This window comes from Pristiophorus japonicus, chromosome 13 (genome assembly GCF_044704955.1).
Source record: "Pristiophorus japonicus isolate sPriJap1 chromosome 13, sPriJap1.hap1, whole genome shotgun sequence".
NCBI classification, from domain to species: domain Eukaryota; kingdom Metazoa; phylum Chordata; class Chondrichthyes; family Pristiophoridae; genus Pristiophorus; species Pristiophorus japonicus.
The window spans coordinates 178,205,466-178,493,823 of NC_091989.1; the positions used below are offsets into that span (position 1 = coordinate 178,205,466).

The 288,358-nt window shown below is 46.1% G+C and overlaps 1 protein-coding gene across 1 annotated transcript; it reads right to left on the reverse strand.

Annotated features, from left to right (window-relative positions):
* Positions 1-12,100: 12,100 nt before the first annotated feature.
* LOC139278984 (uncharacterized) lies at positions 12,101-224,426 on the reverse strand. Its single transcript, XM_070898285.1, has 5 exons — positions 223,655-224,426; positions 151,948-152,124; positions 89,344-89,571; positions 26,227-26,440; positions 12,101-12,602 (listed from the first exon to the last, which is right to left on the reverse strand). The coding sequence occupies exons 1-5, from the start codon at positions 224,087-224,089 to the stop codon at positions 12,424-12,426; spliced, it is 1,233 nt and encodes a 410-aa protein (XP_070754386.1). The 5' UTR covers positions 224,090-224,426; the 3' UTR covers positions 12,101-12,423.
* Between the last annotated feature and the right edge of the window lie 63,932 nt (positions 224,427-288,358).

Here is a 288,358-nt window from a genome sequence, read left to right on the forward strand (position 1 = left end):
TTTGCCGCACGCTCTTTCCGCTGTCTGCGCTTGTTTTCTGCACGCTCTCGGCAATGAGACTCGAGCTACTCAGCGCCCTCCCGGATACTCTTCCTCCACTTAGGGCAATCTTTGGCCAGGGACTCCCAGGTGTCGGTGGGGATGTTGCACTTTATCAAGGCAGCTTTGAGGGTGTCCTTGAAATGTTTCTTCTGCCCACCTGGGGCATTGTGCGTGTGTCTGTGCCATTGTGCATGTATATGCCTCTGTATATTATGCATATGTCAGTGCATATATGCATCTGTTTATTCACTTTTTTAATCTGTATATCTCCTTGGAACAGAGAAGGCTAAAAGGAGATTTAATAGAGGAGTTTAAAAGCATGAAGGATTTAGATAGAGAAAATAGAGATTTTGTTTCCAATGGCTGAAGGGTTGATAATGAGAGGGCACAGATTTAAGGTGATTGGTCAAAGGACCAGAGGCAACATGAGGGAAAAAAATTACACAACAAGTGGTTAGGATTTGGAATACACTGGCTGATAGGGTGATGGATACAGATTCAATAGAAGCCTTTAAAAGGGAATTGGATAAATAGTTGAACAAATTGACAAGGTCGCACACAAGAGATTGGTGTGCAAAATTAAAGCGCATGGTATTAGGGGTGATGTACTGACATGGATAGAGAACTGGTTGGCAGACAGGAAGCAGAGAGTCGGGATAAACGGGTCCTTTTCAGAATGGCAGGTAGTGACTAGTGGAGTGCCGCAGGGCTCAGTGCCGGGACCCCAGCTATTTACAATATACATCAATGATTTAGATGAAGGAATTGAGTGCAATATCTCCAAGTTTGCAGATGACACTAAGCTGGGTGGCGGTGTGAGCTGTGAGGAGGACGCTAAGAGGCTGCAGGGTGACTTGGACAGGTTGGATGAGTGGGCAAATGCATGGCAGATGCAGTATAATGTGGATAAATGTAAAGTTATCCACTTCGGGGGCAAAAACACGAAAACAAAATATTATCTGAATGGCGGCAGATTAGGCGAAGGGGAGGTGCAACGAGACCTGGGTGTCATGGTTCATCAGTCATTGAAAGTTGGCATGCAGGTACAGTAGGCGGTGAAGAAGGCAAATGGTATGCTGGCCTTCATAGCTAGGGGATTTGAGTATAGGAGCAGGGAGGTCTTACTGCAGTTGTACAGGGCCTTGGTGAGGCCTCACCTGGAATATTGTGTTCAGTTTTGGTCTTCTAATCTGAGGGAGGACGTTCTTGTTATTGAGGGAGTACAGCGAAGGTTCACTAGACTGATTCCCGGGATGGCTGGACTGACATATGAGGAGAGACTGGATCGACTGGGCCTTTATTCACTGGAGTTTAGAAGGGTGAGAGGGGATCTCATAGAAACATATAAAATTCTGACAGGACTGGACAGATTAGATGCAGGAAGAATGTTCCCGATGTTAGGGAAGTCCAGAACCAGGGGACACAGTCTAAGGATAAGGGGTAAGCCATTTAGTACTGAGATGAGGAAAAACTTTTTCATTCAGAGAGTTGTTAACCTGTGGAATTCCCTACCGCAGAGAGTTGTTGATGCCAGTTCATTGGATATATTCAAGAGGGAGTTAGATATGACCCTTACGGCTAAAGGGATCAAGGGGTATGGAGAGAAAGGAGGAAAAGGGTACTGAGATGAATGATCAGCCATGATCTTATTGAATGGTGGTGCAGGCTCAAAGGGCTGAATGGCCTGCTCCTGCACCTATTATCTATGTTTCTATGTTTCTGTGATATGGGGAAAGATCGGGGGAGTGGAACTAACTAGATTGCTCTTCGAAAGAGCCGGCGCAGACTCGATGGGCCGAATGGCCTCCTTCTGCGCTTTACTATTCTATGATCCTGGTTAAGCAACTCCTCGATTTAAAATTTCTTATCCTTGTTTTCAAATCCCTCCATGGCTTCGCCCTTCCCTATCTTTGTAATCTCCTCTAGCCCCGACATATCTGTACTCCTCTAATTCTGCCCTCTTTAGCCTCCCTGATTATAATCACTCAACCATTGGTGGCCGTGCCTTCTGTTACCAAGACCCTAAAAGCTCTGGAACTCCCTGGCTAAACCTCTCTGCCTCGCTATCTCTCTTCCCTCCTTTAAGGCACTCATTAAAACCTACCTCTTTGAACAAGCTTTTGGTCACCTGCCCTAATTTCTCCTCATGTGGCTCAGTGTCAAATTATTCCATCTTATAATACTCCTGTGAAGCACCTTGGGACATTTTGCTACGTTAAAGTGCGATATAAATACAAGTTGTTGCTGATTCTGTGAATTAGTGAAGTGCTACTGTGGACCCAAGTGGATTCCATGTGAATTACACATCTGATGTAACTTACTCCTCTTAACTTCATCACCAACCAATTACTGAGAAGTTTGGGGAAATGTTACATTGCCATTGTTATATTCATTTTGACGTAATTCCTGGACCATCAATCCCCACATCATTTCCTGAGGCAGACAAGTCATTTTCTGCCAGGTTCCTCTAAGTGTTGTTCTGTAACTGCACAGAGGAAAACAAGAGAACCACAGGTTTAGTCGCATACCCGACCTCTATCCCTCAGGAAGTGGCTTGAGCAGGTAACCCCACTGAGATCAGAAACTTGTTCCAGCCAAAGTTCTAAAAGGAACTGTGCATCCCTCAAGGGACCATGTTCTGACACCACCATTGTATTCCAAGCACACACTCTCTCATAATTTAAATTAGTTCTCTATTAAAGTATAGGGAATTTTTAAGATACAATTCTTCCCCATGTATTCCAGGATCAGCTTTGTAAAGTCTCCATTTTACAGGAGATCCTCCATTCAGCGCGATGCCTATCCACAAGTTATCTCCAAGCTCAAAGGGAGATAATGACAGCCATTGGTTTTGGTAAATGCAAGGTATCGATTGCCTTAAAATTCAGCACCAAGTAATTCTGCGGTGGCAAATTGACAAAAGATGCAGGTCAGTAGGAAGAATTGCTGCCTGTGATTGCTGAAACACTGGGTAATTTTATAATCCCATGTGATAACAATGGATTTTGACTTATTCAGTTACCATAAATCAGTGGGCCTAACTATAAAAACTTTTATTTTCAATGAGTTCCTGGGATGTGGGCGTCGCTGGCAAGGCCAGCATTTATTGTCCATCCCTAATTGCCCCTTGAGAAGATGGTGGTGAGCCGCCTTCTTGAACTGCTGCAGTCCGTGTGGTGAAAGTGCTCCTGTTAAGGAGGGAGTGCCAGGATTTTGACCCAGCGAAGATGAAGGAACGGTGTTATATTTCCAAGTCAGGCTGGGGGGGAAACTTGAAGATGATGGTGTTCCCATTAGCCTGCTGCCCTTGTCCTTCTGGATGGTAAAGGGGTGGCTTTGGGACATGCTGCCAAAGAAAAACGAAGGAATTACAGAATGTGACTCCCGTATACTAAACATGGAATTTGACTTATTCAGTTGCTGTGAATCAGAGGTCCCGAGTACAACTGGTCAGGATTAGGAATACACCTCTCGCCCAACGCCAGTCTCACCTCTACTAAAACACTTCCCACTCTGACTTGTGGACTGTAGCCCTAAATGCCGATGCAATATGGGCGACAAGGCTGGACACCATGGCCTCAATTTTGCCCAACCCCTTTCCGACTGTGCACGCTGGAAAAAAGTCGCCCCATCCTGGCCACTCTTCCAAGACCCCGGAGTCCCAGAGTGGTGTGCATTGTGAAGTCGTGGGGGGGGCGGAGCAACAGGCCAACGCAGAAAGCACTGCTGGTAGCGGCGAGCATGCTCCTCACCCTCCCAGAGTGTCCTGGGGGCTGTGAGCAGGACCTGATGCTCGCAGCCAGCCCCTATTCCCGGCTGAAGGGACACCCGATCTCGCCGCACCCTATCCCTGGCCGACTGGCCTCCCGCACCAGCTGGCCCGCTGAGTTCCCGGGCCGAGGTAGGACTTCAGTTTTACTTTTCATTTATTGATGGTTGTGCTTGAGAGTTTTGATTTGGGGCTGGGGGTGGAGGGGGGGGGGGGGGAAAGAGGGAGGAGGAGAGTTTTGGGAGGGGGTGGGGTGGGGGGAGAAAGAATGCTTTGATTTGGGGTGTGGGGGAGGAAACGTAAAAAAAATTGATTCTGGCATAAAGGTAGGACTTCTATTTTTATGTGTTATTGATTGATTGCTTATTACTTTTTGGGCTTTGTTTAGTGCTTTGTAAGTCTTGGTGCTTCAAATGTACTAACCTGCGTCGATTTCTTAACTGCCCGCAGGGTTTTTCAGAGCTGGCCACAGACGCTGACCTAAGTCAACTTGGAGTAATTTTTTGCTGGTCAAAGTGGCATAAATGGCCAAAACTGACATAAGTGTCTGGGAACGTCCCTTTTGAAAAAAAACGGAACTAAAAAAAAAAATCTTACCTAACTGACTTACTCTGGAGCAAATTTTTTGGGGAAAATGGCATTTTTTTTTTAACCTAGCCAGGAAAAACAACTTACTCCAAAAAAATTGATGCAAGGCATGGCCAAAATTGGGCTCCAAATCCCTGTCCCTAAATTCAACACCAAGCTTATGATTTTATTAAGAGAATCTTGAGGGAGAGTGGAGATGGCCTGACCAACGCAAGGACACCATGTTGTCAAAATAGGATTTGAATTAATCAGCACAGATTCTTGCAATAAAAAGATCATTTAATATTTACTGCTGTGACATCACCAATAGTAGATCTTCATTTGGTTTTATTTCTGACTCTTTTGACCTTCCACCATTTGACATCTTGTCCTTGACTCTATCTGCATCCACATTCCCTCAGCTCATCGAACTCTCATTCACTAAAATAAACATTTGTCATTCTCAAAAAGATCACATGAAAAGTGTAATGTTTACAACAATAGAATCTAGTTTATTTAGTGGGATGCTTTTGGCTAAACAACTTTGCTTAGATAAGAAAATATCAGACCATTATATCCCATAGTTCCTGAATGATACTCTACATTTGCAGCTGAACTTTGTTGATCACTTTACCCTGATGTATTTCAATGGCTCTTTTCTGTTGACTTATGTCAAGCCTATGGTCCTCTATTCACCACAATACTCGGGGTGGATAATGCGAATGAAATGGCAAATTACCGCCAGTACAGATGGGGCGAGGAAGAGAGAGAAATTGGGCTCTTTTGATTGCATAAATGAACAGGGGTGTTGGGGGTGGCAGAGAGGCAAGTGAGAGTTGGGAGTGGGGTAGAAGGCGGGCAGTGTCATTAGCGCGTCGTGCTGACGTGTAGCAATGTCCCTCCCTTCACTTAAAGGGGAGGAATGCTGCCAGGTCTCCTTGGCACTCACTCAGCCACCAGGGAGAGCTTTGGCTGGGCCAGCGGCCCTGCACCCAAGAGGCGTGCTGGGCTGCCTGTTGGTGGCACGGCCGAATCAGCGGCCGCCATTGTCGGGCCAACTGCAGACTCGACCGACAAATAAAACTATATGGTGGCCGCCGCAGTGCACCCTCCCCTTTAAGGGCGTATGCGCTGTCCAGCCACTGACAGCTACCCACCGTGTGAAACTGTCGGAGGCATCGAGCGGTGGTAGCTGCATTCCCGCAGGGCGGTAAAGGGGTCGGTGCCGGTCAGTAAGGGGTCGGCGCGTGGCCGACAATGGGTCAGAGCGCCGGGCGGGGCGGAAACATGGGGCACAGTGAAAATCTGTTGTCGCTGCCCCCAGCTTGGGGGCAATTCTGGATCGGCCGCACTCTCCAATTTCCCCCGGTCAGAAAGGCCTTCCCGTCCTATTACCACCTCTTAGAGGCTGTAACAGGCCTTAAAAAAGGGGGCAATTCCGGCCCCTCATTGTCGCCCATCTGAGTCGATCACCCTAGACTGGCCTCCTTTATTGTTCCCTCAAGTTCAATGGGTGCAGACTCGTGAGTATCAGTCGCACAACTGGTTTCGCTAACCCATCGCCAGATCAGACGTGTCAAACGCGATCGGGTCTTGCTCTCCTCTGCCAAAACATCCACTATTCCAAGATCATCCTGGAAAGCAAAGATAATCCAGAATTCTTTTCTCCCACTATCAATCATTTCCTCACGCCCTTCTCCCCTGCCCCCTCCACCCTAACATCAATCAAGTATGAGATCATCATAGAAACATAGAAAGTTACAGCGCAGAAGGAGGCCATTATGGCCCATCGAGTCTGCGCCGGCCGACAAAGAGCCGCATGGCTTTCGGTCAACAGCCCTAAAGGTTACTTAAAAACCTATGAACAATGACGGAAAGGCAAAGAGCACCCAAACCCAACCAGTCTGCCTCACACAACTGCGACACCCCTTATACTGAAAATATCTACACTCCACCCCAACTGGAGCCATGTGATCTCCTGGAAGAGGCAAAAACCAAATAAAAACCCAGACCAATTTAGGGAGAAAAAAAATCTGGGAAAATTCCTCTCCGACCCATCCAGGCGATCGAAACTAGTCCAGGAGATCATCCTGGCTGTATTAAACATAGAAAATAGATGTAGGAGTAGGCCATTCGGCCCTTCGAGCCTGCACCGCCATTCAATGAGTTCATGGCTGAACATGCAACTTCAGTACCCCATTCCTGCTTTCTTGCCATACCCCCGATCTCCCTAGTAGTAAGGACTACATCTAACTCCTTTTTTAATATATTCAGTGAATTGGCATCAACAACTTTCTGTGGTAGAGAATTCCATAGGTTCACCACTCTCTGGGTGAAGAAGTTGCCCCTCACTTCAGTCCTACATGGCTTACAACTTATCCTTAGACTGTGACCCCTGGTTCTGGACTTCCCCAACATTGGGAACATTCTTCCTGAATCTAACTTTTCTAAACCCGTTAGAATTTTAAACGTTTCTATGAGAACCCTTCTCATTCTTCTGTACTCCAGTGAATACTAGCCCAGTTGATCCAGTCTCTCTTGATATGTCAGTCCCACCATCCTGGGAATCAGTCTGGTGAACCTTCACTGCACTCCCTCAATAGCAAGAATGTCCTTCCTCAAGTTAGGAGACCAAAACTGTACACAATACTCCAGGTGTGGCCTCACCAAGGCCCTGTACAACTGTAGCAACACCTCCCTGCCCCTGTACTCAAATCCCCTCACTATGAAGGCCACATGCCATTTGCTTTCTTAACCACCTGCTGTACCTGCATGCCAACCTTCAATGACTGATATACCATGACACCCAGGTCTCTTTGCACCTCCCCTTTTCCTAATCTGTCACCATTCAGATAATAGTCTGTGTTTTTACCACCAAAGTGGATAACCTCACATTTATCCACATTATACTTCATCTGCCATGCATTTGCCCACTCACCTAACCTATCCAAGTCACTCTGCAGCCTCATAGCATCCTCCTCGCAGCTCACACTGCCACCCAACTTAGTGTCATCTGCAAATTTGGAAATACTACATTTAATCCCCTCGTCTAAATCATTAATGTACAATGTAAACAGCTGGGGCCCCAGCACAGAACCTTGCGGTACCGCACTAGTCACTGCCTGCCATTCTGAAAAGTACCCAATTACTCCTACTCTTTGCTTCCTGTCTGCCAACCAGTTCTCAATCCACATCAGCACACTACCCCCAATCCCATGTGCTTTAACTTTGCACATTAATCTCTTGTGTGGGACCCTGTCTAAAGCCTTCTGAAAGTCCAAATACACCACATCAACTGGTTCTCCCTTGTCCACTCTACTGGGAGCATCCTCAAAAAATTCCAGAAGATTTTTCAAGCATGATTTCCCTTTCACAAATCCATGCTGACTTGGACTTATCATGTCACCTCTTTCCAAATGCGCTGCTATGACATCCTTAATAATTGATTCCATCATTTTACCCACTACCGATGTCAGGCTGACCGGTCTATAATTCCCTGTTTTCTCTCTCCCTCCTTTTTTAAAAAGTGGGGTTACATTGGCTAACCTCCACTCCATAGGAACTGATCCAGAGTCTATGGAGTGTTGGAAAATGACTGTCAATGCATGCGCTATTTCCAAGGCCACCTCAAGTACTCTGGGATGCAGTCCATCAAGCCCTGGGGATTTATCGGCCTTCAATCCCATCAATTTCCCCAACACAATTTCCCGACTAAATAAGGATTTCCCTCAGTTCCTCCTTCTTACTCGACCCTCTGACCCCTTTTATATCCGGAAGGTTGCTTGTGTCCTTAGTGAATACCGAACCAAAGTACTCGTTCAATTGGTCTGCCATTTCTTTGTTCCCCATTATGACTTCCCCTGATTCTGACTGCAGGGGACCTATGTTTGTCTTTACTAACCTTTTTCTCTTTACATAGCTATAGAAGCTTTTGCAGTCCGCCTTAATGTTCCCTGCAAGCTTCCTCTCGTACTCTATTTTTCCTGCCCTAATCAAATCCTTTGTCCTCCTCTGCTGAGTTCTAAATTTCTCCCAGTCCCCGGGTTCGCTGCTATTTCTGGCCAATTTGTATGCCACTTCCTTGGCTTTAATACTATCCCTGATTTCCCTAGATAGCCACAGTTGAGCCACCTTCCCTTTTTTATTTTTACGCCAGACAGGAATGTACAATTGTTGTAAATCATCCATGCGGTCTCTAAATGTCTGCCATTGCCCATCCACTGTCAATCCCTTAAGTATCATTCGCCAATCTATCCTAGCCAATTCACGCCTCATACCTACAAAGTTACCCTTCTTTAAGTTCTGGACCATGGTCTCTGAATTAACTGTTTCATTCTCCATCCTAATGTCGAATTCCACCATATTATGGTCACTCTTCCCCAAGGGGCCTCGCACAACGAGATTGCTAATTAATCCCCTCTCATTACACAGCACCCAGTCGAAGATGGCCTCCTCCCTAGTTGATTCCTCGACATATTGGTATCGAAAACCATCCTTTATGCACTCCAGGAAATCCTCCTCCACCGTATTGCTTCCAGTTTGGTTAGCCCAATCTATATGCATATTAAAGTCACCCATGATAACTGCTGCACCTTTATTGCATGCACCCCTAATTTCCTGTTTAATGGCCTCCCCAACATCACTACTATGGTTTGGAGGTCTGTACACAACTCCCACTAACGTGTTTTGCCCTTTGGTGTTCTGCAGCTCTACCCATATAGATTCCACATCATCCAAGCTAATGTCCTTCCTAACTATTGCATTAATCTCCTCTTTAACCAGCAATGCTACCCCACCTCCTTTTCCTTTTATTCTATCCTTCCTGAATGTTGAATACCCTTGGATGTTGAGTTCCCAGCCCTGATCATCCTGGAGCCATGTCTCTGTAATCCCAATCACATCATATCTGTTAACTATTTGCACAGTTAATTCATCCACCTTATTACGGATACTCCTTGCATTAAGACACAAAGCCTTCAGGCTTGTTTTTTTAACACCCTTTGTCCTTTTAGAATTATGATGTAGTGTGGCCCTTTTTGTTTCTTGCCTTTGTTTACTCAGCCTTCCACTATTGCTTTTTACCTTTCTACCATCTGTTTCTGACTCCATATTACTTCGCCCTGTCTCGCTGCATAGGTTCCCATCCCCCTGCCATATTAGTTTAAACACTCTCGAACTGCATTAGCAAATGTTACCCCCAGGACATCAGTTCCAGTCCTGCCCAAGTGCAGACCGTCCCTTTTGTATAGGTCCCACTTCCCCCAGAACTGGTTCCAATGTCCCAGGAATTTGAATCCCTCCCTCTTGCACCACTGCTCAAGCCACATATTTATTCTAACTATCCTGCTCCCTCTACTCTGATTAGCACATGGCACTGGTAGCAATCCAGAAATTACTACCTTTGAGGTCCTACTTTTTAATTTAACTCCTAGCTTCCTAAATTCAGCTTGTAGGACCTCTTCCCGCTTCTTACTTATATCGTTGGTACCTACATGTACCACGACGACTGGCTGTTCACCCTCCCTCTCCAGAATGCTCTGCAGCCGCTCCGAGACATCCTTGACCCTTGCACCAGGGAGGCAACATATCATCCTGGAGTCTTGGTTGCGGCCGCAGAAACTCCTATCTATTCCCCTTACAATAGAGTCCCCTATCACTATAGCTCTCCCACTCTTTTTCCCGCCTATCTATTCCCTGCAATACTTACCATTATATCTGCGCCGTCCAGCAAAAGTTCATCTAGTCTAATCCCAATTATCAGCTCTAGGGCCGCAACCCTGCAGGCCACGGCACTTCAAAGGGCCATCTAACCATCTCTTAAAAGTGGTGAGGGTTTCTGCATCCACCACTCTCTTCCAGGCAGCGAGTACCAGATCTCCACAATTCTCTGCGTAAAGAAGCCCCCCCTCAAATCCCCTCTAAACCTTCCACCAATCACCTTAAGACTATGCCTCTTCATAATAGACCCCTCCACCAATGGCAATAGACCGTTACCATCCACTATATCCAGGCCCCTCAAGATATCATGGAAGCATAGCGCTGAGGATCCCGCCCCGCTGACCAACGAACTGCTCTTCCTACTCCCCATGCTTGATGGCATTGACCAAAGCAATCGCCTTCGGCCTTCACCACAAACTGCATACCCTCGACATCAATCCCCTTCCCCTCCACAGCCATGGTCTCGGGCTGAACCAGACAGTTTGCAATCTTTGCATCCTATCTGACCTGTAGTTTTAAAAAATAATTCATTCTTCGGATGCGGGCGTCGCTGGCAAGACCGGCATTTATTGCCCATCCCCAATTGTGCGAGGTGGTGGTGATGAACCAACTTCTTAAACGGCTGCAGTCCGTGTGGTGAAGGTACTCCCACAGGGAGGTCCAGGATTTTGAACGATGAAGGGTTAGGGTTAGGGTTGGTGATACATATCCAAGTTGAGAGGTATGTGACTTAAAGGGGAACCCATATCTTCTCATCACAAAGACTGCCTACATCCATCTCCATAGCATCATCTGCCTCAGCCCATCTCCTGTTGTAACCCTCATCCATGTCTTTGTTTGCTCCAGGCTCAACTGTTCTGATGCTCTCCTGGCCGGCCTCCAATCTTCTACCCTCTGCAAACTTCAGCTCATCCAAAACTCAGCTGCCAGTATCTATTCCATCACCCCTATTCTCACTGACCTATTTTTAAATCCTAAATTGTCATCCTTGTGTTTAATCCCTTTATGGTCTTGCCCGCCCCATCACTAACCTCCTCCAGCCATCCAGCCCCCAAGGGAACTTTCCATCCTTCCAATTCTAACTTTTTGTGCCTCTTCCTCTCCGTTTTCCCCACTATTTGCAGCAGTGACTTCAGCTGCCTAGGCTCCATCTTCTGGAATTCCCTCCTTAAACCTTCCGCCTCTCCGTTTCCAAGTACCGGCTCATCCACCAGTGTTTTGGTCACCCCTCGCAATACCTCCTTTGGCTGGGCTGCTCATTAGTCATTACACCTCTATGAAATGTCTCGAGACATTTTATCTACATTAAAAGGCGCTATTATACAGCATCTGTATAATAGAAAAATCTCATGCAATCGCCCGTGAGAAATCTCCTTATTCAAGTACATATCATCAGAGGCAGTCCTTCGGAATCGAGGAAGATTTGTTTCCACTCGAAAAATGAGTCCTTAGCTGGCTGAACAGTCCAATACGAGAGCCGCAGTCCCCTTCACAGGTGGGACAGATAGTCGTTGTGCGAAAGGGTGGGTGGGACTGATGTACCGCACAATCTTTCTGCTGCCTGCGCTTGGCGATGAGACTTGAGGAGACTCAATTCATAGGGACCCTCGTGAATACCACCCAGAATCACAAACGAATGTACCCTAATACACAACTAAAGCCTGTAGACTCCATGTTCCTGAAAACACCATAACCTGATACTTACTTCTCAATCCCAAGTCTGATAAATACATCAAAACTCTTCAACCATGAGACTCCAGGAAGTAGAATCTCTTAGATTTACCACAGCAATCCACATCTGGGAATACTCAAGTTCCTGTGACCTAAATCCCTTATGAAGAGTCCACAGGATTAATAAATAGTGGTGTGTAGATTTTTAGAATAAGTGTTTGCGACTGCTACTGCATTGTTGACGACTTAGCTACTTCATGAACATCGTATAGGTCACGATTCAGAGATTCTCAAATAGAGGGTTTTTTAATTAACTAAGCATTGGGGAACTGATCCCTGTGTCTAGAGTTTTTTTTTATTAGCAAGTGAAATTATAATGTAAACTATGAGGCATACTCAAAGAACCAGTCATTTTCTTCACGTTGTGCTCTTTAACCAAGATGGAGCCTTTGAATTTCAATGTACCAATAAGTTTGAAGAGCTCTACCCACTTCACTGTGACCACCTCCATCGACAGAGCGAATAACCTCGACCAACAGTCACTCATGACCCAACATGGCGCCGAGCTCAAAGGATTCTTGCTCGCTTCTCATTCTTGATCCATCCATGCAGGTCAGATCTCTCTACACCTCAGAGACATTTCACTCCCTGCAGTCTCATTGGAACATGGTCACAGTCAAGCCATTCAGGCGGAAGTCCTCCGCAAGCTGCTTTGCGTGCCGGATTTTCTGAGAGAGTGCCTCGAAAACGTCGTTTTGGTCAACTGCCGTCGCCATTTTGTAAATAAATTCCTCCAAGGACTCCAGGCCTTTCAGCCCAAAGTTAACTCCACAGCCTGCAAACAAACAGAAGAATACATGAAGTGCCCACGTCAAACAAGAGGGAAGGGAAAGCAGTTAACAAAGAGGTGCATGCAGCGCACGGCAAGATCCACAAATACAAAAACCAGTTCAGCAAGATGTGCAGATCAAACCTTTACTTTAAATCAAGATTTTATTCATGGAATTCTACACAATTAATATAGCACCTTCACATCCTCACGAAGGTCCAATGCACTTTGCAGCCAATAATTGCTTTCCAAGTGGTAGTCAATGTAGGTAAAGGCAGCAGATAATTTGTGCACAGCAAGGTCCCACAAACAGCAATGAGGTAAATGACCAGACAATCTGTTTTAGTGTTAGAGAGGATGCAGAAAAGATTTACTGGAATGGTACCAAGAATAAAGGGATAAAGTTATGTGGAGAGACTGGAGAATCTGGGGTTGTTCTCCTTAAAGTAGTGAGGGTTAAGAGGAGGTTTGATGGAGGTGTTTAAAATCATTGATGGTTTGGATAGAACAACAAACTGTGTCCAGTGGCAGAAGGGTCAGTAAACAGAGGACATAGATTTAAGGTGATTGGCGACATGAGGAAATATATATATATATATATTTTTTAAACTGAACAGTTGGTGATCTGGAATGCACTGCCTGAATTGGTGGTGGAAGCTAGAAGGGAAAAAAATTACAGGGTTGTGGGGAAAGAGCTGGTCATTATCATATTGCTGTTTGTGGGAGTGCGCGCACATGTGAGCGTGTGTGGGAGCGTGTGCGTACGTGACTCCAGACCCACATCAATGTGGTTGACTCTTAACTGCCTCATCAGGACAACTACAGATGGCCAAAGTGCACAGGCAATTAATTTTTTTTTAACGTTTAAGAATAAAAACAAAATACTGGGAATGTTGGAAATCTCAGGTCAGGCAGCAGTAGCATCCATTTGTCATTTAATCTCTCCGATCACAGATCTTCCCTTTTGTTCTTTCCTCCCTTCCCCCGGTTCTGCACTTGTTTAAAACCTGTTATGTCATGTTTGTAACCTTCACATAACTGTAACCTTTATGTAACAACACTGTACACTGTATATACCTGAGTAATGCACACCTTGACCACAGGGGGTGAACTTGTGGGAGACACTCCTCACCTGGTCATCCAGGTGTATAAAGGGAGGTCCCACGCAGGGTTAGCACTTCTTGGTCCTGGGAATAAAGGTTCAGGTCACGTAGTGACCTTGTCTGCAGTACATGCCTCGTGTGATTCTGTAGTAAGGTGCAAGGACACTACATGTTACACGTGGGAAAATGTGAGGTTATCCACTTTGGCAGAAATAATAGCAAAACAATTTTTAATTTAAATGGAGAAAAATTGCAAAGTGCTGCAGTACAGAGGGACCTCCTGGGGGTCCTTGTGCATGAAACACAAAAGGTTAATATGCAGGTACAGCAAGTAATGAGGAAGACAAATGGAATGTTGTCCTTTATTGCAAGGGGGATAGAGTATAAAAGCAGAGAAGTCCTGCTACAACTGTACAGGGTATTGGTGAGGCCACACCTAGAGTACTGCATACATTTTCGGTTTCCATATTTAAGGAAAGATATACTTGCATTGGAGGCTGTTCAGAGAAGGTTCACTCGGTTGATTCCGGAGATGACTTACGAGATAGGTTGAGCCTATACACTTGGGAGTTCAGAAGAATCTTATTGAAATTATAAGATAATGAGGGGCTCGACAAGGTGGGATGCAGAGAGGATATTTCCACTCATAGAGGAAACTAAAACTAAGGGACATAATCTTTGAATAAGCAGCCACCCACTTAAAACTGAGATAAGGAGGAATTTCTTCTGAGGGTTGTAAATCTGTGGAATTCTCTGCCCCAGAGAGCTGTGGAGGCTGGGTCATTGACTATAATTAAGGCGGAGATAGATAGATTTTTGAGCGATAAGGGAGTAAAGGGTTATGGAGAGCGGGCAGGGAAGTGGAGCTGAGTCCATGATCAGATCAGCCATTTGGAAAGCAGTGACAGGATCAGTCCAAGTCAGCATGGATTTATGAAAGGGAAATCATGCTTGACAAATCTTTTGAGGATGTAACTAGCAGAGTGGACAAGGGAGAACCAGTGGATGTGGTGTATTTGGACTTTCAAAAGGCTTTTGACAAGGTTCCACACAAGGGATTAGTGTGCAAAATTAAAGCACATGGTATTGGGGGTAATGTATTGACGTGGATAGAGAACTGGTTGGCATTCAGGAAGCAGAGAGTCGGGATAAATGAGTCCTTTTCAGAATGGCAGGCAGTGACTAGTGGAGTGCCGCAGGGCTCAGTGCTGGAACCCCAGCTATTTACAATATACATCAATGATTTAGATGAAGAAATTGAGTGTAATATCTCCAAGTTTGCAGATGACATTAAGCTGGGTGGCAGTGTGAGCTGTGAGGAGGATGCTAAGAGGCTGCAGGGTGACTTGGACAGGTTAGGTGAGTGGGCAAATGCATGGCAGATGCAGTATAATGTGGATAAATGTGAGGTTATTCACTTTGGTGGCAAAAATACAAAGGCAGAATATTATCTGAATGGTGACAGATTCGGAAAAGGGGATGTGCAACGAGACCTGGGTGTCATGGTACATCAGTCATTGAAGGTAGGCATGCAGGTACAGCAGGCAGTGAAGGCGGCAAATGGCATGTTGCCTTCATAGCTAGGGGATTTGAATATAGGAGCAAGGAGGTCTTACTGCAGCTGTACAGGGCCTTGGTGAGGCCTCACCTAGAATAGTGTTCAGTTTTGGTCTCCTAATCTGAGGAAGGACGTTCTTGCTATTGAGGGACTGCAGCGAAGATTCACCAGACTGATTCCCGGGATGGCAGGACTGACATATGAGGAGAGACTGGATCGACTGGGCCTGTATTCACTGGAGTTTAGAATAATGAGAGGGGATCTTATAGAAACATATAAAATTCGGATGGGACTGGACAGGTTAGATGCAGGAAGAATGTTCCTGATGTTGGGGGGGGTCCTGAACCAGGGGTCACAGTCTAAGGATAAGGGGCAAGCCATTTAGGACTGAGATGAGGAGAAACATCTTCACTCAGAGAGTTGTTAACCTGTGGAATTCCCTACCGCAGAGTGTTGTTGATGCCAGTTCGTTAGATATATTCAAGAGGGTGTTGGATATGGCCTTTACATCTAAAGGGATCAAAAGGTATGGAGAGAAAGTAGGAAAGGGGTACTGAGGTTGAATGATCAGCCATGATCTTATTGAATGGTGGTGCAGGCTCGAAGGGCCGAATGGCCTACTCCTGCACCCATTTTCTATGTTTCTATGATCTTATTGAATGGCAGAGCAGGCTCAAGGGGCCAGTGTTGTTCTTATGTTCTTATGTCTAACTTTTTCTAGTCCTGACAAAAGGTCACCAACCTGAATCATTGACTCTGTTTCTCTCCCCACAGATGCTGCCAGACCCTGTTGAGTATTTCCAACATTTACAAGCTTTTAAGAATAGCCAAGATAGATGGCTCATAGGAAAAGAGTAGCCAAGGGATATGGAAACAGGGCAGGCACATGGGATTACAACTACTGCTCATCTCAACACCAACACAGAGTGCTTGGGTTGTTTCTGTTGTAATTTATATCTAACTCTATGTTTTACCGTCGCGATTCTATTTGTTCCACTCCAGGGACTTGAGCACAAAATCCAGCCTAATACTCCAGTGCAGGACTGAGGGAGTGCTGCACTGTCGGAGGTGCCGACTTTCAGATGAAACGTTAAACCAAGGCCCCGCTGCTCTCTCAGGTGGAGGTAAAAGATTCCATGACACTATTTCGAAGAGCAGGGGAGTTATCCCCGGTGTCCTGTAGCCACTATTTATCCCTCCACCAACATCACTAAAAAACAGATTATCGGGTCATTATCACATTGCTGTTTGGGGAGCTTGCTGTGCACAAATTGGCTGCTGCGTTTCCCATAATACAACAGTGACTACACTTCAAAAAGTACTTAGTTGGCTGTAAAGCACTCTGGGACATCCTGAGGTCATAAAAGGCGCTATAGAAATGCAAGTTTTTCTTTCATGCTCTGTGTGTATAGAAACATAGAAACATAGAAAATAGGTGCAGGAGTAGGCCATTCGGCCCTTCTAGCCTGCACCGCCATTCAATGAGTTCATGGCTGAACTGCCAATCTTCGGAATGAGCCTACCACCTTTGCTTAATTTTGTCTCATACTCTATGTTCTTCCCACAGCTCTGTGGAAACCTAATATGTGGGTTTTGACAGTTGCTTAAAATGAGATTAGATAGATACATGCTGTTGCCCCAATTGAAATGATATTTGACAGGACCAAACCAACGGAGAAGCAAAAAGGTGGCAAAGTTGCAAGTGCGTGGATATAAATTAAAATTAGCAGGACTCCACTTTTACTGGTCAGTTGAGACAGGTTTTAAAAATCCCTCCTTTTCTATCCAGGCTACTTGCAGAGAGCCAACCCTTCCTGTGATATTCGAGCAATTGCACCGAATGTGCTCCACAACAACATGGATGCTGCAATCACGGTACCAAAGGAGCAATAATTCCGTGCTACATCCCAAACTCCAATAGAAACTAGTTATGTATTAATGCTGGGGGGTCACCAGACACCAGAGGGCGGCGCGGTCGGAGGTCATCGGGCTGTATGCATGTGGCGTGTGTGCTTGGTGCCCTGTATATAAGCTGGGTGTCTTTGTCAAGCTGGCACTCTTCGGCTGGAATAAAGATGCACCTGAGTGAGCTTACAGTAAGTAACCAGACTCTTGAGTCATTACAAAACTGAAAATCCAGCGCAGTAGGAAGCCATTGGTCTCAGCTCATCGGTGCTGGTTGCTCAGAGAATCATAGAAGTTTACAGCACAGAAGGTAGCCATTCAGTCCATCGAGTTTGTGCCGGCCAAAAAAGAGCTTTTCAGCTCTTGGTCCATTGCCTTGTAGGTTACGGCACTTTTTAAATGCGATGAGGGTTTCTGCCTCTACCACCCTTTCAGGCAGTGAGTTCCGGACCCCCACCACCCTCTGGGTGAAAAAAGTTCTCCTCAACTCTCCTCTAATCCTCCACCAATTACTTTAAATCTACGCCCCCTGGTTATTGACTCATCTGCTAAGGGAAATAGGTCCGACCTATCCACTCTATCTAGAGCCCTTCATAATTTTATTCACCTCAATTAGGTCTCCCCTCAGCCTCCTCTGCTCCAAAGAATAAAAAAAGAAATAAGCTAACTACAGTGGAGCTGCTTTCTATATTTTCAATTCCCTAGTTTCCTCCCTTTACCCTTTAATATTTTATCTTCTTCAAAAGATATTACCTAATTCCATCTTAAATGCTCTCTTGTTTCAGTAGTCGCATGGGTAATCTATTTCATGTCGCCATAACTTTTTGCATGAATTTCTTTTCTAACCTCAATGGTTAACCCTGGAATGGTTAACACATTGGTCTCACATTCACATTTCTGTACGGGATTAAAACAGGGCTAACAGTACTCGCCTCACAAGAGTTAGCCCAGGTTGCTTTGAGCCTCAAGGCCAGAGGATGTGGTCTGTCTGGTTTATGGAGCTTGATTCCTGGCTGGCCCCCCACATTCTACCCTCTGTAAAATTGAGGTATTTCAAAACTCTACTGCCCGTGTCCTAACTCACACCAAGTCCCATTCACCCATCTGTGCTGGCTGACTTACCTTGGCTCCCGGTTAAGCAACCCCTTGATTTTAAAGTTCTCATCCTCGTTTTCAAATCCTTCCATGGCCTCACCCCTCCCCATCTCTGTAATCTGCTCCAGTCCCACAACGCTCCGAGATATCTCCGCTCCTCTAATTCTGGCCTTTTGAGCATCCCTGATTTTAATCGTTCCCCCATTGGTGGCCGTGCCTTCTGCTGCCTAGGCTCCAAGCTCTGGAATTCCCTCCCTAAACATCTTCACCTTTCCTCTTTTGAGTCACTCCTTAAAACCTACCTCTTTGACCAGGTTTTTGGCGATTTGCTCTAATATCTCCTTATGTAGCTCGGTGTCAAATTTTGTTTGGTAACACTCCTGTGAAGCTCCTTGGGACATTTTACTACATTAAAGGTGCTATATAAATGCAAGCTGTTGTTGTTGCTTACATCAACGATGGAGTGGGTTGGTTTAGATGAATTTTCCTTGCAATATCTGCCCATCTGCTTCTGTATGCCCCCTTTAACTTACCCAAGCACAGTACCCCGAGGGCTTGGTTGGTAATTTCACCAACCAGGTACATGACTCCTCTCCACAGGTCAGGAAGATTCCAAGCCCAACCTCTGTTCTATGCTGATCTCAATGAGAACAGTATGACTGTTACAATTAGTATCGGTGCCCCCGAGTCAGGGAAGAGGAGAGGCTAAATAAGCAGGATTCCCAATCCTGATTGCAATTAAGAGATCCTTGTCCAAAATTAGAAATGATTAGCTGTCATGGTAAACAGCTCAACAGCATCATCATCTTTCTAGCCTTAAGTAAAAAGAATTAATAAGAAAAAGAAGCCAATGCCTGCAAAACTAAAATGTAATATCCTGTCACTATAAAAGTTCTGGATGAATTATTACAATTAAAGATTGGGGCGACCATAAATCATTTCTTCAGGCAGCAGTTTATCTAAAAGTCTAATAAGTTTAGAGCCAACCATCCATGGTAATCGTGTAAAAGACCGTTCAAGGGAGACAAATGTCGAATGATTGATCCTTGTAAAAAGTGGTTCTGAAGCTACCATTGAAAAATATTGATCTGACATGCAACATCTTACACAAGACATGACTGCTGTGTAGCAACAAGCCCAGGTTATTTTAAAAACACAAATGACAAGGAGGTTGGTGTCTTTCACTTCTGTGTCATACAGCCAGTTACGGAGTTGCTGTAATTGAGAGATGCTAACAAGCCTCGGGGGAAGATTCACTGAGCACCGTTTCCTGTGAAATGTTGCATGCATTTTTGAGAACACCTCGCTGATGTTGGTTAGATCATCACTAACATGCAGCAAACAGAGGAAATCTCCCCATGCTAACATGTGCGGGAAGAGGCTAATCAATCAACTAATTGAGTTGCGATGATTCGGAATGCTCCACCTGAAAGAGTGGGGGAAAACCGATTCATTAATAACTTTCAAAAGGGAAGTGGATAAATACTCGAGAAAGAAATTGCAGGGCTAAGGGGAGAAGAGTGGGGGAGCGGGATTAATTGGATAGCTCTTTCAAAGAGCCAACACAGGCACGATAAGCTGAATGATCTTGCTCTGTGCTGTATTGCTCTGTGCTGTATCATTCTATGAAGTCTTATTAAACATGGGCCCTTAAATTGGGCAACTTACTGTCATCTGTTAGCGCTGGAATTCTGGTGAAAAATGGCAGCCGCCACTCTAACGCCATTCTCTTGCGGCTGCCATTTTATTGATGGCTTTAGCACTGCCAATAACAGCGCTGGCCCTGGAGATGCAAATGGGGAGAGAGAGTGACGTCATTCGGTGTGCAATGTCGACTTAATGTCACACTCTACGAACTTTAACCTTAGTGCTGGGTTCTGAGCTCGCTCTGAAAAGCAAACATGCCGCAGACTGACCGATGCTGTCAGCATTTCTTAAAGGGACACACAATTCTTTCTGGTAAGTTTGCTTTTAAGTTTTTGGACTGGATTTTTTTGATTTTATTGAAGTGTTCAGGGAGTGCGGCTGAACGCTTGAAAGGCCTCAGATGGTAAAGAAAGGCTTTGGAGAAGACAGAAAATGCTGAAAATACTCATCTGGCAGTACCCTAGGAGAGAGAAACAGAGATCAGGTCTCAGGTTGAGATGCTGCCTGACCTGCTCAGTATTTCCAGCATTTTATGTTTTTATGTTTCAGATTTACAGCATCCGCTTGCAGAGGGAAGAGGAAGATACAGAAGAGGAAGGTGCAGAAGAGGAAGGTGCAGAAGAGGAGGAAGCAATCCAGACAGCCACTTTCTGGCCGGAATATCTGGGATGGAATCATCCACTGCAGTACCAATGACCACAATCCCAATTCCCCTTCTAACATTTGTCCCACACCTTACCTTCCCTCTGTTACTGACCATCACAGCGTCCTTTTGGCCACAATGCTGAAATAAAAGTCACTATAAAGCAACTTTCCCATCGAACATTATACATCTATTGATCCAACATGACATCAAGGAATCAGGTCATCAATCACCCTTATGCTTTCCCTTAGTGACTGTCTCATGTGTGCCTTTGCCTATTCTACTGATGACATGCAGTGCTATCCCTGTGGCTGCAGCATGGCTGGTGGAAGGCTGCTGACTTTCAGCGGGGGACACTGCAAATGGCCTTGCTGGTCGACCTTGAGGAGCTGGTGACTGGAAGTGTGAGATTGAGTGATGGTGTTTCTTCATCACTCTCCTCTCCCTCTTCTTGGTCAACCACTGGCTGAGCAGGCTGCATTTCTTGGTGTGTGAAATGAGGAAAGCACAAGGTTGGCGTTGTGGTGAGGGGAGGGCGGGAAAGCAGGAAAGCATGTGAGGAGGATACCATATGAGCACACCAGCATCTTGTATTCTTTCAGCCCTGCTGCTAGCCAAGGGTTCAGCTATGCCCCTGCCAAGAATGGCCAGCTGTGTCTCCTCCAAGTGGGTGAGGTGAAGCTAGGAATGGGAGGTGTGCCTCATGTTTGGTATAGATTATTCGATGAGTGTGTTGGGGGGGGGGGCGGTGAGGGGTGGAGGTTGGCGGTGAGGGGGTCATGCATTGAGATGTGTGAGAGGCTAGTGGTGCAGTTGGTAGGAGACGGCTTTTCAAGATGCATTCACTGACCTTAAGATGTAATTGGCATCATGAAGATATGGTTCCAGCGTGACCAAGGCTGGGAACTCAACATTTAGAAGGACAGACAGAAAGGAAAAGGAGGTGGGGTGGCGTTGCTGGTTAAAGAGGAAATTAATGCAATAATAAGGAAGGACATTAGCTTGGATGCTGTGGAATCTGTATGGGTGGTGCTACGGAATACCAAAGGGCAGAAAATGCTTGTGGGAGTTGTGTACAGACCACTAAACAGTAGTAAACAGATGGTGACAGCATCAAACAAGAAAATAGGGATGCGTGCAATAAAGGTACAGCAGTTATCATGGGTGACTTTAATCTATATATAGATTGGGCTAACCAAACTGGTAGCAATGCGGTGGAGGAGGATTTCCTGGAGTGTATTCGGGATGGTTTTCTCGCCCAATATGTCAAGGAACCAACTAGAGGGCTGGCCATCCTAGACTGGGTGATGTGTAATGAGAAAAAACTAATTAACAATCTTGTTGTGTGACGCCTCTTGGGGAAGAGTGACCATAATATGGTAGAATTCTTTATTAAGATGGAGAGTGACACAGTTAATTCAGAGACTAGGGTCCTGAACTCGGGGAAAGGTAACTTCGATGGTATGAGACGTGAATTGGCTAGAATCGACTGGCGAGTGATACTTAAAGGGTTGACGGTGGATTGGCAATGGCAAACATTTAAAGATCACATGGATCAACTTCCACAATTGTACATCACTGTCTGGAGTAAAAATAAAACGGGGAAGGTGGCTCAACCGTGGCTAACAAGGGAAATTAAGGATAGTGTTAAATCCAAGTATGAGGCATATAAATTGGCTAGAAAAAGCAGCAAACCTGAGGACTGGGAGAATTTTGTAATACAGCAGAGGAGGACAAAGGGTTCAATTAGAAGGGGAAAAATAGAGTGTGAGAGGAAGCTTGCTGGGAACATTAAAAAAAATGACTGCAAAAGCTTCGATAGATATGTGAAGAGAAAAAGATTAGTGAAAACAAACGTAGATCCCTTGCAGTCAGATTCAGGTGAATTTATAATGAGGAACAAAGAAATGACGGACCAGTTGAACAAATACTTTGGTTCTGTCTTCACAAAGAAAGACACAAATAACCTTCCGGAAATACTAGGGGACCGAGGGTCTAGTGAGAAGGAGGAACTGAAGGATATCCTTATAAAGCGGGAAATTGTGTTCGGGAAATTGGTGGGATTGAAGGCCGATAAATCCCCGGGGCCTGATAGTCTGCATCCCAGAGTACTTAAGGAAGTGGCCCTAGAAATAGTGGATGCATTGGTGATCATTTTCCAACAGTCTATCAACTCTGGATCATTTCCTATGGACTGGAGGGTAGCTAATGTAACACCACTTTTTAAAAAAGGAGGGAGAGAGAAAACAGGTAATTATAGACCGGTTGGCCTGACATCAATAGTGGAAAAATGTTGGAATCAATTATTAAAGATGTAATAGCAGCGCATTTGGAAAGCAGTGACAGGATCGGTCCAAGTCAGCATGGATTTATGAAAGGGAAATCATGCTTGACAAATCTTCTGGAATTTTTTGAGAATGTAACTAGTAGAGTGGACAAGGGAGAACCAGTGGATGTGATGTATTTGGACTTTCCAAAGGCTTTTGACAAGGTCCCACACAAGAGATTGGTGTGCAAAATGAAAGCATATGGTATTAGGGGTAATGTACTGACGTGGATAGAGAACTGGTTGGCAGACAACAAGCAGAGAGTCGGGATAAACGGATCCTTTTCAGAATGGCAGGCAGTGACAAGTGGAGTACCTCAGGGCTCAGTGCTGGGACCCCCGCTCTTTACAATATACTCAATGATTTAGATGAAGGAATTGAGTGTAATATCTCTCCAAGTTTGCAGATGACACGAAACTGGGTGGTGGTGTGAGCTGTGAGGAGGATGCTAAAAGACTGCAGGGTGATTGGACAGGTTAGGTGAGTGGGCAAATGCGTGGCAGATGCAGTATAATGTGGATAAATGTGAGGTTATCCACTTTGGTGGCAAAAACACAAAGGCAGAATATTATCTGAATGGCAGCAGATTAGGAAAGGGGGGAGGTGCAACGAGACCTGGGTGTCCTGGTTCATCAGTCATTAAAAGTTGGCATGCAGGTACAGCAGGTGGTGAAGAAGGCAAATGGTATGTTGGCCTTCATAGCTCGGGGATTTGATTATGGGAGCAGAGAGATCTTACTGCAGTTGTACAGAGCCTTGGTGAGGCCTCACCTAGAATATTGTGTTCAGTTTTTGTCTCCTAATCTGAGGAAGGACATACTTGCTATTGAGGGAATGCAGCGAAGGTTCACCAGACTGACACATGAGGAGACTGGATCGACTGGGCCTGTATTCACTGGAGTTTAGAAGAATGAGAGGGGATCTCATAGAAACATATAAAATTCTGACGGGACTGGAAAGGTTAGATGCGGGAAGAATGTTCCCGATGTTGGGGAAGTCCAGAACTAAGGGACACAGTCTAAGGATAAGGGGTAAGCCATTTAGGACTGAGATGAGGAGAAACTTCTTCACTCAGAGAGTTGTTAACCTGTGGAATTCCCTACCGCAGAGAGTTGTTGATGCCAGTTCATTGGATATATTCAAGAGGGAGTTAGATATGGCCCTTATGGCTAAGGGGATCAAGGGGTATGGAGAGAAAGGAGGAAAGGGGTACTGAGGGAATGATCAGCCATGATCTTATTGAATGGTGGTGCAGGCTCAAAGGGCATACTCCTGTACCTATTTTCTATGTTTCTATGAACACTGGTCTGAGGCCATGAAGCTTCTTTGGGCACAGGAGCCAGGTCGTGGGGGCGAAACTGCTGGCAGTGACGGCCTCAGTGATCTGGTCCCACATTGTTCTTTCTAGAGGACCCTTTGGTCCCTGTGGGTAGAGGACCTCTCATGCACAAAGTTGGAGTGCTGTGTGCGACACCCTGAATGCCCATTCCCTGGTATGCCATTTGTGTTCATATTTTAGCATTTTTTTCCCTGTTAGGTGCGGAAGACAATTCAGCTTCAAGAGCTGAAGACTTCCATTTGGGAATTCTTTTTAATGTTTTTTTTTTGCAAATAGTACTGTAGTGCAGTTGTAAAGGCTAAAAACTGTCTAGTTTTACATGATATTTATTTTTTCATTTCAGAAGGCAGTTTCCCTTTAAGGGGCCAACACTGCTTTCTGAAGTGACAGCCTGGCTTTTAGAGAAGGCGATTCTTGCTGCCATGATGCAATGACCTCCCATCAGGACAAACGCCACTAAAACGGTATCGCAAGGTAAGTTTAGCGCTGGGCTAAGTTAATTAGCCACCAGTACCAATTTACCAGGCCTGTCAACGCCACCATTTTCGCTGGCCGTCAACACCAGCAGGTTTTAACTGATATCGAATTTCTAGGCCATGGTTCTTTGAAAATGTGAAGTCTCTGCCAATAAAATCAAAATGTAATATTCCGTTACTATGAAACGCCACTAATAATTACTGAAATTACTGGGTTGGGGAGAGCACCAATTATTTCCTCCTATTGCAACAGTTTAACTGAAAGTCTAATAATTTGAGTCAATCATCGATTGAACTCCCTACCCACCTTCATTATTTCTATAGTGTTCACATTTGGAAAACATGTCATTCTTCTGCACAACGCGCAAAATAGAAGCTTCACTCAACAGGATCCAGACCCATAACTTGCAGCGCATTAGATTTTTATTTTAAATGACCATCTTCGTGCACTGTTCATAATGATCTCGGTATCTCTAATGCATCTTCCCTCGCCAAGGGGCTGACTCGAGCTCAGTGTCTGATATTTAGCAGGAGGCAGGGCGGAAGGAGATCTGAACAGGAAACCTGGAAGTATTGGTTTCCCAGATGTCCTGCTAACAGTATGTTAGATCTTTTCACCAGGCTTCCCACCCGACAGCCAGCCTAATTGACCAGCGTCAGACAAGAAAGCCTGCAGCACAAGGCCGCAACCAGGGAGCAGAGAGGGAGGGAGAGATTGTGGGGTGGAGGAGAGAGAGTTGGAAATCATGTGGGTGGGAGGTTTGCGCAATTGCGGGCAGGAAAGAAGGTAAGCTTGTAGGGCCGGGGTAAGCAGTCCTGCCCCCCCTGGCCCACAGGTAGTGCCATTAATGCACTTACCTGATGGATATGGCCCTCCACGTCTCCTTTTACCTGCTGGGTTTCCGAAGGCATGGGAAATGGCTGAATTGGGTAAAAACTAAAAAGCCTATTACAATAGAGGCACAGCCTCCTTGAACCGATTTTACTGACTGATCTGCCTCCTGAGAGCGGATTGGTCGGCTCCAACTCCGATCAGCCTTAAAACCCGGAAGTGAGCGGGTCGGCGACGGGTTGGAGATTTGACATCTCATCCGAACCAAACCCACCCATTCTCAAGGGTTAAAACCCCCTCCTCACCCAGTGAGTCAGGCACTGGCAATGTTCCTGTACCTGACCCAAGGTAGGGTCTTTTTTCCACGTCTGGTCCTAGGATGGTGCAGGTCAGCAGGCCATGTGATTGTTTGGAGCAGGAGCAGTGCAGCCAAGCCCAATCCTGCCTTCAAGCACCATCCACATTTTCCAGACGGACAGGCTCACTGGACTAGCAAGATGGGGAAATGGGTTTAATCAGGCAGAGTCTGAGCCAATGAAAAAAGTCTACCCACGTCTGCTGAGGTCCATTAACTCAGCGGAGACTCAGGAATATCCCCGGGATATCTGACTGTGTATTGACCAACAGAACCACTGGGAAGCCATACAAACACTTTTATAAAATGGATTTCCCCTTCATTGTACAGTTATTTCTTCATCTCTTTACCTGTGTCAAAGTTTAAGACTCTAGCTGCTTCGCCCTCTATGGTGACCACAACATTATCTCCTTCGATGTAGGCCGCCGTGACCCGCCTGTGTGACAGCATGATCTCAAATAGTCTTCGGCTGCACTGCAGGAGGTGGATTGTCAAGTCATTCACTCTGGGTTCTATATCTGTTTTGTACGCATTGAAAGATTGATGAAATATATTCTTCATTATCTGCAAGGAAGGAAGAGAGCATTTTGTTTGTGAGATTTATCTCTCAGTCGAACCAATGGATCCACAGGTGATAGCGTCAGCCTGTATCAGGGGCTTACAGGAAAATCCCGACAAAATTATTTCCACCGTTTTAGCTGTCCGCAGGGGTGGTTCCCACAATATGGCTCAAGGTCCACTTCCAGGCCAACTCTTCCACCCGCGGCTCTTGTGAATCTCTACTTGGCTCTGGGATATCACCAGTGTCAACGATTTAGTGATTGACTTGCCATTTTAATTCCCTGTTCCACTCCCACTCTGATCTCTGTGCTCGGCCTCCTGTTCAACGGAAGCTCGAGGAACAGCACCTCATCTTTTGATGAGGCTCTTTACAATTTTCCGAACTCAACATTGAGTTGAACAATTACAGATCATAACCACTGCTCCCATATTTTCGGACAGCATTGGTTGTAATGATTCTGCTTTTGGCATTTTCAACTCCTCAAGACCCATCTTTTGTTTCTCTACTTGTCCCATTACTGCTCCTTTTGTCTTGCACCAGCATCCACTATGTCACTGAGTCTCTCCTGCCTTCCACCCCATCACAGACCTTTCCTTCTGTTCTTGTTTCTTCTTCCCCCCCGCCTTTCCCTGCCTCTGGTCAACACGTCGCAACCTCCCTGAGAATCGAGCACCTTTAAATGTAGTAAAACATCCCAAAATGTTTCACAGCAGCATTAGATTCATAGAATCATAGAATGGTTACAGCACAGAAGGCGGCTATTCGACCCATCGAGCCCATGCTGGCTCTCAGCTAGTCCCACTCCCCAGCTAGTCCCACTCCCCTGCCCTTTCCCGTAGTCCTACAATTCTTTTTCTCTCAGATATTTATCCAACTCCCTTTTGAAAGATAAAATTGAGTCTGCCTCCACCACTCTTTCAGGCAGGGCATTCCAGATCCTAACCACGCTGCGTAAAAAAGTTTTCCTCATGTCACCTCTGGTTATTCTGCCAATCACCTTAAATCTGTGTCCTCTGGTTTTCGAGTCCTCTGCCAATGGGAACAGTTTCTCTCTATCTACTCTGTCCAGACCCCTCATAATTTTGAGCACCTCAATCAAATCTCCTCACTCGCCTCTGCTCGAAGGAGAACAACCCCAGCTTCTCCAGTCTATCCCCGTAACTGAAGTCCCTCATCCCTGGAATCATTCTCGTAAATCTTTGCTGCACCTTCTCTAAGGCCTTCACATCCTTTCTAAAGCATGCTGCCCAGAATTGGACACAAGACTCCAGTTGGGGCTGAACCAGTGTTTTATACAGGTTCATCATAATTTCTACACTTTTGCACTCTATATCTCTATTCATGAAGCCCAGCATCTCCCGCAAGCCATTTTAACTACTTTCTCAACCTGCCCTGCTACCTTCAACAACTTGTGCACACATATCCCCAAACAAAATCTGACACTGTGCCACACAAGGAAAAATTAGGGCCGATAGGGTCAAATAGGTATAGAAGTAGCCTTTAAGGAACATCGTGAGAGGAAAGAGAGGTAGAGAGGCGAAGAAGTTTAGGGAGGAAATTCCAGAGCTTAGGGCCCAAGGAGCTGAAGGCACGGCAGTAATGATGGAATGATGAAAATCAGAGATGCTCAAGAGGTCAGAATTAGAGGAGCACAGATATCTCGGGGGGGGGGGGGGGGGGGGAGTTGTGGGGCTGGAGGAGATTAGAGATAGGGAGGGGCAAGGCCATGGAGGGATTTGAAAACAAGGATGGGAATTTTGAAATCGAGACGTTGCTTAACCGGGAACCAATGTAGGGTCAGCGAGCGCAGGGGTGATGGGTGAGTGCGACTTGGTGCGAGTTAGGACACAGGCAGCCTTGTTTTGGATGACGTCAAGTTTACCACAAATATGAATGGAAATACCACCAAAAAACACAAACACTTAAAATAAGTTTTAAAAAAACATTGTTTATTTAAAATTAAGCAAAATGGAATTGAATAATTTAAAACAAATTTAATTTTGAAAAATACATTTACATATTTTAAAGGGTCTAAAAATCTTAGCTTATTTAACAGGATTTTAAACGTTTAAATTATTGGGGGCGGGGGGGGGGGGGGGGGAAGAAAAAAGTATTTTTCTATCCTTTAAAGTCTTACGCTGATGAAAGCAAATAGCTCAACTCTACGCCCGCGGAGGCCCTTTACTTCCAGATGCGTACGGTCTGTCAAGAGGATTCGCATGCCTAAACCCAGAATGTGCGGGGCCCCTATGGGTGCATGTGCAGCTTGTAGAGGTTGAAAATTCAGGGCCTTTATGTTCCCTGGCATTAGCATTAGTATTCTGAGCTCCATTACCAAAGCAGACATTACAACCACTCAATGTGCCACTTAGCTGGCAGTGATGACATCATGCTATCAGCAGATTGACATTTCCATGAATGAAAACCCTTTGGTGTGAAGACAACAGCAGACTATAATTACAGGGCTAACATTCCCATTAAACAGAGTCTAGGAGTGACATCTGGCCCACCTTCTGCTGCTTCTCTGTAAATGTCTGACATTGTACTGAAAACTAGGGATGTGCAGGTGGATACATACGATCTGCAGTTTCAGATTTTTTTTAAATTGTTCCAGGGTATAATATATTTGCTTCATGGATTCTTTGCTTAAGAATTCATAGGAACACATTGCTAATAAAATAAATAGTTTTTAATAGCAAAGGTTTATCACACTGCACATTACCAGTTCATCCACCAAGCTCACAACCATTTGCCTCAGCATGGATCCCTGAACCCAACTGGCTGGGGTTTTATTGAGTCTTGTGAACATCATGACTGGCTAAGCTACTCCCAGCTCAACAGCTCTATAAACCTGTGAGCATACTCACAGGTGAATATATTACACTGGGATGTGGGAATCGCTGGCAAGGCCAGCATTTATTACCCATCCCCAATTGTCAGAGAAGGTGGTAGTGAGCCACCATCCTGAACCGCTACAGTCCGTGTGGTGAAGGTACTCCCATAGTGCTGTTGGGAGGGAATTCCAGGATTTTGATCCAGTGAAGAAGAAACAGCAATATTTTTCCAGGTCAGGATGGTGTGTGACTTGGAGGGGAACTTGCAGGTGATGGTGTCCCCATGCACCAGCTGCTCTTTTCCTTCTAGGTGGTAGACTTCGTGGGTTTGGGGAGGTGCTGCAGTGCATCTTGTAGATGGTACACACTGCAGCCACGGTGCGCCGGTGATGGAGGGAGTGAATGTTTAAGGTGGTGGATGGGGTGCCAATCAAATGGGCTGCAATGTCCTGGATGATGTCGAGCTTCGAGTATTGTTGGAGCTGCACTCATCCAGGCAAGTGCAGAGTATTCCATCACACTCCTGACTTGTGCCTTGTAGATGGTGGAAAGGCTTTGGGGAGTTAGGAGGAGAGACCCTCACTGCAGAATACCCAGCCTCTGACCTGCTCTTGTTGTTACAGTATGTGTGTGGCTGATCTAGTTAAGATTCTGGTCAATGGTGACCCCCCGCGATGGGGTTTCGGCGATGATAATGCCATTGAATGTCAACCGGTGGTGGATAGATGCTCACTTGTTGGAGATGATCATTTCCTGGCACTTGTGTGGTGCAAATGTTATTTGCCATTTATCAGCCCAAGCCTGGATGTCATCCTATAGCATTGCTGCAAATGTGGCAGAGTGGCAAAGTAGTCAGTATTTTGTGGATTCCTTCCTGACGCATACTGGTGAGAGGAAACTAAATGATGGAATACTCTCCACTTGCCTGGATGAGTGCAGCTCCAATAACACAAGAAGCTCAACACCATCCAGGACAATGCTGCCCATTTGATCTACACCCCATCCACCACCTTAAACATTCACTCCCTCTACCAACGGCACTCCATGACAGCAGTGTGTACCATCTATAAGATGTACTGCAACAACTTGCCTTTATATAGTGCCTTTCATGACCTCCGGATGCCCCAAAATTAAATACTTTTTTGAGGTGTAGTCACTGTTGTAATGTGGGTAACGCAGGCAGCCAATTTGCACACAGCAAGCTCCCACAAACAGCAATGAGATAATGGGCAGATTATCTGTAATGACAGAATAAACTAACCAAGTGATGTTGGTTGAGAGCGTCATGGGATCTTTTACCTACACACGAGTGGGAAGATGGGGCCTCGGTTTAATGTCTCATCTGAAAGACGGTTAAAATTAAATGCTGTAACGTGAACTATTGCTCAGGAACAATTAAGTGAAAGTTGCCCAGGTTTGAAGCTGTAATTGGGAGATTTCACTTGTTACAAATATTCAAAACAGGTCGATAAATTTTGGGGAATTAAGTGATATGGGGATAGCGAGGGAAGATGGACTTGAGGTGGAAGATCAGCCATGAACTTATTGAATGGCGGAGCAGGGCCAAATGGCCGACTCCTGCTCTGATTTCTTATGTTACACTATCAGGATCTTTCGACAAGGAAAGACTACAGACACATTTTACAATAATGACCATTTCAGCTACATCTTTGAAAAGGTAAATGACCTTTACCCTTCAACAAAAAAAAATCCTAGTTTTTTAAAAAAAATGCTGTATTCATTTATGGCATCCTCTCAGAGCTGAATGGGTGGGTTGGACAATGCACTCACTACCCACTGTAGTATTGACCTATACTACAGATAGGAAGGGCCCATGACAAGTCCCTGGGCTGCACTGAGTTAGCAGATCTCAGCCAGGATGGCAGAGGGGTTGCTCCAACTCGGCACAGCACCCCTGGCACAGAAACAGGGGTGGGGGCAAAGAAAATAAATTCAGTCGGGGTTGCTGGAAGGTTGCTGCATCGTCGGTAGCAGGTCGGCTATCCCCAGCTATGGTGCCTACTTGGCAATTGCCAATATCATAGAATCTTACAGCACAGGAGGCCATTTGACCCGTCGTGCCTGTGCTGGCTCTTTGAAAAGAACGATCGTGCTGAATCTCAGCCACAGTTCTTTGCCCGCAACCCTGTAAGTTTCTCAATCCTCAAGCACCTGTACAAATCCTTTTTAAAAGTATCAATGGAATCAGTTTCCATCACCCTTTTCAGGCAGAGGGTTCCAGATCCCGACAACTCCGAGTGAAAAATGTTCCCACATCTCCCCTCGAGACCTTTTATTTTAAATCGATGATCTCTGGTTATTGACCCACTCTCCAGCGGGAACAGTTTTTCCTCTCTCTGCTCTATCAAAACCTCTCATCATCTTGAAAACCTCTATTAGCTCACCTCTTACCCATTTCTGTTCCAAGGAGAACAGTCCTAACTTTTCCAACCACTCCTCATAACTGAATTGCCTCATCCCTGGCAACATCCTGGTAAACCTCCTCTGCACCCTCTCCAAGGCCTTTGCATCTTTCCTGATGTGCAGTGCCCAGAATAGTCCACAATGTTCCAGCTGAGGGCGAACCAGTGATTAATAACGTTCTAGCACGATCTCTATGCTTTAATATTCTATGACCCTATTTATAAACCCAAGTAATCCATATGATTTTTGAACCACTTGCCCGGTCACCCTTTAAGGATTTGTGTATATGAACACCAAGGTCTCTTTGCTCATCTGCACTTGTCAAAATCATGTCATTATGTAGCCTCACATCTTAGGAATAGCTCATCGGGTGGGGTAGCTATTTCAAAGAAGAGCAGGGGCGTTCTCCTCGGTGTCCTGGCCAATATTTATCCCTCAATCAACATCACTAAAACAGGTTATCTGGTCATTATCACATTGCTGTTTGTGGGGGAGCTTGCTGTGTGCAAATTGGCTGCCACGTTTCCTACATTACAACAGTGACTACACTCCAAAAGTACTTCATTGGCTGTGAAGCGCTTTGGAACATTGAGGTTTTGAAAGACACTAAATAAATGGAAGTCTCTTTTTTAAAAATTGACGTTTTTGTTTTAATTCATTCATGGGATGTGGCCGTCGTTGGCAAGGCCAGCATTTATTGTCCATCCCTAATTGCCCTCGAGAAGGTGGTGGTGAGCTGCCTTCTTGAGCACAACTGAGTGGCTTGCTGGATTATTTCAGAGGGCAGTTAAGAGTCAACCACATTGATGTAGGTCTGGAGTCACATATAAGCCAGTCCGGGTAAGGACAGCAGATTTTCTTCCCTGAAGGATATTAGTAAACCAGAAGTGTTTTTATGACAATCCGGTAGTGTCATGGTCATCATTACTAATACTAGCTTTTTATTCCAGATTTATTTAATTTAATTCAAATTTCCCAGCTGCCGTGGTGGGATTTGAACTCACGTCTCCGGATCACGAGTCCAGGCCGCTGGATTACTCGTTCAGTAAGGATTGATGAATTAAACTTGTTATATTGGGGTTCTTTGTAATCCAGGATCAGATGACAATGTTGATCTTCTACCTGTATAATAGTTGCAACAACCGAAATCTGGAGTTCTAAAAAACGGAATTGTCCAAAAACCAGACATTGTGCAGATTGCAAGAACCTGGAAATATTTCCCCCAAATCAGACTTTTAAAAACGGTGCATACCTTTTTCCAAACATGGATCCAAAAAAATATGCAGCATGGCACGGCCTGGCCTCGAGGTTTCCAGATTGTCTCCGAAATACGGAAATATCCGAAAATCAGCTCAAGCGTTTCCGGATTCGGGACGCCTGATTTTCTTCTCCGAAATCCAGAAAAACCCGAAAACCGGAATAGCCTCAGTCCCGAGGTTTCCGGTCTTGGGACATTATATCTGTATACAGCTGTTCATCCATTAGGCTCCGCTTTTAGCTGGAGCAGGCTGCCGTAAACCAATTATTAAATTGATACGCTGTCGAGAATGTCTCTACCTATTCAAATCGACACCAAAGCAAGGAACATCTGTAATTGCGGTTACTGTACAATTCCATCGAGCCCTCGGGGCTCAATATCCAGCGTGAGTCACCGCTGGCAGCAGAGGAAAGCAAAGAAAATTGAAAAGCAAATAAGTAGCTTGTTTTTTTTCCCCCCCCAACAATAGCGCAACAGAGAATCAGCTGCGTCGTCCTCGCGATGCTATTTCAGTCACTTTGAGTGCACTTATTATCAAACAAGGAAGGATACACAAACAGAGGTCACTGCTATGCAGAGCCGCCGTCACTAACAATTGCTTGAACAAACGGAAGAAGGAAAGTCATTGCCAGTTTGCTGCGACTGAACATGACATCTCACAATCCTTGTAAATTAATCGATTTGAAGGTCGATGTGGAAGATGTACATCTATTTTTATATACTGGAGATAGATAAACTTGACACCACATTCCATTAGATGGTGCAGATGCTACAGCATCGAATTTTATGTCAGGTTAGCTGCCTAGGCCCCAAACTCTGGAACTCCCTCCCTAAACCTCTCCGCCTCTCTCCCTCCTTTAAGACGCTCCTTAAAACCTACGTTTTTGACCAAGCTTTTGGTCACCGATCCCAATATCTCCTTCCGTGGCACAGTGTTTAACTTTGTCTGATTACGCTCCTGCGAAGCGCCTTAGGACGATTTACTATGTTAAAGGCGCTATATAAATACAAGTTGTTAGTGTGTGTTGATTGGGTTTAGCTGTAATGCCTATTGTCATTTGGGGGAGGGGGAGTGGATTGAATTGCTGCCATCTGGTGAAAGGCAGGCAGACAAGAGCGTTAAAATCAAATGGCTCTTTTTGCCATGATACCATATCCCACGTCGATCCTAACCCCGGGTGGCTGAGATGATCACCCGAGTCAGGTGGACACCTCATTATGCTAATCGGGGTCCTAGGCTCAGATATGACTCCCAGGCAATTTCAATGACCTGCTGGCCCAGAGTGTCCCCAGCGGAGGCCCGAGAAGATTAAGTATTAAACTTTGCTATGTGGAGCCAGGAGCAGCAGGAACACTCTCCCTGGGTCCTACAAGGAAAACATGGACCTCGGCTGGCCTGAGCTTCCCTCCAACCCCTCTCCTCCCACAAAACCTGACCTCACCCTCCTGCCCCCTGATGAGCAGTCTCTGTGTAACCACATCTGGCCAGTATATTGCTCAGAGACTAGAGAGACACTCCAGAGGCTTGAGCGCATAAATCTAGGCTGACACGCCAGTGCAGTGCTGAGGGAGTGCTGCACTGTCGGCGGTGCCATCTTTTGGATGAGATTTTATACAGAGGCCCCTCTTAAGTGGACGTAAAAAATGCCATGGCACTATTTTGAAGAGCAGCAGGGGAGTTTTCCCTGATGTCCTGGACAATATTTATCCCTCAATCAACATCACTAAAAAACAGATTAACTGTTCATTATCACATGGCTGTTTGTGGGAGCTTGCTGTGTGCACATTGGCTGCAGCGTTTCCCACATTACAACAGTGACTACACTTTACAACCAATGAAGTACTTTGGAACGTCCAGTGGTTATGAAAGGCGCCGTTTAATGCAGGTCTTTCTTTCTTTGTATTTTGAGCATTTTCTACCCTCGCTTTAATACCTCAGTCTAGAATCCGTTCTTCACAAGTGAGTCAAACAATGAAGTAAGGATTTTAACTCCAGGGCTGACAGCTTGGCTAGAGTCAACAGCTTTTATAAATACATTGTTCCAGTCAACAATCCTCCCTTGCCAAAAACAGATCAACTGGTGATTCATCCCATTTGTTGCTTGTATGGACCTTGCTGTGTGCAAATTGACTTGCCACATTTAGTTAGAAAGCAACAGCGACTATACTTCTCAAAGTAATTCATTGGATAGGATGTGCTTTAGGACATCTTGATGATACGATAAGATACTGTATAAATAAAAGTTCTTACTTTCTTAAATATTCACGGTGGTGAAGGATACAATTACCAGTTAAAAACAAGCGAGGAGAAATATCAGGCCAATCCTTTTCACCCAAATACTAAAGGATTTGTGCAACACGATCCCCGAGATGATCACCAAAGCAGACAGTATGAATGGGTTAAAGGGACAAATGCCACGTTCTGATCTAACTCAGGAGATTGGCAAGTGCACTAAAGCTGGGAGGTGAGAGATTCATCCCAGGGGACAGTCTCACACGTGCTTAGTTTGCGCAGTATAACTCCAGTCCTAGAAGCGAAGGTGTAGCATCCTCACCTCTGAGTCAGAAGATTATGGGTTCAAGTCCCACTCCAGAGACTTGAGCACAAATTTTAGGCTGACACTCAGTATCGTTTGCTGTGCGCAAATTGACTGCCGCATTTCCAACATTACAACAGTGACTACACTTCAAAAAATATTTCATTGGCTGTACAGCGCTTTGGCACATCTGGTGGTCATGAAAGGCGCTATTTAAATGCAAGTCTGTCTTTCTTTCTAGTGCGATGTGGATAGGTAGAATTAATCTACCAAATGGGGTAAGAAACCTCACGACCTTAAACATAAAGCTGACCAATCTCTGTCTCCCAATATAAACGCAGCTGAGGATAAATTAAGAGAAAAAGAAGAAAATATCCTTGAGATTTAACACTGCTCTTTTTTTATTTCAACTGAGTGTTGGTAGAATATTCCTATCAGAACAGCTAAACATAAACCAAGTGTATTTTCTGACATGTTTTATGGAGCCCAGCACCTTGCCAGTTCCCTCATAAACCTAAAATAAATTATGCTTACGTTACCCGCAGATCAGAACAGCTCATTGTTGTGCTATGAGCCATTTAAAATGTAAAATTCATTTCGTTTATTCTGCCACCATTGAGGTCCAACAGTAACCAGCACTGTACACACTCTTCTTTCACATGGAGAACAGTGGATTAAAAATAGAAACATAGAAAATAGATGCAGGAGTAGGCCATTCGGCCCTTCGAGCCTGCACCACCATTCAATAAGATCATGGCTGATCATTCACCTCAGTACCCCTTTCCTGCTTTCTCTCCTTACCCCTTGATCCCTTTAGCCGTAAGGGCCATCTCCTGCATCGAACCTGTCCAATCCCATCAGAATTTTATATGTTTCCATGAGATCCGCTCTCATCCTTCTAAACTCGAGTGAATGCAGGCCCAGTCGATCCAGTCTCTCTTCATAGGTCAGTGCAGCCATCCCAGGAATCAACCTGGTGAACCTATTTGAAAATTATTTTGTTCTCATTTCTTTGGGATCAATGATGCACCTGTATTTTACAAGTAGCACCGTCGGGGGAATCATTTCAGAATAATGGGTCGCCCATTTAAAATGCAAATAAGGAGGAATTTCTTCTCTCAGAGGGTCGTGAATTTTTGGAATTCTCTTCCCCGGAGAGATGTAGAGGCTGGGTCATTGAATGTATTTAAGGTGGAGATACAGATTTTTGAGCGATAAGGGAGTCAAGGATTATGGGGAGCGTACAGGGAGGTGGAGTTGAGGCCAGGATCAGATTAGCCATGATATTGAATGGCGGAGCAGGCTCGAGGGGTCAAATGGCCTACTCCTTGTGGTCTCACTAAGGGCCTTGGTGAGACCACACCTTGAGTATTGTGTGCAGTTCTGGTCTCCTAATCTGAGGAAGGACATTCTTGCTATTGAGGAAGTGCAGCGAAGGTTCACCAGACTGATTCCCGGGATGGCAGTACTGACATTTGAAGAAAGACTGGATCGACTAGGCTTATATTCACTGGAATTTAGAAGAATGAGAGGGGATCTCATAGAAATATATAAAATTCTGACAGGATTGGACAGGTTAGATGCAGGAAGAATGCTCCCAATGTTGGGGAAGTCCAGAACCAGGGGTCACAGTCTCAGGATAAGAGGTAAGCCATTTCAGACCAAGCTGAGGAGAAACTTCTTCACTCAGAGAATTGATTGCTATGGGGTAAATTCCCCTGCACCCCACCTTAGCCTGTATCAGGAGCACTGGTCATCAGGTTGCACATTCCCAGCCCAGTGATTGTGTTTCTGTTAATGGATGGAAACCTGTGGGCTGGCAGTGCTCAAATGTTGTACTTCGGTCTCCACCATGAACTCCGTTCCCTAGCCACGGTCCTGAGGCTTAACCAGACTGTTCGCAACTTTGCCGTCCGATTTGACCCCGAGCTGAGCTTCCAGCCCCCATATCCTCGCCATCACAAACACTGCCTACTTCTATCTCTGTACCACCACCCGACTCCACCCCCGCCTCAGCTCATCATCTGCTGAAACCCTCAACCGTGCTTTTCTTATCTCCAGACTCGACTCTTCCAATCCTCTGCTGGCTGGCCTCCCATCTTCCACCCTCCAGAAACTTGAGTTCTACCAAAATTCTGCTGTCTGTATATTAACTCGCACCAAGTCCCGTTCACCCGTCACATTGGCTCCCGGTCTGGCAACTCAATTAAAAAATTCTCATCCTCATTCTCAAATCCCTCCGAGGGCTCGCCCCCTCCTGATCTCTAAACTCCTCCAACCCTACAACACCCCAAAATCTCTCTGAACTCTTCCAATTCTGACCTCTTGCACATTCCTGATTTTCCTCATGCCAGCCGTTGCATTCAGCGCCTGGGCCCCAAGCTCTGAAATCCCCTCCCTACACCTCACCGCCTCCATTTCTCACTCCTCTTTTAAAGCCCATCTCTTTGACCAAGCTTTTGGTCACCTGTCCTAAAATCGCATGCGGCTCAGTGGCAAATCTTGCTCGATAACACTCGTGAAACACCTTGGGACATTTCACTACGTTAAAGGCTCTCTATAAATGCAAGTTGGTATTGATTGTGTTCACAGCAGTTGTCCAGGAGCAACTCAATGGATTATCCTCGCGTGTTAATAAATTTGGAAACAGAGCAGGAGAATTTATTTTGATTGCAATTCCTACCCATTGTACCCAGTACACATTGAACCAACAATTCCTTTAAATGCTCCAACATTTACCCTGGCTGAATAAGGCCACTTAAAAAATCAATTACCAGATTAACATTTGCAAACATGAAAAATAAAGTCAGTAATCAAATTCTTAAAAATAAACTGTAAAGATGAATTATTTTGTAAAATGAAGGTATAAATTATAAATACACTTCTCACGGGTGAAGCTTTTATTTTTTCATTTATGAAAGGCGCTTTATTTTGCATTAAACTAATTTTCCAAATCAGATATAGTCGTCACTGTGCCACAGAATCAGGTGACAGGTGAGCGAGCACAGGACTGGGCCTCAAAGGCAGCAGATCCTTAGCAGCAACTGAACTTTCACCTTGAACCGTGACTCAGTGGGTAACACTCCCTCCTGCCTCTGGGTCAGAAGGTTGTGGGTTCAAGTCCCGCTCCAGAGACTTGAGCAGTGAAATCCAGGCCGAGACTCCCAATGCAGTACTGAGGGAGTGCTGTGCTGTTGGAGGTGCCGTCTTTCAGATGAGACGGTAAACCGAGGCCCCGTCTGCTCTCTCGTGTGGCACTATTTCGTAGAAAGGCAGGGGGGTTATCCTCCGTGCCCCTCAATCAACATCGAAAAAAGACAGAGGGCCCCGTCTGCTCTCTCAGGTGGACATAAAAGATCCCATGGTACTATTTCGAAGTGGAGCAGAGGTTATCCCCCATGTCCTGGCCAATATTTATCCCTCAAATCAGCATAACAGATTATCTGGTCATTATCACGTTGCTGTTTATGGGATCTTGCTGTGCACAAATACCTACCACATTTCCTATGTTACAACAGTGACTACACTCCAAAAGTACTTAATTGGCAGTAAAGTGCTTTGGGACGTCCTGAGGTTGTGAATGGCGTTATACAAATGCAAGTCTTTCTTCTTTTTCCCGCCCAATAGCAGCACAACCTGACCCCAGCCCACTTTGCAGGGTCAGGACATTTACACATGTTGGTTGGCTGGCTCCCAAACTATTTATAGTGCAACGGAGGAGTTTAATGGGGGGAAGGTAGCAGCAGCTGGGATGTGTCTTTATATGATAACCCTGTTAGATAAGTGAAGCTAGATAAACACACGAGGGAGAAAGGAATAGAAGGATATGCTGATCGGGTGGGAGGACACTTGTGTGCAGCTTAAACACCGGCATAGACCTGTTGTGAGCCGAACGGTCTGTTTCTGTGCTGTAAATTCTATGTAACTGTTTGTGCACCACTTGCCAAAATAAGTAGCTTGTCATCCTTTACAGAAATAGTCTGGATTCCGCTCTGCATTTTCGAGATAATCATCTCCAGTGCAAATGTTTATGGAATTTTTGGACCCTAGTTTTAGAACTTCACAATCGGTGAGCCATCAAACGTTGCAGGGACCAGCAGCAGGGGAAAAGGACTTAGCTGAGAGATACTTAAAATTCATTCAGTCAACCTCAAAAATTAATGATCTTATGCAACGGAGAAGAACTTCTAATCTCAGCTATGGCTTCAGGCTGGTGTTTTCTCCATCACCGGTGCTTTTGTCCCATCGACACGCCATTTAGATTTTTCTAAAAGCAACTCGCTTCCAGACGTAGATCGACTGGGAACTGGGTCAAGATGCCCCAAACTCAGATGAGCAATTGGAGAATGTTTTCAGCCCCATCTTTTGTCTGATTTCAAACAAACACAGGTCTTAGTTCATACTTCAGGAAACAGGGGCATTTTTCAATTTGTTTTAATGCTCCTTAAAGTGGTGCTGTCACAGATTGGATGTTAAGGATCATTTTGAGTTGTAGTGGACACTGCCATGGATGGTGTCAGCTGTGGCTCAGTGGGTAGCACATTTGTCTGAGTCAAAAGGTTGTGGGTTCAAGTCCCATCCCAAGAACTTGAGCACGTCACTCAAGTGCAGTGCTGAAGGAGTGCTGCACTGTTGGAGGCGCCGTCTTTCCGATGAGACGTTAAACCGAGGGCCCGTCTGCTCTCAGGTGAACGTAAAAGATTCCATGGTACTATTTCGAAGTAGAACAGGGGAGTTATCCCCGGTGTCCTCACCAATATTTATCCCTCAAATCAACATAACAATAACAGATATCTGGTCATTATCACATTGCTGTTTGTGGGAGCTTGCTGTGCGCAAGTTGGCTGCTGCGTTTCCCACATTACAACAGAACAGTGACTATACTCCAAAAGTACTTAATTGACTCTAAAGCGCTTTGAGTCATCCAATGGTCGTGAAAGGCGCTATATAAATGCAAGTCTTTCTTTTTAACCGTTCCGACTGAAACTGCTTAGTCTTCAATGTGTTACGTCCGTTGTTCTAAGTGGAGGGTTTTAATGAAAGCCCATTTGGTAACATTGATTATGTATTGGGCAATCACAACCCGGTTCCTTGTGAACATCAGCCCTCTGCACAAAGTTGACTTCAACCACAAACAAGGGCAGCTGGTGCGAGGACTGGTCACATGTCACTGTGGAGCAGCACTGGTGTTATCGGAGCTAAAATGGAACAAAGAACTCCAACATTCGGTTATGAGGCTCACACATAATTGAGGGCGGATTATGTTACACGCCATTCTGAATCATTCGATTGATGACATCAAACCACTTTGCTGGGTTTTTAAGCAAGGCGCTCACACTGAACTAGCCTAGTCTGATCTCAGCCACATGTCCAGCCACGGGGCTGTAAGAGAGGTGGATCTTGGCTTTGCGAGACACTATAAAATGGATGACAGTGAGCTGGAAGCCCACTCGGAAATAAAAATCAGGAGGGATAATAAAAACAGTTTCATACAATCGCCGCGATCCACCCCAGAGGGTGGGGCACCTCTGCCGGGAATCATTCCCAGTTCGAGATCCTGGGGCAGCTGCCTGAGTGAGAGCCAGTGAGCTGCCCGACTCATTTATCTTACACCGGGAAAATGTTGGTTGGAATTAATGGGCATGGCAGTGCGCTGAATGTACCTGCGTAGGCCCCAGTACAATATCTGCCCCAGGGTTGCCTCCACCGAGCTCAGAACACTGGGTCTAATAGGTGGGCCCCTATGTACAGTGTTCCTGTTGTGGAAAAATGGCAAGAAACACAATTAATATTTGCCACGTGCCTGCCAATATATAGGCCTGCACATTCCCCCCAACAACAGACCAGCCAGCAGAAAGCAACTGGAGTCGGGATTGCAATGGAGCTGGGTCCCTCAGTTGCTTTCCGCCCCCAAAAAGTTCAACGGAGGGGTAACGGCCAGTATATTTACCATCTCATTAGCTAGTGCAACAGTACCCTTCTTTTATTAATGACCTATTGATAAATCAAGGTACATACTTAAGAATATTTTTAAAGAAAAAAAAAAACTTGCATTTATACAATGTGTTTCCTGACCTCAGGACATCCCAAAGTGTTTTACAGCTACTTGTGAAGTGTGGTCACCAACGTAGCAAATGCAGCAACCAATTTACACACAGCAAGCTCCCACAAACAATAATGTGATAAATGACACGATAATCTGATTTAAAAAATGTATTATTATTTTTTTTTTTTAAAGTGATGTTGATTAAGGAATAAATATTGTCCAGGACACCAGGGATAGCTCCCCTGTTCTTCTTTGGAATAGTGCCATGGGATCTTTTTACATCCACCTGAGGGGGCAGATGGGGCCTCGGTTTAACGTCTCATCCGAAAGGGAAACCATGGATTTGTTTACTTCTGAGGGGGCAAAGACTCCAATCTTGGATCTCCGTGTTTTGCAGAAGGGAACAGATGAGGGAAACGGAAAGTCACCTCCCTCAGTACTGCACTGCAGTGTCAGCCTAGATTTTTATGCTCAATTCTCTGGAGTGGGACTTGAAGTCTAACCTTCTGACTCAGAGTCATGAGTGCTACTAACTGAGCCAAGGTATTTTAGAATACCAAACTGAACTGGTGTTTGTCCAGACTGAGAATTTGGTTTTGGCTTTGCACGTTTCAAGTAAAATATTCGATCTGAAGTTTTGTTTCCTATGAAGAGCCTGAAAGTAAACCTGGAAGAGCAATTGAATTTTTAAACTGGGCATTTGATTTTAAAATGCTATTTGTGCTTTACTGTAATTATCCAATATATTTGCTGGTGTAAATTATTTAATTAGAAATAAATTGGATTAGTTCCGTTAGCCTGTAGAAAGCTGGGTTTATACTATTATAACAAAAACAACTCATTTAAATAATGCCTTTAACATAGTAAAATGTCCCAAGGCACTTCACAGGAATATTATGAGACTAAAAATTTGACACCGTGCCACATAGGGAGAAATTAGCGCAGGTGACAAAAAGCTGGGTCAAAGAGGTAGGTTTTAAGGAGCGTCTTGAAGGAGGAAAGAGAGATAGAGAGGCAGAGAGTTCCAGAGCTTAGGGCCTAGGCAACAGAAGGCACAGCCACCAATGGTGGAGCGATTTGTAATCAGGGATGCTCAAGAGGGCAAAATTAGAGGAGTGCAGAAATCAAGGGTTTGTGTGGTTGGAGGAGATTACAGAGATGGGGAGGGGGCGAGGCCATGGAGGAATTTGAAAACAAGAATAAGAATTTTGAAATCGAGGTGTTGCTTAACTTGGAGCCAATGTAGGTCAGTGAGCACAGGGTTGATGGGTGAGCGGGACTTGGTGCGAGTTAGGATACGGGCAGCCGAGTTTTGGATCACCTCTAGATTATCCCCAGTAATCTTGTCTTGGCAATGCTCCTGTGAAGCACCTGGGATGTTTTACTATGTTGTAGTAGTTGGGTTAGCATGCAATATTTTGTACTTCGACAAACTGAAAATTGAAGCAGGAATCAGACAACAAAATTCCGATAAATAGTTACTACAATCAGAGTTTATTATTAAACTTATGTTAGTTCTACAAGGGGAATAAAAAACGCTGAAAAAACATCAATTTCAGATCATCCGGGATGAGGTGTTCCTACAGAAACTTTCACCAAGTTGTTCCTGAGTGAGAAAATGTTAAAAAAAGCCCCAACAATTAGAAGCATCTGTACAAGGAGGGGACCTGGTCAAACCTGTACTGATCAGTTATTCATGTCCATGCATCCCCCTGCAACTCATCACTGCTACATGATGACTAAACGAACCTCATCAATGAGAGCTTGCAATAAAAATGTGAACACACATCAATCATTTTTAGTGCCTCTCCTCAATGAGCAGAACATTAACCCGAGCTGCCTCACATGGCAGGCAACATGCACTTTTGTCCTGGCACCGGCCCGACTGAAAAATAACCCAAGACTCAACGAGCCTCATTAACAAAAGCAGAGTTTTGCCACTGTGCAGCGAAAAATGGGTTCCAGCAGCAGTTATCACCATTACTTAGTCATTTTTCTTTTAATGTAAATAGAGTCTTGTTATTTGATTCATTGAAGAAGCACTGCCTTCACTAAAATATATCTGGCAAATTTTTGCAGTGGTCATTTTAGTGAGTACCCCGGTGGATGATGTATTCCAATGTGATTTATGTTAATCGCTCTGAGCGAAAGGAAGGATTTGCCACTTTCTTTTCCCCATTGAGACAGTGTCCCTTTAATATCATCATATAAGGTTAGAAACCAACAGACATGTCCACTCTCCCAGATCAATAAGAAATAGACATAAACTTGATCTTCGATTCATAAAAGACTTGCATTTATATAGTCCCTTTCATGACCTCAGGATGTCCCAAAGTGCTCCACATCCAATGATGTACTTTTAAAGTGAAGTCACGGTTGTAACGTAGCAAATGCGGCAGCAAATTTGCGCACAGCAAGCTCCCACAAACAGCAATTGAAATAATGACAAGATAATCTGTGCATCCAGTTAAACTAAGCGATTTGGTAATGTTGGTTGAGAGATAAATATTGGCCAAGAACACTGGGGTGGACTGTCCTGTTCTTCGAAAATAGTGCCACGGGATCTTCTACATCCATCTGAGAAGGCAGACGGGACCTTGGTTTAACATCTCATCAGAAAGATAAAACATAGATTTGTTTTCTACTGAGGGGGCCCAAGACTTCAGTCTTGGATCTCCAGTGATTTGCAGAGGGCAGAGACGAGGGGAGGCGTATTGAAATGCAAAGATGTCATCGAGTCAATTCTTCACCCACGTCCCTTCCCCCATTTTACATTTTCACCATTGGACTCAATTTTGCCCAAGCCCGTTTTCTGATGGATTGCCAGAGTTACGTCCGTTTTTCTAGGCCAGAAATGCGCCAGAAATAATTTGCCAAAGTTTCCCAGATCTATATTTCAAATTTGGCACCACACCACGTGTCCAGTCACCTCGGAGGGTGGAGCCTGCTGCCTGCGCTGAAAAACGATGCCACACCTTCTGCACATGCGTGGAAAAGAACGATGTTTCTGACGTCGTTGCAGTGGATGCGCATGCGCAGTACAACTCGGAGTTGGCAATCGGCCATTTTTAAAGAGTCAGTTGTGTGCGTGAGAAGAGTGCTGTGTGAGAGCATTGGAAAAAAATCAGAGCAGCAATACAAGATGCAATGCAGTGCAAGGACCAAGAATTTCTCACAGGATGAAGTGGAGGCACTAGTTACTGTGATTGAGAACAGATGGCACGAGCTGGACACCAGCAGAGGTCACAAAACTTCCACCCAAAGAAATGAAGAAACGCTGGAACCAAGTTGCAGAAGATTACTGTGCAATGGTGACCACCACGAGATCTGGAGACCAGTGTATAAAGAAGTGGCAGGACCTTGGTGAAGTAGTTAGTGTAAGTAATATTTTCATTTATTCACTGGAATTACAATTGTAAATGTGACCAGCTGTATGTCCCACTCAGAGAAAGACACCCTCTCTAAAAAGTTATGTTTTCATCTTTGCAGAGGAAGGTGGCTTATAATAAAAAGGGAAAGAACTCGAACAGGAGGAGGTCTAGCAGCCCACCGACACCCTTGGAAGACAGGGTTGCTGCTTTGATGGGTCCTGCCTGGAGAAAAGCAATCACCACTGCACAAGCTGGGCCCACACTCTAGGGAGAGGGCAAGTCCTGTAAATTCCACAGTCTGGCTTTGCTAAATGTGAAGTACGACACAGGCTAGCTATGTTTTGGTTCCTGCGGAAGTCTCCGTCAGCTATGCTTTGGTTGATGCAATGTGCCATCATTCATCGTGGTCCTTCAAATCAGCCAGCTGCCTGGCCTGCACTGTGTGTGCCTACTCGTGCCACCCACCCTGGCCCCTCTTCTGCTGCTAACCATTTGTCTGTGTTCGGTTTATATTTTGCAGAACATGAGGCTGACCCTGATGATGCAGAAGAAAATTCAGACAACGACCAGCCTGAACAGGATAACATCTTCGAATTCAACCCACCAGACCAAGAACATGGGGGAGGGGGAAATGGAGCTGGATGAAGCTCCCACTGTTGTACTGACTCTGGAGGAGGTGCCGTCCATTGCGGTGACAGCCCCTTCCGTGACTCGTGGTTTGAGTGCTGGTGGGACATTCCATGGTTCCCAAATGTCTGAGGCTGCGGGTCCCAGTGGTGGGGTGCAGCGAGGCACACCCAGGGCCCCACCTTCCGAGGTTGGCAAAACATTATAAAAACCGGCGCAGACATGAAGTTAAAAAAAAAAATGGCCTCGAAAAATCGTGACTCAATCAGTTACGCCAGCGCAGATCGCAGGGGGAAACTTTGAAAAAAAATAAATACACAAAAAAAAACGGCGGGCGCCAAAAATACGGCGCAAATGACCTGGGAAAATGGAGCCCTATAACTCACCCGAATACACCCGATGAAATATTAAGATAAGTTAGCGCAGGAATTTCATACTAATTCCAGCCTCGTACAAACTGCTTGCTTGGAACTCATAGACCTGCAGCTTGGCACGGTCACCCTGACTAGGTCAATGTTTGTTTTTTTGCACAAAAAAAGGAGATGTCAGTCTTAAGAGTGATACAGCACAGAAGCAGGCCATTCGGCCCATCATGCCAATGCCGCAAACAGATGAGTAAACGCACTGGCAACAATCCTCCCTCCCCACCCCCCCACCCCACAAGCAAACATGTCTTCGGTGGCTTTGTGTAGGTTGTCGGTGTTTACTTAGGTAAAATAATTAGTCAGTCTGCGGATCATACAATCTCTTGTGCAGCAACACAGCCAGTTCAAGTTTAAGTGAACTGCCTGAATGAAGCAGCCCAGATTGTAACATCCTATTTGGATTAGAAAGCGAATGTTTAGAGAGCCAAGGAAAAAAAAAAAATCTGACATTTGAGATTTAACTGCATTCTATTTTGGCGCTCCCTTTTAAATGATCAAATATTGGCACGGAGAAAGAGTTTCACAGCAAACACATTTCACAGTCATTGAGCTTCACCATAAAAGGGTTCCTCACATTACAGTGATGCAACCAAAGCAAGTTACAGCGGTTGCTTAAAAAGTTTGAATCCCATGACTTAAATGGGTCTGAAAATAATGGCTGCCAGAATGATCAAATAGTGGAATCTTACACCAGCAACGTCAAAACACTTGGGCAACTTAGCACTCCTCCGCACTCACCATGGGATTGTGTTTTTTTTTTTAAATGGGGTTGTAATGGAATATCACACATGGACTAAACACTTAAGCCACTAATTCAAAACCAATCTCAATCTGCAAAAATCCTACAAAACCCCTGGGAGGACAGATGCACCAACGTTAGCGTCCTCAACCAGGCCAACATCCCCAGCATTGAAGCACTGACCACACTCGATCAGCTCCGCTGAGCAGGCCACATTCTTCACATGCCCGACACGAGACTCCCAAAGCAAGCACGCTCTACTCGGAACTCCTTCACGGCAAATGAGCCAAAGATGGGCAGAGGAGACGTTTCAAGGATGCCATCAAAGCCTCTCTAATGAAGTGCAACATCCCCACCGACACCTGGGAGTCCCTGGCCAAAGACCGCCCTAAGTGGAGGAAGAGCATCCAGGATGGTGCTGAGCACCTCCAGTCTTGTCACCGAGAGCATGCAGAAACCAAGCACAGGCAGCAGAAGGAGCGTGCGGCAAACCAGACTCCCCACCCACCCTTTCCTTCAACGACTGTCTGAACCACCTGTGACAGAGACTGTAATTTCCGTATCGGACTGTTCAGTCACCTAAGAATTCATTTTAAGAGTGGAAGCAAGTCTGCCTCGATTCCGAGGGACTGCCTATGATGATGACAACAGAATAGGCAAGATGGGTATTTTCCACAATTTTCCTCGGGCCGGCGGGTGGGTGGGGTGGGGGTAACATTAGACACACTTCTTTAAATCTAATACAACAACAACTTGCATTTATATAGTGCCTTTAACGCGGTAAAATGTCCCAAGGCGCATCACAAGAGTGCGAGAAGACAAAAAATTTTACACCAAACCACACAAGAAATTAGGGCAGGTGACCAACAACTTGGCCAAAGGTAGGTTTTAAGGCGCGTCTTGAAGGAGGAAAGAGAGATAGAGAGGCAGAGAGGTTTAAGGAGGATGTTCCAGAGCTTAGGGCCTAGGCAGCTGTAGACACGCCCACTGATGGTTGAGCGATTATACACAAGAGTTAAAGGGACACTCAACAGTTTGAACATTGTGAAATAATAACTGGTCACCATCTGTCTCTAGCTATTTTCTGGGGTTCAGTGGACCTCGTGTCCTCTACAATCCAGAGTTTGCTCTTGTTCTTTCACAGAAACTATAGCACGATCCGGGGATCATAGCAGAGAGGCCCAACTCCATACAGTAACTATGTACCACCATGTGTATTGCCCTTTTTGTATGCATGGTAGAGTGGATAAACATTTACTGAATTGGCAACATGTATTTATATAGCACCTTTAACGTAGTGAAATGTCCCAAGATGCTTCACAGGAGTATTATGAGATTTTAAAAATTGACACCGAGCCACATAAGGAGAAATTAGGGCAGGTGAACAAAAGTTTGGTCAAAGAGGTAGGTTTTAAAGTGGAGGGCAGAGAAACCTAAGGCAAAAAACAAAAAGGGCCACTGTACAGCAAAATTCTAAAGGGTCAAAGTGTAATAAAAAGGCAAGCCTGAAAGCTTGGTGCCTCAATGCGAGGAGTATTCGGAACCCAGGAGAGGGCTCTGAGCTAGTTAGAGTGGATGAGAGCTCAGATGAACAGGACCCCAGGAAAGAATGCAAAAGGCAGGAGGTAACAGAGCAGAGTAGCACTGGGGTAAGTGTAAACCACAAGGAGATAGGAAGGGACAATATGTATTAATATAAAGGGGTTGCAGGAGGGGTCAAAACTAAAAATCGTGGTTTAAAAACTAGTATTAAAACACTCTACCTGAACGCACACAGCATTCGAAATAAAGTAAATGAGTTGATGGCACAAATCATTACAAATGGGCATGATTTGGTGGCCATTACAGAAACGTGGTTGCAGGGTGGCCAAGACTGGGAATTAAACATACAGAGGTATCTGACGATTCGGAAAGATAGACAAGAAGGGAAAGGAGGTGGGGTAGCTCTGTTAATAAAGGATGATATCAGGGCAGTTGTGAGAGACGATATTGGCTATTAATGAACAAAATGTTGAATCATTGTGGGTGGAGATTAGAGATAGTAAGGGGAAAAAGTCACTGGTGGGCCCCCAAATAATAATTTCACAGTGGGACGGGCAATAATCAAGGGAATAATGGCGGCATGTGAAAAAGGAACGACAGTAATCTTGGGGGATTTTAACCGACATATCGATTGGTCAAATCAAATCGCACGGGGTAGCCTTGAGGAGGAATTCATAGAATGCATACGGGATTGTTTCTTAGAACAGTATGTTAGAGAACCTACAAGGGAGCAAGCTATCTTAGATCTGGTCCTGTGTAATGAGTCAGGAATAATAAACGATCTCCTAGTAAAAGATCCTCTCGGAATGAGTGATCACAGTATGGTTGAATTTGTAATAAAGATTGAGGGTGAGGAAGTAGTGTCTCAAACGAGCGTACTATGCTTAAACAAAGGGGACTACAGTGGGATGAGGGCAGAGTTGGCTCAAGTAGACTGGAAACACAGACTAAACGGTGGCACAATTGAGGAACAGTGGAGGACTTTTAAGGAGCTCTTTCATAGTGCTCAACAAAAATATATTCCAGTGAAAAAGAAGGGCGGTAAGAGAAGGAATAACCAGCCGTGGATAACCAAGGAAATAAAGGAGAGTATCAATTAAAAACCAATGCGTATAACGTGGCCAAGGTTAGTGGGAAAATAGAAGATTGGGAACATTTTAAACGACAGCAAAGAATGATTAAGAAAGCGATAAAGAAAGGAAAGATAGATTATGAAAATAAAATTGCGCAAAACATAAAAACAGATAGTAAAAGCTTTTACCGATATATAAAATGGAAGAGAGTGACTAAAGTAAATGTTGGTCCCTTAGAAGATGAGAAGGGGGATTTAATAATGGGAAATGTGGAAATGGCTGAGACTTTAAACAATTATTTTGCTTCGGTCTTCACAGTGGAAGACACAAAAACCATGTCAAAAATTGCTGGTCACGGGAATGTGGGAAGGGAGGACCTTGAGACAATCACTATTACTAGGGGGGTAGTGCTGGACAGGCTAATGGGACTCAAGGTAGACAAGTCCCCTGGTCCTAATGAAATGCATCCCAGGGTATTAAAAGAGATGGCGGAAGTTATAGCAGATGCATTTGTTATAATCTACCAAAATTCTCTGGACTCTGGGGAGGTACCAGCAGATTGGAAAGCAGATAACGTAATGCCTCTGTTTAAAAAAGGGGGCAGACAAAAGGCAGGTAACTATAGGCCGGTTAGTTTAACATCTGTAGTGGGGAAAATGCTTGAAACTATCATTAAGGAAGAAATAGCGGGACATCTAGATAGGAATAGTGCAATCAAGCAGACGCAACATGGATTCATGAAGGGGAAATCATGTTTAACTAATTTACTGGAATTCTTTGAGGATATAACGAGCATGGTGGATAGTTGTGTACTGATGGATGTGGTGTATTTAGATTTCCAAAAGGCATTCGATAAGGTGCCACACAAAAGGTTACTGCAGAAGATAAAGGTACGTGGAGTCAGAGGAAATGTATTAGCATGGATCGAGAATTGGCTGGCTAACAGAAAGCAGAGAGTTGGGATAAGTGGGTCCTTTTCAGGTTGGAAATCGGTGGTTAGTGGTGTGCCACAGGGATCGATGCTGGGACCACAACTGTTTACAATATACATAGATGATCTGGAAGAGGGGACGGAGTGTAGTGTAACAAAATTTGCAGATGACGCAAACATTAGTGGGAAAGCGGGTTGTGTAGAGGACACAGAGAGGCTGCAAAGAGATTTAGATAGGTTAAGCGAATGGGCTAAGGTTTGGCAGATGGAATACAATGTCAGAAAATGTGAGGTCATCCACCTTGGGGAAAAAAAAACAGTAAAAGGGAATATTATTTGAATGGGGAGAAATTACAACATGCTGCGGTGCAGAGAGACCTGGGGGTCCTTGTGCATGAATCCCAAAAAGTTAGTTTGCAGGTGCAGCAGGTAATCAGGAAGGCGAATGGAATGTTGGCCTTCATTGCGAGAGGGATGGAGTACAAAAGCAGGGAGGTCCTGTGGCAACTGTACAGGGTATTGGTGAGGCCGTACCTGGAGTACTGCGTGCAGTTTTGGTCACCTTACTTAAGGAAGGATATACTAGCTTTGGAGGGGGTACAGAGACGATTCCGGAGATGAGGGGGTTACCTTATGATGATAGATTGAATAGACTGGGTCTTTACTCACTGAAGTTCAGAAGGATGAGGGGTGATCTTATTGAAACATTTAAAATAATGAAAGGGATAGACAAGATAGAGGCAGAGAGGTTGTTTCCACTGGTCGGGGAGACTAGAACTAGGGGGCACAGCCTCAAAATACGGGGGAGCCAATTTAAAACAGAGTTGAGAAGGAATTTCTTCTCCCAGACGGTTGTGAATCTGTGGAATTCTCTGCCCAAGCAAGCAGTTGAGGCTAGCTTATTGAATGTATTTAAGTAACAGATAGATAGATTTTTAACCAATAAGGGAATTAAGGGTTATGGAGAGCGGGCAGGTAAGTGGAGCCGAGTCCACGGCCAGATCAACCATGATCTTGTTGAATGGCGGAGCAGGCTCGAGAGGCTAGGTGGCCTACTCCTGTTCCTTGTTCTTATGTTCTTATGTTCTTAATGGAGCCTCAAACAAGACAGAATTTGCTAATCAGGCTAGCATGGAACTTAAAAAAAAACCTGAATTAAAAACCAGTTATTTTTAAGTTTTTACGCGAGAACTGCTTATAACAATCTTTTGAGATGATGTCTCTACCCACCAAGCTCTCAACGGTAAGGGTATCCAGCAAATCAAAGGCCTGCCCTCCATTGATATTGTTCAAATAGCTGTTAAGCATAGTCACTGATAACAGATTGGATGTCTTTTTAATGTGTGACTGGAGTTTTTGGCAGTCCTGCCTGGCTGGTTGCATAGAATGATACCTTAAGCAACGAGATGTCCAGTGGTACAATGAGAAGTCTCTGCCAATAGCCCAAGAGGTTCGGGATTGCAGATCAATCTCCCTCCCTTCTTCCCCCTTGGGATGATTAGCCAATTAACCCCTGCAGAACTTCACAGTGCAACCCAATATGGGTATATACTTGGAGCAGGAGTGGGCCATTCAGCCCTCGAGCCTGTCCCGCCATTCAGGGAGATCATGGCTGATCCGTATCTTCACTCCATCACCTGCTTTGGCTCCATATCCTTTTATACTCTTGTCTCGAAAAAAATCTATTGATCTCAGATTTAAAATCAATTGAGCTAGCATGAAGAAGTGTTTCCTAACTTTTCTCCTGAATGGACTGGCTTAAATTTTACAGTTGTGTCCCCTTGTCCGAGACACTTGCACTAGTAGAAAAAGTTTGTCTCCGTCTACCCTACCAATTCCTTTCAAAATCCTAAAAATCTCAAATCAAATCACCCCTTAACTTTTATATTCCAGGGAATACAAGCCTATTTTATGTAATCTCTCCTCATAATCTAACCCTTGGAGCCCTGGAAATATTCTGGTGATTCTGCATTGCGCTCCTTCTAATGCCAATATATCTTTTCTAAGGTGCGGTGCTCTGAACTGTAGACAGGACTCCAGATGTAGTCTAACCAGGGCTTTGTAACAAAACTTCCTTCTTTTATATTCTAGCCCTCTAGTTATAAAGGCTAACATTCGATTAGCCTTTTTGAATATTTTTTTTTCCTGGCTACTAGTGATCTGTGTACATGGACCCCTAAATCTCTCTAGACTCCCACTGTTCCTACCTCTCACCATTTAAATAATACTCTGATTATTACCTGGGACAACAATCTGTTTGGAGCCAATGTAAGCTCGAGGAACAACACCATCTTTTGTTTGGCATTTTACAGCCTTCTAGACTTAACAATAGAGTTCAACAATTTCAAACCATAACCACGGTCTCTATTTTTTTCTCTTTCCCAGGGCAACTGTTGATGATTCTGCCATCTCCATTTACACCCTATCTAGACTCATCTTTTGTTTCTTAACTTGTCCCATTACCATCTCATTTTGCCTTGCACCATCATCCCTTTAGTCTCTTAATCTCTTCTGCCTTCAACCCTATGAGAGACCTTCCCTTTTGTTCTTTTCTTTCCTCCGCTCCCCCTTTTCCCTGCCCCTACATTTGCTTAAAAACCCATTACATCTCAAACTTTTTCCAGTTCTGACGAAGGGTCATCGACCTGAAACGTTAACTCTGTTTCTCGCTCCACAGATGCTGCCCGACCTGTTGAGCATTTCCAGCATTTTATGTTTTTATTTCAGGTTCCAGCATCCGCAATGTTATATATATAAACCCTGTATATACCCTGTACAGTCATCAGAGGGCTCATCCCCTGGAGTCCCAAGGGATCCCACAATCCCTTGGGAGCACCTGTACTTAAGGAGGCCTCACAGGCTGAAGAGGCACTCTGGAGACCTGCAATAAAAGACTAAGGTCACACTTTACTTTGAGCTCACAGTATCTGATCAGACTCTTTATTCATACACTACACGCAATATTTTGCTTTTGTAGTCTGTTTGGCACCGATGGCTTCTGTTGAGGAAATGCTTTGCGTGCCCTTGGAAATTAATCACATGTATGGTGATGGCAGCAACATTAAAATAGAAGTTGAAAATTTAACACACAAAAATAGTTTCCCACACCACCATAGATGCATAAAGAAATTGTAGGCATTTAATGAAGTCCCTCAACTGAAACCAATAAGAAAATAAAATCGAAAAAACATTAAATTAGCAATTCTTCAGTTCACTTTATTTTTATGCAAGCTACCAGGTGTATTACTGGGCAATAGTTGCAATCAGAGGAGGAGCTTGTGCAGAATTGGGCTCTGAATGCAAGACAGAGCTGCCACATTGAAATTAGAACACAAGAACAGAACAATTAGGAGCAGGAGCATACCATTCGGCCCCTCAAGCCTGCTCCGCCATTCAATATCATCCCAGCAGACCGGGGCCATTAAAGGGAGCGGTGTGTGGTGGCCCGGCCCAGAAATTGGCACAGGTCCCGGCCTGCAAGACCATCAGCAGGCCGGGGCCATTAGAGGGAGCTGCGTGCTGCGGCATGCCACTGCAGGGAGCAGCACATGCTGCTGCAGGAGGGCGACGGCGGACTGAAGTGCGGGCAGGCACAGCAGGGGTGGCAAGGTCGGGGCGAAGGTCGCGGCAAGAGTTCGTAGAGGGATGTGATGGGGGCCCAGGAGAGGCGAGAGTTTGGGGCCCAGAAGAGGCGCGAGCCCAGGGGCAGCACGATGCGTGTTCGCGCGCTAGGTCCGTGCAGCAGACCTAGGTCTCCAGTCACCTTGGTTAATCCTTGGCATTGGACCAAGACCTAGCTCTGCCAAGCACGTGTGGTGGCTGGTGTGCAACGGCCACCACACATTTATAAAAATCCATGCAGGCATCTTCCACCCTTCAAGATGTAGTTCAGGATCTGGAATATTAGGTCCTTCATTGAAACACCTGTGAACTCATCCCCTTTCGGCGTGGAAGCAAGTCATCCTCATTTCGAGGGACTGCCTCTGATGATGGGCTGATCTTCGACCTCAACTTGAAATTGAAAGATTTGGTGAGAAAAAGGTCATAAGAGCGCCGTCTTCATTAAATAGTTTAAGATCAGCATTTCTATTATTGTAGTAAAACTTTTATACAATGCGTGTTTGCAAACAACATTAATTCACAAATAATGCAACTTTAGGTGAAACAGTCAAGAAAATGGTCTACATCATTTCTATTTCTTCTTCCTCTGCCAATGATTAGTCAAACATTTCTTCACATTTAAACATGGGGTCCCTGTCTGTTGTGTATGCAATAACTCAAAGACTGAATACCGTAAACTCCGAACAGGTACAAACCTGGCTCTACTTTATTAGGGCCCGAAGTGCTCACATTGCAAGATGGCTGGCCTTTTATACCTGGGCCACATACACGTGCGCACAGCCCAATGACCTCCGACAGTGGCGCCACCCGGTGGCTAGTATACCCAAGCATACATACATGACAATGCGCTACAATGCTTATTTGTTTTCCATTTGAAAAGATCAACTAACCATAGCTCAGTGGGTAGCACCCTCATCTTTGAGTCAGAAAGTTGTGGGTTTGAGTACCACTCCAGGAACTTGAACTCAAAAATCTAGGCTGACACTCCAGTGCAGCGCACAGCATCCCCCGCAAGTTATCAAGATCCAAGGCGCGGCCCTGGCCAACGTGGACCATTTCCCATACCTCGGGAGCCTCTCATCAACAAGAGCAGACATTGATGATGAGATTCAACACCGCCTCCAGTGCGCTAGTGCAGCTTTCGGCCAACTGAGGTAATGAGTATTTGAAGACCAGGCCCTCAAATCCACCACCAAGCTCATGGTCTACAGGGCTATAGTAATACCCGCCATCCTGTTTGGCTCAAAGACATGGACCATGTACAGCAGACACCTCAAGTCGCTGGAGAAATACCATCAACAATGTCTCCACAAGATCCTACAAATCCCCTGGGAGGACAGACGCACCAACGTGAGCATCCTCGACTAGGCCAACATCCCCAGCATTGAATCACTGACCACACTTGATCAGCTCCGCTGGGCAGGCCACATCTTTCATATGCCAGACACGAGGCTCCCAAAGCAAGCACTCTATTCAGAACTCCTTCATGGCAAGCGATCCAAAGGTGGGCAGAGGAAACATTACAAGGACACCCTCAAAGCCACCCTGATAAAGTGTAACATCCCCACCAACACCTGGGAGTCCCTGGCCAAAGATCACCCTAAGTGGAAGAAGTGCATTCGGGAGGGCGCTGAGCACCTCGAGTCTCACCTCCGAGAGCATGCAGAAATCAAGCGCAGGCAGCGGAAAGAGCATGCGACAAACCCGTCCTACCCACCCCTTCCCTCGTAGTTCTCGTATTGGACTGTTCAGCCACCTAAAGACTAATTTTTAAAGAGTGGAAGCAAGTCTTCCTCGATTCCGAGGGACTGCCTATGATGATGATGAAGATAGTGCAGCACTCACCGTCGGAGGTGCCGTCTTTTGGATGAGACATAAAACCGATGTCCCGTCTGCTCTCTCAGTTAAATGTGAAGGATTCCATGACACTATTTTGAAGAAGATCAGGGGAGTTATCCTTGGTGTCCTGGCCAATAGTTATCACTCACTCAACACACAAACAGATTATCTGGTCATCACCACATTGCTGTTTGTGGGAGCTTGCGGTGCGCAAATTGGCTGCCGCGTTTCCTGCATTACAACAGTGACTACACTTCAAAAGTACTTCATTGGCTGTAAAGCGGGAGGGAACCTTTGGCTCAGGTGATCTAACCCCACTCCAGACAATCCTGGCGAGTGGAGTCGGAGCTCCAGCTTTGAATTCTGGGTTGACTTCCAGCAGGATACTCGCGTCCGGTGGGCGTGGGGGCCCATAAAACCATCCCGCCATATCGGACTGACTACCCAATCGGCTGGTATCACGATGGTTATGGCCATGGAAGGAGCGTTAACACAGCCAATCAGAATGTAAATCAGCCTGTGAATCCTTCCCCTGCTTCACACTATTCCTCAAAGGGAACAGCAAGACATCAGGCAGCAGCTTGGTAAAGCCCTTTGAGACGTCCGGTGGTCATGAAAGGCGCTATATGAATGCACGTCTTTCTTTCAATATGATGTATTGCAGAGCAACTGCTACAAGGACTCCCGCACCTGCAATTATACAGCATATATCAACAGCCACGTCAAGGCAGTATTGAGGGAGAGGCGCTAAATATTAAAAGTTGAACATTTTTCAACTTTTAACAATTTGGGGGTTTGTTCTCCAGGAAGGAAGTGAAGTGCTTGATTTAGCACCGGAGGCAGCAGGCTGGGCGGTAGGTGTGCGGCACTGCCACGTTGGAAGGTTCCTTCTGTTATGTCTATAATGTACCTATGAATGACTCCACGAGACAATGTGTTGTACTGAAACTGTAGTGACCTTGGTCCTTTATTCGTAACTCCAGAGTGAGGCACAAGCATGGTGAGCAGCCTTTTATACTGGGCCCTGTACACCTGTGCAGGTGAACCTCAGGTCTCCCACCGCAGTGCCCTCTGGTGGACAGCCTCTGCCACAAGGGCAGGAAACCCCGGTCTCCACCAGTTGCACTCTCTAGTGGTGCCAGCATAGTATATATGCAGTGTAAACCTTATTGACAGTACATCAGTATAATGTCTGTAAGCTTGTAATGTTTGAGCTCCACACTATGGATGTGGACATATTGTGTACTGCAAGTGCAGGGTTAATAATTAACAGAACCAGGCAGATTTCTGGAGGCTTCCGAGAGAGCTGCCTGCCATGTTAGAAGCTGTGTGCGCGGTGCTCTGTGAATATATCACATTTGGCGATTGAGATGGGATTTTTCGGATGATTTAAAGCTTAAATTTTGTTAGTGAAGGATTCAGCCAGCCAACAGAGAGACTTTGGAAGTTTGGAAAAAAGCTACAAAATCAGAAGTAAAATACAGCACACGGTGTGAACAGCTAGAGATTAAAATGGCAGGTGTAATTGGACATTTTGGGGAATATAGACACGACCGGGAATGTTTTAAAGCATATGTGGATCGGCTAGAAATGTATTTCATTGCAAATAACAATCGAAGTTCCAGACAATGCAGTCCAGAACTGGGCTGTGTTGGAACGTAAGAGAGCGATCTTCTTATCGGAGGCAGGTCCGGCATTATATGAAACCATTGTAAATTTGCTTGTGCCAAACGAGCCAAAGGACACAACGCTTAAAGAGATTTTAATGAAGCTGGAGCAGCACTATAACCCCAAACCATTAGAAATTGCTGAAAGCTATCATTTCGGGATTCAGAATCAAAAGACTGATGGAATTATCAGTGATTACATCGTTGCATTAAAAAAGCTATCGATGCACTGTAATTTTGGAAACTTTCAAAACCGAGCATTACGGGATATAAAAGGGGTCAGAGGGTCTAGTAAGGAAGAGGAACTGAGGGAAATCTTTATTAGTCGGGAAATTGTGTTGGGGAAATTGATGGGATTGAAGGCAGATAAATCCCCAGGGCCTGATGGCCTGCATCCTAGAGTACTTAAGGAGGTGGCCTTGGAAATAGCGGATGCATTGACAGTCATTTTCCAACATTCCATTGACTCTGGATCAGTTCCTATGGAGTGGAGGGTAGCCAATGTAACCCCACTTTTTAAAAAAGGAGGGAGAGAGAAAACAGGGAATTATAGACCGGTCAGCCTGACCTCAGTAGTGGGTAAAATGATGGAATCAATTATTAAGGATGTCATAGCAGTGCATCTGGAAAATGGTGACATGATAGGTCCAAGTCAGCATGGATTTGTGAAAGGGAAATCATGCTTGACAAATCTTCTGGAATTTTTTGAGGATGTTTCCAGTAAAGTGGACAAAGGAGAACCAGTTGATGTGGTATATTTGGACTTTCAGAAGGCTTTCGACAAGGTCCCACACAAGAGATTAATGTGCAAAGTTAAAGCACATGGGATTGGGGGTAGTGTGCTGACGTGGATTGAGAACTGGTTGTCAGACAGGAAGCAAAGAGTAGGAGTAAACGGGTACTTTTCAGAATGGCAGGCAGTGACTAGTGGAGTGCCGCAAGGTTCTGTGCTGGGGCCCCAGCTGTTTACATTGTACATTAATGATTTAGACGAGGGGATTAAATGCAGTATCTCCAAATTTGCGGATGATACTAAGTTGGGTGGCAGTGTGAGCTGCGAGGAGGATGCTATTAGGCTGCAGAGTGACTTGGATAGGTTAGGTGAGTGGGCAAATGCATGGCAGATGAAGTATAATGTGGATAAATGTGAGGTTATCCACTTTGGTGGTAAAAACAGAGAGACAGACTATTATCTGAATGGTGACAGATTAGGAAAAGGGAAGGTGCAACGAGACCTGGGTGTCATGGTACATCAGTCATTGAAGGTTGGCATGCAGGTACAGCAGGCGGTTAAGAAAGCAAATGGCATGTTGGCCTTCATAGCGAGGGGATTTGAATACAGGGGCAGGGAGGTGTTGCTACAGTTGTACAGGGCCTTGGTGAGGCCACACCTGGAGTATTGTGTACAGTTTTGGTCTCCTAACTTGAGGAAGGACATTCTTGCTATTGAGGGAGTGCAGCGAAGGTTCACCAGACTGATTCCCGGGATGGCGGGACTGACCTATCAAGAAAGATTGGATCAATTGGGCTTGTATTCACTGGAGTTCAGAAGAATGAGAGGGGACCTCATAGAAACGTTTAAAATTCTGACGGGTTTAGACAGGTTAGATGCAGAAAGAATGTTCCCAATGTTGGGGAAGTCCATAACCAGGGGTCACAGTCTGAGGATAAGGGGTAAGCCATTTAGGACCGAGATGAGGAGAAACTTCTTCACCCAGAGAGTGGTGAACCTGTGGAATTCTCTACCACAGAAAGTAGTTGAGGCCAATTCACTAAATATATTCAAAAGGGAGTTAGATGAAGTCCTTACTACTCGGGGGATCAAGGGTTATGGCGAGAAAGCAGGAAGGGGGTACTGAAGTTTCATGTTCAGCCATGAACTCATTGAATGGCGGTGCAGGCTAGAAGGGCTGAATGGCCTGCTCCTGCACCTATTTTCTATGTTTCTATGTTTCTATGTTTGTGGGGTGAAAAATGATGCGATCAGAAGAAAGTTATTGACGACGGATGACTTGACTTTTGAGATTGCTTGTCAGACAGCGAGGTCGATGGGCATGGCCGAACAATATTCCCGAGAATTAAATAATAATTACGGTTGTCAGTCAACCGAGGTAAATCACCTGCAGGTTCAAAGTAAAAGACGGTGGGGGCCGAAAGTCTCAGAAACTGGAAATTCGAACAGAGCATCGAAGTCGTGCTATTGGTGCCTGGGACAACACATTGCTCAAAGTTGTCCATACGTGAAGGCAGAGTGTTTCTTCTGCAGAAAGACTGGGCATCTTGCGAAGGCATGCCGACTGAAGGGTAAACCAGCTTTTAAAGCTATGAGTCCAGCGTTCAAAGCTATGAGTAGAAATCCCAAGAGACTACATAGCATGGAAGAACAACAACAGGATGAAAAGATGTTAGAGTTACACGTCATCAGGAGCACGAGGTTAATGGACATGATTCGGAAAGCATCAAAATCCACATAAATGTTGCGGGATTCAAGATAACAATGGAAATTGACACGGGTGCATCCGTGAGTGTAGTACCGGAGTCACTGTACCTCGACAAATTGTGTGAGTTCCAACTGGAGAAATCCAAGATAGAGCTGCGAGGCTACTCGGGAGAGAAAATTCCTGTGGTAGGTCGTATCACCGTACCGGTGAAATATAAAGATCAATTTCAGAACTTGCCTCCAATAGTAGTGAAGGGAGACAAGTCTGCCTTACTAGGAAGAAATTGGTTGAGCTCACTGAAGCTGGATTGGAGTAAGATTTTCTGTATGGAAGCGAGATTTTCATCAACGGCTGAGGTTATCAAGAAGTATCCCAAGGTGTTCTGTGAAATGGGCAGTCTGATCCAAGTCTTCAAGGCGAGTGTCAGGATACAGAAGGACGCTAGATCGGTTTACTACAAGCCATGTTCCGTACCATATGCACTCAAGGAGAAAGTTGAGCAAGAACTCAAAAGACAAAAGACTAGAGACTGAGAACATTATTTGTAAGATAGATCGATGTATTTGGGCTACACCCATTGTTGTTGTACCTAAGTCCGATGGTAAGGTAAGATTGTGTGGTGATTATAAAGTAACCGTAAACCAGGTTCTAGAGGGTAATGTCCCCAATACATTGCCGAATATAGAAGATTTGTTCACAACACTGACAGGTGGTCAAATCTTCTCAAAACTGGATCTTACGAATGCTTACTTACAGCTTGAACTAGATGAGGAGTCCAAGTCATGTTTGACTATAAATACTCATCTAGGCCTATGTCAATTTAATAGGCTACCATTTGGAGTGTCTTCCGCCCCTGCCATATTCCAAGGGGTGATGAACCAGATTTTGCAAGGTATTGAAGGGGTAGTATGTTATTTGGATGACATACTAATTTCAGCACCAAATAGGCAAATTCATAACATTTTGAATGAAGTCCTCAAATGGCTAGGGAAGCATAGAATAAGAGTGTCTGCTCGTAAGTGTGAGTTATTTAAAAGCTCAGTGGAGTACTTAGGGTACAGAATAGACAAAGATGGTTTACATCCAACCATGGAAAAATTGGATGCAATTAGAAATGCACCCACTCCCAGGATTGTCACTGAACTTCCTTCATTCTTGGGTCTTTTGAACTATTATCGGAAGTTCCTACCAAATTTGGCTACAGTATTACATCCACTGAATGAACTTTTGAAAAACAGGTCCATTGGAAGTTGTCAAAAGAATGCGACACAGCATTCAAGGAATGTAAAAGCAAATTGGTAGAGAGCACCATGTTAGTTCACTATGACATAACTAAGGAGATTAAGCTTGCATGTGATGCCTCTCCATATGGAGTTGGGGCAGTAATCTCTCATGTATTAAGTAGTGGGGAGGAGAGACCAATTGCTTTTGCTTCACGCACTCTCAGTGCCAGTGAGTGTAATTATGCACAAATTGAAAGGGAAGCTTTGGCATTAATTTTTGGGGTCAAGAAGTTTCACAAATACTTGTATGATCGTAAGTTTACCATTGTTACGGACCATAAGCCCCGAACAGCAATCCTCCATCCAAAGTCCCCAGTTCCAACATTAGCTGCAGCCCGAATGCAGAGATGGGCTTTGATTTTGTCAGCATATACATATGATATTGAATACAGACGATCAGCTGATCACTGTCTAGATTGCCTTCCCCATCACAAGTTACACCCGATAGGGAAGAAGTGTTTTATTTTTGATACATTGATGAACTGCCAGTCACAGCTGAAGAGATTGGTAGAGCAACCAAATGTGACCCAGTGATGTCAAAGGTGTATGAGTATATTGCAAATGGATGGCCAAACAGATAAAGATACACATCCATTCTTCATTCGTAGGAATGAATTATCAGTCGATAAAGATTGCATCATGTGAGGTGCAAGAGTGGTTATACCAAATAAATTCAGGTCTAAATTATTAGGAGGCCTCCATGACTAGCACCTGGGAATGTGCTTGACCAAGAGTTTTGCATGCAGTTATTTATGGTGGGCAGGTCTTGATAAAGATATAGAGTACATCGTGAATCAGTTTACGACATGTCAATCAGTAAGCAAGCAACCACCACCAGTACAATTACAGCCATGGAAATGGCCTCCCAGGGTGTGGCAAAGGCTACATATTGATTTTGCTGAGTTAGAAGGACAACAATTGTTCATTGTGATTGATAGCTATTCGAAGTGGGTTGAGGTGGTCCCAATGTGGAAAATAACAACAAGTAAAACATTGGACATTTTACGAAAATTATTTTCTTCATTTGGCCTCCCTGAAGAAATTGTTTTGGATAATGGAACACAATTTTGTTCAGAAGAATTTGTACAATTCACGAGCAAAAATGGTGTGAAACATACCAAGGTTCCACCATACCATCCTGCTTCGAATGGTGCAGCAGAGCGCACTGTACAAATTGTAAAACGTGCCCTCATAAAACAAATGTTAAGATCCAAATCCAAAGAAACGACAGTTGTCATTGGATCACAAATTAGCTAATTTTTTGATTACATATCAAAATACTCCTCATACAACTACTAATAGAACACCAGCAGAGTTGTTTCTCAAACAACAGCCACAAACCAGATTCTCGTTGTTAAAGCCAAATTTAACACAGTCTGTAGAAGAGACACAATTAAGACAGAAAGAGAAAGGTGATCAGGCAAGTGTTTCCCATTGCAGAGCCTGCAGTGATGGCCTTTCCCTTTAAAGGAGGGAAGGTGTTATATATGCAGACTATAGATATACTCTCTGTGTAGTCACTGTATAGTTGCATAAGATGGAGACATGTTAGCTCATTGTGATATATTCACAGAGCACCGCACACACAGCTTCTAACATGGCAGGCAGCTCTCTCGGAGGTAGAGTAAAAGAGAAGTGTGAAATTAAACCAGAAGGTGAGAGTGAAGAACCAACACCATAAATGGTTAAAATGGTTACCAGGAAGAGTAGTGAAGATATGTGGTCCTCGCACATATTTGGTAAAGATGTTTGATAATGGACAAGTTAGGTTTGTTCATATTGGTCATATTTTACCTACAGTTGAAGGTGGGAATGATTCAATTTTTTCTGACTCATCAGATAGTTCTGATACACCAGTAGCAAATCCTAAATCCAATGTACTGGAAACAAATCCAGGAGAGAATCTGAATGAAAGTCTGAGTCCGAGTCAGGAAAACAAAGAGCCTGAAGTTAGAGTGAGTTCAAATGAAAATCAAGGAAATTCTGTGGAGGAAAACATTCCTCAGGATGAGCCTCGAATGAGTTTAGATTCGACACCATGTTTGGAAGGTTCTGTTCGAGAGCGATGGTATCCGCTTCGAAACAGAAAACAAGTGGTAAAGTTACATTTGTAAATATGGAAAAAAATAAGTTTATATCCTGTGTTATGTATAAACATGAAAGTTATGTATGATGTTTGTTATAATAACTTCTTCATTGAGGAGGAAGAAGTGTAATGTCTGTAAGCTTGTAATGTTTGTAGCTCCACACTGTGGATGTGGACGTATTGTGCATTGCAAGTGCAGGGTTAATAATGAACAGAACCAGGCAGATTTCCGGAGGCTTCCAAGAGAGCTGCCTGCCATGTTGGAAGCTGTGTGTGCTTGTGCTCTGTGAATATATCACAATGAGCTAACATGTCTCCATCTTATGCAACTATACAGTGACTACACAGAGAGTATATCTATAGTCTGCATATATAACACCTTCCCTCCCTTAAAGGGAAAGGCCACCATTGCAGGCTCTGCATTGGCAAACACTTGCCTGATCCCCGATGGCAGCCGCGATCCGGCCCGATCAGCCCAATGCACTGCAGCAGATTGCTGGGCTGATTGATCGGGAGTGAAGATAAAAAGGGAAAAAAAAGCAAGAGCAACCTCGATCAACTCACTTTTGAGCATTGAAGAGTCGGGCCTCCAGATCAATGCCTCCTGCAGCTGCCGCTGTTTTCGCCCGGTGACGCTGCAGGGGGCAGAACCAAAGTTCGGTTCTGGGTCACTACCAGGGTAATACACACGGCGATGACATCACTATCTCCAGGCGAAGGAGAACGGGGCGCAATGTCGCACCACCGCCGCAAACCTCCCACCAAATTTACCGAGAGTTGATCTCCTCGCCACATCTGGTCAGTAAGTACTCAGCGCCCCGCTATCGCATTCTTTCTCCACTCCCCCGGAGACGATAACACGCGGCGCTAAGGAGGCCAATGTCCAGGCCAAAAGCCACCACATTACCTTTCAGCTGTGACACAATCCTTTATATTTAATGGACATCGATTGTAGACCTGCAGTGGAGCACGTCCACTGGCCTGTTGCTTTTAAAATTTAACATTTCACTCACGCATCAAGACCTGCTACCTGCTGTAGCATGTTGCCATGGCGAAGGGTGAATCATTTATCGGTCTCGCCTCTGCCACATATTGATGCTCAACCAGCCAAGACTCTCTCGTCTGGAGTTAGGGTTGAAGTCACTACTGTGTCAATTTTATAACTTGCAAAACAGGTAGTAAATATTCTTTTACAATGTGATGCCAGCGAAAAGCATTCCATCACCTAGAGGGACGAGGGCAGCGGACGCATGGTAACACCATCACCTCCAAGTCTTCTTCCAGGTCACACACCATCCCGACTTGGTCATATATCGGCTGTTCCTTCATCATCGCAGGGTCAAAACCTAACAGCATGGTTAGCAGGTCACTGCTGGTCAGATATCTTTTAGCACAGTCATTCTAGCTGAAGTGGCATATGGTGCTACATGGGACCAACTCCCTGTATCCAACCAACATCGTCCTAAAACGTCTCCTGCATGTGGAGAAAATGTGGTGTATTTTTGGAGAGTTAATTCCTTCATTACCTTGCTTGGCTCTCAAGTTGATTTTCTAACCACAATAAAATGCTGGCAAACTATGGGCTCAATTTTTCTCAGTGATTTGCGCCGTATTTTTGGAGGCGGCCACTTTTTTTGGCCTAATTTAAAAAAAAAAACACAGTTTCCCCAATCAATTTGCACCAGCGTAACTCAGTTAGTTACAATTTTTTTTAGGTTAGTTTTTTTTCAGCCAAACGGGGGCGTAACCTGCCACCCATGGCCAATTCTGGCCATTTAGGCAAGCTTGGCCAGCTGAGAGTTACTCTAGTTCTGCTTAGGCCAGCGTGTGTGGCCTCTGTAGAAAAACCTTCTGGAGAGTTAAAGAAATTGGTGCAGGTAAGTGCAGCTGATGCCCGGATGAGAGACAGAGAGACAGAGACAGAGCCCGGGGGACCGATTTGGGCAGTGGACCAGAGGACCGATTCAGGTGGCGGACCGGAGCCGCAAGCCCTTCGGATGGGGGCATTGGAGGCAAGTTGATTCAATATATTTCAATGTGTTTTTAAATTGATGCAATGTGTTTTAATGTGTTGCGAGCTGCCTGTATGTTTCACTTTGCAGACTCAGCTTGCACCGTGTCCCTGGCTACCATGGCAGCCCGATCTTTTTGGCGCAGATCAAGGCTCCACCCCCAAAACTAAAGGACAGGTTAGACCGCGTCAAAATGAAGAAATCCAATGGGGAAACTTAGAACTTTTTTTTTGCGTACTTGGGCCCAAAAGAAATAGGCGTAGCTCTTCATATACGCCAAAAAAAAGCTTTGGGGAAAATTGCGCCCCATACGAGTACATATGTACACATATACACATAAAATTATGTGAGCAGTAAGTCAGAGCAAAGTCAGAGGAGGTGAGCAATGGCTCAGTTGAACATGTAGGTTTTTCAAGAAGCTTTTGAGGATGGGGATGGAAGTGGCAAGGAAGGAGAGCTTGGGAGTAGAGGGATAGGAACACAGCAGGTCAGAGTTATTGGAGTAAATGGTGCATACTGGACTGCATAACTGGAGAGGATTGGGAAGGTAGGTGGAGCTTGGCTGTGAAGGGATTTGTAAACAAATGAAGGCTTTTGATTGCAGTGTACTTGCTTCATGGGTTCTTTGCTTAAGAATTCACAGCTACACATTTTTTGCAAAGATCTAATTGGTTTATTAGTTTATCAAAATGAACATTACCAGTTTCAGTTCATCCACCAGGTTTACAACTGCATACCTCATCGTGGAGAACCGGAACTCAAATTAACTGGGGTTTTATTGAGTCTTGTGAACATCAAGTGACTGACTAAGCCACTCACAATGCAACAGCTTTACAACTATTTTGGTAGAATGTAAAATCAAGTGCCCCCTTTTGGCAAGAACACCAGAACCCACAAATTAATAAAACTTTAACGGAAACTTTAAATGGTCAAATTAAAATTTGGTTACCGGGGTGATGATGCACTCCAGCACCCACCGGAAGGCCGCGAGCGTACCGGTGGACACCGCGTGCTCCATCTCCAGGGACATCCTGTCGCGAACGTAACCGCGGAAGAGAGGCAGGCAAGCAGTCAGGCTGAACAGCTTCCTCGACTGCCTGCTGCCTGGACTGGCTAATGGCCACCTTGGCCATACTCAGGAACAGTCCGACGAGGAGGCCTTCCGACCTGCCCGCTCCCCTCCGCACCGGGTGCCCAAAGATCAGGAGTGTGGGACTGAAGTGCAGCCAAAAATCGAGCAGCAGCTCCTTCAAATAATGGGAGAGGGACTGCAACCTCACACATTTAATATAAACATGGAACACGGACTCTTCCGGACCGCAGAGGTAGCAGGCGCCTGTGAGGCAACAGCTGTACAAACCTGTGAGCATACTCACAGGTGTGTACATTGCAGTGATGAAGGCAACCTTTCAATAAATGACAAAATGGCGATTGAGACCAGTTGGATCAAGGGTTTTTCACCATGAACACAGCACCAAATAAAAGGATCCGAGGCTACTCTGAGCTGTTAAACTTTGAGATGAAACGTGTTTTGGCAAAGGTGAATTGGTAGCCAGTGAGCTAGTGATTAGAGTTGGATCTGAAAGTAAACTTGCGCAAAACATAAAAACAGATCGTAAAAGCTTTTACCGATATATAAAACGGAAAAGAGTGACTAAAGTAAATGTTGGACCCTTAGACGATGAGAAGGGGGATTTAATAATGGGAAACGTGGAAATGGCTGAGACATTAAACAATTATTTTGCTTCGGTCTTCACAGTGGAAGACACAAAAACCATGCCAAAAATTGCTGGTCACGGGAATGTGGGAAGGGAAGACCTGGAGACAATCACTATCACTAGGGAGGGTAGTGCTGGACAGGCTAAATGGGACTCAAGGTAGACAAGTCCCCTGGTCCTGATGAAATGCATCCTAGGGTATTAAAAGAGATGGCGGAAGTTATAGCAGATGCATTCATTATAATCTACCAAAATTCTCTGGACTCTGGGGAGGTACCAGCGGATTGGAAAGCAGCTAATGTAACGCCTCTGTTTAAAAAAGGGGGCAGACAAAAAGCAGGTAACTATAGGCCGGTTAGTTTAACATCTATAGTGGGGAAAATGCTTGAAGCTATCATTAAGGAAGAAATAGCGGGACATCTAGATAGGAATAGTGCAATCAAGCAGACGCAACATGGATTCATGAAAGGGAAATCATGTTTAACTAATTTACTGGAATTCTTTGAGGATATAACGAGCATGGTGGATAGAGGTGTATCGATGGATGTGGTGTATTTAGATTTCCAAAAGGCATTCGATAAGGTGCCACACAAAAGGTTACTGCAGAAGATAAAGGTACGCGGAGTCAAAGGAAATGTATTAGCATGGATAGAGAATTGGCTGTCTAACAGAAAGCAGAGAGTCGGGATAAATGGGTCCTTTTTGGGTTGGAAATCGGTGGTTAGTGGTTTGCCACAGGGATCGGTGCTGGGACCACAACTGTTTACAATATACATAGATGACCTGGAAGAGGGGACAGAGTGTAGTGTAACTAAATTTGCAGATGACACAAAGATTAGTGGGAAAGCGGGTTGCGTAGAGGACACAGAGAGGCTGCAAAGAGATTTAGATAGGTTAAGCGAATGGGCTAAGGTTTGGCAGATGGAATACAATGTCAGAAAATGTGAGGTCATCCACCTTGGAAAAAAAAAAAACAGTAAAAGGGAATATTATTTGAATGGGGAGAAATTACAACATGCTGCAGTGGAGAGGGACCTGGAGGTTTTTGTGCATGAATTCCAAAAAGTTAGTTTGCAGGTGCAGCAGGTAATCAGGAAGGCGAATGGAATGTTGGCCTTCATTGCGAGAGAGATGGAGTACAAAAGTAGGGAGGTCCTGCTGCAACTGTATAGGGTATTGGTGAGGCCACACCTGGAGTACTGCGTGCAGTTTTGGTCACCTCACTTAAGGAATGATATACTAGCTTTGGAGGGGGTACAGAGACGATTCACTAGGCTGATTCCGGAGATGAGGAGGTTACCTTATGATGATAGATTGAGTAGACTGGGTCTTTACTCGTTGGAGTTCAGAAGGATGAGAGGTGATCTTATTGAAACATTTAAAATAATGAAAGGGATAGACAAGATAGAGGCAGAGAGGTTGTTTCCACTGGTCGGGGAGACTAGAACTAGGGGGCACAGCCTCAAAATACGGGGGAGCCAATTTAAAACCGAGTTGAGAAGGAATTTCTTCTCCCAGAGGGTTGTGAATCTGTGGAATTCTCTGCCCAAGGAAGCAGTTGAGGCTAGCTCATTGAATATATTCAAATCACAGATAGATAGATTTTTAACCAATAAGGGAATTAAGGGTTATGGGGAGCGGGCGGGTAAGTGGAGCTGAGTCCACAGTCAGATCAGTTATGATCTTGTTGAATGGCGGAGCAGGCTCGAGGGGCTAGATGGCCTACTCCTGTTCCTAATTGTTATGTTCTTATGTTCTTATACATACACAACAGTAACCAAGTTCACAAAGTTCCCCTGACTATCTGACGGAAGTGTGAGTAGAGTGAGGGACCCTCAGCATTGGTTCAGACTGGGATAAGGCTGGGAACATTTACTAGGTTGTAAGACTTGAAAGATTGAACAGGCTGGGGCTTCTTTCCCTAGAAAAAGAGAAGGTTGAGGGGTGACTATCGAAGTCTTTAAAATTATGAAGGGGTTCAACAGGGTAGATGCAGAGAAGATGTTTCCACTAGTGGGGGAATCCAAAACTAGGAGCCATAAATATAAAAAATAGATAGTCACTAAGAATTTTTTGAAGATGTAACTAGTAGAGTGGACAAGGGAGAACCAGTGGATCTGGTGTATTTGGACTTTCAAGGGGCTTTTGGCAGGGTCCCACGCGGGAGATTGGTGTGCAGGGTCGGGGCACATGGTGTGCTGACATGGATGGGGGGCTGGCTGACTGACAGGAAGCGGAGAGTCGGGATGGGCGGGTCCTTTTTGGAGAGGCGGGCAGTGGCTGATGGGGTGCCGCGGGGCTCGGTGCTGGGACCCCAGCTGTTTGCAATGTATATTGGTGATTTGGATGATGGAGTTGGGTGTAATGTCTCCGGGTTTGCAGGTGGCGGTAGGCTGGGTGGCGGTGTGGGCTGTGGGGGGGACGCTGGGAGGCTGCGGGGTGACTTGGACGGGTTTGGCGGGTGGGCAGGTGCATGGCAGACGCAGTGTGGTGTGGATGGGTGTGGGGTTGTCCACTTTGGGGGCAAAGGTACGAGGGCGGAGTGTTGTCTGGGTGGCGGCAGGTTGGGGGGGGGGCGCGGCGGGACCTGGGTGTCATGGTTCATCGGTCCTTGGGGGTTGGCATGCGGGTGCAGCGGGCGGTGAAGAGGGCGGGTGGTATGTTGGCCTTCGTGGCGGGGTGTAGGAGCGGAGAGGTCTTGCTGCAGTTGTGCGGGGCCTTGGTGGGGCCCCATCTGGAGTGTTATGTTCGGTTTTGGTCTCCTGATCTGGGGAGGGACGTTCTTGCTGTTGGGGGGGGGGGGTGCAGCGGGGGTTCACCGGACTGATTCCGGGGATGGCTGGACTGGCGTGTGGGGATAGACTGGATCGACTGGGCCTTTATGCACTGGAGTTTGGAGGGATGAGAGGGCATCTCATAGAGACATGTGGGATTCTGGCGGGACTGGACGGGTTGGGTGCGGGAGGGGTGTTCCCGATGTTGGGGAGGTCCGGAGCCGGGGGGCACGGTCTTGGGACGGGGGGGCGGGCTATTTGGGACTGGGATGGGGAGAAACTTCTTCTCTCGGGGAGTTGTTAACCTGTGGAATTCCCTGCCGCAGAGAGTTGTTGATGCCAGTTCATTGGATATATCCAAGAGGGAGTTAGATATGGCCCTTACGGCTAAAGGGATCAAGGGGTATGGAGAGAAAGCAGGAAAGAGGTACTGAGGGAATGATCAGCCATGATCATATCGAAGGGCCGAATGGCCTACTCCTGCACCTATTTTCTATGTTTCTATGTTTCTATAAATCCAATAAGCAACTCAGGAGAAACTTCTTTGCCCATTGAGTGGTAAAAATGTGGAATTCGCTACCACAAGGAGTTGTTGAGGTGAATAGCGTAGATGTATTTAAGGGGAAGCTGGATCAACACACAAGGGTGAAAGGAAGAGAGGGACATGCTGATGTGGTGAGTTGAACAGGAGTGGGAGGAGGCTCTTGTGGAGCATAAACACCGGTGTAGACCTATTGGGGAAAATGGCCTGTTTCTGTGCTGCACATTCTATGTAATATCAAACATATTGATAAGATTGTTTTAATAGTTTTGCAAGTAATCGATATATTTGCTTTAATTCATAAAAGGAAAGACGATTAATATCAATATTGTGCATTAAACACAGTTTTCTAATGAACTACCCACTCTTACACCGCACCCCCCCCCCTGCTAATACTGCTCTCCGTTAGTGACAACAAAAACTTGTATTTATATAGCGTCTTTAATGTAGTAAAATGTCCCAAGGCGTTTCACAGCAGTATTATAAGACAAAATAAAATTGACATCGAGCCACACAGAAAAAAATGACAGATGACCAAAAGCTTGGTCAAAGAGATAGGTTTTAAGGAGCATCTTAAAGGAGGAAAGAGAGGTAGAGAGGTTTATGGAGGGAGTTCTAGAGCTTGGGGCCTAGGCAATTGAAGGCACGGCCACCGATGGTCGAGTGATTATAATCAGGGATGCTCAAGAGGGCAGAATTAGAGGAGCGCAGATATCTCAGGGAGGGTTGTGAGGCTGAAGGAGATTTCAGAGATAGGAAGGGGCGAGGTTATGGAGGGATTTGTAAATAAGGATGATAATTTTGAAATTGGGGTGTTGCTTAACCAAGAGCCAGTGAGTCAGCGAGCACAGGAGTGATGGGTGAGTGGGACTTGGTGCGAGTTGGGACATGGGCTGCCGAGTTTTGGATGACCTTAAGTTTACGGAGGGTAGAATGTGGGAGGCCAGCCAGGGGTGCGTTGGAATAGTCAAGTCTAGAGGTAACAAAGGCATGGATGAGGGTTTCACCAGCAGATGAGCTGAGGCAGGGGCAGAGATGGGCGATGTTATGGAGGTGGAAATAGGCGGCTTTAGTAATGCTGTGGAAGACTTGATAATTAATTGCCCCTTCCTTCACATAGGACTTGGTGTGTTAGGAGTAGTATGCTGTGCCACCTCCATGCCACTCATTCCTCCCTTTCAATTTGCCCACCCATGTCTCACAGGTTCCAATAAGGTTTCCCTTATTACTACATTTACTAGAGAGCAGCGTAGATTTAAAGGTGATCCGATAGAGGCATATAAAATAATTACAAGGGCTGAAAGCGTACCCATGTCATAGATTATTCCAGTTTAACAGGTTGGGGAGGACCAGGGGACAGAAGTCTAAACTATGCAAGAGCAGAAATAGACTGGATGTTAGGCGATTCTTCTTTGACCAGAATATATTGGAATTATCTGGAATACATTGGCAACTGGTGCGATGGGTGCGGACTCTCTCCATGTCTTCAAGAGGGAGCTCAGCCAGAGATCGCTTCATATAGAAGGCAAGTGTCTGTATAGAGCTCTCCTGCCCACCTTACACCCGCTGTAAACTTGAGCTCATCCAAAAACTCTATGCCTCTCCCTCCCTCTCTCTTCAAGACATTTTAAACCTAACTCTTTGACCAAGCTTGTGGTCACCTGGCCTAATTATCTCATGATGTGGCTCGGTGTCAATTTTTGTTTGATAACACAGTTGTATCATCACAGGCAGTCCCTCGAAATCGAAGAAGACTTGCTTCCACTTCAAAAGTGAGTTCTCAGGTAACTGTACAGTCCAATACGGGAATTACAATCTCTGTCACAGGTGGGACAGACAATGGTTGAAGGAAAGGGTGGGTGGGACTGGTTTGCTGCACGCTCTTTCCGCTGCCTGCGCTTGGTTTCTGCATGCTCTCGGTGATGAGACTCGAGGAGCTCAGCGCCCTCCCAGATGCACTTTCTCCACTTAGGGCGGTCTTTGGCCAGGGACTCCCAGGTGTCGGTGATGATATTGCACTTTATCGAGGAGGCTTTGAGGGTGTCCCTGAAACGCTTCCTCTGCCCACCTGGGGCTCGCTTGCCATGTAGGAATTCCGAGTAGAGCACTTGCTTTGGGAGTCTTGTGTCAGGCGTGCGAACAATGTGGCCTGCCCAGCAGAGCTGGTCGCGCGTGGTCAGTGCTTCGATACTGAGGATGTTGGCCTGGTTGAGAACACTGACGTTGGTGCGTCTGTCCTCCCAGGGGATTTGCAGGATCTTGATTGGTGGTATTTCTCCAGCGATTTGAGGCGTTTGCTGTATTTGGTCCATGTCTGAGCCATACAGGAGGGCGGGTATCACTACAGCCCTGTAGACCATTACCTTGGTGTCAGATTGGAGGCCCTGATCTTCAAACAATCTCTTCCTCAGGCGACTGAAGGCTGCGCTAGAGTACTGGAGGCGGTGTTGGACCTCGTCATCGATGTCTGTCCTTGTTGATAATAGGCTCCCGAGGTATGGAATGTGGTCCACGGCTATAAAGTTCCTGGTGACCTTTTACCACCTTAAAGGCGCTATATAAATGCAAGTCATTGTTGTTGATTACTCCGAGAAGGTTACTTCATGATTCCCCCACCCACCCGCCTTATATCAGGATGTCTCATTCTCCGTATTGTCGCTAAACCCTCATTTGGTCACCAGAACAGGATGACAATCACCAGCAGGCAGCCAGCTTTGTTCAGACATTTATGGGAAACAATGTACAAGATTGAACACTAGATCCAAAATCGCTTCAAGGGACAGACAAACGGGTGAAAAGATGATGGAGCAGAGAATGGAATGTCTGGCACTGACTGTGTTGATGTGGATTGGGCTCCAGTTCAGTGTGTAATCTGCCTGAGGCCTATTGTGCATCAACGTGACCAGCCGCCACTGCTGGAGTTTAGAGTCCATGAACAAACTTCATGAGCCAAAACCTCATTAGGAGCCCAGAATTAATTCAAACGAGGATGAGGCCCCATGATCAGTGGGGAAAGTCTGAGCAGAGCTCAAATCACTCAACAACTCTGCAACAAACAGGGCCTGCAATGAAGGTCCACAAAAATAGTGATGATTTTCCCTTTCCTCCAAACAGGACCAACCAGATTATCTTCATTTTAATCCTCGGGCTTTAAAAGGCTGATTGGGCCCAGGCACTGGCCACCTCCTCCCCGTCTCACACAAACAGGGCCTTTCACGATATAGGTACCATCAGCTCGGACAAGAAATTCTCTCCCCGACTTCTGCAGGCTGCCAGCTCGGTCATATCTGCTGACCTCCTGCTGTACAGCAGGAGCGGTGAGGTCGGGGCGAAGGAGCAGCGAGAGATTGTAGAGGAATATGATTGGGGCCCAGGAGAGGCGCGAGTTCGGGGCCCAGGAGAGGCGAGGGCCCAGAGTCAGCACGGGCAAGCCCACACGGCACTGTGCGCACGCACTAGGTTTCGTGCAGCAGAGCTGGTCTCCAGTCGGCTTGGTTACCCTTGCCACTGGACCAAGACCTGGCTCTGTCAAGCCCGTGTGGTGGCTGGTGTGCAACGGCCACCACACATTAAAAAAAAAATCCACGCGCAGGCATCTTCCACCCTTCAGGATTTAGTTCGGTACCTGGAATTTTAGGTCCTTCATTGAAACACCTGTGAACTTTTTGACGTGGAAGCAAGTCATCCTCGACTCGAGGGACTGCCTATGATGATGAGCTGCCCTCAGGTCAGTTAGGCCCAGGCACAACTTGGGCCTCACAATCCACAAACCTGGCAGTGCTGTACTGGAACTGCATTACTACCACTTTATTGGTTTCTGTCCACTGCCATTAGCAAGGGTACGGGAGCACAGTGGTTACGTTACTGGACCAGTAATCCAGAGGCCTGGGCTAATGGTCCAGAGACATGAGTTAATATCACACCACAGCAAGCTGGGGAATTTAAATTCAATTAATTAAATAAATCTGCAATAATAAATGCTAGTGTCAGTAATGACACCACCGGATTCTCGTAAAAAAACATTTGGTTCACTAATGTCCTTTAGGGACGAAATCTGCCGTCCTTACCCGGTCTGGCCTCTATACATGACTCCAGACACACAGCAAGGTGGTTGACTCTTAACGGCCCCGTGAAATGGCCCAGCAAGCCACTCAGTTGTATAAGGCGGCTCACCACCACCTTCGAGGGCAATTAGGGATGGTCAATAAATGCAGGCGACACCCACATTGCACGAATGAATTTATAAAAAGAAAAACATGGAGCTCACAGCTCACATAGACACACTGTGGACTGTTTGTTTGGTTTGAGCACGGTGGTTATTAGCCATTCGCATCACTATTCCATTGCCCTATTCAGGCCCGCACTCCTGCACCGAGGGAATTCAGCTCATGGTTCGAAGAGCATCAATCACAAGGGCACATGAACAAGAAAACCTGGAATAAAGCCAATGCTGGGGCCACAATACATGCCTTTACAAAATCAAGGCCGGCAGCTAATTTGTTGCACAAGAGTTGGGCATACTTCAGGCGCCAAAAGGACTACATTATAAAGCCTTAAATACCTCTCAACGGGAGACTCTCGGGCGATCAGGTCTTTGGAACAATCGATCAACTGTAAAGGTGATCCACTTCTGCAACAGGCAAGCTGTTCCACATTCGCCGAGATATTGGCCAATTTATTGACGGCTGTAATCTTTGCAAGCTAGATCACTTCCCGCAGATTGATCACTTAGTGGCAACTGAATACATACTGGTTTATAACTTTTACATTAATAAACTCGTACTGAGTATGCTGCAAGAATAATCCCTTGATGTCATCAATACTTCACATGAGCCACAAATTTGTCAAATTGGATGGACGGAGATAAGCTGCACTTATACTTTTTTGCACTTCAGCGAGTAAAATGAAAAGATAAACAACCAGTGTTTAATCAACTGATTATGCATTAGCGTCACGTTAGTTTAACAGTGCGAGATGAAATTAAAATTCATCAGTAGTGGCTCAGTACACGTATCCCGAGTCAGAAAGTTGTTGATTCAAGTCCCTCTCTAGGGACTTGAGCACATAAATCCAGGTCGACACTCCCAGTGCAGTGCTGAGGAAGTGCTGCACTGTCAGAGGTGCCGTCTTTCAAATGAGACGTTGAACTGAGGCTCCGACTGCTCTCTCAGGTGGGCGTAAAAGATTCCATGGCACTATTTCGAAGAAGAGCAGGGGATTTATCACCAGTGTCCTGGCCAATATTTATCTCTCAATCAAGATAACAAAAACAGATTTTTTTTTTATTCGTTGCAGCGATGTGGGCATCGCTGGCAAGGCCAGCATTTATTGTCCATCCCTAATTGCCTTGAGAAGGTGGTGGTGAGCCGCCGCCTTGAACCGCTGCAGTCCGTGTGGTGAAGGTGCTTCCACAGTGGTGTTAGGGAGGGAGTTCCAAGATGGTCATGATCACATTGCTGTTTGTGGGAGCTTGCTGTGCACAAACTGGCTGCCGCGTTTCCCACATTACAACAGTGACTACACTCCAAAAATGCTTCATTGGCTGTAAAGTGCTTTGAGACATCCGGTGGTCGCGAAAGGCGCTATAGAAATGCAAGTCTTTCTTTCTTTCGGAAGGCCAACAGCTGCCAAGGTACAGCTGTGATATTTATTGATCTGCACGCAGATATCGTGCTAACTCCACTCAGTCACTTGCTACTCGCCCTCCTGCCTGCAAGAGCTGAACACGATCCCAAGCACATCAAAGCTGAGACAAGTGTGTCACAACATGGAACGCAGCACCGTTTCTGGGGCATGAGTTGCGGCAGAGAGATTTCCTTCATGGGGAAAGAGGACCAAGCAAAGAATATATTGAGGACATTCACATCGCCACGACAACTGTCGCCCCTCGTGTAAAGCCGGCTGGAGCATTTTAGAAGCGAGCGAGAACAAAGGCCAAGACAGGGAGTGCCCAACGGGGCATGATCAAAAAAAAAAGACTTTAAAAGTGGTTTTAATGGGTGGAGAGAAGGGGCAAGGTGAACCAGGGTTGAGAGAGTTGCAAGAATACAAGTAGCAGCAGCCAACAATGGTGGAGTGGAGAGAGTGAGATGTGTGCCATCAGATCATCAGAAATAGGAGCAGTAGGCCATTCGGCCCCTCGAGCCTGCTCTGCCATTCAATAAGATTATGGCCGATCTGATCTTGGCCTCAACTCCACTTCCCCACCCGCTCCCCATAATCCTTAACGCTCAAAAATCTGCCTATCCCCACCTTAAATATATTCAATGACCTCACCTCTGGGGTAGAGAATTCCAAAGATTTACGACTTTATGAGAGAAGAAGTAAAGGAGTGGAAAGTGTGAGGTGTGAGCCATCATCCAGGGTCAGGGAGCGGAGGCTGGGGCAGATTCTGAAGGGATTTGAAGACAAGGACCTTTGAACTTGATGCACTGGGCAGTATGAAGTTGGCAAAAGCAAGGGTGATGGTTATCCAAGAGGATGTGAAGTTCTTGATTAACTGGAGTTGATACAAGCTAATGGAGAGAACATTAGAGAAACCAATCACGCATGTGATACAAACGTTAGACCTTTGGTCATGGAGCTGGAATAGTGAATGTTCTGGTAGGCAATGTCATGGAGCAAGAATAATAGCTGTTCTCACCACTAACTACTTAGGAGGACAGTAGCACAGTGGTTATGTTACTGGACTAGTAATCCAGAGGCCTGGACTAATGATCCAGAGATGTGAGTTCAAATCCCACCACAACAACTGGGAAACTTAAATTCAGATAATTAAATAAATCTGGATAAAAAGCTAGTGTCACTTGTGGAATGACCAGAGTCCTTAAGCTGCTGTCCTCACTTCGTCTGGTCGAAATGTGACTCCACACCCACAGCAATGCGGTTGACTTTTGATTTTAATTGCTCTGAAATGTCCAAGCAAGCCACTCAGTTGTACTAGGAGACAGTGGGTCTAGTGAGAAGGAGGAACTGAAGGATATCCTTATTAGGCAGGAAATTGATGGGATTGAAGACCGATAAATCCCCGGGGCCTGATCGTCTGCATCCCAGAATACTTAAGGAAGTGGCCCTGGAAATGGTGGATGCATTGGTGATCATTTTCCAACAGTCTATCGACTCTGGATCAGTTCCTATGGACTGGAGGGTAGCTAATGTAACACCACTTTTTAAAAAAAAAAAGAGGGAGAGAGAAAATGGGCAATTATAAACCGGTTAGCTTGACATCAGTATTGGGGATAATGTTGGAATCAATCATTAAAGATGAAATAGCAGCGCATTTGGAAAGCTGTGACAGGATCGGTCCAAGTCAACATGGATTTATGAAAGGGAAATCATGTTTGACAAATCTTCTGGAATTTTTTGAGGATGTAACTAGCAGAGTGGACAAGGAAGAACCAGTGGATGTGGTGTATTTGGACTTTCAAAAGGCTTTTGACAAGGTCCCGCACAAGAGATTGGTGTTCAAAATCAAAGCGCATGGTATTGGGGGTAATGTACTGACGTGGATAGAGAACTGGTTGGCAGACAGGAAGCAGAGAATAAACAGGTCCTTTTCAGAATGGCAGACAGTGACTAGTGGAGTGCCGCAGGGCTCAGTGCTGGGACCCCAGCTCTTTACAATATACATTAATGATTTAGATGAAGGAATTGAGTGTAATATCTCCAAGTTTGCAGATGACACTAAACTGAATGGTGGTGTGAGCTGTGAGGAGGACGCTAAGAGGCTGCAGGGTGACTTGGACAGGTTAGATGAGTGGGCAAATGCATGGCAGATGCAGCATAATGTGGATAAATGTGAGGTTATCCATTTTGGGGGCAAAAACACGAAGGCAGATTATCTGAATTATCTGAATGGCGGCAGATTAGGAAAAGGGGAGGTGCAACGAGACCTGGGTGTCATGGTTCATCAGTCATTGAAAGTTGGCATGCAGGTACAGCAGGCGGTGAAGGCGGCAAATGGTATGTTGGCCTTCATAGCTGGGGATTTGAATATAGGAGCAAGGAGGTCTTACTGCAGTGGTACAGGGCCTTAGTGAGGCCTCACCTGGAATATCGTTTTCAGTTTTGGTCTCCTAATCTGAGGAAGGACGTTCTTGCTATTGAGGGAGTGCAGCGAAGGTTCACCAGACTGATTCCAGGGATGGCTGGACTGTCATATGAGGAGAGACTGGATCAACTGGGCCTTTATTCACTGGAGTTTAGAAGGATGAGAGGGGATCTCATAGAAACGTATAAGATGTGGGAAGAATGTTCCCGATGTTGGGGAAGTCCAGAACCAGGGGACATAGTCTTAGGATAAGAGTTAGGCCATTTAGGACTGAGATGAGGAGAAACTTCTTCACTCAGAGAGTTGTTAACCTGTGGAATTCCCTGCCGCAGAGAGTTGTTGATGCCAGTTCATTGGATATATTCAAGAGGCAGTTAGATATGGCCCTTATGGCTAAGGGGATCAAGGGGTATGGAGAGAAAACAGGAAAGGGGTACTGAGGGAATGATCAGCCATGATCTTATTGAATGGCGGTGCAGGCTCGAAGGGCCAAATGCCCTACACTCCTGCACCTATTTTCTATGTTTCTATGTACTAAACTGCTACGACACATCACACTGACGGCAGCGGTTAAAAAAGTAGCTCACCATCACCACCTCAAGGGCAATTAAGGATGGACAATAAATAACCAGACCTTGGGCTCAGTTACTAACTTTACTTTCCCAACTTAATACCTTTACCAGTGTCACCTCCGACTGATTGGATTTACAGGTCAGGGAACCGTCAGGCCATCACCACTCCTGCTTCCTGGGGAGCTATCGGGAGGCCTGTAAAAGCAGCTCGGGTGGAAACTCTTCTGCCGATTCCTCTTGCTGCAACATGCAGGCGACTGGTCTCTTCAGTCGCACCTTGCCAAGACTGGGAACTCAGTGCAGGCAACTGCATCGGCACCTTGCCGCTGCGTCACACGCCACGGTGCTCTGTCAATCCACTGCGACATCACTGACCCAATTTTGACATTTTAGAACATCTCGAAAAGCGAATCACTTTGCTCATCACAGCAAGGAATGTCATTATTGGTGAAATGATAACACTCTGGTTGTGCAGCAGATATCGCATGCACTTTACAATCGTGAGTGTTTGGGCTCCACCCCTATGGCTGTTCTTTGATTGCGGACAATCGCAGGCATAATCTCACGTTGTGAATCTGTGGAAATCTCCACCCCAGAGGGCTGTGGATACTCAGCCATTGAGTAAATTCAAGACTGAGATCGATCGATCTTTGTACACAAGGGGAATCAATGGATACGGGGATAGGGCGGGAAAGTGGAGTTGAGGTCGAAGATCAGCTATGATCTTATTGAATGGTGGAGCAGGCTCGAGGAGCCAAATGGTCCATTCGGTCAGGGCTAGGAGCGGCACCACGCACCGGCAGGGAAGAGGGGGAGGGGGGGGGGGGAGGAGGAGGCCTTTCGGCCCAGGCTAGGAGCGGCACCATAGAAACATAGAAAATAGGTGCAGGAGTAGGCCATTCGGCCCTTCTAGCCTGCACCGCCATTCAATGAGTTCATGGCTGAACATTCAACTTCAGTACCCCATTCCTGCTTTCTCGCCATACCCCTTGATCCTCCTAGTAGTAAGGACCTCATCTAACTCCTTTTTGAATATATTTAGTGAATTGGCCTCAACAACTTTCTGTGGTAGAGAATTCCACAGGTTCACCACTCTCTGGGTGAAGAAGTTCCTCCGCATCTCGGTCCTAAATGGCTTACCCCTTATCCTTAGACTGTGACCTCTGGTTCTGGACTTCCCCAACATTGGGAACATTCTTCCTGCATCTAACCTGTCTAACCCCGTCAGAATTTTAAATGTTTCTATGAGGTCCCCTCTCATTCTTCTGAACTCCAGTGAATACAAGCCCAGTTGATCCAGTCTTTCTTGATAGGTCAGTCCCGCCATCCCGGGAATCAGTCTGGTGAACCTTCGCTGCACTCCCTCAATAGCAAGAATGTCCTTCCTCAGGTTAGGAGACCAAAACTGTACACAATACTCCAGGTGTGGCCTCACCAATGCCCTGTACAACTGTAGCAACACCTCCCTGCCCCTGTACTCAAATCCCCTTGCTATGAAGGCCAACATGCCATTTGCTTTCTTAACCGCCTGCTGCACCTGCATGCCAACCTTCAATGACTGATGTACCATGACACCCAGGTCTCTTTGCTCCTCCCCTTTTCCTAATCTGTCACCATTCAGATAATAGTCTGTCTCTCTGTTTTTACCACCAAAGTGGATAACCTCACATTTATCCACATTATACTTCATCTGCCATGCATTTGCCCACTCACCTAACCTATCCAAGTCGCTCTGCAGCCTCACAGCATCCTCCTCGCAGCTCACACTGCCACCCAACTTAGTGTCATCCGCAAATTTGGAGATACTACATTTAATCCCCTCATCTAAATCATTAATGTACAGTGTAAACAGCTGGGGCCCCAGCACAGAACCTTGCGGTACCCCACTAGTCACTGCCTGCCATTCTGAAAAGTACCCATTTACTCCTACTCTTTGCTTCCTGTCTGACAGCCAGTTCTCAATCCATGTCAGTACACTACCCCCAATCCCATGTGCTCTAACTTTGCACATCAATCTCTTGTGTGGGACCTTGTCGAACGCCTTCTGAAAGTCCAAATATACCACATCAACTGGTTCTCCCTTATCCACTCTACTGGAAACATCCTCAAAAAATTCCAGAAGATTTGTCAAGCATGATTTCCCTTTCACAAATCCATGCTGACTTGGACCTATCATGTCACCTCTTTCCAAATGCACCGGCAGGGAAGAGGGGGAGGGGGGGGGGGTAGGAGGAGGCCTTTCGGCCCAAGCTAGGAGCGGCACCACGCACCGGCAGAGGTGGGTGGGGCGGAGGGGGGCTTTTCCAATTCCGTTTACAGGATAGACTTTTGGCACAAAGACTAATATTTTCACGTTGGTAAGCTGCTACCTTAAATAGCTGCAACGTGCAAGGTGTTTGTGCAGGTTGTGAGCTGGTCAGAATGTGTTGTATGTTTCACTTTCCAGCCTCTGCCTGCAGTATGTCCCTCGTTACCCTGGCAACCCAATCTTTTTGCCGCAGATCTTAGCCTGCACCCACAGAGCTTAAGGACAATGTGTGCCGGGTAACAGTCACAAGTTAAAAAGGGGAAATTTTAACTTTTTTTTGGTGTAGTTGGGCCAAAAGGCAAGCGTAACTCTTCAAATATGCCAAAAAACGGCATTGGGGAAAATTGTGCCTACCATCTCAGAATATGGGGTCGCCCATTTAAAATGGAAATGAGGAGGAATTTCTTCTCTCAGAGGGTCGTGAGTCTTTGGAATTCTCTTCCCCAGAGAGCTGTGGAGGCTGGGTCATTGAATATAGTTAAGGTGGAGATAGACGGATTTGAGAGATAAGGGAGTCAAGAGTTATGGGGAAAGAGCAGGAAAGTGGCGTTGAGGTCAAGATCAGATCAGCCATGATCTTATTGAATGTTGGAGCAGGCTCGAGGGGCCAAATGGCCTACTTCTGCTTCTTATGTTCTTATGTATGTTATGTCAACATTGGGGCAGGCTAGGGAAGGGTATCCAGGCTAACATGACCCCTTAATTATTGTAGAAATGAAAATTTGACAAAATAGTTTGAAGTTTAGCGATAACAGGTCATTTAAAAAAAAACATCTCAACATAAAGTACGGCGAGCTTCGCCTGACTGATCTATCCACTGATGTCAATGTGCTGATCTGGTGAATGATTTTTTATCTGCAGCCCTAATCTTTCTCATAAAAATCACACCATTCTGAGGTAACTGCTTCAATCTTCACATTCAAGGGAACACAAAAGTCCTTGGATAACAGAACAAAGTACAGCTTCTCGGAATCAAATGACCGGGTAGACAATGGTGTGTAATGAATAGACCCACAATGCCATAACTGTCTCCAGATTGATAAATGCTCAAGGGCAGAAGCACAGAAGAGCAGAAACTAGCGAAAAGGCAACCATTTAACTGTTAAGTAGGGAAGAACTCCACAAGACTGAGTACTGAGAGTTAAAACTGACGTGACCTTAGTCTCTTTAATGCAACTCCAGAGTGCCTCGGCAGCATGGCAGACAACCTTTTATACTCCCTTGCACGTGGTGTGCAGGTGACCCTTGGGCCTCCAACAGTTGCGCCCTCTGGTGGCGAGTCTTACACAGTTACAATGTTTACAGACATAACATTAACCACTGTGTGGCTTGTGCCCTACACCCAGGTCGAGGGCGCAATGATTTTCAGTCAGCAAAGAATTGCACACAAGACAAAGCAGTCGGCAGTTTATGAACAGATTGAGGCTTGTTGCTGCCTCTGTTTTCACCCCAGAGGGGCGGCAGTGAGCTCTTCCGGGCGGGCAGCCAGCTTCCAGCGCCCCGCCGAGGTTTTCGGGGGCCGGTTTTGGCAGGGCGCAGAGCATTACTGCCCGGAAGGGGCGAGCCAGTGTGCAACGCCCGCTGGTTGCGAACCGGCTTGACTTTTGGCTCCAATCCGCTCCATAGAGCGCACTGCTGGGACCGCCTTTGAAAGCGGGCGGTCCGAGCTGTAGCGGCTGCAGTGAGGTAAGTAATGCCCACCTCAGGCAAGTGTTACTTTTGTTGTTTTTGCGATTTACATTGTGGCGGCGCGAGTTATTTATTGAGAACGTTTTTGGTGTTTTTTTTTTTAGGTTTTTCTTTTTCTCCCCGGGCCCCTCTTAGGGCACCCTGAGGCCGGCTCTTCAGCTGGAGATTTTCACATGCTCGGCCAGCCTTGTGCCCTACGAGAGGTGTACAATGTCTCCCTTACCGTTCCGCCCCACACTCAGGGCCCAGCTGCCCAATTTTGCTGACTGAGGCACAAACTGTTCCCGGGTGCTATCAGGACTGCCCTGCCACCATTACCACCCCGAAATGAGCAAAGCCGAAAATCCAGCCCAAACAACCTTACTCAAGCTTTTCCCCCTCCATTTGCAAGTGTCAGACGGAACAGCCAGCAGTCGTCCCGGTGAGGGCGATTTAGGTGGGATTGCGGAGGAGAATCCTGCCCATCGATCCTTTCTTGGGTACGAACAAACCTGCAGTGTATTTCCAACATTTTCTGTGTTTATTTCAGAACCTCGAAGTTGCCAAATATTCCTTTGAACACGACTGAAGATTAGTCTAATGGACATGGTGCACTATGTTTTTATCCTCTCACTGCCTAGTCAAGTCTCCAGATCTCACTTGCCCGAATACCTTCTGCAATCGAATGTGCAAAGTTAAGTACCAAACAGAGAAGCTGTAACACTACTTGCCTTCCAAGTGTTAAAATATAGTTTAAATATTCATTCAAAAAGCCATTACAAAGAGGCTCACTCAAAATCACTTTACCAGCTAGAGCACATTGAAGGTCGGCAAAGATTTTTCTATGATTCGAGCAGTAGCACTCAGTCAATAATTTAGATCACCAACGAGGAGGAATTTAGACATGGTTACCATTCTCGAGCATCTTTCTTTCTACATGCTGAGTGAGCATTCTCATCTAACTTCCTCAGTTATATCTATCTGTACAGAATCATGTAATGATTCAGCATAGAAGGAGGCTATTTGGCCCATCGTACATGTGCTGGCTTTTTGAAAGCTATCCAACTAGTTCCACTCCTTTGCCCTTTCCCCAGCTTGCATCTCAGGTGGATCTCAGATCACATGCTCCAACTCAACTCCCGCAACTGCAGTCAAACCTTCGAGTTGTTTGGCTCCATATCTGCCTTATTCCAGTTGCCGGTCCTGATCTTCACGTTCAAATCTATCCAAAAGCTGGACCCCTTCCTACCTTCACGATCTCATCCCCGTGCTCAACCTCTGACTGCTCCACATTGCACCATCAGTGGCTATCCCTCCAGCAGCTGTGCCTCAAACACCAGGACTCCCGTCCGGATTCAACACCTCTGCCTTGTCACCTCCCTTCACTCTTTGTCAGCGTCAGCCATGGCTCAGTGGACAGCACTCTTGCCTCAGAGTCAGAAGGTTTTGGGTTCAAGTCCCACTCCAGAGACCTGAGTGCATAAATCTCGGCTGACACTCCCGCTGAGGGAGTGCTGCACTGTGGGAGGTGCCGTCGTTTCGGATCAGACGTCAAACCAAGGCCCCACCTGCTCTCTCAGGTGGACGTAAAATATCCTATGGCATTATTTCGAAGAAGAACAGCGGAGTTATCCCCAGTGTCCTGGCCAAAGTGGAGGGCAGAGAAACCCAAGGCAAAAAACAAAAAGGGCCACCGTACAGCAAAATTCTAAAAGGGTCAAAGTGTAATAAAAAGGCAAGCCTGAAAGCTCGGTGCCTCAACGCGAGGAGTATTCGGAACCCAGGAGAGGGCTCTGAGCTAGTTAGAGTGGGTGAGAGCTCAGATGAACAGGACCCCAAGAAAGAATGCAAAAGGCAGGAGGAAACAGAGCAGAGTAGCACTGGGGTAAGTGTAAACCACAAGGTGATAGGAAGGGCCAATATGTATGAATATAAAGGGGCTGCAGGAGGGGTCAAAACTAAAAATCATGGTTTAAAAACTCATATTAAAACACTCTACCTAAACGCAGCATTCGAAATGAAGTAAATGAGTTGATGGCACAAATGGGTATGATTTGGTGGCCATTACAGAAATGTGGTTGCAGGGTGGCCAAGACTGGGAATTAAACATACAGGGGTATCTGACAATTCGTAAAGATAGACAATAAGGGAAAGGAGGTGGCATAGCTCTGTTAATAAAGGATGATATCAGGGCAGTTGTGAGAGACGAGATTGGCTCTAATGAACAAAATGTTGAATCATTGTGGGTGGAGATTTGGGATAGTAAGGGGACAAAGTCACTGGTGGGCGTAGTTTATAGGCCCCCAAATAATAACTTCATGGTGGGGCGGACAATAATCAAGGGAATAATGGAGGCATGTGAAAAAGGAATGGCAGTAATCATGGGGGATTTTAACCTACATATCGATTGGTCAAATCAAATCGCACGGGGTAGCCTTGAGGAGGAATTCATAGAATGCATCCGGGATTGTTTCTTAGACCAGTATGTTACAGAACCTACAAGGGAGCAAGCTATCTTCGATCTGGTCCTGTGTAATGAGACAGGAATAATAAACAATCTCCTCGTAAAAGATCCTCTCGGAATGAGTGATCACAGTATGGTTGAATTTGTAATACAGATTGAGGGTGAGGAAGTAGTGTCTCAAACGAGCGTACTATGCTGAAATAAAGGGGACTACAGTGGGATGAGGGCAAAGTTGGCTAAAGTAGACTGGAAACACAGACTAAATGGTGGCACAACTGAGGAACAGTGGAGGACTTTTAAGGAGCTCTTTCATAGTGCTCAACAAAAATATATTCCAGTGAAAAAGGGCGGTAAGAGAAGGGATAACCAGCCATGGATAACCAAGGAAATAAAGGAGAGTATCAAATTAAAAACCAATGCGTATAAGGTGGCCAAGGTTAGTGGAAAACTAGAAGAATGGGAAAGTTTTAAACGACAGCATAAAATGACTAAGAAAGCAATAAAGGAAGGAAAGATAGATTACGAAAGTAAACTTGCGCAAAACATAAAAACAGATAGTAAAAGCTTTTACTGATATATAAAACGGAAAAGAGTGACTAAAGTAAATATTGGTCCCTTAGAAGATGAGAAGGGGGATTTAATAATGGGAAATGTGGAAATGGCTGAGACCTTAAACAATTATTTTGCTTCGGTCTTCACAGTGGAAGACACAAAAACCATGCCAAAAATTGCTGGTCACGGGAATATGGGATGGGAGGACCTTGAGATAATCACTATCACTAGGCGGGTAGTGCTGGTCAGGCTAATGGGACTGAAGGTAAACAAGTCCCCTGGTCCTGATGAAATGCATCCCAGAGTATTAAAAGAGATGGCGGAAGTTATAGCAGATGCATTCGTTATAATCTACCAAAATTCTCTGGACTCTGGGGAGGTACCATCAGATTGGAAAGCAGATAATGTAACGCCTCTGTTTAAAAAAGGGGGCAGACAAAAGGCAGGTAACTATAGGCCGGTTAGTCTAACATCTGTAGTGGGGAAAATGCTTAAAGCTATCATTAAGGAAGAAATAGCGGGACATCTAGATAGGAATAGTGCAATCAAGCAGACGCAACATGGATTCATGAAGGGGAAATCATGTTTAACTAATTTACTGGAATTCTTTGAGGATATAACGAGCATGGTGGGTAGAGGTGTACCGATGGATGTGGTGTATTTAGATTTCTAAAAGGCATTCGATAAGGTGCCACACAAAAGGTTACTGCAGAAGATAAAGGTACGCGGAGTCAGAGGAAATGTATTAGCATGGATAGAGAATTAGCTGGCTAACAGAAAGCAGAGAGTCGGGATAAATGGGTCCTTTTCAGGTTGGAAATCGGTGGTTAGTGGTGTGCCACAGGGATCGGTGCTGGGACCACAACTGTTTACAATATACATAGATGACCTGGAAGAGGGGACAGAGTGTAGTGTAACAAAATTTACAGATGACACAAAGATTAGTGGGAAAGCGGGTTGTGTAGAGGACACAGAGAGGCTGCAAAGAGATTTAGATAGGTTAAGCGAATGGGCAGATGGAATACAATGTCGGAAAATGTGAGGTCATCCATCTTGGAAAAAAAACCCAGTAAAATGGAATATTATTTGAATGGGGAGAAATTACAACATGCTGCGGTGCAGAGGGACCTGGGGGTCCTTGTGCATGAATCCCAAAAGGTTAGTTTGCAGGTGCAACAGGTAATCAGGAAGGCGAATGGAATGTTGGCCTTCATTGCGAGAGGGATGGAGTACAAAAGCAGGGAGTTCCTGCTGCAACTGTACAGGATATTGGTGAGGCCGCACCTGGAGTACTGCGTGCAGTTTTGGTCACCTCACTTAAGGAATGATATACTAGCTTTGGAGGGGGTACAGAGACGATTCACTAGGCTGATTCCGGAGATGAGGGGGTTACCTTATGATGATAGATTGAGTAGACTGGGTCTTTACTCGTTGGAGTTCAGAAGGATGAGGGGTGATCTTATAGAATCATTTAAAATAATGAAAGGGATAGACAAGATAGAGGCAGAGAGGTTGTTTCCACTGGTCGGGGAGACTAGAACTAGGGGGCACAGCCTCAAAATACGGGGGAGCCAATTTAAAACCGAGTTGAGAAGGAATTTCTTCTTCAAGAGGGTTGTGAATCTGTGGAATTCTCTGCCCAAGGAAGCAGTTGAGGCTAGCTCATTGAATGTATTCAAATCACAGATCGATAGATTTTTAACCAATAAGGGAATTAAGGGTTCTGGGGAGCGGGCGGGTAAGTGGAGCTGAGTCCACGGCCAGATCAGCCATGATCTTGTTGAATGGCGGAGCAGGCTCGAGGGGCTAGATGGCCTACTCCTGTTCCTAATTCTTATGTTCTTCTGTTCAATATTTATCCTTCAATCAACATCACTAAAAACATTATCTGGCAACAGTCACTACACTTCACAAGTACACTGTAAAGTGCTTTGAGATGTCTGGTGATCGTGAAAGACACTATTTAAAATATATCAATCAAGGGCAGCCAGCACAAATTTGTTAAAGGCAAGTGACGGTTGACCAATTGAATAAGTTTTTTGAAGAAGTGACCAATTGGATGTTAAAAAAAGGATGCTGTCGAATTAGTGTATATGGACTTTTCAGAGGCATCTCGAGACTTTTTTTCGAAATATTCTGGTGTATTGTATTACATCTGCTGCTGAAACCCTTATCGATGTGTTTCTTACCTCTAGATTTGTCTATTCCAATGCTCTCCTGGCTGACCTCCCATCTTCTACCCTACATAAACTTGTGCTCATCCAAGACTCCGTTACCTGTATCATAACTCGCTCCAAATCTCATTGGCCCATCACCCCTGTGCTTGCTGACCTACATTGTCTCACGGTCCGACAATGCCTTATATTTAAAACCTTAACCTCGTTTTCAAATCCCTCCATGGCCGTGTCTCTTTCCATCTCTGTAACCTCCTCCAGCCCTACAACACCCCAAGAACTCTGCGCTCCTCTAATTCTGGCCTCTTGTGCATCCCTGATTTTAACCGCTCCACCGTTGGTGGCCGCGCTTTCAGCTGTCTGGACCCTAAACTCTGGAATTCCCTCCCTAAATGTCTCCGCCTCTCCCCTCCTTTAAGATGCTCCTTAAAACCTACCTCTTTGACCAAGCTTTTGGTCACCTAACCCAATATCTCCTGGCTTGGTGTCAAAAATGCTTTCATTGCAATTGTTCTTGGTAAACACCTTAGGACCTTTTGCCACTTTAAAGGCTCTATATAAAAGCAAGCTGTTTTATTACAGGAAATGTAGCAGTATGCATAGAACATTGGTGGACAGATAGAAAAAAATGTTGGGTTTAAAAAAATGATTATTGGTCAGATTGGAGAACGGTTGGAAATAATGTAGCTCAGGGGTCAGTGCAATGTCCACCTTTGTTCTCAGTACTCACAGCTGATTCGGAGTTGGGCATAGGACATGCAATCTGAAAATTTGCTGATGACACAAAAATAGGGGATTGAGGAGGACTGAAGGACTTCAGAATGACACAGACAGAGTAGCAGAATGAGCAAACGAGAAGCCGTGTAAGATTTTGGCCAAGTTTAAAAAGTAGTTTACATAAGAACATAAGAAATAGGAGCAGGAGTAAGCCATTTGGCCCCTCGAGCCTGCTCCACTATTCAACAGGATCATGGCTGATCTGATCTTGGCCTCAACTCCACTTCCCTGCCCACTCCCCATAACCGACGACTCCACTATAGTTCCAAAATCTGTCTATCTCCACCTTAAATATATTCAATGGCCCAGCCTCAATGCTCTCTGAGGCACAGAATTCCACAGATTCATGATCCTCAGAAGAAATTCCTCCTCATCTCGGTTTTAAATGGGTGACCCATTATTCTGAAACTATGCCCCCTAGTTCTAGATTCCCCCACGAGAGGAAACATCCTCTCTGCATCTACCCCCCCTCAGAATGCATGTTTCAATAAGATCACCTTTCATTCTTCTAAACTCCAATGAGTTTAGGCCCAACTTGACGTTCCACTTACCGATGAGTTGGGCGTGTGACGGAGGAACTTGACCACCTTGGAGTCGGACACTGGGCAAGCGAGAGCCATGTAACGGTTGCGGAATGTGCCGTAAATCTTCAGGTGGGAGCCTGGCTTCAAAGCCGAGGGCTGCAAACTGTGCACCTCCTTGGTGGCGGACGCGAACTCCATCCCGTAGGCGGACAGGTCAAAGTACAAACTGTGCGCACGGATCTCCGGAGTGGGAACCTGCACGATATTGGAAAGAAACAAAAAAAAAAAGCGTTAAACTGCGATTAACCCATTGTGGTTGCTTGTGGCATTTTGGTACCACGATGATATTCCATAAAAAAACATAAGAAATAGGAGCAGGAGTTGGCCATAGGGCCCTCGAGCCTGCTCCGCCATTCAATAAGATCATGGCTGATTTGATTTTGGCCTCAACTCCACTTCCCTGTCTGCTCCCCATTACCCTAGACTCCCTTTTTGTTCCAAAATCTGTCTATCTCCACCTTAAATATATTCAATGACCCAGCCTCTTCAAAAGGATAAAGATGCAAATAGACTGCCTGCAACTTTCGCCAATTGTACTCAACAACGTTCTGCACTACTGACTTCTGCACAATTAATAAATCAATTTCTCATCATGTTTATGTGCCAGATTTAAGAGCCTGTATAAAGCCTGCTGTAGTACGACAACATGAGCTCTAATGGAAGATGTATTTCATTTGAAACAATTGGACTCTTTCAGAACTGCTTAAACAATAGATGGGAGAAACATCGATTGGATCGATGACTGTTGGAGGATTGAGTGGTGCAAGGTTAGTAACAGCTCTGCTTGATCCTTGGCAGAAGGAGGCAGGGGCAGGAACTTGGGGGTCGAAATTCCGTTTCTACCGCCGGCGGGAGGCGGCTAACGGGCGGCAAAGGCCTACCTTCGACGGTAAGCGACGTCCACGCCCGCGCAGAAATTCAATCCTTTGGCAGGGGCACCAAGAGCTAATGCTGCGGCAGCTAACGCCACCCGCGTGGTGACGTCATCCCGCGTGCAACATCTCCTTGGCGCCTCTGTCGCGATATTTAGTTTGAACGTCGGCCTTCCCGGCAGGCGTTCTTGCAGCCTGGGAAAAGTGGTGAGTAAACAGTGGAACTCGGGCGGAATCGCCCAGAGAGCAAGGCAAGTTTTTTCTTTATTTAATGTCTTCATTTTTTCATTCGTTGTAACAGTGGGGAAGTTTGTCCACGGGGTCGGAGAAGTTTGAGGTTTTTTTTCTTTCTTCCCGTTTTTCACCCAGCATGGCGGCAGCCTCCCGATGCCAAATTCAGTCGGCCTCCTGAGCTCCCGCCCGAGGAGGAGTGTGCAACGCCACTTTTAGCGCTGCTCTCTCATCTTTGGGTGTATAAACGGAATTTGGCAGTTGGAGCCGACACCTAACGCCCGGCGGTAAAATCAGCACTCAGGCGGTGATACCGCCTCAAAAACGGCAGGAACGAATTTCGACCCAAGTGTCCTTAAAAGTAGTTGACCAACAGGTGGTATGGAAGGGAAAGCCGTGACAGAATAATCATACGCACACTCTGATGGATCAAATGGCCTTTTCTTCCTCGGCTTTTTCTCATTATTGAATCCAAATGTGAACAGTCCTAGCTTGAGCTCAGGGAAATCTTTGAGAAGGATTTGTTAACACGTAACACCTTCAATATTCTAATCTCCATGTGTAAACCAAGACTGGAATGGGTCAGTGAGCTGTAAGAGGGCAGGAAGGTGGCACCACAGCCAAGTTCAACTCACCATGGTGTCAGCCTTGGGTTTATCTTTAGGTGGGTCAGGAGGAGCGGGAGCGTTCCTGATGTCAGCCTTGACTCAGTAGGTAACACTCTCGCATCAGAGTCAGAAGGTCGTGGGGTCAGCTCCCACTCCAGAGACTTGAGCACATAATTTAGGCTGACACTCGCAGTGTAGTGCTGATGAAACGCCTCCAACCACGGTCAGAGGTGCCGTCTTTTGGATGAGATGTTAAACTGAGGCCCCGTTTTCCCTCTCAGGTGGACGTAAAAGATCCTATAGCAATATTTCAAAGAACAAGGGAGTTCTCTCTGGTGTCCTAGCCAACTTTTATCCCGAGACCCAGAATCACAAAAAAAAATTATACTGGTCATTATCTCATTATGTGAGACCTTGCTGTGCACAAATTGGCTGCCACGTTTCAGACATTACAACAGTGACTATACTTCAAAAATGCTTTGGGACATCCTGAGGTTGTCAAAGATGCTATATGAATGCAAGTCTTTTTTTCATTAACATTTGCACACGAGGCGGGGGTGGGGGGGTTGGGGTTGGGGGGGGGGGGGGGGGGAGGCGGTGTGGAACTGGATAGCAACCAGGATCAGGAATCAGAAACCAATTTGTGGTTTCACTGAAGTCAATGGCAAGATCCTCATCAACAGCAGTCCACTTAGCATTGACTGGGGATTGCAGTGGATCAGTCATGATCTCATTGAATGGCAGAACAGGCTCAAGGGGCTGAATGGCCTCCTCCTGTTCCGATGATCAGTAAAACTAAGTTCCACATTTAAATGTCTGAGTCATCGAATGAGTTTGTAAAGAGTTTTGTATTGAAATAGCTCAGCCCAATGATGAACTATCACCCGAGAGGATATTTCTTTATTCAAATATGATCAAAGTTTGCAAGCAAATTTGTTTTGATTACAAAATTGTTTCAGAATAAGAAGGTTCTGAAAGATAACCTCTTTTCAATAAAATAACGAGATCAGGAGTAGGCCACTCAGTCAATTCAATTCGATCATGGCTGGTCTGCACCTCAACTCCATTTACCTATCTTTGGTCCTTAGCTCTTGATACCCTGCAGATTACTGCCATGTGTGTGAAAATAGCTTGCAGATTTCACTCCTGAATGGCCTAGCCCTTATTTTATCACATAGAAATACATAAGAACATAAGAATTAGGAACAGGAGTAGGCCATCTAGCCCCTCGAGCCTGCTTCGCCATTCAACAAGATCATGGCTGATCTGGCCGTGGACTCAGCTCCACTTACCCGCCCGCTCCCCGTAACCCTTAATTCCCTTATTGGTTAAAAATCTATCTATCTGTGACTTGAATACATTCAATGAGCTAGCCTCAACTGCTTCCTTGCGCAGAGAATTCCACAGATTTACAACCCTCTGGGAGAAGAAATTCCTTCTCAACTCAGTTTTAAATTGGCTCCCCCGTATTTTGAGGCTCTGCCCCCTAGTTCTAGTCTCCCCGACCAGTGGAAACAACCTCTCTGCCTCTATCTTGTCTATCCCTTTCATTATTTTAAATGATTCTATAAGATCACCCCTCATCCTTCTGAACTCCAACGAGTAAAGACCCAGTCTACTCAATCTATCATCATAAGGTAACCCCCTCATCTCCGGAATCAGCCTAGTGAATCGTCTCTGTACCCCCTCCAAAGCTAGTATACCCTTCCTTAAGTAAGGTGACCAAAACTGCATGCGGTACTCCAGGTGCGGCCTCACCAATACCCTGTACAGTTGCAGCAGGACCTCCCTGCTTTTGTACTCCATCCCGCTCCCAAATGAAGGCCAACATTCCATTCGCCTTCCTGATTACCTGCTGCACCTGCAAACTAACCTTTTGGGATTCATGCACAAGGAGGGTCCTCCCACTATTCATCGGGGACTTGGCCTGGAGGGTGGTGCACGGAGCAGTGCCGTGCAATAAATTTTTAAGCCGGTTCACGGACTCCCAGGCCGCCTGCAATTTCTGCGGTCTGGAGGAGTCCGTGTTCCATGTTTTTATTGAGTGCACAAGGTTGCAGCCCCTGTTCCATTATTTTAAGGGGCTGCTCCTGAAATTCTGGCTGCACTTCAGTCCCACTCTCCTGATCTTTGGGCACCCTGTGCGGAGGGGAGCAGGTAGGTCCGAGGGCCTCCTCGTAGGACTGCTCCTGGGCACGGCCAAGGGTGCCATCAGCCGGTCCAGGCAGCGGGCGGTCGAGGGGGTCGTTCAACCTGACTGCCTGCCTCTCTTCCGCTCTTACATCCGGTCCAGGGTGGCCTTGGAGATGGAGCACGCGGTGTCCACCGGTACGCTCGCGGCCTTCCGCGAGAGGTGGGCACCGGAGGGACTGGAGTGCATCATCACGCCCGGCAACCAAATTTTAATTTGATTTTACGTTTTAAAGTTTAATTTGTTTTAATTGCCGGTGCTTTTAATGTCCCCCTTCCCTTTTATAGGGGGCACTGGGGAAAATTGTGATTTTAGTGCCCAAAAAAAAAAAAAAAAAAAATAGAAAAACACCAAAAAAAACAAAAAAAAGGGGGGGGGGGAAAAAAAAAAAAAAAAAGGCCTTGTAAATGTCTGGAGTGTCACCCAGGTCGGGTGGCACCGTTTAATGTTTTATGTTTTTACAGGTGAACTCCAAAAGAGTTTCATGCACAAGGACCCCCAGGTCCCTCTGCACCGCAGCATGTTGTAATTTCTCCCCATTCAAATAATATTCCCTTTTACTGTTTTTTTTCCCAAGGATACATCGGATATACAGCACAGAAACAGGCCATTCGGCTCAACCAGTCCATTTCGGCGTTTATGCTCCACTCCAGCCTCCTCCTATCCTTCCTCATCTAACTATCAACATAACCCTCTATTCTCTTCTCATTCTGGAGAATACCATCCACAAGATGCACTGCAGCAACTCGCCAAGGCTTCTTCGGCAGCACCTCCCAAACCCGCGACCTCTACCATCTTGAAGGACAAGGGCAGCAGGCGCATGGGAACACCATCACCCCCACATTCCCCTCCAGGTCACGCACCATCCTGACTTGGAAATATATCACTGTTAATTCATCGTTGCTGGGTCAAAACCCTGGAACGGCCTCCCTAACACCACATGGACTGCAGCGGCTCACCACCACCTTCTCAAGGGTAACTTGGGATGGACAATAAATGCTGGCCTTGCCAGTGACGCCCACATGCCGGAATAAAAAAAGAATGTTGTAAACTGAATTGGAACACTGCTACCAGGAGTTACATTTTATTTTTCTCTCTTGCCTTAATCAGATTTTCATTTACAAGCCTGTTGCAATTTATGTAACAGATACATGAATTGTCCTGAATCTATTTAAAAAGGCAAATGGGATAATAATTGCAGAAATAGTTATGAAAAAATTATCTTTTATATTGAAGTTGAATATATTCTAGAAACATAACGAGCAAGAAAATTGACTTCCTTGAGTAAATTACTCCTGATCAAATGAATTCACATAATATGCACAAATTTTGAAGTCTGTACCATTAAATTATTGATCTCTTAAACTGCTTGGCAAGATATGAATAACTGCCTCTCCTAACCAAATTGTCATTACTTCCCTATAAACTGGTTGGAATGCTCGCTCAATCTGAAACTGGCTTGAAATCAAATGCTGTTAATGCATCGTGTTCGTCCAATGTTTATTGCAGGGCTCTCAAGGCTGACAGTCGGCTTCAGTTATTTTCTTCTTTCTTCCTCAACTCACGAATGGACATGGTGGTCCAGCCAGGAGAACTAGGGGGCAGACTTCAAGGCTACCAGTGACCATCCAAGGTTAGGGTACGGTAGCACAGTGATTATGTTACTAGACTAGTAACACAGAGGCCTGGGCTAATGATCCAGAGATGCAAGTTCGAATCCCACCACAGCAGCTGAGGAACTCAATAACTAAATAAATCTGGACTAAAAAGCTACCAGTAATGGTGATCATGAAACTACCGGATTGTCGTTAAAAACCCATCTGGTTTCACTAATGTATTTTAGGGAAGGAAATCTGCTGTCCTTACCCGGTCTGGCCTATATGTGACTCCAGACCCACAGCAATGTGGTTGACTCTTAACTGCCCTCCAGAAAGCCACTCTCATTGTATTCAAGGCAGCAGCTCACCACCGCTGTCTCAAGGGCAATTAAGGATGGGCAATAAATGCCGGCCTTGCCAGCGACGCCCACATCCCGCGAATGAATAAATATAAAGTCAGCCAGCAGGAGGCGCAGTTCCAGCAACTTGAGTTGGGTGTCCGATTGGAATGTCTGGCCATGCTACATAGAAATATACAAACATAGAAAATAGGTGCAGGCGTAATCCATCCGGCTCTTCGAGCCTGCACCACCATTCAATAAGATCATGGCTGATCATTCCCTCAGTACCCCTTTCCTGCTTTCTCTTCATATCCCTTTAGCCACAAGGGCCATATCTAACTCCCTCTTGAATATATCCAATGAACTGGCATCAACAACTCTCTGCGGCAGGGAATTCCACAGGTTAACAACTCTGAGTGAAGAAGTTTCTCCTCATCTCGGTCCTAAATGGCCTGCCCTTAATCTTAAGACTGTGTCCCCCTGGTTCTGGACTTCCCAAACTTCGGAAACATTCTTCCCGCATCTAACCTGTCCAGTCCAGTCAGAATCTTATACGTTTCTATGAGATCCCCTTTAATCCTTCTAAACTCCAATGTATAAAGGCCCAGTTGATCCAATCTCTCCTCATATATCAGTCCAGCCATCCCTGGAATCAGTCTGGTGAACCTTCGCTGTACTCCCTCAATAGCAAGAACGTCCTTCCTCAGCTTAGGAGACCAAAACTGAACATAATATTCCAGGTGGGGCCTCACCAAGGCCCTGTACAATTGCAGTAAGACCTCCCTGCTCCTATATTCAAATCCCCAAGCTATGAAGGCTAAAGAACAGATTTATGAGGCAGGCAGGCATGGTGTTAATTTGTGCAGATTTCTAATCAGGGAAACATTCTACATATTGTGTCACAAAGCAGCCCACTTAGAAGCCTCGGATACCATGTCGACCTAAAGTGATCCGTCATCGTTCCAAGAAGGACAAGGTCTTATCTGCAGTTGACTTCTTGTGTAAATATTATGTTGCATTTAGACCTGTGCAGTGTTCCAGAAGTATGATCTGCTACGAGCTCTATTTATAGAACAGAAACAAGAAATAATGTTGCTCCTGATGAGCACTATCTTGTTTGGCACATATGGACAAATGAGCTGCCAAGGTCATCATTGCACTGACTGGGATCTAGCAGATGTACAGAGAATCAAGCAGTGCAGTGTGGAGAAAAGACACATAATGATGGAAAACAGCATCAAATGAGGGAAGAAAGATGGGGAGAGAGAGCTTGAGTGCACACAATGGGAATGAGACAGAGTTGGGAAATTGTCCAATTAAGAAAAGATGGAGATTTTAAGAAGCACATTTTTTTTTGCAGGATTTTGCACTTATTTCTGGGATGTAAGGAGGTCATTTAAACCCAGATGAGAGCAAAATTGGCAAGCTTCAAATGTGATCAGAGATTAGGAGAATTCTTTTGCCCAGACTGTAGATTAATGGAATAAACTTGCAAATAAAGTAAACGCTATGTTAAAAAGGTACCAGGATAAATTTTTCGTTCTGCAAAAGGATTAAGGTTATAGAAGTAACTGTAAACGTTTCCAGCACAGAAAGGCATTTCGGCCCATTGTGACCGTGCCAGATCTGTGATAGAGCAATACAAAACGAAGACCACTTTCCTGCACTCGTCTTCTGCTTCAAATATTTCTACACATATACATGGTCAAAAATACACCTGGAGCAGCAAGGTCAGAAACAAGACGTGGGTGAGCGGATGATCATCTGTCAGCTTTAAACAGTGCAGACTGTAACGTTAGGTAGGCAACCTGATTTTGGGGGTAGCTTTGGGGTCAAAGGTAAACAAGTCTCCCAAGTTTTGAGGTGGGTATACAATAGGTTTGCCAACATTACCTGTTCAGCTTTGGGGCTGAGCTTCAAATTCAGCTTGGACCGATGTGATGGAGGTCTCCGAACCTATTTCCCTCTTTGCTACAGCTAGGGCAAGCCCAGTACTCCAGCACAGTCAAGAGATCAAGGATTCGGAGATACAAACGCAAGGGTGGCCCGATACATTGCCAGTGGGAGACCAGTCAGAGCAAGAAATCCAAAGGGGGGCCCCACAGCAAACTGAAGAGGCAATCGTAATGGGTAATTTGATTTTCTTGTCCTACCTCTCTGCTTTGGAGACATATTGCAGCTGCTCAGAGGGCTGTAGTAATACCCACCCTCCTGCATGGCTCAGAGACATGGACCATGTACAGCAGACACCTCAAGTCACTGGAGAAATACCACCAACGATGTCTCCGCAAGATCCTACAAATCCCCTGGGAGAACAGACGCACCAACATTTGTGTCCTCGACCAGGCCAACATCCCCAGCGTTGAAGCACTGACCACACTCAGCTCCGCTGGGCAGGCCACATTCATGCCAGATACGAGACTCCCAAAGCAAGTGCTCTACTCGGAACTCCTTCACGGCAAACGAGCCAAAGGTGGGCAGAGGAAACGTTACAAGATCACCCTCAAAGCTCTACCAAAGGCTCAGTTGCAGGTCTCCCGGGTCGACAGCTACACTCCTGTTCCCACGCCCAACTCCCAATGCGATGCCTCGCAAATGGCCCAGGACAGGAAATTGGGGCAATTTGTACTCTTCACAGGTGCAACGCAAAAGATGTTGCGCCTATCTGGCACCAAGCAGGGCAGCGATTGGGCAGAGAGAGAATTGTCCTCGCCTCCCTTTGCTGACCCTGACTCCTCCGTCAAATGAGTTCAGTTCTAAGCGAACATTGGTTCGGGCACAAAATTGGTAACTTCACAAGATGTGATAGGGAGATGGATATATGTCATATGTTGCATGGTATGCGGTTGTGATGTTGCGGCCATTGTTGGAGCAAAGCAGAAGCAGCCTTACTCCGAGCAGACTGAAGATCAAACCTTGGGAGCCTCTGAACCTGTGCCTCCCAGATACTCAACGCTTTAACCAGGCTAACCATGAGGACAACGGAGTGACCTTCAACACCGTATCCTAAAAAACTCCTGGACCCTATTGAGGGGATGGAAGTGTGGCAGGGCGGGCCACATTGGCCAGCTAGCGATGCCACCCCAAATCTCAGCGATGGGATCATTTAAGCAATCAGGGCAGACACCATATACCCTCTCTTATGTAAACCGCTGGACAGGCAAAAGTCGCAACAGTACTCTGCACAACTAAAGGGGGCGCCAGAGGATGAATCTAGGTGGAAAAGGAGCAAGGAAAAACAGCAAATATTGGCACCAACAGGAAGGCCATTAGACCAATGGCACCTTGTCCTTCGGAGTTTGATTAGCTCTCACTGCTTGGGTGTTCCGCTGGCTCTCAGCAGGCACATGTTTTGCTGGGCCCCCATGGCGCACCATTCATAAGAACCTAAGAATTAGGAGCAGGAGTAGGCCATACGGCCCCACGAGCCTGACCCGACATTCAATGAGATCGTGGCTGATCATCAACCTCAACTCCACTTTCCTGCCCGATCTCCATATCCCTTGATTCCTGTAGAGCCTAAATATGTATCGATCTCTGCCTTGAATATACTCAGAGCATGCACAGCCCTCTGGGGCAGAGAATTCTAAAGATTCACAACCCTTGAAGGAATTCCTCCTCATCTCGGTCTTAAATAGCCGACCCCTTATCCAGAGATTGTGCCCCCGAGTTCTAGACACTCCTGCCAGGGGAAACAACCTCTCAGCATCTACCCTGTTAATCCCCGCTCAGAATCTTGTATGTTTCAATGAGATCACCTCTCATTCTTCTAAACTCCAGAGAGTATAGCCCATTCTGCACAATCTCTCATCATAAGATAGCACTCTCATCCCAGGAATCAATCAAATGAGCCTCCGTTGTACCACCTCCAAGGCATTCCTGGGATACACCCCCCGCAAGATTGGCCCTAGATGCAATGTGGGCAGTCCACCAACCATCTCGCTCTCCACTTCCTTCCCCTCCTCACCCGATCATGCTCTCTCCTCCCATCTCTCCCAATTTAGTGCAGATGATGTGTGAAGCAGGATCCCAGGACATCCAGATTCTGACCTAAATTATGCCCACTCCTCCAGGATCGTACCGCATTCAGACCCCCACCTCCTCATCTCATCTCCCACTTCCCATGCCCCATGTGGAATTTTTAGCCTAGTTTCTCATCGACTCCTGAAAACTCAAAAAACCTGTAATATAGCTAGAGGCAGTTTCTTTTGTTTTTTTTTTTTTTTAGTGTGCACTCCCTTAACTTTCTCCCACAAGGCAAAACTATCAGGGGGCAGAACTGAGAGATTATATTCTCAAAACTGAGAGCCACTTGGTAACATTTATAAAAGTAGCAGTTATTTAGATTTTTATTATTTAAAAAAGTATTCGATGATCAAGAGGCATTATTTTCATATCTACATTCACACACACACACACACACACACAAAGTTACAAGATTGTGGATGGTCAACACGACTACATTTAGGTTGTCCAGTCTAGCAATTATCCGGGCCAATATTCCTCCCTCAACCAATTTAGTAGAATGGGTCTATACTCTCCAGTTCAGAAGAATGAAAGGTGATCTAATTGAAACATAAGATTTTGAGGGGGATTGGCAGGGTAGCTTCTGGGAGGTTCTTTCCCCTGGCTGGAGAGTCGAGAATTAGGGGGGGCACACTCTCAGGATTAAGGGGCGGTCACTTGGGACTGGGATGAGGAGAAATTTCTTCACTCAAAGGGTTGTAAATCTTGGAATTCTCCGCCCCATGGATGCTCCGTCATTGAGTATGTTCAAAGCTGAGATAGATAGATTTTTGGACTCTAAGGGGAATCCAATAGATTATGGGGATTGGGTGGGAAAATGGCATTGTGGTCGAAGATCAGCCATGATCTTATTGAATGGCAGACCAGGTTCAAGGGGCGGTACGTCCTATTTATGCTCCTAGTTCTTAAGTTTATTATGTTACATGCTTTCCAATGCTGACTGACCTCCTGGGTGCCGACAGCAATTTTAGTTTTACTTTCATTCCATTTTTGTGTTTGAATAAGAGAGCAGAAGGGTGACTCACTCCCACATCTATGCCCAGTGACGGGGACAAGCCATCTGCTTTGCAACTACGTTAACCAATGACACAATTGATGACCCTGCTGCGAGAGGCTTTTTCCTTACAACCCTGCTGTGGGAGCTTCCCACCTGGGTAAAATTCAATCGTCCGAGAATCCCCGGAGCCGAAACACCGGTGTTGGACTCCACATGTAGCAGGAAATTCCTTGGAAAATCCTGGGCGCTTGGCCCGCCATTTCTATTTCCGGGTGGAAAATCATTGGTAATGGGGGGGGCCACAAGTTTTCGATGAGCCACTCACCGTATCGGAAACCGGTGCGGGAACTCTTAATGTTCTGGCTCCTATATTTCAAACACTAGTCCAGCGCTTGATCTTTTTTGCAATGTATTTGCTTCAGGGGTTCTCTGCTTAAGAATTCATAGCAACACATCACTATTAAGAACTAGTTGATTTATTAGCAAAAGGTTCAACAATTACACTGCACATTACCAGTTCACCCACCAGGCTCACAACCTTTGATTCTTGAATTATCGGGGAGTCAAGGGTTATGCCTCATCATGGATCCCCCAACCCAACTGGCTGGGGTTTTATTGAGTCTCATGAACATCACGTGATTGGCTAAGCCACTCTCAACTCAACAGCTCTACAACTATTTTGTTGTAAACTAATAATCAAGTGCCCCTGATTAAAGGTGTGGGGGGCACACTCCAAGTGCCCCCTTGTTTTTTTTTTTTTTTTGAGGGCACAAAAATACAAATTATACAAGTGTCCCTTGGCTAAAAAGGGGGGGGGGGGCACTAAAACCAAAAAATAGACAAATTAAACTTTAAACATTAAGGATCAAATTAAATTTAGGTTGCTGGAAGTGATGATGCACTCCAGTCCCTCCGGCGCCCACTTCGCGCGGAAGGCCGCGAGCGTACTGGTGGACACCATGTGCTCCATCTCCAGGGACACCCTGGCTCGGATATAACCGCGGAAGAGAGGCAGACAGTCAGGCTGAATGACCCCCTCGACCGCCCGCTGCCTGGACTGGCTGATGGCCCCCTTGGCCATGCCCAGGAGCAGTCCTACGAGGAGGCCCTCGGACCTACCTGCTCCCCTCCGCACAGGGTGCCCAAAGATCAGGAGTGTGAGACTGAAGTGCAACCAGAATTTGAGGAGCAGCCCCTTCAAATATTGGAAGAGGGTCTGCAACCTCGCACATTCAACATATACGTGGAACACGGACTCCTCTAGACTGCAGAAATTAGAGGCGGCCTGGGGACCGACTTAAACATTTATTGCACGGGACTGCTTCGCGCAACACCCTCCAGGCCAAGTCCCCAATAAATAGGGGTAGGACTCCCACGTAGAGAGCATTCCATTGGGGACCCCCGCCTCTACTGGATGGAGATGGTGCGCCATGGCGTGTCCGGACGGCAGATGAGGATGGCAACGTGGAGAATATGCAAGAGCTGCCTGCCAACAGTTCTACAAATCTGTGAGCATACTTACAGGTGCTTACATTACACTAATCAATCCGGCTATGCAAGGTTAAGAAAGGTGTGGACGTAATAATAAATTCAGATTGCCTCAATCCATGCCTCCTCCTATGTTCATAACTTGTAATGAGTAGCGATGAAGTAGCACAGTTGGTGACTGCTTTCTCTTTGTTTGCAATTCTTTGCTGACTGAAACTCATTGTGCCCTCTACCTTAGTGGAGGAGTATAAAAGGAGTTGGCTTATAAGGAAAGGTTGAGCAGGTTGGACCTGTACTCATTGGAGTTTAGAAGACTAAAGGTGATATTAAAACATAAGGTTCTGAGAGGGCTCGACAGGGTAGATGCAGAGAGGATGCTTCCCCTTGTGGGGGAATCTAGAACTAGGGGACACAGTTTCAGATTTAGGGGTCACTCATTTAAAAGATGGAGGAATTTCTTCTCTGAGGGTCGTGAATCTTTGGAATGCTCTACCCGAGAGAGCTGTGGAGGCCGAGTCATTGAATCAATTCAAGGCTGAGATAGACAGATTCTTAAACTATAGAGGCGGCAAGAGTTATGGGGAACAGGCAGAAAAGTGGAATTGAGGCCAAGATCAGATCTTATTGAATGGCAGAGCAGGCTCGAGGGGCAGTATGGCCTACTTCTGCTCCTTTCTCTTATGTTCTTATGACAAACCCATTCATGCAGTGTTTAAGTGGTTATCTTTTTGCTAGTTTCAGCTGGTCTGCGCTTCTTTGCCCTTGAGCATTTATCAATCGGGAGAGAGCTAGGGTGTTGTGGGTGAGGGTCTATTCATTACGCACCATTGTTATGTTCTTGTGTAATATCAAAACAATATTCAGCTCACTGTTGATCATGGGGCAACATGGCTGCTGTATGTGTCTTCATAACAAGTCACTGCACTTCAACATAGTGCAGTTGGTGCACACTTGCCACCGGGTCAGAAGGTTGTGGGTTGAAGGCCCTTTTCCAGAATTCAGCACACATTCTGTGGACACTTCACTGCAGTACTGAGGGAGTGCTGTTGTTAGAGGTTCAGTTCGTTCAGTCCGTAAGTGTGACCCTGTCACTTAAATTCTCCACTCCCACTCTGATCTCTCTCTCCTTAGCCTCTTACACTGTTCCAACGAAGCTCAACACAAGCTCGAGGAACAGCACCTCTTTTGTTTAGGCACTTTGCAGCCTTCTGGACTCGACATAGAGTTCAACAATTTCAGACTGTAATCCCAGCCCTTTTTTTTGTTTATTATATTATTTTTTTTCCTCTTTCCCATGGCAAATGATTGCCATCTCCATTTACACCCTATCTAGACTCATCTTTTTTGTTTCTTAACTTGTCCCATTACCATCTTCTTTTGCCTTGCACCATCATCCCTTTTGTCTCTTAATCTCTCTTGCCTTCCACCCGATCACAGATCTCCCCCTTTGTTCTTTCCTCCCTTACCCTACACTTGCTTTAAAATCCGTTACACCTCAAACTTTTTCCAGTTCTGACAAAGGTTCATCGACCAGAAACTTAACTCGGTTTCTCCCTCCACAGATGCTGCCTGACCCGCTGAGTATTTCCAGTATTTTCAGTTTTTTATTTTTGTTGTCAGAGGTGACTGCTTTTGGAAGAAGTGGACAGGCTTTCCCCGCCCCCCCCCCCACTGAGAATTCTCCTGACATCCTGGCCAACAATCACCTCTCAACCAAAAATAGATTCATTGGTCATTTATCTCATTGCTGTCTGGGAGACCTTGCTGTGTGCAATTAGGTTGTCTTATTACATGCCATCATTACACTTCAGAAGTAATTCTCTAGCCCAGGGACACTGAAGTAATTCATTGGCTTTGAAGCACTTTAGGATATTCTGAGAACATTTTTAAAAAGTGCTATATAAATGCAAGTTCTTTTGATCTTATTGTACGCAAAGCATGTTCCGGAGACATCATAAAGCACTATAATTGGAGGTCCCCCCTTTTATTGCTTTATGGTTATTGGTATGTCTATAATGTACTTATGAATGATTCCATGAGGCAATGTGTTGTACTCAAACTGTAGTGACCTTGGTCCTTTATTCCAAACTCCAGAGTGCTATACCAGCATGATATGCAGCCTTTTATATAGGGCCCTGCCACCCAGGGCAGGAAACCTCGGTCTCCACCAGTTGCGCCCTCTAGTGGTGCCAGCATGCATATACAAAGTGTAAACTTTATTGATAGTACAACTCTCGATTATCGGGGTCGCTCGAGGATTGAGCTATTCCGGGTAAATGATAATTCCGTTAGGTGAGTTTTAATGAATAAATACATTCCGCTACAAACAGTAACAAAAGATGGACATTACCAGCATATATGTACAGGTTCTGTGCCTGGAAACCGGCGCTGGCACTGCCCCCGTTCTCAACATTAGCGGCGGCCGTTAGAGATTGCAGCTGCAGCAGCGTGCATATACACACATGCAAAACAAGGGCAGAGGAGAGTGATTTTTATGGTGAGAGAGGGTGAGAGAGAGAGAGAGAGAGAGAGAGAGAGAGAGAGAGAGAGAGAGAGAGAGAGAGAGAGAGAGAGAGAGAGAAGAGAGAGAGAAAGAGAGAGAGAAAGAGAGAGAGAGAGAGAGAGAGAGAGAGTGCGAGAGAATGTGCGAGTGCGAGAGAGAGCAAGAGAATGAGCGAGTGCGAGCGAGAGAGAGCGCGAGAGAGAGCGAGAAAGTGTGAGCAAATGCGCGAGCGCGAGAGAATGAACAAGCACGAGAGAATGTGCGAGGGAGAGCGCGAGCAAATACAAATGAGCAGTGTTTAGGTGGTGATTTTTCCAAATTTGGAGCTGTCTTTTCACTTGTTAGCAACAGAATTTTAAGTCCCGTTACAATGGTTTCCCATTGGATCCATGTACAGATAATCAAGTTGCCTGTACATCAGGAAAACAAATCTCCATCTTATGCAATCGCACAGTGACTACACAGAGTACATTCATTGACTCAAAACTGTTGTATATGCAGACTATGGGATCTCTTACTTCGTCCGCCCTCTGACTGAAAAAAATGTTACAGCTCATTTTTAACTATAATTCATTTCAAATACTCGTTCCTCACCAGCAAAGACAGAAAATGCAGAGAGGCCGTTGGACTTATGAAAGAATGAGGAGAAATTAAAATTTTCAGATAGAGCCCATCATCAGAAACAAACTGTGTGAAAGGAACTGAACTATCGACCGATATACAATCACTGCCCTGGGCATTCTTACAAAGTTAAAATCTGAACTGCTAACCTAATTTGTTCCCTGCAGATGCCTGATGTGTACTCTCATCATTTGGGTTTTTCACATTTCCTCCATAGCTTGAATTAATTTTGTTTCTGTGGGTTGTTTTTTTCAGCATTGCCTGATCCTCCACACCCCCATCCCATAAGAGGGGCTAAAAGGGTTAAATTAGGAGGGCGGATTGCATAGACTAGGTTTGTATTCCCTTTGAGTATAGAAGATTAAGGGGTGATCTAATTGAGGTGTTTAAGATGATTAAAGAAGTTGATAGGGTCGAGAGAGAGAGAGAGAGAGAGAGAGAGAGAGAGAGAGAGAGAGAAACTATTTTGTCTGGTGGAGGAGCCCAGAACAAGAGGGCATAACCTTAAAATTACAGCTAGCCTTTCAGGAGTGATGTCAGGAAGCACTTCTTCATACAAAGGGTAGAGCAAAAGATGAGGGGATTAAATGTAGTATCTCCAAATTTGCGGATGACACTAAGTTGGGTGGCAGTGTGAGCTGCGAGGAGGATGCTGTGAGGCTGCAGAGCGACTTGGATAGGTTAGGTGAGTGGGCAAATGCATGGCAGATGAAGTATAATGTGGATAAATGTGAGGTTATCCACTTTGGTGGTAAAAACAGAGAGACAGACTATTATCTGAATGGTGACAGATTAGGAAAAGGGGAGGTGCAAAGAGACCTGGGTGTCATGGTACATCAGTCATTGAAGGTTGGCATGCAGGTGCAGCAGGCGGTTAAGAAAGCAAATGGCATGTTGGCCTTCATAGCAAGGGGATTTGAGTACAAGGGCAGGGAGGTGTTGCTACAGTTGTACAGGGCATTGGTGAGGCCACACCTGGAGTATTGTGTACAGTTTTGGTCTCCTAACCTGAGGAAGGACATTCTTGCTATTGAGGGAGTGCAGCGAAGGTTCACCAGACTGATTCCCGGGATGGCGGGACTGACCTATCAAGAAAGACTGGATCAACTGGGCTTGTATTCACTGGAGTTCAGAAGAATGAGAGGGGACCTCATAGAAACATATAAAATTCTGACGGGGTTAGACAGGTTAGATGCAGGAAGAATGTTCCCAATGTTGGGGAAGTCCAGAACCAGGGGTCACAGTCTAATGATAAGGGGTAAGCCATTTAGGACCGAGATGCGGAGGAACTTCTTCACCCAGAGAGTGGTGAACCTGTGGAATTCTCTACCACAGAAAGTTGTTGAGGCCAATTCACTAAATATATTCAAAAAGGAGTTAGATGAGGTCCTTACTGCTAGGGGGATGGCGAGAAAGCAGGAATGGGGTACTGAAGTTGAATGTTCAGCCATGAACTCATTGAATGGCGGTGCAGGCTAGAAGGGCCGAATGGCCTACTCCTGCACCTATTTTCTATGTTTTCTATGTTTCTATGAAATTCTCTTCCCCAGTCTCGACAGCTTTTTGGGGGGGTCAATTGAAAATTTCAAAACTGAGCGATAGATTTTTGTTAGGCAAGGGTTTTGAGGAATATGGAACAAAGACGGGTACATGGATTGAAGATATAGATCAGTCCAGTCATCATAGGCAGTCCCTCGGAATCGAGGAAGACTTGCTTCCACTCCTGAAGTGAGTTCTTTGGTGGCTGAACAGTCCAATACGGGAGCCACAGACTTTGAGGGATAGTCTTTGAGTGAAGGGGTGGGTGGGACTGGTTTGTTGCACGCTCCTTCCGTTGTCTGCGCTTGGTTTCTGCATGCTCTCGGCATTGAGACTCGAGGTGCTCAGCACCCTCTCCCCTCTCGGATGCACTTCCTCCACTTAGGACGGTCTTGGGCCAGGGACTCCCAGGTGTCAGTGGGGATGTCGCACTTTATCATCAGAGAGGCTTTGAGGGTGTCCTTATAGCATTTCCGCTGCCCACCTTTGGTTCGTTTGCCATGAAGGAACTGAGTAGAGGACTTGCTTTGGGAGTCTCATGTCTGGCATGCGGACTATGTGGTCTGCCCAGCGGAGCTGATCAAGTGTGGTCAGTGATGGGGATGTTAGCCTGAATGAGGATGCTGATGCGCCTAGCCTCCCAGGGGATTTGTAGGATCTTGCGGAAACATCATTGGTGATATTTCTCCAGCAACTTGAGGTCTACTGTACATGGTCCAAGTCTCTGAGCCATACAGGAGGGCAGGTATTACTACAGCCCTGTAGACCATGAGCTTGGTGGCAGTTTTGAGGACCTGGTCTTCAAACACTTTTCCTCAGGCGGCCGAAGGTTGCACTGGCGCACTGGAGGCGGTGTTGGATCTAGTTGTCGATGCCTGCTCTTGTTGATAGGAGGCTCCCGAGAAATGGGAAGTGGTCCACGGTGTCCAGGGCCGCGCTGTGGATCTTGATGACTGGAGCGCAGTGCTGTGCGGTGAGGACAGGTTGGTGGAGGACCATTGTCTTACGGATGTTTAGCGTAAGGCCCATGCTTTCGTACACCTCAGTAAATACGCCGACTATGTCCTAGAGTGCAGCCTGCATGTGTGCAGACGCAGGCGTCGTCCGCGTACTGTAGCTCAACGGCAGAGGGTGGGTCTTGGATCTGGCCTGGAGACGGTGCAGGTTGAACAGGTTCCCACTGGTTCTGTAGTGTATTTCCACTCCAGCGGGGAGCTTGTTGACTGTGAGGTGGAGCAAGGCTGAGGTCCAACAAAAAGCCCGGGACCTAAAGAACAGGTGGTGGATGGAGAAAGCACAGGAGATACAGCAGCTGGCCGACAGCCATGATGTGCGAGGATTGTTCATCGCAGTCAAGGTCACCTACGGGCCAAACACCCAAGGCCCCACCCCACTGCTGGCCAAGAATGGAGAAACACTCATCAAGGACACCAAGGCAGTCAGGGACCGCTGGAAGAAGCACTTTAAAGATCTCAAATCGAGACTCTGCCTTTAACTCGCGTGTTCGCGACTCCATCCCACAGTATGCTACCCGCCACCACCTCCGTGAGACCCCAACACTGCACGAGGTAGAAAAAGCCATAAGACAGCTTAAAAACAACAAGGCTATGGGTGTGGACGGAATCCCTGTTGAGGCGGAGAGGCACTACTGGCGCGAATACATGACCTCATCTCTCTCATCTGGAGGGAGGAGAGCATGCCGGGGGATCTCAGAGATGCAGTGATCGTGACCATCTTTAAAAAAGGGGACAAGTCCGACTGCGGCAACGACAGACGAATCTCCCTGCTATCAGCCACTGCGAAAGTCGTCGCTAGAGTCCTCCTCAACCGTCTTCTTCCCGTGGCCGAGGAGCTCCTCCCGGGGTCACAGTGCGGATTTCGTCCCCTATGGGGCACAACGGACATGATTTTTGAAGCGCGACAGCTACAGGAAAAATTCAGGGAACAGTGCCAACCCTTATACATGGCCTTCTTCGACCTTACAAAGGCCTTTGACACCGCGAGGGTCTATGGAGCGTCTTCCCCCGTTTTGAATGCCCCCAAAAGTTCGTCACCATCCTCCACCTGCTCCACGACGACATGCAGGCCGTGATCCTTACCAACAGATCCATCACAGACCCAATCCACATCCGGACTGGGGTCAAACAGGGCTGCGTCATCGCCCCAACCCTCTTCTCTCAATCTTTCTCAGATCAGCCATGATCTAATTGAACAGCGGAACTATTTTACACAACCATCTGGAAAGGGGGTCGAATTTGTTGACAACAAATATCTTATTACAAATCCCCCAAAAAACAAAAAAAGTATTTTGGACATTAAACATAGAAACAAGGGGCCCAAGTTTCGAGCCGCGCCTAGAACGGCGCTGTCCCGACCTGGACGCCCGTTTTTCGCGCCACAAAGTGCACCTAAAAAAAACCTCCGTATTCTCCAGCTCCCTGCAGGTCCTCTGGCCCTCGGCGCAGCGCAGCAGGAGCTGTAGGGGGCGGAGCCAGGTCCCTGTGCCAAAAACAGTGCCGGGACCTCTGCACATGCGTGCTACAGTGGGCACGCAAGTGCAGTAGTTCCAGGCGCCCGAAACTGGGTGGGAGGGGCCCGAAGCACACAGCCCCTAGCCCTGGCCGAATGGCCTCACTGGGGCTGCGTGAATAAGGCTCCTCCCACAGCCAGCTCCTGCTTCCTCCCGACCCGACTCGACTCCCGCTTTCGGACCGGACCCGACACCCGCTCCCCGCCCCTGGACTGGACCAGACACCCGCTCCCCCCCCGCCCCCGCACTGGATCCGACCTGACCTCCCTCTCCCTCCCTCCCTCCTCCCGACCTCCTTCCCACCACCCCCCCCGACCCTACACCACCTACCTGTAAATCTGGTGCTGGGGACGGGCCCTGCCCGAAGTCACGGGCCCGGCCCGTTCAGCCTCCCTCCCCCTTCTCCTTCCCCCCCACCCCACCCCCCACCAATCTCCTTCCCCCCCCAATCTCCTTCCCCCACCCCACCCCCCCCCAATCTCCTTCCCCCACCCCACCCCCCCCCAATCTCCTTCCCCCAACCCAACCCCCCCCCATCTCCTTCCCCCCCACCTCCCCCCAATCTCCTTCCCTCCCACCCCACCACCCCCAATCTCCTTCCCTCCCACCCCACCACCCCCAATCTCCTTCCCTCCCACCCCACCACCCCCAATCTCCTTCCCCCCCACCCCACCACCCCCAATCTCCTTCCCCCCCAAATCTGCTTTCTCCCCTCGTCCCTCCCCCTTCGCCCCCCCCCCAGTCCCCCCCCCCCAGTCCCCCCCATCCCTCCCCGCCCCCCACTCCCCATTCCCCCGTCCCTCCCCCTCCCTCGCTGTCAGAAACACAGGCACTGACAGACAGAAAGATAGAGACACTGACAGACACACAGAGGGGGGCATCCCAGCACGCTGTTGGAGGGCTCCCGGTGCTGCAGTCAGTAAATAGAAAACGTTTTATTTATTGATTTTTTGAGAAAAAAAATTATTTCTTATTAATTTTTTTGGATTGATTTATTGGTTGATTTATTGATGTATTTATCATTTATTATTGATGATGGCTCTTTATTTGTAAAACTGAAGTGTTTAATGTTTGTAAACTTCCCTTTAAACACCATCCCCCCACCATTCCCTACGCCTGATTTGTAACCTATGCCTGATTTTCTAAAGTGTAGACAAGGTTTTTTCGAGCGTACAAAAATCTTCACTTACTCCATTCTAAGTTAGTTTGGAGTAAGTTTTCACTCACGAAACTTTGAAATCAGGCGTAAGTGGCCGGACACGCCCCCTTTTGAAAAAGAAATTCTGTTCCAAAGTGAAACTGTTCTAACTGACTCGAACTGGAGCAAACTAAATGACGAGAATTCCGATTTCTAAGATACTCCGATCTACACCAGTTACTCCTAAAAATCAGGAGCAAATCATGTGGAAACTTGGGGCCATAGAAACATAGAAAATAGGTGCAGGATTAGGCCATTCGGCCCTTCTAGCCTGCACCACCATTCAATGAGTTCATTGCTGAACATGCAACTTCAGTAACCCCTTCCTGCTTTCTCGCCATACCCCTTGATCCCCCGAGCAGTAAGGACTTCATCTAACTCCCTCTTGAATATATTTAGTGAATTGGCCTCAACAACTTTCTGTGGTAGAGAATTCCACAGGTTCACCACTCTCTGGGTGAAGAAGTTTCTCCTCATCTTGGTCCTAAATGGCTTAGCCCTTATCCTTAGACGGTGACCCCTGGTTCTGGACATCCCCAACATTTGGAACATTCTTCCTGCATCTAACCTGTCTAAACCCGTCAGAATTTTAAACGTTTCTATGAGGTCCCCTCTCATTCTTCTGAACTCCAGTGAATACAAGCCCAGTTGATCCAATCTTTCTTGATAGGTCAGTCCCACCATCCCGGGAATCAGTCTGGTGAACCTTCGCTGCACTCCCTCAATAGCAAGAATGTCCTTCCTCAAGTTAGGAGACCAAAACTGTACACAATACTCTAGGTGTGGCCTCACCAAGGCCCTGTACAACTGTAGCAACACCTCGCTGCCCCTGTACTCAAATTATCTCGCTATGAAGGCCAACATGCCATTTGCTTTCTTAACCGCCTGCTGTACCTGCGTGCCAACCTTCAATGACTGATGTACCATGACACCCAGGTCTCATTGCACCTCCCCTTTTCCTAATCTGTCACCATTCAGATAATAGTACACCTGTTTTTACCACCAAAGTGGATAACCTCACATTTATCCACATTATACTTCATCTGCCATGCATTTGCCCACTCACCTAACCTATCCAAGTCACTCTGCAGCCTCATAGCATCCTCCTCGCAGCTCACACTGCCACCCAACTTAGTGTCATCCGCAAATTTGGAGATACGACATTTAATCCCCTCGTCTAAATCATTAATGTACAGTGTAAACAGCTGGGGCCCCACTTGCGGTACCCCACTAGTCACTGCCTGCCATTCTGAAAAGTCCCCATTTACTCCTACTCTTTGCTTCCTGTCTGACAACCAGTTCTCAATCCATGTCAGCACACTACTCCCAATCCCATGTGCTTTAACTTTGCACATTAATCTCTTGTGTGGGACCTTGTCGAAAGCCTTCTGAAAGTCCAAATATATCACATCAACTGGTTTTCCCTTGTCCATTCTACTGGAAACATCCTCAAAAAATTCCAGAAGATTTGTCAAGCATGATTTTCCTTTCACAAATCCATGCTGACTTGAACCTATTCATGTCACCTCTTTCCAAATGCGCTGCTATGACATCCTTAATAATTGATTACATCATTTTACCCACTACTGATGTCAGGCTGACCGGTCTATAATTCCCCGTTTTCTCTCTCCCTCCTTTTTTAAAAAGTGGGGTTACATTGGCTACCCTCCACTCGATAGGAACTGATCAAGTCAATGGAATGTTGGAAAATGACTGTCAATGCATCTGCTATTTCCAAGGCCACCTCCTTAAGTACTCTGGGATGCAGTCCATCAGGCCCTGGGGATTTATCGGCCTTCAATCCCATCAATTTCCCCAACACAATTTCCCGACTAATAAAGATTTCCCTCAGTTCCTCCTCCTTACTAGACCCTCTGACCCCTTTTATATTCGGAAGGTTGTTTGTGTCCTCCTTTGTGAATACCGAACCAAAGTACTTGTTCAATTGGTCTGCCATTTCTTTGTTCCCCGTTATGACTTCCCCTGATTCTGACTGCAGGGGACCTACGATTGTCTTTACTAACCTTTTTCTCTTCACATATCTATCGAAACTTTTGCAATCCGCCTTAATGTTCTCTGCAAGCTTCTTCTCGTACTCCATTTTCCCTGCCCTAATCAAACCCTTTGTCCTCCTCTGCTGAGTTCTAAATTTCTCCCAGTCCCCGGGTTCGCTGCTATTTCTGGCCAAATTGTATGCCACTTCCTTGGCTTTAATACTATCCCTGATTTGCCTTGATAGCCACGGTTGAGCCACCTTCCCTTTTTTATTTTTACGCCAGACAGGAATGTACAATTGTTGTAGTTCATCCATGCGGTCTCTAAATGTCTGCCATTGCCCATCCACAGTCAACCCCTTAAGTATCATTAGCCAATCTATCTTAGCCAATTCATGCCTCATACCTTCAAAGTTACCCTTCTTTAAGTTCTTGACCATGGTCTCTGAATTAACTGTTTCATTCTCCATCCTAATGCAGAATTCCACCATATTATGGTCCTCGCTAATTAATCCTCTCTCATTACACAACACCCAGTCTAAGATGGCCTCCCCCCTAGTTGGTTCCTCGACATATTGGTCTAGAAAAACATCCCTTATGCACGCTAGGAAATCCTCCTCCACCGTATTGCTTCCAGTTTGGCTAGCCCAATCTATGTGCATATTAAAGTCACCCATTATAACTGCTGCACCTTTATTGCATGCACCCCTAATTTCCTGTTTGATGCCCTCCCCAACATCACTACTACTGTTTGGAACTCTGTACACAACTCCCACTAATGTTTTTTGCCCTTTGGTGTTCTGCAGCTCTACCCATATAGATTCCACATCATCCAAGCTAATGTCTTTCCTAACTATTGCATTAATCTCCTCTTTAACCAGCAATGCTACCCCACCTCCTTTTCCTTTTATTCTATCCTTCCTGAATGTTGAATACCCCTGGACGTTGAGTTCCCAGCCCTGATCATCCTGGAGCCACGTCTCTGTAATCCCAATCACATCATATTTGTTAACATCTATTTGCACAGTTAATTCATCCACCTTATTACGGATACTCCTTGCATTAAGACACAAAGCCTTCAGGCTTGTTTTTTTAATACCCTTTGTCCTTTTAGAATTTTGCTGTACAGTGGCCCTTTTTGTTCTTTTTCTTGGGTTTCTCTGCCCCCCACTTTTCCTCATCTCCTTTCTGTCTTTTGCTTTTGTCTCCTTTTTGTTTCCCTCTGTCTCCCTGCATTGGTTCCCATCCCCTGCATTGGTTAAAGGAATCAAGGATGTGGAGGTCAGGCAGGAAAGTGGAGTTGAAGTCGAAGATCAGCCATGATCTTATTGAATGGCGGAGCAGGCTTGAGGGGACCTATGGCCTACTCCTGCATCTATTTATGCTCTTAACAGTCTTGAGGGGCAGAAAGCCCCACTACGGTTTCTGTGATCCCAAAAACCCTTGGTTTGAATCAAGAGATACTGTGTGGAATACAATCTTCTGTCTGTACAAACACACATACAGGTCAAATGTGCCTCATTATTTTGCCAGCACAGCTAGTGGTTTATGAACCCTCTCTTTCTTCAACCATTGCCAGCGTGACTTTTGGCTGCTAATCTACCCTCGTCTCTCTGTTCCTCCTGATAATTAAAGCTCTTTTCTCCAGCCTGCGCACAATACTTGTCATTTCTTTCGCATTCACCGTGTACCAATTTGTGTTACCCCGCTTTCGCAGAATGAATGGATTGGTCACGCGGCTCACAGTAAGTCAGCTAAAACAAGCCTTCGCTAAACCAGATAGCGCCATTCTTCCCCGCAGTCAAAAGCTGAGTTAATGAATGCAAATCAGATGTTCAAGGTCGATTGCAGTCAGTTTGCTTTGGTTCGTGATCTTTTTCTGGAGTTCATCCAAAACTCAGCTGCCTGTGTCCTAACTCATACCAAGTCCTGCTCACCCATCACCCCTGTGCTCGCTGACCGACATTACCTCCCGGTTAAGTAACGTTTCGATATCAAAATTCTCATCCTTGTTTACAAATCCCTCCATGTCCTCGCTCCTCCCTATCTCTAACCTGTTTGAGCCACACCTCACCCACCCCCCCCTGCCCAGAGATGCCCGCGCTCCTCTAATTCTGTCATCTTGAGCATCCCTGATTATAATCGCTCAACCATTGGTGGACGTGCCTTTAGCTGCATGGGCCCCAGCAATGGAACTCCCTCCTGAAACCTCTCTGCGTCCTTCAAGACACTCCTTGAAACCTACCTTTTTGACCAAGCTTTTGGTTATCAGCCATAATTTCTTATCTGGCTCGGTGTCAAATTATTTGTGTGTTTTATAACACTGCTGTGAAATGCCTTGGGACGTTATACTACTTTTAAGGTGCTATATAAATACAAGTTGTCATTATTGTTAACTAGTTGGATAGACGGTAAGAAATATCCCAGCCAAATAATTTACATGCTTAATTTTTTTTTTCATGCTTTTCTGCCTTTCTTCATCATAGTAAACAAGTTAAAGAGGTAAAGATCAGAGGTGCGCTTTGATGTCAGTCTCCCTCTGACATTAACCAGATTTCTGCTGCGCTTTCATGTCATATCTTGGGACAGCATCGGTTGGGTCAAGTGTTAACTCTCTCAATGTTTGTAGCTTGCACAAGTTGCAATTTTCCTCAGGTGGTCATTTTTAATCATAAAATATATTCATCACAACTTCCCCAAATGAGGTACATTTTCAGCGTCTGTGCTGGTGAAGAGGTCATGCTGCCGCACAGCAGGAGTCAAAGGGAAATAAGTGGCCTATAAATTAGGCTGTGCGGCTCGCATTCTTCGGGTGCTGACAGGCCTACTCCACCCCCAACAGGGCGGACAGGAAGCGCGGGCACATTTCCGACCGGAAGAACACCGCTCACCATATTGGAAAAGGACCCAAAGATTTTTTTTAAAAGCGCCATCCAGTTCCCACACCTGGAGCAGGCGTTAAGCCCGTTGCTTATGCTAATGGACCCGACACCTGCTTGAGGCCCCACTGCCCCTTGCTGCAAGATTGCTTTTTCCTGAGGCTCCGGTTACACTCGGAAAACTAGACCTATTGACCACTGCTACCAAGCTATGTTTTAAAAAAAATACTTACTTAAATGTGGACCTTGCTGCCACGTTTCCTATATTACAACAGTTCAAAAGAACTTCATTGGCTGTGTTATGTTCAGAATAACTCCGCAAGACTGTATACTGTAAGCTCAAACTATTGTGACCTTGGTCTCTTTAATGTAACTCCAGAGTGAGGAGGCATGGTGGACTGCCTTTTATACCTGCTTGCCTGGGGTGCACCCCCTGGTGGCAAGTCTTACACACTAGTAAAGTTTACATACATAACAGGCTGTACAGCATTTTTGGACGGCCTGATATCATGAAAGATGCTATACGAATGCAGGCTCCTTTTTTCTGTCTTTAAACCCCTCTGTCTCTCCCATACCTCCTTTAAGGCCCTCCCTTAAAACCCACCTTTGACCAAGCGTTTGGTCACTCAATACCTCGTCCTCATCATTTTTTTCTGATTACAAATCTGTGAAGCGCCTTTAGATGTTTTCGAAGATAAATGTGCTGCATAAATGCAAGTTGTTGTTGTTGTTGTTGAGTAAATCCCACCTTCGGAAGTTGTGGAATTGAATTCAATAAATTAGTCAGTCAACTGTTACCACGAAAATAAAAGCCTCAGGTGGTGCACTGATGCCCTTCAAGAAGTGAACCTGCCTCTATACCTGCTCTGGCCTCCATGCGACTTCTGCCCCACACTGTATGGTTGCCTCAATAGACAATGGGGGGAAATTGCAGTTGGAGGCTTCTGGCGGGCAAACACCTCCGACCCAAAATTTTGTTTTAACGAAAATACCTGGTGGTCCCGGAGGTCCTTAGGATTGCACTCAGACCTAGTTTCACAGTCCAGCAGAAGGGAACATGTCTTCCAGGAACGTATGCATATCCTGGGATCATGTGGGCCTGGACCACCAATCACAGTGTAGTATTCACATTCATAGTAACGGGAGCTGCGAGCTCTCATTACAATCAATGGGAATACCCCTAAAATTAAATAAAATATAAACAAATTTTAAACACTAAAAAAAATTGCATTAAATGTTTGAAAATGTTTTTTTTTTTAAATTAAAAAATGTTTTAAGTGTATTAAAAATAAACTTACCTTCATACGGGGTTTTTAATATAAAAATTAGTAACATAAAATTTTTTCTATGTTTTAAGACTCTTATTGGCTGGTAAAAGTAGGCTATATGTCCGCTTTTACCAGGCGTTAAGAGTTCGAAGAACATTCGCTGGTCAAGAGTTGAGCAAATAGCCCAAATCTCCGCCCGCGAATGTCCTTCTACTGCGGAAGAAATTTTGACCAATCGCAAAAGCTGGTTCTCAGCGCATGGAGAACCGGCCTTTGCGAGACCTCTTCAGGTGCGTGAGCACATCGTACACACCCGGAGAGGCCGCAGTTTTCGGGCCAATAAAAAGTGCCTGGCTAGCATTGACCACCTTTCAAGAACTATTATTTCTTTTAAAGTTTCTCCCTCAGAACCTACTGCATCAGCGTGACATTTTTCCATTTCTCACCCGCCATCCTGTTGCCTTTGAAGGGGATTGTTAATGGAGTGACAAATCCAAGGCAGTTTTATGATGTAGACCCACATTGGAACTGCATGGATACCGTCCAAACACCTAATTTCACACAGGACGCTCACAGCAGGTGACGAGAGGAGACTTTCAATCTGGATTTGAACCCAAGTCTTTGAGTTGAAAGGCCTTTTCATGTAAAAATGCAGAACAATTGTACGTCATCAATCACAAGTTTTTCCACAGCTCTTCTAAACCCCCCGCAATGCTGAGTTCTCAAACTCTGAAGAGGAGATTGGGAGCCTGGATTAAAAAGCTGAAGGATGAGTCATGCCAGGTTTGTACTGGTGCACCTCACTCATGATTAGTGTCTTTAGAAATAAAAAAATCTCGCATTTATATAGCGCCTTTCATGACCACCGAACATCTCAAAGCGCTTTACAGCCAATGCAGTACTTTTGGAGTATAGCCACTGTTGTAATGTGGGAAACACGGCAGCCAATTTGCGCACAGCAAGCTCCCACAAACACCACTGTGATAATGACCAGATCATCTGTTTTAATGATGTTGATTTTGGGATAAATGTTGGCCAAGGACACCGGGGACAACTCCCCTGCTCTTCTTCAAAATAGTGCCACGGGATCTTTGAGGGGGCAGACGGAGCCTCAGTTTAACGTCTCATCCGAAAGACAGCACCTCCGATAGTGCAGCGCTCCTTCAGATTTGTGCACTCAAGTCTTTGGAGTGGGGACTTGAACCCACAACCTTCTGACTCAGGCGAGAGTGCTACCCACTGAGCCTGGGTGTTTAGCGCTGAAGACCAGAAAATAATTGAGAGAGATTGTGTCTGCCCCTCCAAAAGAGAGTCAGGGTATGCAACAGATCTAAAAAAAAAACTTTATAAAACAGATGGGTGGCTCCTGCAATACATTGCAGTTTAATTGTCCGTGTGTGTGTGTGTGTGTGTGTGTGTGTGTGTGGGGGGGGGGGGGGTTAATTCCTGAAACAGCTAGGAAATATGACTCAATATACCCAGCTGGTTAATATCCTCATGCTGTCTTTGATCTTTCAGCAGCAGGACATCTGCGGTGGAAGATTAAGGGATCTGCGATCTATGTTGTTGGAAGTGTTAGAACAGGCCGTACACACTAAAAACAGACTAACAGGTTCCCTTCAGTCCGTCCCGAGAATGTCATGAATTGAGAATAGTTAAGTTGTTCTATCCTGCTTATAACATCTAGTGGTAAGTGTGTCATGGGACTGAGTACAAGAGCGTGCTTTGGAAGCTCTAGAGGATACCAAGTACACGAGGTATTTAGGTTAGAACTGCTTGACCCTTTCGGTGGAGCACAATGTTACAGTTTTGGCAAAGGAGCAAGTGGCCTCAAACTCTTAAGCTCGGATCTTGGTCATTTTTCCTTTTGCACGCTCTACAAAGAAAGCAGCACGACAGTTTCTTCGTCCAACTTTTCTCCCTTGCTCTTCCAAAGGCAACGACTCTTGGAGATTCCCCAAGGCATTACCATCAACAACTCATTTCTATAGTGCCTTCAATGTAGTAAAATGGCCCAAGGTGCTTCACGGGAGTGTTAATAGATAAAAATATTGACACCGAGCCAAATAAGTTGATGTTAGGACAGGTGACCAAAAGTTTTGTCAAAGGGATCGGTGATTTAAAAATATGAGACACACACGGCGAGGTTTAGAAATGGAATTCAAGATCTTGGGGCCTCAGCAGCTGAAGGCACAGCTGCCAATGGTGGAATGATTAAAATCAGGGGATGCTCAAGAGGCCAGAATTACAGGAGCGTAGAGATCTTGGAGAATTAGAGGGCTGGAGGAGGAGAGAGAGATAGGGAGCAGTGAGGCCTTGGAGGGATTTGAAAATCAAGATGATAATTAAAAAAAAAAGGCCTTATCGGACAGGGAGTCAATATAGACCAGCGAGTGCAAGGGTGATGGGAGAGTCCAGTAAATGGCTCAAATATCTTTTCATGTACAGGCAACTCTTGATTATCCGGGTAAACAATTTTGCTGCTAGGACGAGTGCACGTCTCGGAGCTGAAATTTGACAGTGATAGCACGAACTAAGTCTTCGTGGTTGGTTCTATCATAGCGTGAATGTAATAAAATACGTGACAGTGGATTCACCTGCTTCAATTTGTGCACTTGTTAGTTGAAGTGATGGAGATTTTCACATGTGTGACAGTTATTTAATGCCTGTGTCAGTTGCGAAGAGAGAAAGGAGTGCACGTCTGAGTCAATGTGTGAGAGATTGACACGAGGTGATCGCGATATTCACGAGTGCGACAGTTTTTAAAAACGCCGTTACAGCGAGTTCTCCGTTGATTATCTGTACACGGATAATCGAGAGCGGCAAACGATTTGTTCTCCATTTCCCAGTCAGATACAATGTTCAGGAGTAGGAACCCTAGTTGAATTTTCCCACCCCTCCCTGTCCCAAGATGGCAACACCAACAGCAAGTATTGCACCCACTCACAAGCTGCCCCAATTGAATTCAGTGCGCTCCACACAGGCCAGGGATCGAACCTTGCCTGCCTAACTCAGCCCTGCACCACACAAGAGCAGCCAATCTTCCGCATTGCCGTTTGCCCCAATGTTACGCTGCAGAATTAGGAGTTTCATCCGCTGATCCGTGCCAGCATTGACCATGCTGTAAATCGCAGGGTCAGGTGACCTGCATACTCACTGGCATTGGCCGGCTACAATGCGTGTAACCCAGTATACTGTACTGGCAAGGAGGCAGCTGGGCTGAAAACGTAAAATGTATCCTCTCCAAAAGAAGAGAGTCTAGAAGGATTGTAGTTTTCAATAGCAAGCTGGGCGAAGCAGGTAAGTCATAAACTTTGTGCAAGGCTAGAGTTGACCATCAGGAAGCTGCAGAAAGGATGTTTCCACTCATGGGGGAAACTAGAACTAGGGGGCATAGTTTCAGAATAAGCGTCCGCCCAGTTAGAACTGAGTTGGAGGAAGAATTTCTTCTCAGAGGGTCGTAAATCTGTGGAATTCTCTGTCCCAGAGAGCTGTGGAGGCTGGGTCATTGAATATTTTTAAGATGGATACGCAGATTTTTGAGCGATAAGGGAATAAAGGGTTATAGAGAGTGGACAGGTAAGTGGAGCAGAGTCCATGATCAGATCAGCCATGATCTTATTAAATGACGGAGCAAGCTCAAGGGGTCAAATGGCCTACTCCTGCTCCTATTTCTCATGTTCTTATGACTTAAGACAGACTGGAGAGACTTAGGAGCCGAAATTTAGTAGCGCGAGAAAGCTGGCGCACCTATGATTTTTTAATATCCTTACCGCAGGGATCCATGATGCAGTTGGATGATTGATTTTCAGGACTTTCAAAGTCCCAATGGAGATGGGACATAGACAGGAAGGCAGGCTGAGGGGCTGAATTTGGGTCGGGACCGGGACTCAACAGGGGAGTAGTGGTGACGTCACAGCGCCCGAGAGTCACCACGCTCTCTCCCCTCCATTAAAGGGGAGAGAATGTCAGTTTTCATCTTCGATCACTGGGCCACCAGGGAGGGTTTCGGCCGGGCCAGTAGCTTGGCTGCACCAGTGGGCATTATCTTGCCGGCCGATCGGGAAGTCGGCCGGCAAAAATTACTACATGGCGGCCTTGTCGGTGGGCCTTGCCCTTGAAGGGCCGCCGCGCTGCACTCACTGGGGATAAGGTGCACCGACCTGAAAGCTGTCGGGGGCACCGCGCGGTGGGAGATCGATTTTACGACCTAAATTTCGGTCGGTGGATTTTACAGGTGAGGGAGAGCGGCGGTGTGCATTCTGATGGTGCACTTGCAGCAGTCATCAGCATCAGGCGGTATCGGGTTCAGGTCAAAAATTCCCTGGCCTGAATTTGGGTCGGGGCGGCCAGTTCAACACAAAGCAGTGGCCACGGATTCCGACGCATGGCCATCGCAAACGGACAGTAACGGGTCTTTCTGAAAGCCTGAATTTCAGCCCCTTGGGCTTTTCATCCTGGAAAAGCAGAGTTGGTCAAAAGATGTATGTTTTAAAGGGGGGAGGGAGGGGGCAGGATCTTAAAAGGAGAGGAGAGAGAGGTGAAGAGAGAGAGGGGTTTAGGGAAAGAATTCCAGAGCTTGTGGCCTAAAATGGCTGAAGCCACAGCCGCCAATGTTGTAGAGAAAGAGGTGGAATATGCACAGGAATCTAGAGTTGGATGAATGCAGAGTTCGAGTGTTGTAAGGCTTTAGGAGGTTATTGAGTTGGGGAGGGGCGAGGCCATGGAGGGATTCGAGTATGAGGATGAGATGTTGGTGGCCCAGGAGTGAATGTAGGTCAGCGAACACCAGGGTTGTAATGTCTTTAATCCTCGTATGACACCATGCAGTCTAGTAGTGTACTTGAGCTGTTGTGACCTTAGTCCCAAGTATTGCAACTCCAGAGTGAGGCACAAGCATGGTGGGCAGCCTTTTACACTGAGCCTTGCACACATTATGCAGGTGACCCTCAGATCTCCCACTGCAGTGCCCTCTGGTGGCACACCTTATGTGACTATACAGTTAGTATACATGGTCTACATACATGACAAGGGTGATGGGTGAGCAGTCATGATGCGAGTTAGAATACGGGCAGCAGAGATTTGGATGAGCTCAAGTTTATGGGAGGGTGGAAGGTGGGAGGCCAGCCGGGAGAACATTGGAACAGTCGAGTTGGAAGGTAACAAAAGCATGGATGGAAGATCTCAGCAGCACAAGGACGGAGGCACGGGTAATGATATTGCTGAGGAGGAGCATACAAGAGGAGAACTAGGAGGGGGTCCTTTCCTGAGGGAATGGTGTGCAGGGCAAAAGAGAAACATAGAAAAACATAGAAAATAGGTGCAGGAGTAGGCCATTCGGCCCTTCTAGCCTGCACCACCATTCAATGAGTTCATGGCTGAACATTCAACTTCAGTATCCCATTCCTGCTATAGAAACATAGAAAATAGGTGCAGGAGTAGTGAAGCTAGAGAGAGATTTTCTGGTTATGACTGGACAGGTAAAAGTAGAAGCAGGCGAGAGCAAGTCCCAGTCAGCTGGAGAATAGAGGTGAGGCATTGGAGGAGGATGGTGTGGTTAACCGTGTCAAAGGCTGCAGAGAAGTCAAGGAGGTTGAGGAGGACTAGTGCACCATGTCACAGTCACCGAGGACATCATATGTGACTCTGATTAGGGTCGTTTTTGCAGCGGGGCAGACACCTGTAAAAATTGCTCGTGAGTATGTCATTGCTCTACGAAGCTCATTTTAAGCAGCAAACATCAAATAAAGCACTTCCGTCAGTATCTTTTATTTCATTCTAATCACCTATGGCGCACTGGGGAATCAAGTCATGGTTTTTTTTAGCCAATGCTGTGCTGAAAATGGCACACAAAAATCGGGGCCTCCTCCCCCTCTAGCAAAAAAAGTTATTGGATTGTGTGTCAAATCAAAAAAGTTTCCAACATGCAGAAAATGATCTTGCCTCATTGATCCATACCCAGAATATTAAATAATTCACAAGTGCGAAATCCTGCAGTACTATAAAAACCTCCCGACACTGCCTCTTTGTTCTCCATGCTGCTCTCCTGAAATACCGCAGTAATGATCCACCCTTCACAAGGAAGCGATTTGGTTGAAAATTGCCATCGATGCTTAAAATGGAAATTAACAAATGCTAATGAGGAGACGCAAGGGGTCACTTTGATTGCTAAAATTAGGATGGAGTTTACACCTTTAATTAAACGTTTGGCTCCTGGGTTCCTCGGCTACCGCTGCTCCAGTTCTACACACTTTGGAAGTTCACAGTGGCAGCAACTGGCATGAATAGACAGGCAATAACTTACTCTTAATTGGATCGTGGGAGCTAAACTTTTTGCTTTTTACCTCCGTCCCGTCAGGGGGCTGTGAAGCAGGAGCGTCCTATAAAACATCCAACAGCAATCTCCACAGATTTCAATTAAACGCGGCTGGTCAGGCTACGTGACTGCAGGAGAATTAATTAAAAAAGGAGACAGCCAGCAAAAAAAAAAGTAAAGACAGAAAGAACTTGTGCTGATTCAGCGTCTTTCACAACCGCAGGACGTCCCAAAATGCTTTACAACCAATTAAATACTTTTTCTTCTTTTGAAGTGTAGCCACTGTCGTAACTCCCCTGCTCCTCTCTGAAAATGCTGTGGGTTCTTTTAGGTACACCCGAAAGACAGCACCTCAGTGCTGAACTCCCTCAGTATATTACATGCTGTGGAGGCGTTTGCAAGGAACGAGGAAGCAGCCTGGAGCACCCCGAATAAGATTTGTAAAAGGTTAGAAGGCACCTAGTGAAAGAGAGTTGCACTGAAATCATTCCTTAATTTAACATAGGCTTAATTAAATGCACAGTGGTTCAGAGTCAGATTCAACTCGAGCATGAAGAGAATGGAAGGCATTAAAAGAGTCAGCGTTCTGCGCCGAAAACTGTGCCGGGATGTCTGCACATGCGCAGCGGAGTCCGCTGGCGATGTCCACGCATGCGCAGTAGCTCTTCACCACCCCCCCCCCCCCCCAGCCTCTCGGTTTGCTTGCCGGAGCCGCTCTGTGGGTCCCGGTGCCGGCCAGATGAACTCGCTCCCGCGCCTAGCCCAGGCCAAGTGGCCTCCCGGTGCGATTTCCAAGTGATCGATCCAAGAGAATTGCTAGAAATCATCGGCAGGCAGGAGCACTATCAATTCTCCTGCCCGCCGGCCCCTAGCCCTGGCCGAGTGGCCTCCCGCACCGGCCAGCCCACTGCCTTCCCGGGCTGTGTTTGACGATGAAGGTCGGACTTACTTCAGTGTTTTATTTCTTTTTGAATGTATTCCTTTTTGTTTGCAAAGTTTGGTGGTTTAGGTGCAGGCAGGTCCTCTCTACTTCCCGTCCCTATCCCAGGCTGAATGGCCTCAGATGTACCTACCTGCGCCGATTTCTTTAACTCTCGGCAAGGGTTTCCTGAAATGGCCACATACGCTGGCCTAAGTAGAATTGGAGTAACTATTTAGCTGCCTAAATGGGCAGAACTGGCGTAGGTGGCTGGTAACGACCGCTTGAGAAAAAAAAAATCATAACTCGGTTACCCTGGTGCAAATTGATTGGGGAAAATGGGAATTTAAGTTACACCAGGAAAACCAAGTTACTCCCAAAAAAAAAGAGCAACTCCTGGCCAAAATTGAGCCCATAATCCCCCAGAGACTTCTGTACTCCGCAGAGTCTGGCCTCTCGTGCATCCCCGATTTTAAATCGCTCCACCATTGGTGGCCGTGCCTCCAGCTACCTAAGCCCCAAGCTCTGGAATTCCCTTCCAAAAAATATAACCTTGTGTGGCTTAGTGTCTAACTTTGTTTGATAACACTCCTGCGAAGTGCCTTGGGACATTTTACTATGTTAAAGGTGCTATATAAATACAAGTTGTTGTTGTAGTTTTAGGAGGTCTAAATTGAGATGTTGCTTATCAGATTCAAATCGTTTTCATGGTCACCACCCCCTTGTAGATGATGAATGGAAGACCTACAAATGGCTCCATTATAAAAGGACGGGTGTCCATTTTGCCTAAATATTTTTCCACATAATGGGTGCAGAGTGCAGGAAGACACAATAGTAACACTATACTCACTGTCTTTCACGTGAATGAATTTTTTTTTTTTAAATGCCCCAAGGCGCTTTATAGGTGAAGCGCTGGACAGGAAGTAAGAGAGACACTGGGGGAAGTGACTTGAGGATGCAGTCAGAGATGGTGGTTGAAGATGGAGAGCGGTAACAAGCCAATGAATGAGTAACTGAGTACAGGGGGTTATAAATGTAAACTTGTATTTACTCTGTACAGCCACCAGAGGGTTCATCCCCTGGAGTCCCAAGGGATCCTATAATCCCTTAGGATCACAGATATTTAAGAAGGCCTCACAGGTTAGAGAGGCACTCTGGAGACCTGCAATAAAAGACCAAGGTCACACTTTACTTTGAGCTCTCGGTGTTCAGCCTGACTCTTTCGCCATATATAACAAGGGGTGTGGTGGATTAAAGGTCTGGCACTGATGGTGGAGCTTCGGGCGAGGTTTAGTGGCTCAGCGTTGTTTGCTGCAATGAAGGGCTGGAGTAGATTACAGAGGTAGACCGCTTGATCAACATTATTTAATCTTAAACGGCATTAAAATAACTGACTTGAAAATCTAGGCTACAATGTACCATTGTGATGTCGAAGTGTCTGGTACAGCGAGTCGCACATGACCAGTGTACACGGTGCACCCATCTAGTCTGGCGAAACAAACTCAACCTGGAAGTGGGCCAAGGAATAATGAAACCATGTGGTCAGATGATAGATTGGTTTTTGCATGTGCTACCAGGGCGTAGGTACGAATTACCTCCGTTTCATTATTTAGATCTTTGAAATCAGCTCCTTGACCAAATTTTGGATTTTGACAATTGAATTGGTCAGAGAGAGAATCCGAGGTAAAGTTTGCCACTTTTGCACTTCTAGTGCGGAGCTTCACATGAACGGAACAGAAATCAGGAATTTGGGGGGGGGGGGGGGGCGGTCTGGTCTGTGAGCCCAATTTGCTGTCCATGCAATTTTCCGTCCATAAAAGAAATGCGCTCTCAGACCTCAAACCTAGCGCAACTGGATATACATGACTCACTCAATTGGTACTGTCAATCTGACCCTTAATTCCCATTGTAGGGGTGTAGATGAGAGATAGGGAGGGGTGAGGCCATGCAGGGATTTGAAAACAAGACTGAGAATTTAAAAAAAAAACGAGACATTGCTTAACCAGGAGACAATGTAGGTCAGCGAGCACATTACTAATTTTCTGCTTTATGAAGCAATGCCATGGCTCAGTGACTAGCCCTCTAGCCTCTCAGTCAGCAGGCTGCAGGTTCAACTCAAGACTGGTGCACAAAATCTAGGTTGACACTCAGTGCAGTACTGAGGGAGTGCAGCACTGTCCAAGGCACCACCTGCCCCCTCAGGTGGATGGAAAGGATCGCACGGCTCTATTCAAAGAAGAGCAGGGGAATTCGCTGCAGTGTCCTAGCCAATATTTATCCCTCAATCATGCCCATTTACCACTTTTCCCATCCAAGATGCCTCTGAAAAATGGATTCAGTAGTCTACAGCCAGCCAAAAGCATTGTCCTTGATTTTATTGGGGAAAAAAAAACTAGTGCGAGACCGACACACGCCGTTATTAATGCACCAGTCAGCAAGTTGTGGCGAGGAAGCCATATCTCGAGAATTGTGAATCTCCACAAGTTGCCGGCCAATTTGTACCTCTCCACCATTAAGCTTAGTGAACACAGCATGCCCTCAACCTCTGAGTTTCTTGAAGTTGCTGCATTTGCACATTAATTGTCCATTAAACTCGCCACAGAAAGTCGTCTAGTAATTAACAGCGCAAGTACTCTTAACAACATGATAATTGTCAATGGCTGCCAATCTACCTCTCCTGCCCGGAAAATAAACGGGTAGTGAATTGTTGCCAAATTGTTTTTCTTACTTTTCCATTCTGTCTCTCTTTATCCAACCTTTCTTTCCCTCTCTATTTCTCTTTCTGTACCTGATTTGACATTGAATTCGTCCACTAGAAGTCACCCTCCTCCTCCGTCCTTCCGCTGTTAATTTCTCAATCCTTTAATCCCGAAGTTGGAGATGGACTGTTAGTCCCTTCCTTCACCAAGGTCCCAGATGTCTTGTTGCCCTCACGCCGTTATCCGCTCACACTTCCAGCAACCTTGTGAGTCAACCCCTTAAGTATCATTCACCAATCTATCCTAGCCAATTCACGCCTCATACCTTCAAAGTTACCCTTCTTTAAGTTCTGGACCATGGTCTCTGAATTAACTGTTTCATTCTCCATCCTAATGCAGAATTCCACCATATTATGGTCACTCTTCCCCAAGGGGCTTCGCACAATGAGATTGCTAATTAATCCTCCCTCATTACACAACACCCAGTCTAAGATGGCCTCCCCCCTAGTTGGTTCCTCAACATATTGGTCTAGAAAACCATCCCTTATGCACTCCAGGAAATCCTCCTCCACCGTATTGCTTCCAGTTTGGCTAGCCCAATCTATGTGCATATTAAAGTCACCCATTATAACTGCTGCACCTTTATTGCATGCATCCCTAATTTCCTGTTTGATACCCTCCCCAACATCACTACTACTGTTTGGAGGTCTGTGCACAACTCCCACTAACGTTTTTTGCCCTTTGGTGTTCTGCAGCTCTACCCATATAGATTCCACATCATTCAAGCTAATGTCTTTCCTAACTATTGCATTAATCTCCTCTTTAACCAGCAATGCTACCCCACCACCTTTTCCTTTTATTCTATCCTTCCTGAATGTTGAATACCCCTGGATGTTGAGTTCCCAGCCCTGATCATCCTGGAGCCACGTCTCTGTTATCCCAATCACATCATATTTGTTAACATCTATTTGCACAGTTAATTCATCCACCTTATTGCGGATACTCGTCGCATTAAGACACAAAGCCTTCAGGCTTGTTTTTTTAACACCCTTTGTCCTTTTAGAATTTTGCTGTACAGTGGCCCTTTTTGTTCTTTGCCTTGGGTTTCTCTGCCCTCCACTTTTCCTCATCTCCTTTCTGTCTTTTGCTTTTGCCTCCTTTTTGTTTCCCTCTGTCTCCCTGCATTGGTTCCCATCCCTCTGCCATATTAGTTTAACTCCTCCCCAACAGCACGAGCAAACACTCCCCCTCGGACATTGGTTCCAGTGTTGCCCAGGTGCAGACCGTCCAGTTTGTACTGATGCCACCTCCCCCAGAACCGGTTCCAATGCCCCAGGAATTTGAATCCCTCCCTGCTGCACCACTGCTCAAGCCACATATTCATCTGCGCTATCCTGCGATTCCTACTCTGACTAGCGCATGGCACTGGTAGCAATCCCGAGACTACTACTTTTGAGGTCCTACTTTTTAAATTTAGCTCCTAGCTCCTTAAATTCATTTTGTAGGACCTCATCCCTTTTTTTTTTACCTATGTCGTTGGTACCAATGTGCACCACGACAACTGGCTGTTACATAGAAACATAGAAACATAGAAAATAGGTGCAGGAGTAGGCCATTCGGCCCTCCTAGCCTGCACCGCCATTCAATGAGTTCATGAGTTCAACTTCAGTACCCCATTCCTGCTTTCTCGCCATACCCCTTGATCCCCCTAGTAGTAAGGACCTCATCTAACTCCTTTTTGAATATATTTAGTGAATTGGCCTCAACAACTTTCTGTGGTAGAGAATTCCACAGGTTCACCACTCTCTGGGTGAAGAAGTTCCTCCGCATCTCGGTCCTAAATGGCTTACCCCTTATCCTTAGACTGTGACCTCTGGTTCTGGACTTCCCCAACATTGGGAACATTCTTCCTGCATCTAACCTGTCTAACCCCGTCAGAATTTTAAATGTTTCTATGAGGTCCCCTCTCATTCTTCTGAACTCCAGTGAATACAAGCCCAGTTGATCCAGTCTTTCTTGATAGGTCAGTCCCGCCATCCCGGGAATCAGTCTGGTGAACCTTCGCTGCACTCCCTCAATAGCAAGAATGTCCTTCCTCAGGTTAGGAGACCAAAACTGTACACAATACTCCAGGTGTGGCCTCACCAATGCCCTGTACAACTGTAGCAACACCTCCCTGCCCCTGTACTCAAATCCCCTTGCTATGAAGGCCAACATGCCATTTGCTTTCTTAACCGCCTGCTGCACCTGCATGCCAACCTTCAATGACTGATGTACCATGACACCCAGGTCTCTTTGCACCTCCCCTTTTCCTAATCTGTCACCATTCAGATAATAGTCTGTCTCTCTGTTTTTACCACCAAAGTGGATAACCTCACATTTATCCACATTATACTTCATCTGCCATGCATTTGCCCACTCACCTAACCTATCCAAGTCGCTCTGCAGCCTCACAGCATCCTCCTCGCAGCTCACACTGCCACCCAACTTAGTGTCATCCGCAAATTTGGAGATACTACATTTAATCCCCTCATCTAAATCATTAATGTACAGTGTAAACAGCTGGGGCCCCAGCACAGAATCTTGCGGTACCCCACTAGTCACTGCCTGCCATTCTGAAAAGTACCCATTTACTCCTACTCTTTGCTTCCTGTCTGACAACCAGTTCTCAATCCATGTCAGTACACTACCCCCAATCCCATGTGCTCTAACTTTGCACATCAATCTCTTGTGTGGGACCTTGTCGAACGCCTTCTGAAAGTCCAAATATACCACATCAACTGGTTCTCCCTTATCCACTCTACTGGAAACATCCTCAAAAAATTCCAGAAGATTTGTCAAGCATGATTTCCCTTTCACAAATCCATGCTGACTTGGACCCATCATGTCACCTCTTTCCAAATGCACTGCTGCGACATCCTTAATAATTGATTCCATCATTTTACCCACTACCGATGTCAGGCTGACCGGTCTATAATTCCGTTTTCTCTCTCCCTCCTTTTTTAGGATGTCCTGCACCCACTCCGAGACATCCTTGACCCTTGCACCAGGGAGGCAACATACCATCCTGGAGTCTTGGTTGCGGCTGCAGAAACGCCTATCTATTCCCCTCACCATTGAATCCCCTATCACTATCGCTCTCCCACTCTTTTTCCTGCCCTCCTGTGCAACAGAGCCAGCCACGGTGCCATGAACTTGGCTGCTGCTGCCCTCCCCTGATGAGTCATCCCCCCCAACAGTACTCAAAGCGGTGTATCTGTTTTGCAGGGGGATGACCACAGGGGACCCCTGCACTACCTTCCTTGCACTGCTCTTCCTGCTGGTCTTCCATTCCCTAGCTGGCTGTGGACCCTTCTCCTGCGGTAAGACCAACTCGGTACACGTGCTACTCACGTCATTCTCAGCATCGTGGATGTTCCAGAGTGAATCCACCCTCAGCTCCAATTCCGCAACGCGGACCGTGAGGGACACCGGAAGTGTCCCCGAGTTCCCACATGGTACAGGAGGAGCATAACACCCGACCGAGCTCTCCTGCCATGACTTAACCCTTAGATACACTTAAATTGGCAACAACAATGTTAAAAGTTACTGACTAATATAAAAAAGAAAGAAAAACTACTCACCAATCACCAGCCAATCACTTACCCCTAGGCTGTGACGTCACCTTTCCGCTTCTTTCTACTTCTTTTTTGCCTTCTTCCTGTAGCTGCACAAGTCACGCCTTTTATAGAAACATAGAAAATAGGTGCAGGAGCAGGCCATTCAGCCCCTCTAGCCTGCACCGCCATTCAATGAGTTCATGGCTGAACATGAAACTTCAGTACCCGCTTCCTGCTTTCTCGCCATAACCCTTGATCCCCCGAGTAGTAAGGACTTCATCTAACTCCCTTTTGAATATATTTAGTGAATTGGCCTCAACTACTTTCTGTGGTAGAGAATTCCACAGGTTCACCACTCTCTGGGTGAAGAAGTTTCTCCTCATCTCGGTCCTAAATGGCTTACCCCTTATCCTCAGACTGTGACCCCTGGTTCTGGACTTCCCCAACATTGGGAACATTCTTTCTGCATCTAACCTGTCTAAACCCGTCAGAATAGGCCTCTGCTGATCCCCGGACTCACGTCTCAGCGACCATGAACTCCCGCTGCCTCTCGCGGCCTTTTATAGGCCTCCGCTGATCCCCGGACTCGCGCCTCAGCGACCACGAACTCCCGCTGCCTCTCGCAGCCTTTTATAGGCCTCTGCTGATCCCCGGACTCACGCCTCAGCGACCACGAACTCCCGCTGCCTCTCGCGGCCTTTTAAAGGCCTCTGCTGATCTCCAGACTCACGTCTCAGCGACCACGAACTCCCGCTGCCTCTCGTGGCCTTTTATAGGCCTCCGCTGATCCCCGGACTCACGCCTCAGCGACCACGAACTCCCGCTGCCTCTCGCAACCTTTTATAGGCCTCCGCTGATCCCCGGACTCACGCCTCAGCGACCACGAACTCCCGCTGCCTCTCGCAGCCTTTTATAGGCCTCCGCTGATCCCCGGACTCACGCCTCAGCGACCACGAACTCCCGCTGCCTCTCGCAGCCTTTTATATGCCTCCGCTGATCCCCGGACTCACGCCTCAGCGACCACGAACTCCCGCTGCCTCTCGCGGCCTTTTATAGGCCTCTGCTGATCCCCGGACTCACGCCCCACTCCCAGCAAATTCAGAGCCTATAAAAGACTTGGATTTACATCATGTATTATTATAAGGGATTGGTGGAAAAATCCTAAACAAACATGTGTTTGCTTTGATAAACATAAACCACAAACAAACAACCCCTTGGATATAATTATTTATGTAATTCCTCAAAAATTCCAACAAAATCATTATAGCTTACGCTATTTTTATACAATAAAATGTAATCACTCACAATTTTCCACTGGATTACAAGTGAGCTGGGTTAATAAAAATCATGTCCCAGCACAAGTAACTGCCTTATGGAGCCAACATAGTGCGAGGAGTGGCATGTTGTTAGAACGGACCTGTGCAATAACTAATCAAAAGGAACCAAAGCTATTTACAGGGAAAATGGTCAGCAAACCCCACCAAGTATTTTGAAGCCCACCCCAAGGCTGGTCTCAGCAATCTCGCCTCCAAGTCAGAAGATCATGGGATCAAGCCTCACTCCAGGTCATGAGCACAGTCTAGGCTGACACTTCACTGCAGTACTGAGGGAGTGCTGCACTGTCGGAGGTGCCATCTTTCGGATGAGATTTTAAACCAAGGTCCCATCTGGCTTCTCAGATGGATGTAGAAGAGGCAATGACACAATTGGAAAAGCCAGAGAGTTTTCTCCAGTGTTTGGGTCAATATTTATTCCTCAACCATCACCACCAGAACAGATTATCTGGTCATTGCTGTTTGTGGAGCCTTGTTGCATTTCCCTGCATTACAACAGTGACTACAATACTCAAAAGTTGGCTGTAAAGCACTTTGGGATATCCCAAGGTCATGAAAATCTCTATATAAATGCAAGTTTGTTCTTTATCTCAACTCAGGCATGAGACACAATAAGCCTCTTGGGGAGAATGTGTTTCAGGGACCGAATGGTTATCTAGTCCATACATCCATGTGGACCGGCCCATGCTGCCCCTGGGCCTTCGCCTCTCCTGGGCCTCGATCACAACGCTTCTGGGCCCCGATCTCTCATCGCTCTTCCGCCCTGATCAAAAATGGAGCAGTCAGTGACTGACAGACAGGCAGACAAGACAGACAGACAATTAGTCTCCTCGTATCTTGGAGACAAATACTATACTGGTTATCTAGTTCAGGAAACTGGCACTGTGCCATCACCAGAATGCCAATTTCCTGAACTAGATAAACGGGCAGAAAAAAACGTGGCACAAAATGTTGGTATTGCCATCTGACTAGCTTCCACTCTCCTGCCAGCAATCACAGAGGTTGTGTTAGCATTTGCTTGGACCAATAATTCCTACTCCATTGCATGTTCAATTGAACTGAAGAGAAAGCCAAGAAAATGTACTTGTGAAAACACAGAAAGGCATCAATACATTACACTGGCATACACCTCGAGCATTTGCACATGGATGAAAAGCCTGGGAACATTTAAGTACTTTTAGTCAAGTTTGATACAACTGGAGTTAAAAAAAAACTCCTCAGTTCATTCCGACAAAATGCTGTGAGGGGGAGGGTAGAAGGGAATGTTTTTCATGATTCAGGAGATAAGACTAGCTCTCATAAGTGAGGAGCACTGCATTAATGAAACTGGAATGAATTATACCATCTAAAAATGGCCATCACCAAACCCTCTTACAGATCACAGCGTAGATTCTGCTGGGGCCCTAGAAGACTTTATTATAATAGGTCGTTTACAAAATAGGAGTTGGTTATGATGAGGTGCGTATATCAGCTGTAGATGGCCAGTATTAATGTGGTTACCTTATTTGTTCATTAACTTTCTTTTCAGCTGTGTATCAGTGGGTAGCACACTCGCCACTGTGTCAGAAGGTTGTGGGTTCAAGTCCCACTCCAGGAAATTGAGCACAAACCTAGGCTGACATTCCAGTGCAGTGCTGAGGGAGTGCTGCATTGTCGAGGGTGCCGTCTTTCAGATGAGACATTAAACCGAGGCCCCGTCTGCTCTCAGGTGGATGTAAATGATCCCACGGCATTATTTTGAAGAGCCGGGGAGATATCCCCGGTGTCCTGGCAAATATTTATCAACGTAACAAAACAGATTATCTGGTTGTTACCACATTGCTGTTTGTGGGAGCTTGCTGTGCACAAATTAGCTGCTGCATTTCCAACATTACAACAGTGACTACACTTCAAGTTATTAATTGGCTGTAAAGTGCTTCGAGATGTCCAGTGGTCATGAAAGGTGCTATATAAATGCAAATCTTTTTCTACAATGAGTACCACCATTAAGTGATCCTCTGGCGAGAGAATAGATTAAGGTGACATGGTCAGACTCAGAAAAGGGAACCAGTTTGTTGGGTCAAATGGACTTTGTTTCTATTTTCTTCAGGACGAGTATGGTCAAAATGGCGGCCAGCCTTTCTGGAATGTCCTATTTGATTAAGCTCAGAATATTCCTTTTAAATCCTGCGCAGAGCAAATTAACTGGGGATACTGGTTCCATGCGACCCTTCAATGATGAGCCACAACCTTCTTTTGCCCAGGCCCCTTTGGCATTCGTGAAATTTTAACTTCTATATTGTTACAATTTCCGATATAGAATGGAGTCCACTCCAATAAAGTATCTAGTTTTTCCAAGAGCTCAAATCTTGCTGAAATCAGTTCTGTGGGGACAAAAATTTATTGTGTGTGTGACTTAGAATACTATTCTTATTTTTAATCACTAATCATTAAATTCCAGTCAGTCAATCAACTACAGTTTGAGCTCTTGAAATAAACATAACTGATATGGACTAAAGAAAGATTGCCCCCTGGACCTAGTTTGTAACTGAATGTTGCGTCAGTCATGGCTCAGTGGGCAGCACACTCACCTGAGTCAGAAGGCTGTAGGTTCAAGTCCAACTCCAGGGACTTGAGCACAAATCTAGGCTGACACTCCAGTGCAGTGCTGAGGGAATGCTGCACTGTCAGAGGTGCCATCTTTCAGATGAGTCGTTAAATCAAGGCCCCGCCTGCTCTCTCGGGTGAATTTAAAAGATCCCATGGCAATTTTTCAAAGAAGAGCTGAGGAGCTAACCCTGCTGTCCTGGCCAATATTTATTCCTCAATCAACATAACAAAAATAAATGATCTGGTAATTATCACATTGCGAGCTTGGTGTGTGCAAATTCGTTGCCGCGTCTCCCACATTACAACAGTGACTACACTCCAAAAGTACTTCATTGGTGATCATGAAAGGCGCTATATAAATGCAAGCCTTTCTTTCTTGCAATTGCATTGACATTTTTACATGAATGCAAAAGCGATAGTATATCACAGGAGACTACTGACAGACAAACATTCCAAGGTGCTTTGCAGAACATGAGTCAAACTAAAAGGGGAGGTATTAGGAGGGGTCGGTAAAAGCAGAGAGGTGATGGGTGGGTGCAACTTGGTGTCGATTGAAATACGGGCAGCAGAGCTTTGGATGAGCTCAAGTTTGGATGAGCTGAGGTTTATGAAGGATGGGAGACCCCTCCTCAGGAAACCATTGGAATAGTCAAGTCTGGAGGGGACAAAGGCACGGATGAGGGTTTCAGCAGCAGTCTGGGGCAGAGGTGGTCATTGCTACGGAGGTGGAAGTGGGCGGCCCGTGTGATGGAGAGGACTTGTGGTCAGAACCTCGGCTAAGGTTGCAAACAGTCAGCTTCTGTCTGAGGCCAGGGAGAGGGACGGATTCAGTGGGAAGGGTACGAAAGAGAGTGGCAGGCGCTTGAAGTTGCGGTTGACGGTGAAGCTAAGTAGTACGCTGCCGATGTCACAAGAAGATTCGCACCTTGTGAGATCTCCCTGCGAGAACTTCCTTCAAAACGTTGCAGAATTCCACGCAGCGTACTCCCTGCTGTGCACATGTGAACCTGGGCTTTTACTTCCCGATTCTTAGCCTCTAAGCTATTCATTCGGATCGCATCAGCTGTAATGATCACATTCGCAGTAAATCTCATTTCTTACAGCTTCCTCCTTCATTGAAACTTGCATCCCAAGTTCCATATTATGCATCATAATTAAATAGAAGCTAAAATCGATATAATTTGTATAAAGGAGCGCCAAAGAAAGGTCCTAATATTCTCGTTGAGTTTACCCAGAACTTCACTTCAGCAGTATTGGATTGGCAATAAGAAAGACTTGCATTTATATAGCCAATATTTATCCTTTAATCAACATAACAAAATGATGCTCCAGTGCAGTGCTGAGGGAGCGCTGCACTGTTGGAGGTACCGTCTTTTTGGATGAGATGTTAAACCGAGGCCTTGTCTATCCTCTCAGGTGGACGTAAAAGATCCCATGGCACTATTTCGAAGAAGAGCAAGGGAGTTATATTGTGTGTCCTGGCCATGATTTATCTGCATAGCAAAAACAGATTATCTGGTCGTTGTCACATTGCTGTTTGTGCAAGCTTGCTGTGTGCAAATTAGCTGCTGCATTTCCCACAGTACAGTGACTACACTCAAAGTACTCCATTGGCTGTAAAGCGCTTTGAGACGTCCGGTGGTTGTGAAAGGGGCTATATAAATGCAAGTCTTTCTTATTGCCAATCCAATACACCTGAAGTGAAGTTCTGGGTAAACTCAACGAGAATATTAAAGGACCTTTCTCCTTTATACAGATTATATAGATTTTAGCTTCTATTTAATTCAATGTGACTGAAAAAAAAAAAGAGTTAATCCCAAGTTTAATTAAAATTATCCAGTTTCAAACTACTTGACATTTTTCTGTCTTTCCCCTCCAACCAAACATACGGAATGGGCATTAACTGTTTAAAAATCATTTTCATGTTGAATCAAAAAGAAAGCTCTTCAAATTTTTTTTTTAAAAAAAGGACACGTTTGTCTGCACTTAGCTTCAGCTCGCAGCAGACTGAGACATCTAAAAATAAAAATGCTTCCGTGCTCATGATTTAAATTAATTAAAACAAAAACAGCAACCTAGTAATGATTTTAAATTTGTATTTGCCGATTGTAAATCATTTTCTTGCAGGATACACAGCCTAACGGGGCTAGGTACAACATACGATCAATAGTATCTATTAATTTTGTCGGGTGTTAGAATTACATTCCTAATACAAACATTTTTTCCCGTCCCCTCGTGCTGTGCAACAGGCTTCCTGCACCTGCTTGCACAAGACTTAAAAACTGAAAGCGTAATTACTTCGGAGTAGGTGGGCAATTAGCCCAACTTTCCACCAGCACGTTGATTTCTATCAGGAGGTGGAATACGCAGTGAAGCCTCGGTGCATTCATAACTTGACAGATAGCGAGTTCGGGATTTAGTGCATGAGCAAGTCCCGAATTTGCAGTCAGTTACAAAGGCCATGTGACGGTGAACACCAACAGTCCATCGCCATGCTGACCATAAATTCAGGGCCAATGACTTTGGCCTTCCCAGTGTTTAACTGGAGGAATGTGCTGATCATCCAAGATTGAATGACGGACAAGCAGGCAGTAACACAGAGGGCAGTGGAGGGGGCGAGAGGTGGAGGAGAGCTGGAGATGGGCATCACAAGTGTACATGTGGAGCCTGATGCCAAGTGAGATGTCACACATCGGTTTCGGTTCACAGAGTGCAGTATAACTCCAGCCGCATAAACAGTCAGCACAAAAAAACTGGACGGTCCAGTCCAAAGCTTGACAGGCAGCAATTCTACACCTTCCCACCATGCATGAAACACATTTTGATGCGAGAATGTGTGGAGACCAAATGGGTAGTGGGATCCAGATGTCAGAATGCTAGGAAACCGGTTCTGCTACCACAGACCTTTTGTGCTACTGCAAATGTTTTGAGAACTCATCTTCAAAGTCATGTAGAAATTTTACTTCAAAAAGAGCCCACAGCCTTGATGAAAAGATGTTCAGTAAACTATTTTTTTTTTTGTTTGGAGAAAGCCAGCAGCTATTTTCAACTTATGAACGCAATTGGCACCAGAAAAAATGTCACAATCAATCAGAAGATTATGAAGGTTGTAGGATGGTCACGAAAACCCAACTTGTTTATTAAAGTTCTGCAGGAAAAGGGAACCGGTCACCCCTATCTGGTCGGGTCTACAAGTGACTCCAGTCCACACTACATTGTTGACTTTTAGTGCCCTCTGAAGTGACAGAGCAGTCTATTCAATCGAAATGCTTCAAGCAGTTGGCCCACCATCACTTTCCTAGGGCAACTAACAATGGACAATGAATGAGGCCTTACAAACAGACTAAGAACAAAGCAAAAAGTAATCCTTTAATGCAATGTCAGAGTTGCTTATATAATTTTTTTTTTTAAGTTTGCCAAACATATTTTTTTTATTCATTCAATGATGGAAAGGCTGCATTTATTGCCCTTAAGGTGGTGGTGAGCCGCCTTCTAGAATACAATGGTGGGTCGCTAGGCCAATTCAGAGGGCAGTTAAGAGTCAACCACATTGCAGTGGGTCTGGAGTCAGAGCGGATAAGGACGGCAGATTTCCTTGCCTGACTGACATTACTGAACCAGAAGGGGTTTTTAAACAACAATCGGTAATTTCACGGTCACCATTACTGATTATAGCTTTTAATTCCAGATTTATTTCATGATTTGAATTGAAATTCCCCATGGTGGGGATGAACTGATCATTAGTCACAAGATCATTAGTCCAGGCCCCTGGATTTCAGTCCAGTAACCTAACCACTGCGACTGTACTCCAGTTAGTACCATTAATGTCGTTTAGAAAATTGTGGTTCAAGCCCCACAGCACGAGTTCATCATATAAACTAAAGCAACGCTTCAGTGCAGTACTGGTAAAATTATGCACTGTTGGAGATGTTTGCTAGAATTCTCCTCATAGCTGCAGTGTTCCAACAGGAAACCATGTCCCAGTTTCTTGTGTTAAGGATCAGCCAAAATGGCTGCTGGTGGCACTGGTTTAAGCGCCTGAAAGCATGGCAGCCAATGATGGGGTGAAAAAGGCGGGAGGACTCGGCGGGCTGGGGGGGGGGGGGGGGTGGAAAGAGAGAGAGAGAGAGAGGGGAGAGCGGAGGGCGGGAGGGCGGCTCGGCGGGGGTTGTACAATAGGGGGGAGGACTCGGCGGGCAGGGGGGGGGGTGGAAAGAGAGAGAGAGAGAGGGGGGAGAGCGGAGGGCGGCTCGGCGGGGGATTTAAATTTCTCACCTTGTGTTTCATTTTGAGGCAGTGGGGTGGGTGGGATTGGAACCATCATAGGTCAATGTGGACATGAGTAATGGGCAAGGACTTGGGCGTGGGATAGAATATGCATAAATGCAGAGCTTTTGTTGAGCTGAAGTTTAGAGTGCGTGGACAATGATAAACCAGCCAGAAGAGAGTGTTGGAGTAAATCAAATCTGGGAGGTACTAAATGAGAGTTTCAGCAGTAGATGGGATGAGGCAAGGTAAGGAGGCAGGCAATGTTAGAGATAGAAGTAAGCAGTCTCAGTGATGGAGGATGTGGGATCGGAAACTCAGTTCAGGGTTGAAAAGATCACCAAGATTGTGAACAATCTGGTTCAGCCCGACACATTGACCAGAGTGGGGTGGGCTGGAGGCGGAACTGGTGACAAGCGTATGGAGTTTGTGACGGGAGCAGAAGACAATGACTTTAGTCTTCACCATATTTAGCTAGAATAAATCATTGCTCATTGAAGACTAAATGTCGGACAAAGAACAGAACATAAACATAAGAACAAGGAGCAAGAATAGACCCTATGGTCGCTCGAGCCTGCACCACCTTTCAAGATTACAGAAACATAGAAAATAGGTGCAGCAGTAGGCCATTCGGCCATTCGAGCCTGCACCACCATTCAATAAGATCATGGCTGATCATTCCCTTAGTACCCCTTTCCTACTTTCTCTCCATATCCCTTGATCCCCTTAGCCGTAAGGGCCATATCTAATTCCCTCTTGAATATATCCAATGAACTGGCATCAACAACTCTCTGCGGCAAGGACTTCCACAGGTTAATAACTCAGTAAAGAGGTTTCTCCTCATCTCAGTCCTAAATGGCCTACCCCTTATCCTAAGACGGTCCCCTGGTTCTGGACTTCCCAAACATCGGGAACAATCTACCCGCATTGAACCTGTCCTGTCCTGTCAGAATCTTGTATGTTTCTGAGATCCCCTCTCATCCTTCTAAACTCCAATGTATAAAGGCCCAGTTGATCCAGTCTCTCCTCAGATGTCAGTCCAGCCATCCCTGGAATCAGTCTGGTGAACCTTCGCTGCACTCACTCAATAGCAAGAACGTCCTTCCTCAGATTAGGAGACCAAAACTGAACACAATATTCCAGGTGAGGCCTCACCAAGGCCCTGTACAACTGCAGTAAGACCTCCCTGCTACTATACTCAAATCCCCTAGCTTTGAAGGCCAACATACCATTTGCCGCCTTCACCACCTGCTGTACCAATATGCCAACTTTCAATGACTGATGAACCATGACACCAGGGGCTCATTGCACCTCGCCTTTTCCTAATCTGCCACCATTCAGATAATATTCTGTCTTCACATTTTTGCCCCCAAAGTGGATAACCTCCCATTTATCCACATTATACTGCATCTGCCATGCATTTGTCCACTCACCTAACCTGTCCAAGTCCCCCTGCAGCCTCTTTGCAAACTCCTGACAACTCACATTGCCACCCAGTTTAGTGTCATCTGCAAACGTGGAGATATTACACTCAATTCCTTCATCCAAATCGTTAATGTATATTGTAAATAGCTGGGGTCCCAGCACTGAGCCCTGCGACACTCCACTAGTCACTGCCTGCTATTCTGAAAAGGACCCATTTATCCCGACTCTCTGCTTCCTGTCTGCCAACCAGTTCTCTATCCACATCAGTATATTACCCCCAATACCATGTGCTTTGATTTTGCACACCAATCTTGTGTGGGACCTTGTCAAAAGCCTTTTGAAAGTCCAAATAGACCACATCCACTGGTTCTCCCTTGTCCACTCTACTAGTTAAATCCGCAAAAAATTCCAGAAGATTTGTCAAGCATGATTTCCCCTTCATAAATCCATGCTGGCTTGGACCAATCCTGTCACTGCTTTCCAAATGCGCTGTTATTTCATCTTTAATAATTGATTCCAACATTTTCCCTACTATTGATGTTAGGCTAACCAATCTATAATTACCCGTTTTCTCTTTCACTCCTTTTTTAAAAAGTGGTGTTTCATTAGCTACCCTCCAGTCCATAGGAACTGATTCAGAATCGATAGACTGTTGGAAAATGATCACCAATGCATCCACTATTTCTAGGGCCACTTCCTTAAGTACTCTGGGATGCAGACTATCAGGCCCCAGCGATTTATCGGCCTTCAATCCAATCAATTTCCCTAAAACAATTTCCCGCCTAATAAGGATATCCTTCAGTTCCTCTTTCTCACTAGACCCTCAGTCCCCTAGTACTTCCGGAAGGTTATGTGCGTCTTCCTTCGTGAAGACAGAACCAAAGTATTTGTTCAATTGGTCTGCCACTTCTTTGTTCCCCATTATAAATTCACCTGAATCCGACTGCAAGTGACCTACATTTGTCTTCACTAATCTTTTTCTCTTCATATATCTATAAAAGCTTTTGCAGTCAGTTTTTATGTTCCATGCAAGCTTCTTCTTGTACTCTATTTTCCCCCTAATTAAACCCTTTGTCCTCCTCTGCTGAATTCTAAATTTCTCCCAGTTCTCAGGTTTGCTGCTTTTTCTGGCCAATTTATATGCCTCTTCCTTGGATTTAACACTATCCTTAATTTCCCTGGTTAGCCACAGTTGCTTCCCCGTTTTATTTTTACTCCAGACAGGGATGTACAATTGCTGAAGTTCATCCATGTGATCTTTAAATGTTTGCCATTGCCTATCCACTGTCAACGCTTTACGTATCATTTGCCAGTCTATTCTAGCCAATTCACACCTCAAACCATCGACGTTACCTTTCATTAAGTTCAGGACCCTAGTGTCTGAAGTAACTGTCACTCTCCATCCTAATAAAGAATTCTACCATGTTATCATCACTCTTCCCCAAGGGGTCTCGCACAAGATTGCTAATTAGTCCTTCCTCATTACACATCACCCAGTCTAGGATGGCCAGCTCCCTGGCTGATCATCGACCTCAACTCCACTTTCCCGCCCGATCGCCATATCCCTTGATTCCTCTAAACTTCAGTGTGTGAGGGGGGATGGTCTTATGAGGAGAGATTAACCAGACGAGGCCTATATTCTCCAGAGAATAGATGAATGTGATCTCATTGAAAGTTACAAACCCTTTTACAGGGCTTGACAAGGTAGATGCAGGGGAGGATGTTTGGAGAGTCTAGAACCAGGGGTCACTGTCAGAAAGGGTTGGCCATTTCGGACTGAGATGAGAAGAAATTTCTTCACTCAAAGGGTAGTGAATCTTTGAAATTATCTACCCCAGTAGGATGCTCAGTCGTTGAGTATATTCAAGACAGAGATTGATAGACTTTTGGATATTAAGAGAATCAAGGGATAAGGGGATGGTGCAGGAAAGTGGTGTTGAGGTGGAAGGTCAGCCATGATATCATTGAATGGCTGAGCAGGCTCGAGGGGCCGAATGGTCTACCCTGCTTCATGTTCTTGTGTTCTTATGGAACAGAGCAAATGGAGGGGTCAAAAGAATTGATAAAGTACAGCTTGGTGTCAGAGATACATGTGGAAGCTGACCCCTATGTCTCTAGATGCTGAAGAGGGGTCCAAGGATGGATCTTCGGGGACCCTGAAGTGAGAGCTGCCTCACCTCATCCAAAGGACAGACCCTCGAGCAATGCAGCACTCAGTCAGGACTCCACTGAAGTGTCAGCCAAGATCATGAATTTAGTCGTGGAAACCACAGCTTTCTAATTCAAGCAGAGTGAGTGAATAGATGTGGAGAAGCTGCAGGGTGCAATTTAAACAAACACTTACATTTACATCATCAGTACTGCTGGCTCCTTTCACTGCACCCCCCCCGCCCAACCAGTCCTTCCAACTGTCTCCCCTCTGCAAAGCTCCTTAAAACAACCTGACACAGCATTAATGCAACTATTTTAAACGTGCACACACACACACATAGGCCTCTGATCTGCATGGCTTTGCACTCTGACACAGCATTTAAGCAAGTTTCTTGAACCAAACAATTTATATTGTCCCAATGACCTTGGCTCGTCCCTCATCCCATCAGAGGAACAGTTCCTTTTATTGCATTCACCAGTTTGTGGTTTTATTCCATATATGCGATGCACTATTTACATAACCTGTAGTTTTGGGTCTGCCTTTGCCAGATTTGGCAATAGGTCAGTAATCACAAAGCAGGGAGAGATGAATTTTCATGCTACCAATTGAGATTTTTCACACTCGTAACTTTAAGTAAATTATTATTTTTTTTTAAAATGTAGGAAAAGTAGAAAGTCATTTAAGCGCAACAAGCATGTCCCATCTTCACAGATCAGTCCCGTCGAACCGTTTCCTCATCCTAACCATCAATCCCTTCTCGCTCTAGAAAAGATACCCGATTACTTCCTGATAATCAAAGTCCTGCTACAACTGTACAGGGCATTGATAAGGCCACACCTCGAGTACTGCATACAGTTTTGGTTTCCATACTTAAAGGAAGGATATACTTATATTGGAGGCTGTTCAAAGAAGGTTCACTTGGTTGATTCCGGAGATGAGGACAGGTTGAGCCTATATTCATTGGAGTTCAGAAGAACGAAAAGTATAAGATAATGAGGGGGCTTGACAGGCGGATGCAAAGAGGATATTTCCAATCATAGGGGAAATTAAAACTAGGGGACAGAGTCTCAGAATAAGAGGCCGCCCATTTAAAACAGAGATGGGGAGGAATTTCTTCTGAGGGTTGTAAATCTGTGGAATTCTCTGCCCCAGAGAGCTGTGGAGACTAGGTCATTGAATATATTTAAGGTGGAGATAGAGAGATTTGAGCAATAAGGGAGTAAAGGGTTATGGGGAGCGGGCAGGGAAGTGGAGCTGAGTCCATGATCAAATCAGCTATGATCTTATTAAATGGTGTACTCCTGCTCCTATTTCTCATGTTCTTATGTACTGTTTGACCCTCATGGTCTCACTTATCTTATTCCATCTTACATTCATTCTTGCTCCCAATTTCTTCATCGTTAACTTGGGCCTGTCATTTGAACCCTTCATGTGTTAAATGGAGACTAGCCGAGTCAGTTAAAAGAGAGAGCATACCATCATTATGATGTCAAAGACAATATCAATGGAGGTCACCCATCCTCACTCAGTAATATAACCACAGCCATTCGGCCCAACTAACCTGTGCTGGTGTTTATACTCCACACAAGTCTCCTCCCATTCCCTCTACCTCATCTCAGCCGTTCAGCATATCTTTCCATTCCCTTTCTTCTCGTATACTCGGCCAGTTTCCTTTTGAAAGCATCGAAGCTATTTGCCTCAACAACTTCCTGTGGTAGTGAGTTCCACATTCAAACTACGCTCTCCGAGTAAGGACATTTCTCCTTATTTCCCTATTGGATTAGTTAGTAACCAGTGTGTTTATGGACCTTAGTTTTGGATTCTCCCACAAATGGAAACATTCCCTCCACATCTATTCAGTCCAAAACACACGTCATTTTAAAGACCTCAATTAGGCAACTCCAGGGACTTCCGCACATAAATCTAGGCTGACTGTCGGAAGGGCCATATTTTATATAAGACGTGAAACTGCCCCCCCAGGTGGATGCAAGAGACCCCACAGCACTATTTTGAAGAAGAGTAAGGGAGTTATCCCCGGTGTCCTAGCCAATATTTATCCCTCAGTCAACATAACAAAAACAGATTTATCTTATCACATTGCTGTTTGTGGGAGCTTGCTGTGCGCAAATTGGCTGCTACGTTTCCTATATTACAATGGTGGCTACACTGCAAAAGTACTTCATTGGTTGTAAAGCGCTTTGAGACATCCGATGGTTGTGAAAGGCGCTATATAAATGCAAGTCTTTCTTTTTTCTTTTTCCGCCAAATCTTTTCTTTTCCAAACCAAAGATCCCCAACCTGTTTAACCTTTCCTGATAGCTTGTGAAAATCCAGAACTGATGGTAGATGACATGCATTTGAAACAGAGAAATCCCAAGTCATTTTGTACATTGAGGCAAGCTATAGGGATCCAGGAGAGCATAAACAGCAAGATCCAGAATAACTACAAGAGTGATCACCATAGGAAGGTGCATCACTGGAATAATTCCTGTATTCAATGCATTTTAGTTTAAAAAAAATAAAAATTGTATTTCCTGCAAGGATAAGAATTAATGAACGGAATGTGTTGCCATTGGACCGAGAGAAGCATAAATAGCAAAACACACAAACAGGACAGAAATAGATGTGGTCATACAAGATTTATCAAAATCCAATTATAAAGCTTTATATTTCAGTGACAGGAGAAATATGGCTCAACAAAAAAATAGGAATGTTGTCACAAAATGAATACATTATTGATCTCCTTACCTCAGAAATTATATACTTGCCATAGAGGGAGTGCAGCGAAGGTTCACCAGACTGATTCCTGGGATGGCAGGACTGTCGTATGAGGAGAGAGTGGGTCGACTAGGCCTGTATTCACTAGAGTTTAGAAGAATGAGAGGGGATCTCATTGAAAAGTATAAAATTCTGAGTGGGTTGGATAGACTAGATGCAGGGAGGATGTTTCCCCTGACTAGGAAGTCTAGAACAAGGGATCAGTCTCAGGATATGGGGTAGGAAATTTAGGACTGAGATGAAGAGAAATTTTTTCACTCAGGAGGGTGGTGAACCTGTGGAATTCTTTACCACAGAAGGCTGTGGAGGCCAAGTCACTGAATATATTTAAGAGGGAGATAGATTTCTAGAAACAAAAGGCATCAAGGGGTATGGGGAAAAAGCAGGAATATGGTGTTGAGATAGAGGATCAGCCATGATCATATTGAATGGCGGTGCAGATTCAAGGGGCTGAATGGCCTACTACTGCTCCTATTTTCTATGTAAATTATTCAAGTTTTGCTTTGACTGACTTATTATAAAACAGCCCTTCTCCCTCTAAGTCTTTAAATTAGTTCCCGACAGCGACTTTGAAAACATCAGATAAAAAGGTACTGTGATAGCAGCATGTGTTCCAGCAATTTTGAAATAATGCAAAATAAATTTCACAGAATAGGAGGAAAACCATGAAAATGAAATTCAGAGGCTCACGTCATGTTGTTGACCTTTGATTTCACCTTGCTTATTTGGCAACAAGTACAAGTTCTGTGTTCCTGCTTTTCAAAAAAATTGTTCTTGAGGTGGGCTTCGCTGGCAAGGCCAACATTTATTGCCCATCCCTAGTTGTCCTTGAGGTGGTGATGGTGAGCCGCCTTCTTGAACCGCTGCAGTCCGTGTGGTGAAGATACTCCCACAATGCTGTTGGGGAGGGAGTTCCAGGATTTTGACCCAGCAACGATATACTTCCAAGTCAGGATGGTGTGTGACTTGGAGGGGAACTTTGTGGTGGTGTTCCCATTAGTCTGTTGCTCTTGTCCTTCTAGCTGGTAGAGGTCATGGGTTTGGGAGGTGCTGCCGAAGAAGCCTTGGTGAGTTGCTGCAGTGCATCTTGTAGATGGTATACACTGCAGCCACAGTGCGCCGGTGGTGGAGGGAGTGAATGGGATATGAATTATGCGGGCTGCTTTGACCTGGATGGTGTTGAACTTCGAGTGTTGCTGGAGCTGCACTCATCCAGGCAAGCAGAGAGGATTCCATCACACTCCTGACTTGTGCCTTGTTGATGGTGGAAAGGCTTGCAGAATACCAAGCCTCTGACTTGCTCTTGTTGCCACAGTATTTATGTGGCTGGTCCAATTAAGTTTCTGGTCAATGGTGACCCCCAGAATGTTGATATGGGATTCAGCGATGGTAATGCCGTTGAATGTCAAGGGTCTTGTTGAGTGGCGGAGCAGGCTCGAGGGGCTAGATGGCCAACTCCTCTTCCAAATACTTATGTTCTTATGGTGGCTAGACTCTCGTTTGTTGGAGATAGTCATTACCTGGCACTTGTGTGGCACACATGTTATTTCCAGCATTGAATCTTATAGCACAAAAAAGGAGGCCATTTGGCCCATCGTACCTGTGCCAGCTCTTAGAAAGTGTTATCCAATTAGTCCCACTCCCCTGCTATTTCCCCATAGCCCTGCAATTCTCTCCCTGAAATAATACAAAGAAAATAGACTCCGCCTGTCCAACTGTGTCGGGACCCAACTTTGCGCAAGCTTCAATTGTTGCGATTGAAGGTAATACAACATCCAGACCATCACCTTACTTGCACTCCAAAAGAAGCCCAAGCAGCATCTCGGAACGCCTGGAAGCAAAACTGGAAAGACTGCTACACATAGGTCACAGTTCTCAGTTTGACCACCTTTCACTAGACACCTTAATTTTCAACATATAATTGGCAAAAGACATCACATATGGCTTCGTGAGGAGTTTTGTCAACCACGTTATGCAAATCACATGAAATTACATTTATTTCATGCGAGAACACTCATTATGTCAATAATGCAATATATCTAAGCACCAAGCTCATGTTGCCACACGGTAAAAGACTTGCATAGAAGACAAAACACGTGCTTTGGGAATCTCAAAATGCTTCACACAGCCAATGAGGGGGTCGGCAGAGTGGGCAGGCTGGCTCTCCAATTCTTCCGGTGGGGGACGGGGGAGGGCACGCCGATTTTAAACACCTGGAAAGATTCCTACTGCAGCAACCAGTGTCGCGGATATGGGAGCGGACCAACCACACACAGTCCGAGAGTTCAAATCCCGTCTGGAAAAAGTGTAACCGTGAAAGCTGCCATATTGTTGCAAAAACCCAGTTGGTTCATGCATGTCCTGAGAGAGAGAGGGACCCTATCCAGTCTGACCTACACATAACTTCAGTCCATGCCACATGGTAAGTGCCTTCGGAGGTAGCCGAGTAACTGCTCAGAAAGCAGCCCATCACCACCTACTTCAGAAACTAGGGATCAGCAATGAATGCAGCTGTGCTGGTGTTGCCCACATTCTGAGAACAATTTTAATAAATGATTTAATGCAATTTGTATCAGTGTTTTTCCTCATTTAATTTTCTCTCTAACTCACTGGGTGTATAATTCCAGAGCTATCAGCCACTGCCCTGTACCATACCCAAGTAGCCATTCTCCACGTCAACCAATCGACAGGCTGTTTCACCACGGGAGGACATCACGGAGGAGGCCAATGTATTTTCCAGCCGAGTTCCCTGAATAGCAATTGAGAGAGGGCAATTTTCCCCCTTCCTAACCGAGAAATGTTGATGCCAATTATATTACTGCATCCTGGTGTTTATGGAAGTTAAATAGATTGATCTCTAGGCGTGCATTTTGATTTTAATTATACCCATTGACATTTAATATTTTTAATAGCATAGACAATTACATCACAACCACCATCAAGTCTTATCCTCTTTACAACCAGAGTAAAGTCCAATTTATTTTTCTCGTGCCAAAAAGATGCCCTCAATTAATCTTTGCCTTTTTTTCTATTTGTAAAATCATATGGAGTGGTTGAAGCAAATAGCATGGAATCATTTAATAGGAAGCTATACAAGCGCATGAGAGAGAAAGGGAGAGAGAGATATGTTGATGAGCTTAGATGAAGTAGGATGGAAGGAGGCTCATGTGGAGCAGACACCGGCACAGACCGGTTGGGCTGAATGTACTGCTCTGTGCTGTAAATTCTATGTAAAGCCGTAGAACTGTATCAGGAACAAAATTAAAGTTTTGTTAACTAGAATAAGCTTACAAGCCAAGGCCATCATCTAGGCCTTTACCTCTAGGCTTGACTATTCCAACGCACTCCTGGCTGGCCTCCCACATTTTACCCTACGCAAGCTAGAAGTGATCCAAAACTCAGCAGCTCGTGTCCTAACACACACCAAGTCCTGCTCAAACATCACCCCTGCATTTAGGGTTAGGGTTAGGCTGACCTACATTGGCTTTCGGTTATGCAACGCCTCGATTTCAAAATTCTCTTTCAAATCCCTTCATGGCCTCTCCACTCCCCCTCTCTAATCTCCTCCAGCTTCATAACACCACCCGCGCACCCCCCCCCCCCCCCCCCCGCTCCAGAGATGCCTGCGCCCCTTTAATTCAGCCCTCTAAGCATCCCTGATTATAATCGCTCAAATATTGGTGGCAGTGCCTTCCGTTGCCTAGGCTCTAAGCTTTGGTACTCCCTGCGTAAACCTCTCTGCCTCCTTCAAGATGCTCCTTAAAACCTACCTCTTTGACCGAGATTTTGGTCACCTGGACTAATTTCTACTTATGCAGCTCAGTGTCAAATTTCTCTCTCAATACTCCTGTGAAGAGCCTTGGGATGTTTTGTTACGCTAGAGGTGCTATATAAATACAAGTTGTTGTTGTAGTAGTAAAGAGAAACAATCCAAGAGTGCAAACCACACTGGTTTACAAGCACCTGATGCCATGATGAAAATCACCTTGAAAACAAAACAACACGGCACCCCTTGAATTCCACCCCTACACAGAAACATAGGGCCCAAGTTTCCATATGATTCGCGCCTGATTTTTAAGAGCAACTGGTGGAGAATGGACTATTTTAGAAATCGCAATTCTCCACATTTTTTTTCTAGTCAGGTAGAACAGTTCTAGTTTAGAACAGAATTTTTTCTTCAAAAGGGGGCGTGTCCGGCCACTGACACCTGATTTGAAAGTTTCCAGTGAAAACGTACTCCAAACTAAAGTAGAATGGAGCAAGTGAAGATTTTTGTTGAACTGAAAAAACCTGTTCTACACATTAAAAAATCAGGCGCAGGTTACAAATTAGGCGTCCAGAACGAGGTGGGGGGGGAAGGGAACTCATTAAATTCGACAATAAATCCTTATTTATACTTCTACAAATATTATACAAATAAATCCAACCTGAATAAACATTTATAAGCCAAGAAAAGATTAAATAAACCATCTTCCTACCTGTGTGAAAGTGCTTCAGCCAGAGAGAATTCTGCAGCCGTTCGTGCCGCGGGGCGGGGGAGAGAGCGAGAGAGCGAGAGAGCGCGGAGGGGGGGGGGGGAAAGAGAGAGAGAGAGAGAGAGAGAGAGAGAGAGAGAGAGAGAGAGAGAGAGAGCGGGGGGGGGGGGGGAAAGAGAGAGAGAGAGAGAGAGCTGGGGGGGGGGGAAAGAGAGAGAGAGAGCGGGGGCGGGTCGGGGAACAGGAGCGCGGGTCGGGTTGGTCGGGGGGGGGGCGGGTGTCGGGTCGGTCTGGTCGGCGGGGGGGGGGGGGGGGGGAAAGCGGGTGTCGGGGGCGGGGAGCAGGAGCTGGCCGTGGGAGGAGCCTTATTCATGTAGCCCCAGTGAGGCCATTCAGCCAGGGCTAGGGGCTGCATGCTTTGGGCCCCTCCCACAGTTCGGCGCCTGGAGCTACTGCACTTGCGTGCCGACTGTAGCGCGCATGTGCAGAGGTCCCGGCACTGTTTTCAGCGCCGGGACCTGGCTCCGCCTCACCCACAACTTGTGCTGGCTGCGCTGAGGGCCAGAGGACCTGTAAGTAGGTGGAGAATACCGAGGATTTTTTTTTTAGGCGCCGTTTTAGGCGTGAAAAACGAGCACCCAGCTTGGAGGGAATCCCATTTTTTTTCTTGTGGAAACTTGGGCCCATAGAAACAAGGTGCAGGAGTAGGCCATTCGGCCCTTCGAGCCTGCACCACCATACGATAAGATCATGGCTGATCATTCCCTCAGTACCCCCTTTCCTGCTTTCTCTCCATACCCCTTGATCCCTTTAGCCGTAAGGGACATATCTAACTCCCTCTTGAATATATCCAATGAACTAGCATCAACAACTCTCTGCATTAGGGAATTCCACAGGTTAACAACTCAGTGAAGAAGTTTCTCCTCATCTCAGTCCTAAATGGCCTACCCCTTATCCCAAGACTGTGTCCCCCGGTTCTGGACTTCCTCAACATCATCGGGAACATTCTTCCCACATCTAACCTGTCCAGGCCTGTCAGAATCTTATATGTTTCTATGAGATCCCCTCTCATCCTTCTAAACTCCAGTGTATAAAGGCCCAATTGATGCAGTAGCTCCTCGTAGGTCAGTCCAACCATCCCTGGAATCAGTCTGGTGAACCTTCGCTGCACTCCCTCAATAGCAAGAACGTCCTTAATCAGATTAGGAGACCAAAATTGAACACAATATTCCAGGTGAGGCCTCACCAAGGCCCTGTACAACTGCAGTATGACCTCCCTGCTCCTATACTCAAAACCCCTAGCTATGAAGGCCAACATACCATTTGCCTTCTTCATCGCCTGCTGTACCTGCATGCCAACTTTCAATGACTGATGTACCATGACACCCAGGTCTCGTTCCACTTCCCCTTTTCCTAATCTGCCGCTATTCAGATAATATTCTGCCTTCGTGTTTTTACTCCCAAAGTGGATAACCTCACATTTATCCACATTATACTGCATCTGCCATGCATTTTCCCCACTCACCTAACCTGTCCAAGTCACCCTGCAGCCTCTTAGCATCCTCCTCACAGTTCACACCGCCACCCAGTTTGTCATCTGCAAACTTGGAGATATTACACTCAATTCCTTCATCTAAATCATTAATGTATTGCACTTAAATATAACTGCGCATTTAATGTAGGAAAATGTCCCAAGTTACCTCTCAGGGTCATAATCAGACAAACCAAAGGAGGATTGACCAAAAGCTTGGTTTCAAGGAGGGTCTTAAAAATACTTACATTTATATAGTGCCTTTCACAACCACCAGACGTCTCAAAGTGCGTACTATTTGAAGTGTACACACTGTTGTAATGTGGGAAATGCGGCAGCCAAATTGCACACAGCAAGCTCCCACAAACAGCAATGTGTGATAATGATGAGATAATCTGTTTTTTTATTATGTTGATTGAGGGGCAAATATTGGCCAGGACAGCAGGGATAACTCCCCTGCTGCTCTTCAAAGCAATGCTTATATGTCCATCTTGAGAAAGCAGTTGGGGCCTCAGTTTAACATCTCATCTGAAAGACTGCACCTCAGACAGTGCAGCACTCCCTCAGCACTGCACTGGAGTGTCAGCCTGGATTTATGTGTTCAAGTCCCTGAAGTGGAACTTAGCCCACATCCTTCCGACTCAGGTGACTGAGCTATCCACTGAGCCACACCTGACGAAGAGGGAGGCAGAGAGGTTTGAGCAGGGTACACTTGTACTACACTTATACAACACTTCTCTGACAGAAATGACTTTACTCAGCTAGCTCCTAATAGCTTCTTCTTCGGCTGGGCTGATTGTACCACTGAGGTACCTTGGGACATTTTTCTTCATTAAGAGCAAGAAACATTTTTCTACATAGAGCGCGCAAGAGCAAAAGCGCAAACTTGGTTTTCTGTGCGTGCGTGCGCGTGTGTGTGCAGATGCCACCTCATTCGTAAACAAGTTGTCTGAATTGATTTACAGACATGGCAACGTGTAGAGAAAATGTACCAGGTAAAGAGCACAAGTTGTTTCGGAGTTGCTTTATCTAGAATATGCTGAAAGTCTAGAGCATAGATCACTCCTCATACAAGTGTCCTGTAACACTTACCCAGTTACACTTCCACCGTCACACTTTGTTGATAGCACCACTGTTGGCACCTGGGTAGTCCCTGGCCCAAGACCACCCCAAGTGGAGGAAGTGAATCCGAGAGGACGCTGAGCACCTCGAGTCTCAACGCTGAGAGCGTGCAGAAATCAAGCAGAGACAGTGGAAAGAGCGTGCGGCAAACCAGTCCCACTCACCCCTTCCCTCAACGACTACCTGTCTCACCTGTGAGAGAGTCTGTGGCTCTCATATTGGACTGTTCAGCCACCAAAGAACTCACTGCAGGAGTGGAAGCAAGTCTTCCTCGATTCCGAGGGACTGCCAATGATAATGATGTTACCACTGTATCCTCAGACACCGAGCAATTCCACAATATTAGATAATAATGGGGGAAAAAAAACAAACGTGGCGTTATCTTTGTGGCGGGCAGTCTTCAGCTGGTGCATGCGCGCGTGCATGGGAGGGAGCCAATGAAAACTTGATGGAAGAGCGAGCACAAGGAAAAGAAATAGTACCTGGCGTTGGTCCGCTCTTTCGATGGCCGCGTTAGCGCCATATGCATTGCAGGACTCCACGATGTAGTCGGAGGTGATTCCAAGCACCGAACTCGACCCACCGCATGAACCGTCACAAACTACGATCACACGGGGCAAATCAGAAGTTGGGATCTTCTTCAAGTATTCTTCTGTGAACTGGGAGGGGGGGAAAAAAAAAGGAAAAGATAGATGTTAACTACACCTTTGCACTAAATTCAAGGCAGTATGATTAAAATATGACGATTCGCTACATTGTTAATAAGATGGAAATGTCTGTATTGATCCAGTCAGCAGTCAAAAGCAATTAAAATCAGATTTCACTGCAGTTTCTGGAAATAGAATGTCAGACATGGAGCCAAATCTCCATGGTAACCATACCAGAGGCATATAATAAAATTAATCAGCATCTGCTGTGGTTACAAAAGGAAAGTCAGTTATCAGGCAAGTTTATCAAATGGTGATATGCAAAGCAAGATAATCACTTTAAAAAAAAAAAATTAAATTTGAATTCAGAAGATGCTGAAAAAGAAATCTGGCATTTTAGTTCCTAGATTAAACATTTTTTATAAAAGTCTGTCAAAGTTAGGATTTTGCTCCAGAGTTAAAAAAGTCTAAAAGCCAGTCTTTCGGATGAGATGTTAAACCAAGACCCTGCCTGCTCTCAGGCGGACATAAAAAAATCTCATGACGTTATTCGAAGAGCAGGGGAGTTCTCCCCGGTGTCCTGGCCAATATTTATCCCTCAAGTAACATCAAGAAAGAAAGCAGATTAGCTGGTCATCACATTGCTTTTTGGCGAGACCTCGCAGTGCATAAATTGGCTACTGCATTTCCTACATTATAACAGTGACTATACTTCAAAAGTACTCTGGGATGTCCTGAGGTCGTGAAATGCACGTCTTTCATTCTTCCTAGCAAGACAAAGTTAGAACAGGAGGGAATGAAGGTGCATTTCTCGGATGATAAGTGAAGGCAGGTTGGGGGGAGGTTAGCAGTGAGACTTATCAAAGAGTGAGATCATATGAAAACACAGGAAGAGATTTGCTCAAAGTTCTGCACAGCAAAACTATAATTCCATTTATAAAAGGAAAGTATCTTGAGCTTTCTATGCATAGAATGGAAAGTAATTCTTCCCCTAGAGAGGTGGTGTTTGTCTTTAAGAGGAGTCAGCTGTATCGAGAGGTGACATTTTTTTTTAAACCAAGCTATTGTTTCTCTAATGAGTGAAAGTAAATTACTCTGGTATCATCTTCATTTGGCACAATATGATCATTTTTGTTGGATAATTTTCATATTTCTCCACTGATCTGTGAGCAAGGTACTGTCCGTATTCAATCTGATTAACCCACCCCCAAGAATAATCTAGTCATCCAAAAAGAAATTGTACAAAATTGCTCATTTCTATTTTTAGTAATTAGAAATGCTCCAGAAACAGGCCATTTGGCCCAATCAGTCCCTTTATCCTTCACTCGAACCTCCTCCCAGTCTCATTATCCAGCTCTATCAGCATAACCCTCTATTCCCTTCTCCCTCATATGCTTATTGTGCCTCCCCTTAAATGCATCGATACTATTCGCCTCAATCACTCCTTGTGGCAAAGTGTTCCACATTCTCACCACTCTCTGGGTAAAAAAAAGTTCCTTCTGAATTCTCTATTTGATTTCTTGGTGATTATCTTATGTTGATGGCCTTTAGTTTTGCTCTTTCCCCACAACTGGAAACATTCTCTATCTACCCTATCAAAAAATTTTAAAGACCTCAATTTAGGTCACCGCTCAACATTCGCTTTTCGAGAGAAAAGAGATCCAGCCTGTTCATCCTTTCCTGATAGTTATACGGTCACCAGTTCTGGTATCATCCTGGTAAATCTTTTTTGCACCCTCCGGGATGCCTCTATATCCTTTTTATAATTTGGCGACCAGAACTGTACACAGTAGTCCAGGTGTGGTCTAACCAAGGTTCGATACATTCGCGACTTCTCAATTCTATCCCTCTAGATATAAACCCTAGTGCTTATTTATTTATTTTACATAGCCTTATTAACCCATGTTGCTACTTTTAGTGATGTGTTCAGAGATCCCTTTGCTCCTTTACCTCATTTAGATTTTTATTCTCAAAGTAATAAGTGACCTCCTTATTTTTCTGACCTCACGTGTTGAAATTCATTTGCCGTTCACTATTATCTGCTCAATAAATACATAACTCTTAAGCTATTAAAACTGAACTCCCAATTCACATACATTAAAATCCATTGAAGAGACATTACAAGATAGGAACATGGGAATAGCCAGTCATAAAAATAAGACTACAAGTCCATCCTGTTCACCACCTACTGTTCTGGTAGTCACATGATGCAATGATAATGGAGTTGTTGACTAATGATATTAATTAAATCGCTTAATTAGTTTACAACAGACCCAAGCATGAGGCAAGGAAACCCCCGAGTGGTGGAGAGCTTTAGGAACCAGAGGTCCAACATCATCCGTTCTTCCCAAGTGTGCTCAATCTTCAGGAGGATATTCAAATGCACGAGTAATAATTGGCAGAATGGTCAACAAAATACCTCATGTTACCAGGGATACAAGAGAGTTGTGTCCTGGACGGAAAGATTGGGGGGTTCCCTTAAGGGCATGTGGTCTAACTCCGTATTTTACTGTCATCCAAAACTCGCAAAACTGTGTCATAACTTGCACCAAGTCCTGATCATCCCTGTGCTCACTGACCTACATTGGCTCCCGGTTAAGCAACGCCTCGATTTCAAAATTTTCGTCCTGGTTTACAAATCCTTCCATGGCCTCGCCCCTCCCTATCTGAAATCTCCTTCAGCCTCACAACCCGCCCCCCCAAAGAGATATCTGCACTCCTCAAATTCTGCCCTCTGAGCATCCTGATTATAATCGCTCAACCATCGGTGGCCGTGCCTTCAGCTTTCCTCCTTTTAAGACGCCCCTTAAAACCTACCTCTTTGACCAAGCTTTTGGCCATCTGCCATAATTTCTTATCTGGCTCGGTGTCAAATTGTGTCCGACAACACTCCTGGGAAGCGCCTTGGGATGTTTTACTATGTTAAAAAGGTGCTATATAAATTCAAGTAGTTGTTGTGCCTAGGAGAGACTGCACACCCAGGCTCCAGGCTAGGATGATCCAACTTATCTCTTCGGTAACAATTTTGAATGCATACATATGGAAGGTGGTTTATACAGTGCCAGTAAAAAGTGTGAAACTGCTGTCAATTTACCTCTAGTGTATCATATACTGAAACCAAAATGACTGCTGTCAAAGATCACCCATCATTTACAATATTGGACAGTCATCAGGCATTGTGACTTTGTAAAGGATAAGGAGGCGGTTGCATAATTCCTAGCAGATTAGCAATTGACAAATAAAATCTGTGGATAACCATCAGTGAGAGTATTAAAACCAAATTCTGATTGTTGGGAATGAGTTATTCAACCAATCAGCAGAAACTGTGGAACTCCCTACCTTGGACTTCCCTGCTCCTGCTACCCAAGCTATCCATTCTTTGCAATGTCTTACAATATGGCACCTGCTCCTTCAGCCAAGATCATAGAAACATAGGAAATAGGTGCAGGAGTAGGCCATCTAGCCCCTTGAGCCTGTTCCGCCTTTCAACAAGATCATGGCTGATCTGGCCGTGGACTCAGCTCCACTTACCCGCCCGCTCCCTGTAACCCTTAATTCCCTTGTTGATTAAAAATCTATCTGTGACTTGAATACATTCAATGAGCTAGCCTCAACTGCTTCCTTGGGCAGAGAATTCCACAGATTCACAACCCTCTGGGAGAAGAAATTCCTTCTCAACTCGGTTTTAAATTGGCTCCCCCGTATTTTGAGGCTGTGCCCCCTAGTTCTAGTCTCCCCGACCAGTGGAAACAACCTCTCTGCCTCTATCTTGTCTATCCCTTTCATTATTTTAAATGTTTCTATAAGATCACCCCTCATCCTTCTGAACTCCAACAAGTAAAGACCCAGTCTACTCAATCTATCATAAGGTAACCCCCTCATCTCCAGAATCAGCCTAGTGAATCGTCTCTGTACCCCCTCCAAAGCTAGTATATCCTTCCTGAAGTAAGGTGACCAAAACTGCACGCAGTACTCCAGGTGCGGCCTCACCAATACCCTGTACAGTTGCAGCAGGACCGCCCTGCTTTTGTACTCCATCCCTCTCGCAATGAAGGCCAACATTCCATTCGCCTTCCTGATTACCTGCTGCACCTGCAAACTAACTTTTTGGGATTCATGCACAAGGACCCCCAGGTCCCTCTGCACCTCAGCAGGTTGTAATTTCTCCCCATTCAAATAATATTCCCTTTTACTGTTTTTTTTTTCCCCCCCCAAGGTGGATGACCTCACACTTTCCGACACTCAATGTCATGGCTGATCATTACCCCTCAGTACCCCTTTCCTGCTTTCTCTCCATATCCCTTGATCCCTTCAGCCATAAGGGTCATATCTAATGCCCTCTTGAATATACCCAATGAACTGGCATCAACAACTTTGTGGTAGAGAATTCCACAGGTTCACAATTCTCTGAGTGAAGACATTTCTCCTCATCTCGGTCTTAAGTGGCTTACCCCTTATCCTCAGACTGTGACCCTTGGTTCTGGACTTCCCCAACATCGGGAACATTCTTCCTGCATCAAACCTGTCCAGTCCTCAAAATCCTCAATTTAAAAAAAAAAAAAATTAATGGCCATTTGATTTATTTTAAATATAATCCAACCCCTATCATCATCATCTCACTCACCTTGAATTAGTCTATTAAGAATTAATTTAGATGGCAGTGAAATTATAAAGTAAAGGGAAGGAGGGCATCAACGTGAATTACATACAGAAACAGGCCATTTGACCCAACCGATCTGTACCGGGACTGTTCTATACACAAATGCAGCAGCTATTTTGTACACAGCAATATCTCAAGTCAATGCGACGCGTGACCAATTAAAGTGACGTTGCCCAAAGGAGGAATGTTGGCCAGGAGAACGGTTTGTTTCTCTTTGAATGGTGGTGACCAAATCACTGGAGCGACTGTTAAAATCTTGCGTGCTCATCCTTCTTGGTCAGAGGCACAAACTACTAACTGAGCCAGGCGGATATTGTTGAACCTCAGCCATGTCCCCTTGCTTCATTTATCCAGCTTAAACCACTTTTCAGTGCCACAGCTGATCTGAGAAGGGAACAATTTCTTTGCCAATAAAATTTCTATAAGTAGATTCAGGATTACAAGCTTTCCAGCTGTGTTTGTGATTATTTATTAATACACCATTTTCTCTCTGCACCTTCCAGCATCTTCCTACGGGAAGGGCAGACCACCTGTTACCAGAACTTTGGGGGGGGGGGGTCAGGGGGAACAGTTTCCAATGGTTGAAGGGTCAATAACAAGAGGGTACAGATTTAAGGTGATTGGCAAAAGAACCAGAAGCGTCATGGAGGAAAAATGTTTTCACACAAGTGGTTAGCAATTCCTGGATATAGATTAAATATTAGCTTTCGAAATGTAATGGATAAATACTTGGAGAAAAAATTGCAGGGATATGGAGAAAGAGCGGGAGTGGGACTAACTGGATCGCTCTTCAAATGGCCTCTTTCTGTGCTGTACTATTCTAAGATTAACAAAAAGACTTGCATTTACATAGCGCCTTTCTTGACCAGACGTCCCGAAGAACTTTACAGGCAACAAAGTACTTTTTGAAGGTGTAGTCACTGTTATAATGCAAGAAGTGCGGCAGCCAATTTGTGCACAGCAAGCTCCCAAAAAGAGCAATGTGATAATGATATGTTTTAATGTCGACATTAATGACGGGATAAATATTGGCCAGGACACCAGGGGTAACTCCGCTGTTCTTCTTCGAAATAATGCCAAAGGATCTTTTACATCCACCTGAGCGCGCAGACGGGGCCTCGGTTTAACATCTCATCCAAAAGACAATGGCCCTGAAAAAAAAATGGCATGGAGGAGAGACAGGAAGCCGAGCGATTAAAGGACCAATGAATGTGAAGTTAGTAACCGAATGCTCACACTAAGTAATCATCACCATGGGCCAATTACCCAAACGTTATATCTGAATAAACACTCGTGTGTGGCAATACGATCTAATATGTTCCTAACACAGATGAGGCTGCACACAAGGTTAAAGTAACAGTGATGTCAGTCTTTAATAAGACACTCCAGGTGAGGAACAGACCTTAGGGGCCAGCTTGTATACAGTGCTCCCAAGCGATGCTGGAATCCCTTGGGACTTCAGGGGATGAGCTCCCTGGTGGCAGAACATGAGTGCATACTTTACAGATACACAACATTATTCCCCCCTGCCCCCCACCAAAGTCAAAGTCAAAACTATTTACAAGGTGAGGCGGTCGGGAGCCTTTCTTTCTCTCGGTGGACCACCTCGGTACAAATGTCTGTTCTGATGTGTTGGCTGTGCCCTCACTGGGCTAGCGTGTTGTTGGCCCTGCAGGACTGCTGTTGGGCGTGATGGGTTCGATTTCCTGGTCCGGCGTGGTGTCGTTGATCCTTTGGGTGTATGTTGTGGGCTCGAAAAAGGTGGTGTCTGTTGTGGGTTGTTCAGGGCAGTCTGTGAACCGCAGCCTCGTTTGGTCCAGGTGCTTTCTGCAAATTTGTTCATTGTCTAGTTTGACTACAAACACCCTACTCCCTTCTTTAGCTATCACCATGCCCGCGATCCACTTGGGACCATGTCCATAGTTTAGTACATACACAGGGTCAGTCATATCAATTTCCCGTGACACAGTTTACATTTTGTTGCTGCCGCCTGCTCTCTACCTGATCATGCAGGTTGGGGTGAACCAGCAAGAGTCTGGTTTTAACTGTTCTTTTCATGAGTAGCTCAGCCGGGGGCACCCGTGAGCGAGTGTGCTCGCGTGCAGTAGCTGAGCAGTACTCGGGAAAGGCGGGTTTGGAGTGAGCCTTCTGTGACTCGTTTAAGGCTCTGTTTGATTGTTTGTACAGCTCGCTCTGCCTGCCCATTGGAGGCTGGTTTAAACGGGGCCAAGGTGACGTTTGATCCCATTGCGGGTCATGAATTCTTTAAATTCGGCACTGGTGAAACATGTCACTGACCAGTATGTCAGGCAGGCCGTGGGTGGCAAACATGGTCCTCAGGCTTTCAATGGTGGCGGTGCTTCCTGACATTATTTCACATTCAATCCATTTTGAAAAAGCATCCACCACCACCACAAACATTTTACCGAGAAACGGGCCCGCATAGTCAACATGGATCCTTGACCATGGTCTGGAGGGCCAGGACCACAAACTTAGTGGCGCCGCTCTGGGCTCATTGCTCAACTGAGCACACATGCTGCATTGCCATACACAGAACTCCAAGTCAGAGTCGATACCGGGCCACCACACGTGGGATCTGGCTATCGCTTTCATCATTACTATACCCGGGTGTGTGCTGTGGAGATCCGAGATGAACATCTCCCTGCCCTTTTTGGGTAACACTACACGGTTACCCCACAACAGGCAGTCTGCCTGAATGGACAGCTCATCCTTTTGCCGCTGGAACGGCTTGATTGGCTCTTGCATTTCAACGGGGATGCTGGCCCAGCTCCCATGCAGTGCACAGTTTTTTTTACTAGCGACAGCAGAGGATCTTGGCTGGTCTAAGTCCTAATCTGGCAGATCGTGGCAGGTGATTTATCATTTTCAAACACTTCCATGACCATCAACAAGTCTGCGGGCTGCGCTCCCATCAACAAATTTGCAGGCTGCGCCATTTCCACCACCGTGGTGGGCAATGCTAGCCGACAGAGCATCCGCACAGTTCTCGGTGCCTGGCCTGTGGCAGATGGTATAGTTATACGCTGATAGCGCGAGTGCCCACCTTTGTATGCAGGTTGAGACATTAGTATTCATCACGTTGTTTGCAGCAAACAGGGATGTGAGGGGCTTGTGATCGTTTTCCAGCTCAAATTTGAGGCCAAACAGGTACTGATGCATTTTCTTTTCCCCGAACACACACGCTAATGCCTCTTTCTCAATCATGCTGTAGGCCTCTTGGCCTTAGACAAGCTCCTGGAAGCATAGGTGACAGGTTGCAACTTCCCCGCAACATTAGCTTGTTGTAATACACACCCGACTCTGTACGACGATGTCACATGCTAGCACAAGTCTTTTACACAGATTATACAATACAAGCAGCTTGTTGGAGCATAAAATGTTTCTGGCTTTCTCAAAAGCAATTACTTGATTTTTTCCCCATTCCCAGTTCTCACCTTTACTCAATAACACATGTAGGGGCTCTAAAAGGTTGCTTAACCCCGATAGGAAATTACCAAAATAGTTGAGGAGTCGCAGGAACGACCGCAGCTCCGTGACGTTCTGTGGCCTGGGCGCATTCCTGATGGCCTCTGTCTTAGCGTCTGTAGGCTGAATGCCGTCCGCGGCGAGATCTCTCCCCAAAAACTCCACTTCTGTTGCCATGAAGACGCATTTCGACCTCTTCAGCCGTAGCCCTACGCGATCCAGTCGCTGGAGGACCTCCTCCAGGTTTTGTAGGTGCTCGGCGGTGTCCCGACCCGTGACCAATATGTCGTCCTGAAAGACCACCGTGTGTGGTACTGACTTGAGTAGGCTCTCCTTGTTTCTCTGGAAGATCACTGCAGCCGACCGAATTCCAAACGAGCATCTGTTGTAGATGAACAGTCCCTTGTGCGTGCTGATGCAGGTGAGGCCCTTCGAAGACTCCTCCAGCTCCTGCGTCATGTAGGCCAAAGTCAGGTCGAGCTTGGTGAATGTCTTGCCTCCTGCCAGTGTTGCAAATAGGTCGTCTGCCTTAGGTGGCAGGTATTGGTCCTGTAGTGAGAAACGATTAATAGTTACTTTATAATCGCCGCAAATCCTGACCGTGCCATCACTTTTGAGTACTGGAACAATCGGGTTGACCCACTCACTGAATTCCACTGGGGAGATGATGCCCTCGCGTTGCAGCCTGTCCAGCTCGATTTCCACTCTCTCCCTCATCATGTGAGGTACTGCTCGCGCCTTGTGGTGAATGGGTCGTGCCTCTGGGACCAAGTGGATCCGCAACGTCGCCCTGGAAAAGTTTCCAATGCCTGGCTCAAAAAGGAAGGAGATTTGTTAAGAACCTGGGTACATGAGGCCTCATCGACATGTGATAGCGCTCGGATGTCATCCCAGTTCCAGCGGATTTTGCCCAGCCAGCTCCTTCCAGTGTGGGGCCATTGCCCGGGATAATCCAGAGTGGCAGTTCGTGCACCGTGCCCTCATAGGTGACCTTGACCATGGCGCTGCCCAGGACAGTGATAAGCTCTTTAGTGTACGTTCAGTTTCGTGTGGATGGGGCTCAGGGCTGGTCTGAATGCCTTGTTGCACCACAGTATCAAACATCTTTTTACTCATGATGGATTGGCTAACACCAGTGTCCAGTTCCATGGCTACGGTAAGCCATTCAACTTTACATTTAGCATTATAGGTGGACATTTCATCGAAAATGTGTGCACCCAGTGTACTTCAGCATCTGCGTCCTCGGAGGCTCAAAATTGCTTTGATCCACCATGGACTGATCTTCCTCTGCCACGTGGTGGTTAGCAGGTTTTGCAGAGCTTGCAGCTCGTTTGCAAGCTCATTGGAGGTGCCCCATTATTCCACAGCTCTTGCAAATATACCCTTTGAAGTGGCATGGATAGGCTGAATGGAAGCCTCCACACTGCCAACAATGTGTGAATTGCCTTGCATTCACCCTTTGTTGGGGACTCCTTCATCTGGGTCACCTGAGGCCTACTGGCAGTTGCAGACTCGTGGTTTCTGCCCTGTACATTTCTGCTTGCAAACACAGTTCCAGTTAATTTATGAACATTGCTAGCACTTGTGTGCTGAGAGATTTGTTTGGTGTTTTCACTGGTGGACATAAACACCTGTGCTATCGCAATGGCCTTACTGAGGGTTGGTGTCTCTACAGTCAAAAGTTTTCATAGGATGGTCTCGTGGCCAATGCCCAGAACAAAAAAGTCTGAGCATTTGCTCCAGGTAGCCATCAAACTCATTGTCCTGCAGGTCGCCTTAGCTCGGCGATGTAGTTCGCCACTTCCTGACCTTCAGATCGCTGGCACGTGTAGAACAGATACCTCGCCATCAGCGCGCTCTCCCTCGGGTTAAGATGCTTCCGAACCAGTGTACACAGCTCCTCATACAACTTATCTGTGGATTTCACCGGAGCCAGAAGATTCTTCATGAGGCTGTATGTCGGTGCCCCATCGATCGTGAGGACCACTCTCCTTTTTGCAGCGCTTCCTTCTCCATCCAGCTCATTGGCTACAAAGTACTGGTCTAGCCATTCAACATAGACTTCCCAGTCCTCACCCTCCGAGAACTTCTCCAGGATGCCCACAGTTTGCTGCATCTTTATGTTGGATTCATATTCTCGTCGCCAGTTATTGTGTTCCTAACACATGAGGCTGCACACAGGGAGGTTAAAGTAACAGTGACCTCAGTCTTTAATAAGACACTCCAGAGTGAGGAACAGGCCTTAGGGGCCAGCTTATATACAGTGCTCCCAAGGGATGCTGGGATCCCTTGGAACTTCGGTGGATGAGCTCCCTGGTGGCGGAACATGGGAGTGCATGCTTTACAGATGCACAACACCATCCTTTTTCTATTTCCAGAGCCTCTGGAATATTCACATCAAAGTATAACAAAATAATACGGAGACACCTTGGGAGTGTAATTGCTGCAATGTGTTTACTCCCAGCCAGGACCCCACGAATGCTCAGTTCACAACGTGCCAGCAACATACATATCACTACCATCTCTGAAAGTTCAAAGAGTGCGAGTGTGCGTGTGTGTGTGTGTGTGTGTGTGTGTGTGTGTGTGTGTGTGAGAGAGAGAGAGAGATCCAAGTCAGTGTATTGCAGTATTTAAAACTTTTAGAAAAGCAATAACCATAACAACTTTCACAACCTCAAGTCATCCCAGAGCGCTTTATGTCCAATTAAGTTCTTTTGAAGTGATCCAGTAGGTAGCACTCTTGCCAAAGAGTAAGGTGGTTGTGTGTTCTAGTCCCACTCCAGAAACTGGAGCATAAAATCTAGGCCGATACTCCAGTGCAATACTGAGGGAGTGCCACACTGTCAGACGTGCTGTCTTTTGAATGAAACATTTAACTGATGCACTGTCTGCCCCCCTAGTTGAACATAAGGATCCCATGGCACAGTTTCAAAGTCACTGTTGTAACCTATTGGCAATTTGTGCACTGCAAGCTCCCACAAACAGCAATGTGATATTGACCAGATATTCTGTTTTAGTGATGTTGGTTAAGGGATAAATATCGGTCAGGACAACAGAGCGAACTCTCCCACTCTTTGAAACAGTGGCAGAGGGGGCAGACGTGGCCTTGATTTAATGTCTCAGATGGGGGACGGTCCCTCAGACAGCGCAGGACTCCCTCAGTACTGCACTGGAGCATCAGCCTAGATTCTGTGCTCGAGACTAGAGTGGGACTTGACATGACCTTCTCACTCGGAGGAGAGTGTGCTACCCACTGAGCCACAGACGACACCTACTTGGGTAACCTTATGCTTCTGCACAGTGAGGGGGTCACACTTAGGTTCTTCATTGAAACACCTGTGAACTCATCCCTTTTTACTGTGGAAGCGAGTCATCCGCGATTCGAGGGGCCACCTATGATGATGATTGCTTTAGACCCATTTCCTGAAGGGCTTGTTTTTAACAGATGCTTTCTTGGCATCCAGTGTTAGTGAAAGATTGTCCGCCTTTACTGGCACTGAAACTACCAGGCAAGCCCAACTACCCCAATGCTTTCTGTTTTGCAAATACCGTCAGATCCATAAGAGAGCAGAGATGAAAGGGAGGGTGATAGAAAAGGCTGAAGCTTGGCAAGCAGGGAGAGATAGATTGGAGGTCAACATCTGGTTTGGGGGTGGGAGGGGAGGGGTCCAGAAGATGGGAGATCTCAGACACTGGTAAATTTCCATCTTCACAGTCTGTGGGATAAATTGCTGGAGCCAAATCATTCATCCCTTTTAGAATCTCCTGATTTATATTCCCGTAATATACGTGTTATATATTGGTTACTCATCGTACATCTTTCCGCACAGATACATGTGCGCAAAAGAATTCCGAGGTAAATATAAATACAGCTGGTGTGACCAACACACACACACACCACAGAATAGTCATCTGTTCTTTTCCAGCTTTCAACCGAGATGAATAAGTTGGATCAGCTCCAGGCTGTAAGAGGTTGTTTCTATATATCCTCTCAGTTAGGAAGATTTAACAGAATTGCTGAAGGGCTCAGAAGACAAGGCCAGCACACATTGTACAGCATCAATGATAGATCTTCACTCAACCAGCTCCCAATATCAAGTACTCTTGGCCCAGTCAGACCTATTCTGGGTCTGTTTTTCCAACCGCCCCCCCACCACACAAAATATCCCTACCAACTGTAGATATTTTCATAAGATCTCATACTTTGAAAGTTTAGAAATCAACAAATGGAGAATAATTTTTATTGATCAGTTGTCTGAAGGACAAATCACAATCCTCTGGGGACCATTGAACAGAAAGGGTTATTTTTATTTGCTCTCTTTCCCCACCTCCTGACTCCCTAAAGCCTTTCCACCATTTACAAGGCACAAGTCAGGAGTGTGATGGAATACTCTCCACTTGCCTGGATGAGTGCAGCTCCAACAACACTCAAGAAGCTCGACACCATCCAGGACAAAGCAGCCCGCTTGATTGGCACCTCATCCACCACCTTAAACATTCACTCCCTCCACCACCAGCGCACCGTGGCTGCTGTGTGTACCATCTAAAAGATGCACTGCAGCAACTCCCCAAGGCTTTTTCGACAGCACCTCCGAAACTAGATTTTTACCACCTAGAAGGACAAGGGCAACAGGTTCCCCTCTAAATTAAACACCATCCGGACTTGGAAATATCCCAGTTCCTTCATCGTCACTGGGTCAAAGTTCTGGAACTCCCTCCCTAACAGAACTGTGGGAGTGCCTTCACCATACGGACTGCAGCGGTTCAAGGCGGTGGCTCACCACCACCTTTTCCTGGGCAATAAATGCTGACCTTGTCAGCGATGCCCACATCATGTAAACACATTAAAAATGGTACCAACTAACCTGCTGTACATTTCTGTTTTGACTTTCTATTAATTATGAAACTGATTCCTCTTTTGCTCTGAAGGAATAGTCAGTATATTTCAGCCTTCTATGATTTACTACTGTTATTCTATCCCCGCCACAAACTCCGTTCCCTAGCCACTGACTCCAGCCCTCTCCCTGGCAACTGTCTGAGGCGGAACCAGACTGCTTGCAACCTTGGCATCATATTTGACCCCAAATTAAGTTATGACCACAAATCCACACCATCACTAAGACCTTCTATTTCCAGCTCTGGAACATCACCCATCTCCACCCTTGCCTCAGCTCATCTGCTGCTGAAACCCTCATCCATGCCTGTGTTACACCTAGACTTGACTATTCCAACACTCCTGGCCGACCGACCACATTGTACCCTCTGTAAACTTGAGCTCATCCAAAACTCTGCTATCCATGCCCGAACTCACACCAAGTCCTGTTCATCCATCACTCCTGCACTCGCTGACCGACATTGGCTCCTGGTTAAGCAACACTTCAATTTTAAAATGCTCATTCTAGTTTCCAAATCCCTTCATATCTCCTAATCTCCCTCTCTAGCCACAAAACCCTCAGATCTCCATGCTCCTCTACTTCTGGCCTCTTAAGCACCCCCAAATTTTAACTTCTCCACCATTGGTGACCATGCCTCCAGCTGCCAAGGCCCTAAGCTCTGCACTTCCCCTTCTTTCTCGTTGACCAAGTTTTGGTCATTTGACCCAATATCTCCTTATGTGGTTCAGTTAAAATGTTGTTTTATAACACTTCTGTGAAGTGCCTTAAGACATTTTACTATGTTAAAGGCTCTATGTAAATACAAGTTGTTAAGTCTCCATATAGTATCACATTGGGGGGTAGTGGTCTTTCCAGCCGAACATCTAAGGATTTTGCAAGTCATCATACAGGACAAATTTGCAAATAGATTATGGTAGTCTATTGACTAGAGATTTTTAACATGTTGCAAAGCATTTTATTTTTAAGCAGTGTTTACTCACCAAATAATATAAAATTCAACCACAAGATCATAAAATAGGTTTATTTTCCTTCAATTGCTCTTTTGGTCACCCTATGCCATATATTACAAAGGGTTTGGCAGTTGCCTTGTTCTCTACCCTTTGCCAACACCTATCCTGAAATGGCCATTAGGAAGGGCAGAGTTGGGTGCATTGAGTGACCTTTCAATTCACACTGCCTGTGTGTGGGATGGAGCGGGGGGGATGTCTGTGGGGAACAGAAGTACCTGGTCTCCATCTAAATGTCAGAGCTGAAGTTAGTAGTTTACAGAATCACAAATTCAATCCTTCCTCTTATTTCTGTGGCACAGTCTGTTGGAGGCCCAGTGTGTTTTATCCTACTCTCAGTACCATCTCCCATCTTACTCCCAGAGCCAGTACTCCAGACTGGAGAAGAAGGTCATTTTGGCAGTTAAAAGTCTGTACATTTAATGATGCAAAAATAAAATAAAAGTCCAACATGGCGTCCAAGAGCAATATCTTTTTTTTTAATTCACAGGATGTGGGCGTCGCTGGCACTGCCAGCATTTATTGCCCATCCCCAATTGCCCTCAAGGTGGTGGTGGTGAGCTGCCTTCTTGAACAGCTGCAGTCCCCATGGTGAAGGTGCTCCCAGTGCTGGAGTTCCACGATTTTGACCCAGTGGATTATGAAGGAATGGCGATATATTTCCAAGTCAGGATTGAGAGAGACTTGGGAGGTGGTTAAGTTCCCATGCGCCTGCTGCCCTTGTTATACGTAGTAGAGGTCACAGGTTTGCGAGGTGCTGACGAAGAAGCCTTGGTGAGTTGCTGCAGTGCATCTTGTAGACTGCAGCCACGGTGCGCTGGTGGTGGAGGGAGTGAATGTTTAAGGTGGCGGATGGGGTGCCAATCAAATGGGCTGCTTTGTCCTGGATGGTGTCGAGCTTCTTGAGTGTTGTTGGAGCTACACTCATCCAGGCAAGTGGAGAGTATTCCATCACACTCCTGACTTGTGCCTTGTAGATGATGGGACATCAAGGGGTGAGTCACTCGCCACAGAATACCAAAGCCTCTGACTCACTCTTGTAGCCACAGTATTTAAGTGGTTGGTTCAGTTAAGTTTCTGGTCAATGGTCACCCTCCCAGGACATTGACGTAAGAATTCTGTCCACATGTCTTACACAGCTACATTCCTAGGAAAGCGTATGCGTCATACAGCAATTGCTAAGTGTTCCATTTTACAATTGGCCCAGAAGCACTTGAGAATCAGATAACTGGGATCCGTGCCAATTGACCATGAATTCTGGCTGAATTCACTTTTAATTTAGGTTTTCACTGCTATCGTTCGGGATTGTGTAAGGAGGAGATCTTCACAGCTATGCAGACTTTGATTAATAAATAGCAGATGGAATTGATGAACAAACTTCAGCCAAATAATTCCAAGCGCCCAGTCAAATAATGAAGGTCATATCAATCAAAAAGAAAAAAAAAAATCACACGCTGGGGGCACATCTCATTGTTCCCAACTGCCTCAAAAATCATCTTCAAGGCAGCCTTTCACAAGCTCCATAAAATACGCACCAACCAGTTTGGATTCAGCTGATCGTGGATACAGTTATATCTTCAGTTTCTGCTTTACACACTGCTGCAAATGTAACCGTGAACGCTGGGTCTCTGTGTCCTGACGAAGATACGCTGCGGAACCATGCAACTCCTTAATTCCTTCTTTTAACTCCTGACTGGAAATATATGGTTTTACCTGCCAACATAGGTCTCGGAAATAATAATAATCCAGAGACGGCCCCCAAACTGTTTTACATGAATCCCAGTTCGGATTAAAATGAATTGAATTTACCAATGGTTGGTTGGGTTGCCCTCAAGCGACAGTGAATGAACTCCTTGCCAAAACGTCTCGGAAAATGCCAGACCACAAGTCGCACACTAAACATGATTTATAGGTTGCAAATCACAATTTATAGTTAAAGTTGGGTGCATGAACGCTAAGTAGACATGCATAAATGTAATCAGCTATGTGCAGCAAATTATTTAAGGGCAGAATTGCTCAACAAAATGAGTAGCAATGATACCACAGGCAATTCAATAGATCATTGTAATCAGCACCAACATGCTGAGCGTTAACTTCTGCAGCGACCAAGGTTATAAATTGGTGATATTAAAAGCAATTCCTTACATAGCTATCAAGTTAACAGCTTTGAATGGCCAGTCTATCAAATAACCCGACTATGTTAATGTGATCATCATCATAGGCAGTCCCTCGAAATCGAGGAAGACTTGCTTCCACTCTAAAAGTGAGTTCTCAGGTGACTGCACAGTCCAATACGGGAAACACAGTCTCTGTCACAGATGGGACAGACAGTGGTTGAAGGAAAGGGTGGGTGGGGAGTCTGGTTTGCCGCAAGCTCTTTCCGCTGCCTGCGTTTGTTTTCTGCATGCTCTCAGCAACGAGACTCGAGGTGCTCAGCATCCTCCCGGATGCACTTCCTCCACTTAGGGCAGTCTTGGGCCAGAGATTCCCAGGTGCCTGTGGGGATGTTGCACTTTATCAAGGAGACTTTCAGGGTGTCCTTGAAACGTTTCCTCTGCCCACTTGGGGCTCGCTTGCTGTGTAGTTCAGAGTAGAGCGCTTGTTTTGGGAGTCTTGTGTCAGGCATGCGGGGAATGTGGCCTGCCCAACGGTGCTGGTCGAGTGTGGTCAGTGCTTCAATGCTGGCGATGTTGGCCTGATCGAGAACACCAACATTGGTGTGTCTATCCTCCCAGTGGATCCTTGTGGAGGCAGCACTAGTGCTTTTTCTCCAGCGCTTTGAGGTGTCTACTGTATATATGTGGATCCTGTATGACTCAGAGACAAACCATGTATAGTAGACACCTCAAATCGCTGGAGAAATACCACCAACGATGTCTCCGCAAGATCCTACAAATCCCCTGGGAGGACAGACGCACCAACATTTGTGTCCTTGACCAGGCCAACATCCCCAGCATTGAAGCACTGACTACACTATCAGCTCCTCTGGGCAGGCCATATCATTCACATGCCTGACACGAGACACCCAAAGCAAGCGCTCTACTCTGAACTCCTTCACGGCAAACGAGCCAAAGGTGGGCAGCGGAAACGTTACAAGGACATCCTCACAGCCCCCCTGATAAAGTGCAACACCCCCAACCGACACCTGGGAGTCCCTGGCCAAAGACCACCATAAGTGGAGGATGTGCATCCGGGAGGGCGCTGAGCACCGAGTCTCACCGCCGAGAGCATGCAGAAATCAAGCACAAGCAGCGGAAAGGACATGCGGCAAACTAGTCCCACCCTCCCTTACCCTCAACGACAGTCTGTCCCACCTGTGACATGGACTGTGGGTTCTCGTATTGGACTGTTCAGCCACCTAAGGAGTCATTTTAAAAAGTGGAAGTCTTTCTCGATTCAAGACGACGACGACGACGAAGAACAATGTTCAGAGCTCACATGACCCCACACTCGCAAGCAGCATGGTTGAGTCAATCTCCTTCCTTCCTAGGATGGAGACATTAGCTACTGGAGTGTTGAGTCGGTGAACCCCGGGATTCTCGGTTCCAACTGAACCCACTTTCTACACGAGAGATACCCAAGCTGGCTTCCTTCTTGCCTCTCAGATCTCAAGCACTTAAAGTTAAGTAGCATTTTTCTTTGACTGCAGATGGCTGGTGCACCCTCACAAGCTAACTCGGTGTTCTAATATGCTATACCTGTCAGGGCTTCTTTCTGCCTCTGCTAGATAACGGTTAATACAGAACAAAGGGAACCTGAGTGAACCAGAGAGGCTGAGACTCCTACAAAGACAAAGGGACAGAGCTTGCTCTCTCGAAAAACATTACTAAAGATGGTGTACTACTCCTATTACTACTGGCTAATGCTGATCAACCCGAGGGGTATAAAACCCTCTATTTTTCGATCTTAATTTTAAAAGGGAGGGCTCCCTATTGTTCACAATCAAGATGGCACTGGTGCCAAAATTGCTTGCTCTCCTTGTGCCAAGCAAACTTGAACTCTGGAATCCTTTGGTTGACATCTTAAGTGTTCCACGCAAGGCTCGAGTAGCAACAGATGGAACCTCACTAATAGAAAGTGTATGTAGGAAATATAGATCTTTCTGTTGCCCTTAGCTTAAAATATTTTATGTCCGAATTATCCGCGAACTCTGTGCCCAAAAGCCCGGCTGTTGGTTTGAATTGCTTGCGTTAGCTAAAGGCCTGTTTCCCAGCATTGAATTAAACAGCTGAACTCCATTTTGTGTGGTCGCCTTTCAAGCTAAAATACCCCGAGCTTCGAAGGCACACTTCAGCACAGTTTCTACAATCCCTACCCGATTCTGGAATGTAATGGTGACACACTCCTTGGGGTAGATTGCTTGGAATGTAACTCCAGTGCAGTGTCAAACTGAGATTAAAATACGCAATGCGTTTCTCTGGATCTCGGAGACTTGGAAACTGAAACAGAACTTGTTTAAAAATTCTGGAAAAAAAAAAGTGATCAAAAACTTAAAATTTACTTTTCTGGAGCAGAGCGTGCACACAGAGTTCTGCAACCCTCAGATCTTCGCACCCCTCCAATTCTGGTTTCTTGAGCATCATGATTTTCATCGCTCACCACTGGAGGCCGTGCTTTCAGCTGCCTGGGCCCCAAGTTCGAGAATTCCCTCCCTAAATGTCTCCCTCCCCCTGTAAATCGCTCCTTAGAACCTACCTCTTTGACCAAGTTTTTGGTCATCTGTTCTGATATCTCCTTGGTGTCAAATATTTGTTTGAAAACAGTCCTGTGAAGTGCCTTGGGATGTTTTACTCTTGTTAAAGGCACTAAACAAATGCAAGTTGTTGAGTCACTGGCCCTGAAATTGCAGCCTCTTCGACGTATGCACAATGTGCGCATGCACCCGAAGAGGCCCCACAAGTTCCAGGTTTAGGCACGCGAAGCGCAGGCACCTAAACCCGGCACTTGCGATCTGTCAATTGGCAGATTGCACGCATCCCCGGGAGAAGGACATTCCGGAGCGGAGATTTGGGCCGTTTGCCCAGCGAATGTCCTTCAAACTCTTACGCCTGGTAAAAGCAGGCGTAGGTCCTGCTTTTACCAGTTTAAGAGTTTTAATAGCTAGAAGAAATAATTACTTATTTTTATATCAAAAACCCTGTATGAAGGCAAGTTTATTTTTATTATTGAAACATTTAATAAAAACTTCAAAAAAACATTTCTCTAATTTAATGCAATTTCTACTAATTTTTTAAAATAAAAGTGTTTTTTTTTTAAATGTGTTTGTATTTTATTTGATTTTAGACATATTCTCATTGATGGTACACACAAAGGCTGCACTCCAGGACAAAGTTGATGTATTTACTGAGGCGTACGAAAGCATGGGCCTTACGCTAAACATCTGTAAGAAAGGTCGTTCACCAGCCTGTCCTCGCTGCACAGCACTGCCCCCCCCAGTCATCAAGATCCACGGCGTGACCCTGGACACCATGGACCACTTCCCCTATCCCAGGAGCCTCCTATCAACAAGAGCAGGCATCGATGACGAGATCCAACACCGCCTCCAGTGCAACCTTCGGCCACCTGAGGAAAAGAGTGTTTGAAGACCAGGCCCTCAAAACTGCCACCAAGCTCATGGTCTACAGGGCTGTAGTAATACCCGCCCTCCTGTATGGCTCAGAGACATGGACCATGTACAGTAGACACATCAAGTTGCTGGAGAAATACCACCAACGATGTCTCCGCAAGATCCTACAAGTCCCCTGGGAGGACAGGCGCACCAAATCAGCGTCTTCATCCAGGCTAACATCCACAGCATTGAAGCACTGGTCACACTCGATCAGCTCTGCTGGGCAGGCCACATAGTCCGCCTGCCAGACACGAGACTCCCAAAGCAAGTGCTCTACTTTGAGCTCCTTCACAGCAAACGAACCAAAAGTGGGCAGCGGAAACGCTACAAGGACACCCTCAAAGCCTCCCTGAAAAAGTGCAACATCCCCACCAACACCTGGACCAAGACCGCCCTGTAGAGGAAGGGCATCCAGGAGGGCGCAGAGTACAGAGTCTCAACGCCAAAAGCACGCAGAAATCAAGATTAGGCAGCGGAAAGAGCGTGCGGCAAACCAGTCCCACCCACCCCTTCCCTCAACGACTATCTGTCCCACCTGTGACAGAGTCTGTGGCTCTCATATTGGACTGTTCAGCCACCAAAGAATTCACTTCAGGAGTGGAAGCAAGTCTTCCTCGATTCCGAGGGGAGGGTGGAGGTGGAGGTGACGACGACTATGCTTAATGGAGCTCAGAGCTCTCATTACTATGAATAGAAACATAGAAATTTGCAGTGCAGGAGGTCGTCATTTTGGCCCATTGTGTCCAGGCCGGCCGACAAAGAGCCGCACGGCCCTCGGTCAGCAGCCCTGAAGGTTACATATAAACCTATGAGCAATGACGGATAGGTAAAGAGCACCCAGCCTGCCCCAACCCTTACATAAACATTCTACACTCCACCCCAACCAGAGCCATGTAATCTCCTGGGAGAGGCAAAAAACAGATAAAAACCCAGGCCAATTGAGGGAAAAAAAATCTGGGAAAATACCTCTACAACCCATCCAGGCAATTGAAACTAGTCCAGATCACCCTGGCCACGTTCGATTCCCTGCAGTACTTAACCATCATATCTGCGCCAGCCAAGAGGTTATCCAGTCTAATCACAATTACCAGCTCTAGGTCCGTAACCCTGCAGGAATGAGACTACATTGTGATTGGCAGTCCAGGCCCACATCATTCCAGTGACGTGAGTACGATCTTGGAATCCATGGGCTTCTGCGCTGGGCTGCGCATCTAGGCCTCAGGAGGTATTCGTTTTATGTATTTAACCCCTTGTAACCTGCATCACACCTGACCACCAGAGGGCCCACCTGTTGGAGTCCCAAAGGATCCCAGCATCCTTTGGGAGCACAGTATATAAGCAGGCCACCCACATGGTACCTGCACTCTGGAACCTTAAAAAAGGAACGAAGGTCACACTTGCTCACTGTACACAGTACTGAATCTCACCATTTATTATGAGTGTAACAGTTCATTCCTCCGGGACCACCAGGTACTTTCATAAAAATAATTTAGGTCGGAGGCATCCGCTCACAGGAAGCCTCCGACCGCAATTTTTGGCCTATTATAACTAAAGTATTAATAACTGAATCTGCAGCTATCAATCTGAAATCGATGACAGGGTATCTCATCCCAATTTGATTCATATCAATTGATACTTTTAATAGAGTGCTGCACACAGGTGAATGAAGCATTTGTGTTCATGTTATGTCATAGGTCAAGCATTATCATCATAGGTGATCCTCGTATCGAGGATAACTTTCTTCCACGAAAAACAGGGATGAGTTCAGGTATTTCAATGAAGGTCCAAATATGCAGGTCCTGAACTACATCCTGAAGGGTGGAAGACGCCTGTGCGTGGATTTTTTTTAATGTGGGGTGGCCGTTGCACACCAGCCATCACACGAGCTTGACAGAGCTAGGTCTTGGTCCAGTGGCAAGGATTACCCAAGACAACTGGAGACCAGCTCTGCTGCACGGACCTTGCGCGCGCACATATTATAGTGTGGGCTGGCCCCTGCTGCCCCTGGGACCTCACCTCTTCTGGTCCCAATCATTGTACTAAGCATAGAGTACCAGTTCCTGCACATCTGGTACACTGTTGTACACAGATTGTACATACACATTTCTCCACCGCATATGAAGGGACGTGCTTGCGGGTTGTGCCAGGTGCACTGTGGAGCACACAGGTTCTGGGCAGATTGGCTCTCCTGCATTTGGTTGGAGATTTGCCAGTGGAATTGCAATCTGCTGCTGACCTGAAGGTCTCAAGCCTATGCATTTGCACTGCGCCAATAACTCCCAGCAGATCTGCTCTCGCCTCACTAGAAAGCCAGAGAACATTATGGGACTTTCCTAGCATGCGCAGAGGTGCTGGAAGAAAAAACACAAACTTACATTTATATAACGCCTTTCACAACCACCAGACATCTCAAAGCACTTTACAACCAACAAAGTACTTTTTTGGAATGCAGTCACTGTTGTAATGTGGGAAAGGCGGCAGCCAATTTGCGCACAGCAAGCTCCCACGAACAGCAAGGTGATAACAAACACAGATTATCTGGTTATGTTGATTGTGGGATAAATATTGTCCAGCACACCGGGGATAACTCCCCTGCTCTTTTTTGAAATACTGCCATGGGATCTTTTACACCCACCTGAGAGCGCAGACGATGCCTCGGTTTAACGTCTCATCCGAAAGATGGCACCTCCGACAGTGCGGCACTCCCTCAGCACTGCACTGGAGTGTCAGCCTAGATTTGTGTGCCCAAGTCCATGGAATGGGACTTGAACCCACAACCTTCTGACTCAGAGATTAAAAAGAAAGCCATCTATGAAAACCCAAGCTCCCAGCACTGGAAACAGAAAAAATTGAGAATTTTTTTGTGAAAAATGATAGCAAATAAAACAAGAGACAGGAAAAAAAAAGTTAAAAATTATGAAGAGTTTTGACAGAGTAGATAAAGACAAATGGTTTCCACTAGCAGGTGGGCCATAACCAGATGACACAAATTTAAGGCGAAGGAACCAGAGGGGAGGTGAAAATGCGTTTAATAAACACAGTGAGATGTTGTGATCTAGAATGCACTGCTTGAAAGGGTGTGGAAGCAGGTTCAATAGTGACCATCAAAAAGGGAGTTTGAGAAACACGAACAGAAAAACACTCGCACGTCTCGGGACAGCTTGGGAGTAAGCAGGGGGAGTCGGAATCACTCTTTTAAAAAAGCTGGCACAGGCACGATGGGCCGAATGCCCTCTGAGTTGAGAAGAATAATACATTAATGCTATTCCCCGGGACAAACAGCTTACTGCTTTAAAAATCAATACAAGTCACAGTGCAAGGCTGATTACTTACAGCAGAAGAATTTGCATGTAGGGATTGCCTTGGGTTGTTAACTTGGTTGCATATTGGGTACACTGTATGCAAGTGCATGGGTTATGTGTTGTGCATCTGTAAAGCATGCACTCCCATGTTCCGCCACCAGGGAGCGCATCCCCTGAAGTCCCAAGGGATCCCAGCATCCCTTGGGAGCACTGTATATAAAGCCAGCCCCTAAGGCCTGTTCCTCACTCTGGAGTGTCTTATTATAGACTGAGGTCACTGTTACTTTAACCTCCCTGTGTGCAGTCTCATGTGTGTTAGGAACACAATAACTGGCGACGAGTATACGAATCCAACACACGATGCAGCAAACTGTGGGCATCCTAGAGAAGTTCTCAGAGAGTGAGGATTTGGAAGCCTATGTCAAACAGCTAGACCAGTACTTTGTAGCCAATGAGCTAGACGGAGAAGGAAGCGCTGCAAAAAGGAGAGCGGTCTTCCTCACGGTCTGCGGGGCACCGACCTACAGCCTCATGAAGAATCTTCTGGCTCCAGTGAAACCCACAGATAAGTCGTATGAGGAGCTGTGTACACTGGTTCTGGAGCATCTTAACCCGAGGGAGAGCATGCTGATGGCGAGATATCAGTTCTACACGTGTCAACGATCTGAAGGTCAGGAAATGGCGAGCTACGTTGCTGAACTAAGGCGACTTGCAAGACAATGTGAACTTGATGGCTACCTGGAGCAGATGCTCAGAGACTTTTTTGTTCTGGGCATTGGCCACGAGACCATCCTACAAAAACTTTTGACTGTAGAGACACCGACCCTCAGTAAGGCCACTGCGATAGCACAGGTGTTTACGTCCACCAGTGATAACACCAAACAAATCTCTCAGCACACCAGTGCTAGCAACGTTCATAAATTAACGGGAACTGTGTTTGCGAGCAGAAATGTACAGGGCAGAAATCACGAGTCTGCAACTGCCAACAGGCCTCAGGTGACCCAGATGACGGAGTCCCCAACAAAGGATGAATGCAAGGCAATTCACACCTTGTTGGTGTTGTGGAGGCTTCCATTCAGCCTATTCATGCCGCTTCAAAAGGGTATGTTTGCAAGAGCTGTGGAACAATGGGGCACCTCCAATGAGCTTGCAGACGAGCTGCAAGCTCTGCAAAACCTGCTAACCACAATGTGGCAGAGGAAGATCAGTCCATGGTGGATCAAAGCAATTTCAAGTCTGAGGAGGCAGATGCTGAAGTACACAGGGTGCACACATTTGAGACGAAATGTCCACCTATAATGCTAAATGTAAAATTGAATGGCTTACCCATAGCCATGGAACTGGACACTGGCGCTAGCCAATCCATCATGAGTAAAAAGATGTTTGAGAGACTGTGGTGCAACAAAGCACTCAGACCAGCGCTGAGCCCCATCCACACGAAATTGAGAACGTACACCAAAGAGCTTATCACTGTCCTGGGCAGCGCCATGGTCAAGGTCACCTACAAGGGCACGGTGCACGAACTGCCACTCTGGATTGTCCCGGGCGATGGGCCCACACTGCTTGGAAGGAGCTGGCTGCGCAAATTCCGCTGGAACTGGGATGACATCCGAGCGCTTTCACTTGTCGATGAGGCCTCATGTAACCGGGTTCTTTTCAAATTTCTTTCCCTTTTTGAGCCAGGCATTGGAAACTTTTCTGGGGCGAAGGTGCGGATCCACTTGGTCCCAGAGGCACGACCCATTCACCACAAGGCGCGAGCGGTACCTCACATGATGAGGGAGAGAGTGGAAATCGAGCTGGACAAGCTGCAACGCGAGGGCATCATCTCCCCAGTGGAATTCAGGGACTGGGCCAGCCCGATTGTTTCAGTACTCAAAAGTGATGGCATGGTCAGGATTCACGGCGATTATAAAGTAATTATTAATCGTTTTTCGCTACAGGACCAATACCCGCTACCTAAGGCAGACGACCAATTTGCGACGCTGGCAGGAGGCAAGACGTTCACCAAGCTCGACCTGACTTTGGCCTAAATGATGTAGGAGCTGGAGTCGTCATCAAAGGGCCTCACCTGCATCAACATGCACAAGGGACTGCTCATCTACAACAGATGCCCGTTTGGAATCAATCGGCTGCAGCGATCTTCCAGAGAAACATGGAGGGCCTACTCAAGTCGGTACCACGCACGGTGGTTTTTCAGGATGACAGATTGGTCACGGGTCGGGACACCGTAGAGCACCTACAAAACCTGGAGGTCGTCCAGCGACTGGATCGCATAGGGCTGCGGCGGAAGAGGTCGAAATGTGTCTTCATGGCAACAGAAGGGGAGTTTTTGGGGAAAAAGATCGCGGCGGACATCATTTGGCCAAGACAGAGGCTATTAGGAATGCGCCCAGGCCACAGAACGTTACGGAGATGCGGTCATTCCTGAGACACAACTATTATAGTAACTTCCTACCGTGGTTAAGCACCCTCTCAGAGCTCCCACATGTTTTATTGCATAAAGGTGAGAACTGGGTATGGGGAAAAAAAAACAAGTAATTGCTTTTGAGAAAGCCAGAAACATTTTATGCTCCAATAAGCTGCTTGTTTTGTATAATCCGTGTAAAAGACTTGTGCTAGTATGTGATGCATCGTCGTACCGAGTCGGGTGTTTATTACAAGCTAATGTTGCGGGGAAGTTGCAACCTGTCGCCTATGCTTCCAGGAGCTTGTCGAAGGCCGAGAGGGCCTACAGCATGATTGAGAAAGAGGCATTAGCGTGTGTGTTTGGGGTAAAGAAAATGCATCAGTATCTGTTTGGCCTCAAATTTGAGCTGGAAACCGATCACAAGCCCCTCACATCCCTGTTCACTGAAAACAAGGGGATAAATACTAATGCCTCAACCCGCTTACAAAGGTGGGCACTCACACTATGAGCGTATAACGATACCATCCTCCACAGGCCAGGCACCGAGAACTGTGCGGATCTTCTGTCGGCTATCATTACCCACCACGGGGGTGGAAATGGCACAGCCTCCAAATTTGTTGATGGAGGCGCAGCCCGCAGACTTCTTGATGGTCATGGCAGCCTTTGAAAATGATAAATCACCTGTCACAGCCCGCCAGATTAGGTCTTGGACCAGACAAGATCCTCTGCTGTCGCTAGTAAAAAAAAAAAAGTGTACACTGCATGGGAGCTGGGCCAGCATCCCCGTTGAAATGCAAGAGCTAATCAAGCCATTCCAGCGGCGAAAGGACGAGCTATCCATTCAGGTAGACTGCCTGTTGTGGGGTAACCGCGTAGTGCTACCCAAAAAGGGCAGGAAGACGTTCATCTCTGATCTCCACAGCACACACCCGGGTATGGTAATGATGAAAGCGATAGCCAGATCCCACGTGGCCCGGTATCGTCTCTGACTTGGAGTCCTGTGTACGACAATGCATTGTGTATGCTCAGTTGAGCAACATGCCCAGAGAAGCACCACTAAGTTTGTGGTCCTGGCCCTCCAGACCCTGGTCGAGGATCCATGTCGACTATGTGGGCCCGTTTCTCGGTAAAATGTTCCTGGTGGTGGTGGATGCTTTTTCAAAATGGATTGAATGTGAAATGATGTCGGGAAGCACCGCCACCGCCACCATTGAAAGCCTGAGGGCCATGTTTGCCACCCACGGCCTGCCTGACACACTGGTCAGTGACAACAGGCCATGTTTCACCAGTGCCGAATTTAAAGAATTCATGACCTGCAATGGGATCAAACATGTCATCTCAGCCCCATTTAAACCAACCTCCAATGGGCAGGCAGAGCGGGCAGTACAAACCATCAAACAGAGCCTTAAACGAGTCACAGAAGGCTCACTGCAAACCCATCTGAACAACCCACAGCAAACACCACCTTATGAGAGCCCACAACACACACCCAAAGGATCAACGACACCACCCCAGACCAGGAAATTGAACCCATCATGCCCAACAGCCCAGCAAGGCCAGGCTCACCCAGCAGCCCTGCGGGGCCAACACGACAGCCGAGCGAGGGCACAGCCAACACACCAGAACAGACATTTGTACATAAGAACATAAGAATTAGGAACAGGAGTAGGCCATCTAGCCACTTGAGCCTGCTTCGCCATTCAACAAGATCATGGCTGATCTGGCCGTGGACTCAGCTCCATTTACCCACCCGCTCCCCATAACCCTTAATTCCCTTATTGGTTAAAAATCTATCTGTGATTTGAAGACATTCAATGAGCTAGCCTCAACTGTTTCCTTGGGCAGAGAATTCCACAGATTCACAACCCTCGGAAAATAAATTCCTTCTCAACTCTGTTTTAAATTGGCTCCCCCGTATTTTGAGGCTGTGGCCCCTAGATCTAGTCTCCCAGACCAGTGGAAACAACCTCTCTGCCTCTATCTTGTCTATCCCTTTCATGATTTTAAATGTTTTTATAAGATCACCCCTCATCCTTCTGAACTCCAACGAGTAAAGACCCAGTCTACTCAATCTATCATAAGGTAACCCCCTCATCTCCAGAATCAGCCTAGTGAATCGTCTCTGTACCCACTCCAAAGCTAGTATATCCTTCCTTAAGTAAGGTGACCAAAACTGCACGCAGTACTCCAGGTGCGGCCTCACCAATACCCTGTACAGTTGCAGCAGGACCTCGCTACTTTTGTACTCCATCCCTCTCGCAATGAAGGCCAACATTCCATTCGCCTTCCTGATTACCTGCTGCACCTGCAAACTAACTTTTTGAGATTCATGCACAAGGAAGAGGTGGGCACCGGAGGGACTGGAGTGCATCATCACGCCCGGCAATCAACGTAATTTGATTTTACGTTTTAAAGTTTAATTTGTTTTCATTGCCGGTGCTTTTAGTGTCCCCCTCCCCTTTTATAGGGGGCACTGGAGGAAAAAATGTGATTTTAGTGCCAAAAAAAAAAACACATTAAAAAAAAAAACACAAAAAAGAAAAAAAAAAGGGGACTTGTAAATGTCTGGTGTGTCATCCAGGTTGGGTGGCACCGATTAATGTTTTATGTTTTTCAGATAAACTCCAAAAAGAGTTTCATGCACAAGGACCCCCAGGTCCCTCTGCATATGTTGTAATTTCTCCCCATTCAAATAATATTCACTTTTACTGTTCCCCCCACCTCCCCCCCCCCCCCCGCAAGGTGGATGACCTCACATTTTCTGACATTGTATTCCATCTGCCAAACCTTAGCCCATTCGCTTAACCTATCTAAATCTCTTTGCAGCCTGTGTCCTCGACACAACCCGCTTTCCCACTAATCTTTGTGTCATCTGCAAATTTTGTTACACTACACTCTGTCTCCTCTTCCAGGTCATCTCTGTATATTGTAAACAGTTGTGGTCCCAGCACCGATCCCTGTGGCACACCACTAACCACCAATTTCCAACTCAAAGGACCCATTTATCCCAACTCTCTGCTTTCTGTTAGCCAGCCAATTCTCTATCCATGCTCATACATTTCCTCTGACTCCTTTATCTTCTGCAGTAACCTTTTTGTGGCACCTTATCGAATGCCTTTTGGAAATCTAAAAACACCACATCCATCGGTACACCTCTATCCACCATGCTCGCTATATCCTCAAAGAATTCCAGTAAATTAGTTAATCATGATTTCCTCTTCATGAATCCACTTGATTGCACTATTCCTATCTAGATGTCCCGCTATTTCTTCCTTAATATGATAGCTTCAAGCATTTTCCCCACTACAGATGTTAAACTAACTGGCCTATAGTTACCTGCCTTTTGTCTGCCCCCCTTTTTAAACAGAGGCGTTACATTAGCTGCTTTCCAATCCGATGGTACCTCCTCAGAGTCCAGAGAATTTTGGTAGATTATAACGAATGCATCTGCTATAACTTCCGCCATCTCTTAATACCTTGGGATGCATTTCATCAGGACCAGGGGACTTGTCTACCATGAGTCCCATTAGCCTGTCCAGCACTAACCCCCTAATGATAGTGATTATCTCAAGGTCCTCCCTTCCCACATACCCGTGACCAGTAATTTTTGGTATGGTTTTTGTGTCTTCCACTGTGAAGACCGAAGCAAAATAATTGTTTAAGGTCTCAGCCATTTCCACATTTCTCATCATTAAATCCCCCTTCTCATCTTCTAAGGGACCAACATTTACTTTAGTCACTCTTTTCCGTTTTATATATCGGTAAAAGTTTTTACTGTCTGTTTTTATGTTTTGCGCAAGTTTACCTTCGTAATCTATCTTTCCTTTCTTTATTGCTTTCTTAGTCATTCTTTGCTGTTGTTCAAAATGTTCCCAAACTTCTAGTTTCCCACTAACCTTGGCCACCTTATACGCATTGGTTTTTAATTTGATACTCTCCTTTATTTCCTTGGTTATCCACGGCTGGTTATTCCTTCTCTTACCGCCCTTTTTCACTGGAATATATTTTTGTTGAACACTATGAAAGAGCTCCTTAAAATTCCTCCACTGTTCCTCAATTGTGCCACCGTTTAGTCTGTTTTCCCAGTCTACTCCAGCCAACTCTGCCCTCATCCCACTGTAGTCCCCTTTGTTTAAGTATAGTACACTCGTTTGAGACACTACTTCCTCACCCTCAATCTGTGTTACAAATTCAACCATACTGTGGTCACTCATTCCGAGAGGATCTTTTACGAGGAGATTGTTTATTATTCCTGTCTCATTACACAGGACCAGATCTAAGATAGCTTGCTCCCTTGTAGGTTCTGTAACATACTGTTCTAAGAAACAATCCCGGATGCATTCTATGAATTCCTCCTCAAGGCTACCCCGTGCGATTTGATTTGACCAATCGATAGGTAGGTTAAAATCCCCCATGATTACTGCCGTTCCTTTTTCACATGCCTCCATTATTCCCTTGATTATTGTCCGCCCCACCGTGAAGTTATTATTTGGGGGCCTATAAACTACGCCCACCAGTGACGTTTTCCCCTTACTATCTCTAATCTCCACCCACAATGATTCAACATTTTGTTCATTAGAGCCAATATCGTCTCTCACAACTGCCCTGATATCATCCTTTATTAACAGAGCTACCCCTCCTCCTTTCCCTTCTTGTCTATCTTTCCGAATCGTTAGATACCCCTGTATGTTTAATTCCCAGTCTTGGCCACCCTGCAACCACGTTTCTGTAATGACCACCAAATCATACCCATTTGTAATGATTTGTGCCGTCAACTCATTTACTTTATTTCGAATGCTACATGCGTTTAGGTAGAGTGTTTTAATACAAGTTTTTAAACCATAATTTTTAGTTTTGACCCCTCCTGCAGCCCCTTTATATTCTTACATATTGTCCCTTCCTATCACCTTGTGGTTTACACTTGCCCTCTGCTCTGTTGCCTCCTGCCTTTTGCATTCTTTCTTGGGGTCCTGTTCATCTGAGCTCTCACCCACTAACTAGCTCAGAGCCCTCTCCTGGGTTCCAAATACTCCTCGCATTGAGGCACCGAGCTTTCAGGCTTGCCTTTTTATTACACTTTGACCTTTAGAATTTTGCTGTACAGTGGCCCTTTTTGTTTTTTGTCTTGGGTTTCTCTGCCCTCCACTTTTACTCATCTCCTTTCTGTCTTTTGCTTGTCTCCATTTTGTTTCCCTCTGTCTCCCTGCATTGGTTCCCATCCCCCCGCCATATTAGTTTAACTCCTCCCCAAATGGCACTAGCAAACACTCCCCCTAGGACATTGGTTCCGGTCCTGCCTCGGTGCAGACCGTCCGGTTTATACTGGTCCCACCTCCCCCAGAACCGGTTCCAATGTCCCAGGAATTTGAATCCCTCCCTGCTGCACCACTGCTCAAGCCACGTATTCATCTGAGCTATCCTGCGATTCCTACTCTGACTAACTCGTGGCACTGGTAGCAATCCCCAGATTACTACTTTTGAGGTCCCACTTTTTAATTTAGCTCCTAAAATTCATCTCGTAGGACCTCATCCCTTTTTTTAAAACCTATATTGTTGGTACCAATGTGCACCACGACAACTGGCTCTTCACCCTCCCTTTTCAGAATGTCCTGCACCCGCTCCGAGACATCCTTGACCCTTGCACCAGGAAGGCAACATACCATCCTAGAGTCTCGGTTGCGGCCGCAGAAACGCCTATCTATTCCCCTTACAATTGAATCCCCTATCACTATCGCTCTCCCACTCTTTTTCCTGCCCTCCTGTGCAGCAGAGCCAGCCACGGTACCATGAACTTGGCTGCTGCTGCCCTCCCCTGATGATTCATCCCCCTCAACAGTACTCAAAGCGGTGTATCTGTTTTGCAGGTAGATGACCGCAGGGGAACCCTGCACTACCTTCCTTGCACTGCTCTTCCTGCTGGTCTTCCATTCCCTATTTGGCTGTGGACCCTTCACCTGCGGTAAGACCAACTCGCTACACGTGCAACTCACGTCATTCTCAGCATCGTGGATGCTCCAGAGTGAATCCACGCTCAGCTCCAATTCCACAACGCGGTCAGTCAGGAGCTGGAGGCGGATACCGGAAGTGTCCCCGAGTTCCCACATTGTACAGGAGGAGTATATCACGTGACCGAGCTCTCCTGCCATGACTTAGCCCTTAGATACACTTAATTTGGCATCAACAATGTTAAGGCGGTCCACCAGGGAAAGATAGGCTCCCGACTGCCTCACCTTGTAAATAGTTTTCACTTTAACTTTGGGGGTGGGGGGGGGTGGGGGTGTGTGATGTTGTGTATCTGTAAAGCATGCACTCTCATGTTCCGCCACCAGGGAGCGTATCCCCTGAAGTCCCAAGGGATCCCAGCATCCCTTGGGAGCACTGTATATAAGCCGGCCCCTAAGGCCGGTTCTTCACTCTAGAGAGAGCGTCTTATTATAGACTGAGGTCACTGTTTCTTTAACCTCCCTGTGTGCAGTCTCATCTGTGTTAGGAACACAATATTATGTATCAAGTGCACTGTGCTACATTTGAGTTCCTGGATGTGCATCAAAATTGCCTTCACACTGATTCATGATTTCAGATTACATAACAGAACAAGGAGTAGCCCACTTGACCCCTCAAGCCTGCTCCGCCATTCAATAAGATCATGGCTGATCTGATCTTGGCCTTAACTCCACTTCCATACCCACCCCCCCATAACCCTCGATTCTCTCATCATTCAGAAATCTGTATTTCCACAGCTCTCTGGGGTAGAGAATTTCAGAGATTCACAACCCTCAGAAGAAATTCTTCCTCATTTCCGTTTTAAATGGGCAACCCCTTATTCTGAAACTCTGCCCCCTAGTTCTAGATTCCCCCACAAGGGGAAACATCCTCTCTGCATCTACCCTGTCAAGCCCCCTCAGAATTTTATACATTTCAATATCACCTCATATTTCTAATCTCCAATGAGTACAGACCCAACCTGCTCAACTTTTCTTCATAACACAATTTCTTCATCTCAGGAATCAACCTAGTGAACATCTCTGAACTGCCTCCAATGCAAGTATATCCCTCCTTAAATAAAGAGACCAACACTGTACGCAGTACTCCAGGTGTGGTCACACCAATGCCCTGTATTGGATTGAAAGGTTAGGAATTTTAGTGCATCAAATGCAAAGATATAACTGGTGTCACACAACATTTCCTGATCTTCATTGCACACTCCTGTCTGCACTGGAGGTTGTTTGCTCTTCAGCTCTGTCACTGTTACAATCAGTGTCAGCAGTAAATACTGACATCGATAGGTTATTCATTGCCATTAATAAACCCCAACTGTGCACCATGAACGAGAGAAGTGGCAGAGATATTATTTTTCGCTGGTGCTCGTATTGAGCAGAATCAGAGAAAACAGCATGTGTCCGCTTGCTATGTATTTACGGAATCTGCCTCCTGTCATATCATAGAATCATAGACATTTACAGCACGGAAGGAGGCCATTTCGGCCCATCGTGTCCACGCCAGCCGACAGAACTATCGAGCCTAATCCCACCTTCCAGCTCTTGGTCCATAGCCCTGTAGGTTACGGTACTTCAAGGGCACATCCAAGTACTTTTTAAATGTGGAGAGTTTTTCTGTCTCTACCACCCTTTCAGGCAATGAGATCCAGACCCCCACCATTATCTGTGTAAAAAAAAAAATGTCCTCTCAAAATCTCCTACCAATTACTTTAAATCTATGCCCCCTGGTTGTTGACCCCTCTGCTAAGGGAAATAGATATTTCCTATCCACTATCTAGGCCCCTGAATTTTATACTCCTCAATGAGGTCTCCCTCAGCCTCCTCTGTTCCAAAGAAAACAAACCCAGCATTGTTGTGTCCTTAGATGCTTTAAATGACTCCACGAGGCAGTGTGTTGTACTTTAACTGTAGTGACCCCAGTCTGTTATTAGTTAACTCCCAAGTGAGGATCACACATGGTGGCCTGCCTTTTATATTATGCGAGGCACACCTATACAGGTAACCTACAAGTCTCCCACTGCTGTGCCCTCTGGTGGCACACCTTAAGATAGTGCCAACAGTAGCCATGTAGGATACATGACAAGCCTATTCAATCTTTCCTCATAGCTAAAATTCTTACCCTGGCCGTGTCCTTGGGCTAGGGAAGGAAGCAGGGGTGAAGAGAGAGGGTCAGTGCTGACTGAGGGCTGTGCGGCTCTGTCGGCCGACGCAGACATGGTCCGAAATGGCCTCCTTCCACACTGTAAATTTCTATTTCTATAGGCGTAAGATTCCTTATTGATTTTCAGTACCACCTCCTCCAACCAGCAGGAGTGATGCATAAGAAATGGGTACGGTAGAGTGTTTACGTTATTGGACTAGCAATCCAATGGTTGGGAGTTGAAATCCCACCATGGAACGTTGGGAAATTGAATTATTTCAAATCTGGTCATTTGTGGCAATATAATAGAAAGCATGAAGGCTGCTGGATTGTCGCAAAAAATTAAACTGGTTCATGAATGTCCTTCAGGGAAGGGAAGCTGCCACATTTAGCCAGTCTGGTCGACTCGACTCCAGCCCCGCACAGTGCCTTCGGGACAGCTAGGGATCGGCACTAAGTATGGCCTTGCCAGAGACGCCCACATCTGGAGCGCAAAAATATGGCCATTGGAGGACAACTGGACTGGACAGTTGAATAGTTTGCCAACACTCAATATTCCAGCTCAGACATGAAGGAAGAATGTAACTTTGGGCAGGAGGAGCTGGCTGCGAGTCCCATTGGTTCTCCATCTCTCAGAAGAGTAAGGAGGTGAAGGAAATTGGAGGGAAAGTTGGAAAAAGACTGAAGCAGGATCTCCACTCAGATCATTCCTTCTTTTAATGGCTAACCAAAGGACTGATGGAAAGAAGAAGAACAGGGATCAATTCAAAGCTTCAGATAACATTGCACCATCGGATCCAAAGGACAATGATTGCAAGGGGCCAGGCTGCACTCATGAAATTGATAACCAAGGATAAAGGTCTGGTCAGGTAATGCTGCAAGCCAGTGCCCCAGATGGTCCCAGCTGAACAAACAGCCAGCAGCACACTGTACAGATAAGCTGCCCTGTTTAGCCTGGTTAAACCGCACATAGATGAAGCCCCCCAAGCCCCAGCTCGCGCAAACCAGAGCCAAAATGTGCTGGACCTGGGTAACGAGTGTACCCTTTGATGTCGAGAGTGCGCACTCCACATCGCTCAAGTGGAGGTCCATTGTCTACGGTTGTCTCTCCAGTTTGGTTTGGATTTTCTGAAGTACGGCGAATGGTTTCAGGCATGTCCTGGCTGATCGAGAAATGGGGACCATGAGGCTTTCTGCTCGAATACTTCACTTCAACCAAACACAATGTGGGCAGCTTAATCTGTGGTTAAATTGCTGTACTCCATTTAAATCCGCATTACTGACTAATTACAAACTTCACAGAATGGCAGATTACATACTCCCAGATACCACTCGCATCATGATAGGAATGATGCTAGAGAGAAACACAAGGGATAACGAGTCTCACACGTTTGCTGTGTTGTACGAGATGTAGGAGCAGATACCTAGCTCTCGTCCCCTCTTCCCCACCACTGATCGGAGAGGCGCAGTACTGCAGATTTACTGGTGTTGCCCGACTGTCAGCCAATGACATAACTAGTGTTGGGACTGTAGTTTCTCTTTATTTCTGAGAAATAGGCTGCTAAACATCTAATGGACAGTCAGGTTATCAAGTCAGAAGGTTGTGGGGTTCAAATCCCATCCCAGAGACCTGATCTAGGCTGACACTCCAGTGCAGTACTGAGGGAGCGCTGTTCTGCCAAAGGTGCCGTCTTTCGGATAAGACATTAAACTGAAGTCCCGTCTGCCCCCGCAGATGGACGCAAACTATTCCGTGGCACTATTTCGAAGAGCAGGGGAGTTCTCCCTGGTTCCCTGGCCAAATATTTATCCATCAAGCAACACCAGTAAAATAATCAGCTTGTGGGGTGATTTACCTCATTGCTGTTTGTGGGACCTTGTTGTGCCAAATTGGCTGCTGTATTTCCGACAATCACAACAGTGATTACACCAAGTAATTCATTGGCTGTAAAGTGCTTTGGGATGTCCCGAGTAGTGAACGGCACCACATGATTGCAAGTCTACTTCCCAAGAGCAGGACAACCCTCGAACTTTTGAAAGAGATTCTCACCCAGGTCCTGCTACAGGCAATACGCTGTATCTTATGGGGAGTCACGCGGGAACCAGATGTTATTACATTACTTTTGCTTCAGCATTAGAAATTTAGATAAGACATCGCGCAGCTGTTGCAGAACAAGCACATTACGTGTATCTGTAAAGCTGCACCAGATACACAGTACAGGGGTTAAAGATATGGTCACCCATATTTTTTTTTTTTTATCATCATCATCAGTCCCTCAGAATCAAGGAAGACTTGCTTCCACTCTAAAAATGAGTCCTTAAGTGGCCGAACAGTCCGATACAAGAACCACAGTTCCCGTCAGAGGTAGGACAGATAGTCGTTGAGGGAAGGGGTGGGTGGGCCTGGTTTGCCGCACGCTCCTTCCGCTGCCTGCACTTGTTTTCTGCATGCTCTCGCCGATGAGATTCAAGGTGCTCAGCGCCCTCCTGAATGCACTTCCTCCACTTAGGGCGGTCTTTGGCCAGGGACTCCCAGGTGTCAGTGGGGATGTTGCACTTTATTAGGGAGGCTTTGAGGGTATCCTTGTAGCATTTCCTCTGCCCACCTTTGGCTCACTTGCCATGAATAAATGTATTCGTTCATGGGTTGTCAGCATCGCTGGCAAGGCCGGCATTTATTGCCCATCCCTAATCGACCTCAAGAAGGTGGTGGTGAGCCACCAATTTCAGAGGGCTGTTAAGAATCAACCACATTACTGCAAGTCTGGAGTCACATATAGGCCAGACCAGGTAAGGTTTCTTTCTCTAAAGAACATTGGTGAACCAGATAGATTTTTTTTTTTTTTTAAACGACAATAGGTAGTTTCATGGTCACAATTAGTGATACCAGATTTATTTAATTAACTGAATTTAAATTTCACAGCTGCCGTGGTGAAATTTGAACTCGCGTCTCCAGATCATTAGTCCAGGCTTCTGGATTACTAGTCCAGTAACATAACCACTATGCTACTGTGTGGTCTGTAATGAACAGCTGCCACAAAGACATCAGCAAAACCACCACCTACTTTTCCCAGCATCTTCTCAAAACAACAGGCTCTCTGGCTCAGTATGCATGACAAGATACCAAACTACAAGTTTTGATTGCTCCTGCAGCAAGCGCAAAGTCCTTGACAGTCTGTGACCGACCATATCTGCATTTAATTCTTCTATCTTGCCACACTGGCACGTGTCCACCTCGACTATACAGCCAGCTGTCTTCAAAGAGAGATTGTTTGGGTCAGAGTGTTTGCTAAACTTTGGTTATCATTTGTTTTTGAAACTAGACTGCGCAATGTTGAATACATTCTCTCTCTCGCTCAGGATCTCAGTGTTGCTGGATGTGCTGCTCTCAAGGAGTTTTTACAACACATGGGTGCAAGTCAGATGCAAAATCCTCCGACCCTTGCCAGCACTCCAAGAAAAAGCCACATTTCCCATGGAGAGTTGGACTATGAAACCATGGGTGCATGAATCCGCCATTGGCTCAAAGCTGCCAGTCCAGTCCCAGCACAGTAAACAAGGGATGTCAGTCCTGTGCATTTGCACACTCCTCACTGGGTTGGCTTTAGCTCCCATTGCATGGCCTCAGATGGAATCTTTGGTGAGGGGCTCCACTGCTTTAGGAAGAAAGTCCACCCAGTGTTGCCAATGGCGCCCTGGAACTGCTTCCTGCTGAACTTGTACAAGAAAGATTTCTCAATTCACAAAGGGACACAATTAGTCCAAAGAAGGAAGTGCTCCCATGTCTGTTCCTTGAATCAGTCCCTGACAGAACTACAAGAGAGCCTGGAGCAAAGCAGCAGTATAAATAATACGATACAAGAATCTATCCCTAGACCATAACACAATGAGACAATACAAAAGTGCTTTCACTTTTTTTCCTGTAATCTAAAAAAAGACTTGCATGTATACAGTGCCCTTTCATGACCAGCAGACGTCCCAAAACACTTTACTTTTACAGTGAAGTACCTTTATTTTTTGAAGTGTAGTCACTGTTGTAATGTAGGAAACGTTGCAGCCATGGGAGATTTCCTGTGAAGGCAGTTGGGGCCTCGGTTTATCGTCTTAACTGCAAGGAGATGCCTCCGACAGTGCAGCACCCCCTCAGTACTACACTGGAGTGTCAGCCTCGATTAGGTGCATAGTTGTCTGGAGCGGAACTTGGAACCACAACCTTCAGACCCTGAGGCAAGACAGTGCTACTTCTGATGCAGGGTCAACACTAGCCTGAACAGTATCCTTCAGTGGACCTATAAATTGAATAGCCAATAGATCAAAAGCTCTTGGGGCATTCAGGGTTCCAATGCCGAGTGAATATTTTAAGGATTTAACTCAAGTGACTCCAGGCACAATTGTGAGGAAGGGAAGACCAAATGCACAAACAAAAATGAGGAACCCTACCAAGTAGTTGATAGATACCAGTTTAAATCTGCCATACTTTATCTTTCCACATGGAAGATAAAGAGCGAGAAATACCTAATAATGATACAGGACAGAGCGCAAGTTTATCACACCATTCATCCTGATGCTTCTAGAATGTCTAATCTAGCGTCAGCTGTGGCTCAGCGGGTGGCACTCTCACCTCTATCAGAAAGTTATAGGTTTAAGTCCCACGCCAGGGACTTGGAGTACAAAAAAAAAAAATCTAGGCTGACAGTCCAGTCCCGTGCAGTGCTGAGGAAGTGCTGTACTGTCAGAGGAGGTGCCTTGTGGATGAAAAGTTAAACAGAGGCCCAGTCTGCTCGCTCAGGTGGACATAAAAGATCCCATGGCACTATTTCAAAGAAGAGCAGGGAAGTGTCCTGGTCAATATTTATCCTCAATCAACATTATCTGGTCATCATCACATTGCTATATGTGGGAGCTTGTGCACGCAAGTTGGCTGCCACATTTCCCACATTACAACACTGACTACACTCCAATAGTACTTCATTGGCTGTAAAGCACTTTGAGACATCCAGTGGTTGTGAAAGTCGCTATATAAATTAAAGTATTTCTTTTAATCTGGACATTTTATTATGTGTGATAATTTAACTTCTACCCTTATGAATGTCCCGATCTTTATTTCCCTCTAACATTTTTAAACAGCTTCTCATTTCCTGGTTCGCTGATGTAATATTGCACTAGCGATCGCGAAGACAGAGCGCTGCAATCAATTGAACGTCAGAAGAGCCAAACTTGGCTCACCAGAGATGAGATCTCTGTGGGCAGCTTACTTCGGGGCCAGCGGCAGGTCTTTGCTTCACCTACGACTGCAAGTTAGAGACTCGAGTCGATAACAAGTGTATTTCACATACAGGATACTGAAATCGCACAACTCCCTCCCTATATCCCACAAGAGTCGTTAGTAAAATGGGTTGGCGGAATCGGTCTAGAAATTCCTGGTGCCCCCGCCCTTTGTTATTGTAGGGTCGGAAAACCACCCCCCCCCCCACCGCTCTTGTCTACAGCTGAAGACCCCATTCCAAGTTCCAAGAACTGGGTCTTTTTCCCAGCTGGAGGTGGGCCACCAGTGGTGAATCAATCAACTCAGCACAGACCACAGGGCTTCCTCATCTGTTATGTCTCAGCAAATTTATCCACTGAGTAGCTGAGTCAACGGAGGAGTTTAATTATTATTATTTAAAACGAAGTGAGTGCTGAAGACAACATCCTTTCGAGGAGAGAGACTGGGCAGAAATATCCAAGTCACAATCCATTGACGCGAGATGCTTGAATTAACAAACAGTTCAAATGGCAAACATTATTGGGGAGACTGACAACATCTACTGAGGATAGTTCAACTGCCTGTCAGAACCAGGAACTCCGTGAAGTCATTTCTTCTGAAGATCTCAACTGTTTATTCACAAGAATTTGAAACTGCAGCAGCAACATGCAGGAGGCGGCAACAAATGCAGGAAAAAATCTGTGAAAGTCAAATTACAGTGCTGTGTCATTCTGGCACTTTGTAACCATGGTAATGTCTTAAGCTTAAGGGCCATCTCACACGGTCTCCCACTCCAACTCATTCTTTCCTCAAGTCTCCTCACCTCCCTCAGATAGCATTTCCTGCTACAATCTGCAGGCTTAAGACACAAGTAAACGACACCACAGGTTAATTAACCGGTCATTTAACTAATTGTCATCTGTGGGATCTTGCTGCCCACAAAAAAGGCTGCTGTTTGCCTACACAGGAACCAACTATGGCCCAGAATTCAATGCGATGGCGATGAAGGCCATAAATTAGATCATTGGGCTCCCCGATCCCTAGTGGCAAATATGCCGCAGTGACCATAGCAGGCGATTGGGAGCACTACGACCACTGTCTGATACACATCCAAGGTCCAGGGCCCCAGCACAGGTTGTTTAGCAGAGCCTCTTTTTGGAGCAATGGCTCAGATCTGATAATGAGAGGGAGTGCTGCACCGTCGGAGGTGCCGTACTTTGGATCAGGCGTTAAACCGAAGCCCCGGCTGCTCTCTCAGGAGGACATAAAAAAGATTCCATTGCACTATCCCTAGTGTCTTGGCCAATATTTATCCCTCAAGCAACATCACTTGGCTATTTGTGAGGCCTTGCTATGTGCAAATTGGCTGCCTCGTTCCTACAATATAACACAGTGACTACACTTAAGGTACTTAATTGACTATAAAGCACTTTGGGATATCTGGTGGTCGTGCAAGGCACTATATAAATGCAAGTGCTTTATTTATTTAATCTTGTATTTCCCGGCCAGCCTTCTGCATATAAAATTAATCAAAGTCCTTCATCAGTTGAGAGGAAAAGAGAACTCAAGTTATGATAATCTTGCGAGCCAAGAAATGCCTTTATCATCTTGAACATAAGAACATAACAACATAAGAATTAGGAACAGGAGTAGGCCATCTAGCCCCTCGAGCCTGCCCCGCCATTCAATAAGATCATGGCTGATCTGGCCGTGGACTCAGCTCCACTTACCCGCCCTCTCCCCGTAACCCTTAATTCCCTTATTGGTTAAAAATCTATCTATCTTTGACTTGAAAACATTCAATGAGCTAGCCTTAACTGCTTCCTTGGGCAGAGAATTCCACAGATTCACAAGCCTCTGGGAGAAGAAATTTTTTCTCAACTTGGTTTTAAATTAGCTCCTCCGTATTTTGAGGCTGTGCCCCCTAGTTCTAGTATCCCCCACCAATGGAAACAACCTCTCTGCCTCTATCTTGTCTATCCCTTTCATGATTTTAAATGTTTCCATAAGATCACCCCTCATCCTTCTGAACTCCAAGGAGTAAAGACCCAGTCTACTCAATCTATCATAAGGTAACCGCCTCATCTCCGGAATCAGCCTAGTGAATCGTCTCTGTACCCCCTCCAAAGCTAGTATATCCTTCCTTAAGGTGACCAAAACTGCACGCAGTACTCTTGGTGCGGCCTTACCAATACCCTATACAGTTGCAGCAAGACCTCCCTGCTTTTGTACTCCATCCCTTTCGCAATGAAGGCCAACATTCCATTTGCCTTCCTGATTACCTGCTGCACCTGCAAACTAACCCCCTGGGATTAATGCACAAGGACCCCCAGGTCCCTTTGCACCACAGCATGTTGTAATTTCTCCCCATTCAAATAATATTCCCTTTTACTGTTTTCCACCCCCCCCCCCCCAAGGTGGATGACCTCACACTTTCCGACATTGTATTCCATCTGCCAAACCTTAGCCCACTCGCTTAACCTATCCAAATCTCCTTGCAGCCTCTCCGAGTCCTCTACACAACCCACTTTCCCACTAATCTTAGTGTCATCTGCAAATTTTGTTGCATTACACTCTGTCCCCTCTTCTAGGTCATCTATGTATATTGTAAAGTTATAGTCCCAGCACCGATCCCTGTGGCACACCACTAACCACTGATTTCCAACCGGAAAAGGACCTATTTATCCCGACTCTCTGCTTTCTGTTCACCAGCCAATTCTCTATCCATGCTAATACATTTCCTCTGACTCCGCGTACCTTTATCTTCTGCAGTAACCTTTTGTGTGGCACCTTATCGAATGCCTTTTGGAAATCTAAATACACCACATCCATCGGTATACCTCTATCCACCATGCTCGTTATATCCTCAAAGAATTCCAGTAAATTAGTTAAGCATGATTTCCCTTTCATGAATCCATGCTGCGTCTGCTTGATTGCACTATTCCTATCCAGATGTCCCGCTATTTCTTCCTTAATGATAGTTTCAAGCATTTTCCCCACTACAGATGTTAAACTAACCGGCCTATAGTTGCCTGCCCCCTTTTTTTAAACAGAGGCGTTACATTAGCTGCTCTCCAATCCGCTGGTACCTCCCTAGAGTCCAGAGAATTTTGGTAGATTATAACGAATGCATCTGCTATAACTTCAGCCATCTCTTAATACCCTGGGATGTATTTCATCAGGACCAGGGGACTTGTCTACCTTCAGTCCCATTAGCCTGTCCAGCACTACCCCCCTAGTGATAGTGATTGTCTCAAGGTCCTCCCTTCCCACATTCCTGTGGCCTGCAAATTTTGGCATGGTTTTTGTGTCTTCCACTGTGAAGACGGAAGCAAAATAATTGTTTAAGCTCGGTCATTTCCACATTTCCCATTATTAAATCTCCCTTCTCATCTTCTAAGGGACCAACATTTACTTTAGTCACTCTCTTCCGTTTTATATATCGGTAAAAGCTTTTACTATCTGTTTTTATGTTTTGCGCCAGTTTACTTTCGTAATCTATCTTTCCTTTCTTTATTGCTTTCTTAGTCATTCTTTGCTGTCGTTTAAAATTTTCCCAATCTTCTAGTTTCCCACTAACCTTGGCCACCTTATACGCATTGGTTTTTAATTTGATACTCTCCTTTATTTCCTTGGTTATCCACGGCTGGTTATCACTTCTCTTGCCGCCCTTCTTTTTCACTGGAATATATTTTTTTTGCGCATTATGAAAGAGCTCCTTAAAAGTCCTCCACTGTTCCTCAATTGTGCCACCGTTTAGTCCTTGTTTCCAGTCTACTTTAGCCAACTCTGCCCTCATCCCACTGTAGTCCCCTTTGTTTAAGCATAGTACCCTCGTTTCTGATACAGATTGAGGATGAGGAAGTTGTATTACAAATTCAACCATATTGTGATCACTCATTCCGAGAGGATCTTTTCCAGAGATGCGTACAATGGATTGCTATTGATGACAGTTGTGTAAACAAGCACAACAGCCTTTCTGTACCACAGATAGCAATGAGATGAATCATCAATATATGAGCCTGCTTTGAAGAACAAATGGCACTGCTTGAATGAGCAATGCTGGCCTGAACACATTGCCTTTCTATGAAATGTTACGATGTCAACACGCAGATTTAAATTGTTTTTAAACACCTCATCCAAAAGGACAGTGCAATGAAGCACTCAGCAGAGGGTTAATAGAATGAGACAGCACAGAGGCCATTCAACCCATCGTGCCTGCACTGGCTCTTTGTTAGGGCTATCCAATTAATTCCACTCCCTCGCTCCTTCCCCTGTCAATTTTTCCCTTCAAGTATTTATCCAATTCGCTTTTGAAAGTTACTATTGAATCTTCCTTCCATCCCCTTTCAGGAAGTGCATTCCAGATCACAACAACTCGCTGTGTAAAACAAAACAAAAAAAAAGTTTCCTCATGTTTTTTTGCCAACCGTTAGCCCCGTTGATTCATTTAAATCCCAGTGTAGGCCCCAAGCTCTGATCCACTGGCAAGAAAGCTGCCAATCGAGTCAGGGTAAAGAAGAATCTATTAGAATGTAGATTAATTAGACACAATAGTCTCCGATTTTAGAAGTCTGCCTTTAATGTTATTTTTGCCGGACAATTTGAGCCATTATTCCTGCTCAACAATCCCACCGTGTTCCACTTAAGGAATACGTACATGTTTTATGTATTCGGATTCTGCCTAGAAGCCCCACTGGAATATCCTGCACCAGAAGTTACCGACAGATATTTCTGCCCAAGTTTTGTGGGTAGTAAACAAGTTTATTTTGGGCCAAAATTTAAAAAAAACCACACTGATGTCAACATCCTCATAGCTCAATTGGACATAATCAGATTAGCCTGCATTCTGACAGAAGGATAGACTCGAACAAAATTCTGCACTCCAGTTAAAATCATTGCTGCGTGCCGATATTAAAGGTTGCTGAAATCATGATTAATATTCACTTTTTTTGGACTTCCAGAATATTGGTTTCATTTCACACAATCTGTTTTCTAAAGATCCAACACCAACTTGCTCAAATAAATTGGATGTTGTGGATGGATCAGGAACGACTGCAGATGCCGCACGTTTATTCACCGAATTCAACCTCATTCAATTGTTTGAAGAGATAACAGAGAGTAGACAATGGTAATGCAATACAGGTTGAGCATCCAATATCCAGAGTGTTCCGGAATCTGGACACCGGGACGATCCGTGGCAGGGTTTTCCAAAATCCGGATTTTAAAAAAAAAAACAATTACCACTGCGAGTAGGGCCTAGGGAGGAGGAAAAACAAAAAAAACTCCAAAAAATTAAGTCACAAAAACCTTACCCACTAAAATTGCTGAAAAATAATTTAATAAAAACTTTAACTTAGCTTTTTTTGCAGATCTTCAATGCAGGTTTTTCCTCAGTCGTTGACCCCTGACCTGCAGCCGAACCCCCTCCCCGCTCCGCTGCCAACCGTCCTCCCCGCCCCCCCATTCCACCGAAACCACCTCCCACTTTGTCCCCCCACCCCGCTCTGCCGCCAACTCCACCCCGCTACCTCGACCCGGGCGTTTCCGGATTCGGACATCGGAAAGACATTCCAAAATCCGGAATGGCATCGGTCCCGAGGTTTCCGGATTTCGGACGCCCTACCTGTAGAAGTAATTTATCTAGATTTTCAAAAGGCCTTCGACAAGGTACCCCATAATAGACTGATGAACAAGCTCAGGAGAATGCGGAGCCAGGGGACAAGTAGCAGAATGGATAGCTAGCTGGCTTCAAGACAGAAAGCAGAGAGCAGGGGCAAAGGATATCTATTCACAGTGGCAGAAGGTGGGTTGTGATGTTCTATAAGGATCAGTGCTGGGACCACTGTTCACAATTTAGACTCTGAAATCAAAAACATAATTTCTAAAGTTGTGAATGACACCAAATTTTTTTTTGGGGTGGGGGGGGGCGGGCGGAAAGGAAGAAGAGCGAGAGCGAGAGTCAATATTGGAGGGAGACTGCAACAAATTACAGCAAGGCATTAATAAACTTGCAGAATGGGTACATAATTGGTAAATGAAGTTCAGCACAGATAAATGTGAGGATTTACATTATGAGGGAGAAGGGAATAGAGGGTTATGATGTTAGATTTAGATGAGGAAAGATGGGAGGAGGCTCGAGTGGAGCATAAACACTGGCATGGACTGGTTGGGCTGAATGGCCTGTTTCTGTGCCGTTTGTAATCCTATGATGCCAAGTGTAAAATTGTGATAAATTTTGCAATAAATAAAAATAAAGATATAGAGCAAGAGTTTCCCCCTCAGTTGCACAGGTTTTTATTAGCACAATTCTCCTGAAATGGACTAAAGCTGTGCAAAAGAAAGATCGTGGAATTATAAGCACAAATTAAGTTCAGTGCAAATTGAGTTTCCCAGATCGAATTAAATCACCATTGTAAGTTCCACTAATTACACTGGCTCTTGAAATTAAGCTGTTTGTTTTTAAAGGCACAATGACACCAATAATCATTTAATATTTTAATTTAATTTTTTTTAATCTTTTAAATTATAGATCATTTAATTATTTTTTTAATTTACTAAGAAACTGCTTACTATACCTCAATATAACTAGCAACTGGTTCCGTATATTTTTTGAAAGAAATTTTCAGTTATTAAAATCAGGTTGCTCATAGATGGTAGACTTGACACTTATTTTTTGTGATGAACCCATTTTCAGCTACATTAATAAAGCCGCATCAGGTTATGGGGGGAAAATTGGCCTCTGCCCCGTTTGGAGTGGATAATTAGAAGTATTAATGCCCAGTGGGATTTAGAGGGCAGGGCCGGGAAATTCGGCTTTTTAACTCTGACACCCCCTCCCAGCGCTTTGGGGGCGCTGTTGGAGGAGGCGGTATCGGGTTGGGAGGGGGGCAGTGTTCATCACCGCGGTGATGTCAGCGCGACGCGGACATGCCGTGACGACGTTTTGCAATGTCCCTCCCCTTCGCTTAAAGGAAAGGGACGCTGTGAGGCCTAGTGAGGCCCCCTGGGCCACCACAGAGGGGTTTGGCCAGGCCAAAAAGGGGATGCCAGGCTGCCTGTTGGCGGTGCGGCCAAACCGGTGGCTGCCATTATCGGGCCGACTCAGGAGTCGGCCAACAATTTTTTTTTAATAAATGGCTGCCACGGCGGTGCGCTCTCCCCTTTAAGGGCGGCCGCAACATGCAGCCACCAGCACCTTCCCACCGCGCAAAGCTTTTGGGGGACACTGACCTGCGGCGGCTGCGCTCACGTGGGGCAATTTCCCCCGTGCGGCAGAAATCCTGTGAAGACTGTTGCCCACCAATCAGGGTGAAATAAGTGCACAATAACTACATGGAAATTCACAAATAGCAACTTACGGACACCCACCCGCTCAGCCGTCTCCTTATCGCCCTGGGAGGTTGGGGGGGGGGGGGGGAAATCCCTGCTTTCGCCGTCGCGGTTAGCGCCCGCCGCTAAAGGCAGGTGAACCCAATGAAGTTTGCGACCATCGCACAAACGGGACGTTGCACGCACATCCACGTCAGAGTGGGTGGCACTAGAGTGTGCAGTGCTAACAATTCGTGCCGCCGGTAAACCTCCACCGACGTTACTGTGAAACGCTGCCTGCCGCGGCAGTCGGTCGCTTGGCGGCTCATTAAATTCTCTCGTGGGCACTAACGGGCAGCACTAAGCCACTGAATTTCGGCCCCCAGAACTTTCTAACTGTGAAGTGCATGTTGGAATTCATGTAGGATTTCCACTATGCCTTCAGTCTAACAGATATCGCACACCAAAAATCAGATTTGTACAGGCTAAAACAATTAAGTCAATTTATTCACAAATAATCCAGACGCAAAAAAATATTAGGCATGTACTATAAAATACAAGGCAACGATAGGGGAGATTTTCCATTTCAACATTCCTGACCTTTATAGAAGTGCATATGGGGAATCTGTGCCATCCCACCCCTCCCTCCTTCCCCTGGGCCATAATTTACTATCCTATAAAATTATAGGATGGGAAATGGCAAGCTGGGGAATAGAATTTTACAGTATGTGCTCCCATTTTGCACAAGGTATACTAAAATGGAAAATCTTCCATTACACCCCTTAAAAGAAAACAAAATCACAGTCCATTTATTACTCACTCCAGACCCTTGGAACAGCCTCAATAAAACAGGATCCGGCTTCATGGAGAGCGCTTCACACAAAGTCCATGAGGCCAAAACTCTGCGTCTGAACAAACTTCAAAACTAATAACTACAGAAAGCGCCCGATAGCAATTAAGGCAGATAACAATCAAGAAGAAAGTAATGTTATTGATGTAAAAACTCAGGAATTCCATAATGACACAAGGGAAACACAGTTCTGGCATAATCGGAATCCACGCGCAGCAGCTAGCTATTTTAACACGTGACAACAATTAGGACTCTCATTCCTTCCTGACATCAACTGCAATGTACAAGATGACCTGATAAACCCATTAGTCGAGCTGGATGCACAATTTCACACGACATTCTGCAACCAAATAGCAGAAGTGACCGTACAGCACAATTCATTCCATTTAAACATTTCAAAAAGAGCTATCGAATCTTATTTCACTGCAGGAAAAGCGCCAATTAACTCTCGTTGAAGCAAAGAAAAATCTTAAGTACTTGTGTATAGTTTATGAATGAAATAAAACTACAAGGAAAGACTAGAGTGTGACAGAAAAAGATCAGCAGAGATATTTAAAGACAATTTAAAACTAATACCATCTTAACGGCCACATTTAGGGGTTGAAATTGCCCTTTTTTTTTTTTAAAAAAAAGCCTTACCGACTGGGGTCAGGTGGATGATCCGACCTATCCACAATTGCCCCCGGGGCAGGGATGGCAGAAACGGGTTTCTGCCGTGCCCCAACTTTCCATCCCGCCTGCCGCTCCAACCCTGTGTCGGTCGCGCACCGCCCCCTTTTCCACCCCACGGTGGAAATTGCCCCACGGGAGCATGGTCGCTGCCCGTCAATGCCACCGGCAGGAAGCTGCCAGTGGCTGGGCAAAGCAGCCGCCCTTAAAAAGGGGAGGGCATACCGCCATGGCCGCCATTTTCTTTCAATTGTCGACCAAATCTGCAGTCGGCTGACAATGGCGGCCGCGGGTTCAGCTGGGCTGCCAGCAGGCAACCCAGTAACCCCCTCGAGTGCCCGGCCAAGCCCTTCCCCGGTGGCCCAGTCTGCCTCGGAGCGTTCCTCCCTGCCAACTGAAGGGGGGGGGGATGTTGCTCTGCGCCAGCGCGACATGGCACGCCCGCGTCGCGCTGACATCATCGCTGCACACCCGACCCGAATCTGCCCCTGCATCGTCTCAAACAGCACCCCCAAAGCACTGCGAGACGATGTCAGAGTTAAAGAGCCGAATTTTCCGACTCTTCCATCCGAATCCCGCCGGGCAGTAATTTGAATAATTCGAATTATCTGCCCAAAACTGGTCGGAGGGCAATTTCCCTCCTTCAGTCTCCACAAATTCACCAATAGTGACCAGTTAATATCAGTCTCAACTATCAATGGACAAAGCTTGAGCTTTTATTAGGAAGTCACCAGCCTACAAGACAACCTCTCAGAAGTTCCAATGTTACTACAGACTGATCACTGGAGTGGCACAGTGCAGAGATCTCCTGAAATAATAGAACATTCAAGGAAGATTGCTGGAACATCTGTGGCAGGATTGGGTTGGCAGGGATTGATGCAGGGTTGATTTCTTGTTCCAGTGCTATCAGCTTAGGTTTGCGTGCATGCTCACAAAAGCAAGTGATTAATGTTGAGAGTAGAATCCTCCCTATTTCAGGCACCCAATATCAGCGTCAAGCACTCTCCTGGTATAGTGCAGCCAGATCCAAAGTAAAGGTCCATCGACTCTGCCCCAAGATACCTCAGCCCCAATATCGGAAGGCAATGCAGAACTACATGTCCCCACCCACCCCACCATCAATCCTTAGACTTCTCTGAATGGATTTGCAAATTAGTGTAAAATAATTCTGTGCTTTCGATCTACCTGCAGAAAGAACTGGATTAAGATAACCCACACGCATTTTACCTCGGACACTTGCAGCTAACAGAGAGAGACTTATCATCCCATAGTTTGGACTCTGACCCAGACCCCAATGATTAAAGGCCAGTGTTCAATCCTTACTCCACCCAGTTTCCCCATATTCAATTTATACAAATAATGCAGTCATAAAACACGGCCTCCTTATCTGTGATTTATTGGTTGCCTACAGCAACATAACATTTACTATAAAGCTAAAAATTCCTGCTCCTGATTTCTACAAAACATAGAAACATAGAAATTTACAGCGCAGGAGACGGCCATTTCGGCCCATCATGTCCACTCCGGCCGACAAAGAGCAGCACGGTCCTTGGTCAACATCCTAAAAGGTTATATATTAACCCATGAACAATGACTGAAAGGCAAAGAGCACCCAGCACACCCAGTCCGCCTCACACAACTACGACACCCCTTTTACTGAAACATTCTACACTCCACCCCAACCGAAGCCATGTGATCTCCTGGGAGAGGCAAAAACCAGATAAAAACCCAGGCCAATTTAGGGAGGAAAAAATCTGGGAAAATTCTTCTGACCCCCATCCAGGCGACCAAAACTAGTCCAGGAGATCACCCTGGCCGTATTCCATTCCTTGCAGTACTTATTATATCTGCGCCGTCCAACAAGAGTTTATCCAGTCTAATCCTAATTACCAGCTCTAGGTCTGCAGGTTATGGCACTTTAAGTGCCCATCCAACCATCTCTTAAAAGTGGTGAGGGTTTCTGCATCCACCACTCTTCCAGACAGCGAGTTCCAGATCCCCACAACCCTGTGTAAAGAAGCACCCCCTCAAAACCTTCCATCAATCACCTTAAAACTATACCCCTTCGTAATAGACCCCTCCATCAATGGAAATAGGCCCTTACTATCCACTATGTCCAGGCCCCCTCAATATTTTGTACACCTCAATGAGGTCTCCTCTCAACCTCCTCTGTTCCAATGAGAACAAATCCAGCCTATCCAATCTGTCCTCATAACTAAGATTCTCCATCCCAGGCAGCATCCTAGTAAATCTCCTCTGCACCCTCTCCAGTGCAATCACATCCTTCCTATAATACAGCAACCAGAACTGCACGCAGTACTCCAGCTGTGGCCGAACCAAAGTATTATACAATTTAAGCATAATCTCCCTGCTCTTATATTCTATGCATCGGCCAATAAAGGCAAGCAATCCGTATGCCTTCTTAAACACCTTATCCACTTGGCCTGCTACTTTCAGGGATCTGTGGACAAGCACTCAAAAGTCCCTTTGTTCATCTACACTATTAAGTGGCCTTCCACGTAATGTGTATACCCTTTCCTTATTATCCCTCCCAAAGTGCACTACCTCACACTTCTCTGAATTAAATTCCATTCGCCACTGCTCTGCTCACCTGATGAGTAGATTGAAAACCTCCTGCAGCCCATGAATTTCCTCTTCATTATCAACCACACAGCCAATTTTAGTTTTGTCTGCAAACTTCTTGATCATACTCCCTATATTTAAATCTAAATCATTGATATATACCACAAAAAGCAAGGGACCCAGTACTGAGCCCTGCGGAACCCCACTGGAAACATCCTTTCAGTCACAAAAACATCCATCAATCGTTACCCTTTGCTTCCTACCTCCAAGCCAATTTTGGATCCAACTTACCACTTTGCCCTGGATCCCATGGGCTTTAACCTTCATGACCAGTCTACCATGTGGGACCTTATTAAAAGCTTTACTAAAGTCCATATATACTACATCGTACGCACTACCTTCATCGACCCTCTTGGTTACCTCCTCAAAAAATTCTAATCAGGTTAGTCAAACACGATCTTCCTTTAACAAATCCGTGCTGACTGTCCCCAATTAATCCTTGCCTTTTCAAATGTAGATTTATCCTATCTTTCAGGATTTTTTCCAATAATTTTCCCACTACTGAGGTTAGGCTGACAGGCCTGTAATTACTCGGCCTATCCCTTTCTCCCTTCGTAAACAAGGGTACTACATTAGCAGTCCTCCAACTCTCCGGCACCATGACCAAATCCAAAGAGGACTGGAAAATGATGGTCAAGGCCTCTGCTATTTCCTCTTTTTCTTCGTTCAAAAGCCTGGGATGCATTTCATCCGGGCCTGGGGACTTATCTACTTTCAAAGTTGCTAAACCCCTTAATACTTCCTCTCACTATATTTATTTCATCCAAAATATCACTCCTCCTCGATAGCAGTACCTGCCTTGCCCCTTTCCTTTGTGAAAAAGATAACTTTTCACAACCTCAGGATGTCCCAAAATGCTTGACAGTCAATGAAATACTTTTGAAGTAAAAACAGAAAGGTCATCATCCTGAAACATTAACTCTATTTCCATCTCCACAGACATTACCTGACATGCTGAGTATTTCCAGCATCCGTGAGATTTTGCTTTGGTTCAAGTACTTTTGAAGTGTAGTCACTGTTGTAATGCAGTAAACACAGCAGCCAATCTGCACATAGCAATGTCCCACAAACATCAGTTTGATAATGACCAGATAATCTGTTTTACTGATGTTGGTTGAGGGATAAATATTGGCCAGGACATTGGAGAGAACAACCCTACTCCTCTTCAAAATAGTGCCATGGGATCTTTTACCCTCAGCATTGCACTGGAGTATCAGCCAAGTTTATGTACTAAAGTCTCTGGAGTGGGGCCTGAACCCTCAACGGACTGACTCAGAGGCGAGTGTGCCAACACTGAGCGAAGGCTGACTGAAACTTCCCTGTTGGAAGTAAGCAGGTGTGATCAGAAGACAGCACCAAGCTTGGTAAAGATGTCCACCCCTTCTCCCCCAATAGTCAATTAAACAGCCTGGTAATATTTAGAGTCAAAGCTCACACATGGGCAAATGTAACTTCACCAAGATACGAGTAGGCAGTTGGACATCGTAGAACCATTTACCAGCAAGAAGTTAATAATGGGCCATGAATTGCAGCCTCTGGGTGCGAACCATGTGTGTACACACCTGAAGAGGTCTTGCAAATGCCGGTTCTCGGCGCATGATGCCAATATGTGTTCGACAGAGTGGACACATCCTCGAGAGGTGGTCATTCGTGGGCAGAGAATGGGTTATTTGCCCAGCAAATGTCCTTCAATTATGCCTGGTAAAAGCAGGCGTATACCAGCGTAAGAGTTTTAAAACATATAAAAATGAGTGATAAAATTACATTTTTCTATTTAAAAACCCTATCTATTAAGTTTATTTTTAACCCTATTACAACATTTAAAAAATTCAAAAAATGTTTTTCTAAACATTTAAATTAAATTTCAATTAATTTCAAATATGGTGTTTAATTTATTTATTGTGTTGGTCTTTTGGGGGGGGGATTCTCATCGATAGTGATGGCAGCTCGTACAATCGGAGCTCCCATTATCAATGAGAATATTACATAGTGATTGGTGGTCCAGGCCCACCTGATCTCAGGTTGCGCTTACGTTCCTGGGATGTGAAAGCCCATACTCTGGGTGGTGAATGGAAGCCTCGGACTGCAAGTCTACGCTCCTCCGGGACCACCAGGTACTTTCAGAAAAAAGCTTTGGGCGGTGGCGGCCGTCTGCAGGAAGCCTCCGATCGCAATTTTCGGGCCAATATCTTCAGAAAGGATGTGTGGGGGACCGGAGGGAGGGGGAGAGAAAATGGGAGAGAAAAGCAGCTGAAAATGACAATTGTGTGTGTTTCCTGATACAAAGAAATAAATGTTCACAAAGCAGCAACAGGTTTATCCTGACCTTCAAACAAATGAAATCAGCGTAGTGATGGATGGACCTCTCAGGACCTACATTTTGGGTAAAAATAGCCACAGGAAAAAAGGCGAACTCTTCTCAATGGAAAAGCTGGGTCACAAGCAAAGGTTTTTTTTGCTTGAAAACAATTACAATTGCTCAGAAGGGCTTGATTGTTCAGTGAAGAACAATCTCTGTCAGACTGACTTCAGAGAATATTCACTGGGGAGGTGGGGGGAGTGCAGGGGCAACTTCACTGAAGTACTTCACATGAACTTTTAAAATTGGATTCTTAAATGCTACATAGGAGGGTATGATGCTCCTGTCACAAGTTCTTGAGGGGCCTAATTTTTGGATGACGATCAAGGTTGAGGGATGAAACACACTTTTGCCAATGTTGACATCCAGTTCAGCACCCGCTCAGAAAGATAGACAGACTTGCATTTATATAGTAACTTTCATGACCGCAGGATATTCCCAAAGCACTTTACAGTCAATTACATACTTTTTGAAGTCTAGTCACAGTTGTAATGTAGGAAATGCGGCAGTCAATTTGCACACAGCAAACTTCCACAAACAGCAATGTGATAATGACCAGATAATCTGTTTTCAGTAATGTTGATTGAGGGATAAATATTGGCCAGGACACTGGGGATAACTCCTGCTCTTCTTCAAAATAGTGACCATGCGATAGTTTACATCCACTTGAGCGAACTGATGGGGCCTAGGTTTAACATCTCATCCAAAAGACGGCACCTCTGACAGTGCAGCACTCCAGCAGCACTGCACTGGAGTGTCAGCCTAGATTTCTGTGCTCAAGTCTCTGGAGTGGGACTTGAGCCCACAACCTTCTGACTCTGAAGTAAGGATGCTACCCACTGAGCTACAGCTGACACCCTGGCAGCAACAACTCCCACAATGTGCCTCAAGCCTGATCTCAGAAGGCCACCCTTGCTGCATCGATGGAATTTTTCTCACCCCATTTCCTGCAGTCACAATGCTCATGGCCCCTCATAGCACGATTGCTACATTTGAGTTGAGTTTGGAGCAGTTTAGCCTCAGTCAGTAGGAACTGGGTTGAGTTCTCTATAAAGCACCTGGAGATGTTGCTTCTATGTTAAAGGCAATACATAAACAAGAAAGTTGTGCTAGTTAGTTGCAACTCATTTCACAAAGAACCCTTCGAGACCAACAGGCAGAGCAAATCTTTCTCCCATCAGTCTGGGTTTGGAATTTACTATGGGTCTCACCACCAGTGTCAGCTGTGGCTCAGTGGGGAGCACACTCGCCTCTGCATCAGAAGGTTGTGGGTTCAAGTTTACCTCCAGGGACTTGAGCACAAAACATCTAGGCTGACACTCCCAATGCAGTGCTACACTGTCGGAGGTGCCATTAAACTGAGGCCCCGTCTGCTCTCAAGTGGATGTAAAAGATCCCATGGCACTATTTTGAAAAAGCACAGGAGTTATCTCTGGTCTCCTGGCCAATATTTATCTTGCTACCAATATAACCCTTTAAGTATCATTCGCCAGTCTATCATAGCCAATTCATGTCTCATACCATCGAAGTTACCTTTCTTTAAGTTCAGGACCATAGTCTCTGAATTAACTGTCACTCTCCATCTTAAATGAAGAATTCTACCATATTATGGTCACTCTTCCCCAAGGGGCCTCGCACAACATTGCCAATTAATCCTCTCTCTGTACACAAGACCCAGTCTAGGATGGCCTGCTCTCTCGCTGTTTCCACGACATATTGGTCTAGAAAACCATCATGGAGGAGGAAATCCTCCTCCACTGTGTTGCTACCAGTTTGGTTAGCCCAATCTATATGTAGATTAAAGTCACCCATGATAACTGCTGTACCTTTATTGAACACATCCCCAATTTCCTGTTTGATGCCATCCCCAACCTGTTGGTGGTCCGTACACAACTCCCACTAGCGTTTTCTACCTTTGGTGTTCTGCAGTTCTACCCGTACAGATTCCACATCATCCAAGCTAATGTCCTTCCTTATTATTGCGTTAACCTCCTCTTTAACCAGCAACGCTACCCCACCTCCTTTTCCTTTCTTTCTATCCTTCCTGAATGTTGAATACCCCTGGAAGTTGAATTCCTTGACTTGGTCACCCTGGAGCCATGTCTCCATAATCCCAATTACATCATATCCGTTAACAGCTGTCTGTGCAGTTAATTCATCCACCTTATTACGAATGCTCCTCGTATTGAGGGGCACAGCCTTTAGGCTTGTTTTTTTTAAAAAAACACACTGTCCTTTTAGAATGATGTTGTAATGTGGCTCTTTTTGATTTGTGCCTTTGATTTTTCTGTCCTCCACCTTTCCTTATCCCCTTTCTACCTTTTGCTTCTGCCACCATTTTACTTCCATCTGTCTCCTTGCATAGATTCCCATCCCACTACCATATTAGTTTAAACCTTCCTCAACAGCACAAGAAAACACGCCCCCTAGGACATTGGTTCCAGTCCTGCCCAGGTGCAGACCGTCCGGTTTGTACTGGTCCCACCTCCCCCAGAACCGGTTCCAATGCCCCAGGAATTTGAATCCCTCCCTCTTGCACCATTCCTCAAGCCATGTCTTCATCTGAGCTATCCTGCGATTCCTACTCTGACTGGTGGCACTGGTAGCAATCCTGACATTACTATCTTTGTGATCCTACTTTTTAAATTTAACTCCTAGCTCCCGAAATTCAGCTTGTAGGACCTCATCCGTTTTTTTTACCGATAGCGTTGGTACCTATATGCACCACGACAACTGGCTGTTCACTCTCCCCCTCCAAAATGCCCTGCAGCCGCTCCGAGACATCCTTGACCCTTGCACCAGGGAGGCAACATATTATCCTGGAGTCTCGATTGCAGCAGAAATGCTATATATTCCCCTTACAATAGAGTCCCCAACCACTATAGCTCTCCCACTCTTTTTTCCTGCCCTCCTGTGCAGCAGCGCCACAAACTTGGCTGCTGCTGCCTTTCCCTGATGAATCATCTCCCCCAACAATATCCAAAATGGTATATCTGTTTGAGGGAGATGACCGCAGGGGACCCCTGCACTACCTTCCTTCTATTGCTCTGCCTCATGGTCAGCCATTACCTATCTGCCTAAGTAACCTTTACCTGCGGTGTGACCAAGTCACTAAACGTGCTATTCACGACATCCTCAGCATCGCAGATGTTCCAGAGTGAATCCATGCACAGCTCCAGTGCTGCAATGTGGTCTGTCAGGAGCTGCAGCTAGACACACTTCCTGCACACATAGTAGTCCCTGACTTCCCACATAGCACAGGAGGAGCATGACATGGGTCTGTATTCTCCTGCCGTGACCAAATCCTTAAAAGTACTTATATTGGCTGTAAAGTGCTTTGAGACGTCCGGCGGTCATGAAAGGTGCTATATAAATCCAAGTCTTTGTTTCTTTATCTGCATTACTTCAGGGAGCAGTTCAATTCATATTATGGATCCTACGTGGACAAGGTACCAGAGAACTGCGAACACCAATGAAACAGTTCCCTTCCTTCGGGGAGGAGAGGAAAGATCTGTCAAGGGAGAGGAAATCAGAATCATATGGCACAGGAGGCCATTCAACCCATCGTGTCTGTAAGCCGAGAAAGAGCTATCTAGCCTAACCCCACTTTCCAGCTCTTGGTCTGTAGCCTTCTAGGCCACGGCACTTCTAGGCCATATCCAAGCACTTTTAAAATGCTATTAGCAATTCTGCCTCTACCACCCTTTCAGGCAGTGAGTTCCATACCCCACCACCCTCTGGGTGAAAAAAGTTCTCCTCGACTCCCCTCTCATCCTTCTACCAATTACGTTAAAGCTATGCCCCCTGGTTATTGATCCTCTGCTCAGGGAAATAGGTCCTTCCTATCCATTCTATCTGGGCCCCTCAATTTTATACACCTCAATAAGGTCTCCCCTCAGCCTCCTCTGTTGCAAAGTAAACCACCCCAACCTATCGAATCTTTCCTCATAGCTAAAATTCTACAGTCCCGGCAACATCCTCGTAAGTCTACTCTGTGCTCGCTCTAGTACAATCAAATCTTTTTTTGATGTGGAAATACAGGCTCCTAATTTTCTAGGGTCCATTCAGTTTGCAGCTCCTAATCCTATGCCCCTCCAAACTTGTCAGCCCTGATTCTAAAAAGGTCCAGTGTGCTGGCAGATTTACAAGACATTAGATGATGACACAAGTACTGGTGCATCTACCAGTTCAATATTTTGAGAGAATTTATCTTTTTCTCCTGAAATATCTTTACGGTTTTCAAATTCAACGCAAAGCGTCCAATGTTGGAAGTGTTTACACACGAGGCAAATATGTTGATGTTAAATTACAGTGCCAAAAAGAGAAAGGAACAGGAAAAAAAAGAAAGCCCTTGCAGTTATATAGAAACATAGAAAATAGGTGCAGGAGTAGGCCATTCAGCCCTTCCAGCCTGCACCACCATTCAATGAGTTCATGGCTGAACATGCAACTTCAGTACCCCATTCCTGCTTTCTTGCCATACCCCTTGATCCCCTAATAAGGACAACATCTAACTTCTTTTTGAATATATTTAGTGAATTGGCCTCAACAACTTTCTGTGTTCGAGAATTCCACAAGTTCACCACTCTCTGGGTGAAGAAGTTTCTCCTCATCTCGGTCCTAAATGGCTTACCCCTTATCCTTAGACTGTGAGACGCGGGTCCGGGGTCGACGAGACGCCTACAAAAGGCCGCGAGAGGTGTGTGGAGAGACGCGAGTTCGGGGATTGGAGAGAGGCCTATAAAGGCCCAGCCGGTGCAGCTACAGGGAGAGGGCAAAAAGAAGTAGAAAGAAACAGAAAGGTGACGTCACAGCCAAGGGGGTAAGTGATTGGCAAGTAGTTTTTCTTTTTTCTCTTCTATAACAGTGAGTAAACTTTAGCATTGTTCTTTAGCAACACTTCCGGTGTCCCTGACGACTACGTGTGCGGAAAGTGTATCCGCTTCCAGCTCCTGACAGACCGCGTTGCGGAGTTGGAGCGGAGGGTGGATTTACTCTGGAGCATCCACGATGCTGAGAATGACGTGAGTAGCACGTGTAGCGAGTTGGTCTTACCGCAGGTGAAGGGTCCACAGCCAGCTAGGGAATGGAAGACCAGCAGGAAGAGCAGTGCAAGGAAGGTAGTGCAGGGGACCCCTGCGGTCATCCCCTGCAAAACGGATACACCGCGTTGGGTACTGTTGAGGAGGATGACTCATCAGGGGAGGGCAGCAGCAGTCAAGTTCATGTCACTGTGGCTGGCTCTGCTGCACAGAAGGGTGGAAAAAAAAAGAGTGGGAGAGCTATATAGTGATAGGGGACTCTATTGTAAGGGCAATAGATAGGAGTTTCTGCGGCCGCAACCGAGACTCTAGGATGGTATGTTGCCTCCCTGGTGCAAGGGTCAAGGATGTCTCGGAGCGGCTGCAGAGCATTCTGGAGAGGGAGGGTGAACAGCCAGTTGTCGTGGTACATGTAGGTACCAACGATATAGGTAAGAAGCGGGAAGAGGTCCTACAAGTTGAATTTAGGGAGCTAGGAGTTAAATTAAAAAGTAGGACCTCAAAAGGTAGTTATCTCTGGATTGCTACCAGTGCCACATGCTAATCAGAGTAGAGGGAGCAGGATAGTTAGAACAAATACATGGCTTGAGCAGTGGTGCAAGAGGGAGGGATTCAAATTCCTGGGACATTGGAATCAGTTCTGGGGGAAGTGGGACCTGTACAAAAGGGACAGTCTGCACTTGGGCAGGACTGGAACTGATGTTCTTGGGGTAACATTTGCTAATGCAGTTCAGGAGTGTTTAAACTAATATAGCAGGGGGATGGGAACCTATGCAGCGAGATAGGGCAAAGTAATATGGAGTCAGAAACAGATGGTAGAAAGGTAAAAAGCAATAGTGGAAGGCCGAGTAAACAAAGGCAAGAAACAAACAATGGCCACACTACATCATAGTTCTAAAAGGACAAAGGGTGTTAAAAAACAAGCCTGAAGGCTTTGTGTCTTAATGCAAGGAGTATCCACAATAAGGTGGATGAATTAACTGTGCAAATAGATGTTAACGGATATGATGGGATTGGGATTACGGAGACGTGGCTCCAGGATGATCAGGGCTGGGAACTCAACATCCAGGGGTATTCAACATTCAGGAAGGATAGAATAAAAGGAAAAGGAGGTTGGGTAGCGTTGCTGGTTAAAGTGGAGATTAATGCAATAGTTAGGAAGGACATTAGCTTGGATGATGTGGAAGCTGTATGGGTAGAGCTGCAGAACACCAAAGGGCAAAAAACATTAGCAGGAGTTGTGTACCGACCTCCAAACAGTAGTAGTGATGTTGGGGAGGGCATCAAACAGGAAATTAGGGGTGCATGCAATAAAGGTGCAGCAGTTATCATGGGTGACTTTAATATGCACATAGATTGGGCTAACCAAACTGGAAGCAATACGGTGGAGGAGGATTTCCTGGAGTGTATTAGGGATGGTTGTCTGGACCAATATGTCGAGGAACCAACTAGGGGGGGAGGCCATCTTAGACTGGGTGTTGTGTAATGAGAGGGGATTAATTAGCAATCTCGTTGTGCGAGGCCCCTTGGGGAAGAGTGACCATAATATGGTGGAATTCTAAATTAGGATGGAGAATGAAACAGTTAATTCAGAGACCATGGTCCAGAACTTAAAGAAGGGTAACTTTGAAGGTATGAGGCGTGAATTGGCTAGGATAGATTGGCGAATGATACTTAAGGGGTTGACTGTGGATGGGCAATGGCAGACATTTAGAGACCGCATGGATGAACTACAACAATTGTACATCCATGTCTGGCGTAAAAATAAAAGGGAAGGTGGCTCAACCGTGGCGATCAAGGGAAATCAGGGATAGTATTAAAGCCAATGAAGTGGCATACAAATTGGCCAGAAATAGCAGTGAACCTGGGGACTGGGAGAAATTTAGAACTCAGCAGAGGAGGACAAAGGGTTTGATAAGGGCAGGGAAAATAAAATACGAGAGGAAGCTTGCAAGGAACATTAAGACGGACTGTAAAAGTTTCTATAGATATGTAAAGAGAAAAAGGTTAGTAAAGACAAACGTAGGTCCCCTGCAGTCAGAATCAGGGGAAGTCATAATGGGGAACAAAGAAATGGCAGACCAATTGAACAAGTACTTTGGTTCGATATTCACTAAGGAGGACACAAACAACCTTCCGGATATAAAAAGGGGTCAGAAGGTCTAGTAAGGAGGAACTGAGGAAAATCCTTATTAGTCAGGAAATTGTGTTGGGGAAATTGATGGGATTGAAGGCCGATAAATCCCCAGGGCCTGATGGAATGCATCCCAGAGTACTTAAGGACGTGGCCTTGGAAATAGCAGATGCATTGACTGTCATTTTCCAACATTCCATAGACTTTGGATCAGTTCCTATAGAGTTGAGGGTAGCCAACGTAACCCCACTTTTTAAAAAAGGAGGGAGAGAGAAAACAGGGAATTATAGACCGGTCAGCCTGACATCAGTAGTGGGTAAAATGATGGAATCAATTATTAAGGATGTCATAGCAGCGCATTTGGAAAGAGGTGACATGATAGGGAAATCATGCTTGACAAATCTTCTGGAATTTTTTGTGGACATTTCCAGTAGAGTGGACAAGGAAGAACCAGTTGATGTGGTGTATTTGGACTTTCAGAAGGCTTTCGACAAGGTCCCACACAAGAGATTAATGGGCAAAGTTAAAGCACATGGGATTGGGGGTAGTGTGCTGACATGGATTGAGAACTGGTTGTCAAACAGGAAGCAAAGAGTAGGAGTAAATGGGTACTTTTCAGAATGGCAGTCAGTGACTAGTGGGGTACCACAAGGTTCTGTGCTGGGGCCCCAGCTGTTTACATTGTACATTAATGATTTGGACGAGGGGATTAAATGTAGTATCTCCAAATTTGCAGATGGCACTAAGTTGGGTGGTAAAAACAGAGACACAGACTATTATCTGAATGGTGACAGATTAGGAAAAGGGGAGGTGCAACGAGACCTGGGTGTCATGGTACATCAGTCATTGAAGGTTGGCATGCAGGTACAGCAGGCAGTTAAGAAGGCAAATGGCATGTTGGCCTTCATAGCGAGGGGATTTCTTCTATTTACTGAGTTTGAGGTTTCAAGAGGATGTAGCTGCGATTTCAATTGGTTGTATTTCCAGGCTGAATCCCACAATGGTCCACTGCTACAACCAAGATCCACTTGGCAAGATGTTTGCCGATTGTATTCTTCAAAGATAGCCTTCCAGCCAGCCTGTCACAATCTCAGCACATTCCAAAGCACTTTACAGCCAATGAGATCCATTCAAAGTAGACAGGGTGTACTGTGGGAAACGCAGTAGCCCATTTGTGCACAGCAAACTCCCACGTGACGTCAGCCTAGATTTTATGCTGAAGTCTCGAGAATGGAACTTGAACCCACAACCTTCTGACTCAGGAGAGCGAACGTCCAACCAAGCCACAGCTGATGCTCACCATCACTGCTGATTAAACTAAACTCTTTTGGAGGCTTCAGACATATTGACATTGCGTAAACCCAAACTGGTTATTTCCTCTGTCGCAGTACATAAGACTTTTGCCCAACATATTAAAATAATTACTTTTTCACCTCCAGACCCTGAGCAATGTTTTGGTACATAGATAATTCAATCCTACTAATGCATGGAGAGGGCTAGCATTAGTTACATTCATAGAACGAACACTTGTCACAGCTCAATAGTGTATCACAACCCAGCACTAAAAAAAAAAAAAGGAAAAAAAAAGTGTGCCAAGTATTTTAAGCATCGGCAACTTTGCTTAAATTATTGAGAAAGAGAGATCAACAATGTGGGACACCAAAGAGAGATGCGATAGTGGTTAAATAATGCAAGAGTGGAATTTTAAGAAGCCTGTAGATTTTAAGAGGAAGAGAAGGCTAGAAAGGAGAGAGAGTTCCACACTTTTGAAATCCTGGAAATTAAAGGAGGATATCTTAAAGCACTTCACAGTCAATGAAGTACTTTTTAAAAAAAAAATGTAAAATGTACTCACTATTGCAATTTAGGGAAAGGAGACTGCCAATTTATGCGCAGCGAGATAAATGACCAGCTAATATTTTTTTTTATTAAAAAAGAATATGTTTGAAAGATAAATGTTAACCAGGACACCAGGTAAATACCCCTGTTCTTCAAAGAGTTATGGGATCTTTGTTCATCCACCCGCAAGCGCAGACACAACCTTCATTCAATGCCTCATCTGAGAGTTTTAAACATCCCAAGAGTGAAGATACAGGCAGGACAAAGTGTGCAGGATAGCACATGTGCAATTCAGGGGGAGTTGTTTCTGTAGTGTATGTATCCAGTATCACCCTTGGTTCAGTGGTAGCATGTGTGACTCTCAGTCAGAAGGATGTGGGTTCAAATCCCACTCCAGACACTTGACCACATAATGCAAGCTAACGCTTAGCCTAGCACTAAATAAGCGGAAGAACGGCATTCATCATCATCACAGGCAGTCCCTTGGAAATCGAAGGAGACTTGCTTCCACTCCTGAAGTGAGTTCTTTGGTGGCTGAACAGTCCAATACGAGAGCCACAGACTCTGTCACAGGTGGGACAGATAGTCATTGAGGGAAGGGGTGGGTGGGACTGGTTTGCCGCAGGCTCTTTCCGCTGCCTGCGCTTGATTTCTGCATGCTCTCGCCGATGAGACTAGAGGTGCTCAGCGCCCTCCCGGATGCACTTCCTCCACTTAGGAGTCCCTAGTCAAACGCCGCCCTAGGTGTCAGTGGGGATGTCGCACTTTCAGGGAGGCTTTGACGGTGTCCTTGTAACGTTTCCACTGCCCACCTTTGGCTCGTTTGCTGTGAAGGAGCTCTGAGTAGAGCACTTGCTTTGGGAGTCTCGTGTCTGACATGCGGACTATGTGGCCTGCCCAGTGGAGCTGATCGAGTGCGGTCAGCGCTTAAATGCTGGGGATGTTAGCCTTGGTCGAGCACACTAATGTTGGTGCACCTGTCCTCCCAGGAGATTTGTAGGATCTTGGAGACATAGTTGGTGATATTTCTCCAGCAACTTGGTGTCTACTGTACATGGTCCATGTCTCAGCCATTTAGGAGGGCAGGTATTACTTGTCGGCCATGAGCCTGGTGGCAGTTTTGAGGGCCTGATCTTCAAACACACTTTTCCTCAGTCGGCCGAAGGCCGCACTGGAGGCGGTGTTTGATCTCGTCGTCGATGCCTGCTCTTGTTGATAGGAGGCTCCCAAGATATGGGAAGTGGTCCATGGTGTCCAGGACTGTGCCGTGGATCTTGAACACCCGGAAGACAAAAGGTCCTCCACCAGCCTGTCCTCACCGTACAGAACTGCCCCCCAGTCATCAACTGCATTAAGGAGATGCTGTTAAACCAAAGTCTGATCAGGTAGATGTAAATTTGAAGTGCATGGGAGATTTTTCAGTGTACTGGCCAACAATCCCCTTCCACGAGCACCAACAAAACCAGATTAACTTGCCATTTATCCCATCTGCTGATTGTGGGATCATGCTAACACATATTGGCTGCTGTGTTTGCCAATACAATTGGAGCTACACGTCAAAAGAAACTGATCAACTGTGAACCTCTTTGAAACATCTGAGAATGTGAAAGGCACTACATAAATACAAGTTCCTTCTTGGAGTCGATCTGGGTTTATCAAAACAACTATTATTGTTCCTAACACAGATGAGGCTGCACAGAGGGAGGTTAAAGTAACAGTGACCTCAGTCTTTAATAAGACACTCCAGAGTGAGGAACAGGCCTTATGGGCCGGCTTATATACAGTGCTCCCAAGGGATGCTCGGATCCCTTGGGACTTCAGGGGATGCACTCCCTGGTAGCAGAAGTGGGAGTGCATGGTTTACAGATACACATCACCACTCTCTTCCTCTTCCTCTCCCCCCCCCAGCCCCCCAAAGTCAAAGTGAAAACTATTTACAAGATGAGGCGGTCGGGAGCCTTTCTTTCCCTGGTGGACCGCCTTGGTACAAATGTCTGTTCTGGTGTGTTGGCTGTGCCCTCGCTGGGCTGGCGTGTTGTTGGCCCTACAGGGCTGCTAGGTGAGCCTGGCCTTGCTGGGCTGTTGGGTTCGATTTCCTGGTCCAGCGTGGTGTCGTTGACCCTCTGGGTATGTGTTGTGGGCTCGAAAAAGGTGGTGTCTGTTGTGGGCTGTTCAGGGCAGTCTGTGAACCGCAGCCTCGTTTGGTCCAGGTGCTTTCTGCAAATTTGTCCATTGTCTCGTTTGACTACAAACACCCTATTCCCTTCTTTAGCTATCACCATGCCCGCGATCCACTTGGGACCATGTCCATAGTTTAGCACATACACAGGGTCTTTCAGATCAATTTCCCATGACACAGTGGTGCGACCATCATTTACAGTTTGTTGCTGCCACCTGCTCTCTACCTGATCATGCAGGTTGGGGTGAACCAGCAAGAATCTGGTTTTCAGTGTCCTTTTCATGAGTAGCTCAGCCGGGGGCACCCCTATGAGCGAGTGGGGTCTCGTGCGGTAGCGGAGCAGTACTCGGGACAGGCGGGTTTGGAGTGAACCTTCTGTGACTCGTTTAAGGCTCTGTTTGATTGTTTGTACTGCCCGCTCTGGCTGCCCATTGGAGGCTGGTTTAAACGGGGCCGAGGTGACATGTTTGATCCCATTGCGGGTCATGAATTCTTTAAATTCGGCACTGGTGAAACATGGCCCATTGTCACTGACCAGTATGTTAGGCAGGCCGTGGGTGGCAAACATGGCCCTCAGGCTTTCAATGGTGGCGGTGGCGGTGCTTCCCGACATTATTTCACATTCAATCCATTTTGAAAAAGCATCCACCACCACCAGGAACATTTTACCGAGAAACTGGCCCACATAGATCCTTGACCATGATCTGGAGGGCCAGGACCACAAACTTAGTGGTGCCGCTCTGGGCGCATTGCTCAACTGAGCACATACGCTGCATTGCCGTACACAGGACTCTAAGCCAGAGTCGATACCGGGTCACCACACGTGGGATCTGGCTATTGCTTTCATCATTACTATAACCGGGTGTGTGCTGTGGAGATCCGAGATGAACATCTCCCTGCCCTTTTTGGGTAGCACTACGCGGTTACCCCACAACAGGCAGTCTCTGCCTGAATGGATAGCTCGGCCTTTCGCCACTGGAACGGCTTGATTAGCTCTTGCATTTCAATGGGGATGCTGGCCCAGCTCCCATGCAGTACACAGTTTTTTTTAAACTAGGGACAGCAGAGGATCTTGGCTGGTCCAAGTCCTAATCTGGCGGACTGTGACAGGTGATTTATCATTTTCAAACGCTTCCATGGCCAATAAGTCTGCAGGCTGCGCCACCACCATCAAGTTTGCAGGCTGCGCAATTTCCACCCCCTTGGTGGGCAATGGTAGCCGACTGAGCATCCGCACAGTTCTCAGTGCCTGGCCTGTTGTGAATGTTATAGTTATAAGCTGATAACCCACATATAAAAGGTGGGCACTCGCGCTGAGGCATTAGTATTTATCCTTGTTTTCAGCGAACAAGGATGTGAGGGGCTTGTGATCGGTTTCCAGCTCAGATTTGAGGACAAACAGGTACTGATGCATTTTCTTTACACACACGCTAATGCCTCTTTCTCAAACATGCTGTAGGCCCTCTCAGCCTTAGACAAGCTCCTGGAAGCATAGGCTACAGGTTGCAACTTCCCGCGATGTTAGCTTGTTGTAACACACACCCGACTCCGTACGACGACGCATCACATGCTAGCACAAGTTTTTACACGGGTTATACAATACAAGCAGCTTGTTGGAGCATAAAATGTTTCTGGCTTTCTCAAAAGCAATTTCTTGTTTTTTTCCCTATACCCAGTTCTCACCTTTGCGCAGTAACACATGTAGTGGCTCTAAGAGGGTGCTTAACCCCGGTAGGAAGTTACCAAAATAGTTGAGTCCCAAGAACGACCGCAGCTCCGTGACGTTCTGTGGCCTGGACGCATTCCTGATAGACGCCAAGACAGAGGCTGTGGGCCGAATGCCATCTGCCGCAATCTTTATCCCCAAAAACTCCACTTCTGTTGCCATGAAGATGCATTTCGACCTCTTCAGCCGCAGTCCTACGCGATCCAGTCGCTCGAGGACCTCCTCCAGGTTTTGTAGATGCTTGGCAGTGTCCCAACCCGTGACCAATATGTCGTCCTGAAAGACCACCGTGTGGTACCGACTTGAGTAGGCTCTCCATGTTTCTCTGGAAGATCGCTGCAGCCGTCCGAATTCCAAACGGGCATCTGTTGTAGATGAACAGTCCCTTGTGCATGTTGATGCAGGTGAGGCCCTTCGAAGACTCCTCCTGCATCATGTAGGCCGAAGTCAGGTCGAGCTTGATGAACGTCTTGCCTCCTGCCAGCATCGCAAATAGGTCGTCTACCTTAGGTAGCGGGTATTGGTCCTATAGCAAGAAACGATTAATAGTTACTTTATAATCGCCGCAAATCCTAATCGTGCCATCACTTTTGAGTACTGGAACAATCGGGCTGGCCCACTCGCTGAATTCCACTGGGGAGATGATGCCCTCGTGTTGCAGCCTGTCCAGCTCGATTTCCACTCTCTCCCTCATCACGTGAGGTACCGCTCGCGCCTTGTGGTGAATGGGTCCTGCCTCTGGGACCAAGTGGATCCACACCTTTGCCCCAGAAAAGTTTCCAATGCCTGGCTCAAAAAGGGAAGTAAATTTGAAAAGAACCCGGTTACATGAGGCCTCATCGACATGTGGTAGCGCTAGAATGTCATCCCAGCTCCAGCGGATTTTGTCCAACCAGCGTGGGGCCATCGCCCGGAACAATCCAGAGTGGCAGTTCGTGCACCGTGCCCTCATAAGTGACCTTGACCATGGCGCTGCCCAGGACAGTGATAAGATCTTTGGTGTACGTTCACAGTTTCATGTGGATGGGGCTCAAGGCTGGTATGAATGCCTTATTGCACCACAGTCTCTCAAACATCTTTTTACTCATGATGAATTGGCTAGCGCCAGTGTCCAGTTCCATGGCTACGGGTAAGCCATTCAACTTTACGTTTAGCATTATAGGTGGACATTTCGTCAAAAATGTGTGCATACCATGTACTTCAGCATCTGCCTCCTCTGAGGCTCGAAATTGCTTTGATCCACCATGGATCGATCTTCCTCTGCCATGTGGTGGTTAGCAGGTTTTGCAGAGCTTGCAGCTCGTTTGCAAGCTCATTGGAGAGGTGCCCCATTGTTCCACAGCTCTTGCAAACATACCTTTGAAGCAGCATGAATAGGTTGAATGGAAGCCTCCACAACGTCAACAAGGTGTGAATTGCCTTGCATTCATCCTTTGTTGGGGACTCAGTCATCTGGGTCACTTGAGGCCTGCTGGCAGTTGCAGACTCGTGGTTTCTGCCCTGTACATTTCTGCTCGCAAACACAATTCCAGTTAATTTATGAACATTGCTAGCACTTGTGTGCTGAGAGATTTGTTTGGTGTTATCACTGGTGGACATGAACACCTGTGCTATCGCAATGGCCTTAGAGGGTCAGTGTCTCTGCAGTCAAAAGTTTTCATAGGAAGGTCTCATGGCCAATGCCCAGTACAAACTCACATTGTCCTGCAAATTGTCGTAGCTCGGTGACGTAGCTCCCCACTTCCTGACCTTCAGATTGCTGGCACATGTAGAACCGATACCTCACCATCAGCACACTCTCCCTAGGGTTAAGATGCTCCCGAACCAGTGTACACAGCTTCTCATAAGACTTATCTGTGGGTTTCACCGGAGCCAGAAGATTCTTCATGAGGCTGTAGGTCGGTGCCCCGCAGACTGTGAGGAGGACCGCTCTCCTTTTTGCAGCGCTTCCTTCTCTGTCCAGCTCGTTGGCAACAAAGTACTGGTCTAGCCGTTCGACATAGGCTTCCCAGTCCTCACCCTCCGAGAACTTCTCCAGGATGCCCACAGTTTGCTGCATCTTTGTGTTGGATTCATATACTCTTCACCAGTTATTGTGTTCCTAACACAGATGAGACTGCACACAGGGTGGTTAAAGTAACAGTGACCTCAGTCTTTATTAAAGACACTCCAGAGTGAGGAACAGGCCTTAGGGGCCGGCTTATATAGTGCTCCCATGGGATGCTGGGATCCCTTGGGACTTCAGGGGATGAGCTCCATGGTGGCAGAACATGGGAGTGCATGCTTTACAGATACACAACAAAACTTGTATTTATATAGCACCTTTAAATGTAAACGAAACATCCCAAGGCGCCTTACGGGAGTATTATGCGATAAAAATGACAAAGCCACCTAAAAATAGAAATTAGGGCAGGTGACCAAAAGCTTGGTCAAAGTGGTAGGTTTTAAGGAGCATCTGGAAGGAGGAAAGAGAGGTAGGGAGATAAAGAGGTTTACACAGGGAGTTCCAGAGCCTCGGCAACAGAAGGCACGGCCACCAATGGTTGAGCAATTATTATCAGGGATGCTGAAGAGAGCAGAATTAGAGGAGTGCAGACATCTCCGGGGGCTTGTGGGGCTGGAAGAAATTACAGAGATAGGGAGGGGCAAGGCCATGGAGGGATTTAAAAATAAGGATGAGAATTTTGAAATCAAGGCGTTGCTTAACCAGAAGCCAATGTAGATCACTGAGCACAGGGGTGATGGGTGACCAGGATTTGGAGAGAGTTAGGACACGGACTGCCAAGTTTTGGATCACCACAAGTTTACATAGGGCAGAATGTATCAGTGCCTTGTAGAAGCTAGAGAGAGAGCACATTGTGGGGCTGGTTAGAAAATAGTGAGCAACACTGGCTGCATAGAACTGCCAATAACTTACAATAGCAGTAACATGTTCAATCTCTGAACTGCATGTTTTAATTTTCCAAGGCAGGACCAGTGAGAGTTATGAATACAGAAAATATTGGAAGTACAGAGAAAAAAAAAGAGAAAAAAAGAAGTCTTTGAAGAGAAAAAATGAGCTAATAGTGTGAGTGAGAATCCCCAGTCAGAACTCACACCTGAGCCTTAACCTGACCTGCTGTGTATTTCGTCCCAGATTTTGTTGGAGGGGGGCATCTCACAGCTTGCCTGGTTTTGTTAGATATTCTTCCTGCACCCTTCAGCTCAAAATTTTTGTGCTGTAAATTGTTGGCAGTGAGATCTGATAATGGCGCAGCGATGCCCACAGGGCATCTGGGACCTTGGCGAATGACGGGACCAACAGTCCAAGCTCCTTAACCAATACGAGATTTAAGGATAAGGAAATAGAGGGATGACGTAAAAGGGAATACGGTGAATCATAGTCAAATTAGATACGAGAAGAGAGAGAGAGAGAGAGAGAGGGAGGGAGGGAGGGAGGAGGCGGGAGAGAGATAGGAGGATTAGGAGAAGGGGGGGTGGGAGAGAGAAATAGGAGGGTTAGGAAAGAGGGGACGAGATAGGAGGATTAGGAGAGAGAGAGGGGGGGAGAGATAGGAGGATTGGGGAGAGAGAGGGGGTGAGATAGGAGGATTAGGAGAGAGAGAGAGGGGGGGAGAGATAGGAGGATTAGGAGAGAGAGAGAGAGAGACACACACACACACACACACACAGAGATAGGAGGATTAAGAGAGTGAGAGTGAGAGGAGGAGGATTAGGAGAGAGAGGGGGCGAGATAGGAGGATTAAGAGAGATAAGGGGAGAGATTGAATTAGGAGAGAGATGGAGACAGAAACGAAAACATTTTATAAACCTCAATGATCGATTTACTTCCTGCAGGAATGAGATTCCACAGTTTCACTTGTTCGCTTTCTGGCTCGGAGAGGTTGAGTGGTCTTCCAGGACATAAATATCCTCATCGTCCAGTACCAGCCTTAACTTTCTGCGCTGAGGTCAATGCATGATCATTGCGCAAATGCAGCAATTTGGTGAAACTCGCGGGGAGGTGATCGACCAGCTCCCGTTTTGACGGGGCAGCGGCGCAAAGCGTCCAGCATTTTGCGGCGATTCGTAACTCAACGGGGTGTCCTTTCCGCGCGACAAATTGCTGGGTCATTTGCACACTGACAGCCGCACGCGCATTAAACTCCGTGTTGTGTCCCCAGCAAATTCTGCGCCAATATTTTTTTTAATTTGAGATGTCAAGCATTTATCTTTTGCATCCCCTCCGCTTCGCTTCCCCTTACTGCAAAGAGTTAAATTAATTGCTCCACCAGATAATACAGTAATGATCTAAACAACACATGCACAATAAGTCATTAACTGACAAATATAAACCTCGGTGTAATGATCCAGCGAACACATCGGCCGTGCTTCAATAGCTCAGAGAACGTAAACAATGCCACTGGTGTAAATAAGTCGAAAGGGAGTGCTTTCATCCTGGTTTATAATAAGAGTACAGGGGCTGGCAGCATTGAGAAGCTAGAAATTAACTGTTTAATGGTAAACTGTGAAACTGCAGCATTAATATCAGGACATTACTGGCAGTAGGACCTCGCACAGTGTCACAGGTCATCGAGAGCAAGTTAGGGATTTAGAGCAGGTTGGGAGGAGTTAGGGAGAGACGGACGAGGAAAGGAAGCCCAATAACCCAGGTCAAAACCCTCACCCCCTCCCAACTGTCACACTCATTCAGGATCAGGCTTAGGGGCCAAAGTAATCTGCGGCTAACGCGTACTTAAAATCCACTTCTCCCACATTAACTGATCCCACACCAACTCCCGGTATCACAATAGCTTTTAGTTCAACCAGTATTTAGGTCAGTAGTTAATGAATAAGGCAACTGGCATCTGTGTTAAACTTATTTTTTTTTAAAAAACAAAAAGATAAATGGGTTTGAGATCTTTCGACGGTCAGGTCAGTCACCCAAAAACAAACTGGTCTATGGACCCAAGACGTGAGAATGGCAATGATTAACCGCCGGCAATCGGTGTTTGAAATACAACATTTTAAAAACGGCTCGCAGAAAAAGGGAAGGAATGGTTGAAATTAAAGAAAAGGATTCAAATCGAGAGAGTAAAACCAATGTGTCATATGGCATGGATTCTTGGTGTCAACATGGAATCAAATATTTCAGATTCAAAAACTGACAAGTCAGCCAAAGACCTGGAGGTTGGTCAAACTTTCCAGAGATGTCTGTGCTCCTCTAATTCTGCCCTCCTGAGTATCCCTGATTATAATCGCTCAATCACTGGTAGCAGTGCCTTCTCTTGCCGAGGCCCCAAGCTCTGGAATTCCCTCCTAAACCTCTCTACCCTCCTTTAAGACGCTCCGTAAAACCTGCCTCTTTGATCAAGCTTTTGGTCACCTGCCCTAGTGTCTTACGATGTGGCTCGGTGTCGAGTCTTATAAACACTCCTGTGAAGCGCCTTGGGGTGTTTTACTTAAGTTAAAGGCGCTATATAAAATACCAGTCGTTATTGTTATGGGACACTCCTGACCAGCGCACTCCTGGGGACACCCTCGTAAATATTAACACTGTAGGGAGCAGATTGGCAAATATGGACATACTTTGAAAGATCGGCGGTCTAACTTCTGGGGGAGGGAAGAGGGGGGAATTGTGCAAAAGGAAAAAAAATTGCTTTCATTGCAGAATCATCCAGTGGGACAGTTACTCGACAAATGCAGAAATCCGACGACAATTGAACGGGACCTCCTAAATCTACAAAAATCCCACTGACGGAGTCCCCTAAAAAGAGTCCCAGCTCGACAACATTCCTTCTCGGTGAAACAAGTTTAAAAAAATACTGGTAAATGAAGACCCCCGACCTCTTGTCTACCCCTACATACCTTGGCCCCCAGCTGAATGTGGCAAAAGACCCCAACCTTTTACCCACCCTCACCTACGTCCCCAGCTGAACCTGGTAAACGAAGACTCCCCCCCCGCCCAACCAAGCCTCTTGCCCACCCTAACCTACCTTGGTCCCCAGCTGAATCTGGTACATGGAGACCCCCCAAGCCTCTTGTCTACCCTAACCTACCTTGGTCCCCAGCTGGATCCGGATGTCTACCTGCTGCTGCCTCTTCTGCTCCAGCATGCTGAGCAGGTACTCCTGGAAGACGCCCACCTTGGTGAAGAAGTGTTCGTTCTGCCAGCAGCCTTCCATGTTGTCGAAGTCGACGCCAAGCTGCAGCAGGAAGCGGACGCTGCTGGGGTCGAGGGCGATCTGCTGGGGCCGGGCGAGCAGCGCGGTGCGGGAGCGCTCCTCCACCAGCACCAGGCGTTGGACCTTGCGGGAGCGGGCGGCGATCAGCGCGGCCGTCAGCCCCACGGGGCCCGAGCCCACGATCAGCACCTTGGCCCGGGCTCGCCACTGCCGGTAGCCGTCGACGCTGACTTTGAGCAGGACATAGACCAGCACGGCCACCAACGTACTGAGGGCTGTGTCGAACGCCAGGCTCTCGTACTTGTCCATCGCCTGTTGTGTTGTTGCATTTAAAAAAAAAACAAGTCAGTCCCTTGGTCAGTTTCAGTGCGCGGAGTGTCAGTTTCAGAGAGCAGGAGGGATGCTTAATTTGCAATCTATCTAGTGCAGATTCTGCTGAATAGTTCCATTTCTTGGCTTCTCATCTCTCAGGGAGCCAGGGTAACTCGCGAATGGGACTTAACAGAAGGTCTTCTCTCTCTCTCTCTCTCTCTAAACGTCAACTCTGCAGTGAAGGTGCAAACACTAGCTGACGCATGTACAGTCTTAACAAACTTTCAATGAGGAGCTTCCGTGCATTCATAGTCCAACCACGAAAAAAATACACACACACATTAAAGCAATCATTTGGCAGGATTGGATGAGCCTGTAAAAGTGCGTCCTCTCCACGTCACCTGGCAATCGTGAAATCTCAGGCAAGAGTATTAAGACCAGCAAGGAATGTTAATTACATCGCTCTTTCTCTCTCTCTAAACCCCCCCCACCTTCGTTTTTTTTAATCATTCCATTTGTTGCAGAAATCAGGTTGCAATTTATATTAAAATAATTACAAATCCTTGGGTGCTTGCTTTTTTTCCCCTCCAAATCTCTCTCTCGACCTAAATCAGCTTTACTATTCTCAATGGTTTGGAAATATTCCCAGCAAGGCTCCAGCCTGAATCAAGTGAGTTCAGTCCTGCTTCAGAAACCGATTCAGAAAGTGAATCGCAAGAACCCCATTCGCTGCAGGTCTTTCCCCCAGTAAAATTTACACTGCCATACGCCCTGTCCAGCTAGACTAGTTTGCCAAGATTCCAGCAGACTTGTTGATAAAGAAAAATGATTTGAACACAAATTACGCTCCCGCCAATTTAATCCCATGTGCGGCAGATTTTTCAAGTTAGTGATAAGTTTACCAACGTTAGCAATGTAATCTTCTGTAATACAGTCTTTACAAACCTTAAAGAATGGTTTCACACCGATTGCAGTGGTACCACAGTTGGTTGAGGTGTTGCCATGGTGTGTACCAGTTTAACGGGCACGGTAGCATAGTGGTTATGTTGCGGGACTAATTATCCAGAGCCACCAGTTCAAATCCCATGGCAGCGATGGGAATTTGAATTCAGTTAATTAAGTACATTTGGAATGAAAAGCTAGTGTTAGTAATAGTGACAATGAAACTCCTGTTTGTTGTTAAACACACATCTGGTTCACTTATATCCTTTAGGGGAAGGAAATCTGCCGTCCTTGCCTGGTCTGGCTTATATGTGATTCCAGACCCACAGTTATGTGGTTGACTCTTAATTGTCCTCTGAAGTGGTGGCTCACTACCACCCTCTCAAGGGCAACTAGGGATGGGCAATAAACGCTGGCCTTGCCAGCAACACCCACATGAACAAATGAGTCAGAAGGTGTTGGGTTCAAGTCAAATCTAGGCTGACACTCCAGTGCAGTGCTGAGGGAGTGCTGCACTGTCGGAGGTACTGTCTTTTGAATGAAACGTTAGACCGAGGTCTTGTCTGCCCTCTCAGGTGGATGTAAAAAAACCATGGCACTATTTTGAAGAAGAGCTGGGGAGTTGGCCAATATTTATTCTACAATCAACATCACAAAAACAGATTATCTGGTAATTATCACATTGCTATTTATGGGAGCTTGCTGTGCATAAATTGGTTGCCCCATTTCCCACATTACAATAGTGACTACACTTCAATAAGTACTTCATTGGCTGTAAAGTGCTTTTGTACGTCCAGTGATTGCGTAAGGCACTATAGAAATGCAAGTCTATCTTTTCTTTCATGTTACCTGGTAGAATTTGATACACTATCCAGAGGCACATGTATAAAGAACTAAGGGGGGGGGGGGGGCGGCGGTGGCGGGGAGGGGAACATCAGGGGAAATGCCAGGATTTGGAGTAAGAGTGGAAAGTGAGGGGGTATATCCCTTTGCAAAAAAAATTGAAGGGATATGTTCCTCTCGGTCCCCTCTCTCTCCCCCCCTCCCACTCCCCCCTCTCCTATCATCCCATCATGCTAACAGATTGACAATTCATCACCTTGCACACTACAGGTTGAGTTGCATCAATGTGATGTGAAAACTACGTTGCAATGACGTGAAACTGCAATGTGTTAAACATCATCAGAGTGCTGAGAATAATATTCAGCCCAAGGATGTCAGCCATGGCTCAGCTGGTAGCCCTCGTGCCTTTGAGTCTAGAAGCTCATGGGATCAAGCCCTACTCCAGAGACCTGATCATAAAATTGAGGCTGACACTCCAATGCAGTACTGAGGAGTGCTGCGCAGTCGGAGGTACCATCTTTCAGATGAGATGTTAAACCAATAAGATAAGATGAGATGAGATGTCTGCCCTCTCAGGTGGATGTAAATAATCTCATGGTCACTAGTTTGAAGAAGAGCAGGGGAATTCTCCCCATTGTTCTGGCCAACATTTATCCCTCAACATCACTAAAACAAGTTATCTGGTCATTATCACATTGCTGTTTGTGGGAGTTTGCTAACTTCAAAAGTTCTTCATTGTTTGTAAAGTGCTTTGAGACGTCCTGAGGTTGTGAAAGGCGCTATATAAATGCAAGTCTATCTTTCAAGTGGAAGCAATGGCAATCAAGGACACTTCATGTTTGGTTCAGGAGTCCTACAACAGGAGTGAACAGAGATGCAGTAATTGTGACCATCTTTAGAAAAGGGATATCTGACTGCGATAACTACGGAGGAATCACCCTGTCATCAGCCACTGGGAAAGTAGTCACTAGAATCCTCCCCAACCGTCTTCTCCCTGTGGCTGAGGAGCTCCTCCCGGAGTCACAGTGCGAATTTCGTCCTCTACGGGGTACAACGGACATGATTGATACAACGCGACAGCTGCAGGAAAAATTCAGGGAACAGCTCCAACCCTTGTACATGGCCTTCTTTGACCTTACAAAGGCCTTTGACATTGTCAACCGCGAGGGTCTATAAGAGTATCCTCATCCATTTTGGCTGCCCCCAAAAGTTCATCACCATCGTCCGCCTGCTCCACGACGACATGCAAGCCGTCATCCTGACCAATGGATTCATCACAGACCCAATCCACATCTGGAACGGGGTCAAGCAGGGCAGTGTCATCGCGCCAACCCTCTTCTCAATCTTCCTCGCTGCAATGCTCCATCTCACACTCAACAAGCTCCCTGCTGGAGTGGAACTAAACTATAGAACCAATGGGAACCTGTTCAACCTTTGTCGTCTCCAGGCCAGATCCAAGACCGTCCCAACCTCTGTCGTCCAACTACAGTACGCGGACGACACTTGCATCTGTGCACATTCAGAGACTGAACTCTAAGTCATAGTCAACATTTTCACTGAGGTGTACGAAAGCATAGGCCTTCCACTAAACATCTCTAAGACAAAGGTCCTCCACCAACTTGACCCCACCACACAGCACTGCCCCCCCCAATCATCAAGATCCATGGCGTGGCACTGGACAACATGGATCACTTTCCATATCTCGGGAGCGTATTATCAGCAAGGGCAAACATTGACGATGAGATTCAACACCGCCTCCAGTGCCCAAGTGCAGCCTTCGGCCGCCTGAGGAAAAGAGTGTTCGAAGATCAGGCCCTCAAATCTGCCATCAAGCTCATGGTCTACAGGGCTGTAGTGATACCCGCCCTCCTGTATGGCTCAGAGACGTGGAGCATAACAGTAGACACCTCAAATCGCTGGGGAAATACCACCAACGATGTCTCCGCAAGATTCTGCCAATCCCCTTTGAGGACAGATGCACCAACATTAGTTTCCTCGACCAGGTCAACATCCCCAGCATTGAAGCATTGACCACAGTTGACCAGCTCCGTGGGCAGGCCACATTGTTCGCATGCCTGACACAAGACTCCCAAAGCAAGCGCTCTACTCGGAACTCCTACACGGAAAGCGAGTCCCAGGTGGGCAGAAACATTTTAAGGACACCCTCAAAGCCTCCTTGATAAAATGCAACATCCCCACTGACACCTGGGAGTTCTTGGCCAAAGATCGCCCTAAGTGGAGGAAGTGCATCTGAGAGGGCGCTGAGCACTTCGAGTCTCGTCACCGAGAGCATGCAGAAACCAAGCGCAAGCAACGGAAAGAGCGTGCGGCGAACCAGTCCCACCCACCCTTTCCTTCAACCACTGCCTGTCCCACCTGTGACAGGGACTGTAATTCCCGTTTTGGACTGTACAGTCACCTGAGAACTCACTTTCAGAATGGAAGTAAGTCAACCTTGATTTTGAGGGACTGCCTATGATGATGAGTACTATGAAACTCTGTGCTAAAAAGTATATTTTGCATTCATAAGATTATGCAATAAATATAGATGTGAAAAGCTACTGAACTCTGCTTCTCTTAGGTGTCAGTTGTTGCTCAGTGGGTAGCACTCTTTCCTCTGAGTCAGAAAGTTGTGGATTGAGGTCCCACTCCAGGAACTTGAGCATATAATCTAGGGTGACACTCCAGTGTTGCACTGTCCAAGGTGCAGTCTTTGGGTGAGACCTTAAATCGAGGCCCTGTCTGTTCCCTCAAGTGGACTCATGGTGCTATTTCTAAGAGCAGGGTAATTCTCCCCAGTGTCCTGATCAATTATATATCCCTCAATCAACATCACGAAAGCAGATTATCTGGTCATTATTACATTGCTGTGTATGGGAGCTTGGTGTGTGCAAATTGGCTGCCACTTTTCCTACATGCTGAGATGCTGAGTGGATTTTCCTCTGGTTGTAATGTCTAGAACTAGTGGGCACAGTCTCAGGATAAGGGGTAGGCCATTTAAGCCAGAGATGAGGAGGAATTTCTTCACTTGGAGGGTTGTGAATCTTTGGAATTCTCTGCCCAAGAGGGCTGTGGATGGTGAATCTCTGAATATGTTCAAGGCTGAGATAGATAGACTTTTGGAGTCTAAGGGCATCAAGGGATATGGAGATCGGATGGGAAAGTGGAGTTGAGGTCGATGATCAGCCATGATTGAATGGCGGAGCAGGCTCGAGGGGCCGTATGGCCTCCTCCTGCTCCTATTTCTTATGTTATTATGTTCTTACATCATCATCATCATAAGCGGGCCCTCAAAACAAGGATGACTTGCTTCCACGCCAAAAAAGGATGAGTTCACAGGTGTTTCGAATGAAGAACCCGAACTACATCCTGAAGGGTGGAAGATACCTGTGCGTGGATTTTTTTAACGTGGGGTGGCCGTTGCACACCAGCCACCACACGGGCTTGACAGAGCTAGGTCTTGGTCCAGTGGCAAAGACCTGGGCCAAGACCTTATGTCCTTATGTTCTTACGTTACAACGATGACTACACTTCAAAAATTACTTTATTGGCTGTAAAGCACTTTGGGAAGTCCTGAGGTCGTTCTTTCTTTTATCTCATCCATTTAGAAAGAAAAATACCTACAATGTTCCCAATGTAACATCCAACTGTCCCATGAATAACTAATGTGGTGCCTTCTTTCTTTATCCAGAGCTGTAAATATTAAATTACGTTGAATAATTAAAAATGATTGTCGGCATCAGTCCTCTTTTGCCAATTTGAACCTGGGTCGCGTTTTGGGAGTTTTGAGATCATATTGACATAAAACCGTGCATGTAGTAGTTCAGGTGTGAAGTCACCCAAATCGAACTTAGGCAAATCTTGCACTGCATTAGCATCATAGTCACTGCAATATAACTGTGAACAGCTGTGAAGCAAAGTTTAAAAAGTTCCACCTGGGAGGTTACTTGAAATGTTTAAACTTTATTTTTCATTGTGTCAGATGGGAAAGTCAGTTCTCTGCTAATGTTAAAATTTGACTCACAATCGGGTGTCAGAAAGAACTGCTTTGCCCAGATGCAAGCAGGCAAACCTCAATTTTCGAGGAGCAAAGAGTGCTATGAAGCCAGCAGTATAACTCAGGTCCGCCGGTCCCGTGTTGCTCTAAACAGATACTGTTTGCAACTATTTTTGTTGTATCTGTAAAACAAATGTAAATCAAATGCCCCCTTATTAAAGGGGCACTAAAACCAACAATTTAAACAAATGTAACTTTAAACTTTAAATGGTCAAATTAAAATTTGGTTGCCGGGGGTGACGATGCACCCCAGTCCCTCCGGCGCCCACCTCTCGCAGAAGGCCGCGAGCGTACCGGTGGACACCGCGTGCTCCATCTCCAGGGACATCCTGGCTCGGATGTAACCACTGAAGAGAAGCAGATAGTCGGGTTGAACGACCCCCTCGACTGCCCGCTGCCTGGACCGGCTGATGGCCCCCTTGGCCATGCCCAGGAGCAGTCCTACGAGGAGGCCTTCCGACCTGCTTGCTCCTCTCCGCACAGGGTGCCCAAAGATCAGGAGTGTGGGACTGAAGTGCAACCAGAAATTGAGGAGCAGCCCCTTCAAGTAATGGAATAGAGGCTGTAACCTCGCACATTCGACATATACATGGAACACAGACTCCTCCAGACCGCAGAAATTGCAGGCAGCCTGAGATCCGTGAACCGACTTAAAAACTTATTGCACAGGACTGCTCGTTGCACCACTCTCCAGGCCAAGTCCCCAATAAATAGAGGGAGGACTCACGCGTAGAGAGCACTCCATTGTGGACTCCCCCCTCCTCCGGACGACAAGATGGTGCGCCATGGCGTGACAGATACTGTTTTCAAACCGATACATGTGGTAAAATGACGCTCATAGGGTTTGTGTGTGCTAGTGAACAGACATCACTCACCATGACAAGACACAGGGATATGTGGAGAGAGTTTGGGATGGGTCTTGCAAGTTACTCTAATGTCATGGGCCAAACAATTTTTTAAAAATGCAATGGTGCCCTTTAAAGAATTTGACTATCAGCTCACCCTTTTAAAGCGTTAACTATTTTTGTGAATAGCCTATCTTAATTATTTTTGTTTAAACAGTGCGTGCTGCCTGGGAGCAGTCACAGAGGTTAATTATATGAGGGAAATGGAGCACACATACAGTTAAAGCTGACAGACCCCTGGTTAATGATTGTGCAGTTTGCTTCTGTTCATTCAAAGTTAGAATCATAGAATGATGCAGCACAGAAGGAGGTCATTCAGCCCAGCATGCCTGTTCTGGCTCTTTGGTAGAGCTACCAATTAATCCCATATCCACGCCTTTTCCCCTTAGTCTGGTATTTTTCTTCACTTCAAATATTTATCCAATTCTCTTTTGAAGTTTATTCTTGGATCTGCTTCCACCGCCCTTTCATCCATCACCCCTGTGCTCTGTGATCTACATTGGCTCCCAGTTAAACAAGGCCTCGATTTCAAAATTCTTATCCTTGTTTTCAAATCCCTCCATGGCCTCACCCCTCCCTATCTCTGTGATCGCCTCCAGCACCACAACCGCTCCCCCCCCCCCCCGAGATGTCTGCGCTTCTCCAATTCTGCCCTCTTGAGCATCCCTGATTATAATCCCTCAACCATTGGTGGCCGTGCTTTTTGTTGCCTAGGCCCCAAGCTCTGGAACTCCCTGCCTAAACCTCTCTGCCTCTCTACCTCTCTGTTCTCCTTCAAGATACTCCTTAAAACCTACCTCCTTGACTCACCTGCCCTAATTTCTCCTTATGTGCTCGGTGTCAATTTTTTAAAATGTCATAATACTGCTGAGAAGCACCTTGGGATGTTTTTCAATGTTAAATGTGCTATATAAATACAAGTTGTGGTTTTCTCAGGCGGTGCATTCCAGATCACAACAACTGGCTGTGTAAAAAATAAAGTCCTCATGTCGCCTCTGCTGGTTCTTTTGTCAATTACCTTAATTCTGTATCCTCTGGTTAACGTCCCTCCTGCCCCTCAAAACAGTTTCTCTTTATTTACTCTTTCAAAACATAGAAACATAGAAAATAAGTGCAGGAGTAGGCCATTCGGCCCTTCAAGCCTGCACCGCCATTCAATATGATCATGGCTGATCATGCAACTTCCGCACCCCACTCCTGCCTTCTTTCCATACCCCCTGATCCCTTTAGCCGTGAGGGCCACATCTAACTCCCTCTTGAATATATCCAACGAACTGGACTCAACAACTTTATGTGGCAGAGAATTCCACAGGTTCACCACTCTCTGGGTGAAAAAGTTTCTCCTCATCTCGGTCATATATGGCTTATCCTTAGACTGTGACCCCTAGTTCTGGACTTCCCCAACATCGGGAACATTCTTCCTACATCTAACCTGTCCAGTCCCGTCATGATTTTGCACATCTCTATCAAATCTCCTCTTAAACTTCTCTGTTCTGAGGGGAACAATCCCAGCTTCTCTAGTCTCTGCACATAACCGAAGTCCCTCATCCCTGCAGCCATTCTAGTAAAACTCTTCTGCGCCCTCGACAAGTTGTTGCATTTTGCTCAACAAATTAGAATTATTGAGAAATTTAAATAAAACCACACTGGAGGCCATTTTGCACGATTTCAATTCAAATGAGTAGATAGTGCGAAATGAGCAACATTGAATTAAAATAAATATTTTGCATTTCTCTTTATAAGTTAGCTCTTAATTTATCATTTATATGCTCAAAATGATGAGGGGATTTGATAAGAGTACAGAATAAGAGACCGTTTCCACTGACAGGAGGGTCGGTAATCAGATGACACAGATTTAAGATAATTGGCAAATATGCCAGGAGGGAGATGAGAATTTATTTTTAACCCAGTGAGTTGTTATGATCTGAAATGCACTGCTTGAAAGGACGGTGGAAGCAGATTCAATAATGAACCGAAAATTGCGGCCGCTGCTGATGTGCATGTTGTGCACATGCCTGAAGAGGCCTGGCAAATGCCGGTTCTCAGTGACCGATGTGCAAGCGCCGAGAACCGGCTTTTGCGATGTCATTTTGACAGATCGCATGCAATCCCGGAAGAAGGACATCCACGGGGCAGAGATTTGACTATCTGCCCAACTCCTGCCCCAGGAATGTCCTTCGAACTCTTATGCCTGGTAAAAGCAGCGCATAGCCTACTTTTACCAGCGTAAGAATTTTAAAACATAGAAAAATTAAATTTAATCACTAATTTTTATAATAAAAACCCTGTTCATTAAGGTAAGTGTATTTTTAACCCTATTAAAACACATTAAAAATAATATCAAAAAAATAATTTTTTTCTAAAACATTTAATTACATTCAATTTCAATAAATTTTAAAAATGTAAGGTGTTTTTTTTATTAATTGTGTTGCGTTTCTTGTTGTTGGGGGGTATTCTCATTGATAGTAATGGGTGCCTGTACAAACAGAGTTCTCATTTTTATCGATGAGAATACGAGATGTTCATTGGTGGTCCAGGTGCACGTGATCCCAGGATACCAATACGTGCCTGGAAGACATGTTCCCGTGCGCTGAACTGCGAAACTAGGCCTCCGACCGCAATCCAACGTTCCTCCGGGACCACCGGGTATTTCTTCCAGTTGGAGGCCGAAGGAAGCCTCCGACCACAATTTCCCACCCCTCGTGAATATCTTTTAAATGGAGATTGGATATATACTTGAAAAGGAAAAAAATGAGGGCTGTGGGGAAAGAGCAGGTGTGTGGGACTTATTGGATTGCTATTTCAAAGAGCCGGCACAGGCACGATGGGCCGAATGGCCTCCTTCAGTGCTGTATGATTCGATGATTCAATGAACTCCCTCACATTGCTGTGCTCTGTTAAAGCTACATTTGTATTCGAGGAGTGTAGACATTGCAGTTCTCCCACTGCTCACTGCATTCCTAAGTATAAATGACTCGACCTGCAGAGAACTGACACCATCATAGACCCAAGAAATTATGGATTTACGGATCTACTGCAGGGGCAAGTGCCTCTCATTGCGTAAACTAAATGCAGAGAGTCAGTCTTGTGGATTTGAAGTATTGCACAGCAGAGCCGATAGACTCAATAACTGGGGACAAATTAAAACAGAGGAGATGTGAGGCACCAGGTCACTCTTGCAGACTGGAAAAAAGAAAGACTTGCATTTATATAGCGCCTTTCATGACCATCGGAAGCCCCAAATTGCTTTTCAGCCAATGAAGTGCTTTTTGAAGTATAGTTGCTGTTGTAATGTACGAAACGCGGAAGCTAATTTGCACACAGCAAGCTCCCATAAACAGCAATGTGATAATGATAAGATAATCTGGTTTTTTTTCAGTGATATTGATTGAGGGATAAATATTGGCCCCAGGACACCGGGGATAACTCCCCTGCTCTTCTTTGAATTAGAGCCACGGGATCTTTTACGTCCACCTGAGAGAGCAGACAGGGCCTCGGTTTAACGTCTCATCCGAAAGACGGCACCTCTGACAGTGCAGCACTCACTCAGCACTGCACTGGAGCGTCAGCCTAGAATTTTGTGTTCAAGGCTCTGGAACAAATAAAAAAAGAGGTAAATACTTTGGGGGAGAAAGTTGGGTTGTTTGCGCCTCCCGTTAGCATCCCCGTTTTGGGGGTTAAGTTTCAGCCCAATGGGGGAGGAAATAACCTGAAATGGGAAGAAGTGAGTCGGAAGCAGTTATTTTTGCAAAGCTTTAAGAGGCCATTGCTATCGTTGTGAAGATTTAAAAGGGCACCACTGTCATTGTGAAGATTTTAAAGGGCAATTGCTATCATTGTGAAGATTTTAAAGTGCATCATTATCATTGTGAAGATTTTAAATGGCAATTGTTATCATTGTGAAGGTTTAAAATGACAATTGCTGTCATTGTGAAGATTTAAACGGGCACAGCTGTCATTGTGAAGATTTAAACGGGCACCACTACCATTATGTCTTTTGTATTGAGGCGATGTAAGTGATACCATCCATGACACAGTGTTTTAATTCACATCACAGAAGGTGACAAGAGACAAGGAGATGTGGAGAGAGCAGTCCAGTGGGATTATTTTTGATTATTTTAGCAAAGATCCAGCACAGTTACAATGACCACCTTCTAGCTGTAAACTTCTATGGTTCTATGGACAACAAACTGTTTAGTAAAAAAAAACCTGGCCCACAAAAATCCCATTTGCAATGCTTCTCATTGCTCAAGGTATCAGTCTTAAATGACCCTGTACTGCGTTAACATGAACACTCAACACGTTTGTATGAAATACCTCTGTCTACTATTTTAATGGAAGCACTAGCCCATTTAAGATAAACTGGTTAACGTGGCTTTTAAAATAATGGACAAAGTAATTTAAAATAATTTACACGTTATAGAATCATAGAAAAATTACGACACAGAAGGAGGCCATTTAGCCCATCGTGTCTGAGCCGGTGTTATCATCAAGAGTATAGGTTCCTTTACATTCCACACTTCTCTTCTGGTCTACTTGTACTCTAACCTAGATAGCATCCAGAAGTAGATAGTCAGCTTTATGAGGACTGCCTCTCAAGCACTGAGTGATCTAGTGAACTCTGCAATGACTTATGTCCCAACCCTTTGTATTATAAAAAATCTACATTCCTGCTTCTCGTACATTATATCATTTTCTGGAGAAAATGCTCCAGGTCGATGATTCCAGTGGATTCCGCATTCAGGGCATGGGACAGGAGACTACAGTTATGGAGAAAGAAACAAGTTTAAAGAACCATTGGAGGCACAGCATTGGTGAAGAAAATAAATCAGCTCAAGAGAAGGCCCTGTGCTGGAAATGCTGGACCCTCCCTAATACTCCCCAGAGCAAAGAAAGAGAGAAAAAAAAGAAAGACTTGCATTTATATAGCGCCTTTCATGACCTCAGGATCTCCCAAAGCACTTTACAGTCAATGGACTACCTTTGAAGTGTCATCACTTTGTAATGTAGGGAAACACAGCAGACAAGTTGCGCACAGCAAGCTCCCACAAATAATGTGACAATGACCAGATAATCTGTTTTAGTGAAACTGGAGTGCGATATCTGACTACCAGACATGTTGCAAAACAAGACTTAGTTCTCTGTTCTGGAACACAGTCTTGTAAGTCTGTGAATTTTCAGTGGATTTGATGCATCTAATAATTTAAGCCTTGTTGTAGATGAATAGGCATGTACATCGTCCTGTAAACTGGAGTGTCTCTGGGATAAAGTAGCTATAAATCATACAGCCAATACATTTTTTCTCCAGAACTAAGGACTGTAAAGGCCTAACTGGAAGGAGATTTGAAGAAGGATCTATTTCTGAATGGTTAACCCACCTTTCCTCTTTCGAGATTCTGAAGGAACATCTGTACAGTTGCAGGTTTTTTTCTCTGTGTATTTATTGTCAACAAAAACAACTTGCACTTATATAGCACCTTTAACATAGCAAAACTTCCCAAGGCATTCACAGGGGCATAATCAGACATAAATTGAGGGCAAGCCAAAGGAGGTATTAGCACAGGTGACAATGACATAATCTTAAGGTGGGCTCACTGTCCTTGTAAGATATCAGGTCCAAAAATGCGGTCGGAGGCTTCCCGAGGTCGACCAACATTGTTTTACTAAAGTACCTGGTGGTCCCGGAGGAACGAACACTCGCGCTCCAAGGCCTAGATGCGCAGCCCAGCGCAGAGGCCCATGTATTCCGGGAGCATAAGCTGGACCACCAATCACAATGTTGTATTCTCATTCATAATAATGGGAGCTCCGAACTCAATGAAAATACCCCGAAAAACAAAAAAAAACGCAGTCATAAATAAAAAGAACACTTCACTTTTTAAAAAGTAATAAAAATTAAATTAAATTCAATGTTTTATGGAAATAATTATTCTTTTGAAATTTTGAAATAAATGTTTTAATAGTGTTAACCATCAACTTAGCTTCATGGGCAGGGTTTTTAATATAAAAATAAGTAATAACATTTATTTTTTCTATCTTTTAAAACTCTTATGTTGGTAAAAGTTTGAGAGTTTGAGTAAGAGTGTAAGAGTTTGAAGGACATTTGCTGGGCAAGAGTTGGACAAATAGCCCAATCTCTGCCCTGCAAAGGCTTTTCTCCCGGGGAAATTTCGACAGATCGCAAGTGCCGGACTTTGGCGCATGCGCTTCACGCGCCTATACCCGGAACTTGCGGGGCCTCTTCGGGCAGATGCGCACATCGTACGTACCCAGAGAGGCCGCAATTTACAACCATCATCAGCGTCCAAATTATTTGCATGCCCCAGTCAATTGATGGGATGACAATGAGCACTTGGAGGAGGATGGTTCTATGGCGTCCAGTGTAAAGAGGGAGTGTTATTCAGACTGTCTCAGACTTGACAGACTTCGATTCTTCCTCAGGCTCAATTTTTCAGTTCCTTCGCGGTTTACCATGACGGGGCAGTGGGGCGCCAAGTCGACAATTTTTATCGTAAGGCCCAAGGCATCCTTAAGGGTATTCTCGGACACTGCTTGTCTTTGAACAGTGCCTGTGAAATCTTCATTAATGCTCTTTGAAATGTATTACATTTTTGCATTGAACTAGAAGCATTGAAGTAAAGAATGAATATTGGATTTGGATTTGTTTATATTTGAATGATTAAAAAAAAATCATGCCTTCTGGCAGGGTTCCCACTGCCCCATGTTGGAGCAATATTAGACTTAGTGAAACTAGTGATTGAGGGCAGGACACTGGACTCATTTAAGAGCCTGTGGGGTGCCGTCATGGAAAGCATTGGCATTGAGGAAGATGAGATCAAATGGACTGAAGGGCCTTCTTCATCCAAAACCCATCTTGTGATCTTGTAAATTTAACCAGTTAACAATGGAGTGCACTTGTGTTTATGTAATATAGCCATCAGTATGTCTTGGCACACTGCATCATGATGACTATGCAGTACCACATTCAGACTGTAACTAATAATGCCTCTGATTCTAAAGTCTTGTTAAGGTTTCACAAGCACAGCACATGTTGTTCCTTCCACCATAAGTTTGTTGCCAAAAATACCACAAGTCTGTTGGCTTTAGGAAGGTCGCAGTGAAGCAGGATAAGTCAAAACCCTGCCGAGAAATTCATGACTTCAGTTACATATAAACAACACAAATGAAAAAGAAAGACTTGCATTTCTATAACTTCATGACTTCAGGACGTCCCAACATGTTTTGCAGCCAATGAAGTACTTTAAAAGTATAGTCACTGTTGTATTGTAGGAAACCTGGCAGCCAATATGCGCACAGCAAGCTCCCACAAACAGCAATGCGATAATGAGCAGATAATCTGTTTCAGTGACGTTGGTTGAGGGGTAAATATTGTCCAGGACACAGGGGAGAACTCCCTACGCTTCTTCGAAATAATGTCCTGGGAACTTTTACATCCACCTGAGGGGGCAATCGTCTCATCCGAAAGACGGCACCTCCGACAGTGCAGCGCTCCCTCAGTACTGTACTGGGAGTGTCAGCCTAGATTAATTGCTCAAGTCCTTGGAGTGGGATTATGAACCCACAACCTTCTGACTCAGAGGCAAGGGCACTATCGACTGAGCCACGGATAGTGCAGCCGCCATCTTGTACACTGGTTGTGCACAGCGCAGGTAACCCCAATGGATCCACCTGGCAAACTTTACCTCGCATTTGTTTAACGCTGTTTAAAAATAAAGCGAAAAGCCCACTAGGCTCAATCTCACCCATTCTGCAATGTAACCTTCACGTTCTAACACTGTGACTATTAGCAGAAAGTTACATCAGAATGCGATTGGTGCCAGCTTTTATTTTAAATCAATTCCTAGAATGTTGCTGTTACTAAACATGTTCTTGGCGTGTGGGACTCCAGCTGGAATTAACGCCTGCTGGCTATCCAGTCAGAATGCCCAGGATTCCTATCAACTGTGTATTAATACTGTATTAGTTATTATTAGCGATGTATAATTGTGCCGATGGCATATAAATAGGCTCTTAGCTTGTTGCATGTGTCAGATTAAGTTGTTCATCTTCAAGGAGTAAACCATGTTTAGTGAGCTACCTAATGGCTCAGTGGCCCCCATCCCCTACCCCCTTGTTCTTGATTTCCCCCACGAGAGGGAGTAGATTCCCTGTATCTACTCTATTAAAGACTTCAATTTGATCACCATTCAACCTTTTAAACTCAAGAGAATACAAGCCAAATGTAATAATAAGCACGCAAGGTCTGGGAAACAAAGTTTGCATTTTACTGGGATTTAAAAAAAATGTATTCATGGAATGTGGACATCGTTGGCAAGGCTAGCAATTATTGCCCATCTCTAATTGCCCTTGAGAAGGTGGTGGTGAGCCGCCTTCTTGAACCGCTGCAGTCCGTGTGGTGAAGGTGCTCCCACAGTGCTGTTAAGGAAGAAGTTCCAGGATTTTGATCCAGCGACGATGGAAGAACGGTGATATATTTCCAAGTCAGGATGGTGTGTGACTTGGGGGGGAACTTGGAGTTGATGGTGTTCTCATGCACCTGCTGCCCTTGTCCTTCTAGGTGGTAGAGGTCACGGGTTTGGGAGGTGCTGCCGAAGAAGCTTTGGGTCACTTGGAGCCTGTCCTAAATAAAGATTAAAGCGACTGATATACATATTGTGTATGCGTATCTGATTCAAGAGTTCCTGAACCCAAGTTATATTTAAAGACAAGACATGGCTAACATATTGGCTAACACACCCACTCACCAGTATTTTCTGCCTGGCTGTTTTTCCAGAGAACCACTACCTGTGGAGGCTTCGCTTCAGAAGGTGGGACTGAGTTGCTTCTTCCGCAACTCAGCATATCACCTGCAACCAAACAAGCCAAGTGAGGTAGAACGAGAAATTGGCACTGGAGATAGTGGATCAATAATGGGATGTTTTCCAAAAGAGATTGCAAAGTTGCTGAATAAATATATGCCGCCAAAAATAGTAGACTACTTCAAGTTTCAGAATGTTGCGGCTAAATAAAGAAGTTAGAGGCTAACTAAGATTAAAGAAGAGGGCAAATGACCAGATAGTCTGTTTTAGTGATGTTGGCTGAAGGATATTAGCTATGACACTGGGGAGAACTCCCCTGCTCCTGTTCGAAATAGTGCCATCGAATCTTTTACATCCACCTGAGAGAGCTGACAGGGCCTCATTTTAACGTCGCATCCGAAAGACAGTGCAGCGCTCCCGCAGTACTTCACTGAAGTGTCAGCCTAGATTTTGTGCTCAAGTCTCTGGAGTGTGGGAGTAAAATGTTGAACAAATATATCAGTAAGTAAAGCATTGTGAGGTGAAACTCCTGAGAGGAGAGGATGAGTTAATAGAGGATAAACAAACATTCCTGGGGATACTTTGATTGTATTTATGAAAGGGAAGGATATTTGGAAGGTGGTAAATCTGGAATTGGTTAAACGGCAGATGAGAGATATAATAAAACTCAGGAAAGTAGGAGTAATTTGTTAAGTTAAAGGAGGACAAACTGCCAAGACTTGATAAAATACATCCAAAAATTCAGAGGGAAAGGGGGCAAAAAATAGCAGAGACCCAATAAATTATATTTCAGGGTTCTAGTGCGAGTGGATTCATGCCAAAGATCTGGAGTGGCCAATGCAAGACCAATTATCGAAGAGAGAGACAGTGTTAACTTGGGAAATGACAGGTCAATACATTTAAGATCTGTGGAAGAGAAAATTTTGGAATCAAATGAAAGATGAAATGATGAAATATCTAGATGAAGAGAAAATAATTGGAAGCAGCCAATGCAGAATTGAACAAGGAAGCTAATGCTCAACAAATCTGAGAGAAGTCTTTGAGGAGGTGACAGATATCGTGAATAGGGAAATGCAGTAAATGTGGTGTACATGGATTTTCTAAAAGCCTTTGACAAGATCCCAAACAGAAGACTACTGGCGAAGAGTAAGCGATATGGATTTAGACGGTGAGTAACAAATTGCAGGACTTCCTCAGGGCAGTGTCCTAGGCCCAACCATCTTCAGCTCCTTCATCAATGACCTTCCCTCCATCATAAGGTCAGAAATGGGGATGTTCGCTGACATTTGCACAGTGTTCAGTTCCATTGCTATTCCTCAGATAATGAAGCAGTTCGTGCTCGCATGCAGCAAGAGCTGGACTACATTCAGGCGTGGGCTGATAAGTGCAAGTAACATTCATGTCAAAATAAAAAAGGGAAGGTGGCTCAACCGTGGCTATCAAGGGAAATCAGGGATAGCATTAAAGCCAAGGAAGTGGCATACAAATTGGCCAGAAATAGCAGAGAACCCGGGGACTGGGAGAAATTTAGAACTCAGCAGAGGAGGACAAAGGGTTTGATTAGGGCAGGGAAAATGGAGTACGAGAAGAAGCTTGCAGGGAACATTAAGACGGATTGCAAAAGTTTCTATAGATATGTAAAGAGAAAAAGGTTAGTAAAGACAAACGTAGGTCCCCTGCAGTCAGAATCAGGGGAAGTCATAACGGGGAACAAAGAAATGGCGGACCAATTGAACAAGTACTTTGGTTCGGTATTCACTGAGGAGGACACAAACAACCTTCCGGATATAAAAGGGGTCGGAGGGTCTAGTAAGGAGGAGGAACTGAGGGAAATCCTTATTAGTCGGGAAATTGTGTTGGGGAAATTGATGGGATTGAAGGCCGATAAATCCCCAGGGCCTGATGAACTGCATCCCAGAGTACTTAAGGAGGTGGCCTTGGAAATAGTGGATGCATTGACAGTCATTTTCCAACATTCCATTGACTCTGGATCAGTTCCTATGGAGTGGAGGGTAGCCAATGTAACCCCACTTTTTAAAAAAGGAGGGAGAGAGAAAACAGGGAATTACAGACCGGTCAGCCTGACATCGGTAGTGGGTAAAATGATGGAATCAATTATTAAGGATGTCATAGCAGTGCATTTGGAAAGAGGTAATATGATAGGTCCAAGTCAGCATGGATTTGTGAAAGGGAAATCATGCTTGACAAATCTTCTGGAATTTTTTCAGGATGTTTCCAGTAGAGTGGACAAGGGAGAACCAGTTGATGTGGTATATTTGGACTTTCAGAAGGCTTTCGACAAGGTCCCACACAAGAGATTAATGTGCAAAGTTAAAACACATGGGATTGGGGGTAGTGTGCTGACATGGATTGAGAACTGGTTGTCAGACAGGAAGCAAAGAGTGGGAGTAAATGGGGACTTTTCAGAATGGCAGGCAGTGACTAGTGGGGTAACGCAAGGTTCTGTGCTGGGGCCCCAGCTGTTTACACTGTACATTAATGATTTAGACGAGGGGATTAAATGTAGTATCTCCAAATTTGCGGATGACACTAAGTTGGGTGGCAGTGTGAGCTGCAAAGAGGATTCTATGAGGTTGCAGAGCGACTTGGATAGGTTAGGTGAGTGGGCAAATGCATGGCAGATGAAGTATAATGTGGATAAATGTGAGGTTATCCACTTTGGTGGTAAAAACAGAGAGACAGGCTATTATCTGAATGGTGACAGATTAGGAAAAGGGCAGGTGCAAAGAGACCTGGGTGTCATGGTACATCAGTCATTGAAGGTTGGCATGCAGGTACAGCAGGCGGTTAAGAAAGCAAATGGCATGTTGGCCTTCATAGCGAGGGGATTTGAGTACAAGGGCAGGGAGGTGTTGCTACAATTGTACAGGGCCTTGGTGAGGCCACACCTGGAGTATTGTGTACAGTTTTGGTCTCCTAACCTGAGGAAGGACATTCTTGCTATTGAGGGAGTGCAGCGAAGATTCACCAGACTGATTCCCGGGATGGCGGGACTGACCTATCAAGAAAGACTGGATCAACTGGGCTTGTATTCACTGGAGTTCAGAAGAATGAGAGGGGACCTCATCGAAACGTTTAAAATTCTGATGGGGTTAGACAGGTTAGATGCAGGAAGAATGTTCCCAATGTTGGGGAAGTCCAGAACCAGGGGACACAGTCTAAGGATAAGGGGGAAGCCATTTAGGACCGAGATGAGGAGGAATTTCTTCACCCAGAGAGTGGTGAACCTGTGGAATTCTCTACCACAGAAAGTTGTTGAGGCCAATTCACTAAATATATTCAAAAAGGAGTTAGATGAAGTCCTTACTACTAGGGGAATCAAGGGGTATGGTGAGAAAGCAGGAATTGGGTGCTGAAGTTGCATGTTCAGCCATGAACTCATTGAATGGTGGTGCAGGCTAGAAGGGCCGAATGGCCTACTCCTGCACCTATTTTCTATGTTTCTATGTTTCTATACAAATGCCAGGCAATGACCATCTCGAAAGAGAGAGAATCTAACCACCTCCCCTTGATATTCAAGGGCATTACCATTGTCGAATACCACACCATCAACATTGACAAGAAACTTAACTGAATCAGCCACATAAATAGTGTGGCTTCAAGAGCAGGTCAGAGGCTGGGTATTCTGCAATGAGTGACTCACCCCTGACTCCCCAAAGTCTTTCCACCATCTATAAGGCACATGTCAGGTGTGTGATGGAATACTCTCCACATGCCTGGATGAGTGCAGCTCCAACAATACTCAATAAACTCAACACCATCAAGGCAAAGTAACCTGCTTGATTGGCAGCCCATCCACCATCTTAAACACTCACTCCCTCCACCACCGGCGCACCGTGACTGCAGTGTGTACCATCTACAAGATGCACTGCAGCAACTCGCCAAGGCTTCTTCGGCAGCACCTCCCAAATCCACTTTGTTCAAGCTTTTGGTCATCTGTCCTAATATCACATGGCTTGGTGTCAAATTTTGTTTGCTAATGCTCCTGTGAAGAACCTTGGGACGTTTTACTATGTTAAAGGCACTATATATTAGTTCAACTTGTTGTCAGAGAAAAAAAAATCAGAGGGTTACACATTGTGCTTATAGCATCAAAAATGTGAGGAGACATCTCTTCACTCAGAGAGTTGTTAATCTTTGGAATTCTCTACCCCAGAGATAGAGAATGCAACAGATAAGGCACATGAGATTAGCTTTATCGAGAGGATAAACACCAAAACAAACAATCCCTGTGTTGTAAATTTTATGCCAGTCTTCCACAGGCATGACCCAGCTGGTTGCTGCCAATATTATAACCACATTGTGCTTTGTGATCATTCCAGGCTGCCGCTGGGAATATCATCAACATAAGCCAATCAGCTGCCCATCGACGGGAAAGCAAGCCATCATCGACTTGCTTTTGCTCAAACGTATGAATTCATCTAATTCCAATGGATAGCAGGCATCAGTACGAGAGCACCATGGCATTTTATAGAGTGGGAGGACTCTCGCAGATCCAGGGAGTGATATATTCCACCTTGATAAAATGCAACATTCCCACCGACAACTGGGAGCCCCTGGCCAGAGACCGCCCTAAGTGGAGGAAGAGCATCCGGGAGGGCGCTGAGCACCTCGAGTCTCATCGCGGAGAGCAAGCAGAAAAGAAGCGCAGGCAGCGGAAGGAGCGTGCAGCAAACTAGGCTCCCCACCCACCCTTTCCTTCAATAACTGTCTGTTCCACTTGTGACAGAGACTGTAATGCCCGTATTGGACTGTTGAGTCACCTGAGAACTCACTTTTAGAGTGGAAGCAAGTCTTCCTCGATTTCAAGGGACTGCCTATTATGATGATGATTCCACCTGTGTTTGTGCCCTTCACTTCCCTCACACAATAATAACATCTAACTGAATGGAAAGGGTTCCACTCAATGAATCTTCTGCTTGTTTGTGACCATCAGCGCCTGATATGCAATTGAATTCTCGCTTCCCAGTCAGCAGTCACAATGATTTAATTTGAAGTCCACCCACCTTGCCACCAAGATTTGATCTGCAATGGAAAGTGACAGGACGGCTCCTGGTAACTCAAAGCTTTACTCCAGAGCCCTGTCTCATAATACCGTATTCAATAGTAACTATCACAAGAGAATTAGATAAATACCTGAAGGGAAAGCAAATTATAGGGCTATGAGAAAAGAGCAGGGGAGTTGGATTAATTGAATAGCTCTGCCATAGAGCCACCACAGGAATGATGGGCTAAATGTTTTCCTTGATGTCAGCCTTGGCTCAGTGGGTAGCACTCTCGCCTTTGAGTCAGAAAATTGTGGGTTCAAGTCCTACTCCAGGGTCTTGAGTGCAAAAATCTAGGCTGACATTCCAGTGCAGTACTGAGGAAGTGCTGCACTGTTGGAGGTGCTGTCTTTCGGATAAGACGTTAAACCGAGGCCCCGTCTGCTCTCTCAGGTGGACGTAAAAGATCCCATGACACTATTTTGAAGAAGAGCAGGGGAGTTATCCCCGGTGTCCTGGCCAATATTTATCCCTCAAACAAAATCACTAAAACAGATTATCTGGTCATTATCATATTGTTGTGTGTGGGAGCTTGCTGTGCGCAAATTGGCTGCTGCATTTTCCACATTACAACAGCGACTACACTTTAAAAAGTATTTCATTGTCTTTGGGAGGTCCTGATGTTGTAAACAGTGCTTTATAAATGCAAGTCTTTCTTTCTCTCTTTCTTTCTATCTTCCTTTCTCTCGTTCTCTCTTTCTTTCTTTCTCTCTTCCTTTCTCTCTTTCTTTCTCTCTCACTTTTTCTCTCTCTTTTTTCTTTCTTTCTTTCTTTCCTGTATCATACTATGATTCTATTCTATATTTCTGCAACGGTAAGGACACCAGCTAAAAACATGAGTAATTAAGTGTCCACTTCCACCACTGTAACCATAGAGAGAACCACTGGCTTGTTGAAGCAGTACATCAAGTATCTTGGACAGGTCACAATACAAGCCAGCTGAAGTATCAAGGATCACGACAAGTCTGCAAATAGGCATCAAAGAGGCTGCCGCAAAGAAGGCCACCCAAGGGGACCACTAGGAAGAGCAGGAGGAGCCCAAAGAGGCTGTAGAAGGGAATCCTTTGCCGATCACAAGATCTTTTCAAGCAGACTCTCATAAAGGAGAGCTTCTCCTAACTTGGAAATGTTTCCCAAAACAAATTACTGCAGATGCTGGAAATCTGAAATAAAAACCGAAAATGCTGGAAACATTCAGCAGGTCAGACAGCATCTGTGGAGAGAGAAACAGAGTTAACGTTTCAGGCCAGTGACCTTTCATCACAATGTTTCCACTCCGTTATCTGTCCCACCTGCATCTCCTCATGCCCTCTATTAACAAGCGGTGACTTACAGTGCCTTATCTTTCCCAGTCAACTCCCAGATCTCCCATTCCCAGCAACTTCTTGAACATGATGCAAAAGCTTAGGAAGAACACTTTCTGCATGCAGTGCAACCAGCGTTTCAATAACCTGACAGATGAGGTGTGTGAGCGCCTATTGCTTGCTTTCATGGTGCTTCCTTGTGGCGACTGTGTGTGGCAGATGTCCTGTTAAACCTGTTCTCAAGGTTTGTTGATGTGCTATCTTAATGGCAAGGGTACGTAGGGCAGCTAGTTGCTATGTGTCTATAAGAATCTCCTGGGATTGAGGTGGTCCTTGCCCCCTCGCCCCAGACTGCTAGGTCCAGAGTTGGATCAACTGTGGGCTCTGCCACTTACATAGAATAATGTTGAATTTACAGCACAGAAACAGGCCATTCAGCTATTGTTCATGCTACACATGAGCCTCATCCCACTCTACTTCTTCGAACTCTAACTTTGTCTACAACTTTTCGGGCTTTCTGGCCCCCAATTGCTTTGTGGCATGCGTGCAGGCTTTGGAGGGACTGGTAGTTGGATTCGGATGTTCTGCTGTCCTGACAGACAGCACCTATGATCTGTGTCCATTCAAATCTTCCCCCCCCCCTCCCCCCGCACTGACCCTCACACATACCCGCAGGTTGACATGATAGCAAACCTGATGGCACCAATGAGATCAGTGAAGCCACCTGAAAACCTCTGGCCGGTCCCAACGCCTACTGAAGTCGGAACCGATAGCCCATTCCACCATTCCACCTTGAAACCCAATGTCACTAGGGAAGCAGTCTGAGTATTGGTGGGAGTTGCAATGACGGGCCAGTGGACTCTGTGTCAGCTGTGGCTCAGTGGGTAGCACTCTCGCCTCTGAGTCACAAGGTTATGGGATCAAGTCCCACTCCAGGGGCTTGAGTACCAATAAATCTAGGCTGTGCCATCTTTCATACGAGAAATTAAACCAAGTCTGTTCTCTCATGTGGACGTAACAGATCCCATGGCACTCTTTTGAGGAAGAGCAGGGGGGTTATCCCCGGTGTCCTGGGGCCAATATAAAATCCCTCAATCAACATAACAAAAACAGATTATCTGGTCATTATCACATTGCTTTTTGTCGGAGCTTGCTGTGAGCCAATTGGCTGCCATGTTTCCCACATTACAACAGTGACTGCACTCCAAAAATTACTTCATTGGCTGTAAAGCACTTTGAGACATCAGGTGACCGTGAAAGGCGCTATATAAATGCAAGTCTTTCTTTCTTTCATTCAGGGGACCGGAGGTTGCGGGGGGCGGTACGGGTCCTGTGCAACTGCCCCTGGAATGCTGCACACTCCAGGGTGGACCAAAGTGTTGCAAGAGCTTCATGCCGGGCTGCGCACATGTGGCGAGTGGACTGCCATTTCTAGCATGCTGCTCGCAGACCTGAGTGACTGCACCAATTCACGAGGCTCAGGAAGCATTCCCGATCACATGGGTCGGAAATGTCAGGAGCACATGTCCATTATGTTACCGAAGCTGACGCTGGAAATGGATACAGGGTTACTGCATCAAAGGTTGACCTGACAGATGCCACTGTGTCTAATTGAGGTGCTTACGATTATTAAGGGTTTCCCACTTCTCTCTTCTTCTTAGGCAGTCCCTCGGAGTCGAGGATGACTTGCTTCCACATTAATGAGTTCTCAGGTGACTGATGAGTCCAATGTGGGACCGACAGTCTCTGTCACAGGTGGGGCAGACGGTGGTTGGAGGGACGGGTGGGTGGGGTGCTTTTGGGTTGTCGTGTGCTCCTTCCGCTTGTATGCACTTGGCTTCCGCATGCTCCCGGCGAAGAGACTCGGGGTGTTTGGTGCCTCCTCCATTTTGAACGGCCTTGGACCAGGGACTCCCAGCTGTCGGTGGGGTGTTGCACGTTTTCAAGACGGCTTTAAGGGTGTCCTTGAAACGTTTCCTCTGCCCACCTGGGGCTCGCTTGCCGTGTCAGAGCTCTGAGTAGAGCACTTGTTTTGGGAGTCTCGTATCGGGCATGCGGACGATGTGGCCCATCCATTGGAGCTGATCGAATGTGGTCAGTGCTTCAATGCTGGGGATATTGGCCTGAGCGAGAACACTGGCATTGGTGCACCTATCCTGCCAATGGATTTGCAGGATCTTGTGGAGGCAGTGTTGGTGGTACTTTTCTAGTGCTTTGAGGTGCTTGCTGTCAACAAGGGCAGACATCGATGACAAAGTCCAACACCGCCTTCAGTGTGTCAGTGCAACCTTCGGTCGCCTGAGGAAAAGAGTGTTTGAAGACCAGGACTTCAAACCCGGCATCAGCTCTTGGTCTACAGAGCAGTATTGATACCTGCCCTCCTCTATGCTTCAGAGACATAGACTAAGGGTTTCCTACCTATCATAGGCGGTCCCTCGAAATGAGGATGACTTGCTTCCACACCAAGAAAAAGGATGAGTTCACAGGTGTTTCAAAAGAAGAACCCAAACTACATCCTCAAGGGTGGAAGATGCCTGTGCGTGGATTTTTTTAACATGTGGTGGCTATTGCACACGCAATGAGAAAAGGTGTGTGTGTGTGTATAGATTGGTTTGTCTGTATTTGTATATAGATTGGTCTGTCTGTGTGTGTATAGATTGGTCTGTCTGTGTGTGTATAGATTGGTCTGTCTGTGTGTGTGTGTGTGTGTGCAGATTGGTCTGTCTGTGTGTGTATATAGATTGGTCTCTCTGTGTGTGTATAGATTGGTCTGTCTGTGTGTGTATAGATTGGTCTGTCTGTGTGTGTATAGATTGGTCTGTCTGTGTGTGTATATAGATTGGTCTCTCTGTGTGTGTATAGATTGGTCTCTCTGTGTGTGTATAGATTGGTCTGTCTGTGTGTGTATAGATTGGTCTGTCTGTGTGTGTATATAGATTGGTCTCTCTGTGTGTGTATAGATTGGTCTGTGTGTGTGTGTGCAGATTGGTCTGTCTGTATGTGTGTATAGATTGGTCTGGGTGTGTATGTGTAGATGGGTCTGTGTGTGTGTGTGTCTGTGTGTGTGTGTGTAGATTGGTCTGTGTGTGTGTAGATCGGTCTGTAGATTGGTCTGTGTGTGTGTAGATCGGTCTGTGTGTGTGTGTGTAGATTGTTCTGTGTGTGTGTGCAGATTGGTCTGTGTATGTGTGTGTAGATTGGTCTGTGTGTGTGTGTGTGGATTGGTCTGTGTGTGTGTGTGTGTATATAGATTGGTCTCTCTGTGTGTGTATAGATTGGTCTGTGTGTGTGTGTGCAGATTGGTCTGTCTGTGTGTGTGTATAGATTGGTCTGGGTGTGTATGTGTAGATGGGTCTGTGTGTGTGTGTGTCTGTGTGTGTGTGTGTGTAGATTGGTCTGTGTGTGTGTAGATCGGTCTGTAGATTGGTCTGTGTGTGTGTAGATCGGTCTGTGTGTGTGTGTAGATTGGTCTGTGTGTGTGTGTGTTTGTGTAGATTGGTCTGTGTGTGTGTGTAGATTGGTCTGTGTGCGTGTGTGTGTAGATTGGTCTGTGTGTGTGTGTGTAGATTGGTGTGTGTGTGTGTAGATTGGTCTGTGTGCGTGTGTGTGTGTGTAGATTGGTCTGTGTGTGTATATAGATTGGTCTGTGTGTGTATAGATTGGTCTGTGTGTGTTTGTGTAGATTGGTCTGTCTGTGTGTGTGTTGATTGGTCTGTATGAGTGTGTGTATAGATTGGTCTGTGTGCGTGTGTGTGTAGATTGGTCTGTCTGTGTGTGTGTTGATTCGTCTGTATGTGTGTGTATAGATTGGTCAGTGTGCGTGTGTGTGTAGATTGGTCTGTCTGTGTGTGTGTATAGATTTGTCTGTGTGTGTGTGTGTGTAGATTGGTCTGTGTGTGTGTGCAGATTGGTCTGTGTATGTGTGTGTGGATTGGTCTGTGTGTGTGTGTGTGGATTGGTCTGTGTGTGTGTGTGTGTGTAGATTGGTCTGTCTGTGTGTGTGTGCGTGTGTGTGTAGATTGGTCTGTCTGTGTGTGTGTGCATGTGTGTGTAGATTGGTCTGTCTGTGTGTGTGTGGTTTCCTACACTACAGCAGTGACTACACTTCAAAAGTACTTCATTGGTTGTAAAGCGCGTTGGAAAGTCCTGAGGTTGTGAAAGGTGCTGTATAAAATCTTTCTTTCTTTTAAAGGAGTTAATAGGAGAGATTGAGGTAAATTATTTCCTCTGGTGGGCGTTCCAAAGCAAGGTGGTATAAGCTTAAAATTAGAGCTATGATCTTCAGGGGTGATGCCATGAAAAGAGTAATGGAAATCTGCAATTCTCTCCCCCAAAAAGCTGTGGAGGCTGGGGGGTCAATTGAACAGATTGATAAATATTTGTTCGGGAAGGCTATTAAAGATTACGGAACCAAGGCTGATGGATGGAGTTACGATACAGATCAGCTATGATCTAATTAAATGGCGGAACAGGCTGGAGGGGCTGAATGGCCTCCACCTGTTCCACTCTTACCAATCTACCCAGCTTGCGGGTGTGTCCTGATTGGGCTGAACGGTCTTTTCTTGTTCCGTACTTGCTGTGCAGGGATCCATCTTCTGTAACAGAAGATCTGAGTAAAAGGCTTCAAGGCAAATAGCAAGTGCTGATTGAGTTCAATGTACAAACTGATCGAACCAAAATACTGGGTCTTTCAAAATACAGCAATGTATTTGTTATGTGTGCAAGCACTCTAGTAATGACTCCACAAGGTAAGGGTATTGTACTTGAACTGTTATGACCTTAGTCCGTTTATTGTAGCTCCCTGAGTGAGGACACAATGAGGTGAGCTCCCTTTTACAGCTGGTTACCTGCAGTGTGCAGGTGGCCCTTAGGTCTCCACCAGTAGCACCCTCTGGTGGTACAGGTATGGTGTATACAGTGTAAGGATACATTCAGTGGTCTAATGTTACAGTGCGTACATTATACATACACAACAACATTCTTGAGGATTCATCATTTCCAATCCGGCGCCTTTTAATATTTAATTGAAAGCAGATGCTTGGCAGAATGTTCCTAGCAATAACGGAACAGATGTTTCGCATTTGTAGAAGCTTGGGTTTACTGTGCAAAAATTACATACAAATACATAAAATGTAAAGAGCTGACTGCAATGTAAATACTATTTCTAAGAAACCAAAGTCTGGAACAATAGTAATTCAAAGAAAGCAGAAAAATACAATTATTTCATTGAGTCCTCACAAAGCAGCATCGTGGGCATGATTGCGGCAGGGAAGATTCGGTAATAGCAGGGCTTCAAATTCACACATTGTCAAACAGAGATCAGGAAACAGAAATGAAAGAAAGAAAGACTTGCATTTATATAGCCCCAGGATATCCCAAAGCGCTTTACAGCCAATTAAGTACATTTGAAGTGTTATCATTGTTCTAATTGTCGGAAAGGTGACAGCCAACTTGCAAGGTCTCACAACCAGCAATGAGAAAATGAGGAGATAATCTTTTTTTTTAATGAGGTTGGTTGAGGGATAAATACTGTCAAGGGCACCGGGGTGGGGGAGGGTGCAGGGTGGGGGAAAGGGGCAGGTGGAGGGTGCAGGGGGGAGGGGTGTGGGCAGGGGGAAAGTGCAGGGGGGGTGGTGGTGGAGGGAGCGTGCAGAGTGGCGGATGGGGGGGAGCTCCTCTGTTCTTCTTCGCAATAGTGTTGTGGGATCTTCCACATCCATCTGAGAGAGCAGGTGGCGCCTCAGTTTATCGTCTCATTCGAAAGACGGCACCTCCAACAGTGCAGCTCTCCCTCAGTACTTCCCCTACAACAGTGCAGCGCTCCCTCAGTACTGCTCCTCCGACAGTGCAGCACTCCCTCAGTGCTGGCCCTCCGACAGTTCAACGCTCCCTCAGTACTGCCCCTCTGACAGTGCAGCGCTCCCTCAGTACTGCCCCTCTGACAGTGCAGCGCTCCCTCAGTACTGCCCCTCCGACAGTGCAGCACTCCCTCAGTGCTGGCCCTCCGACAGTGCAGCGCTCCCTCAGTACTGCCCCTCCAACAGTGCAGTGCTCCCTCAGTACTGCCCCTCTGACAGTGCAGCGCTCCCTCAGTGCTGGCCCTCCGACAGTGCAGCGCTCCCTCAGTACTGCCCCTCCAACAGTGCAGTGCTCCCTCGGTAGTGCCCCTTCGACAGTACAGCATACCCTCAGTGTTGCCCCTCCGACAGTGCAGCCTGTACTGCCCCTCCGACAGTGCAGCACTCTCTCAGTACTTCCCCTTCGACAGTGCAGCCCTCCCTCAGTACTTCCCCTCCGACAATGCAGCGCTCCCTCAGTACTGTGCCTCCGACAGTGCAGTACTCCCTCAGTACTGCCCCTCCGACAGTGCAGCCCTCTCTGTACTGCCCTTCCGACAGTGCAGCACTCCCTCAGTACTGCCCCTCCGACAGTGCAGCACTCCCCCTCCGACAGTGCAGCACTCCCTCAATACTGCCCCTCTGACAGTGCAGCACCCTCTCCGTACTGCAGTGGAGTGTTAGCCAAGATTGGGAGCAGAACAGCAACAGATGGAATGGGATTCTGAACGTATTCTGAGACTAGCCCATGCCTAACTGTACCATACCACTTCTGCTACTGGCATTTTATAAAACACCTCTAACAAATGCCTGTGAGTATAAGGCAATTGAGCATACTCACATTCAGTTCTGGATACTGCACCTTAGGAAGGATTTATTGCCCTAGGAGGGGGGCAGCAGTCATTCACCAGAATAATACCGGGGCTAGAACAGTTAAGTTATGAGAACAGGCTGTACAGGCTAGGCTTGTATTCTCTTGAGAGTAGAATATTAAGGGGCGATCTAATCGAGGCGGATACGATGACTAAAGGAGTTGATAGGGTAGAGAGATAGAGAAACAATTTCCTCTGGTGGAGGAGTCCAGAACAAGAGGGCATAACCTTAAAATTAGAGCTAGGCTGTTCAGGGGTATTGTCAGGAATCATTTCTTCACACAAAGTGTAATGGAAATCTGGAACTCGCTCCCCACAAAGAGCTGTTGAGGCTGGGGACCAATTGAAAATTTCAAAACCGAGATTGATCGATTTTTGTTAGGCAAGGGTATTAAGGGTTATGGAACCAAAGCGGGTAGGTAGAGTTAAGATACAGATCAGCCATGATCTAATTGAATGGGGGAAGAGGCTCGAAGGAATGAATGGCCGCCTTCTGTTAATATGTTCATGGTTTCTGGCTTGTTAATGAACCGCTATCTTTTTACTGTGGGATTCTGACTTTTCTCTGTTTCTGGTTCAGCGACCTTAGCATTGAATCCCGGCCTGGTAAGGGTCAATCCTGATAAATACATGAGTTTGCCAAGATATTTTTGTTCTTGGATCAAGATAGCGTTCTGCATCAGGATCGTTACTCAGGTCCAGATTAAAAATAAGTAATTTGTTTCACAGCACATGTAATTGGCCATTTAGCAATTCACTCAAATCAAAAGCTAGAAGAATTTGAGCAACTGCTTAGAAGGCTCCCCCGCCTCCTTTCTCTTCCTTCCTCCCCATCTTCCCCTCCCACCAGTTCCAGCTAGCTCCCCTTATCTCTCAAAAGCATGACTCTTTTTGGGTTATGGTTCAACAGTCACTTAAAAAAGAGAATTGGATACATACCTTGAAAATTAACAATTTACAGGGCTCTGGGAAAAGAGCAGGGCAGCGGAACTAATTGGATAGCTCTGTCAAAAAGCGGGCACAGGCTCGACGGGATCAATGTCCTCCTTCTGCGCTGTGTTTTTTTTTTCCATTCGTGGGATGTAGGTATCTCCGGCAAGGCCAGCACTTATTGCCCATCCCTAGTTGCCCTTGAGAAGGTGGTGGTGAGCCACCTTCTTGAACCGTTGCAGTCCATGTAGTGAAGGTACTCCCATAGTGCTGTTAGCAAGGGAGTTCCAGATGTCAGGTTGAGAACACAAGTGAGAACCAGGCTGAACATAGAAAGTTCACAGGAGAAGTGAAAAAGGAAATAAGAGGGTCAAAGAGAGAGTGTCAGAATAGATTGGCAGCTAACATAAAAGGGAATCCAGAAGTCTTCTACAGGCTTATAAATAGTAAACAGAGAGTGAGAGGAGGGGTGGGGCTGATTCAGGACCAAAATGGAGACCTAGGCAGAGGGCATGGCTGAGGTATTAAATGAGTATGTTGCATCTGTCTTTACCAAGGAAGAAGATGCTGCCAAAGTCATAGTGAAAGAGCAGGTAGTTGAGATACTGGATGGGATAAAAAAACTCAAAGTAGATGAGTCACCAGGACCGGATGGGATGCATCCTAGGATGCGGAAGGAAGTAAAGGTGGAAATAACGGAGGTACTGGCCATAATCTTCCAAACTTCCTTGGATACGGTGCTGGTGCCAGAGGATTGGAGAATTGCAAATGTTACACCATTGTTCAAAAAAGGATGTAAGGATAAACCCAGCAACTACAGGCCAGTCAGTTTAATCTCGGGAGTGGGGAAGCTTTTACAAACGATAATCCGGAACAAAATTAGCAGTCACTTGGACAAGTGTGGATTAATTAAGGAAAGCCAGCACGGATTTGTTAAAGGCAAATCGTGTTTAACCAACTTGATTGAATTTTTGGATGAGGTAACAGAGAGGGTTGATGAGGGCAATGTGGTTGATGTGGTGTATGTGAATTTCCAAAAGGCATTTGATAAAGTGCCACATAATAGACTTGCCAGCAACGTTGGAATAAAAGGGACAATGGCAGCATGGATATGACATTGGTGAATTGACAGGAAACAGAGCGTAGTGGAAAATGGTTGTTTTTCAGAATGGAGGAAGGTACACAGTGGTGCTACCCAGGAGTCGGTACTAGGACCACTGCTTTGCTTGATAGATATTAACGACTTTGACTTGGGTGGATGGGGCACAATTTCAAAATTTGCAGATGACACAAAACTTAGAACAGTGAGGAGGATAGTGATAGACTCCAAGAAGATACAGACAGGCTGGTGGAATGGGTGGACACGTGGCAGATGAAATTTAATGCGGAAAAGTGCAAAGATACATTTTGGTAGAAAGAACAAGGAGAGGCTATATAAATGAAAGGGTACAATTTTAAAAGGGGTGCAAGAACATATCTGGAGGTATATGGTCACAAATCGTTGAAGGTCTCAGGGCAGGTTAAGAATGCGGTTACAAAAGCATACGGGATCCTGTGCTTTATAAATAGAGGCATAGAGTACAAAAGCAAGGAAGTTATGATGACCCTGTATTAAACACTGATTCGACCTCAACTGGAGCATTGTGTCCAATTCTGGGCACCGCACTTTAGGAAGGATGTGAAGGCCTTAGAGAAGGTGCAGAAAAGATTTACAAGAATGATTCCAGGGATGAGGGACTTCAGTTACATGGATAGACCGGAGAAGCTGGGATTGTTCTTCTTAGAGCAGAGAAGGTTGATTGGAGATTTGATCGAGGTGTTCAAAATCATGAGGGGGTCTGGGCAGAGTAGATAGAGAGAAACTGTTCCCATTGGCAGAAGGGTCGAGAACCAGAGGACACAGATTGAAGGTGATTGGCGACATGAGGAAAAACTATTTTATGCAGCGAGTGGTTAGGATCTGGAATGCACTGTTTGAAAGGATGGTGGAGGCAGGTTCAATCGTGGCTTTCAAAAGGGAGTTGGATAAGTACCTGAAGGAAAAAAAATTGCAGGGCTACGGGAAAAGGGCAGAGGAGTGGGACTTGCTGAAGCGCTCTTGCAGAGAGCCGGCACGAGCCAAATGGCCTCCTTCTATGCTGTAACCATTCTATGGCCCCAAGTTTCCACATGATTTGCTCCTGATGGGGGGGAAGGAGATGGGGGGGGAGGAGATGGGGGGGAGGAGATCGGGGGAAGGAGATGGCGGGAAGGAGATGGGGGGAAGGAGATGGGGGTGGGGAAGGAGATGGGGTGGGGAAGGAAATGGGGGGGAAGGAGATTTTGGGGGGAAGGAGATTGGGGGGAAGGCGATTGGGGGGGAAGGAGATTGGGGGTAAGGAGATTGGGGGGGAAGGCGATTGGGGGGGGAAGGAGATTGGGGGGGAAGGAGATTGGGGGGGGGAAGAAGAAGGGGGAGGGAGGCTGAACGGGCTGGGCCTGAGACTTCGGGCAGGGCCCGTCCCCAGCACCAGATTTACAGGTAGGTGGCGTTGGGTCGGGTCGGGGGGAGCGCGGGTCGGGGGGGTGGTGGGAGGGAGGTCGGTTCGGTTCGGGTCGGGGGGAGGGAGAGAGAGGGAGGTCAGGTCGGGGGGAGGGAGGTCAGGTCGGATCCAGTCCGGGGGCGGGGGAGCGGGAGTCGGGTCGGTGTCGGTGTCGGGTCCGGTCTGGAGGCTGGGGGGGGCGGGGGCGGAGAGCGGGAGTCGGGTCCGGTCCAGTCCGGGGGGTCGGGTCGGGTCGGGTCCGGGGGCGGGGGTGTGGGGGGGGGGGGGAAGCGGGAGTCGGGTCGGTGTCGGTGTCGGGTCCGGTCCGGGGGCGGGGGTGTGGGGGGGGGGGGGAAGCGGGAGTCGGGTCGGTGTCGGTGTCGGGTCCGGTCCGGGGGCGGGGGTGTGGGGGGGGGGGGAAGCGGGAGTCGGGTCGGTGTCGGTGTCGGTGTCGGTGTCGGTGTCGGGTCCGGTCCAGAGGCGGGGGGTGGGGGGGGTGGGGAGCAGGAGTCGGGTCCAGTCCAGTCCGGGGGGTAGGGTCGGGTCGGGTCCGGGGGCGGGGGGGGTTGGGGGGAAGCGGGAGTCGGGTCGGTGTCGGTGTCGGGTCCGGTCCGGAGGTGGGGACGGGGGGGGGGGGGGGAGTGGGAGTCGGTGTCGGGTCCGGTCCGGGGGTGGGGAGGTTGGGGGGAAGCGGGAGTCGGGTCGGTGTTGGGTCCGGTCCGGAGGCGGGAAGCGGGAGTCGAGTCGGGTCGGGAGGAAGCAGGAGCTGGCCGTGGGAGGAGCCTTATTCATGCAGCCCCAGTGAGGCCATTCGGCCAGGGCTAGGGGCTGCATGCTTCGGGCCCCTCCCACACAGTTTCGGGCGCCTGGAGCTACTGCACTTGCGCACCGACTGTAGCGCGCATGTGCAGAGGTCCCGGCACTTTTTTCGGCGCAGGGACCTGGCTCCGTCCCCTACAGCTCCTGCTGCGCTGCGCCGAGGGCAAGAGGACCTGCAGGGAGCTGGAGAATCTGGAGGGTTATTTTAGGCGCACTTTGTGGCGTGAAAAACGGGCGTCCAGGTCGGGACTGCGCCGTTCTAGGCGCGGATCGAAACTTGGGCCCCTGGTTTCTATGTGTCTAACCCGGCAGGAATCACTAGACAGGAACCAACCCTGGCTGATTTTCCACTCCATGGCCTCAGTGCCAAGGTCAGTTGCAGTTTGAGATCAACTAACTGAGCACGAACCAGGGAGTAACCTAAACTCTTCTGAGTATTTGATTATGCCCCTGCAAAGAACCTTGGCATGTTTTTCTACATTAAAGGCACTGCCTAAATGCTTGTTACTCTTATTACGATTATTATTGTTTAGGCTCAGCTCCATAATGAAAAGTGACATTACCAGCAAAGCTATTGGGACAACATGTGATTGGATTTGCAAATAGCACTGCTGCCTCGAAGTGACATTTGGCAATGATTTACGAAGTTTAGCATGCTGCGAATAAGAAAATGGATAACAGGGAAACTTTAATATTCATATGTTCTGCCTGATTTTGAAGTTTTAGTCAATATGAATGACTCGGAAACACATTGAAAGTCTACATTTAAATTGGAATTTCCTTGAAGCAAGCATACATTTACTTGGAGCTTGTTGAATCCACAGCCCCTTTCAACATTATTAGAAAGAGAATGTTTGGTGAGGGAGGGTGAAAATTTTGCTCATCAAGATGAAGCATTTCAGTGGTAAACAGTGGAATATTTTTCTACTTTTGGTATTCTGAGAGTACGAACAAGCTCACAAAGCTCAGCTATGGCACAGGTTGGATACAAAAGAAAGCCCCTTTCTACTGCCCCAACAATAGCCCTTAGTCCAAATCCCAGATAAGTAGATTGTCATCAGTAAATTGCCCAATCTGATGCTCGTTACAGGCAGGTTTGTGTTGTCGGCTCAAATGTATTAGGAAATAGACTGAGAAAGTGGCCAAATTAATTCTGTCGCAGGACTCTTGAGGCCAGAAAATGGAGATTTCATCCCATCAGTTGTGACTGGATTGAAGCCAGAACCCAAAGTGAAAAGGAACCGTTGTAAATATTGCACTGCCCAGTTACTACTAATCTTCAGTAAGAGAAAGAACCAGAACGTTGTGGAGAGGCGAAACACTGTAAGGGGTGGAGGAAGGGATTCCAGTCTCCTCAAGTTCTCAGATGGTGCCCAGTGGATTAAGATTTATCTCCGATGCTTTTGGAGAAGGCAGAATGGAGTCGCTTTTCTCTCAGTGCATACTTCATTTGAATTGTTCGTGACCACCTCAATATCAAATTCCATTTTATGGAGAGTAAGAATGCAATTTGAACGATAAATGATCATTCAGCATTTCTGCATTGTCCTCCTGTTTAGGTCCATGTTCAAGACCTTCTGAAACCATTTTTTCCCCTTTCTGCTTCCTTAACATGAAACCTGTGCCATCCACTCCCTGATGAATCAGGAACCTGTCCATTTCTTTACAGCTGGGAGCGTACAACTGCATGAGGTGGCTGTGCACCCCATGTTCAACCTCTCTGAACGGGAACTAGTTTCTCACAAAGTTACATTTAGCTCGTGATTTCTGAAGCTTCTAGTTCGAGTTCAATCCTCTTGGTTCAGGACAAAGACATCTCTGTATTCATGTTCGGAAGTCTCTTCGTAATTTAATCAATGTGGATCCATTTCACATCTTCCTCTAAATGTGCATTTGTCGTGTAAAAGTGGAGCTAGCATTACATCCACCACATGGTACATGGAGGAACTAATTACCTCGACACGCCTTGTTCCAGTATGAGTAGAAGCCTGCCTGATCATTAAGGAAAAAAGAAAGACTTACATTTATATAGCACCTTTCACGACCTCAGGGCATCCCAAAGTGCTTTACACCCAATGAAGTACTTTGTGAAGTGCAGCCATTTTTGTAATGTAGGAAACACAGCAGCCAAATGCGCACAGCAAGCTCCCACAAACAGCAATGTGATAACAACCAGATAATTCCCCTGCTCTTCTTCAAAATACTGCAATAAGTTATTTTACATCCACCTGAGAGAACATTTGGGGCCTCGGTTTAACATCTCATCTGAAAGACAACACCTCTGACAGTGCAGCACTCCCTCCGCACTGCACTGGATTGTCAGTTTATATTGTTGTGCTCAAGTCTCTGGAGTGGGACTATAAACACACAACTTTCTGACTCAAAGGCAAGCGTGCTACCCACTGAGCAACAGCTGACACTACGTTGGGCCTTGAGATTTTCTGCTGAGTTTATCAGGCCCAGCACTTGATGGAGAAGGGTTCCCTACACAAGCCCTCAGATCTACCACAGAGTTCCATTCGTCTTTTTTCATGGCTCACTGAAGTAGACACACTTATAGCTTAAGCTAAAGAAATGTTCCTGTCTCCGGAGAGCCGTAAGACTAATCTAGCCCTCCCCCATTCTCTCCAGGTGCCAGTCTTAAGTAATGCAATGGGCTCCGATGAGGATTGTCAATCCTATAGGATTGTCCTGGAGTTTCCAGGAATTGCAGATTTTTTTTTAATACAACGCTCGCTCCTGTGAATCACTTTGGGACGTTTTACTTTGTTAAAGGTGCTACATAAAAGGTTGTTGTTGTTAGACACTGCTGCCAGCAACTCGGGGGAAAAATCATAGGGGCATTAAAGAAATCATGAGTTTTTTTCAATTTTCTTTGAATACTCTCATTTATGAGTTGTAAAAATATTGGAGATAGGGGTGGGGCTGTTGGAGGTGGTCAGTCCTGTGGTGAAACCACCAGGAATGCGTCCAACCACAGTTGGTAACCCTAGCTCTGATACAGATCGGATTGCTTTACTGAACGCAGTGTACACTATTCGCATTCCCCAGCTCTCTTAAAGTTGGCACTTTCAGGATGTTGATTGCAAATGTTGGAAACCAATTCCCTGCACTTACTTGGCTGAAGTTGGCAGTCTATCAACATCACTTTAAAAACAAAAGCAACTTGCTTTCATATCGTGCCTTTAACGTAATAAAACGTCGCTCGACGCTTCACAGGAGAGTGATCAGACAAAGAAGGAGATACCAGGGAAGGTGACCAAAAACCTGGTTAAAGAGGTCAGTTTAAAGGAGCAGCTTAAAGGAGGCGAGAAAGGTGAAGAGGTTTAGGGATGACATTTCACAGCTGAGGCAAAAAGTGGAATTATTAATGCAAAATTTGTTGTGTTTTTCTTGAGTATGGTTGTTCAAAATAGTGCTAGCTCTTGGAGTTGTTTTTAAGTAGCGTTGGAGTGGATATAAATATAATAAACCCCATCAGAAACTTTTTCATGATTTGGCACATGGTCCCAATTGGCCCCATTTACATGGATTCAGAGCAAGCTCATTGGCAAAGTTGGAGTAACTGTGCATGAGCAAGATTGATAATTCTGGCTGTCAACTCCCCCACCATCAAATGAAGCTCCATACAGTGAACAATGTAGATACCACATATATGGGTGAACTGGGCTGGGGTGGGTTAAGGCTGGGTTGGGCTGGGCTAGGGTTGTGCTAGGCTGGGCTAGGCTGAGTTAGATTGGGCTGGGCTAGGCTGGGATGGGATGGGCTGGGCTAGGACTGGGCTGGGCTAGGCTAAGCTAGGGCTGGGCTAGGGTTGGGCTATGCTGGGCTGGGCTGCGCTGGGATGGGATGGGCTGGGCTAGGGATGGGCTGGGCTAGGGCTGGGCTGGGCTAGGCTAAGTTAGATTGGGCTGGGCTGGGCTGAGCTAGGCTGGGTTAGATTGGGTTGGCCTGGGCTGGGATGGGCTGGGCTAGGCTGGGTTAGATTGGGCTGGGCTGAGCTGGGTGGGGATGGGCTGGGCTAGGCTAGGCTAGGGCTGGGCTAGGGCTGGGGTGAGCTGGGTTGGGCTGGGATAGGCTGGGTTGGGCTGGGGTGAGCTGGGTTGGGCTGGGATGGGCTGGGATAGATTGGACTGAGCTGGGCTGGACTGGGGTGGGCTGCACCTCTGCTGATAACAAAATGGAGGTCCTGTTGGCAGCAAACATGCCAGCGTCATTTAAGTTTGATATCAGCAACGTGACCTTTCCCGTGGAGGCAGGTAACCAGGCCAAATCAACATGTCGCTCTGCTTCTGGTAGTATGTGCACTGCTTTGTTCATGTTCTCAGAACTCTCCCGGAGACAGCTTTGTTTTATAATGTAAAATGCAGTATTCAGAGTCAGAACTTACAACAGTGGAGTTCTCAGTCATTAACCCGGGGTGCTTCAGCACATTCGTTGCACTACATGCTAATTCATCTCTCTTGCACTATTGAGCTCAGCAACAACTGCAAGGCAGTTCTCCCTATGGTTATCATTAGCATTCAGTGAAAAAGCAGAAAGACACAAAGAAATGAGTTACTTCTGGTGTGACTCACTCTTTAAAGAGGAATGTCATTCTGGGGGACAAGGAGCTGCTCCAGAAAGAATGGGGAGCAAGATTATCTCATCTACTGAGAGGAGATAGTTCAACTGGTGCTGGTCCAACTGGGAAGCAAGTTCTTGCTCTTGGACACCCATCCTACCACATGGACAGCTGTACCTCAAAGGCTCGATAGTGCTGGGCTTCACCAGAATTTGTGGAGCATCTCATGAGTCCACCTGTTACTCTTCCCAAGTTGTTTTTTTATTTATTCACAGGATGTGGGCATCACTGGCAAATTACTAGGCGAGGTGATGTAAGAACATAAGAAATAGGAGCAGCAGTCGACCATTTGGCCCCTCGAGCCTGCTCCGCCATTCAATAAGATCATGGCTGATCTGATCCTGGCCTCAATTCCATTTCCTGCCCGCTCCCCATAACCCTTGATTCCCATATCATTCAAAAATCTGTCTAGCTCCGCCTTAAATATATTCAACGACCCAGCCTCCATAGTTCCCTGGGGTAGAGAATTCCAACAATTCACGACCCTCTGAGAGAAGAAATTTCTCCTCATTTATGTCTGAAACTATGCCCCCTAGTTCTAGATTACCTCATGAGGGGAAACATCCTCTCTGCATCTACCCTGTCAAGACCCCTCATAATCTTATATTTTCAATAAGATCCCCTCTCATTCTTCTAAACTCCAATGTGTATAGGCCCAACCTGCTCAACCTTTCTTCATATGACAACCCCTTCATCTCCGGAATCAACCACGTGAAAATTCGCTGAACTGCCTCCAATGCAAGTATATCCTTCCTCAAATAAGGAGACCAAAACTGTATGCAGTACAGTGATCAAAAACTTGGTTAAAGAGGTAGGCATTAAGGAGCATCTTAAAGAAGGAAAGGAAGGTGAAGAGGTTTATTGTCCATCCCTAATTGCCTGCCGACATAATGGTGGTGAGCCGCCTTCTTAAACCGCTGCAATCCGTGGGGTGAAGGTCTTTTTCAGAGTGGTTTGGGACAACCAAATGGCTTGCTGGGCCATTTCAGAGGGCATTTAGAGTCAACACCATTGCTACGGGTCTGGACTCATATATAGGCCAGACTAGGTAAGGGCAGCAGATTTCCTTCCCTAAAGGATGCTAGTGAACCAGATGTATTTTTACAACAATCTGATAGTTTCACAGGCACCATTACTGGTACTAGCTTTTTAATTCCAGATTTATTTAACTAACTGAATTTTTAAATTCCCCCGCTGCTATGTCTCTGGATCATTAGTCCAGGCCTCCAGATTACTAGGCCAGTAACGTAACCACTATGTTACCGTAACTTCTAAGTGAGGCGGGCATCAAAGAAAGGGAGGCCCTCCAATGATTGAATAGGTAACTGAACGGAGTGATGTGGTACTATTCTATACAACCAAAAAAAGGTCCACATTTTGAACAGAGTGGAGATCGGCACAAGCGTTAAAGTATGAATCGTTCAGAGAACGAGAATGAGCATGAGGCATCCAAAATACAACTAATAGTCACGGGCGGACTGCACTGTAACGTAGGCATTACTGCTACTAACTTTTTATTTTAGTAGTTCACGGGATGTGGGTATTGCTGGCAAGGCCAGCATTTATTGCCCGTTCCTAATTGCCCTTGAGAAGGTGGTGGTGAGCCGCCATATCGAGCCGCTGCAGTCCGTATGGTGAAGGTACTCCCACAGCGCTGTTAAGGAGAGAGTTCATGGATTTTGACCCAGCGACGATGAAGGAACGGCGATATACTTCCAAGTCAGGATGGCGAGGAACTTGGAGGGGCAAGTGGAGGTGATGGTGTTCCCATGCACCTGCTGCCCTTGTCCTTCTTTATGGTAGAGGTCGTGGGTTTGGAAGGTGCTGCTAAATTGCCTTCGTCTTCTCAGTGGCAATGACGGGGCCAAATGAATTTGCTCCACTGTTGTCGGTTCTGAACTAGCCTTGCTACTTCAGTCATCTGTATCCCTTTCCTGTGACCAATCCCTCGTGACATTCCCTATCCGACGCGTGCTCGGTGTCGGTGAGCGCGTGCGGCACTTGTTTATCCGAACAACGACCAGTCTGGCATGAATTGTCTTTCTCAGTAAACAATTCGGTTTCAGGGGTTCTGCAATTGGCCAAGTGTTTGAGCATCACCCCTTGGCTACTCCCACCAGGGTTTAGCATGCCAACCGAGGCAAGGTCCCAAGGCAAGACGCTTGAAGCCACCAGTGAAAGCTAGGTGGCTCGCCTGGACCAACTGCAGGCAAAAAAAACACACTTCTAGGTGCGTTTGTTTGCCATGTCGTTCCACGATCTACAAGGCACAAGTCAGGAGTGTGATGGAATACTCTCCACTTGCCTGCATGAGTGCAGCTCCAACAACACCATCCAGGACAAAGCATCCCGCTTGATTGGCCCCCTATCCACACCCTTAAACATTCACTCCCTCCACCACCAGCATACCATTGCTGCAGTGTGTACCATCTACAAGATGCACTGCAGCAACCCACCAAACCCGCGACCTCTATCACGTAGAAGGACAAGGGCAGCGGGCACATAGGAGCACCTGCAAGTTCTCCTCCAGGTCACACACCATCCTGACTTGAAAGTGTATTGGCCGTTCCTTCATCGTCGCTGGGTCCAAATCACTGTGACAAAGTCAGCACTGTGGGAGTACATAGAAACATAGAAAATAGGAGCAGCAGTAGGCCATTTTCCCCTTCGAGTCTGTACCACCATTCAATATGATCATGGCTGATCCTCTATCTCAACACCATACCACTTGATGCCTTTTGTTTCGAGAAATCTATCTATCTTCCTCTTAAATATATTCAGTGACTTGGCCTCCACAGCCTTCTGTGGTAGAGAATTCCACAGGTTCACCACCCTCTGAGTGAAAAAAATTCTCCTCATCTCAGTCCTAAATTTCCTAACCCGTATCCTGATACTGTGACCCCTTGTTCTAGACATCCTAGCCAGGGGAAACATCCTCCCTGCTTCCAGTCTATCCAACCCAGTCAACATTTTATACCTTTCAATGAGATCCCCTCTCATTTTTCTAAACTCTGGTGAATACAGGCCCAGTCGACCCAATCTCTCCTCACACGACAGTCCTGCCATCCCAGGAATCAGTCTGGTGAACCTTCGCTGCACACCCTCTATGGCAAGTATATCCTTTCTTAGGTAAGAAGACCAAAACTGCACACAATACTCCTGCTGCCGTCTCACCAAGGCCTTGTATAACTGTAGTAAAACATCCTTGCTCCTATACTCAAATCCTCTTGCAATGAAGGCCAACATATCATTTGCCTTCTTAACTGCTTGCTGCACCTATATGTTTGCTTTCAATGACTGGTGTACAAGGACACCCAGGTCCCTCTCTACATCGACACTTCGCAAGCCGTCACCATTTAAATAATACTTTGTCCTTATGTTTTTCCTACCAAAGTGGATAACTTCACATTGATCCACGTTATACTGCACCTGCCATGTGTTTGCCCATTCACTCAACCTACCTAAATCGCCTTGCGTCTTTGCATCCTCCTCACAACTCACAATCCCACATAGTTTGTGTCATCAGCAAACTTGGAAATATTACATTTGGTTCCCTCATCCAAATCACTTATATATATTGTGAATAGCTGGGGCCCAAGCATTGATCCCTGTTGTGATGTGTGTAGCACTCAAATCACTGACTCCACACAGTCTGGTGTTGTAGTAACTTCTGTGACCTTGGTCCTTGATTGTGTAACTCCAGAGTGCCCCTCAAGTGTGGTGGGCAGCCTTTTATACTCTGTCTCGCAGGTACTTTCGGGTCTCCCAGCACAGTGCCCCTTGTGGCGCACCATTGTAACTATACATTTCATGTACATGGATAATGCATAACATCTCACTCCCCACCCAGTTCCAAAAGCAAATTGCCAATAACCTCGGCCTTGTTCGTCCAGGTGGATTTGTGAGTGTGAGCCCATGACCATCCACTTCCCTCTTCCCCCCCATGTAGAGATTATGCTTGCGATCCAGTGCAAGCATGTGGTATTTGCAGTCCTTACATGGGCGATACGAGTACACAAACATAATCTCCAGTGGAAAGCAGGTACACATAGACAGTACATTTGTGTGCGTTGAAGAGTTATATCAAAAGGTTGCAGGTACACTGAACTGTTATTAAATCCCCGCTTCACTGGGTGAGGTATGGTGGCGGCATACAGCCCCTTTTTGCCCGAGGTAATGGGCTGCACTGAGACAGGGTATGGCAACTAGTGCGTTGCCTCTGTTCTCAGAAAATAGTTGCCTTTGCGGCTTGTCTGCAGCCGCTGAACAATTGCCTACATCACATAAAATCAGAAATCGCATTAATCCCCTTAACTGTGCATTGTGATATTAACTCTTTTCACCAATCATCTCAACCATTTTAATCACACTAATCATTTTAGCATCAAAATATTAACTCTTGTCATAAATCACGTCATCATACAAATCACAGTAATCATTTTGACTCACTCTTGCCCTTACAAAAGTCTCTTAGTGGGAACCGCCAACGGTGTAAGGCCCCTTTAAGACTCCCAGGTACATTTCCCTTTTAAGACGCCATTTTGTTTTTCCCACGAGGTTGCTACTGGGCGCTGCCATTTTAGGTGCTCTGCTGGTGCCTGCCTGCCTTTCTCTGTAGAACTCTGCTGCCACGAGGCTCGCCGCCATCTTAAGCTCGCTGTGCTGCTGCCTGCTCTCCCTTTCTCTCTCTCTCTCTCTCTCTCTCTCTCTAGAGAGAGAGACAGAGAGAGAGAGAGAGAGAGAGCTGCCACACTCTGAACACACCCGGGAGCCACAACACACCGGCCCCTGCACCGCCGCATCCTCCGGAGCACCCCACGCAGCTGACCTTTTTGCCCGGGAGTCACCACACACACACACGTGCTCCGGAGCCGACCTCCTCACTGCCGCAGCCGATCCTGGACGAGTCCCGCTCCTCGGAGCACCGGCCCTCACGACATCGCCGAGCGAGTCTCGATCCCGGAGCTGCCGATTCACCGCTCCTCCCGCTGCAAGCCCCGCGAACGGCCGCCTCTGCCTGCGGGCCGACGGTGCCTGCTGGAGCAGCCCGTCGAAGCCCTTCTCTCTTCTCCAGCTCGGTCGGTGCTGCTGCTGGTTCCAGCGCCTCTTTCTCACTCTCAGACTTTGCCGGGGGGGGAGTCGACGGCCACCGCTGCTCTGCCCAACCCCACACACGCTTCCTTCGCTGCCATCCGATCCGAAGGTGGAGGCCTGCTCTGCCTGTGAACACGGGGGACAGCGGTCTGTGGAGGAATGAAGTCTTCCCAGCTCCCACGGACCTTCCCCATCCATCTCCTGCCGAGTAGCGTCGGCTCATCGCCTGCAATGATCCACAAAGGTAAACCGTGCGTCTCGCCACCGTGAGATACCTGCACATCCGCTCTGCCAAGAACAGGTATCAGTTCCTTGGTGTAGGTACGCAGCTTCGCCGTGACCGGGACCAGCTCGGGTCGTGCAGCTGGATTGATCCACATTTTATCAAAAGTTTCCTGACTCATCAGCGACTGACCCGACCCCGTGTCCACTTCCATACTCACTGGGACTCCGTTAATCTTGACTCCCATAATCACGGGGCCGAATCGCCGGTACACGTATACAGTCCAAACGCATCATCTTCTTCTGCCTGGGGCTGGGATGCCCGTCGAGCCAAACCGCAATGCTCCTCGCTGGATAGCAGATCATCTACCATCTCCTCAGCCACACGGTGAGTCGTGTTTCTTTTGCACATACGCTGAAGGTGGCCTTTCGTGTGGCAGGTATTGCATGTATACTCCGCAAACCTGCACCGGTGAGCCCCATGGCTTCCTCCGCAGCGTCAGCATGGTGCTACTCCATTAGCCCCCCTCGGTGGACTCTGAGTTCCAGGACCCTGAGGTCCGTGCTCTCTGCCCTGGGCAGAGCCACGTTCTGCAGTTTTGTCCGTGACAGGCGCTATCCTGTGAATAGTACCTGCCAGGTTCGAGACCGTGTGGATCATCTGCTTGGTGCTGCAAGTCGAGGTCATAAATGCCCAGCTGATGTTGATGGCTTGCTGCAGGCTGACTGTACGTTCAGTGGATAGCAGCTTGTGAAGGAGACTCTCATGGCCAGTCCCCATAATAAAGACGTCTCGCAGCGCCTCGTTAAGGTGTGTGCCAAAATCGCATGGCGCCGCAAGTCTACTGATGTCCGCAGCATATTTTGTGACATCCTGGCCCTCAGGTCTGCAGTGGTGGTAGAATTTGTGCCTGGCCGTGAGGATGCTCTCCTTCGGTTTCAGTTGGTTACGAATGAGTTCAATCAGCTCCTCGTATGACTTATCCTTGGTACTCGCGGGTGCCAGCAAATCCCTGACGAGACGGTAAACCTCATCGCCACAACTGGACAGCAATATCGCCTTACGCTTCTCTATCAGTGCGTTTGTGTCCCCTGTCAGGTTGTTTGCTATAAAATAGTACTCGAGCCTTTCCGTAAAGGCATCCCAGTCATTACCCTCTGTGAAATTCTTTAGCGTGCCCAAAGTAGCCATGGTTACGTGAAGAGCTCGTCCGTGTCCTTGTAGCCAATTTGTGATGTATGTAGCACTCAAATCACTGACTCCACACAGTCTGATGTTGTAGTAACTGCTGTGATCTTGGTCCTTTATTGTGTAACTCCAGAGTGCCCTTCAGGTGTGGCAGGTACTTTCGGGTCTCCCACCACAGTGCCCCTTGTGGCGCACCATTGTAACTATACATTTAATGTACATGGACAACACATAACATCTCTGGTACCCCACGAGTCACTGCCCGCCACCCCGAAAAAGACTCGTTTATTCCTACTCTCTGTTTCCTGTCAGTGAACCAATTTTCAATCCATGCCAATACATTACCCCCAATCCTATGTGCTTTAATTTTGTACACTAACCTCATATGTGGGACTTTATCAAAGGCCTTCTGAATATCCAAATACACTATATCCACTGGTTCTCCCTTATCTATTCTATCAGTTACATCCTCAAAAAACTCCAGTAGTTTTGTCAAACATGATTTTCGTTTCATAAATCCATGTTGACATGGTTTAATCCCATTGATATTATCTAAGTGTGCCTTTATCACATCCTTTATAATAGACTCTAGTATTTTCCCTACTACTGATGTCAGGCTAACTGGTCTATAGTTCCCCGTTTTCTCTCTCCCTCCTTTTTTAAATAGTGGTGTTACATTTGCCACCCTCTAATCTGCAGAACTGTTCCATAATCTATAGAATTTTGGAAGATAACAACCAATGCATCCACTATTTCCATGGCTACCTCTTTTAGTACTCTGGGATGCTGATCATCAGGCTCTGGGGATTTATCTGCCTTTAGTCCCATTAGTTTCTCCAGCACTATTTTCTTACTAATAATCATTTCCTTTAATTCCTCTTGCTCACTAAACACTTGGTTCCCTTGCATTTCCGGGACATTATTTGTGTCCTCTTCCGTGAAGACAGAACCGAAGTATTTATTTAATTGTTCTGCCATTTCTTTGTTCCCCATTACAAATTCTCCCGTTTCTGTCTGTAAAGGACCTACATTTGTCTTCACTAATCGTTTTCTTTTTACGTACTTGTGGAAACTTTTGCAGTCGGTTTTTATGTTCCTTGCAAGTTTACTCTCGTACTCTATTTTTCCCCTCTTAATCAATCTCTTGGTCCTTTTTTGCTGAACTCTAAACTGCTCCCAATCCTCAGGCTTGCTACTTTTTCTGGCAACTTTCTATGACTCCTCTTTGGATCTAATACTATCTCTAATTTCTTTTGTTAGCCATGGTTGGGTACTTTTCCTTTTGTGTTTTTACGCCAGAAAGAAATGTATAACTGTTGCAATTCATGCATTTGTTCCTTAAATATTAGCCATTGCTTATCCACTGTCATGCCTTTTAATGAATCTTCCCACTCTATCATAGCCAATTCATTCCTCATACCTTCGTGATTTCCTTTGTTTAGATTTAGAACCCTAGTTTCAGATTGGGCTACTTCACTTTCCACCTTAATAAAGAATTCAATCATGTTATGGTCACTCTTCCCTAAAGGATCCCGCACAACAAAACTGTTAATTAACCCCTTCTCATTACACAGTACCCAATCTAGGATAGCCTGTTCCCTAGTAGGCTCCTCAACACACCGGTCTAACAAACCATCTCATGCACATTCCAGGAATTCATCTGCCACAGTATTATTACTAATTTGGTTTGGCCAGTCTATATATAGATTAAAGTCACCTACGATTACTGTAGTACCCTTGCTACATACATCTCTAATTTCCTGTTTGATGCCATCCCCTACACTACCACTACTGTTTGGAGGCCTATAGACAACTCCCACCAATGTTTTCTGCCCTTTGGTGCTCCTTAGCTCCACCCTGTCTGATTCTACATCTTGATCGTCTGAACCAATATCTTTTCTCACTATTGCTCTGACTTCATCCTTTACTAACAACGCTACACCTCTCCCACTTCCTTTTTGCCTGTCCTTCCTAAATATCGAATATCTTTGGATATTCAGTTCCCAACCCTGGTCACCCTGCAACCATGTCTCCGTAATTGCAGCTATATTGTATCCGTTTACATCGATTTGCACTGTTAATTCGTCTACCTTATTACAAATGCTTCAGGCATTCAGATACAATGCTTTTAAATTTGTCTTTCTAACATTATTAGACATCTTAACATTATTTTGTATTATAGCCCTATTTATTGCTATTTTTTCTTACCTGGACCCTATTTGTTAGTGCACTCTTTTGTTTGTATGCTCTGTCCCTTCCTGACATAATCTGGTTATCCTTGCCACAATCACTTTCCTGCATTGCTTCCTTTTCTTTTCTCTTTAGCATTCTAGATCACTCTTTACTGCGACCGTCTCCCACCCCCCCTTATTTAATTTAAAGCCCTATTTACCTCCCTAGTTAGTCGGTGCGCTAGAACTCTGGTTCCAGCATAGTTCAGGTGTACCTTCCCCACACGGACTGCAGCGGCTCAAGAAGGCGGTTCAGCACCACCTTCTCGAGCAATTAGGGATGGGCAATAAATGCTGGCCTTGCCAGCGTCGGCCACATCCCAGGAATGAATATGAAAAAAAAAAATGCAGAGGTGCTCACCCCATACACCCCAACCTAAGTATGGCTGGGTGCAAATTGCCGTCTGCTCTCAGCACAAACCACGGCTTTAGATACTGGCACTGCTTAATGGGGATGTGCAAGCAGGCCACATACAGGATATGAAACAAAATGCCAGTTGTATAGATAGCACCTCATTTGTTGTTAAATGAATGTGCATATTAACGATGCTGCCTGCGGGAGGGAGGGTGACAACCTAAACCACCTAATTAGTTACTTACTGCAGATACATGTGGCACTGCCTGGCAACCACACAAGTGCTTCTGCTTTCCCTTCATTACTAAAGAGGCAAAGTCCAAATCTACAAAATGAAAAGTGTTCAGTCTGTAACGATAAGAGGGGCCATTTATATCCAGCGTTTATTAATCCCTTTATTCATGCCGAAATACATTGGCATTAGCAGTTTGCATTAGAGCAAATGTCTTTCTTTTAAATTGCCTCTGCCGATCAAGCAGGTGCTATTTGCAAAACTGCCCATTCCCCGCTGTGTATCTGCTTCTCAGGCTGCAGTAACTCGATAGCTAATGGAGCTGTATGTACAAGAAAAAAAATTGTGTTCCTCACTGTCTTCCCTTCTCACTCATCATTTCTTAAAGGTGCTGCTGGAGTATGATATTTGACCATCGGGCAGGGTAAATGGGGCGTCACAGCCAAACCGATTCTAACTTCACCCGACAACCCTGCACAATCCAGCCAGGATCTAACAGATAACGGTCAGGACTAGGAACCCTTTGCTGATCTTTCCTTTCCCTAACTTGTGGCAAATGAAACAATTGCCACCTTTGCAACGTTCAGCTAACTCAGTACAGACCAGGGGGCTGTACCTCGGACTACCCTGTCAGCCGTCTCTCAGTGGGTAGTACTTCCACCTCTGAGCCAGAAGATTGGCCCGCTCCAGAGGCTTGAGCACAAAATCTAGGGCTGACACTCCAGTGCAGGGCTGAGGGAGTGCTGCACTGTCGGAGGTGTCGTCTTTCAGATGAGACATTAAATCGAGGCTCCATCTGCCCATACAAGCTCCCATAAGACAACTTCTAAGGTAGTTCTCCCGGGAGTCCTGGCCAATATTTATCCCTCAATCAACACCAATAAAACAGATGATCTGGTCATTATCACATTGCACTTTGTGTGTTCTTGTTGTATGCAAATTGGCTGCTGCGTTTCTTGCATTACAACATTGACTGCACTTGAAAAATACTTAATTGGCTGTAAAGTGCTTTGGGAATGTCGTGTAAGGCGATATATAAATGCAAGTCTTTTCTTTTCTTTTCTTTTAGTATATTATGTACATTGTATTGCATTGTTTTTATCAATGCATGGGCTGTCTATGTAACTTTTCTTCAGAAACTGAGGTTGAAAATAACAAGAAAGAAGCTATGATGTGAAGAAGTAGTGCTAGTTAATGCCAAGCTTCAGTTTTAAAGATCTGCAAATTGTAGGTGGAACTAAAGGAGGTAAGACGTTCCCCAGTTCTGAAGTCCTGGGAAAGTACATGGAGACAGTGTGATGAGTTTTGGTTTCACTAAATGAAGATGCAGAAAATAGGAAGAACGTGTCGGATGGTGTATTTAGAGCGCAAGAGGAACAAGAGATGAAGGTTTAGAGAAGCAATGACTATTGTAATATTGGTAGAATAAAGTCAAAAAGAAGGGTGCAGGAGAGAAGAGGAAAAGAGAAGGGGAGAAGGAAATGAGAGAAGAAGGAAAGATGGAGAGGGGAGAAGGGGAAAAGCAGAAGAAGGTAGATGAAGAAAGGGAGAAGGTGAGAAGGGAAGGAGAGAAGGAGAAGAAGGTAGATGGTGAAGGGGAGATGGAGGCAGAAAATGGAGTGGGAGAAGGAGATGGTGGAGAATTGGAGACCAGAGGCAGGAACTGCACCAAGCTGAGGACAAGCATCTCATTGGGGACAGGAAGGGAAAAGCAAGCAGACAAGTCTTCCTTGTTCCCACTGATTGAAGTGCAGCAGCATGGCAAAGCCTTGGAGAAAGTTAGCAAACCACATCGCCAGTCAGGCAATGGGAGTCCTTCAGTAAAAATGGACTATTTTCTTTATAACAAATTAAATAAATAATGCATGTGGCATAAGCTGGTGACTAATAGTAATCTTAGTTAATGTATTAACTTTCATGTCATTCACGACACTTTGAATGAGCCTTAAGGCACACGTAAATAGTGATTGCAGGAGACATTTATGAAACATGATCCCCTCCTGTTAACATAACTAATATACCAAAATCTTTATGTGCTATAAAAGAAGTAAAGCTAAGGCATGCTGTACTGCGCCAAATAATTCAGTTTGAAACCTGTTGCTTTATAGTTAGAATAAAAGGAAGTCTGAAATGGGGGTTATTTTAACTGGGGGCTGGTTTCAGGTGGGTTGTGGGGCAAGCATCACACTCACCTGACACCATCAGGTTTAGGCTTGAGCTATTTGACCTCCCAGGCCTCATTTATATCTTGCCAGCAAGCTGGTTGGCTTCCAGCTGGTCAACTCACTGGACCCGGAGGTCTTCTGTGAGCACCAAGGTAACTCCGGGCATCAGAGCCCAGATCTCCCTTTTGGGGCCCAGAGGAGGACTCCTGCTCCTTATCTAAGAGGGCCCTTTCTTTTCTCCGCAACAGGTTTTACAGTCGCTCTGCTCAGTAGGCCGTTAACATGCCGTTGGGGTCCTAATGAAATAAATAAAGACTTGCATTTCTATAGGGACCTCAGGATGTCCCAAAGCACTTTATAGCCAATGAAGTATTTTTGAAGTGTAGTCACTGTTGAAATGTAGGAGATGACATCAAAGGACCCCACTTAATCTATGACTCAAGCAGATGCCTAGGTCACCATAAAAAAGGCCCAGTTAAGATGGCGGAGGACGAGAATTGAGCTGGAATAAGGGCGGTGTAATGCATGCACCTGTGAGTATGCTCACAGGTTTTTTTGAGCATCATCTTGCCGTCCGGAGGAGGCGGGGGTCCCCAGTGGAGTGCTCTCTATGCGGAAGTTCTCCCTTTATTTATTGGGGACTTGGCCTGGACGGGGCAGTCCCGTGCAATCGGTTTTTAAGTCGGTTCATGGGCTCCCAGGGTGCCTGTAATTTCTGCAGTCTGGAGGAATCCGTGTTCCACGTTTATATCGAATGTGTGAGGTTGCAGTCCCTCTTCCATTTTGAAGGGACTGCTCCACAAATTCTGGTTGCACTTCAATCCCACACTCCTGATCTTTGGGGACCCTGTGCGGAGGGGAGCGGGCAGGTCGGAAGGCCTCCTCGCAGGACTGCTCCTGGGCATGGCCAAGGGGGCCATCAACCGATTCAGGCAGTGGGCTCTCTTCCGCGGTTACATCCGAGCCAGGGTGTCCCTGTAGATGGAGCACTTGGTGTCCACCGGTACGCTCGCGGCTTTCCACGAGATGTGGGCGCTGGAGGGACTGGAGTGCATCATCACCCTTGGCAACCAAATTTTAATTTGTCCATTTAAAATTTAAAGTTTAATTTGTTTAAATTGTCGGTTTTAGTGCCCCTTTAATAAGGGGGCATTTTATTTACGTTTGTTTTACAGATACAACACAAGTAGTTGTAGAGTTGTTGAGTTGTGAGTAGTTTAGCCAGTCACGTGATGTTCACAAGACTCAATAAAACCCCATCCAGTTGGGTTCTAGGAGATCCACGATGAGGCAGGTGGTTGTGAGCCTGGCGGATAAACTGGTAATGTGTAGTGTGATTGTTAAACCTTTGCTAATAAACCAACTAGTTCTTCATAGCAATGTGTTGCTATGAATTCTTAAGCAAAGAACCAATGAAGCAAATACATTGCAGGCGGTAAGTGCATGCCCAACTATTTTAACCCTGCACCCATACCACTTCCCTCCGGACAGGGTAGGTTAAAATTCATCCCAAAGTTCCCTGATAGCATGATGGGCAAATGGACTGCCAGGAATGGTACAGCACCAAACAGACCAGAAGACTCTAGATACGATCCCCTGGCTGTGCTGAGTTAGCTGACCTCGTCCAGAGCGGTAATCAGACACCAGCATAGATCTGTGCTTTCCAAAAATAGGAGGCAGAGAACTGGAAAATAAATGAAAAAAAAGCAAATGAACTCCGAGACACTAAATTCTCTTTTATAGCGAACTCCAGAAAAACTCCTCCAAGTATGGAATTCCAACGTGCTTCCCATTGTATTGATTTCCTGATCCAAATATAATATCCAAATACAGAATCCTTCCCTGACTTTAAATAGAACACATTTTACTCAGATTTAGATTGGCCATCTACATGCCCAGGTGCTGAATGTTGGCAGCGCAGCTCCGCTCTCTGTCACACTTGGCAGAATCTCACCCTCATTCCTATGGATTATTATTTCAACACTGAGCTTTGAATATAATTTAAGGAAATGAAACCCACGCCTTTTGCTCTCAGCACTGAACAAAGAACTGAAATGATCTCCGATTGTTCCTTTAGATTTCTTTCTCTCTGTTCAATGTGGTAATTCTCGATTCCCAAGCCTCCCCACCTCTCTTCCTCTCTCGCTCCTCCTTAAAGATGCTCTTTAAAAGCTACCTCTTTGACCAAGCTTTTCCTGTGCTAATATCTCCTTACCCGGCTCGGTGTCAAATTCATTTTGTTTGATAATCATTCCTGTGAAGCACACTTGGACGTATTGCTACATTAAAGGGACTATATAAATGCAAGTTGTGGTTGTTGCTGTTATTTTTTTAATTTATTCGCAGGATGTGGGCGTCGCTGGCCAGGCCAGCATTTATTGCCCATCCCTAATTGCCCTTGAGAAGGTGGTAGTGAGCCGCCTTCTTGAACCGCTGGAGTCCTTGTGGTGAAGGTACTCCCACTGTGCTGACTTCGTTGTAGCAGTTTGGTACAACTGAGTGAGTGGCTTGCTAGTCCATTTCATGCTGCGGGATGGAGTCGAAAACACTCGAGTCAAAGGTAGAGTCTCGATTGAGGAGATCTTTGAAGTGCTCCTTCTAGCGGGCCCTGACTGCCTCAGTGTCCTTGATGAGTGTTTCCCCGTTTTTGGCCAGCAGTGGAGTGGGGCCTTGGGTGTTTGGACCGAAGGTGGCCTTGACTGCGATGAAGAATCCTCTCACATCATGGCTGTCGGCCAATTGCTGTATCTCCTGTGCTTTCTCCATCCACCACCTGTTCTTTAAGTCCTGTTTTTTTTGTTGGACCTCAGCCTTAAGCCATCTGTAATGCTGCCTTGTTGCTCCCGAGTTGGGTTGTTGTTTAAGGCTCAGAAATACCCTGCGCTTGCGATTTATTAGCTCTTGGATCTCCTGGTCATTCTCATCAAACCAGTCCTGGTGTTTCCTGGTTGAGTGACCGAGCGTCTCTTCTCAGGCACTGGTTATGGAGGCCTAGAGGCCACCAAGGCATGCCAGGTTAGCTGTGAGGCGCTGGCTGTATAGGGCTCTCTTAGCTGGGTCTTTAAGTGCTCCGGCATTGATCTTTTTGCGGCACTGCTTCTGCTGCCCCTCCGCTTTGGGGTTGTGTTGATGTCAATGATGGATCGGATTAGGTGGTGGTCCGTTCAGCAATTGTCAGCTCCTGTCATGGCGCGGGTGATGTGCACATCTTTGCGATCCCTGGCTCAGACGATGACATAGTCGAGCAGGTGCCAGTGTTTGGAGCGAGGGTGTTGCCACGATGCCTTGTATTGCCCCTCTGGCGGATCAGGGTGTTGGTGATGAGGAGTTCATGTTCTAGACATTTTGTCAGGAGTAGGGTACTGCTGGAGTTGGATTTCCATACCCTCCTCTCTGCCAATCATGCCTTCACAGAGGGCTGTGTCCTTGCTGACCCTGGCATTGAACTCACCGAGGAGGATCAGTTTGTCTTCCGCTGGGATGCGGGACAGGGATTTTTCGAGGTTGGAGTAAAAACCCTCTTTGGTCTCATCTGTCGCATCGAGTGTTGGGGCGTACGCACTAATGACTGTGGCGCATTGATTCCGGGATAGGGTGAGTCGGAGAGTCATGAGACGTTCCTTAACCACGCAGGGGGAATCTCTGAGGCGGTCGATCAGCTTGTTCTCGGGAGCCTCTTATCAACAAGAGCAGACATTGACGATGAGATTCAACACTGCCTCCAGTGCGCCAGTGCAGCCTTTGGCTGCCTGAGGCAAAGAGTGTTTGAAGACCAGGCTCTCAAATCTGCCACCAAGCTCATGGTTTACAGGGCTGTAGTAATACCTGCCCTTCTGTATGGCTCAGAGACATGGACACCTCAAGTCGCTGGAGAAATATCAACAATGATGTTTCCGCAAGATCTTTCAAAGCCCCTGGGAGGACAGACGCACCAACGTTAGCATCCTCAACCAGGCCAACATCCCCAGCATTGGCCACACTTGATCAGCTCCGCCAGACACAAGACTCCCAAAGCAAGCGCTCTACTCGGAACTCCTTCACGGTGGGCAGAGCAAACGTTACAAGGACACCCTCAAAGCCTCTCTGATAAAGTGCGACATCCCCACTGACACCTGGGAGTCCCTGGCCAAAAACCGCCTTAAGTGGTGGAAGTGCATCCGGGAGGGCGCTGAGCACCTCGAGTCTCATCGCCGATAGCATGCAGAAATCAAGCACAGGAAAGAGTGTGCGGCAAACCAGTCCCACCCACCCCTTCCCTCAACATAAAAACAGATAGTAAAAGCTTTTACCGATATATAAAACGGAAGAGAGTGACTAAAGTAAATGTTGGTCCCTTAGAAGATGAGAAGGGGGATTTAATAATGGGAAATGTGGAAATGGCTGAGACCTTAAACAATTATTTTGCTTCGGTCTTCACAGTGGAAGACACAAAAACCATGCCAAAAATTGCTGGTCACGGGAATGTGGGAAGGGAGGACCTTGAGACAATCACTATCACTAGGGGGGTAGTGCTGGACAGGCTAATGGGACTCAAGGTAGACAAGTCCCCTGGTCCTGATGAAATGCATCCCAGGTTATTAAAAGAGATGGCAGAAGTTATAGCAGATGCATTTGTTATAATCTATCAAAATTCTCTGGACTCTGGGGAGGTACCAGCGGATTGGAAAGCAGCTAATGTAACGCCTCTGTTTAAAAAAGGGGGCAGACAAAAGGCATGTAACTATAGGTTGGTTAGTTTACCATCTGTAGTGGGAAAAATGCTTGAAGCTATCATTAAGGAAGAAATAGCGGGACATCTAGATCGGAACAGTGCAATCAAGCAGACGCAACATGGATTTATGAAGGGGAAATCATGTTTAACTAATTTACTGGAATTCTTTGAGGATATAACGAGCATGGTGGATAGAGGTGTACCGATGGATGTGGTGTATTTAGATTTCCAAAAGGCATTCGATAAGGTGCCACACAAAAGGTTAGTGCAGAAGATAAAGGTACGTGGAGTCAGAGGAAATGTATTAGCATGGATCGAGAATTGGCTGGCGAACAGAAAGCAGAGAGTCGGGATAAATGGGTCCTTTTCGGATTGGAAATCGGTGGTTAGTGGTGTGCCACAGGGATCGGTGCTGGGACCACAACTGTTTACAATATACATAGATGACCTGGAAGAGGGGACAGAGTGTCATGTAACAAAATTTTCAGATGACACAAAGATTAGTGAGAAAGCGGGTGGTGTAGAGGACACAGAGAGGCTGCAAAGAGATTTAAATAGGTTAAGCGAATGGGCTAAGGTTTGGTAGATGGAATACAATGTTGGAAAGTGTGAGGTCATCCACCTTGGAAAAAAAAGCAGTAAAAGGGAATATTATTTGAATGGGGAGAAATTACAACATGAGAGACCTGGGGGTCCTTGTGCATGAATCCCAAAAAGTTAGTTTGCAGGTGCAGCAGGTAATCAAGAAGGCGAATGGAATGTTGGCCTTCATTGCGAGAGGGATGGAGTACAAAAGCAGGGAGATCCCGCTCAACTGTACAGGGTGTTGGTGAGGCTGCATCTGGAGTACTGCGTGCAGTTTTGGTCACCTTACTTAAGGAAGGATATACTAGCCTTGGAGGGGGTACAGAGACGATTCACTAGGCTGATTCCGGAGATGAGGGGGTTACCTTATGATGATAGATTGATTAGGCTGGGTCTTTACTCGTTGGAGTTCAGAAGGATGAGGGGTGATCTTATAGAAACATTTAAAATAATGAAAGGGATAGACAAGATAGAGGCAGAGAGGTTGTTTCCACTGGTCGGGGAGACTAGAACTAGGGGGCACAGCCTCAAAATACGGGGGAGCCAATTTAAAACCGAGTTGAGAAGGAATTTCTGCTCCCAGAGTGTGTAAATCTGTGGAATTCTCTGCCCAAGGAAGCAGTTGAGGCTAGCTCATTGAATGTATTCAAGTCACAGATAGATAGATTTTTAACCAATAAGGGAATTAAGGGTTATGGGGAGCGGGCGGGTAAGTGGAGCTGAGTCCACGGCCAGATCAGCCATGAGGTTGTTGAATGGCGGAGCAGGCTCGAGGGGCTAGATGGCCTACTCCTGTTCCTAATTCTTATGTTAACGACTATCTGTCCCACCTTTGACAGGACTGTGGTTCTCATATTGGACTGTTCAGCCACCTAAGGACTCATTTTTAGAGTGGAAGCAAGTCTTCCTCGATTCTGAGGGAATGCCTATGATGAGGCCATTTCAGAGGGCAGTTAAGAGTATTGGCCAGGCTGAGTAAGAACAACAGATTTCCTCCCCTAAAGGACGTTAGTGAACGAATTGGGTTTTTCCAACAATCTGGTAGTTTCATGGTCACCATTACTGATAGTAGTTTTTTAATTCCAGATTTGTTTCATGAACTGCATTTAAATCCCCAGCTGCCGTGGTGGGATTTGAACTCACGTCTCCGGATTACTGGTCCAATAACATTACCAGTATGCTACCGTACCCCATTTGTTATTTCTCCTCCATTGCTTTCCTCCCCGTTATCTGGCCCCATTCCTCTCACAATCTGGAATGGTAACCAGACCACACAGATTTAAGTTATTTGACAACAAATCCAGAGGGGGAAATAAGGAGATTTTTTTTAGCACAGCAGGTTGTTATGATCTGGAACGCGCTGCCTGAAAGGGCGGTGGAAGCAGATTCAATAGTAAGTTTCAAAATGGAATTGGATAAGTACTTGAAAAGGAGAAATTTACAGGCCTATGGGGAACACGCAGAGGGGTGGGGTGAGACTAATTGGATCTGGCACAAGCATGGTGGACTGAATGGCCTCTTTCTGTGCCGAATGATTCTATGAATCTGTGGCAGAGGGGAGCAGCCAGCTAATTTGCACCTACCTTTGCCAAAAACTGGACGAGTCACATTCGGACTTTCCCTTATATGGGAAGGCTACTACTCCCCACATAGGGTCTCCCCACAGCGAAACAGCTGAGATAGGGAACTCTGAAGAATTGGGGATTGAGCCTCCGACCCAACGCTTTACTGCACCACACATTGGCACTCCAATACATTCTGCCACCTCATTATCATAGGCAGTCCCTCGAAATCGAGGAAGACTTGCTTCCACTCCAAAAGTGACTTCTCAGGCGACTGAACAGTCCATTTTGGGAATTACAGTCTCTGTTACAGGTGGGACAGACAGTTGTTGGAGGAAAAGGTGGGTGGGGAGTCTGCTTTGCCTCACGCTCCTTCCGCTGCCTGCGCTTGTTTTCTGCATGCTCTCGGCGATGAGACTCGAGGTGCTCCCGGATGCACTTCCTCCACTTAGGACAGTCTTGGGCCAGGGACCCCCAGGTGTCGGTGAGGATGTTGCATCTTATCAAGGAGGCTTTGACGGTGTCCTTGAAATGTTTCCTCTGCCCACCTGGGGCTCACTTGCCGTGTCGGGGTTCCGAGTAGAGCACTTGCTTTGGGAGTCTTGTACCCGGTATTCGGACAATGGGGCCCACCCAATGGAGCTGGTCAAGCGTGGTCAGTGCTTCGATGCAGGGGATGTTGGCCTGATCGAGAATACTGACGTTGGTGCCACCTCATTGCCCAATCATCAATCAATATTTTATACTATGTCATGGAATGCTCTCCTCCGCCCCTGGGGTCATGCGAACCAAGAATTATTTTTCTTTCTTTCTTGGGCATTCCAGAACATGTTGACATTCAGATGAAAAACATCTGTCGCTCCTTCACATGGGCACTGCTTCAGTCAAAAGTAAGGAATTATTTTCCAGTGGTCCAACCATCATCTTTAGCTCTCTCTGTGCCATACACTGTTGTCTCTCTGCCTGACTCCTTGGGGGCAATGTTCCCTTTAAGCTGCAGGGACTGCGTGGCTGCGCAGTGCTCCGGAGGTCCCACGCAGCCGGCTTTTAAAGGGAAAAACCGTACATGCGCGGAATTTTAAAAGGACCTGTGCAGCCCCATAAAAAGATCGAGAGAGCATTGCTTGGAGGTAATCATGACTTTGTTCGATATTCAACGGAAATAAAATCGGAGAGAGGTGTAAAACTGGTTGCCGACTCACCATCACTTGTTTTACACTGTCGCATTAAATGAAAACTACCCCCATTCTCGCCAACTCTTTCTCAACCACAAACTCTTCCTTGCTGTCTCTCTTAGCCTTGTTTTCATTCTCTCTGCATTGCCCCCTCTTTTCTCTCTGTGATACAATCTTGTTCTGCTTTATTTTCAATGCCCTCACTGGCTTGCTGTTTATTCTCTCCCTCTTTCTCCGATCTCCTTCACTTTCTTTCTCTCTCAATCTCACACAGTCGCTGCCAGTCTCTCCCTCTCCCTATCTTTCTACCTCACTTGGTTAATTGTTGCCCCTCGCCCTGCCTTACACGTTCGCTTCTACCTCATGCTCTCATTACATTAGATGCACTTGACGATTTTTGGCCTGCACTTGTTTGCAAAACTATTTACCCAAAGGAGTTTTGAAAGAAACATAAAAGAAAGACATGCATTTACATAGCGCCTTTCACAGCCTCAGGATATCCCAAAGCACTTCACAGCCAATGAAGTACTTTTAGAGTGTAGTCGCTGTTGTAATGTGGGAAACGCAGCAGCCAATTTGCGCACAGCAAGCTCCCACAAACAGTAATGTGATAATGACCAGAAAATCTGTTTTTGATATGTAGATTGAGGGATAAATATTGGCCCGGACACTGGGGATAACTTCACTGCTCTTCTTCAAAAAAGTGCCATGGGATCTTTTACATCCACCCTGAGAGGGTAGACGAGGCCTTGGTTTAACATTTCATCCAAAAGACAGCATCTCTGACAATGCAGTGCTCCCTAGCACTGCACTGGAGCATCAGCCCAAAATTTTTGTGCTCATGTCTCCAGAGTGGGAATTGAACCCACAACCTTCTGACTGAGAGGCATGAGGACTGAGCCATAGCTCTTTAATTGACGCTGTTGTCAGTAAATTCACTTGTAATTGTGATTCCAATGCTGAAGAACTGACAAGTTAGAACTAATAATTTTTTTAAAGCAGCCTTTATTTAAAGTGGAGTAAAACTCCACCTATCCTGCCAAGGCAATATAATAAACAAGATGTTGCGGATAATAAGAAAAAAACTTCCCTAACAGTAATAACTAAACGAGGGCGGGATCAACCTGACAGCAATAGAATGACAGCCATGGGAAAACAACCAGCTAATGGAAAAGTCAGAAGGTCAGTAATCGGCCAGAGAACATAACTCAATAAAATGACTAACATTGCAATAAAACCAAATGTGTTTGCACGCTGTTAAATGCCCTCATTGAGTTTAGTCCATTGTTTCCCAAAACATTTTTACTGAGAGTGAACTTGCCAAACCTTTATGCCGAGCCATAATAAATCACTGGTTAGTCCTCAGCAGGAGCATTGTGTCCAATTATGGGCACCACACTTTCTGAAGGTGTCATGTCCTTGGAAAGGGTGCAGACGAGATTGACGAGAACAACAACAATAACTTTTATTTATATAGCGCCTTTAACATAGTAAAACATCCCGAGGCGCTTCACAGGAGTGTTATAAGACAAAAAGTTTGACACCGAGCCACATAAGGAGAAATTAGGGCAGATGATCAAAAGCTTGGTCAAAGAGGTAGGTTTTAAGAAGCATCATAAAGGAGGAAGGAGAGGTAGAAAGGTTTAGGCAGAGAGTTCCAGAGCTTGGGTCCCAGGCAGCTGAAGGCACGGCCACCAATGGTGGAGTGATTATAATCAGGGATGCTCAAGAGGGCAGAATTTGAGGAGCGCAGACATCTCGGGGGGGGGGGGGCGCGGGCTGTGGAGCTGGAGGAGATGACAGGGATAGAGACGGGGATGAGGCCATGGGGCGATTTGAAAACCATTTTAAAATCAAGGCGTTGCTTAACTGGGAGCCAATGTAGTTCAGCGCACGCAGGGCTGATCGGTGAATGAGATTTGGTGCGAGTTAGGGCACGGCTAGCCAAGTTTTTTTTACATCAGGTAGAACGTGGGAGGCCCCAGGAATGCGTTGGAACAGAAAAAGAAAGACATACTTATATAGTGCCTTTCACGACCTCAGGACATCCCAAAGCGCTTTACAGCTAGTGAAGTACTTTTTTAGTGTAGTGACTGTTGTTTTCAAACTCCTGCTGCTCCTGCCCCTCCTCCGATGAGGCTGTGCGCTCTGCGCTCTAATCCTGGCTGCTGTGCTACATTGTGCAGATCGCAGCAGATCATGACGATTCTAGAGACCCTGGCTGGCGTGCACTGAAGGGCTCCTCCAGATTTGTCGAGACATTTGAAGTGTATTTTGAGCAAGCCTGGTGTCTGCTCCATGACACTTCTAGTGGAGATGTGGTTTTGATTATAACATCCCTCAGCCTCGTTTGTTGGCCTCCTCAAAGGTGTCATGAGCCACGTCTTTAGGGATAGCCCTTGTCTCCAAGCAGCCAGCCAGGCGGAGGTGGTGGAGCGAAGAGCTGAGGGAGGGTGGACTGGCGCAGGACGAAAGAGTCATGGCAGCTGCCAGGGAACTTGGCGCACACATGGATAATAATCTTCCTGTGGTTGCAGACCAGCTGCACATCGAGGGAATGGAAACCCTTGCAGTTGACAAATACTACTGGGTCCTGATGGGGTGCCCCGATGGCCACGTGTGTGCAGTAGATAATGCCCTCGGAACTCATCCACAGCAAACGAGCCAAAGGTGGGCAGCGGAACCGTTACAAGGACACCCTCAAAGCCTCCCTGATAAAGTGCGACATCACCACTGACACCTGGGAGTCCCTGGCCAAAGACCGCCCTAAGTGGAGGAAGTGCATCCGGGAGGGCGCTGAGCTCCTCGAGTCTTGTAGCCGAGAGCGTGCAGAAATCAAGCGCAGACAGCGGAAGGATCGTGCGGCAAACCAGACTCCCCGCCCATCCTTTCCTTCAGCCACTGTCTGTCCCACCTGTGACAGAGACTGTGGTTCTCGTATTGGGCATCATCTCATCATCATAGGCAGTCCTTCGATTCCGAGGGGCTGCCTATGATGATGAGATGATGCCCTGCACCCGTGGGAAGCCAGCCAGAGCCACAAATCCGAGCGCCCGCTCATTGACACCGCCTTCAGCAGTTGCTAAGTGGATATAATTGCCTGCCTTGTGAAACATAGCATCGGTGACCTGTGTGATGCAACTGTGGGCAGCCGACTGCGAGTCGCCGCAAATGTCTGCTGCAGATCCCTGGAAGGAGCCTGAGACAAAGAAGTTGAGGGCAAGGGTGACTTTGACAGCCATTGGTAAGGGATGTCCACCCCTTCCTGTAGGCAAGAGTTCTTGCTCCAGCAATGTGTAAATGTCTGAGATGACCTGGCACGATAGCACTGCTGCTCCATCATGTTGAGGAAGTTCACTCTCTGCCTATATACTCTGTGTTGGGGGTATCGTCTCCATCGCGGTGCAGTCCTGCGCTGATGCTCTCTGCCCTGTGCAGCATCAAGAGAAGGTTGGTGCCCTTGTTGTTGGTGCTGCTGGTGTACCTGTCTCTGCTGCTGCGGCTGATGGTGGTCAGATTCTGAGGACCAAGGTGAGAGAGCATAAATCGTGCCCACTCTGATGGAATAGATGGCGACGGAAGTTGAGATGATAGAAGCGATCTGTCAATGGTGAGAGAGATTGCTCCAAGGATGTGATAGTGGATAGAGAGTTTACTCGAAACACTTTCACACTGCATAAAGCTCAAAGGTGCTTTCCAAATCGTGAAAGCTCAAGCTTCTAAGATTGCAAAGTGAACAGCTGTGAAATGGTAGCTTTTATAGCACTTTTGCAGCTATCATTTATTCAGAACAATGGAGAGTCATTGAAAACCTGACCAACTTAGCTGACGTGATCCCCGAGCGCTGTGAACCTCGTGAAAAAGCTGGAAAAATGTTAAATAGATGGTAGAATGCTGTTTAAGTACCTTTTTAACCTCTTACTTATGACAATCGGCTCCCCTGCCGCTTGGTGCCGGTTCTGTAAAGCGCAGGCACTTGGGAAACTGACATGGAGGCGGGTTCACAGTGAGATCCCGACCCGCTGTCAATCTTTTAAATTTTGTCAGTGGACCAGACTGTGAACCCACCCTCTGAGCGGTGGCAAAATTCCGACCTATGCTTCTCTAAACTGACTAGAGCAAAACGATTCAGAAATTGGTTATTTCTGTCCATAAAAGATAAAAGGAAGACTCACATTTATACAGTGCTTGTCACGACCTCATGGCGCCCCAAAGTGCTTTACAGCCAATCAAGTAATTTTGAAGTGGAGTCAATGTTGCAATAGAACATAAGAAATAGGAGCAGGAGTAGGACATTCGGCCCCTCCAGCTTTCCCCACTATTCATAAGCTCATGGCTGGTCTTCTACCTCAGCTCCACTTTTCTGCACTATCCCCATATCCCTTGATTCCTTTAATATCCAAAAATGTAGGAAGACATAGGAAAACTGTAATTTACAAATAACCCCTGATCTGGCACCAGACATTCTTTAGCAGAATAGTTATAGCTGTTTGACGAGAAATTTGTGGCCTTACTGCCACTCTGTAGCATCACGTTAACCTAGTGTGCAAGCGAGCTGACAGTGACAGTGTCTGCACCTCTTAAAGGGACATCCGTATCGATCAGGTAAGTTTGGATTTAAGGTTTTGGACTGAGTATTTTGGAACTGGTGGCTTGTTGTAATAGATGTGAAAAGTTTCTTTAAAATGTGTAGCAAGTGCTGCTGAATGCTTGCAAGGGCTCAGATGGTAAATAAAGGCCTTTGAGAAGACAGAACATGCTGCAAATACACAGCAAGTCATGCAACATCCGTGGAGAGAAAAACAAGAATTCGCGTCTCAGGTCGACATGCTGCCTGACCAGCTGAGTATTTCCAGCATTTCATGCTGTCATTTCACATTTACAGCATTTGTGGTCGGGATACCTGGGATGGAATCATCTGCGTGCGATCCAAGTGACCACAACCCCAATTCCTCTTTGTACACTCGCCCTACACCTTACCTTCCATTTGTTACTGCCCATCACAACGTCCTCTTGGCCACGATGCTGAAATAAAAGCCACCACAAAAAAAACTTTCCAATCCAACTATATACGTCTATCCATCCAATGTGAATCAAAAAATCAACTCATTGCTCTTTTGCATTCTCTTAGGGACTGTCTTGTGTGTGCCTTTGCCTATCCTACTGATGTCGCGCAGTGTTACCTCAGTGGCTGCAGCATGGCTGGTGGAAGGCTGCTGACTTTCAGGGGTCACTGTAAATGGCCTTGCTGGTTGACCTTGAGGAGCTGGTAGCTGTGAGTGTCAAATCTATCTTCTTCTTTTTCACTCTCCTCTCCATCTTCTTGGTCACTCACTGGGTAAGCAGGCTGCATTGTGAAAAGTGGAAAGCACAAGGGTGGAGTTGTGGTGATGGGAGGGCGGGAAAGCAATGAGGTACATACCAGAAGGAAGGTAGCATAGGAGGATACCAGCATCTTGTATCTTTCCAGCCCCGCCACTGGCTAAGGGCTCAGCTATGCTCTTGCCAAGAATGGCACTGTCTCCTCCAAGGAGGTGAGGTGAGGTGCCTCGTGATTGTTGCAGATTGTTGGTTGGTGAGTGGTTGGGGGTGGGGGTGAATCGTACATTGAGCAGTGCATGAGGGTAGTGTTGCAGTTGGTAGGAGACGGCTTTTGAAGATGCATTCACTAACCTTGACCAGTGGTCTGAGGCCATGAAGCTTCTTTGGGCACTGAAACCAGGTGCTGGGGGCAACACTGCTGGGAGTGACAGCCTTGGTGATGTACTCCCGTATCGTTCTTTCTGGAGGGCCTCCTGGCTCCTATAAGCAGAGTTGACCCCCTGCACAAAGTTGGTGTGCTACATGTGAAACCCTGGATGTACCTTCCCTGGCTTGCTGAGCCATTTGTGTTGGTGTTGAGGTTAGGAAGCGAATTCAGCTTTAAGAGCTGTATGTTCACATTTGGGACTTAAAAAAAAATGTAAGATATTTTTTTTAAAAGGCAGAAAGGGCTGAAACTTGAGTCCATCCAAAACTCAGGCAGCCCATGTCCTAACTTGTACCAAGTTCCGCTCACCCCTCACCCCTGTGCTCGCTGACCTACATTGGCTCCCGGTCCGGCAACGCCTCAATTTCAAAATTCTCATCTTTGTTTACAAATCCCTCCATGACCTCGCCCCTCCCTATCTCTGTGATCTCCTTCAGCCTCACAACCCCCCCCCCCCCCAAGATGTCTGCGCCCCTCAAATTCTGCCCTCTTGAGCATACCTGATTATAATCGCTCAACCATTGGTGGCCGTGCCTTCAGCTACCTGGGCTCCAAGCTCTGGAATTCCCTGCCTAAACCTCTCCGCCTCTCTACCTCTCTTTCCTCCTTTAAGACGCTCTTTAAAACCTACCTCTTTGATCAAGCTTTTGGTCATCTGCCCTAATTTCTTCTTATATGGGTTGGTGTCAAATTTATTTGTTTTGTCTTATGAAGCACCTTGGGACGTTTTTCTACATTAAAGGCTCTACATAAGTACAAGTTATTATTGTTGTTGTTGAAAACTATATTGTTTCACTTTATTTTAATTAGTATTACACTCAGACTGCATAGCCCCTTTAATTCACAGGCAGCTTAATTGCCCACAATTCCTTACAAGCTCCACAGCCTTGCTTCCAGAGCCTGTGGGAAGCTCAAAAGCCGCACCTGCACACAAACATCAGATGCCTCCAGCAAGGCCACCAAGACGGTGTTGCATGGCGGGTAAGTGCTGTGCCAACAATCTCCAGCCCCCCCAGATGAATTTTACCCCGTTGCGTTGCGCCAATTTTTAGTGGCCATTAACTCCAGTTTACTGGCTAACACGGATTTCTCCCCCTTCGTGTGCTCTTCGCAAGTTAACTGTTAGACAGTGTGCCCCATCTACAAGCTGCACTGCAGCAACTCGCCAAGGCTTCTTCGGCAGCACCTCCCAAACCCGCGACCTCTACCACCTAGAAGGACAACGGCAGCAGGCACATGGGAACACCACCACCTTCAAGTTCCCCTCCAAGGTCACACACCATCCTGATTTGGAAATATAACGGCTGTTCCATCATCGTCGCTGAGTCAAAATCCTGGAACTCCCTCCCTGACAGCACTGTGAGATCACCTTCACCGCACGGACTGCAGCGGTTCAAGAAGGCGGCTCACCACCACCTTCTCAGTGGCAATTAGGGATGGGCAATAAATACCGGCC

Bases quoted from the DNA above. Each gene is read 5' to 3' on its own strand.
- LOC139278984 (XM_070898285.1), bottom strand. From the start codon at position 224,089: ATGGACAAGTACGAGAGCCTGGCGTTCGACACAGCCCTCAGTACGTTG. The intron at 152,125-223,654 runs GTAGGTTAGGGT...CCCCCCTCCCAG, and splicing joins GGATCCAGCTGGGGACCAAG to TTCACAGAAGAATACTTGAA. The intron at 26,441-89,343 runs GTAAGTGGAACG...CCTTCCTTGCAG, and splicing joins GTCACACGCCCAACTCATCG to ATAATGAAGAATATATTTCA.